Raw genomic sequence first — 288,358 nt, forward strand, 5'->3', positions numbered from 1 at the left:
GAAGGTGTCACTGGCTAGGCAGCATTTATTGCCTATCTCCTCCACTTCCTGCACCACTGTCCTTGAACCACACCCATACCAATGCAACAAGGACAGAACCCCCCCTGGTCCTCACCTTCCACCCCACCAACCTTCACATACATCACATCATCCTCCGCCACTTACACCACCTCCAACGGACACCACCACCAAAGATATATTTCCCTCCTCACGTCTATCAGTGTTCCGGAGAGACCATTCTCTTCGCGACTCCCTCGTCAGGTCCACGCCCCCCCCCCCCCCCCACCAGCCTACAACCCACTCCTGACACCTTTCCCTGCAGAAAATGCAAAGCCTGCACTCACACCATTCCCCTCATCTCTGTCCAAGGCCCCAAGTGATCTTCCACATCCATCAGAAATTTTCCTGTACCTCTAGCAATGTCATCTACCACATCCATTGCACCCGGTATGGTCTCCATTACACTGGGGAGGCAGGGCGCCTATTTTCGGATTGTTTCAGAGAACAGCTCTGGGACACCAGCACCCACAGCCTCATGGCTGAACACTTCAATTCCCCCTCCCACTCTATCAAGGACATGCAGGTCCTCCACCGCCAAACTGTTACCACCTGACGCCTGGAGGAAGAACAAAACTTCATATTCCACATTGGGACCGTGCAACCACACGGGAAAAGTGTGGATTTCAACGCCTTCCTCATTTCCCCTCCCCTTACATTATCCCAATCCCAAGACTCCAACTCAGCACTGCCCTCCGGACCTGTATATCACTGCCCCCCTCTGACTTATCACCTTCTCCCTCACCTTCATCCACCTATTGCTTTCCCAGCTATCTGCCCCCAAACCCCACCACCGTCCCATTTATCTCTCAGCCCTGGCCCACAAGCTTCATTCCTGATGAAGGTCTTATGCCCAAAACATCCATTTTCCTGCTCCTCGGTTGCTGCCTGATCTGCTTTGCTTTTCTAATACCCCACTCTCGACTCTGATCTCCAGCATCTGCAGTAGTCACTTCCCTCATTCCTAATTGCCCAGAGACCAGTTAAGAGTCAACCACATTGCTTTGGATCTGGAGTCACATATAGGCCAGACCACATAAGGATGGCCGTTTCCTTCCCTAAAGGACTTTAGTGAACAGGATGGGTTTTTCTGACAACTGACAATAGATTCCTGTTAAACCATATAGTGAGTCTTTATTTTATCTGGAAGATCCTTATCTCCATAATTTTTTTTTGTTTTACAGGGGCAATTTTCCCTGCTAAATCAAGTAACGGCCAATAACATAATCCAGGGGATTTGTAACCTTATGAATTTCCTGACAATAAAACCAAAAAAAAAGTGGATGTTCGAAATCTGAAATAAAAACAGAAAATGCTGGAGAAACGCAGCCGGCATGACAGCATCTGTGGAGAAGAGTTAATGTTTTGAGTCTGATGTGACTCTTCTTCAGAACTGAAAGGGACTGGAGAAAGGGATTTTTTTTTCTGTTGATAGGTGGAGAGGTGGAATAGATGGTGAGAATGCCCAGTGCAGAGGGCAAGGGGTGCTCATGGTCGTAAAGGAGTGATAGAGAGGTAAAATGGATATAAATGATAGGTGTAAAAATGGTGAAAGTGGGTCAACAAGGTACAAACGAGACATGGCAGAGGGTCTGGTGTGTAGGAGTGGAGGGGTGTAATAAAAATGGAGAGCAGGGAAATGTTTTGAAGTAGTGAATGTTATATTGAATGTTTTTGGTTTAAAGTGCCTCGGTGGGAAATAAGGTGCTGTTCCTACAGATTGAGTGAAGTTTCATTGAAACACTAGCAGGCCAAGGATGGAGATGTTATCATAGGAGCAAGATGGTTTATTGAAATGGCGAGCAATAGTTCCTCTGCTGAAATAAGTATGATTTCTTTTGCAGTGTCCGAGTTTTCTGGACCAGATGATCTTGAAGCTTGAAGTATTTTGAAGACCTGAGACTCTTTGTGTCAAGATTCACCATTGGTTTTCCACTCCACTGTAGGCCAAGTCATCCTTTAAAACCAGTTACAGCAAACGGACGCTGGTTATCAACTACCCCAAAATCCAACCATCACGGCTGATATCGCAGAACAGGGAGAAAGTGAGGACTGCAGATGCTGGAGATCAGAGTTAAGAGTGTGGTGCTGGAAAAGCACAGCAGGTCAGACAGCATCCGAGGAGCAGGAGAATCGATGTTTAGGGTATAATCCCTTCATCAGGAACCTGCTCTTTAGATGCTGCTATGCTTTTCCAGCACCACACTCTTGACAACTGACATCACAGGACATACATATTGATCAGCTGTGAGGATTTGAATTTGATTTAGCTGCATTGTATGTTAGATAAGACAGTTAGTATCTGAAAGGGTTTACTGAAACAGAAATTACTACCTACAGATTGGAACTACAGGGTCAGGGTGAGATGGCTCTTGCTACTAAAGGTATGCTTCAAACAAAACTGTAACACAAAAAGTAAGTTAAAATATGTGCGCAATTCATAATCAAGAAACCCCACTCCTTGTCATACATAATGTGTCTTGCCCTCAAGAAATAACAGAAAGAATTCAACATTTGAATTGAACAGAGCAAGAGAGGCAAAGTTGTGTCAAGTCTGACTAAGGACAAATCAGTCAGTGAACAAGTGGTCCAGGAACAAACACATATTCACAACCAGTCAGGGGACAGTTGGGAGAAGATTTTATCAGACTTCCTAAATCCAAACAGAAGACAGAATTCACTAATGTTATTGATGTTGACTTAACAGAATGTTTTCACACTGCCAACTAGATGGAAATTTGTGACTACACAAGGTTGATGGAAATATTTTCCACTTACATTTACTTGCATAAAATTGAAATGGCAGAAATAAACTGAGCCGGCAATTCCTCCACTGAAAAACTCTCATACACCCCTGACCTTTACTGCTTCATCATTGAGTGTAATGCTTTCTCGTGGTCAGGCCTATAGCTCTGGGACTGCCATTCCCCCACTTTCCCCACCCAAACCTCTGTGCCTCATTTGATGAGACTCTGAAGCATCTTTGGGGTGTTTTATCTGTATTAAAGGCAGCAAAAGAATTCCAATTTGCAGCTGTTAATCATTCCCAGGATCCCAGAGAAGATAACTTAATACCTCTCCCAGCCATTTTCTTCACTTGTTTTCAACAACTTGGAATGGTGCCTGATTCCCAACTCTTTTTTCCCCTTGGAAGTGTACTGCACTGTTTGGATTCCCTCAGTGCAAATGGAAGTTCTGTACAGTATAGATGGTCTCTCTGCTTTGTTAATGTGCTGACTTAAAACCGTAGGAATAAAGAGTAAAATATAGATGAGGTCAGCTTGGTGAGACACCAATCACAGAACAAACATTTCTGTAAACAGAGGGACGGGTTCTGTGTTCCTGCAATCCCATTGAGGTGCCATGATAAAAGCTAGCAGTAAGACTGGAACATTATTGATGTTGTTTCTGATGTGTGCTGTGTATAAATGAATTTGGAATATAAATAAATTCCCAAAGCAGGAGATAACTTGTCACTATTAAAAATTCCTTCAAATATGCAGTTGCACCCAGCATTTCTTGTATCTAATAATAGATTGTAACTGTGGCTGCTATAAAACGGAACATGACATGATAAGTGGTGCATAGACTGATAGTTGAAACATATTTTGATCGGCAAATATTAGTTTCTTTCAGTTGTTTGCCCAAGGCATTTGCCCTGTTACTTCTCCCATCAGCCAATGTGGCTCTGAGCTACACGAGAATTTTGTTTGTTACAGATCCCATCACCCTATTCACGTTGACCCGTCCCTCTGCAAAAATGGATGGTTTTGTGGTTATTTGTGCATCGCACCAAAGGTGAGGTGATTTGTTTGCTGCTGCATGTGTGGTTGTTTTTAATCAATCTGTGCAGTCATGTCATGAAATACCTCTGCAGCAGGTGGGATTGCTTGTTGTCAGGGAAGTGTTAGATACAGAACTTAGGCCTAAAGTGATCAAAGGGTGTTGGGTGAAAGTGGGAACAGGATTGGATGACCAGCCATAATCATATTGCATGGTGGAACAGACTTGAAGGGCCGAATGGCCTACTCCTGCTCTCCGTTTCGTTGGCTTGAACCCAGGTCTTCTGGGCTAGAGATACAGACACTACCACTGCACTGCAAGAGTTTTCCAGGATGTGTGTTTAAAAACATTCTACAATTTTATATACTCACACATGGTGGCCAACCTGGCAGTGGCACTGGCCTCTAATGCTGCCAGGATTACTCAGAACTGCATTAACATTTCAACACAGAAACAGGCCTTTCAAGTCAATTGGTTTCTGCCGACATTTAGTCTTCACAAGGACCTCTTTTCAATCCTTGCTTCATTTAGGCTGTGCTGCAGTAATAATTAGGTGATGAGTTTGCCTCTTGGCCCATGAAGGAGTGTATCATATCCCAGTCTGTCCACTTCTCTATGTTGGAAGGAAATTCTCAACGTCCAAGTGTGTGTATATCCACGGTGATGCCGCCAAAGTAGAACGTACAGTTCGTAATCTCTTCAGAAAAGTGACACAGTTTCATTTTGACTGTTTCCGGACAATTTGGAGGCAATTACCAGGGAGCATAATGATGTAGCAATGAATTGTCACTGTGAGATTAGTGTTATATTAATGCTCTCAATACACCTGGGAAGTGAAATTCCTCTTCTTGATTTTAATTAGCAATTAATAGTAACTGAGAATTAGTTTCAAAGCACTTTGATGCACAAAATTGAATTAATAATTCCTTATGAATTGTTTAGAAGCACTGTTAAGGACCTAGCCTGGCTTAATTCTGCCAGGTATGCTGGTATCTGCACAATAAAACTGTTCTTATAAGGCAAAACATAACTTTATGCAGCATCTTAAGTGGGCATTAATGCACTGATTAATGACTCAGGCAATAGTGGTATATTGTTTGTAGCTTTTCTCTCAGATGGACTCGAATAAAACACACAGAGCCATTCTGGCATACTGAGTTCTGTTAAGGGTGGCACTCTTCAGGAGTAACAAATAAATTTATAGCTAACAAGAAAATAAAACAGAAATTGCTGGAAAAGCTCAGTAGGTCTAGCAACATCTGTGAAGAGAAATCAGAGTTTCAGGGTCAGTGACCTTTCCTCATCCCTAGAACCATTTTTGTCAACTTTTTTTTCTGAACTGTCTCCAATGCCTTCACATCCTTCCTAAAGAGTGTTATCCAGAACTGGTTGCAGTGCTCCAGCTGAGGTAAATACAATGTCTTGTCCAAGTTCAACATAATCTCTTCACTCTTGTATTTGTATATATCAGGAAAAATAATGGTGCCAAAACTATGGTTCTGAGGAAGAGTCACTCGACCCAAAACTTTAACTCTGATTTCTTTCCTTAGATGCTGCCAGACCTGCTGAGCTTTTCCAGCAGTTTCTGTTCTTTGTTTTTGATTTACAGCAACTGCAGTTCTTTCATTTTTATTTGTAGCTCACAAGGCCCTTCAGTGGTGACGGAAATACATTCTGTGAATGAAAGGTAGGTTTATCAAAAAATTTGGATCAACCATGGCGATTGAACCTGGATTAGGTGTCAGCTTGGCTGGAACAGGCTGAAGGAGCTGAATTCTGGATTAGTGTTGCTGGAAGAGCACAGCAGTTCAGGCAGCATCTGAGGAGCAGTAAAATTGACGTTTCGGGCAAGAGCCCTTCGTCAGGAATACATCATGGCCTTTGCCCGAAACGTTGATTTTCCTGTTCCTCGGATGCTGCCTGACCTGCTGTGCTCTTCCAACACCACTAATCCAGAATCTGGTTTCCAGCATCTGCAGTCATTGTTTTTACCTTAAGGAGCAGAATAGCCTACTGTTGTACAGCCATACAATCTAAAAATGGTGGCCTAAATGAGTTTGAATGCTCATTAATACTGCTGGAAAATGGTTACCTTGAGAAACATGATTCATTTGCAGAATGTGCTTTGGCATCAGAATTTTTTTAGCAGAGCATATGGTTCTTCCACTCTGCTCTTGCTCTTTTCGAGAGCACTCCACAACTATTGCCCCTACCGGTCCCCTCTGTCTCCCTGCAGCCCATCATTTATCCTGTTGCAAGATGTAAGTGAATACCATATTCACAACTCCCAGTGTATGAAGGAATGTAAGGATCACATTCCTTGTACCTTTCCCTCTGAGTACTTGTGCAACTTCCTTTTGACTGTTGCTGTTTGATGCTTAAACTCTTGTTTGATCCCTTCCAGATCACCATAAGGTGCAGTGAAAAGCAACACTTCCTTATGCTGCCTCTTTTGGCAGTGACCTTAAATTTGTGCCCTTTGGAGACCAACACTTCTCCTGCTTTATTCATTGCAACATTTCTTGATTTTGGGCACAAAATGTTGGAAGAGATGGAGTGTGCTGCCCTGTATACTGAGGTCATCGAAACAAGGCTAAGAAACAGTGTTGGAAAGCCACACGAGTTCTCTGTTTGCTTTGATCCTTCCTTAACGGGAGAAACTTTTCATACATCCACATGGATCGAGGTGAATGATTCTGAAACGGTAACTTGGGTAGAACCGACAGGCAGAGATGGATCATTTGACCCAGCTGACCACTACTGATGTCTCTGCTTCATAAGACCTTCATCCAAACCTCTTCATCTCACTCTATCAGTCAAAGTTTCTATTCCTTTCTCTTATAGAGAAGTTGAACAGAAACTCATGACTCAGAACAGGCATCTTTCTTCAAGCGAGAGATAGCTGACTATGAAGTAAGGCTTACAATGGGTATAAAGTGAAGGTGCTGGCGTTGGACTGGGATGGACAAAGTTAAAAATCACACAACACTAGGTTATAGTCCAATAGGTCTATTTGGAAGCACTAGCTTTCAGAGCGCTGCTCCTTCATCAGGTGGTTGTGGAGCAGGATCATTAGACACAGAATTTATAGCAAAAGAGCAAGTGGAGTATGTTAATGGCACAGAACCACTGGTTAAAGTGACTAGTCCCTGAGCTCTGGATACTGTATAAGAGGGGGAGTGAGAATGTACATAAGTAGGAAACGTTTGGAGGGATATAGGCCAAGCATAGGCAGGTGTGACTACTTCAGTTTGGGATTATGGTCGGTATGGACTGGTTAGACTGAAGGGTCTGTTTCCGTGATGTATGACTCTATGTATGTGCTGAAGGTGGATGTTACAAAAGAAGCACTGAATATATATTAAAAGGAACATCAGTCAAAGAGAATGGAGATGCTGAAAATAGAGGCTACTGCAGACAATGCCTGGTCCACGGACTGAGTGGCAGGCCATTCCCCCCAAACTCAGCAAATGAGGAGGTGATTGCATGATTTTAGGGATTTGCAATCGCTCGATAAATGGATAAGCACAGAGATATTGAACTCCCTTGTTTATTATTCTAAGGTCAACAATATAGCTGCATGAGATCCCACTGACATGCTCACTATGGCCATGTGGGATGTGATTGAGATTGTGCCTCTATCGATCTGGGCACTAACACTTCACAGTCTTTCCTTTAACAATTGAGGAAGAACCAAATAAAAGCTCCCGTGCGGCCCAATGCTCCACAGACCAAGCAGCATTGCAGCCTTGCATCAGTACAGCAACGCAGAGTTCAGAAAAGTGAGCAAGGGAGATAAATAGGAGGTGCAGACTGTAGTACAAGGTTCAGAGGTAGAATTCCCACATCGGCCTCACTCAGAATACTGCATTCAATTTAAAATAAATTGTTCTTGGGATGTAGCGTCACTAGCCCGACCACCATTTACTGAGCAGCTCTGATTGGCCAGCTAAGGGTCAACCACATTGCTGTGGGTCTGGTGTCACATGTAGACCAGACCTGGTAAAGACAGATTTCATTCCCTTAAGGGTTTTAATGTGCCTGTTAGTTTACATTTCAAGTTCACTCCAAAATTCATCGGCACTGCCATGTCCTATGAATCAGAGCAGCTCTGCGACATCTTCAAATGTGGTTGTTTCCCTTCGTTTCTCGTTAATTATGGAATATTGTAAAATGGTAAACCTTTTCATTAAAGCAGCTGAAAACAAATTCATCGGCTAAAATAAGCTTTCTTAATAAATCCTGCACCTGTGAAGAACCTGATGTATGATCATTCAAGAAAATATTTAAAAGTTTAAAATATTAAAAAGCTAACCTGCATACTTATCATCATCCTGAGCTACAAATCTTCTCAAAATCGCTAATATTAAAATCTGTATTGAAACTTTAATATGTTTAATCTTATTTAGTAATCTGTCCTTAAATGTTAGGTGCATTAGTCAGGGGTAAATATAGGGTAGGGTAATGGGTCTGACTGGGTTAGTCTTTGGAGATGTGGACTTGTTGGGCCAAAGGGCCTAATTCTCTTTTGTAGGGAATCTAATGTAATTTAATCTAGGAAGCGATATTGGAACAGAGCAGGGAATTGTTACAAATTGGCTAGTGCTTTCAAATTGCCTGCAAAGGCTCTATTCTGTATTCTTATGAATATCTTTTTTAATGTTATACTTCTTTTTCAAAAATAGAATCATGCAATGGATATAATATAGAAAGTGGTAATTTAGTCTGTTATGTTTGTCTGGCTCTCTGAAGGAGAAATTCACTGCCATTCTCCCTGTGGGGCCCTGACATTTAACTTTTTTCGATAACCAACTAATTCTCTCTTGAATGCCTCAATTAAACCTTTCTCCAAGACTCTTTTAGGCAGTGCATTATAGACCCAAACCATCTGCTGTGTTTTTGCTCATATTTCCATTGCTTCTTTTGTCAGTTACTTTAAATCTGTGCCCTCTTCTCAATACTTACAGCAATAGGAACAGTATCTTCTCTGTCCAGATCTTTAGGATTTTGAATTTTTAATGTCAAATTTAGTCTTAATCTTTGCTTCTCCAAGGAGAATAGTCCCGCCTTCTCCAATATACTGATGGAAATTTCCTCACCCCATCACTTTTATTTATTTGTTCATGGGATGTGGGTGTCTCTGATAAGGCCAGTACTTATTTTTCATCCCTTATTGCCTTCAAAGAGTGGCTTTTCAGGCCATTTCAGTGTGTGGAAAAATAGTCAACCATATTGCTATGGGTCTGGAGTCACATGTAGGCCAGGCCAGGTAGATTTCCTTCCTTAACGGACATTAGTGAACCAGATGGATTTTTGTGACAATTGTCAATGGTCATGTGATTAGCATTAGGCGAGTTGTTCAAAAAAATTGAATCCAAATTTCATCGCCTGCCATGGTGGGTTTTGAACCCACATCCCCAGAACATTAAGAACCCTGAATTACTAAGCTGGGACCCTATCTCTATGCCTCAGCCCTCTCAACAAAGACTCTATCACTGGTCCATACACCCAGCTTTCATCTTCCATGGTGAGAGTGAATGCTTTTAAACTATTTCTGGACTGGCTAAGGCTTCTGACCAGCAGGAGGCAGTAGTGAAGTGGTAAAGTCATACGACTAGCAATCCAGAGCTAGGCCAGTGTTGAGGGAAGATCGGCTTGTATCTCTCCACTGTAGCTGATGAAATTCAAGTTCATTAAAACCAAAATCTGGCATTAAAAGTCAGTCTGACGGCAAATTGTAACTACTGTCAAGTTTTGTAAAAAACGATTTTGTTCACTAAAGCCTATCAGGGAAGGAAATTTGCCATCCTGACCTATATGTGACTCCAGACTCACACAATGTGAAAAAATCTGCCTTCTGAAATGGCCCAACAGCCACACTGTTCAAGGACAATTAGGAATGGGCAATGAATGTTGGCCCAGATATCATGAATGAATTAAAACCAGGCTGAGGAATGGCAGATGTAGTTTAATTTAGATAAATGCTAAGTGTTGCATTTTGGCAGGTCAAACCAGGGGAGGACTTCCACGGTCAATGACAGTGCCCTGGGGAATGTTTTTGAACAAAGAAATCTAAAGGTACAGGTTCATAGGTCCTTGAAAGTGGAGTCGCAGGTAGACAGGATGGTGAAGAAGGCTTGCTTGCTTTCTTCAGTTAGACCCCTGCGTATTGGAGTTGGAATGTCTGTATAAGACATTGGTGAGGCCACACTTTGAGTACTACGTGCAGTTCTGGTCTCCCGATTATAAAAAATATATTATTAAACTTGAAAGTATGCAGAAAAAATTTACTAGGCTGCTACCTGGACTGGAGGTTTTGAGTTATAAGGAGAGCCTGGATAGGTTGAGGATTTTTTTCCCCGGAGCATAGAAACTGAGAGATGTCCTTTTGAGGTATATAAAATCATGAGAGGCATAGATAATGTAGATAGGCAACAGCTTTTCCCTATGATAGGGGAGTCTGAGATGAGAAGATATTGGTTTAACGTGTGAGGGGAAGGTACAAAAGGGTCCAGAGGGGCAATTTTTTTTCACTGAGAAGGTGGTGAGTGTCTGGAATGGGCTGCCAGAGATAGTGGTGGAGACGCGTACAATTTTGTCATTTAAGAAACATTTAGACAGATACATAGATGGGAATAGGTATGGAAGGATAAGGATCAAATGCAGACAAATGGGCTTAGTTTATTTGTGAAAACTGGGCAACATAGACAAGTTAGACTAAAGGGCCTGTTTCATGTTGTAAACCTCTATGACTCTATGAAAATCTTTCTAACCATCATTGGGGTTGCAAAGACCATTCAGGGTTCAGCTGTAGTACAGGCCAAAGGTCGAGTTATTTTGTGACTAGGGGTATACTTAAAGAACTCAGAATCATTCAGTGTTACATTGCAAAAAAAAAAGGTCATTCGGACAATTATGCCTGCACTGGCTCTTCAATCCAACATCATTACCCAGTGCAATCTCTTGCTTTCTCCCCCATACTCTTCGCCATATTTCTATCGACATAATCATCCTATGCCTTGAATCCCTCAATTGAACCTGCCTCCACCACATTTCCAGGGAATATTTCCATTACACTAACTACTTGCTGTGTGAAACATTTTTATTTTACTTTACCCTTGCTTCTATTGCACATTGCTTTCAAATTCCATCTAGTTACTAACAAGGCTAACGCTTGGCCCTGTACCCTGTAACTGAATCAGTAATAAATAAATAATTGATTCTGCTTGGATTGTTGCTCCCCTTTGCGGTCAAGAGGTCATAGAGTGAGAGGAGGTGGGTTCAAAATTGAGATGAGGAGAAACTGTCTTTCTCAGAGGGTTGTGAATCTGTGGAACTCACTGCCCCAGAGTGCAGCAGAGACAGGATCAATCAACAGATTCAAGACAGAAATAGATACGTTTCTGGTGAAGAGTGGGATAAAGGGGAGCAGGCAGGAGAGTGGAGTTGGCCTCATGATCAGGTTAAGTAGCCGAACTGCCTACTCCCTCTCTTAATCCAGATGTTCCTGTGCGGCAAATATAAACAAGTAATCCAATTTGTTCTGAACATTGCATTTCACTGACTTTCTTCACCAGTGGACAATCAATGAAACAATGGACCGTTCAGAATAAACAATTCACCACATCCCAGTGTTATGCCTCACTGAGGTAGTTCACTGGAAATCAAGCCCCATGATTTCAGTCATCATCACAGAAATTAAAGCTTTTATATAAGTATTCCCTAACTTTCTTGCCTTTTAGACCCAGGTTGGCAAAAAGCATGGACCAGCGCTTTATCCTTTAAAAGAAAAGACAAATCACTACAAATAAATAGATTCTAAGTACAGATGGATAGTTATAAGCCGTTAGCATAATACTCTACCAGTTAATACACTAATGCCTTCATAAATCCCCATATAAATACAGATACACACACACACACACACACACACCGACTTGAATAAAAGGCTAGGAAAGCAGTATATATGGAAGGAGGTGAGGCAGGAGAGGGGGTTCGAACACCTCTGGGACACCCGCACCAACCAACCCAACCGCCCCGTGGCTGAACACTTTAGCCCCCCCGTCCCACTCCGCCAATGACATGCAGGTCCTTGGCCTCCTCCATCGCCAGGCCCTGGCCACACGACGCCTGGAGGAAGAGTGCCTCATCTTCTGCCTAGGAACCCTCCAACCACACGGGATGAATGTAGATTTCTCCAGCTTCCTCATTTCCCCTCCTCCCACCTTAGCTCGGTCCCAACCCTCGGATTCAGCACCGCCCTCTTGACCTGCAATCTTCTTCCCGACCCCTCCGCCCCCACCCCCTCTCCGGCCTATCACCCTCACCCTCACCTCCTTCCACCTATTGTATTCCCAGCGCCCCTCCCCCAAATTCCCTCCCCCCTACCTTTTATCTCAGGCCACTTGGCACACCAGCCTCATTCCTGAAGAAGGGCTTATGCCCGAAACGTCGATTCTCCTGCTCCTCGGATGCTGCCTGGCCTGATGTGTTTTTTCCGCACCACATTTTTCAAAACAGGAGGTGCAGAATGACTGGTTCACACTTAGAATGGTTTTCAACTTATGAATTAAAAATCACAGTTTACAGCAACTGTTTTTCAGCAATACCTGTACACAGATCTGTACTAACAATGCCAGTTTAATTCATTCCATGTGACATCCAGAAACAGTTTGAGGCACTGGATATTAGGGGTTCTAAAGAGACAGATGAGCATTTTCAATTGCTTGTGATGAATCTGGTTAACAAAAAAAAGTCATAGATTTTGATAACTCTGGGAACTCACACAAGCAGCAAATTGCGAGCATGTGGTTAAATCTGTGTGCAAAAGATGAAACACTTCTAAGATTATACAAAGCAAAACCTAAACTGTTCTCCCTGAAAGAATTGAAGCACAAGTTCAGCAAGTGGAAGAGCACTCTGAAAGTGACAAGTGGAATGAATATTTCATGGATGTAAGTTGGGCAAGAGATGATTTGGAACAGACTGCTGCTCGTAATAATAGCAAGAGAACCTTTGATTCAGATGAGAGAATGTAAACCAATGTGCCGCAATCAGTTCACAGGAAGCTAAGTACAAACTGGGAATGTTTGATGTCAAATTGGCAGACATGGTCTCTCATATCCTGGATTATTTAGACCAAAAGTCACATTTAAAACTACTAGCATGGATTTGTTCTGCACTTTTCCTCCTAGAGTATCAATTTATTTTATTCATTCACAGGACATGGGCTTCATTTCTAGGCCAGCATGGCTTGCTTCTCCTTTATTGTCCAGAGGGAAGTTAAAGGTTAGCCATATTGCTGTGGATCTGGAGTCACAATTAGGCCAGAGTAGGTAAGGATGGTAGAAGACAGAGGGTGGTGGTGGAGGGTTGCCTTTCAGACGGGAGGCCTGTGACCAGTGGAGTGCCACAAGGATCGGTGCTGGGCCCTCTACTTTTTGTCATTTACATAAATGATTTGGATGCGAGCACAAGAGGTACAGTTAGTAAGTTTGCAGATGACACCAAAATTGGAGGTGTAGTGGACAACAAAGAGGATTACCTCAGATTACAACAGATGGGCCAATGGGCTGAGATGTGGCAGATGGAGTTTAATTCAGATAAATGCAAGGTGCTGCATTTTGGGAAAGCAAATCTTAGCAGGACTTATACCCTTAATGGTAAGGTCCTAGGGAGTGTTGCTGAACAAAGAGACCTTGGAGTGCAGGTTCATAGCTCCTTGAAAGTGGTGTCGCAGGTATATAGGATAGATTTCATTTATTGGTCAGAGTATTGAGTACAGGAGTTGAGAGGTCATGTTGCGGCTGTACAGGACATTGGTTAGGCCACTGTTGGAATATTGTGTGCAATTCTGGTCTCCTTCCTAGAGGAGAGATGTTGTTAAACTTGAAAGGGTTCAGAAAAGATTTACAAGGATGTTGCCAGGGTTGGAGGATCTGAGCTACAGGGAGAGGCTGAACAGGCTGGGGCTGTTTTCCTTGGAGCGTCAGAGGCTGAGGGGTGACCTTATAGAGGCTTACAAAATTATGAGGGGCATGGATAGGATAAATAGACAAAGTCTTTTCCCTGGGGTCAGGGAGTCCAGAACTAGAGGGCATAGGTTTAGGGTGAGAGGGGAGAGATATAAAAGGGACCTAAGAGGCAACTTTTTCACACAGAGGGTGAGGTGTATGGAATGAGCTGCTAGAGGATGTGGTGGAGGTTGGTACAATTGCAACATTTAAGAGGCATTTGGATGGGTGTATGACTAGGATGGGTTTGGAGGGATATGGGCCGGGTGCTGGCAGGTGGGACTAGATTGTGTTGGGATATCTGGTTGGCATGGACGGGTTGGACCGAAGGGTCTGTTTCCACGCTATACATCTCTATGACTCTATTTCCTTCCTGCAGGGCATTAGTGAATCAGATGGGTTTTTTGAACAACCAACAATGGTTGCACGGTCATTATTAGGCTCTCTGCTGTAGCGGGATTTGAACCTGAATCGCTGGATTAGTAGCCGAAAAATAATACCACTGGGCTACTACTACCTCCCATCTGGTTGGTAGCTAAAAGAAGGTTGGCAAAGTTCATGTGAGTGATTTTAATTTTGCTTTATTCTTTCATGAGATGTGAGCATTACTTGCAAGGCCCACATTTATAGCTGATCACTGGTTGCTCCCTGAACCAAGTTGTTTGCTAGCCATTTCAATTGTGGGGATGGGGAGGGGGGGGGGGGGGGGGTAGCGGGGGAGGGGTGCTTCTCTTTACACGTGCTGGGAAGCCTGATAGTGGGACAGTAAGCAATCAATTAGGAGTAAAACATGGAAATAGCTATGGCGCTACTGAAAATGGTTTTCCAGCTGGCTGATTGCCCCCCCCCCCCACCACCACCCCAACACGAACATTAAATTCCTCCTCTGATCTCTTGCACATTCTCAGTGTTAATTGCTTCACCATCAATGGCTGAGCCCTTAGCTACTGAGAACTCTGCGTTGCAAGTCTATCCCAACCCAATTGCCTCTTTTCCTTCATTTATAATGCTTCCTGTTCTGATCGAGCTTTTGATCAGCCAGGCACAGAGCTCCATATGTGGCTTGCTGCAGTACTTTGTGTAATATGTCCCTTTGAAATGCCCTGGGAGGTATTATTAAAGGCACTCTATAAGCATAGGTTGGTGCTGCTACGTCATTTCCCAGCCTTGGAGCTATTGCTGTCAAAAGCTTTAGCCACTCAGCATGACCCTTTCACACGTGTTCCTTGCTGATATCAAGGATTCCTTTCACTTTGATTATGGCCTCCTATGTGCTGTCTTCCTGCTTGTCAGAAATAAGCAAACTCTTCAAAAGCTAAATATTTTAACCTGAAGTAAAGTTGAACATTGAATGTGACCATGTCAGTCTGCCTTCATATTGCTTTCTATCTGATCGTACATTGTCATGTTACAGTATAGATTGTATTAATCAGTACTCTAGCAGACTGGAATACACAACAGATTTGACGTATTAAAAGAAATGCTGGAAATATAAAGCAACTACTTTAAGCATTGTAGGGAAGAGGCACTATATTGAGCACATTGCTGTTGCTATGAAGATGCTTCATTATTAATATTTTTTGTGTATTCATGTGAAAGGATTATGGAGAGTGGTGCATTGAAATACTAAAACCTGATTTTTTTTTTAACAGGTCACAAAAAGGCCAAGAGAATCCTGTGAGTAGATTGGGCATTCTTTTCACATCTATGTTTTCTTCTGAGCATTGGAAGACATGAAAGATTTCCAGAGGTTTCTGCCCAGGAATGCTCTACTTGCACTTGAGGCAAAATCACAGATGCATGATTCACCATTTAAGGTTATCCGTAGATCAAAGTGGATGTGGTAGGCACATCAAAGGAGACTTGGTGAGGGACACCACTCTGCAACCCTTATGGTGACATCTGGTTCACTGAGCAGAAAACAAAAATCATCTTATAAGGTTAGGAGTTAGACTATGATAAACTGGTGTCATTGAGTGTCTTTTGTACAAAGTGACAAGATTGATTTTTGGCATTAGTCCTGTGAACAATGTGCTTGGGCCAATGCTGTCAATTCTAAATTGCATCTTAAGGATGTGTAGGAAATCCAATAAATGAATTATAGAGTCATACACTCCAAAAGATCGACTGCACAGGAAAAGGCCCATTGATTCATTGTGTCTGTGTCAATCAAGAAAAAAAATCACTTGCCACTCTAATCCCATTTTCCAGCCACTTGGTTCATAGCCTTGTATGCATCACAAATGCACATCTAAATACTTCTGAAATGTGATGAGGGTTTCCCCTCACCCACTCTCACAGGCAGTGAATTCCACACTCCCATCACCCACTGGGTAAAAACGTTTTCCTCACATCTCCTCTCAACCTTCTGTCCCTTGTCTTAAATCTACCCCCCCCCCCCTCCCCCACAACCACCTCCCCCCCTGCCCCAACTTATTGATCCCTCCATCAAGGGGAAACGTTTCCTCCTGTCTATTTATCCCCTCATAGTTTTATACATCTCAATCGTGTCCCCTCATAATCTCCTCTGCTCTCAGGAAAACAGCCTCTGTCTGCCCAATCTCTCTTCGTAACTAAAACTCTCCAGCCCAGGAAACATCCTGGTAAATCTGCTCTGCACCCTCTCCAATGGAATTACATCCCTCCTCTAACATGGATTCCAGAACTGCAATGCTGTTTGAAGGCACGGTAGTGTTTAATGATGGACAACACATGATGGCAATCAATGTTTGAACTGTTCACAAGATGCATAGAGTAGTTGAATGCTGCTTCCTTGCTGGACTCCGTTGTGTGACATCTTTTTGTTCCTTTGTTCTCAAGATTCTGAAAGTATTATTGAGCTGGTTTACCACCTGCCATCAGGAATGGTGTCTAATGTGTCAAGTGGTTAATCTTCATTGAGTATGTACATATCTATTTAACCACCCCTGGAGGAGAGAGGTTGGTGGGCCCAATATTTAAGAAGGTGTATTATGGTGAGATAATTAAGGATGTATATTTACAGTGATGTCATGATGGTGCCAGAACAAGATGGAACCTGGACTTGTGTACAGTCTCTATTACCAAGTGAAGTCTTATGACAGAAGGATCAATTTTGTTTTCTGCACAATGTAAAGATTTACAATTATGCACTGCGTGATATCTCAAAGGGGACTACCATTGACCAAAAGCTGACTGGACCAGTCATATTAATATTATGCCTCCAACAGCAGGTCAGAGGCTGAGAGTTTTGTAATGAGTAACTCACCATTTTTTCATTTGTTTATGGGATGGACCAGTATTTATTCCCCATCTCTAATTGCTCAGGTGGCAGTAAGAGTCAAACACATTGCTAGGGATCTGGATCAGCTGTAGGTCACCCCAGATAAGGATCCTGTCCATCATCCATCCATCATTGACTTCAGGACATAAGGTGGAGGGCATGCTCCTGTCTACATCAATGGAGCTGAGGTGAAGATGATCAAGAGTGTTAAGGTCCTAGGATGATGATCACCAACAATCTGTCCTGGACCACCTACATTGATGCAATGGTCAAGAAGGCAGTAGGGCTAAGAAAGTTCAACAAATCTGCAAGGATTCTTGCTAACTTTTATCGATACCCCATTGAACTCTGAATGAATTGCAGCTTAGTACAGCAACTGCTCTGCACAGGACTGTAAAAAAACTACACAGCCTAGCCCATCACCCAAACCAGCCTTCCATTCATTGACTCCGTCTACACTTCCCACTGCCTTGTAAAGGCAGCCTACATCATCAAAGACCCCTCCCACCCTATTATAATCTCTTCCAATCTCTTACATCAGGCAGAAGATATGAAAGCTTAAACACACATACCAACAGATTCAAGAACAGCTTCTGCCCCGCTGTTAATCGACTTCTGAATGGACCTTTCAAATTTCAAATCTAATGTTGTTCTTGCTTTTTGTGCACCTTCTCTGCAGCTGTAACATTGTATTCCTCTCTGTTCAATCACCCTAACGCACTTTGTATGGTGTGATCTGCCTGTTCTACACAGAAAACAAAACTTTTCACTGTACCTAGGTATATGTGACAATGATTAATCATTTTCTTTTAAACATTATCTACAAGGTACAAGTCAGGAATGTGATGGAATACTCTCCACTTGCCTGGATGAGTACAATTCTAGTAACACTCAAGAGGCTCCACATCATTGAGGATAAAGCAACTCGTTTAATTGGGATTTCATCAACCACCTTCAACTTTCACTCCGTTAACCATTAATGCACAATGATAGCACTCATTTAACTACTGTTGAAGTGTAATCACATACAAATATATAGATAGTGCTGACACATTAGACGACTCCAGACACCATTCCTGATAGCAGGTGGTAAACCAGCTCAATACTACTTTCAGAATTTTGAGAACAAAGGAACAAAAAGATGTCATATAATAGAATCCAGCAAGGAAGCAGCATTCAACTACTCTATGCATCTTGTGGACAGTTCAAACATTGATTGCCATCATGTATTGTAATCTTTTAATCGCTGCTAGGCACTTCCCTTTCCTCTCCATCTACAAGCCTCTGCCTCGATTCTATATATTTGCATGCGAGGATTATAAGTAGATACAAATGACTTTACAGTTGACATATGCTCATTCACCTTTAAGAAAGCACAACCCTTTAACTGGGGCAGGGTGGCCAACAATTGCTGCTACTCCATTTAGTCTGGATCTCTGCTCAGGCACAATAGCCTCAGCTGGAATGAAAATGTCTGGACAATCAGGACCGTTTTATATAAGAGCAGCTTCTACTGGCACAGACATCTCTCTCCCATACAGTTTGGGGCCAGCTGGAAGCAGAGATCTGATTCACACAAACATCTGAGCTTGGCCCCAGCATTGATGCTGAAAATGTGTTGCTGGAAAAGCGCAGCAGGTCAGACAGCATCCAAGGAGCAGGAGAATCGACGTTTCGGGCATGAGCCCTTCTTCAGGAATGAGGAAAGTGTGCCAAGCAGGCTAAGATAAAAGGTAGGGAGGAGGGACTTGGGGGAGGGGCGTTGGAAATGCGATAGGTGGAAGGAGGTTAAGGTGAGGGTGATAAGGTGAGGGTGATAGGCCGGAGTGGGGGTGGGGGCGGAGAGGTCAGGAAGAAGATTGCAAGTTAGGAAGGTGGTGTTGAGTTCGAGGGTTGGGACTGAGACAAGGTGGGGGATGGGGAAATGAGGAAACTGGAGAAATCTGAGTTCATCCCTTGTGGTTGGAGGGTTCCTAGGCGGAAAATGAGGCGCTTTTCCTCCAGCCGTCATGTTGCTATGGTCTGGCAATGGAGGAGTCCAAGAACCTGCATGTCTTTGGTGGAGTGGGAGGGGGAGTTGAAGTGTTGAGCCACAGGGTGGTTGAGTTGGTTGGTCCGGGTGTCCCAGAGATGATCTCTGAAACGTTCTGCAAGTAGGCGGCCTGTCTCCCCAATGTAGAGGAGGCCACATCGGGTGCAGCGGATGCAGTAAATGATGTGTGTGGAGGTGCAGGTGAATTAGTGGTGGATTGATGCACAAGTCTCTCTCCACCCACATTGATTATATACCAGGTAATTTCAGCCAACACACTGTGGAGGTTTAAGTTATTCTGTTATAATCTGACGTGATTTATTTTGCCAGTTTCAAGAATAATGTTGATTTCGATTCAGAATTATTCACAATTAAGTTTCCTCGTGTACTTCTACATGATCATTTGTGCTTGTTAGTAAGGGCTCACTTAGAATACTTTGGACACGGATTTATTCTAATTTGTACGTTTGATTAAGCGTTCTGAGGAGATGGGACAATGGAATGAGGAAAAAGGAGACAAAAGCCTGTGTAAGGTTAAAATCACACAACACCAGGTTACAGTCCGACAGATTTGATTAGAAGCACAAGCTTTTGGAGTGCCACTCCTTCATCAGGTGGTTGACAAAAACCAGATAAAGGAGCAGCACTCCGAAAGTGAGTGCTACAATCAAACCTGCTGGACTATAACCTGGTGTTGTGTGATTTTCAACTTTGCACACCCCAGTCCAATACTGGCATCTCCAAATCATGCCCATGTAAGGACAGGCTATGTGTTATTTCAGCCAGGGTTGACGACTTGAAACTTGTTTCTCTCTATCACTTCTCCTATGTCATTGCTCATGAATTAAAATTGTAGTGAGTGCAAAGAAATAAATCTCAAAGTCCTTTGTGGATTAGAATGATTTAAGATGAGGAAGAAACTTGAAATTAAGCCTTTTTTTCTGCTGGGTGTCTGTCCCATTTTGGAAGGACCCAATTGTGCTAAATTCCCTTTGCTATAACAATACAGGATAAGGCAGGATGGCCAGAAAAGTGTCAGGTTCTCCATCCTCCTCACCTAAAGTTCAGTGCTTTAGGGAGTATTCAGAAGTCCTTTCCATATATTTTCAATTATAAAGTAAGGGTATTTATCAAAACAACATTGAAAGGAAAGAAAATGAATTTTAGGGAAAGACGATTCCTAACATAAGTGATTACTTTTCCAAACTAAAGCAAATATAAACATCTAATAATTATAAAAATAGAACAGCAACCATAAGATTTGGAGCTTATATCTAACTTGCTAATTAAACTCAATGATGGTGGGTTTAACCTCTAAAACCTGGATTTGGATTGTTTCACAGAGATTAAAATGTTAAACATTTGAGACAGGAACTCACTCTACATTGAGGTCATCCATTTTTTGGATTTACCAGAAATAGGAGGAAAGGCTGGTGATGGATTTGCAATGAAGTGATGGCTCAATTGTTGATTTTTTAAAAAGATCGTGGCAAGTATTTAACAGTCTTCATTTAAATGCATATCAGGTTTCCCTCATGCCTTGAGGAACCCCTCAGGTAAAAGGAGACTTTCAAGTTCAGATCCATCCACTGACTTTGAGCCATAAAAGTGATTTCTCCTTCTACATCCTCTCCAGTCCAGTATGCAGGTAACTCTAGTCCAGCACTTTATGCGTTTGACTTCCAACATCTTGCAAACTGACCAAGTCATGACAAACAGCATAATTAGAGATATGGAATTAATATCACTCAGCTAATACTTTCCAATTCCGGGACAAAGTTGGAAAGAAAGTAAATTTCCTGTAAGCTGCCTTTGATTGTTCGTTAAATGCAATGCACCTGACTGAGGAAAAATCAGATTTCCTCGGATCTGAGGAAGGGTCACGACATCTTCTAACAAATTTTGCTTTTGGTCCACATTTTCTCTTTTGTGTGAAATGCTATGAACACAGATGTCCAAATTGGAATGGGGAATGTTACTTTGTGATTTAATCAGTCTGGTCTCTGCTGATTCAGCATGACTACTGCATCTCCACATAATATGGCAATGCCTGTAGAGCTTAATTCAAAGTATCCTCCTGAGTAATAATGTGAACTTGTTGGAATAATGCTTGTTCACTGTACATATGTGCTTAACATCAAAGAGATGCATAAAAGCAGTATAATTAGAGTTCTAATTTCCTCACTTCTTCTCCTGGCTGATTGAATTACAACCATCTTCTTCACAAAATTCAAGTTTACCCAAATGTGAAAAAGACTAGACTGAGCTCAATGCTGCATACTGTGAGATTTGGATTAGCTCGTCATAAAATGAGCCTGAAAATTCCTATTCGCCTCTCTGTCCACTCCTCTTGTGCTACGGTTCATAGGTCTGAGCAACCATTCAACATAATAAGATTAATTCCTGTTCTGCAGCAGCCAATGTATAGGTATCAATGGATTTCTCAAAGAGCACCATCTGGTGCACATGCTAAGTAATTGTCAGGACCCATTAACAGAGGTTGTTATTTATGATGTTGCAACATTGGCTACTTTTCAAAAGTGTTAAAGTGTTTTGGCAGAATCCATCTGAAAAAAGCTGGAATGACATGGCTCTCTGGGATCCATTTATTGCATTGATTTTAATGTTAAACGTCTTTACTGGCTGTAAAGGGCCTTGGATTGTCCAGAGTTCATGAGGTGATATTGCAACATAAGAGCAGGAGGTAGGACCTAGGAGCAGTACAGTCCATTAAGTCCCTTCAAGCCTGTGGCGCTATTCAATAAGATCATGCCTGATCTGGATGTGGCCTCATCTCAATTTCCTGTATACCTCATCCATAAGCTTTGATTCGCTTGTCAATTGAAAATCCTTCCAACTTATCCCCAAATATTCAATGATCCAGCCTTGACTGTTGCTGAGAAGAAACTTCCATGCTTTAATGACCCTCTGATAGTAAAATATTCTCCTTATCTCTATCTTAAAAGGGGAGCCTCTTGCTCTTAAATAGAATTTCCATTCTGTATTTTTCTTTCTTCTTTTTAAGAGGACAGCAGCAGGGATATCTTACTGCAATTATGCAGGGCTTTGTTGTGATCATCCCTGGAGTATGCGTGCAGTTTTGGTCTCCTTGTCTGAAGAAAGATGTTCTGGTTATGGAGGGAGTGCAGTGAAGATTTGCCAGACTGATTCCTGGGATGGCAGGACTGATGTATGAAGAGAGGTTGATCATTTCAGGTTATATTTGCTCGGGTTCAAAAGAATATCAGGGGAGTGGCAGGATCTAATGGCAACCAATAAAACTCTGTCAGGACAAGGCAGAGTAGATACAGGAAGGATGTTCCTGAAGGTGGGGGATATTCAGAAGTGGGCATCACATTCTAATGATACAAAGTTAACCATTTAGGACTGAGATGAGGAGAAATCTTTTCAGCCAGAGAGTAGTGAAGTTATGGAGAGCTGTACTTCAAAAAGCAATCGAGGCCAAAACATTGTGTGACTTCAAGAAGTAGTTAGAAATAGTAACTGGGGCTGAAGACATCAGAGGATATGGGGAAAAGTAGAAGCAGACGATTGAGTGTGAATAATCAACTGGGCTCATAATATTTGGCACAGCAAATTGGATGGGCCAAATAGCCTGCTCCTGCTCTTATTTTCTATGTTTTGTTTTGGTCAATTCTAGGTCAAAATGCCATTTACTTTCTTCACTGCCATTTCCCCCCACATGCTTGCTTTCAGCCACTGGTATTCAAGGATATCCAGGTCTCATTGCACTTCCCCCTTTCCCTATCTAACACCATTCAAACACTGTCATTGTTGTGCTATTTTCTGATGTAATCAGACTGTGAATGCTGTATGAACCAAGTAATTGTTGATATCATGGATCCTGCATGATGATTAGCACTGCTGCCCCACAGCACCAGGGACCTGGGTTCACTGCCAGCCCTGGCTCGCTGTCTATGTGGAGCTTGTGCATTCTCCATATGTCTGCGTGAGTTTCCTCCGGGTGCTCTGGTTTCCTCTCACAATCCAAAGATGTGCAGGTCAGGTGTATTGCCCATCGTAGATTCTCCATAGTGTTTGGAGTGTTTAGGTGCATTAATCAGGGGCAAATGTAGAGTAATAGCATAGATAAGTGGGTCTGGGTGGGTTACTCTTAGGAGGGTCAGTGTGGACTTGTTGAGCTAAATGGCCTGTTTCCACACTGTAGGGATGCTATGATCCTAGTGAGTCGCCAACTTTTTAGTTTTCAATATGTTGCGTTTATAATCACTTCCTTCCAGCCCTAGGACCAAAATCCCACATTTCCCATGTTCTTTGTGCTAGCTGCCGGAGCCAGGTTGGCGGGGCAAGTTGAGTACCACATTTTCTTCTGTATAATGTCCGCAATGCTCCGGGCTCGCGTGTAAAAGCCAGAAAACCTGCTGAATTCAGCACCACGGCCAGCACCCAGCCTTCTCTTCCTTCACCTGATGAAGGATCGACGCTCTGAAAGCTCGTGTGCTTCCAGTTAAACCTGTTGGTCTATAACCTGGTGTTGTGGGATTTTTAACTTCGCCAGAGCAGTTCCAAAGACCCAGCACGGATTTTAACCTCTTGGAAGAACTTCTTAAGTAAAAGTCGACCCCTTTTGCCTTTTGCCTTTAAAAAACTCCTTCTCAAAAACTCAACTAAATATCATGGGATCATGGCTATTTTAGCCGTAGGGTGGAGGGCCAGCGAGACTTTCAGTCAACAACTAGTCAAGAAGAGGTAGGGGTTATCCCCAAATACATACGCCTTATTGACTCTTATTTTCGCTTGCTTCTCTTGTAAAGATAAGGTCTTCGCTGTCCCTCAACTCACATCCTCCCCAGTTGTGAAGGCCACCTCTAACGCCACGATTTCCCTAGACACTGACTGAAATGCCTCTCCGGTGAAAGCTTCCTTCTGTTTGACATACATCTCCCACTCACCAAACACCCGCCTGTGAGTTCTGTTCTCTGAAGTTAGACTGATGAGATTGCAGCATGAAATTGCCCCTTGCCTTGCTCTAGTGAGAGCAGGGTGATTGACAGAAAACCTCAATTCCAGCCACAGGTGACAGTGGAACCTGCTTCCCCTTAATTTACGGCCAAACGTTTCTCCTTCAACGTATTTTCCATCTCATCACTATTTGTAGCATATTGGTATGTACAAAAATGACAGTATCATTTGCTTACATAACAGCAGTGTCTGCTCTTCAAGGTAATTATCCAGATCTGTATGTAAATATCAGCCTGTCTATCTTTTTTTTTTGAAAAGGAGTCTCTGTATGAATGTAATGTATTCTGCCACATTCTGTCAAACAGCACCAGTGATGATCTTTGTTATTTTCAGTATTTCAATCATGCAGGAAGGTAAATAAATTGATTGGAAATACTAGATAGTGTCATTCATTTATATGCAAATGCTCATCCTTGTTACAGGCTTACAGAACTGAACCCTCTTGTCTCGGTATTATCTAATGAGTGCTAAAAATACAAACCAATATTGCCTCAAACACTGTAAGAATTAATGAGGCATCAGGCAAAACAAGCTGTGATGAGTAACAAACCACAGTTAAGGGAACACAGTCCAAATACAACTATCAAGTGATATTGTTTGCTACTGGGTTCAACAGAAACATGGTTTTCAATTAATTGAGGTAATTATGAATGGATAAGAAATAAACTGACTGGAGTAGAACTGTTAATGAATAAGCTGCCAACTGGTGGAAAATCAACATCGCCACATTTCTTTGTAATTTTGATGTTTTTCTCAGTCATTCGTAGGTTGTATGCATCGTTGTCTATGCAGGTTTTACTGTGTAGATTTCTAATTGCCTTGGAGAAGTTGAGAATGAACTCTTGAGCTGCTGTAGTCTTTGAGGTGCAGGGGCATTCACACAGTGCCATGAGGGAGGGAGTTTCAGGGCTTTGACCTGGCCACAGTGAAGGAATATTGATTTAATTTTAAGTTAGGATTGTGTGTGGCCTTGAGGGGCTCCTGACAAGATGCAAGAAGCACAAGTTTGGTTAGTTCTATTGAAACTATTCACCAAGGTGAATTTCTGCAGTGCCTCCTTCTGAAGAAGGGTCACTAGACTGGAAATGTTAAATCTGCTTTCTCTCCACATCTGCTGCCAGAAATCTTCAGCAATTTCTGTTTTTGTTTCAGATTTCCAGCATATGCAGTTCATTGTTATATTTTGGTGAAACAAATGAATGTTGAGAATGATGCTGGTGAGTGAGCACTTGACAAATGGGTTGCTTTGTCCTGGATAATATTATGCTTCTTGAGTGTTATTGGTGCTGCACTCAAACAGGTAAGTAGAGGTTATATATTCCTGACTTGTACCTTGAAGATGGCAGGCAGACTTTGGTGAGAAAGAGTGTGATACTCACCACAGAATTGTTAGCCTCTGACTAGCCTTAGTATTTATGTGGTTGGTCCAGTTGAGTTTTTGGTAAATGGCAACTCACAGAATGTTGACAGTAGTGAATGCCATTGTATGCAGTTGGCTGGTTGGCTGGCTTGTGAAGTAGATTGATTTGAAATTGACACTGTAGTGTGGGTTCAATTTCTGTATGGTTGAAGTCGCTGTCTTCACATCTTCACTCTACAGAGGGTGATCCTTAGGTTAAACACTCTCAACCTTAACCCTATTCAGAGAGAGAAGCCAATGTGACTTTCAGATTCTCTCTTATTGGAAAAGGTCATTTCCTTGGATTTGTGTGGCATGAATGTTGCTTCCACTTATTGGGCTGAGCTTGGATGCTGTCCAGTTCTTGCTGAATAGAAGGGCATACTCCTTCAGTATCCAAGGAGTTGGGGCAGCTAAAGCAGTGAGTCTTGGTTATTGGTGAGGGAGCAGGAGCAGCAGAGTCAGGGATTCCTGCTTGAGGGATGAGTGTATGCCCAGCATGGGATTCAACAAGGTGGGCCCAGCAGAGAAGAGATGGCGTCTAAAGAGTTGATAGATCCAGCGCAGGCAGCGAGGTGGTGAAGGAAAGTGAAGGCACAGATATCATTGGTGAACTGGCTCAGGATTCTTGGTGGAGCCGGCGAAGGGAAGATAGACTCTGTTTCAGTGATAAAGTTAGAGTGGTGCTGGAAAAGCACAGCAGGTCAGGCAGTTTCCGAGGAGCAGGAAAATTGACGTTTCAGGCAAAAGCCCTTCATCAGGATGCTGCCTGACCTGCTGTGCTTTTCCAGCAGCACTCTAATCTTGACTCTGATCTCCAGCATCTGCAATTCCCGCTTTCGTCTCTCTTTCAGTGGTAGCTTTTTATTCTTAAACTATTCAAAATAGTGTCAGATTGTGGCAATGGTTGAAGCTTTTCACTGTACTTTGCTGTTTGTTCACTGTAAAATGCAAGTGACAATAAATCATTCAAATTCAAGTTCAAGACTGGGGGAAATACAAAAAGCAACAAAATGACAAGGTGGAGAGAAGCTGGAAACTGGAATATGCCTTCAAAGGGGAAAATTGTTATAAAGTAGAACGTGGGTCCAGGCAAGATGATAATGACCAATAATGAAACACTAACTTTGCTAAATGAATGCTTTACATCACAGAAGAGGAAAGTTCAATGGTACAATCTACCAGGAGGAGGAACACTGCAATTTCACTCAAGTTATTCAGAAATTAAAGGAGTTTAACATAGATAAACCTCCAGAGCTAGTTAATTGCCTTCTTCCCTTCCCCGAAGGATATTAAAAGAAATAGATATTTGAAATTGCAAATGCATTAGTCAGAATTTTCCAAATCTCTCCAGATTCAAGAATTACAAATTGTTCATTTAAAAAGGCAGGGAAGGAGAAACTTCAGCTATATTGGTTAAACTTCACTTGTGGGGAACTCACTGGGACTAATGATAGTAATTGAGCATTTGGACAATGGTGGGCTGATTAAAATATGCCAGTATGGTTTATTGATGGGAAAAAAACATGCCGATAAATGTAACTGAAGGTTTCAATATCCCTCATGAATAGGACTGTTTCCATGGTTATTGTTTTATGTAGATTTTCAGAAAGATTTGGTCAGGTTCTGTGCAAAGGGTGTGGAGTAAAGACTCTTAAAGGAGTTGATATAAATATCAGAAATTTTTAAAAAGTCACATTGACTTGGAACTTTCTACATCCTCAGGACATTCAAACATCACATCCAATGAGGTACCTTTGAAGGTAAATCACTGTGGCATTTTGAGGCAGTTAACTCTGACACAGCAAGCTTCCACAAGCAGCAATATGACAAGGACCAGATAACCTGCTTTATGCCAGGACTCTGGACAGAACTTCACACGTCTTCTTTGCATAGTGCCATGAAATCTTGCATGTCAATCTGCAAAGGCAAGATTAAGTCTACCATTTATTCTTACAGTAGTAGCTCTGATAGAATGGGCAGCACGGTGGCTCAGTGGTAAGCACTGCTGCCTCATAGCACCAGGGACCCAGGTTTGATTCCAGCCTTGGGCAATTCTCTGTCTGGAGTTTGCACATTCTCCCCATGTCTGCGTGGGTTTCCTCCGGGTGCACTGATTTCCTCCCACAGTCCAAAGATGTGCAGGTCAGGTGAATTGGCCATGCTAAATTGCCTATTAGTTAGAGGGAAATGGGTCTGGGTGGGCTACTCTTCAGAGGGTTAGTGTGGACTTGTGGGGCCGATGGGCCTGTTTCCACACTGTAGGGAACCGGAAATAACATCACCACAGGAAATGACATCACCAATACAAAGAAACCCAAACATATAAATAGAAAGCAGGAATTTTACAGCATTGCTTCGCGTGAAGTCCACTGAAGATGTTACCTAGTAAGGTAACGAAACGTCTGGAAATGAACGTTTCAGCTCAGTGAGCAAACCTACATCCAAAACCTCAACCTGAGCTATAAATCTTCTCAAAACTCACTTTAGGGAATCTAATCAATCTGATCTAAACAGCACACCTTCAGTACTGCAATGGGCAATCATCCTCAATCTCTGGGGTCAAGTCTTGGAAATGGGGCTTAATCCCACAGCTCCTGCCCGAGAACAATTCCTGGTCCCATGTTGCAAAGGGTAAGAGATGTTCTTATTGACTGCTCAGCCCTATCTCAAAGTCATGGACAATACACAGGGCTACTTTAGTTCTTGTATGTTCAATACCTATGTTCTTTGGTCTGCATCTTTCATTTTCACAGAAGGCTTCTGTTTTGTGTCTTCATCATTGTTGATTTCTTCATCTAATTTAGTTGGTTAAATTATAGAGTCATAGAGATGTACAACATGGAAACAGACCCTTCGCTCCAACCTGTCCATGCCGACCAGATATCCCAACCCAATCTAGTCCTGCCTGCCAGCACCCGGCCCATATCCCTCCAAACCCTTCCTATTCATATACCCATCCAAATGCCTCTTAAATGTTGCAATTGTACCAGCCTCCACTACATCCTCTGGCAGCTCATTCCATACACATACCACCCTCTGTGGGAAAAAGTTGCCCCTTAGGTCTCTTTTATATCTTTCCCCTCTTACCTAGTTCTAGTTGCCCTCTAGTTCTGGACTCCCCGACTCCAGGAAAAAGACTTTGTCTATTTATCCTATCCATGCCCCTCATAATTTTGTAAACCTCTATAATGTCACCCCTCAGCCTCCGACGCTCCAGGGAAAACAGCCCCAGCCTGTTCAGCCTCTCCTTATAGCTCAAATCCTCCAACCCTGGCAACATTCAACAGAGCCTACAATGTTATTATTAAAAATATTTGCTGGGATGTCATAACACCTGTATTTTATTGCTCAGTTCTTACAGCCCTGATGAAGTATAGCAGGAATCTTCTTGCATTTCTTATAATGGTTATTCCCTCACAATGGTGCTAACTAGGGAGTATGCGAGTTTGAACCAAGGGAAGAACAGGAATATCCAAATCGAGGAGATCTGTTAAATAGGGTCACAGTATTCTCATGGCAATATCCTTCTTGGTATTCGAGGTTATGTGTCCATGAGATGCTATCAGCTTTGTGATTTGCTGTAATATAATCTTGTAGATTGACATACTGTTGGCACAGACTCAATTGCAAAGTGAACTGGCTGCCTATTATTGAAGCATTCAGACTGGGATTGCTTCAGGTTCCGAGTTAGCTGATTGCAGTTCAAGGTGGTGATCATGGCACTACGATGGAACTAGAGCAGACAATACAAAAGATCGCCTGAGATTCAGCTTCTTCCTGAAACACAGGAAAACAGGATAAACATAGACCCACAGCAGGAACACAGAAGTTTGGATTAATTAAAAAGACATGATTTAAACACAGAGTTACATCTTAAACTCAGAGGTAAGCATTAATCATATACTGGATTAGTGGTGCTGGAAGAGCACAGCAGTTCAGGCAGCATCCAAATAAGCGCATCTTAAACCGAGAAATATACCTTTAAACACAGAGATACAACTTAAATATAGAGTTACAGTTTAAACATAGAGATTTAGTTTAATTTAGTTTAGTCTAAACACTGAACTACAACTTAAACATAGAGACACTGCTTAATCTAGAAAATAAATTAAACACTGGCATAGGTTTGACATACTAATATGGCTTATTCACTGAAGTATGGATTAATCATTGGAGTATGGCAAATAGTGAGACCAATACAGAAATATTGCCTACACAAAGAAGCACAGCTTATGTACACACTTCAAAACCAGGGGAATTCTTCAGAACAGTTCCATGCAAGATATTAACCTGCTGTTTCTCTTTACAAGTGTGAAGGGGATCTTTCTTTATCTATTAACTCATGTGACATGGACATCACTGACTGGGCCAGCATTTAGTATTGAGTATATTTAGACTGGGAGAGATAAGTTCTTTATTATCAACTGTATCAAGAGCTATGGAGAGAATAGGGTTGAGAAACTTACTAGCCATAATTGAATGGCAGAGCTGACTCGATGGGCTGAATGGCCTAATTTCTGCTCCTACGTCTTATTACCCATCACTGGAGAGCTGCCTTCTCCAACACCATGTGATGTAGGTACGCTCACAAAGCCATTAGGGATGGAGTTCCACTTCCCTTGGTTCATTTTGATTTGCTGTTTATGCCAGCATTGTCTGTCTGTATTTCAGAATATCGGATATTGAGTCTTAATTTTTAAAAAAATGTATGATTTGAAGGTGCATGTTAATGTTGTTTTAAAAAAAAAAGCTAAGGAGCACTTTTTACAATAACGTTCCATATTTTCTAATGGTGTGTGTTGTGTGTGTATGTACTTTGTTCCCACAGTGAGAAAACCTGGTCAGACAGATTACTATATGTCCAATCCTTATGATAGCTGTCAGAACTCTTATCACATTCAAAGGTTTGCAGCTGTCACAAGCTAATTCCCATCTGTTTGATGGACAGGATTTACTTTACAGCTGACATGTTGATGCCTCATCATTTTCTCCACTGTCAGAAGATTTCAACCAAATACAACCCAACTGTCATTTCTCTGCGCTTCCCACATCCCATTTCTCAGCGAGAAAGGATGTTTTACACCTCCTGATGACGTTTCACTTATGAGAAAGGAAGGTTTTTAATCAGTGAGGGTATGCATGGTTTTGGGGAAAAGGCAGCACTGGAGGATTATCAGATCAGCCCTGAACTCATTCAGCGGTGGAGCAGATTCGATGGGCCAAATGGCCAACTTCTGCTCCGACATCTTGTTATGGCAGTCAGTGCTGGCATCTCAACAAAATAGGCACACCTTGTGTGAGAGTTCAGACAACAAGTGTTAGAAAGCTACTTTATCCAGAGAGGTATTGCAGCCAATCTCATCCCTGTCCTTAGTGACTAGTTGGTCACCTGCACAATTGTAGTCAGGTCTCCCATGACAATGGCTTCACCACCCCACATTCTGAACAGTGTTCCGACTTTATCAGCATTGCTTTCAATTGTTCCACTCAGAGTCATACAGCACAGAAAAGGTCCCTTGGCCCATCAAAGCTGCACCAATCTACCTTCACTTATCCCGCTAACTAGCGTGAAGCCCATACTGTTGATTATTATGATATTCTGACAGATCACCTGACTACTTTTTTTAGAGGTTTTGAGGTTTCCTGCCTCAACTATCCTCCCAAACAGTGCATTCCAGGATCCCACCACCCTCTGGGTAAAATAAAAATGTTTTCCTCAAATCCTCTCTAAACCTACTGCTCTTCACCTTAATATGGTTGAATATTGTCAAAATAAGAGTTTGGAGGTCATGTTGCAGCCGTACAGGACATTGATTAGGCCACTTTTGGAACACTATGGGCAATTCTCATCTCCTTCTGACAGGAAGGACATTGCAACTTGAAGCTTGAAAGGTTTCAGAAGAGATGGAGGGTTTGGCTACAGGGTGGGTCTGAATAGGTTGGGGCTATTTTCCCTGGAACGTTGGAGGCTGAAGGGTGATCTTATAGAGTTTTAATAAAATCATGAGGAGCATGAATAGGATAAATAGACAAGGTCTTTTCCCTGAAGTGGGGAAGTCTAGAACTAGAGGCCATAGGTTTGAGGTGGGAGGGGAAAGATTTAAAAGGGACCTGAGGAGGAAATTTTTCGCATAGGGTGGTGTGTGTATGGAATGACTTGTCAGAGGAAGTGATGGAGGCTGGTGCAGTTATAACATTTAAAAGGCAGCTGGATCTGAAAATGAATAGGAAGGGTTTAGAGGGATATAGGTCAAGTGCTGGCAAATGGGACTAGATTAATTTAGGATAACAGGTAGGCATACACAAATTGGACTGAAGGGTCTGTTTCTGTGCTGTACATCTCTATGACTCTATGATTGTATGACATGGATTGGAAAGATTGAGAAGGCTATTGGCCAAGTGCAGGGAAATGGGGTTAGTGTGGATGGATGTTTTGGTCTGTGTGGATCAGTTTGGGTCAAAGAGCCTGTCTCCATGCTGTATGGCTCTCTGACTCTAAGACAGCTGGTAAACTGGCTTCATAAATTAATATGAGTCTTCAGTTTATACTAATCTCTGCCACTGTCTCAGTCCAAGTTGAACAAATGTAAGTTTTGATCATGCTATTCCAATAATAAATAACGGAATATCTCTCCCACTCTCTCTCTTTTAAACCTGCACCACATTTATCAAAAATGCAGATTGCTTCTTAATGAACCAAGTTTATCACTTAAATTTTCTCCTGTCATACTTGCCAAGTGGCCAAAGGTAGACATCCTGAAACATCTGCTCCACAGAAAGTGGCAGCAACCCACATGCATTCGGTGTTCACCATCGCCATGCCTCTCCAATCTGCTTTTACATGAGAAAGGACCTTTGATGCCCTGGTGATGCCTCAAAATGAGGTGGTGGAGTCAAGAGCAGGAATCCCTTATGCGAGGAGTACTCAATCTCACAACTTGTTTGCAAGTACCAGATGATACTGGCAACACACACACACACACACACACACACACTTGGGAGGAGCACAATGCCAAGGTGAGCACCGCTCCCTCTCCATTGTAGGTAAAAACCTGGCCATCAGGTGTGAGGCACTCTCTGTTGTTATACACAGTGCAAGTCTGGCCCCTTCCCTGCTGTTTCAGTCACCCGAGCCCTCTTGACTTTATCTGGAGGACTAAGATGGGCCATGCCCACAGGGACTCTGTGTACAAAGCTCTGGATACGGTGGGGGAAGGATATATACAACATTGCCCTTCTCCTCATGGCCACCTTTGTGTGTGGCTGCATCAAGCTGTGCGTAGACCCTCGGTACGCAAACACCATGTGTCACTACGTACTGAGGTTCTACCTGTCCCCGGTGTTGCAAAGGATGGGCCTGACCTCACTTTCTTGGAACACTTGAGTAGTTACACTATTCCATATCACCTGTCCCTCATGGAGAAATCTGCAAAGAGCAACACCTTTGGCCACCAGTCCACCAGGAAGTGGTCAGCACATAGTTTTCTCGAGACCCTGAGGGAGAAGGAGAGGGTGGATCCTGTCAAGCGGTTCCCAGAGCAAACTGCCAAAGCTATTTGGCAGAATGACTCATCATCAGAACTTTCCAACAAGCACCAAGACATTGCTCGGCTGGTGGTGAAAGGGGCACTGCCTGTGAGATCCTTCATGTATGTCCAGACTTTGTGCGCCACTGCACACTGCCCTCGAAGTGGCTGCGGCTGGGGGATAGAGACCGTCACAAATCTCCTGCTGGAATATGTCTTTGCAAAGGAAGTCTGGAGGAAGATGCAGTGGTTTGTGTTGGTCAATCCCCAAGCAGCTCTGTGACATGGAACTCTGCGGTCTCTTCCCCAGGACACACAGTGACACAAACATCGACTCTGCCCAGAACACCATCAACTTAGTGAAGGAAGTCTGCTCATCTGTTAGGAATGTGTTGGTCTTCCAGAACGAGAAGTTGACACTGAGTGTTGCAGACTGGCACATTCCAGGGTCCAGGGCTACGTGCTGAGGGATGCACTAAAGCTTGGGGTAGCTGCTGCCAAGACGCAGTGGGGCAAGACCACTGTCTGAAGTCTTTCTGCTGAGGTTAATTGGGGGTCAATTCAGTTTTTGGACCCTCCTGGTGCATCAAATATGTGAGAATATAATCTCGTACAGGGAAGGAATGCCTTGGTGATTGTTTGCTGAATTGAGTCAAACTCCAATGTTTCTTCATATGCTACTGCACAGAACTGAGCTGCTTCAGTGACTAGATATGTACATCAAGATAGTTTTATGAATAAAGTATATTTAGGGAATAAAAAGAGAGGCAAGTGGTGCTGCTGAGTGAGGCTTGGGATGTAAATGACGGTTAGCCTGCCGATAAAATCCACAAATAGAAGTCTGTGCTTCAGTAATAGTCTGGGTAAAATAAAAGTGAAGGGGCCTATATTCAGTTAAGTGAAGGCATGTCTGGAGAGTTCAGGCCTATTATTTACAAACCCTGCCCTGGTTGGGAAATCCTTGACACTCCTGACTGTGTTCAGGAGATGCCGCCGACTGGAGCAATTGGAGCCCTGGTTTCTGGAGCTAATGTAACAGCTAGAGGTACTACAGTACATTGACAAGGCTTGGGAGATTGATGGATAGCACATTTCAGAATGTGGGTATAGCAGAGTTTATGGAAGTAACTCCAGGGAGGGGATGAGTAATTGTCAAATAACAGAAGAAAATCAGGGAGGGAACCCAGCTCCATCTCACTAAGGGAAAATATTGCAAACTGCACCCATTTCTCCTGGGATCATAACAAATTGTTAATGTCTTTTTAATGTTCACACAGTTCCCCAATTTACCTGACGTTTAGACTGAGGTTGATAAAAACACATGGACAAGGTTTCCCTATTAAACAAATCATTTACTATCAGTAACTTTAACTATAACTACAGATAAACAAGTGTAAACCATTGTTATATAACGCTGACAAAAATTCTAATCCCCGGATGATTTTGGAGGTGCCGGTGCTGGAATAAATTAATTCCAAATTTATATACTTCATGGCAATAATCTCTCAAATTTTCACCTCCGCTTCTCTCAACATTTCTCAGTGAAACAGGACAGTTTTAGAGGGATATAGACCAAATGCTGGCAAATGGGATTAGATCATGATTTGGAGATGCTGGTGTTGGACTGGGGTGGACAAAGTTGAAAATCACACAACACCAGGTTGTAGTCCAACAGGTTGATTTGGAAGCAGTAGCTTATGTACAGCTTGGAAATAGACCCTTGTTGCAATTGTACCAGCCTCCACCACTTCCTCTGGCAGCTCATTCCGTACACACACCACCCTCTGTGTGAAAATGTTGCCCCTTAGGTCCCTTTTAAATCTTTCTCCTCTCACCATAAACCTATTCCCTCTGTTTTGGACTCCCCAACCATGGGAAAAAAGACCTTGTCTATTTACCTTACCTATGCCTCTCATAATTTTATAAACCTCTATAAGGTCACCCCTCAGCCTCCGACGCTCCAGGGAAAACAACCCCAGTCTGTTCAGCCTCTCCCTATAGCTCAAATCTTCCAATCCTGGCAACATCCTTGTAAATCTTTTCTGAACCCTTTCAAGTTTTACAACATCTTTTCCGATAGAAAGGATACCAGAATTGCACACAGTATTCCAACAGTGGCCTAACCAATGTCCTGTACAGCTCCCAACTCCTGTACTCAATGCTCTGACCAATAAGGCAAGGATACCAAACGCCTTCTTCACTATCCTGTCTGTGACTCCACTTTCAAGGAACAATGAACCTGCACTCTCTTTGTTCAGCAACACTCCCGAGGACCTTACTATTAAGTGAATAAGCCCTGCCCTGATTTGCCTTTCCAAAATGCAGTACCTCACATTTATCTAAAATAAACTCCTTCTGACACTTTTCGGCCCATTTGTTCATCTGTTCCAGATCCCATTGTACCTTGAGGTAACCTTCTTTGCTGTCCACTACACCTCCATGTCGAAGGAGTAATGTTTTCAATAATATCCCAAGTGAGGCCCAGCTTTGAGCTGGAGAAGGGCTGAGCTTTCATCACAGAAATGCACGTGCAAATTCAGTTCAGAATCCTTGTCTGCTCTTCACAACTTCCTCTCTTACATATCTTTGTAGCACCAGGAAGTTTAACAACTGTATCTTTGGTTTTGGCAACCAAGTCATTGATGCAGATTCTAAATCGTTGAGGACCCAGAACTGATCCATGCAACAATGCACTCATCACATCTTGCCAATCTCAAAATCACCCATTTATGCTCCCCACTGTTTCTTGCTAGCTAACCACCGATGCTAAGAGCTGTCCCCTATATCAGGAGTTCGCACAGAGGATGCTGCATTTGTGGAATGAGCTGCCAGAGGAAGTAGTGGAGGCTGGTACAATTACAGTATTTAAAAGGCATCTGGAGGGTTACATGCATAGGGAGGGTTTAGAGGGAGATGGGTCAAATTCTGACAAATGGGACTAGATTAATTTAAGATATCCGGTCGACATGGACAAGTTGGGCCGTAGCGTTTGCTTCTGCGCTGGACAGCTCAATGACTCTATGAGTGTAAAGCTTATCATGTATAGTACATTGTAACACCTTGTCAAATGCCTTTAGGAAATCCAAATATACCACTTTAATTTGTTCCTGATTGACAACATTGCTTGTGACTTCATCAAAGAACTACAATAAATTAATCAACCATGATTTCCCTTTCACAAAGCCACATTGACATGACGTGATTGCATTGAAATTTTGTAAAATGCCCTAGCAACCTTTTTAATAATAGATTTCACAATTTAACTTATGTGGGGCTGTTTTCCCTGGAGCGTCAGAGGCTGAGGGGTGACCTTATAGAGGTTTACAAAATTATGAGAGGCATGGATAGGATAAATAGACAAAGTCTTTTGCCTGGGGTCGGGGAGTCCAGAACTAGAGGGCCTAGGTTTAGGGTGAGTGGGAAAAGATAAGAGTCTAGATTAGAGTGGTGCTGGAAAAGCACAGCAGTTCAGGCAGCATCCGAGGAGCAGGAAAATCGACATTTCGGGCAAAAGCTCTTCATCAGGAATCCCTGTATTCCTGATGAAGGGCTTTCGCCCGAAACGTCGATTTTCCTGCTCTTCGGATGCTGCCTGAACTGCTGTGCTTTTCCAGCACCACTGTAATCCAGAATCTGGTTTCCAGCATCGGCAGTCATTGTTTATACCTAAAGATATAAAAGAGACCTAAGGGGAAACCTTTTCACACAGAGGGTGATATGGGTATGGAATAAGCTGCCAGAGAAAATGGTGGAGGCTGGTACAATTGCAACATTTAAGAGGCATAAGAAGATGGGTATATGAATAGGAAGGGTTTGGAGGGATATGGGCCGGGTGCTGGCAGGTGGGACTAGATTGGGTTGGGATATCTGGTCGGCATGGACAGGTTGGATTGAATGGTCTGTTTCCATGTTGTACATCTCTATGACTCTATGACACATCATCCCATTGTAATGAGCCTGGCTTCACAGAAAAACAAGATCAAGATATATCTGCAGTAGCATGTACCTTTGCTATGGAAGGAAAGAGGGACCATAGAAACAGAGCAAAACCATTCAGCCCCTCAAGGTACAGCCTAGCCCTGTTTCACTACTATTCAATTAGCTCTTGGCTGATCTGCTCCCAAACTCCATCTTTTACCACTTGGCTCTGTCAACTTTGCATCATCACCTAACAAAAGTCTAGTAATCTTATTTTTGCGTTGTGATTTGGTTTCACTTTTATTGTCACATGTACTCAAGTACAAAAGTACAGGAGTATAGTGAAAAGTGTATAATGTCACCACATTTGGTGCCATCTTAGCTACAAGTACCTAGATACAGAGCAAGGTAGGAAGAAAGAACAAAGTTAAAAGTTAGACATTGCAGTGATTATAGTAGGGCATAAAACATGCAAAAGAAGGTTAAATGTTACACATTGTAGACCTTCTTAGGGTTTCAGTAGAAAATAAAGAAATAAAGCTGAAAGTTCGAACATTAGAATTTTTCTTCAGTGCTTAGCCACGGTGGGACCGCACTTTGGTGAATCACCTTGAGACTGGATGTCACCACTAAGCCACGCTGAGAGACTGCCACGTATTGCCAAAGGAACACCATGCTGGGCTGAGATCATGCCAAAATTTGTGGCACTGGAAGGTCAGGCAGCATCCAAGGAGCAGGAGAGTCCAAAGGCTTAGCCCAAAACGTTGACCCCCCCGCTCCTCGGATGCTGCCTGACCTGCCGTGCTTTTCCAGCGCCACCTGTTTTGACTCTGACTCTCCAGCATCTGCAGTCCTCACTTTCTCCTAGACCTTCATGCTGAGAGACCGCTGCGCCATGTCGGGAAGCTGCCACACCGTGCTTGGGCTGAGTCGGAGGCCAGGAGTCTGAGACTGGGAGTCAGAGGTCAGGAGTTGGAGGCCGGGAGTCAGAGGCCAGGAGTTAGAGGCTGGGGGTCGGAGGCCAAGGATCAGAGGCTGGGAGTTAGAGGCCACGAGTCAGAGACCGGGGGTTGGGGGCTGGGAGTCGGATACCAGGAATCAGAGGCCAGGATTGGAGGCCAGGAATTGGTTGCCGGGAGAAGAAAGAAGAGAGAAGAGCATGTGAGATATGGTTTGAAGGGAGAAAAACGTTTCAATTGATCTGTAGTCTCAATAGCTTTTTTGGAGAGAGTTCCAAATTCCTGTGGTCCATTGTGGTGATACTTATTTCCGATATTGTCCCTAAAACAGTATTGTGTACCTGGTGCTGGACTGAACAGAGGAAACAGTTTCTCATTATCTGCTCTCTCAAATCCTTCAAATATCCTCAATTAGCTCAACCCTTGTTCTTCTATTCATAAAGAGCATACAGGTCCAGAGGCTGTAACCTCGCCACGTAATTTAACTATTTTAACCCCTTGTAAACTGGTCCAGTGTACATGAGGTGCTGTTCACCTCTGGGAGGGTTAATTCAGATTGGTGGACACAATTCTGATGCAGCATTGGGTACCATTTTATAAATGTACCAGTAGGATGTGGGAAGCTGTTGACTGGCATAAGGAGAACTGAGCTGAAAAAGTGTTGCTGGAAAAGCGCAGCAGGTCAGGCAGCATCCAAGGAGCAGGAGAATCGACGTTTCGGGCATGAGCCCTCATTCCTGAAGAAGGGCTCATGCCCGACATGTCGATTCTCCTGCTCCTTGGATGCTGCCTGACCTGCTGCGCTTTTCCAGCAACACAATGTCAGCTCTGATCTCCAGCATCTGCAGTCCTCACTTTCTCCCATAAGGAGAGCTGAGCCAAGCATTACCTTCTTGGAACTGCAAATCTGTCAGGGCATAAAGCAAATCCCACACCTCAGCACTGAAATACTGCTGGTTTTCATCCACATTCTGGTACAAGAACAGCAAGGCAGCTGTACACCCAGCAGGCTGTTGAACGTTGTTTTCCACAGGAGCTTGCTTTGGGACAATATTACATAAAGAATTATGAATTATCCTACTCAGAAGAACGGCAAAATGAAAGGCAGGCAGCACTTAAAGGCTCACTGTGTGAGGTATGTGAGAGAAAGAAATCTGACCTTTCAGCCTTTTATTGTTGCAATTTCTTCCACCGCCTACTCAAACAGACAGGCCGCATCAAACCCAGCAATTTGCTGCTTGCAACTTGTAACAAACTGTTCTAATAACTTTCAAATTGCACGCATGAAGCCGGAGCAAACCCAGTTTTGAGATTTTGAGGTGTTTGAAGCTACAAATTAGATTAGCAGAAATAATTGAGTGATTCTTTTTTTCTCCCCAAAAAATCTTTAACATTGGCAATGATTTGATTGTAACATTTTCTGACAGCATGTTCACACTGAAAAATGTATGGTAGCAAGATGAAAATCAGCCCCACGCTGAGTCGGCTGTCAGCTTAACATCACACTTACCATGCTGCCACAGCCAATGCTGACAATGTTTAATGCTGCAGCAAAGCACTGTGATATACTCAGGCCCTCAATGTTTGATTTGATTTATCATTGTCACATGCTTAGCTACAGTGAAAACTTTTGTTGAGCATGTAGTACAGGCGGATCATACCATACAAAGTGCATTGGGGTAATAGAACAGAGCAAGGAATACAATGTTATGGCTAGCACAGGCAGCAAGATCAACATTAAATTTAAAATTTGAGTGGCCCATTCAGAAGGCCAATAACAGTGCGGAAGAAGCTGGTTTTGAATCTATTCATGCGAGTATTCAAACTTTTGCCTCTTCTGCCTGATAGATGAGACTGGAAGAGAGTATAACCAGGTTGAGACAGGAAGTAGCAGGACGTATAGATGGAATCCACAGGTGGAAGACTGGTTTGGGTGATGGACTGGGCTGTGTTCACAACTCTCTGTAGTTTCTTGTGGATCCCTGGAATCAGCCTGAGGATGATCTCTTCATTTGAGAACATCCACTGTTCTGGGAGAAATGCCTGTTTTCTTGGACAATTCCAGCTTTTGGGTTTTTGACAATTAACCCGTAATAGGTTTTGTATTGACTGGGATACTAAGGGCTATGGAATGAAAGTGTAACTTCAGTAATGCTGCCCTGATGGAACAGCTTCAAGGGGCTGAATGGTCACTACTGCTCCTGTGTTTCCAATAGTTTGAAAGCAAATTTCTTCCATTGATTATTTGAACTTGAATTTCACTTCTTCCTATTCTTTCCCCTTTTCTTCTTAGAGCTCAGAACATTGGGCGGCACGGTGGCACAGTGGTTAGCACTGCTGCCTCACAGCGCCAGAAGACCCGGGTTCAATTCCCGCTTCAGGTGACTGACTGCGTGGAGTTTGCACGTTCTCCCCGTGTCTGCGTGGGTTTCCTCCGGGCGCTCCGGTTTCCTCCCACACTCCAAAGATGTGCAGGCCAGGTGAATTGGCCACGCTAAATTGCCCGTAGTGTTAGGTAAGGGGTAGATGTAGGGGTATGGGTGGGTTGCGCTTCGGCGGGGCGGTGTGGACTTGTTGGGCCGAAGGGCCTGTTTCCACACTGTAAGTAATCTAATTACATTTTAAAACTTTACTCTGGTACTTTGAACACAGAATCCAGATTGGCACTTCAATGCAGTGTTCAAGTAATATATCATCGTACTTTTTGAAGAAAAGCAAAGCATTACTCGATAGCGCTGTGGAAAGAATTTCTCCCTCATCCAGAAATCTGGTCACTTATCCGATTTGGACCATTCTTCACCAATTGATTGCTGTGCTTTCGTACTTTATAACAATGGGAAACTTCACTTTAAAAGTGCACTTTCACCTCTTGTCTAAGGTGTAATGTGAGTGGGAGTACGTTCTTAGTTAATTGTTAGATTATCCTACGACTGCACTTCTCTCTTCAACTCATCAATGCACTTTCTTGCTTATGGCTCATTCGTGGTCCGGGAAAGCAAAAAGCACTAATGATCAAAGGGTTAGGGAGGCTGTGATGCAGTGGTAATACCACTCGGCTAGAATTCAGAGTCCTAGATTAATGTTCTGAGAAGGTGGGTGTGTGTGAAATTTGAAATTCAATAGAAATATGGAATTAAACAATAGTCTAATGAAGAGCATGGAACCACTGTTGATTGTTGTTAAATACCCATCTGATTCATAATGGTGGTGCAGGCTCGAAGGGCAGAATGGCCTACTCCTGCACCTATTGTCTATTGTCTGTTGGTTTTTGGTCTACATGTGACTCGAGACTCATAGCAGTGTAGAGGACTCTGAAATGGCATAGTAAGCCACTCAGTTCGATTAGGAAATAAATGCTGGCCAACCAGTGACACCCACATCCCGTAATGGATGAAACATAAAACAGATTGTTTTTCTATAACATGATGGTTGCCTTCTTATGCAACCTTGTGTTATAGAAAAATTGAGCTTTAGAAACAGCGGTTAAAGTAATGGCGATGTAATTGTATTACAGCCAACACATGTTTTAAAAGTTCACACTTTGGAAACAGCGTCCCCAATTTGTCAGCACGGTGGCTCAGTGGTTAGCACTGCTGCCTCACAGCACCAGGGCCCCAGGTTCAATTCCCACCTCAGGCAACTGTCTGCGTGGAGTTTGCACATTTTCCCTGTGCCTGCGTGGGTTTCCTCCGGGTGTTCCGGTTTCCTCCCACAGTCAATTAGGTGAATTGGCCATGCTAAATTGCCCGTAATGTTAGGTGAAGGGGTAAATGTAGGGGAATGGGTCTGGGTGGATTGCTCTTCGGCAGGTCGGTGCGGACTTGTTGGGCCAAAGGGCTTGTTTCCACACTGTAAGTAATCTAATCTATTATGAATTTGCGTTAATGAAACGCGCGTTATAGCACAACGACCTGAAGTTCCCACAACTGACAGATAAGGTCAAAATGCTGCACGTCTTCCAAAGGGTGCTGGATAACGAAACAATTAATGGACAGAGGTGCTCCCTGATCATCCCTATTCTATGTAATTGCAAGCTCCAGCATCTCACTGCAAAAGTCATCGAAATCTTACAGTGTGGAATCAGGCTATTCGGCCCATTGAGTACACACTGACCCTCTGAAGAGCATCCCACCCAGACCCACCCTTCTACCTTATAACGGTGCAACTCCCAGGGCCAAGCTACATAACCTGCACATCTTTGGGCTGTGGGAGGAAACTTGAGTACCCAGACGAAAGTCACCCAGACACAGGGAGAATGTGCAAACTCCACACAGACAGTCACCTGGAATCGAACCTGGGTCCCTGGTGCTGTGAGGCAGCCGTGCTAACCAATGGTAAATGTTCAATGCTAACGGATTTGCAGCTAAACTTCAGCCAGAAGTTTTGCATGATGATTCTTTTATGTTCAATTCACTCAACAACACCCACGAAAAAAATATCTGAGTGAGCAGGTTACAGAAAAGGCTTTGAATCTTGGCAATAGCTTTGAGTGGGTCTGCCTCAGAACAAATCATTTCATTAACCAAAAAACTGAAATAGCTGCTGATGCTGAAACTCTGAAACAAAAACAGAAATTGATGGAAAATCTCAGCATTTGTGGAGGGAAATCAGAGTAACCATTTGGGTCTGGTGACCCTACCTCAGAACTGATTTTATGGCGTTAATCAATTTGTCCCATATGGCACTGGCATCTGTCCCACAGTGTGCAAAACTATCCTCTTGATTGCAAAAAAGGAGAAATCAAATTATTGCCTACCAGCCAACTCGTAATTATCCCGGAATCACAGAATTGTCACAGAGCAGAATGAAGCCATTTGGCCTATCACGTCTGTGCCAGCTCTATTACCTTGTGCCTTCTCCCTTTAGCCTTGCTCACCATGACTATCCAAATGATCATCCAATGAACTCTTGTATGCCTTCACTGCAATGCCTCGACCACAGTTCCAGGCAGTATATCTCATACCCTCACTATCCGTTGATTGATCTGCCTGTATTGCTCACAAGACAAAGCTTTTCACTGTGCCTCGGTTCACGTGACAATGAATTCAATTCTATTCAATTCATTTCCAACTTTTCCTCATATCACCTTGCTTTACTTGCATGTTGGTTTAAATCCATGCCCTCACATTCTTGTTTCTTCTACAAAGAGAAGCAGCTTCTCCCTATCTGCTCTGTCCGGCCCGCTCATGATTTTGAAAACCTCAATCAGACCTTCTCTCAGGGTCCTCCCCACACCTTGACCCAATTCCGCTAAGCCCTCTGAAAGGAGATTTTCTGATCAAATATAATGCTGCTTCCTCTTCCAAAAAACAGGACCATCAACAGAAGCACTGATCTGTTACAGTATTCAACAATGTTACCTACGTCGGCTTTCTGAGTATTTTAGCTAATTGCCCATTTCCAAACCTTTTCCCCATATCCTTGTGCATTATTTCTATTTAAATAACCATCCAACACCTTTTTAAATACCTTAATTGAACTTGCCTCTATTACTTTCAGAGAGTGCACTTGAGAGCTAACAAGAGCATGGTGGCTCAGTGGTTAGCACTGCTGCCTCACAGCATTAGGGTCCCAGGTTCGATTCCAGCCTTGAGCGACTGTCTGTGTGGCGTTTGCACATTCTCCCCGTGTCTGCATGGGTTTCCTCCGGGTGCTCTGGTTTCCTCCCACAGTCCAAAGATGTGCAGGTGTGGCGAATTGGCCATGCTAAATTGCCTGTAGTGCTAGGTGCATTAGTCAAAGGGAAATGGTCTGGGTGGGTTACTCTTCAGAGGGTCGGTGTGGACTTGTAGGGCTGAAGGGCCTGTTTCCACACTGTAGGGAATCTAATCTAAAAGGCATCGAGCAAAAAAGATTTTTCTCACGTTGCATTTGCTTGTTTTGCTACATGTAGCAAACTTTGCTTTAACTGGTGCCTTATGAACTGACATTCTCTATAAACCAACAAAGACAATGTACTTGAAACACCAGAAATTTATTATTGCAATGTCCGAGTGTCAATTGAGACTGAGTGAGAAGACTCTCTGCCGCTAAGTTTTATTTAAGGCAAAATTGCATTATTATTTAAGTGATTTCTGCTGTAAACAAAATATAACAGTGATGAGTATACCTCCTGCATTATGTTTTTATTAGCAGTATGTGTTTTTACATTGATTATGTGGACTTCTTGATCAACTGGAATATTTGATCAACCAGCACATTCCTGGTCCCAGTTAATAAAAAGTTTGCTATGGCTAAGAACTGATTCTCAGTCCAATTAAGAATGACAACAATCTCTCCCTAACTGTTCTCCCCATAACTTTAAGAACATCTATCAGATCTCCTCTTGTACGTCACATTTGGAGGTATATGGGCCAAATGCTGGCGAATGAGACTTGATTAATTTAGAATATCTGGTTGGCATGGATGGGTTGTTTGTCTCTGTGCTGTTTATCTCTATGATTCTACATCTGAAAGAAAAAGTTTTCAATTTTCCAACCTAATCATTCTCTTAAAACTCTTCTGCACTCATTCCAATGACAAGCAGCAAAGAAGGAAACACTTTGATAAAAGTCAGTGGATAGGGGTGGGTGGTGGGCCGAGTGGCCAGACTATTTTACGTCTTGCTGTCTAAGACAAGGTGCCACTTTGTTTCCTTAACGCAACCTGTGTCATTGCATTGCCATTTAGACTTGGAAAACAAAGCAACTTTGCCAAGCAGTCATCCAAATGAAATTGTTTCCCCCTTTAAAATGTAAATGACAATGCACGCAAGAGTTTAAAAATAACACACATTAAAAATCTAAAGTCGGCAGATTCTCACATTCTGTTCCGACAGATTGTGTGCCTTTGAACCGTAATCACCATTATCAAGGACAACTCCAAGGGGCTTCAAATGCTAGTTTCAGGGGGTTAAATGTAGTCCTGACACCAGCTTCCTAGTTCATTATATTCATTATGATAAATACTGACTCAAGGAAACCCAGGGCACAGCGTCCGTCAGGATAAATCCCAGGCTCCCCATGTAGGAAGTAGCTTCATTGCTGCAGGAGCTTTCCTTGCAACAAACTTCATCACATTGTTTTCTCCAAAGCAAGGCTAAAAAAAGAAGAAACACAGAAAACCATTGATAACAAGCATGTTTCATTGAGAGATTGTTCATCAGAAGCAGTGTGGTAAACAAGTACAAAGGGTGACAGGAAGAAAGATCACCTTAAGAAAGATTTATGGCTGGTGAAAACAGCAACAGGCCGTAAGCCGGACAATGTAGATGGGACATGATAAATTATAGAACCGACTTCAGACGTGTTGACGGTTTTAATTTTTTTAATTCATTGGATGAAGGTGTCAATGGTCAGGCCAGCATTTATTGTCCATCTCTAACTGCCCAGAGGACAGTTAAGTGTCAACTGCATAACTGTGGGTCTGGAGTCACATGGAGGCCAGACCAGGTAAGGATGGCAGTTTCCTTCTTGAAAGGACATTATTGAGCCAATTAGCTTTTCAATTGGCAATGGTATCATTATACACAATTCCAGATTTTTATTGATTTCAAATTCCACATTCTATCACAGCAGGATTTGAACCTAGGTCCCCAGAACATTACCTGGCTCTTTTGATTAACAGTCCAGCAATAATACCATGAGGTTTTTGCCTCCCTAGGATAGTTAATGTACTTAATTTAGTCACTTGCAGGCTTGCACCTAGGCTGGCATGGATTAATGGGTTGTCAGATATGATCGAAGTTCCAGAATTAAGATGTAGGAGCAGAAGAAGACCATTCAGCCCACAAACTCTGCTGCTTGATTCAGTGAGATCTGACTGGCTGATCTGATGATCCTCAACTAAACTTCCTTATCCTTTCCTGTAACCCTCTGAGTGAATAAACTTCCCCTCATCTCTATCTTAAATAGGACCTGTTTTATTCTGAGAGTATACCCTCTTGTCTGAAACTCCCATAAGGGGAAAACAACATTTCAGCCTCTACACCATCAAGTTCCATAAGAATATTGGCAAAATACAAGAATGCAAGAAGGTTCTGAAGAAGTGTCATACCAGACTCAAAACATTAACTCTGTTTATTTCTTCATAGATGCTGCCAGACCTGCTGAATTGCTCTAATATTCTCTGTGTTTATCCTGCTAAGAATCTAATACATTTCAATAAGGTCTCATGTCACTTTTCTAAATTCCAAGAAGAACAAGCCTAACCTTCTCAACCTCTCTTTATCAGAAAATCTCTCCATGCACACAACTGGTCTCTTGAACTTTTTTCTGGGCTGCATCAGAAGGGAACAGCAGTGTTTACAGGTGTGGTCTGACCAGTGTCTTGCATCATCCAACACTACAAAGTTGTATTAATTTCTTTGGAACAGTAAGATAAGGAGAATAAATGCCACAGTTTTTTTTTATAAACAGAATCCCTACAGTGTGAAAACAGGCCATTTGGCCCAACAAGTCCACACTGACCCTCCAAAAAGTATCCCACCCAAACCCATTTAACCAGCCAGCCCAACTAAAGCACTTAGCCTACACATCCCTGAACACTATGTGCAATTTGGCATGGCCAATTCACCTAACCTGCATACCTTTGGACTGTGGGAGGAAACCGGAGTACCCAGAAGAAACCCACGCAGACGCAGTGAGAATGTGCAAACTCCACACAGTCAATCACTCGAGGCTGGAATTGAACCTAGATCCCTAGCACTGTGAGGCAGCAGTGCTAACCACTGAGCCACCATGCCACCCCGATTGTTATAAAACCCCAATTCCCAAAATAAATATCAGAATGTGAATAATGTCTCCGATAGAGAAAATGAGTTGCTAAAGTGGTGCTGAATGAGTAGCTCAGGAGAGCAGAGAATAAATTAACCTTTTCAAGCGTATTTTATTTACATTGTATATGACACATGAACCTAGAAAAGATTGTTGGCAATGTTAAGCATAATGAACTGGAATAATAATTTTTTCTATTATTTTAATGGAGACTACCCGTCCTTATGTAGCGCATTCAATCAATATCTTATTTGAGAGTTAATTTGTTTTGATGCTGACATTTTGCAATTTATCTTCTTCATCTCCTCTGCCCAGAAGCTCTTCAGCCACGTACTCAAACAGACTCGCTATCACAGCCACATCTCCTTCTTCCGCCTAGGAACCCTCCAACCACAAGGGGTGAACGCAGATTTCTCCAGTTTCCTCATTTCCCGTCCCCCCACCTTGTCTCAGTCCCAACCCTCGAACTCAGCACCACCTTCCTAACCTGCAATCTTCTTCCTGACCTCTCCGACCCCACCCCCACTCCGGCCTATCATCCTCAACTTAACCTCCTTCTACCTATCGCATTTCCAACGCCCCTCCCCCAAGTCTGTCCTCCCTACCTTTTATCTTAATCTGCTGGGCACACTTTCCTCATTCCTGAAGAAGGGCTTATGCCCGAAACGTCGATTCTCCCGCTCCTTGGATGCTGCCTGACCTGCTGCGCTTTTCCAGCAACACATTTTCGGCTCCGATATCCAGCATCTGCAGTCCTCACTTTCTCCTATTTTGCAATTTAGTCAGTCATAAAGTCAAGAGTCTGATAGCTGTGATTTTCCATCTGATGTTTATAGCAATTTTCAGGCAGAATGATGCTTTGAAATATTGGTGACCAGAGTCATTCTGAATTGTTCAGCATACCTTTCATTAAAGTTATGAGGGGTATAGATAAAGTGAATGATTTCAAGACTAGGGCGCATATTTTTAAGGTAAGAGGAGAAAGATTTTTAAAAAACTCACGAGGGGCAATGTTTTTACACGGAGAGGTGGTTCATGTGTGGAATGAAGTTCCAGAGAAAGTGTTGGATGTGGGTACAGTTACAACATTTAAGACATTTGGATAAGTACATGATTAAGAAATGTTCAGTGGAATATGGGCCAAATGCAGACAAGTGGGAAGAGTTTAGTTTGAGATTATGGTTGGCATGGACTCGTGGATGGAAGGGTCTGTTTCTGTGCTGTATGACTCTATGACTTCTTAGGCAATGAAGGATTTTGTGCTGCTGTGACTGATGTGATACAGCAAAATGCAGGGAGAAAACGCATTCACACGGCACAAAGGTTTGCTCCTTGGCTGACAGTGAAATGTGGGACACTCTGAAACCTCACTGCTTCGTTTTCCCTTTTCACATAGTGCTCAGTCTCTTAGCACCAAATTGGACCTGATCACACTTCCTCAGATGTCCATAAAACAACACTTCCCAAATTTCATCCTCTCATGACCGTTTTGCCAGTGGGAGGTTATTGAGATCGTACAGAGAAAGAGAGAGAGAGAGAGAGAAAGAGAGAGAGGTGAGGGAGAGGTGAGAATGAGGGAGGAATGGAGAGAGGTTGTGGAGAGAGAATGAGGAGAGCTATTTAATCTTCAAAATAAAAATTACATGTTTATATAATACACATTTAAGATGTTCATGACTGGCTCACAAATGTCCTTCAGGGAAGGAAATCTGCCATCTTCACCTGGACTGGCCTGCATGTGACTCCAGGCCCACAGTGATTCACAGTGACTCGCAGTCACCCCTGAAATGGCCTAGCAAGCCACTCAGTTGGACCAATTGCGACAAAGTCTCCAAGAAATGAAACCGGACAGATCATCTGGCATCGAATAGGTACATACAAAGGCAATGCAGGAGCAGCCCTCTTGATGCTGCACAGTCCTCCTTTCTAACATCTGGGGGCTAGTGCCAATATTGAGAGAGCTGTCTCATTGACTAATCAAGCAGCAGCCTGCCATTGTCATACTCATGACATCATACCCTACAGACAATGTCCCAGACACTACAGCCACCATCCCTGGGTATATCCCGTCCCACTGGACAATTTAGCATGGCCAATTCACCTGAAGTGCACATCTTTAGACTGTGGGAGAAAATCGGAACATCTGGAGGAAACCCACGCTGACCCGGAAAGAACATGCAAACTCCACACGGTCACATGAGGCTGGAATCAAACCTGGGTCCCTGGCACTGTAAGGCTGAAGTACTAACCACTGAGCTACCGATAACCACCCTTTGGCACAAAAGGTAAAATCAAACACAGGGTCTTACAGGAGACAGAGAGAGAGAGAGGGATGGCAGAGAGCTATACGATGGAATGCCTTCTTCTATGGAGCTGATACTTGGACCAGCAGTGTCAAACTGAACTGATTGCTTTCAGTGAACAGCCAGACTGTTAAAACCAAACCAAACCAGAGTAAACCTGAGCTGGGAGAATTGGCCACTCCCCTTTCATTGTACAAGTTTTTTTTAACTTGAAAGTCTTTTTCTGAGGCAGTATCTGTTAGCTATAATCAAACTGGCCCCAAAGCCCAGCCAAGCTGACCTTTCAGAATTGCTGCTTTTATGACCCCCCCTGAAAACAAACCAAGGACACCATAACCTTGTTAAAGGAGCAGCATCATCAGAATGTGGAAGCGGGACTCTGTTTCCACAAGGACTGTGAGGTGGTCGCTCTTACTGATACTGTCGTGGACTGATGTATCTTCAGCTGGCAGATTGGGATAAGCTCAAATACGGTTTTCCCTCTTGTTGGTTCCCTCGCCACCTGCCACAGACCCAGTCTAGCAGTTGTGTCCTTTAGGACCCGACCAGCTCAATCATGAGTGAGGTAAAAACAATGACTGCAGATGCTGGAAACCAGATTCTGGATTAGTGATTCTGGAAGAGCACAGCAGTTCAGGCAGCATCCGAGGAGCAGCAAAATCGATGTTTCGGGCAAAAGCCCGAAATTCGGACTAATTCGGGCATTAGTCAGAGGGAATTGGGTCTGGGTGGGTTACTCTTCGGAGGGCCAGTGTGGACTTGTTGGGCCGAAGGGCCTGTATCCATGCTGTAGGGAATCTAATATAATCTGTTTGGAACAGCATCATTAAGTTGGGGTAATCAGGAGTACAGGCGGAGAGCCTGAAGGGTGGAGAGATAAGTGAGAGGAGGGTAGGGGAGGGGATAAAATATCATAGAGTACAATAGGTGAATGGGGGAGAGGGTGAAGGTGATAGGTCAGAGAGGAGGGTGGACTGGATAGGTGGAAAAGAAGATAGACAGGTAGGACAAGTCATGGGGACAGTGCTGAGCTGGAAGTTTGGAACTGGGGTGAGATGGGGGAAGGGGAAATGAGGAAACTGTTGAAGTCCACATTGATGCCCTGGGGTTGAAGTGCTTCGAGGCAGAAGATGAGGCGTTCTTCCTCCAGACGTCTGGTGATGAGGGAGCAGCGGTGAAGGAGGCCCAGGACCTCCATGTCCTCAGCAGAGTGGGAGGGGGAGTTGAAATGTTGGGCCACAGGGCGGTGGGGTTGAGTGGTGTGGTGTCCCGGAGATTTTCCCTAAAGCGCTCTACTAGGAGGCGTCCAGTCTCCCCAATGTAGAGGAGATCTAGTGCTGCTGCCGAGCCACTCTTGGTGTTGGGCACCGAAGCCCACCACCCAGAGTACATTTTGGGCCCTTGCCATCATCAGTACTTCCTCTATGTGTTGTTCAACATGGATGGTATGTGGTAATCAGCAGGAGGTTTCTTTGCCCATGTATAACCTGAATTCATGGGGTACAGAGTCAATGTTAAGGACTCCCAGAGCGACTCTCTCCCGACGGTATGCCACTGTGCCACTATCTCTGCTGGGTCTGTCCTGCCAGTGAGACAGGTCATACCCAGGGATGGGTATGGTGTTAGATGCATTAGTCAGAGGGAATTAGGTCTGGGTGAGTTACTCTTCAGACGGCCAGCATGGACTTGTTGGGCCGAAGGGCCTGTATCCATGCTGTAGGGAATCTAATATAATCTGTTTGGAACAGCATCATTAAGTTGGGGTAATCTATTGAGTTTTCAGATGGGTTAAGTTATTCAGTATTCTGTTTTCTTTTGTTTATGTTTCATTCGGTAATTTTATGAATAAATTCTGTTTTGTTTAAAACTAAGTGGCTTGACCAGCTGCATCCCTCCTGCAATATCCGCGTTACATTTGCTGAAAACATTTGAGTGGGAGCAGCGGCCGAGGAAAAACGAACCCGGGAGACTACAGCTAAGGTAAGACAGTTTGTTTCAAAATTACTTACCTGTAGCGGGCAGCGGAAGTGAGGTTGGAGCGCATAGCTGGGCGGGAAGGCAAGTGATTAGTATTTGAGTGGGTGTGTTCTAGACCCCAGGTCCTACTTTCGTAGGGCCTCCCTCCCACCCTCCTCCTCTAACTTAACTTTAAAGTCCACAGGTTATTGACTCAGTGTTCTTGTTTTTGGAGACAGTGTACAGTCATGGCAGCGCAGGCGGTGGAATGTTCCTCCTGCAAGATGTTTGAGGTAGGGGTGACCACCGATACTCCTGCCGACTTCGTGTGCAGGAAATGCAGTCAGATCCTGATCCTCACCGAACGAGTTAGGGAACCGGAGCTGGAGTTGGATGAACTGAGGATTATTCGAGAGGCTGAGAGGGTGATCGATAGAAGCTACAGGGACATAGTTACGCCGGAGAACAGAGGTAGCTGGGTAACAGTTAGAGGTGGGAAGGGGAAGAAACAGGCAGTGCAGGGATCCCCTGTGGTCGTTCCCCTAAAAAATAAGTATGCAGCTTTGGAAACTGTTGGGGGGGACAGCCTTGCAGGTGTAAGCTGCAGTGAAGGGGTCTGTGGCTCTGAGATTCAGAAGGGAAAGGGGGAGAAGAGGAGAGCGCTAGTTATAGGGGACTCTCTAGTTAGAGGGACGGACAGGCGGTTCTGTGGACATGGGCGAGACTCTCGGATGGTTTGATGCCTCCCGGGTGCTAGGGTCCGAGACGTCTCGGACCGTGTCTTCAGAATCCTTAAGGGGGAGGGTGTGCAGTCAGAAGTCGTGGTACACATTGGCACCAACGACATAGGTAGGAAGAGAGGTGGGGAGGTCATTCAAGAGCTCAAGGAGTTAGGCTGGAAGCTAAAAGCTAGGACAGACAGAGTCGTCATCTCTGGGTTGTTGCCGGTGCCACGTGACAGAGAGGCAAAGAATAGGGAGAGAGTGCAGTTGAACACGTGGCTGCAAGGATGGTGTAGGAGGGAGGGCTTCAGATATTTGGACAATTGGACTGCATTCTGGGGAAGGTGGGACCTGTATAAACAGGACGGGTTGCACCTGAACCAGAAGGGCACCAATATCCTGGGGGGTAGGTTTGCTAGCACTCTTCGGGGGGGTTTAAACTAATTTGGCAGGGGGATGGGATCCGGACTTGTAGTCCAGCAAGTAAGCTAGCTGTGTGTCAGGATGTCCAAGACTGTAGGGAGGCTGTGGAGAAGGTAGCACTGACAGGGACTACTTGCGGACACAGAGATGGGCTCAAGTGCGTATACTTCAATGCAAGGAGTATCAGAAATAAGGTGGGTGAACTTAAGGCGTGGATCGGTACCTGGGACTACGATGTTGTGGCCATCACGGAAACATGGATAGATGAGGGACAGGAATGGCTGTTGGAGGTTCCTGGTTACAGATGTTTCAGTAAGATTAGGGAGGGTGGTAAAAAAGGAGGGGGGGTGGCATTGCTAATTAGAAATGGTATAACGGCTGCAGAAAGGAAGTTTGAGGGGGATCTGCCTCTGGAGGTAGTATGGGCTGAAGTCAGAAATAGGAAAGGTGCAGTCACCTTGTTGGGTGTTTATTATAGGCCCCCCAATAGCAGCAGAGATGTGGAGAAACAGATTGGGAAACAGATTTTGGAAAGGTGCAGAAGCCACAGGGTCGTAGTCATGGGCGACTTCAACTTCCCAAATATAGATTGGAAGCTCTTTAGATCAAGTAGATTGGATGGGGCGGTGTTTGTGCAGTGTGTCCAGGAAGCTTTTCTAACGCAGTATGTAGATTGTCCAACCAGAGGGGAGGCCATATTGGATTTGGTACTCGGTAATGAACCGGGACAAGTGGTGGGCTTGTTAGTGGGTGAACATTTTGGTGATGGTGACCACAATTCTGTGACTTTCACCTTGGTTATGGAGAGAGATAGGTGCGCACAACAAGGAAGATTTTACAATTGGGGGAAGGGAAATTACGATGCTGTAAGACAGGATTTGAGGAGCATACGTTGGGAGCATAGGCTGTCAGGGAAGGATGTGGTGGAAATGTGGAACTTTTTCAAGGAGCAGATACGACGTGTCCTTGATATGTATGTACCGATCAGGCAGGAAAGAAATGGTCGTGTGAGGGAGCCTTGGTTGACGAGGGAGGTTGAATGTCTAGTAAAGAGGAAGAAGGAGGCTTACATAAGGTTGAGGAAACAAGGTTCAGACAGAGCAGTGGAGGGATACAGGATAGCCAGAAGGGACCTGAAGAAAGGGATTAGGAGAGCTAAGAGAGGGCATGAAAAATCCTTGGCGGATAGGATCAAGGATAACCCCAAGGCATTCTATGCGTATGTGAGAAACCTGAGAATGACGAGAACGAGGGTAGGTCCGATCAAGGACAGTGGTGGGAGACTGTGTATTGAGTCGGAAGAGATAGGAGAGGTCTTGAACAAGTACTTCTCTTCAGTATTTACGAACGAGAGGGACCGTATTGTTGAAGAGGAGAGTGTGAAACGGACTGATAAGCTAGAAGAGATACCTGTTAGGAAGGAAGATGTGTTGGATATTTTGAAAAACTTGAGGATAGACAAGTCCCCCGGGCCTGATGGGATATATCCTAGGATTATGTGGGAAGCAAGAGAGGAAATTGCAGTACCGTTGGCAATGATCTTCTCGTCTTCACTGGCAACGGGGGTGGTACCAGGGGACTGGAGAGTAGCGAATGTTGTGCCCCTGTTCAAAAAAGGGAATAGGGATAACCCCGGGAATTACAGGCCAGTTAGTCTTACTTCTGTGGTAGGCAGAGCAGTGGAAAGGGTACTGAGGGATAGGATTTACGAGTATCTGGAAAGACACTGCTTGATTAGGGACAGCCAGCACGGATTTGTGAAGGGTAGGTCTTGCCTTACAAGTCTTATTGAATTCTTCGAGGAGGTGACCAAGCATGTGGATGAGGGTAGAGCAGTGGATGTAGTGTACATGGATTTTAGTAAGGCATTTGATAAGGTTCCCCATGGTAGGCTTATGCGGAAAGTCAGGAGGCATGGGATAGAGGGAAATTTGGCCAATTGGATAGAAAACTGGCTAACCGGTCGAAGTCAGAGAGTGGTGGTAGATGGTAAATATTCAGCATGGAGTCCAGTTACAAGTGGAGTTCCGCAGGGATCAGTTCTGGGTCCTCTGCTGTTTGTAATTTTTATTAATGACTTAGATGAGGGAGTCGAAGGGTGGGTCAGTAAATTTGCAGATGATACGAAGATAGGTGGAGTTGTGGACAGTGAGGAGGGCTGTTGTCGGCTGCAGAGGGACTTAGATATGATGCAGAGCTGGGCTGAGGAGTGGCAGATGGAGTTCAACCCTGCCAAGTGTGAGGTTGTCCATTTTGGAAGAACAAATAAGAATGCGGAATACAGGGTTAATGGTAGGGTTCTTGGTCAGGTGGAGGAACAGATGGATCTTGGGGTCTATGTACATAGATCTTTGAAGGTTGCCACTCAGGTGGATAGAGTTTGTAAGAAGGCCTATGGAGTATTATCGTTCATTAGCAGAGGGATTGAATTCAAGAGTCGTGAAGTGATGTTGCAGCTGTACAGGACTTTGGTTAGGCCACAGTTGGAGTACTGTGTGCAGTTCTGGTCGCCTCACTTTAGGAAAGATGTGGAAGCTTTGGAGAGGGTGCAGAGAAGATTTACCAGGATGTTGCCTAGAATGGAGAGTAGGTCGTACGAGGATAGGTTGAGAGTTCTCAGCCTTTTCTCGTTGGAACGGCGAAGGATGAGGGGTGACTTGATAGAGGTTTATAAGATGATCAGAGGAATAGATAGAGTAGACAGTCAGAAACTTTTTCCCCGGGTATAACAGAGTGTTACAAGGGGACATAAATTTAAGGTGAAGGGTGGAAGGTATAGGGGAGATGTCAGGGGTGGGTTCTTTACCCAGAGAGTGGTGGGGGCATGGAATGCGCTGCCCGTGGTAGTGGTAGAGTCAGAATCATTGGCGACCTTTAAGCGGCATTTGGATAGATACATGGATGGGTGCTTAATCTAGGATAGAAGTTCGGCACAACATCGTGGGCCGAAGGGCCTGTTCTGTGCTGTATTGTTCTATGTTCTATGTTCTATGTTCTAAAACAACCAGCAAAGTTAGGGTCAGAGCTACTTTCTTGAAATGTTTTGAGGGGGGGGATGGTCTATTCCATAATAACATTGAGAATAATGTGTTGTGCATCGTGTTTTATGGCTCTTTCACCGTGCTAAATGGGATAGAATTCAGACAGATCCAGCAACTCAAGACTGGGCATCCATGAGGTGCTGTGGGCCATCAACAGCAACAGAATTGTACTCCAGCACAATCTGCAACCTCATGGCCCAGCATATTCCCCACTCAGCCTTTACCATCAAGCCAGGGGATCAACCCTGGTTTGGTGGAAAGTGCAGGAGGGTTTGCCAGGAGCAGCACCAGGCATATCTGAGGTATCAACCTGGTGAAGCTACCAAACAGGACTACTTGCATGCCAAACAGAATAAGCAGCAAGTGATAGAGCTAAACGATTCCATAACCAATGGATCAGATCTAAGATCTGCAGTCCTGTCACATCCAGTCGTGAATGGTGGTGAATGATTAAGCAACTCACTGGAGGAGGAGGCTCCACAAATATCCCTATTCTCAATGATGGAAGAGCCTGGCACATCAGTGCAAAAGATAAGGCTGAAGCTTTTACAGCAATCTTCAGCCAGACGTGCAGAATGGATAATCCATCTTGGTCTCCTCCAGTTCTCCCCAGCGTTACAGGTACCAATCATCAGCTAATTTGATTCACTCCAGGTGATATCAAGAAATGGTTGGAGACACTGGAAACTGCAAAGGCTATAGCCAGTGACAACATTCCAGCAATAACACTGAAGACGTGTGCTCCAAAACTTGCTGCACTCCTAGCCAAGCTCTTCCAGTACAGTTACAACGCTGGCATCTACCCAACAATTTGGAAAATTGCCCAGGTATGTCCTGTACATAAACAGTAGGACAAATCCAACTCGGCCAATTACCGCCCAATCAGTCTACTCTCGATCATCAGTAAAGGATGGAAGGAGTCATCAACAGTACTATCAAGCAGTAACCTGCTCAGTGACGCCCAGTTTGGGTTCCGCCAGGGCCACTCAGCTCCTGAACTCATTACAGCCTTGGTTCAAACATGGACAAAAGGGCTGAATTCCAGAGTGGAGGTGAGAGTGACAGCCCTTGACGTCAAGGCTGCATTCACCCATATGGGGTATCAAGGAGCCCTAGCAAAACTGGAATCAATGGGTATCAGGGAGCAAACTCTTCAGTGGTTAGAGTCATACCTGACGCATAGCAGGTAAATAGGAACACCACTACCTTCAAGTACTCCTCCAAGCCACTCACCATCCTGACTTGGAAACATACTGGCATTCCTTCAGTGTCACTAGGTCAAACTCCTGGAATTCCCTCCCTCATAGCATTGTGGGTCAATCTACTGCAGGTGGACTGCAGCAGTTCAAGATGGCAGCTCACCACCACCTTATCAAGGGACAACTAGGGATAGGCAATAAATACTGGCCAATCCAAAGATGCCCACATCTCACAAAATGAAGGATTTAAAAAAAAAATCAGGCCTATAGGTTCAGGCAGTTTGACTGTATGATTTAAAGGAGCCTTTCAGCACTTACCTTTGCTACATTGGAGCTGGGACCCCAAACTTTAGCTGTTGACCTCACTCAGGGTCACATCCCACAGGTTGAACGGCCCTGTACTGGAGCAAGGGGCTGCTGAGGACCTTTCAGCTTGCGGTCCCATTTGGGGTCCTCGACCCACCCCCCCACCCCCTCACTGTAGGAAACCCAACTCTAAGTTACTTTTTCAGAATAAAGTTAAATCATTCATAGGATGTGGCCATCGCTGGATGTGCCAGCATTTGTTACCCATCACTAAACTCTGCTGCTGTGATATGGCAGTAATTCTCCTTGTCTCCCCCTTATGGCATGGTGCCCAGGAAGCTGCCTACAATCAACGGTGTGTCTTGATGATGGCTAGAGATGCCTACAGACTCTTGTAGATAATGGCTAATGACCTATATGGGTATAGAGTCACAGAGTTGCGAGGAACGGAACCAGATGCCACGGTCCAATTTATTCATGCTGACCCAATATCCTAAATTAATCTATTCCCATTTCCCAGCATGTGGCCCATATCCCTCTAAACCCTTCCTTTTCATACACCCATCCAGATGCCTTTTAAATGTTGCAATTATATCAGCCTCCACCACTTCCACTGGCAGCTCATTCCATCCATGCACTACCCTCTGCGTGAAATTGTTGCCCCTTAAGTCCTTTTTATATCTTTTCCTTCTCATGTTAAATCTATGCCCTCTAGTTTTGGACTTCCCCTCCCTGGGTAAAAGACCTTGGCTATTCACCCTATCCATGCTTGTCGTGATTTTATAAACCTCTATAAGGTCACCTCTCAGCCTCCGATGCTCCAGGAAAAACAGCCCCAGCCTGTTCAGCCTCTCCCTGTAGCTCGAACCCACCAATCTTGGCAACATCCTTGTAAATCTTTTCTGAACCCTTTCAAGTTTCACAACATCCTTCCAATAGGAGAGAGACCAGCATATGATAAGACAGGGAGAAGATCATTCTGCTCCTTGATCTGTCATTCAATTCGATCATAGCTCATTTTCTACCTTAAGGTCATTTTGTCACATTACTGTCATATCCCTTGATGTCTTTAATGTCCATTGTCCATTGTCCACCCCTGGATGCTGACAATTAAAGGCCACTTCCTGACTAACATCTCTCCCCTCAACTCAACTCAAATTTTGTCTGCCCTCCTTGACCCTAATCTGAAGAAATGTAGAGTTCAGTCCGAACACAGAAAACAATCAGAGTGGTAGTCTGATTGTGGTTGCACCTCCTCCGAATATTCAGACCAATATAACAGTCCTTCACATTTACACATCAGTACCAGCCTATTGCAACTCAAATACAGAGCTCGATTGGTAATCCCTGATTCCAATCCCTGATACCTATTCAAACCAATTCATGGGAGATGGTATCAAGCTAAAGTTTGGAAAATTACAAAGAATATTGACTGAAGTTTATTCCAGTTAATTTAAGTAAATTATTTGCCAGGATTCATGATTCATGATTGTTTTCATGCTAAGAATAATAGATAAGTCACTGGGCCATTGAAGCAGATGTTCAGACAAGAGCTCCAAAGACAATTATTTCTGGATAGACAAGGGATTTGGGGATCTTAGATTTGAAATGAATGCTGGCAATAGCAGCAAGTGAATGCTTAATATACTTTGTCCTTCACTATTATCTTGCCTCCTCCTTCCCATCTGTCACTTTAAGGTAATTCTTGTTTTATTTTCCATTGGCTCAGTGGGAAGATGGTGAGCTAGACACCCATCTTAATAGGTCTTCCCCTTAATCGTTCAATTTCATGAATGCTGGTGTGAGTTTTGAGTCCTCTCCCAACCTTTGAGCATGCAGGGGAACATTGCTTTTGTGGGATGTAGGTGTTTCTGTCTGGGCCAGCATTTATTGCTTGTCCGTAGTAGCCCCTTGAGAAGGTGGTAGTGAGCTGGTTTCTTGAACTGCTGTAGTCCATGTGCTGTAGATAGGCTCTTCATGGCCACATGGAGGGAATTTCATGATTTTGACCCAGCGACAGTGAAGGAATGGTGATATATTTCGAAGTCAGGATGGTGAGTGGCTTGGAAGGAAATTTGCAGATGGTGGTGTTCTCATGTATCTGCTGCCCTTGTCCTTCCAAATGGAAGTGGTCATGGGTTGGGAAGGTGTTTCAGAATGCCTGTATAGAATCCCTACTGTGTGGAAACAGGCTGGTAATCCTGAACATTGCGGTGATATGGGTTCAAGCCCCAGCATAGATAATAGTGAAGTTTGAGTTAAATTCTTTTGGCCTAATAGTAATCAGGCCACTGATTGACTAACAACATTTAGGGAAGGAAATCTGTTGTTCTTACATGGTCAGGCCTATATGTGACCCAGATCACAATATGATTTACCCTTAACTTCCCCCCCCATGAAAGAGCCCTAATGAGCCACTCAGACCAAGGAGCAATAAATGTTGGTTCAGCCAGAGACATCCAAGTCTAAGGGCAGACAATGGCCTAGTAACACTACTACTAGACTATTAATGTGGGAACTCAGCCAATGTCCTGGCAACCCAGGTTCAAATCCCACTATGGAATTAAGGAGCAACCAATGATGGTGAAACCCATCTAGTTCATTAATGCCATCCTTACCTGGTGTACATGTGACTCCAGACCCATAGCAATGTGGTTGATTCTTTGCTACCCTCCGAAATAGCCAAGCCAGGGATGGGCACCCCAAGTCCCCTGAGTGACTTGAAAAATGTTGGAGCGATAAAAGCCTCTCTTTTCTTCCTAAGAATTCATTGCAATGCAACATGCTTCAGCAGACTCAGAATATGTATTTCTGGCTGGAATCCATTCCAATCCCAAGGTAACCTTCCACATTTAGATTTTAATAGACTTTCACTGACTACCAGCATCATACTCATCAATTACTTACTATTCTTTCTTTTTGATTCCTTTCTTCACCAGTGAAGCTGCTGCTCTGCTTTCTTCCTCAAAGAATGAAAGTCATTGTTTATAACACAGCTCCCAAATTCCTCATGTTGACTGCAGGAAGCAGCCCTGTCTCTTGTGGAATAACCAGGTCTTTGTTGCAGGGCAACAGCTTAAGAAAAGATCTAAAGTTCCTGTGTTCTACTGTCAAATTTATGGTGTCTCAGCAAATATCGAAGACATGTTTGCTGTATAAATAGCACAGGGCTTTTCAAATGGGTAGCTGTCAGCCGCTATAACCTCTGCTGCAAAGTAGGGCAGGAGAAGCTTTTAAATTGCAAAATCAATAACTCATTCCAATAGCATCAGAGACTTTAATGGAGTTAACACCAACTTGTATTTATATAACACATTTAACATACATAGGAGGTCCAGAGGTGCCTTAAAATAAGCTAAAATTTGACATGCCGTCAGGCAAGTTGCTGAAAGGCTTAGTCAAATAAGAGTGTCCTAAAAGGAGGAAAAAGCATTAGAGAGGCAGAAATGTTGAAGTAAGAGCTCCAGAGTAAACTCGCTCTTTCTTTAAATGTTAGATGATGTGTGAGCTATCCTTAATTGCCATTGGAATGCATGCAATTCTTTACTATATAGGGCTACTGAGGCTGGGTCATTAGGTGGATTTAAGGCTGGGAAAAGCAGATTTATAATCAGGAATGGACTCACAGATTTTACAGAGAAGGGAGACTGTGTTCAGTGGTAATGTCCCTACCTCTGGACCAAGAGGCCTGAGGTTACAAAGTCACAGATCAAGTCATTGCGTCATACAGCATGAAAACAGACCCTAACCAATCCATGTTGACCATGTTCCCAAACTAATCGAGTGCCACCTGCCTGCCTTTGGCCCACATCCTTTCCTATTCATAAACCTATCCAAATGTCTGTTGTAACTGCACCTGCATCCATCACTTTCTCTGGCAGTTCATTCCACATACGAATCACTCTCAGGTTGCCCTCATGCCTTTTTTAAATCTTTCTCTTGTCACTTTTAAAATGTGCCCCCTAGTTTTGAACTCACTCACCCTTAGGAAAATACTCCTGCTGTTCACCTTATCCACACCTGTGATGATTTTATAAACCTCTACAAGGTCACCCCTCAACCTCCTACGCTCCAGTTAAAAAAGTTCCAGACCTTCCAATCTATCTTATGAGGACTTGGGTGATATTTAAAGTTGGAACAATAGAAACAGCCTGAATTGGTTGGGTCAAGCTCCCACAGAACCAGGATTTTTAGTTTTAGCTTTCTGCAGTTGCTGGTCTTTTGAAGCTGGATAGGAAAGCTTTTAATCCTTTGTTATAGCCAAAAGCTGGGTTTCTGCTCCTGCAGCTAGAGTTGCATGTGAGATAATCAATTTTGTTGAATTTGCCTTTGCCAAGGGCGTGTGCATGTTCCTGTTAATTAGTAACAGTTAATGTACATATTATTTTGTTAAACAGGAGTGCAGGTTCATTGTTCTTTGAATGTGGAGTCTCAGATGGATAGGATAATGAAGAAGGTGTTTAATATAGAGTCATAGAGACACTTCGGTCCAACCTGTCCACACTGACCAGATATCCCATCCCAATCTAGTCCCACCTGCCAGCACCCGGCCCATATCCCTCCAAACCCTTCCTATTCATATACCCATCCAAATGCCTCTTAAATGTTGCACTTGTACCAGCCTCCACCACTTCCTCTGGCAGCTCATTCCATACACATATCACTCTCTCCGTAAATAAGTTGCCCCTTAGGTCTCTTTTATATCTTTCCCCTCTCACCCTAAATCTATGCCCTCTAGTTCCGGACTCCCCGATCCCAGGGAAAATACTTCGTCTATTTATCCTATCCATGCCCCTCAGAGCATTGAGTATAGGAGTTGGGAGGTCATAATGCAGATGTACAGGGCATCACTTAGGCCACTTTTGGAATATTGTGTGCAATTCTGATCTCCCTCCTGACGGAAAGATGTTGTGAAACTTGAAAGGATTCAGAAAGGATTTACAAGGATGTTGCCAGGGTTGGAGGATTTGAGCTATAGGGAGAGGCTGAACAGGCTGGGGCTGCTTTCCCTGGAGCGTCGGAGGCTGAGGGGTGACCTTATAGAGGTTCATAAAATCATGAGGGACATGGATAGGGTAAATAGGCAAAGTCTTTTCCCTGCAGTGGGGGAGTCCAGAACTCAAGGGTTTACGGTGAGAATGGAAAGATTTAAAAGGGACCTAAGGGGCAACATTTTCACGCAGTGGATGGTACATGCATGGAATGAGCTGCCAGAGGAAGTGGTGGAGGCTGGTACAATCGCAACGTTTAAAAGGCATCTGGAAAGGAAGAGGGATATGGGCCAATTGCTGGCAAATGGGATTGGTTAGGTTGGGATATCTGTTCAGCAAGGACGAGTTATACTGAAAAATCTATTTCTGTGCTGTACATCTCTATGACTCTGTGACTATATTTCAATAGAGTTCCAGTTAAGCCAATTCTTTTATTTTTCTTTTTATTTTGTCTGTGTTTCAACAGCTGTGTTGTAATAAAGTGTGTTTTGCTTAAAGTCGAGTCGTTTGACCAATCGAAATGCACTTGGGATGCAATGCCTTGCACCCACCTTTAAAAGAAGAAAAAGTTAGGGTCTAGGCTAGCTCCTTAATATACTTTGAGAGGGTTTGGTTTGGTCCAAAACAAAGAAGGTGTCCATGGATGGAGGTTAAATATGATTAAATGAGGTTGTTGAACAAATGGAGAGAAGAAGGTTGGGAAGTGACTTCGTCAAGACGTATAAGATAATCAGAGGGTTAGATAGGGTGGACAGTGAGAGTCTTTTTCCTCAGATGGTGAGGGCTAACATGAGGGGGACATAGCTTTAAACTGAGGAGTGATAGATTTAGGACAGATATCGGGGGTAGTTTCTTCACTCAGAGGGGCGTGGAACGGCCTGCCTGCAACAGTAATAGACCCGCCGACATTAAGGGCATTTAAATGGGCATTGGACATACATATGGATAATAATGAAACTGAGTAGGTTAGATGGGCATCAGATTATTTTCACAGGTTGGCGTAACATTGAGGGCCGAAGGGCCTGCACTGCACTGCAACGTTCTGTATTCTATGTTCTAAATGAAAGGATTGAGAACAAGAAGTCATGGATTTAAAGTAATGGGTAAGAGAAGCAAAAGTATTACAAAAAACAAACCATGTGAGGTTTTTGAATGCACTGCTTCAGAATGTTGTTTAAGGTAGTTCTGAAGATGGATCATTGGACCCAAAATGCTAATTCTGATTTCTCTCCACAGCAATTTCTGTTTTTGTTTGCGCTTGTGGTTAAGGTAGGTTCAACTGAGGCTTTTAAAGAGGCTGTCATCTGAAAATTAAGCAAATGCAAGGTTATGGAGAAGCAAGCAGCAGTATGGCACTTGGCTGGACTGAACGATAACATTCTGCACTATAACAGTTCTGTGGCTTGGTATACCCATGGTCGAAATACATGATGCAACAGGCTTTAGGGGTTGAATGGCCTACTTCGGTTCCTGTACTCATTTTCCATTCAGAAGACAGAAATGCAATAAAAACAAATTGTAAGTAGATGTAGGGGGAAAAATACAACAATAACAAACACCACACAGCAAAAGAACAATGGGATATTTTCACTAACGTTTGATAAATTCTACAAATTCCCAAGTGTCACATCCGAGAAGTTAAAAATAAACAGGATTTTCAACACAAGAGAGGAAACCTGCATCAGAACATTACATCAAGATCAATAGCTTTGAAATGTAGGAAGTGTGAGACATTTTGATTGGGATGTGCTTCTTGTCAGGCTGGATAGCTTTATTCTGGCCACAGCAGGGGAGATGTAAAACTGCAAGAGCTGTGCTGACTCGCAGAAGAATACACTTGGCTGCAAACTGTGAACTGACAGCGCCGCTGTGAAAAGTATTTCAATTAAACCTGTCACTGCTTAGTTATTCCAGAAACTGTCACAATTGAAATAGCTGTCATTGTACTCAGTGGTTTGTTGAGCTTGGTGTTGCATTTGGTGCAGCTATAACCAGTTACTGGCTTGTGTACTTGTCTTTTCCCGTCCTCTGACTTTCCCAGTGACACTTCAATCCACCTGACCCAGCTCAACCCAAGCTACAGGAGCTGGAATTGACAAAATCTGAATTTCCACACTGTCTCATTGCTGAGATGTGTGGTTTGAAGAGACTGCATGTGCTAATTCTTATTTTGTCTTATTTTTAAAAACATTTATTAATTTTGCCCTCTCAGGGGAAGATGTTGACGTGTCTAGCTTAATATTGACATCAATTTTTCCAGTGAGTCTCCTATGGTCACATGTCCCTCTTTTGTAGACTCATTGTTAGAAGTTGATATTTTCCAACTAACTTAGAGTCACAGAGTCATAGAGATGTACAGCATGGAAACAGACCCTTCGGTCCAACTTGTCCATGCGGACCAGTTATCCCAACCCAATCTAGTCCCACCTGCCAGCACCCGGCCCATATCCCTCCAAACCCTTCCTATTCATATACCCATCCTCTTATGCCTCTTAAATGTTGCTATTGTACCAGCCTCCACCACATCCTCTGGCAGCTCATTCCATACATGTACCACCCTCTGCATGAAAAAGTTGCCCCTTAGGTCTCTTTTATATCTTTCCCCTCTCACCCTAAACCTATAACCTCTAGTTCTCCAACCCCAGGGAAAAGACTTTGCCTATTTATCCTATCCGTGCCACTCATAATTTTGTAAACCTCTATAAGGTCACCCCTCAGCCTCCGGCGCTCCAGGGAAAATAGCCCCAACCTGTTCAGCCTCTCCGTGTAGCTCAAATCCTCCAACCCTGGCAACATCCTTGTAAATCTTTTCTGAATCCTTTCAAGTTTCACAACATCTTTCCGATAGGAAGGAGACCAGAATTGCATGCAATATTCCAACAGTGGCCTAACCAATGTCCTGTACAGGCGCAACATGACCTCCCTATTCCTGTGCTCAGTACTCTGACTAATAAAGGAAAGCATACCAAACGCCTTCTTCACTATCCTATCTACCTGCGACTCCACTTTCAAGGAGCTATGAACCTGCATTGCAAGGCCTCTTTGTTCGGCAACACTCCCTAGGACCTTACCATTAAGTGTATAAGTCCTGCTAAGATTTGTTTTCCCAAAATGCAGCACTTTGCATTTATCTGAATTAATCTCCATCTGCCACATCTCAGCCCATTGGCCCATCTGGTCCAGATCCTGTCCAGATCTGAGGTAACCCTCTTCGCTGTCCACTACACCTCCAATTTTGGTGTCATCTGCAAACTTACTGACTGTACCTCTTATGCTTGCATCCAAATCATTTATGTAAATGACAAAAAGTAGAGGGCCCAACACCGATCCTTGTGGCACTTCACTGGCCACAGGCCTCCAGTCTGAAAAACAATCCTCCACCACCACCCTCTGTCTTCTTGTACAAAGATATTATGACACACCTCTGCAGGAGGTGGGACTTGAACCTAGGCTTCCTGGCTCAGAGATAAGGACATTACCTCTACAAAACACAAGCGTTAAAGAGATTGCAGAAACCCTCATAACATTTAAGAAATACTTATGATGCCAAGGCATACAAGGCTATGGGTCAAATGCTGGAAAACTGGATTTCAAATGTTAGGTTGTTGTTTTTGGCTGGTGCAGACTCAATGGGCAGAAGGAGCTTTTTCTGTGCTGGAGACCTCCATGAAATTATGATTAATGTTGGGTTCTCTTCTTGGAAGTTTTCTTACTCATTGGAATATATCTGTTCTGTGTATCCTGAAATATCCCTTAAATATCTGCCAATGCATCCGATAGATTTGCCCCTTATCCTAATTTGGCAGTTCATTTTGGCCAGCTCTGTTTTCATGCCCTCATAATTGCCCTTATTTAAGGTTAAAGAACTAATATTAGACCCAGTCTTCTCTCCCTCAAATCCCATATAAAGTCCAACTGCAATTGCTGTTAGCTCAGGGTGCCTTCATTATGAAGTCATTAATTAGTATTGTATCATTGCATAATATCAACTCAAATATAATGTGCCCCTTGGTTAGCCCCAAAGCATGGAGCTCGAAGAAACTATATTGAAAATCTTTGAACTCCTCTAGTCTGTGTGTGCAAAATTTATCTTATTTTTCCAGTCTTTTTGCAGATTAAGAAAAAAATATGATCACTGCTGTATCTTTCTGTCAAGTTCACATTATGTTTTGCTTAATATGTCATCCTATCATGTGGTTACTATTAGGGGGTCAGTAAACCAATTCTACAAGAGATTTCTTAACTTTATAATTTCTCACCTTTTCCCAAAATGTTTCTATGTCCGGGATTCCTGAACATGTGTTAATTCCATCATTAATTAACAGAATTCACTGCTCCTTCTTTTCTCTATTTACCTTCTGTCTATTCTGATTTATTACATCTTTACAAATTTCATCCTTATGCCCTTGCTTTTAGTTTAAAGCCATCTCTGTTTACCCAAATTCCAGAATTCTGTTCAAAGTTGTACTCGGTGCTACTTTTATATCATGTACACAGTACAGTCTAAAATAGATTTCTGGTTGGTTTCAGAAGATACTGTTTTAAGGAACTGCACCATGTACTTTGTGAACTCAGCTTCTAGACTTTAGAGTTATAAAATTATAGAGAGGTACAGCTCAGAAGCAGACCCTTTGGTCCAACTTGTCCATTCCGATCAGATATTTTTAAATCAATCCTGTTTCATTTTCTCGCACCTGGCCCATATCCCTCTAAACCTTTCCTATTAATAACCCATCAGATGCCTTTGAAATGTTGTACTTGCACCAACCTCCACCACTTCCTCCACTACAGCTCAGTCCACACACGCACCACCCTCTACAAGAAAATGTTGCCCTTTAGATCCTTTTTAAATCTTTCCCCTCTCACGGTAAATGTATGCCTTCTAGCTTTGGACGGCCCATACTGTGGGGAGAAGACCTTGTCTATTTACCCTATCCATGCCCGTCATGATTTTATAAACCTCTATAAAGGTCAACCCTCAGTCTCCAATGTACCACCATCCATTCTGTTCAGCCATTCAGTGTTCTCTAAGTTTAAAATAGATTTCCCCTCATTCCCCCTCATCCTTCAAAACTCCAAGTATAGATCCAAAGTCCTCAAATGTTCCTTGGGTATTGACCCTCAATTCTGACTCCTTTATAACGATGCATACCATCAGGACTGACGCATTGATAATAAGTCCCTCCCTCAGTACTGACCCTCCGGCAGTGTTGCAATACCTCAGTCCTCATCCCCCGAATCATACAGCACTTCCTGAATTCTGACCCCATTACATTGCGGCACTGCCTCAGACCAGACTTTTGGAAAATGCGGCACACTCTGATGGAGCTGAGGAAGTCTGTCTGTACTGAACCTGTAATCATGAGGCACATCCTCAGTTCTGACCCCCTTATAATGAGGCACTTCTTCAGGACTGACCGTCTAATAATTTGGCATTCCCTTACTACTGACATGCTGACAATGAGGCTCTCCCTCAGACCCGATCCTCTGACAGTGCGGTAATTACTCAGTGCAGACCCTCAGTGGTTAGCACTGCTGCCTCACAGCGTCAGGGACTCGGGTTCAATTCCAGCCTCAGGTGATTGTCTGGGTAGTGTTTGCACATTTTCCCTGTGTCTGCATGAGTTTTAATGGGCGCTCCGGTTTCCTCCCACAATCCAAAGATATTCAGGTTAAGTGAATTGGCCATGCTGAATTGCCTATAGTGTTCAAGGATGTGTAGGGTAGGTGCATTAGTCAGGGGCAAATGTATAATAATAGGGTAGGGGAATGGGTCTGAGTGGGTTAACTCTTTGGAGGTTAGGTTTGGACTTTGTTGGGCCATTGGCCTGTTTCTACACTGTATAGATTCTACAACTCAGGCACTGGCTGAGTATTGACCCTCTGTTGCTTATGCAATCCCTCAGTTCTGACCCTCTGACTATGACAAAATCCCTAAAAACTGACCCTTTGACAAAGAGGCACTGCTTGAAACTGACTGTCTGACAATGTGGCACTCCTTCAATACTGACCCTCTAATGAAGCGGCTACCTTAGGACTGACATTCCAGTGCCTCCTCAGGACTGACCCTATGATAGAGCTGCAATACCCACAGAACTGGTCCCCTAATCGTGAGATCCTCCTTTCATTTTCTAGTGCCAGACAGAACCTCTGAAAATTAAGCACTTCCTCAGTTATGACCCTCTGACAGTGCTCCAGTTCCTCGTACTGACCCTCTAATTATGTAGCAATCCTCAATTCTGACCTCATTTCACTGGGGCACTGAGGGAGTCTATTAGCAACAGAGGGCCAATACTCAGCCAGTGCCTCTTTATAATGGGGCCAGAATTGGGGGTGTGCTACTCAATTAGAGGGTCAGTACTGTGGAATTGAAGCACTGCCAGAGGGTTAGTACTAAGGGAGGGCTTCCTTGTTAGAGAGTCAGAAGTGAAGAAGTATCTTATTGTCTGAGGTTCAGTCCTGAGGCAGTGACTTGTCAGAGAGTCAGTGCTGCGAGATTGCCTGAGAACTGATGGAGTGCCCTACTCTAATTCTCCCATTCAATATTGCCCTGCTCCAATTCTCCCACTTTGAGCTACACTGCATCAATTGTCCCATTATCGGATCCCCTGCTCCAAATTCTCATAGTTAGATAAGTCTGAACCCAGTCTTTTCACTTAATAGTTCCTTGTAATGATTCTCCAATTTAATGGTCCACTGCCAGAATTCTTAAATTTTGGCATGGCTGGGTTGGACCGAAGGGTCTGTTTCCATGCTGAACATCTCTATGACTCTATTTAGGGCTCTGCTGCCCTGCACAAATTCTCCCATTTACCAATCCTGCACAAATCCTGGAACTGCTCCAACACGCCTATTGAGTATTATCTTGCCCCTGTTCTCCCACTTAGAAAGTAATGGCACCTGAATGAATTCTCCAATTATTAAATCCCAGTATCAATTCTCCCATATTCTGGCTATTGAGGGAGTGCAGCGTAGGTTCACGAGGTCAATTCCTGGAATGGCAGGATTGCCTTACACGGAAAGACTGAAGCGACTGGGCTTGTATACCCTTGAGAGGGGATCTGATTGAAACGTATAGGATTATGAAAGGATTGGACACTCTGGCAGGAGGAAACATATTTCCGCTGATGGGGGAGTGCCGAACCAGAGGACACAGCTTAAAAATACGGGGTAGACCATTTAGGACAGAGATGAGGAGAAACTACTTCACCCAGAGAGTGGTGGCTGTGTGGAATGCTCTGCCCCAGAGGGCAGTGGAGGCCCAGTCTCTGGATTCATTTAAGAAAGAATTGGATAGAGCTCTTAAAGATAGTGGAGTCAAGGGTTATGGAGATAAGGCTGGAACAGGATACTGATTGGGAATGATCAGCCATGATCATATTGAATGGCGGTGCAGGCTCGAAGGGCTGAATGGCCTACTCCTGCATCTATTGTCTATTGTCTATTGTCATTTAGGAGTGCCCTACTCTAATTCTTCCGTTCACTGGTGCCATGTGTCAGTTTTCTAAGTTAGTTCCACCAGTTCTTCCATTTAGTATTTCCCTGCAACAATTCTCCCATTTAATGGTCCGCTGCCAGAATTCTCTAACTCTGGCATGCCCTGCATCAAATTTCCAAATTACCAATCTTGCACTAACTCTCCCATTGTGTATTGTTTTGTCCTAATTCTCCCATTTAATTGCTCCCTGCTACACATCTTCCACATAATAGTGCCTTGTTCAAGTTTTTTTTTCCATTTAGTGGAGCCCTGCTTCAAATCTCCACTTTATTGCTCCTTTGCAACATTTCTCCGGTTTACTGATTCTCTGCCTGTGTTCTCCTGTTTACCTGTGCTCGTCTGCAATTCTCGCTTATTGATACCTTGCACCAAATCTCTCATTTACTAATGCCCATACCCCACCAAGACTCCTTTGCAACATTTGTCCTATTTACTGGTTCGCTGCCCGTGTTCTCCCATTTGCTCCAAATCTTGAAGTTATTAGCACCCTGAACCAATTCTCTCATTTACCAATCCTCCAACACCAACTTTCATATTTACGGATGCCCTAGACCAATTCTCCCATTTCGGGGTGCCCTAATCTAATTCTTTGATTTAGTGCGCCATACCCCAACTCTCTGATATAGTTCCACTGTGCAGTTCTTCCATTTAGTAATTCCTGCAACAATTCTCCCATTTGGGGCTCCACTCCCTGCACCAATTCTCTCATTTGCCAATCCTCTTTTACAAAAGCCTCTTTGAGTATTATCGTGCCCCAGTTCTCCCACTTAGTGCACCAATTCCCCAGTTATTGATGCCCTGCATCAATTCTTCCATTTAGTTGTTCCCCGATATATTTTGTTTTAAATTTAGTGGTGAGCTGAACCAAATCTCCGAGTTAATGATGCTTGCAACATTTCTTCTTTTTATAGATTCCTTGTCCCTATTCTCCCATTTGGATGTGCTCTGCTCCAATTTTTTTTAATTAATTGGCAATTTGTACCAATTTTTCTAATGTAATAGCACTGTGCACTATTTCTCCCATTTACTGATGCCCACCAATTCTCCAACTGACACCCTGACACAAATTGTCCCATTTACTGATGCCCTAGCCCAAATCTACCATTTAGGAGTGTCCGACTCTAATTCTCCCATTTACTGGTGGCATGCCCCAATTCTCTAATTTAATTCCATCAGTTCTTCCATTTAGTATTTCCCTGCAACAATTCTCCCATTTAATGGTCTGCTGCCAGAATTATCGAATGTTGGCATCCCCTGCATCAAATCTCCAAATTACCGATCCTGCACAGATCCTGCCATTCGTGGTGCCCTGTATCGAATCTCCACCAATACTCCTTTGCAACATCTGTCCTATTAACTGGTTCGCTGCCCGTGTTCTCCCATTTGCTCCAATTCTTGAAGTTATTAGCATCCTGAACCAATTCCCTCATTTACTGATTCCCTGCACTAATTCTCCAATTCACTGTTGCCCAACACCAATTCTCTCATTTCCTGATATCCTGAATAAGTTCTCCACTCAGTGTTGCCCTAGCCCAATTCTCCCATTTAGTGCAACACTGCCCCAATTCCCCCACAGTGCTACACTGCACCAATTCTTGCACTTAGTGCTACACCGCACCAATTCTCTCATCTGAGATACTGAGGCAGTCAGATGGTCAGCATTGTTGGAAAGCATTATTGTGAGAGGGTCAATATAGAGGCAGTGCATTATTCTAAGAGGTTTAGAACTGAGGGAGTGTCACATGATTTTGGGCTGCGTACTCAGGCCTTGCAGTACTATGAGAGGATCAGAATTGAGAGACTGCATCATTGTGAGGGTGCCTCAAAATGCAGGAGTCTGAATTGAGGGCATGCTGCATAATTAGTGGGTCAGTACTGAGATATTGCAGATCTATCAGAGGGTCAGACCTTATGAAGTGCCTCACTGTAAAGGAGTCAGAGTTGAGAGTGTGCCTCCAATTAGATGGTCAGTACTAGGGTATTGTAGCTCTATCAAGGTCAGTACTGAATGATTGCCTCATTGTCAGAAGGTTGGTTCAGAGGGAGGGCCTCATTATCAAGATGACAGTGCTGAGGAAGTGCCTTATTGTCAAATGGTCAATACTGTAGCAATGCTTCACTGTTAGAGTGTCGGATATGAGGCAGTGTCCCTTTGCCAGAGGGTCAGTTCTGAGGCAGTACCTTGTTGTCAGAGGATCAGAACTGTGGGAATGTGTTATTGTCAGTGGGTCAATACTGAGGCAGTGCCTCATTTGAAGAGAGTCAGAAATGAAAGGGTGCTAAACAATTAGAAAGTCAGTACTTAGGTATTCGCAGCTCTATCAGAGGGTGAGTGGGAGAACCTCATTATCAGAGGGTCAAGTTTATGGGAGCGTCTTATTGTCAGAGATTTATTCCTAAGAATGTGCCATTTGTCTGAAAACTCATTCTGAGGCAGTACCTCAATATAATGCAGTCAGACTGAGGGTGAGCTACATGATTCAAAGGTGAGGACTGAAGTGTTGCACCTCTGTCAGAGAGTCAGATCTTTGGGAACGTGTTATTGTCAGAGGGTCAATATTGACCTAGTGCCTTATTAAACTGGGGTCAGAATCGAGGGAGTGCCACCTGTTCAAATGTCAGTCCTGAGCACTGTCGGAGAGTCAGTTCTGCGGGAGGGCCCCATTATCAGATGGTCAATACTGAAGGAGGGCCTCATTATCGCATGGTCAATACTGAGACAGTCCCTCATTGTCAGAGAGTCCATTCTGAGGCAGTGTCTCATTGTAAGGGGTCAGAGTTGAGTGAGTGCCACACACTTAGAGAGAATGCCTCATTGTCAGGGGGTCAGAAGTGAGGGGTTGCATTACGCACAGAGTGTTAATTTTCACTGTGATGGAGTCAGAACTGAGGGAGTGCAGCATGATTTGAGGGTCACTGACAAAATGCTACTCCCTCAGTACTGACCCTCTAACAATGAGGTACTGTCACAGAACTGACCCACGTACAATAAGGCACTCCCACAGTATTCACCCTGTGATAATGAGGCCCTATTTCAGTACTGACTATCTGAGAGTGCTGCACTACCTCAGTACTGACCCTATAAACTTGTCGAACTCCCTCAATTCTAACCCTAGTAAAATGAGGCATTAGCTTGATTTCATCCTCTGATAGTGATGCGCTCCCTCAGTCCTGACCCTGTCCCTCAGAACAATGAGGCACATTCTCAGGACTGATATTCCAGCAATGACTAATGCCTCAGAACCGACCATCTGTCAATGAGGCATTCCCTCAATTCCAACCCATCACAAAGAGGCACTTCCTCAAACTGACCCTCTGACAATGAGGCACTCTCTCAGTTTTGACCCTCTGACAGCACTGCAATACCTCAGTAGTGATTCTCTCATCTTGTATCACTCCATCCATTCTGGCTCCCTTACATTGAGGCACTGCCTCAGAATAGAGGGAGGGATAATCAGTCCCTCCCTCAAAACTGATTCTCTGACAATGAGCAATTCCCTCAAGACTGACTCTCAGAAATGAGGTGCTCCCTCAGTTCTGACCCTCTGACAGTTCTAATACTGCAGTACTGACCCTCGAATTGAGTAGCACTCCCGCAAAACTAACCCCATTACAACAAGGCACTGCCTCAGAACAGACCCTCTGACAATGAGGCACACTCTCAGGACTGACTCGCTGACAATAAGGCACTCCCTCAGCACATACCATCTGATAGAGCTGACCCTGTAATTGTGTAGCACCCTCTCAGTTCTGACCCCACTACAATGAGGCACTGGTTCAGCATGACTCTGTGTTACTAACACACTCAGAACTGACAAAGATGGATAGTTTCAGGACTGCCTTTGACAATGTGGCACTTGCTCAAGTCTGACCATATTAAGATGAGAATTTTCTCAGTATTGACCCTCTGACAATTATACAGTGCCGTAGTGCTACAATACCTTGATGCTCACCCTCTGACAATGAGGTACTCCTTCAGTAGCGACCCTCTGATAGAACTGCAATGCAGCACCTCAGTACTGACTCTCCAATTGTGACGCTTGCAGAGACACTGCCACAATATTGACCATCAGACAATGAGGCAGTCCCCTTGTGCTGATTTTGTAATTGTTTAGCACCCTCTCAATTCTTAGAATGAGGCACTGCCTCAGTATTCAGAGAATCCCCACAATGTGGGAACAGGTCATTAGGTCCAATAAAGTCTGGAACAACACCCATTCCCTTAACCTATTACTCTACATTTACCCCTAACTAATGCACCTAACCCACACATCCCTGAATTGAACGAGTGCCTGAAGCTGTGAGGCAGCAGTACTAACCACTGAGCCATGATATTGACCATCTCTGACTCATGTACTCCCTCAGAATTGACATATGATTTATCGATTTTTTAACTTATCATGCGTATTTTGCTACAAAACACAGTGAAAAGTGTTGCACAGTATTGCCATTCTATGGTACCATATAAAATAAAATCTTCTAAAAAGCATTCCTTCTAAGTATTTCTGGAAGACGATGCAGAAGGATGGCATGGTGGCTCAGTGGTTAGAACTGCCGCTTCACAGCACCATGGACCTGTACTTGATTCCAGCCTCAGGCGACTGTTAGTGTGGAGTTTGCACATTCTCTCTGTGTCTTTGTGGGTTTACTTCGGGTGCTCCAGTTTCCTCCTACAGTCCAAAGATGTGCAGGTTAGGTGAATTGGGCATGCTAAATTGCCCATAGTGTTCAGAGATGTGTGGGTTAGGTGCATTAATCATGAGAAATGTAGAGTAATAGGGTAGGGGAATGGGTCTGGGTGTGATACTCTTCTGAGGGTCAGTGTGAATTTGTTGGGCCAAATGGCCTGTTTCTATACTGTAGGGACTCTCTAAGATGTTTTTTTTGTCAAGGCTTGTTATTGCTGCACTCTGTGCTCTGCTTGGTGTTCTGAGGGAAACATTCTAGACAAACATCAATTACATCAGGTGCCCTGTCAACTGATGATGGAAAGCCCATAAATCTTTGACAACTCTCTGGAGTGTCCCAAACTTTGGTCAACTTCCAGTACACTGAAGTGCCTGGCCACATGCAGTCTGACACACTCTGAAGCCAGGACTAACTGGTCAGCGCAGCTTAAAGAGGAAAGATTACAAAATGAGACTCTCCCAACACAATACAATGAAGGGATAGAAACTGTGTAAAACTCCTTTAGCTTTATGCCCCAGAGAGGTTTGCTTATGAAATGTATATTGTGCATTCTAAGGATAATCTGTAATCGTCTGTGTTATGATGTACACAATATTGTACCACATTGTAATCAGAAATGAACTATGTGTCTCTTCATTTATTTCTTTAGAGACATGGGCATTATTAGCAAATCTAGCGTTTATTACCCTGGTGAGGGTGGTGCTGAGCTGCCTTCTTGAACCGCTGCAGTTCTGACGTGAGGTGCTCCCACAATGCCATTAGGGAGGGAGTTCCAGAAAAGTGAAGGAATGGTGATATATTTCCAAGTCTGGATGACATATGATTTATTGCTTTTTTTTATGTCATGTGTATTTTGCTACAAAACACAGTGAAAAGTGTTGCACAGTGTTGCCACTCTATGGCGCCATCTTAAAACACAGAAAAATAACATAGAATATAAAAGCAGAAGAATAAAGAATTTAAAAAAGTGTGTGACTTTACAGTCCTTCTTGTTAAGTGCTTGTTATGGACTAGACCAGACGCCTCAAAACATTTATAAGCAGGTATCCGGACTGTAACTTTGCTATTTGTTTTAGCTGTGTGTATAGTGGATATTCCAGGAGTAAACCCTCAGACGACTGATTGTGTGGAGTTTGCACATTCTCCCCGTGTATGCGTTTGTTTCCTCCGGGTGCTCCGGTTTCCTCCCACAGTCCAAAAATGTGCAGATTAGGTGAATTGGCCATGCTCAATTGCCAGTAGTATTAGGTGAAGGGGTAAATGTAGGGAATGGGTCTGGGTGGGTTGCTCTTCGGAGAGTCGGTGTGGACTTGTTGGGCCGCAGGGCCTGTTTCCACACTGTAAGTAATCTAATCTAAAAAAATCTAATCTAAATTAGCTGGTTCGACTGCCAAGTTTTAAACAAACAAAATTTATTGACAAAGTTACGGAATGAAACACAAAGAACAGATAACCGAACACTGGACAACTTATCCTATCCAAACCCAACCTAATGATGCTGTTCTGGAAATACTTGCAATAGTCTCAATACTCACATCCCTTAGCACAAATTGGCACAGGCAACTTACAGTTTTCGCAGTTAGAAGGACAGAACGAGAGAGAGAGAGCTTCCAGTTTCAACTAACTTACTCAACTAACGGCCAAATTGAATTGAACTGCGCAGCTGGAGAGCTGGCCACGCCCCCTTGACTAGACCAGTTTTTTTTCAAAAGACGTTTCAAGCTTTTAACTTGAAGCACTATCTAATAGGGTAAACAACAAGGCCTCAGTGAACCATTCAACTCAGACACGATGGAGCCTGACCAAACATCCCCGCTCTGTAAAAAGACTCAAGGGCAAAGTAACCTTGTACTAGACCAGCATTGTGACATGCTTTACCATGGGCCATGGGCCTAGTGGGCAGGCATGAGTTCCTTTCACCGCACTGCCACCGCCAGAATGAAAGATGCCATTCTGCAGTGCCAACTTGCCTCCACTGATGCCCTCATCACTGTGAGTCCTCCTTGGACCTTGCCCATGCAGACACCACCGATGCTGCCCGGTATCATCCTGGCCCAAGCTCGACTCTGTCACCGCCTTCTGTGCTGGATGCAGACACCACTCGGAACCCAAACTCAAGCCCACCGTGACGGCCATGAGTCAGCTCTAGGATCACCTCGTTGATGCAAAAGCCGCCAGGAATCCAAACACGCTCCCGAGGCCGACTGCCATTAGGCTGTGCTGGGCCCACTCATAGACTCCCTACAGTGTGGAATCAGGCCATTCTGCCCAACCAGTCCATAATGACCCTCTGAAGAGCATTCTGCCACAAGTCTGCGCTGGGCCTACTTGCTGTCACTGAAGTCTCCAACAAGAAATAAACCAAATAAAAGATTTTTAAAAATGGTAAAAGAGAGAAAAAAAAATTAAAAGAAAAGCAGATGGAGCCAACGATCCCGTCATTTTCCAGGAAACATTGTGGGGGTGTTCCCATCCATCTGCTGCCCTTATCCTACTCGATCGTGAAGATGCTGTCTAAGGAGCCTTGGTCATGCAATGTAAAACAGTTATCTATTGTACCTTCACAAATGTTAGAAATAGCTATCTACTTGAGTTCCCTTTATATTAATCAGATGACAGCAATAAGGGAAGTTCCTAGGCATTAGATGCACATTGCACTTCTTGAATGTAAATCTTTCAAAATGTCTGAACTAGTTTAGATGAATTCAAGTCCAGGAAAATGAAGCACTTTATTAATACTGATTCCAGAAGTCAATTGTTTCGAAGGGAATGTTTATTGCCAGATTGAGTAAATTGAATTTGAGTTGTTTGTTGTAGATCTAAATTAAATCAACTTAATTGACCTCAGTGCACTTAAGGAGGCAGAAATAGACAGTGAAGCTTATTTGCAGTTTGCAGACCTGTGCATTCTTACTGTCACAGACACTTCTGCCAGCTATTATTTACTGTTCTTTCAACAAGATAAAAAACAAATTACTTATGTAATAGTTAAATGCCTGAGGCACTGGCTGGAACTCTGCAACAACTTTAAGGAATAACTTTAAATATCACTCACACTGATTTGCCTGAAGCTCAGTTTCCATCTGGGACTCATGAACAGATTCTCCTGTCGACAACAATCAGAACTTCCTGCTCAAATTGCATGTGAAAGTCATTGAACAGAAATTGCAGCATGCCATACCGATTTTGAGGCAGAGTGACAGGGACCATAAAAATAATTAATACTTTTTACACATCAATTTTGGGTCTAGTCACATTTTGCCAAAATGACAAATTGGGGCTCACGGGGTGGGGATAGATGCGATGGGGAGCCAGGTTTTCTAGTGTTGTGCCTGGGACTGAAGGAAGGTCAAGGCCAGGAACACATACTATCGAGCAAGGATTTATGGGCTTAGGTGATGGTGATAAAGAATTGTTGGGGGGCTGGGGTGGTGGTGCAAAAATCTCCAAGAGTTAGTTGCCCTTGTCACAATGTCTGTGGGCCTGAGGATGAGAGAATAAATAGCATTTGGATGAGATAGTCAAAAGAACACTGTATTACTCTGTACGGGGAGGGGTGGTTCGCTTGGAGGTACAGGGTGTGTTTGCACATGGAGCAGCAGGTAAGTTCCATTAACATGTTGGCAAAGTTTAATCTGTGATGCTGCGCGCTGAACCTTTCAGTCTGAGATGTGACATTAACCAGCAAGAGGTTACCAATCCAGTGTTTGGCATGAAGCCGTCAACATTGAAATGCAGAGCCACTCCTACCATGTACCTTGCTGGCTTGTTGTCTAGTTGGTCTATCCTGCTGCTGGTATCTGCACAGGAATGCAGTTAATGGTTTTGCGACTGAATTAGCATCTAGGTGGTGGATGGGGTGGTCTAAGGATTCATGGATCTGAGTTCAAATTAGCAACAGGGAATTCAAAGACAGTTAATTCAGTCAACTGGATTTGAAAAGCTAGTAATAGAACTGGTGATCATGAAGAAACTGGATTTTTATGAACACAACCGTTCTGGTTCCTTGAAGCCTTTCAGAGAAAGCTGTCATCTTTACCTCATTTGATGGCACATACAGACCCATGTTACTTACCTTTGAAATGGCTGAGCGACTTATTCAGTTGCATTCAAGAAGCCAATTCACCAATCCCTTCTGAAGGACAGTGAGGGATGGCTACTAAGAACAAACACACAGCAGCGGATGGATTCCACACTCAATAAGTGAATCAGGGTCCCTGCTTTATCATAGAATCTTGCAGGAGAAGCAGCCCATCGAGTCCATACCAACTGCTTGTGCACCGCCTGGTTCTACCACCTTCCCAAGATCCACAAGCCTGACCACCCTGGCCGACCCATTGTCTCAGCATGCTCCTGCCCCACTGAACTCATCTCTACCTACCTCGACACTGTCCTATCCCCCCAGTCCAGGAATTCCCCACATATGTTCGAGACACCACCCACGCACTTCACCTCCTCCAAGACTTCCGTTTCCCCGGCCCCCAGCGCCTCATCTTCACCATGGATATCCAATCCCTCTACACCTCCATCTGTCATGACCAGGGCCTCAAGCCCTCCGTTTCTTCCTCTGCTGACGTCCCCAAAGTACCCTTCCACTGACAATCTCATTCGTCTAGCCGAATTGGTCCTCACACTTAACAATTCCTCCTTCGAATCCTCCCACTTCCTCCGGACCAAAAGGGTAGCCATGGGCACCCGTATGGGCCCCAGCTATGCCTATCTCTTTGTTGGCTATGTAGAACAGTCCATCTTCTGTAGTTACGCCGGCACTACTCCCCACCTCTTCCTCCGCTACATTGATGACTGCATTGGCGCCACCTCGTGCTCCCGCGAGGAGGTTGAGCAATTCATCAACTTCACCAACACATTCCACCCTGACCTTAAATTTACCTGGACCATCTCTGACACCTCCCTCCCCTTCCTGGACCTCTCCATCTCCATTAATGATAACCAACTTGACACTGATAATTTTTTACAAACCCACCGACTCCCACAGCTACATGAATTACACCTCTTCCCACGCTACCTCCTGCAAAAATGCCATCCGGTATTTCCAATTCCTCCATCTCTGCCGTATCTGCTCCCAGGAGGACCAGTTCCACCACAGAACACATCAGATGACCTCCTTCTTTAGAGACCGCAATTTCCCTTCCCACGTGGTTAAAGATGCCCTCCAACGCATCTCGTCCACATCCTGCACCTCCGCCCTCAGACCCCACCCCTCCAACCGTAACAAGGACAGAACGCCCCTGGTGCTCACCTTCCACCCTACCAACCTTCTCATTAACCGCATAATCCTCCAGCATTTCCGCCACCTCCAAACGGACCCCACCACCAGGAATATATTTTCCTCCAAACCAATTTCTGCCTTCTGCAAAGACCATTCCCTCCGTGACTACCTGGTCAGGTCCACGCTTCCCCCCCAACAACCCACTCTCCCCTCAAAGATTAGATTAGATTAGATTACTTTAGATTAGATTAGATTACTTACAGTGTGGAAACAGGCCCTTCGGCCCAACAAGTCCACACCGCCCCGCCGAAGCGCAACCCACCCATACCCCTACATCTACCCCTTACCAAACGCTACGGACAATTTAGCATGGCCAATTCACGTGCCCTGCACATCTTTGGACTGTGGGAGGAAACCAGAGCACCCGGAGGAAACCCACGCAGACACGGGGAGAATGTGCAAACTCCACACAGTCAGTCGCCTGAGGCGGGAATTGAACCCGGATCTCTGGCGCTGTGAGGCAGCAGTGCTAACCACTGTGCCACTGTGCCGCCCACCATTACTTACAGTGTGGAAACAGGCCCTTCGGCCCAACAAGTCCACACCGCCCCGCCGAAGCGTAACCCACCCATACCCCTACATCTACATCTACCCCTTACCTAACACTACGGGCAATTTAGCATGGCCAATTCACCTGACCTGCACATCTTTTTGGACTGTGGGAGGAAACCGGAGCACCCGGAGGAAACCCACGCAGACACGGGGAGAACGTGCAAACTCCACACAGTCAGTCGCCTGAGGCGGGAATTGAACCCGGGTCTCCGGCGCTGCGAGGCAGCAGTGCTAACCACTGTGCCACCGTGCCACCCACTCTCCCCTCCTGGCATCTTCACCTGCCACCGCACCTCCCCCCTCACATCCATCCAAGGCCCCAAAGGAGCCTTCCACATCCATCAAAGTTTTACCTGCACATCCATCAATGTCATTTATTGTATCCATTGCTCCCGATGCGGTCTCCTCTACATTGGGGAGACTGGATGCCTCCTCGCACAGCACTTTAGGGAACATCTCCGGGACACCCGCACCAATCAACCCCACCACTCTGTGGTCCAACATTTCAACTCCCCCTCCCACTCTGCCGAGGACATGGAGGTCCTGGGCCTCCTTCACCGCCGCCCCCTTACCACCAGACGCCTGGAGGAAGAACGCCTCATCTTCCGCCTCTGAATACTTCAACCCAATGGCATCAATGTAGATTTCACCAGTTTCCTCATTTCCCCTCCTCCCACCTCACCCCAGTTCCAAACTTCCAGCTCAGCACTGTCCCCATGACCTGTCCTACCTGCCTATCTTCCATTCCATCTATCCGCTCCACCCTCCTCTCTGACCTATCACCTTCATCCCCAGCTCCATTTACCTATTGTACTCTATGCTTCTTTCTCCCCACCCCCACCCACCTCTCATTTATCTCTCCACTCTGCAGACTTCCTTCCTCTATTCCTGATGAAGGGCTTTTGCCCGTAACGTCGATTTTCCTGCTCCTCGGATGCTGCCTGACCTGCTGTGCTTTTCCCACACCATTCTAATCTAGACTCTGGTTTCCAGCATCTGCAGTCCTTGTTTTTACCTTGATCATCCCACCCATACTAGCCACCATCCTATTCCTGCAACCCTACTTTTCCTATGGCTCTCCACCTAGCCAAGACATTCCCAGGGCATGATGGGCAATTTAGCATGGCCAATCCACCTAAGCTGCATACCTTTGGACTGTGGGGGGAAACTGGAGCACCCAGAGGAAACCCGCACAGACACGGAGAATGTGCAAATTCCACCCAGACAGTCACTCAAGGCTGGAATTGAACCTGGGTCTCTGGCCCTGTGAGACAGCAGTGCTAACCACTGAGCTGTCCTGCCACCCAATTTAAGGAAGGGATAGACAGACTTTAGTGAGGAATGGGTTGAAGTATTATGGGGAACATGCAGGAAGTTGGAATTGAGGCTGAGATGAGATCAGCCATGGTCATATTAAATGACAGAGCGGGCTCGAGGGGCTGAATTGCCTACTCCCACTCCTACTTTCTATGTTCTGAATAACCTGCAACTAATTACAACATTGCAAAGTGCTCCAGAGGCAATAAATTAATTTTTGTCTAAACGTGTTATGTCGACAAATCTTTCCACAGCCAGGCTCCACCGATCTCTGAAGAGTTAAATGGCAAACACCCTTTTTAAAGGGCTGAATACTCATCGGCCAGTAACTACACCACTTTTATAATTCTCATCGACGATGAGTGGCTTTGTTTTGCATCAAAGCCGTAGCAAGTCTGCGGCTAGAATTTATTCACGACATATTTATTTCAGGCCTAATGTCCTCAGTAAATATGACCAAGCCATTGGATTTGTGTTTAGCCAGAGAATAGAACATAGAACATAGAGTGTTACAGCATAGTACAGGCCCTTCAGCCCTCAATGTTGTGCCGACCTGTGAAAATAATCTGATGCCCATCTAACCTGCACTGTTCCATGATTATCCACATGTACGTCCAATGACCATTTAAATGCTCTTTATCTTGGTGAGTCTACTACTGTTGCAGGCTGGCCGTTCCACGCCCCTACTACTCTCTGAGTGAAGAAGCTGCCCCTAATATCTGTCCTAAATCTATCACCCCCCCAATTTGAAGGTGTGTCCCCTGGTGTTAGCCTTCACCATCCGAGGAAAAAAGGCTCTCATTGTCCACCCTAACTCTCTGATTATCTTATATGTCTCGATTAAGTCACCTCTCAACCTTCTTCCCTCCAATGAAAACAGCCTTAGTTCCCTCAGCCTTTCCTCGTAAGACCTTCCTTCCATACCAGGCAACATCATAGTAAATCTTCTCTGAACCCTTTCCAAAGCTTCCATATCCTTCCTATAATGCGGTGACCAGAACCGTATGCAATACTCCAGGTGCGGCCTTACCAATGTCTTGTACAGCTGAAGCATGACCTCGTGGCTCCAAAACTCAATCTTCCAACAAATGAGCAGCAACACACCATATGCCTTCTTAACAACCCTTAAGAATGTAGAAAAAAATTTAGTATTCAGGTTGGATGGAAGATTAAAATACTGTTTGCTGGGAAGTACCATATGAGGTTGTCATAGGGAAGGATTTTCTTTGTAGTTTGTACAGCCTTTCACTGAACTTTATGTGCTTCCTTTCCTGGAACACTGCCTAACTGACAGGCAGCCAGAATTGTCAATCAGGACAACTCAAAATGGGGATTCTGTTCCAATATGAAACCACGTGTTCAGTATTACATTTACACCACACAAATGCCAAACTACTGCCATCAGCAATAAGAAACAATCTAACCATTGCCCCTTGATATTCAATGGTGTTACCATTAGTGATTCCTCCATTATCAACATCCAGGGGGTTATCATTGACCAGAAACTCAACTGGACTCATCACATAAACATAATGGCCACAAGAGCAGGCCAGAGGCTAGGAATAGTGTGGTGAATAACTCACCTCCTGACTCCCCAAAGCCTGGCCATCTTCTATAAGGCCCAAGTCAGGAGTGTGATGGAATACTCCCCATTTGCCTGGATGGGTGCATCCCCAACAACACTAAAGAAACTTGGCACCATCCAGGACAAAGCAGCCCGCTTGATTGGCACCACATCCACAAGCATCCACTCTCTCCACTGCCAACCCTCAATAACAGCAGTGTGTACTCTTTACAAAATTCACTGCCAGAAATTCACCAAAGATTCTCAGACAGCACCTTCCAAACCCGCACCAACTTCCACCCAGAAGAACAAGGGCAGCAGCTAATTCGGAAGTATATGGGCATTGACTAATTTCTAAATTGGGCAAGACTTCAGAAATCTGAAGCATAAAGGACCTAAGGAGTCCCAGATCAGGATTCTCTTCAGGTTAACATGCAGATTTGGTTGGCAGTTGTGATGTTAACATTCATTTCAAGAGAGCTAGAATACAAGTGTAGTGATGTACTGCTGAGGCTATCTAAGGCTCTGGTCAGATCACATTTGGAATATTGTGAGCAGTTTTTGGTCCTGTCTCGAAGTACAGGTGTGCTGGTGTTGGAAAGGGTCCAGAGAGTGTTTACAAGAATGATTCAGGGATGCAGAGCTTGTCATATGAGGAGCAGTTAAGGACTCTGAGTCTGGACTCAATGGAGCTTAGAAGGATGGGGTTTTGAAACTTAGAGAATATTGAGAGAGTGGAGATGGAGAAAATGATTTACTACTAGCAGGAAAGACCAGGACCTGAGGCCACATCCTCAGAGTGAAGGGATGACCCTTTCGAACTGAGATGAGGAGGAATTCTTTCAGCCAGAAGGTGATGAATCTGTCGAATGTATTTCTCCAGAAGGCTGTGGAGGCCAAGTCATTGGATGTATTTAAAGGTAAAAAAATCACACAACAACAGGTTATAGTCCAACAGGTTTATTTGGACGCTCTAACTTTTGGAGCACTGCTCCTTCATCAGGTAGCTGCGGAGCAGGATCATAAGACACAGAACTTATAGCAAAAGATTACAGTGACATACAGCTGAAATGATATATTGAACAAAGCTAGATTGCCGTTAGGTCTTTCATCTTTTAGAATAAGTTGAAGCTTTTGTTCATTAATGTGTAAATCTCAGAACTTCTTTTACTTCACATTCTAGAAATAACTTAAGGTTTTATAAAAAAACAGGTGACATCTCAGCTCAGACAATGTATAAAAGGTGTGAGGTTAGAGTCTGTCTGTATCCCAATCTTGAGTCAGACTGGTTCTATTTCGAAAGTAGGGATTTATAAAATATTACATGGATTGACTGCCTGCAGATTGTGTGCTTTTTGAGCAAAATAGAATGCATCTGCAAATATAATTCTGCAAATACAAATTAGACACATTGACTTATATGTGTGTGTGCGTGCATGAGAGTGTGCGTGAGTGTGTGTGTAAGTATGAGTGTGCATGAGAGAGTATGTGTTTGCATGTGTGAAAGCTTGGTAAAGTGTGTGCATGAGTGTGATGGGGTATAAGCTTGTGAGAAGGTGTGTGCGTGGGTGTAAATGTGGGGGGTATATGTCTGCGTGTGTATGAGTAAGAGCACGTGTATGAGAGATGGCCTGCTTGAATGTGTGAGTATGTATGAATATGTGTGTACGTGTGTGTGTGTGTGTGTGCGTGTGTGTGGTAGTGTATAGTGTAGTGGGGTCACCTATAGTGTGACATGAACCCAAGGTCTCAGTTGAGGCCGTCCCCATGGGCACCAAATTTGGCTGTCAGCCTCTGCTTGACCACTCTGCACTGTTGCGTATTCCAAAGTCCATCTTGATGGATGGACACCCGAATATCCGAGGCCGAATGCCCCTGACTGCTGAAGTGTTCCCTGACTGGGAGAGAACACCTTTGTCTGGCGATTGTTGTGTGGTGCCCATTCATCTGTTGTTGTAGCGTCTGCTTGGTCTCGTCAAGGTACCATGTCTCAGGACATCCTTGCCTACTGTGTATGAGATAGACTACGTTGGCCGAGTCACATAAGTACATGGTGGGTGGTGTCCCCACGTGTAATGGTGGTGTCTATGTTTTGAAGGATATGGGCCAAATGTTGGCAAATGAGACTGGATTAATTTAGGATATCTGGTTGGCATGGACGAGTTGGACCAATACGTTTCTGTGCTGTACAGCTCTATGACTCTATTATTTTTAAAAATTCATTCATGGTATGTGGTCATTGTTAGTTTGACCAGCATTTATTTCCTGCAACCAATGGCAGAGGCCAGCGAACAGTCAATACGTTGCTCGGGTTTGGAGTCACATGTACATCAGACCAGGTAAGGATGGCAATTTCTTTCCCTCAAGGACATCGTGAATCAGTGGATTTGTCATGACCATGGTTTCATGGTCATCATTAGAGCCTTAATTCCAGATTTTTATTGAATTCAAATTACACCATTCAGTGTAGTGAAATTCAAACCTGGGCCCCCAGAACAGTAGCTGAATCTACAGTCTAGCCATAATACCATTACGCTAGCACCTCCCAATACAGCGACTCTGGGACCCTGAATAAATTTGAGGAGATAGACAGATTTTTAAATGGGTAATGAGTTGGAGAGTGGGCAGGAAAGTGAGTTTGAGGCCGAGATAAGATTGTATTGAGTGGTGGAGAAAGCTGAAGGGGCTTTGATATTACTCAAAGTGTCAGCACCGATACTTATCTCAACATTATTTGGAAGTCAGATTGTCTGATTTTTATCACTATGCTATTTTCTGTGTGAAAATTGCTGCTTCTCCTTTTACACTGACAGTGACTACAGTTCATTGGCTATTGTACACTATTGGAATGTGAGAGTTTTGACGGAAAAGCGAGTCTTTCTCTTCTTTTTACAGTTAACAGTTGGCGGGTATGGATTATTCAGTGGGAGGACTAATTAGCTTGCGTGGTCCAAGGAGGCTGGGTTCTGGAGGTGTCATCAGAGCGTGCCAGCATCCTTGCATTTACATCAAGACAGTGCAACTGCTCTCTGTGTGGGCCATCTGGAAAGCAGCTCCTGGCATTCTGCACTTATGCATGCTGGCCGGGCCCACGCTCAAAGTGATGGCAACAAGACGTCAGACACAAATGACGGCAACTCCAAGTGCTTGTAAAATACACGAAATACGCAGGAGATAGGGAGGGGAAATGACATCAGCATCGAAGGTCACTAACCTGAAACTTTAACTCTTCTTTCACTCTGCCTGGACGCTGTGCATTTCCAGCATTTTCCATTCATAATTTCATCAACTTTATTGTTTTTTTTGTGTGGTGTTTCTGCTTCTGTTGCTGTGGCCCTGACATACATGCTGGCCACACAATTCCTCTCTAGCCAGGGATTCTGGACGTAACATAGAGAAACCACAACACTTAATCTTGAGCTGTCCTGTCACACAAGCCCCAAAAGATTGACAGCTTTGTGAATGCCCCATTAAAGGAACAATTTCTCCTCAGTCACTGTCTTTCATAAAGCTGTGAATGTTATTTTGAGTTTGACCTTGGAGCTTGGGATCCACGTACTGACTGGGCACCAGACCAAGACCAAAGCAGCTTTAGCTTCGAGTGGTAATGTATGACCTGGAGCTGCAAGCTCTGAACTAAAGCCGGGAACACCTGTTCTTTATGCCTGGCTGTGATCGAGATTCTGCCAGCCGGCAGAAACCTCCGCGTATTCCTTGCTTTGCAAATCTCAAGTCCTGCATCATCTGAGAATTTCTCTTCATCGTGCAAGATATTGAGATAGAACTTGGTTTTCTGTTCGTGAGTACATTTAGAAATCAATACAATGCAGCAGGCAAATTGCGGTAAGACCATAAAACCTTGGAGAAGACATGGGCCGTTCAGCCCAGCGAAACTGTCCTACCATACAATGAGATCATGATTAATCTCGGAATCCTCGATCCCGCTTTCTGGCCTTCTCTCCATAACCCGTGATTCCCTTATTGATTAATAATCTATCTACCTCTCTCAGCCTTTAATATATATAATGACCCAATCTCTACAGCCTTCTGTGGTAAAGAATTCTACTGATGCATTACTCTCTGAGAGAAGAAATTCCTCCTCAAACAGAATGTTGTAAGTGAGTGACTGCAGGCTCTGAGACTATGCTCTCTAGTGCTAGACTCTCTCCTGAGCACAGGCCCAACCTGCTCAGCCTGAATTTGGCCATTGCTGTACCCAATGGCATTTAAAAGAATGAGAGCTGATTTTATCGATGCTTGTAATACTGCGAGGGGGACAACGTTTGGCGGATACTGGTTGCTGTTTTTGGGGAAGGCTAGACCTTGGTGCACAGTTTCAGAAAAAGACTTTTAAAATAAATTCCTTCTCTCTGAGAATCTTCATTCTACAGAATTCTGTTCCCCAGAGAACAGTGTAGTCTGCATCATTGGATTTATGCAAGGCTAAGTTTCTTGAAAGACATGAGAGTCAAGGACAATAGGGGTCACTGCAAAGTGGGGTCAGCCATGATATGATTAAATGATGAAGCAGGAGCGAAGGGCTGAATGGTCTCTTTCTACTCCTAATTCTAATGTTTCTGTCCTACAAAGTGAATACTGTAGATCTTAGGGCCGTTACACATGGTAGAGTCGAAGAATGTGGTGCTGGAAAAGCACCATTAACGGAGACTTTAATTCCCTCATTCAAGACCAATCAGCCAGGGGAAACCAACCTTTCAGCAGCCAGCATTTCCAGCTCTCTCAGAATTTTTAACTGTTTTACTAAGATTATCATTGATTTTTCTATATCAAATGACAAGAATTGAGCGGCATCATCTTACTTTTCTATTCAGCAGGATGTTGTTCTTGTGTTGGAATATCAATATGCAAAGATATCATTTAATTTGAGATTAGTGGAAAATTATTAACACTAAGTGCAATTAGGCTGGTCAAAGTGATGCTAATTCAGCATGCTGTGAACTCATATGCTCATCATATGTTCATTGGGGACCCAATAACTAAGTGGTATTATCACTGGCCTGCTAATCCAGGCGATATTCTGGGGCCCCCACTGCAACAGATGGTGGAATCCAATTCAATAACAATCTGGAATTAAAAATCTAATGATGACCATGCAACCACTGTGTACTGTTGGGGGAGAAAACCCAGGTCCCCAAACATTACCTGGATTAATAGTTGAGTGATAATACCACTAGGCCATTGCCTCCCCCACTATGAGTGTGATGGGCTGTAATGGGACACCATTGGTCACAATATGGCACCAGAAGATTCACAATTAACCAAAGTGGAAATTTGGCCAAGTCCATTTTGAAAAGAGGCAGCTGTCAAAGCACACCCCCATTCCAGCTTTAATATAGAATTTGGGTCTGAGGGACAATTAGGATTCTAATTCCCTCTTTCAATTGAATTAATGTGAATCTATGAAATACAGGAGCCAAACAGAAATCATGAAAGCTGCACTGTCTTATTGTGAAATGGGGAGGTGGTAGCACAGACCCAACGTCACTAGACTAGTCACTGTCCTAGCCAGCAATGCTCACATCCCATGAATGAATAAACAAAAGTCAAGAGTTCTAGGGACATGGGTTTAAAGCTCACCACAACAGATAGTGAAAACTTGGGGTTAAACAAAGCATCATGGCAACCATGTAACCACTGTCACTTGATGTAAAGAAAAACATTTAGTTCACTAATGTTCTTAAGGGAAAGAAATTTGCCATCCTTTCCTGGTCTGGCCTATGTGTAACTCTGGAACCCCAGCCATGCAGTTGACTCTTAACTGCCTAGCAAGCTAAGGGATGGTGATAAATGCTGGCTCAGCCAATGATACCCACATCCCATGAACAAATATTTCTGTTGGTCCCAGAAAGCAAGCGCCATTATCTGGAGGACATGTTTGCTGCAATGGATCTTACCCAGGGTGCCCTTTGTGACCATATTGACCAACGGTCAATCTTCCTCTGCACTCCTTCTCATCTGAGAGGCTTATTGGGCCAATAACAGAGTGTATGGACCCGGTGCAAAATAAACGATACATGGGTGCTGCCCCATAGCTCCCATGCAAGATCTGCACACCGTTTCACCACACGTATGACTTGTTGACCACCATTTTCTGCTGACCAGATACTCGATTGTCAAAAGTCTCTTGATCCTTTTAAACCTTCCCCCAAATAAAGGAAGGTAAGAGAGGACAGATTTAAAAGGGACCTAAGGGACAACCTTCCCATGCAGACGGTGGTGCGTATATGGAATGAGTTGCTAGAAGAAGTAGTGGGAGGCTGGTATAATTACAAGATTTAAAAGGCATCTGGATAGGTGGATAAATAGGAAAGGTTTACAGGGATATGGGCCACGTGCTGGCAAATGGGATTAGATTAATTTAGGTTATCTGGTCAGCATGGATGAATTGGACTGAATGGTCTGACTAAAAAATATGACTAAACAAATGTCAATCCAAGGATCGTCGTACAAAAAGTGAATCAAATACAAATGAAAACAAAGATATATCACAATGACGGATGTTGTGGGGTAGAACTTGCTATCACAGCAAGCGGTTGAGGCAAATCATTTTGATAGTTTTGAAAGGAATCTGGTCAATTGTACCTAAAGTGCGAAAATGGAACGGAAAAATCTGCTGAAAGACTGATGTTAAGATGGATGTATTGGGAGTAGAGTCAAGACTAGAACAGGAAAATCGACGCTCATTCCTGATGAAACATCAATTTTCCTGCTCCTCAGATGCTGCCCGACCTGCTGTGCTTTTCCAGCACCACTCTAATCTTGACTCTGATCTCCAGCATCTGCAGTACCCACTTTCATTGTGTTGGGAGCAAAGTTGTACAGAGTATAAACATTTGTATAGATTTCATCCCCTTACTTGAGGAAGGATGTCATTACATTGGAAGCAGCTAAGAGACAGTTCACTAGATTAATTCCAGAGAGGATGGGTTTGAGTATGAGGAGACATTGAGCAGTTAAGCCTGTACTCTCTGGGAGTTTAGATGAATGAGTGGAGAGCTAATTGAGACATAGAAGATGCTAAAGTGGATTGACAAAGTAGACATAGAGCACATTTCCACTTGGGCGGCCATCTGGAATAAACAGTCATAGTTTTATGATAAAGAAGTGGCAGATTTAAAGCAGACCCTTCTCTGAAAGGGTCACGAAGCTGTGGAATTCACTATCCCAGAGTGTCGTGGGTGCTAGGACACTGAACCAATTTAAGGAGAAGATAGACTGATTTTTAGTTAGTAACGCATTAAAAGGATAGGGAGAGCAGGCAGGAAAGTGGAGTTGAGACCGAGATGAGATCAGCCACTGAACGGTGGAGCAGGTTCAAGGGGCTGAATGGCCTCCTCCCAGTTCTTATGTTCTTACATGGATTAGCTGGGCCAAGTCTCTGTGCTGAAAATTCTACGCAGTTCTGTGCATCAGGCAATTAGTCAGAAACAGGAATATCACATAAACATTTATGTCAGGGAGCCAAACAATTTTGCTCTGGATTATCAACAGGGCTGTAATTAAATGATCACAGAAAGTAAAATAATTTTCTTTTAACCTCTGTAACCATTAATAATTGAATATCCGAGGAAACAATGGCACTTCAGAACATTTTTTGAAATGCGCAAGGGACTTCATGAGCTCCTCACGGCCATTGCAAGGCAGAAGAGTCGGCAGTGAACTGCGAGTGAACTCCGTGTCAATGCTGACATTTCTCTCTAGCAAGCAAACAATTGTGGCATCATTCGTGCATGGCATAAATATTCTTGTCAATAACCAGGAAATCCCAGAGCCAACTTTTAACAGTGCAACCTGGGCTCTAAGCAGCCAGAGTAAATCTGTGGTTGACCTAAATGGAACTATCAAACGGCTGGCTGCTGAAATCAGCTTTGGCCATCTTCCCTCTGAGGTCTGGGAGTCTCAACCAGTTCACCACAAAATCTATAACAGTGCAAATCAAGACCAAAGCTGCAGCTACTTTTAGTCAGCACTTCAACTGTATCTTAAGTGGCTGCCTTAGGGAGTATTATGCTGTGGACGCTCCATTTCGCAGATAAGATGTTCAATATAGTCTGCTTCTTAATACTATCCTGAGGCATTAGCTGGAGAACGACTAGAAGCCTAAATAGACAAAATCTTTTCCCTGAGGTGGGGGAGTCCAGAACTAGAGGGCATAGGTTTAGGGTGAGAGGGGAAAGATACAAAAGGGACCTCAGGGGCAACTTTTTCACACATAGGGTGGTACCTGTATGGAATGAGCTATCAGAGGAAGTGGTTGAGGCTAGTACAATTGGGGAGGCACGGTGGCTCAGTGGTTAGCACTGCTGCCTCACAGCACCAGGGACCCTGGTTCAATTCCAGCCTCGGGTGACTGTCTGTGCATATTCTCCCTGTGTCTGCATGGGTTTGCTCCGGTTTCCTCCCACTGTCCAAAGATGTGCAGGTCAAGTGAATTGGCCATTATAAATTGCCCATAGTGTTAGGTGTTTTAGTCAGAGGGAAATGGGTCTGGGTGGGTTTCTCTTCGGAGGGTCGGTGTGGACTTGTTGGGCCGAAGGGCCTGTTTCCATACTGTTGGGAATCTAATCAATTGCAGCATTTAAAAGACATCTGGGTGGGTATATGAATAGGAAGGGTTTGGGGGGGGGGGATATAGGCCGAGAGCTGGCAGGTGGGACTAGACTGGGTTGGGATATCTGGTTGGCATAGACAAGTTGGACCAAAGGGTCTGTTTCCATGCTGTACATCTCTATGCCTCTTTGACCCTATGATCAATACTTATCCCACAGCAAAGGCAGGATTGAAAATTGGAAACAGAAATATAGTGCTATTGTCTCTGAACCAATGATAACTGGGATCATTTTAAAAAATTCATTCACAGCTAGGCTAACGTTCATTGCCCATCCCAGAGGGTAGTTTAGAGCCATTTTGCTGTGGGTCTGGAGTCACATGTAGGCCAGACTGGGTAAGGATGGCAGTTTCCTTCCCTAAATGACATTAGTGAACCAGATGCGTTCCCAACAATAGTTTCATGATTATCATCAAAGTCTTAATTCCAGATATGAATTGAATTCAAATTGCACCATCTGCTGTAGCAGGATTCAAACCCGGGTCCTTGGAACATTACCTGGGTTTGTGGATTAATAGTGCAGTGATTACACCACTAGGCCTCTGCTTGATCTGGAGACAGTGATCCCAGACTCACTGAACATGATTTGGAGGTGCTGGTGTTGGACTGGGGTGTACAAAGTTAAAAATCACACAACACCAGGTTATAGTCCAACAGGTTTAATTGCTTTCGGAGCAACGCTCCTTCATCAGGTGATTGTCCTGATGAAGGACCATCACTCCGAAAGCAATTAAACCTGTTGGACTATAACCTGGTGTTGTGTGATTTTTCACTGAACATTGAACATGACAGCGCAGTATAGGCCCTTTGACCCTCGATGTTGCACCGATCTGTGAAACCAATCTGAAGCCCATCTAACCTATACTATTCCATTATCATCCATATGTTTATCCAATGACCATTTAAATGCCCTTAAAATTGGCAAGTCCACTACGGTTGCAGGCAGGGCATTCCAAGTCCTTACTACTCTCTGAGTGAACAACCTACCTCCTATATCTATCATCCCTCAATTTAAAGCAATGTCCCATTGTGCTAGCCATCACCATCCGAGGAAAAAGGCTCTCTCATCCACCCTATCTAATCCTCTGATTATCTTATATGTCTCTATTAAGTCACCTCTCAACCTTCTTCTCTTGAATGAAAACAGCCTCAAGTCCCTCAGCCTTTCCTCATAAGACCTTCCCTCCATACCAGGCAACATCCTAGTAAATCTCCTCTGCACCCTTTCCAAAGCTTCCACAGCCTTCTTATAATATAGCAACCAGAACTGCACACAATACTCCAAGTGCAGCACACACCAGAGTTTTGTACAGCTGCAGCATGACCACATGGCTTCAAAACTCAATTACTCTACTAATAAAAGCTAACACACCATATGCCTTCTTAACAACCCTATCAACCTGAATGGCAACGTTCAGGGATCTATGCACATGAACACCGAAATCTCCCTGCTCATCTTGGTAAGATACCAAGAATCTTACCATTGGCCCAGTATTCTGTATTCCTGTTACTCCTTCCAAAGTGAATCACTTCACACTTTTCCGCATTAAACTCCATTGGCCACCTCTCAGCCCAGCTCTGCAGCTTATCTATGTCCCTTTGTAACCTGCAACGCCCTTCAGCACTATCCTCAACCCCACCAAAATTAGTGTAATTGGCAAATTTGCTAACCCATCCTTCTACACCCTCATTCAGGTCATTTATAAAAATGACAAATAGCAGTGGCCCCAAAACAGATCCTTGCGGTACCCCACTAGTAACTGAACTCCAGGATGAATATTTCCCATCAACCACCACTTTCTGACTTCTTTCAGCTAGCCAAATTCTAATCCAAACCACTAAATCACCCTCAATCCCATGCCTCAGTATTTTGTGCAGTAGCCTACCATGGGGAACCTTATCAAACGCCTTACTGTAATCCATATTCACCATATATCCACATCAATCACTTTACATTCATCCACCTATTTTGTCACCTTCTCAAACAACTCAATAAAGTTTGTGAGGCATGACCTACCCTTCACAAAATGGTGCTGACTGTCCCAATCAAATTATTCCTTTCTAGATGAGTATAAATTCTATCTTTTATAATCCTTTCCAATACTTTATCCGCAACTGAATAAGGCTCACTGGTCTACAATTGCCAGGGTTGTCATTATTCCCCTTCTTGAACAAGGGGACAACATTTGCTATCCTCCAGTCTTCTGACACTGTTCCTGTAGACAATGATGACATAAAGATCAAGGTCAAAGGCTCTGCAATCTCTTCCTGGCTTCCCAAAGAATTGTAGGATAAATCCCATCCAGCCCAGGGGATTTATCTATTGTCACATTTTCCAGAATTGCTAACACCTCTCCCTTACCTCAACCTATGAGCCGGTATCTCAGTATTCTCCTTGACAACATTGTCTTTTTCTGTGTGAATAATGATGAAAGATATTCATTTATGACTTCTCCTATCTCCTCGGACTCCACACACAATTTCCCACTACTATCCTTGACTGGCCCTAATCTTACTCTAATCATTCTTTTATTCTTGACATCGCAAAGAAAGCTTTAGGGTTTTCCTTGATCCTACCTCCCAAAGTCTTCTCATGTCCCATCCTGGCTCTTACTAGCTCTTTCTTTAGATCCTTCCTGGCTAACTTGTAACTCTCAAGCGCCCTAACTGAGCTTTCATGTCTCATCTTTACATAAGCCTCCTTCTCCCTCTTGACAAGAGATTCAACTTCTTTAGTAAACCATGGTTCCTTGCTCGGCCACTTCCTCCCTGCCTGAAGGTACATACTTATCAAGGACACACAGTAGCTGTTCATTGAACAAGCTCTACATTTCAATTGTGCCCATCCCCTGCAGAGTCCTTCCCCATCCTATGCATCCTAAATCTTGCCTAATCGCATCATAATTGCCTTTCCCCCAGCTATAACTGTGGTAGATACCTATCCCTTTCCATCGCTGAAGTAAACATAACCGATTTGTGGTCACTATCACCAAACTGCTCAACCACCCCCGAATCTAACACCTGGTCTGGTTCATTACCCAGTACCAAATTCAATGTGGCCTCGCCCCTGGTTGGCCTGTCTACATACTGTGCCAGGAAATCCTCCTGCACACATTGGACAGAAACTAAAGTACTTGAACTATTGCGTTTCTAGTCGATATTTGGAAAGTTAAAGTCTCCCATAACAACTACCCTGTTACTTTTGCTCCTAACCAGAATCATCTTTGCAATCCTTTCCTCTACATCTCTGGAACTTTTCGGTGGCCTATAGAAAACTCCCAACAGGATGAGCTCTCCTTTCCTGTTTTTAACCTCAGCCCACACCACCTCAGCTGACAAGTCCTCATTAAACGTCCATTCTGCCTCCCTATTACAGAGGAACCTCGATTATCCAAATGAGTTGGGCGGAAACTATTTCGTTTGGATAATTGATTATTTGGTTCATTGATTTCCTCTGGGGCTTGGAGTTTTCTATCAAGTCTGCTCCCCATTCAGGAGACTAGGCAAAAGCACACTATGTACGGGACCCTGTCCCCCACTGTCCACTCCTACCCAACCCTAAACTTGCACACCCCCAACTGCTTCCGCTCCCATCCCCCTACGCATGCCCCAACCCGTCTGCTCCCATGCCCTCAACCCTGTCCACTCCCACCCCATCCTCCACCCACCTCCAACACCGTCCACTCCCATACCACCCCCCTGCAAGTCTCCAACCCCGTTCACTTCCACCCAGCCTCCCTGCCCGCCCCCAATCCCGTCGGCTTCAGAAGGGTTTATGCCCAAAACGTCGCTTCTCCTGTGATAGCCTTGTACCCGGAATGTCGATTTCCTGCTCCTTGGTTGCTGCCTGACCTGCTGTGCTTTTCTAGTATCACACTCTTGACAATGGACTGAGAGGTAGTAAATGGAGTTTAAAGCAGAAAAGTGTGAGGTGATTCACTTTGGAAGGAGCAACAGGAATGCAGAGTACTGGGCAAATGGGAAGATTCTTGGTAAGATTTATTGAAATATGTCTCTTGATTAAATTTTAGAAATATAAACCATAAGAACTGAGTTAGCCTGAAGAGCATTTTTTTTAAGAGCATTAAGATGGTGCTATTTTCTGGGTCTGTAGATTATGAAGGAGCAAAGATGGCCTCTAATAGAGTGATATGCTCTTCCTTTCAGATGTGGGAATTTAGGGACAGTGTATATGTTACTGAGGATTATATCTGCTAGGTTGTGAATCCTATCAAATCGCATGGAGCTGTTGGAGCGACAGTTAGAGGCAATATGGAATTTACAAGAGTTAGGGGGTAATGGATTGCAGTTATAGGAAAGGAGAAAAGCCACAGATACAGTCAGGGAGATGGGTTAACTCCAGGAAAAGTAAGAGACGTAGGTAGGTCATGCAGGAATCTTCTGTGGCTATCCCCATTTCAAACAAATGTGTTGTCTTGGAAAAGCTAGGGAGTGATGTACTCTCAGGGGAATGTAGCACGAACAGCCAGGTTTCTGGTATTGAGACAGGTTCTAATGTAATGAGGGTTACATTGTGTTTCAAGCAATCGATTGTGTTAGGGAACTCTCCACTCAGAGGCACAGACAGATGTTTCTGCGGCCGGCAGTGAAAAACCAAAATAGTGCGTTGCCTCCCTGGTATCAGGATCAAGGAGGTCTCAGAGAGGGGGCAGAATGTTCTCAAAGGGGACAGGGACCATCAGGAGGTCATTGCACATGTTGGAACCAATGACATAGGAAAGGAAAAAGATGAGATTCTGAAGGGAGAACATAGAAAGTTATGCAGGAATTTAAAAAAGAGATCTTTGAGGATATCTGGACTACTCCCAGTCCTACGAGTTAGTGAGGTTAGGAATAGGAGGATAGAGCAGATGAATGCATGGCTGAGGAGCTGGTGCAGGGGGAAAGGATTCACATTTTGGATCATTGGAATCTCTTCTGGGACAGAGGTGACCTGTACAAGGACGGATTGCACCTGAATTGGATGGGGAGATTTGATAGAGCTTCTCGGGAGGATTTAAACTAGTAAGGTGGGGGTGGGGTGGGGGCGCGGGCGGTAGGGGGTGGGACCCAGGGAGACAGTGAAGAAAGAGATCAATCTCAGATTGGTACAGTTAAGAATAGAAGCGAGTCAAACAGTCAGGGCAGACAGGGATAAAGCAGAGAACAAGGTACAACTGATAAATGAAACTTCATTTATTTCAATGCAAGGGGCCTAACAGGGAAGGCAGATGAACTCAGGGCATGGTTAGGGACATGGGACTGGGATATCATAGCAATTACAGAAACATGGCTCAGGGATGGGCAGGACTGGCAGCCTAATGTTCCAGGATACAAATGCTATAGGAAGGATAGAAAGGGAGGCAAGAGAGGAGGGGGAGTGGCATTTTTGATAAGGGATAGCATTACAGCTATGCTGAGGGAGGATATTCCCAGAAATACGTTCAGGAAAGTTATTTGGGTGGAGCTGAGAAATAAGAAAGGGATGATCACTTTACTGGGATTGCATTATAGACCCTCTAATAGTCAGAGGGAAATTGAGAAACAAATTTTTAAGGAGATCTCAGTTTTCTGTAAGAATAATAGGGTGGTTATGGTAGGGGATTTTAACTTTCCAAACATAGACTGGGACTGCCATGGTGTTAAGGGTTTAGATGGAGAGGAATTTATTAAGTGTATACAAGAAAATTTTCTGATTCAGTATGCAAATGTACCTACCAGAGAAGGTGCATATCTTGACCTACTTTTGGGAAATAAGACAGGGCAGGTGACTGAGGTGTCAGTGGGGAGCACTTTGGGATCAGTGACCATAATTCTATCAATTTGATCATTGTGATGGAAAAGGATAGTACAGATCTAAAAGTTGAAATTCTAAATTGGTGGAAGGCTAATTTTGATGGTATTAGGCAAGAACTTTCAGAAGCTGATTGGGGGCAGTTGTTAACAGGTAAAGGGATGGCTGGACAATGGGAAGCATTCAGAAATGAGATAACGAGAGTCCAGAGACAGTATATTCCTGTTAGGATGAAAGGAAAGGCTGTTAGGTAAAGGGAATGCTGAATGACTGGGAAATTGATGCTTTGGTTATGAAAAAGAAGGAAGCATATGTCAGATATAGACAGGATAGTTTGAGTAAATCCGTAGAAGAGTATAAAGGCAGTAGGAGCATACTAAAGATGAAATTGGGAGGGCAAAAAAGGGGACATGAGATAGCTTTGAAAAATAGGGTTGAGGAGAATCCAAAGGAATGTTATAAATACATTAAGAACAAAAGGTAAGAGGGAGACAATAAGGCCCTCAAAGATGAACAAAGCAGCCTTTGTGTGGAGCCTCAGAAGATGGGGGAGATACAAAACAAGTATTTTGCATCAGTAATTACTGTGGAAAAAGATATGAAAGATATAGAATATGGGGAAATAGATGGCGATGTCTTGAAAAATATCCATATTATAGAGGAAGTGGTGCTGGATGTCTTGAAATGCATAAATGTGAATAAATCCCCAGGACCTGACCAGGTGTACCTTAGAGCTCTGTGGGAAGCTAGGGAAGTGATTACTGGGCCCTGGCTGAGACATTTGTATCATCGATAGACACAGGTGAGGTGCAGGAAGACTGGAGATTGGCAAATGTTGTGCCACTGTTTAAGAAGACCTTGACATCGGTGGTGGGCAAGTTGTTGGAGGGAATCCTGAGGGTCAGGATTTACATGTATTTGGAAAGGCAAGGACTGCTTAAGGATAGTCAACGTGGCTTTGTGCGTGGGAAATCACGCCTCATGAACATGATTGAGTTTTTTGAAGAAGGAACAAAGAGAATTGAAGAGGGCAGAGCAGTGGATGTGACTTCAATAAGATGTTCGATAAGGTTCCCCATGGGAAACTGGTTAGCAAGGTTAGATCTCATGGAATACAGGGATATTTAGCCATTTGGCTATGGAACTGGCTCAAAGGTAGAAGCTGGAGGCTGTGGTGGAGAGTTTCTTTTCAGATTGGAGGCCTCTGTGACCATAAGGATTAGTGCTGGGTACAGTACTTTTCATCATTTATATAAATGATAAGAGATATAAGAGGTATAGTAGCAGGTTTGCAGATGGCACTAAAATTGGAGGTGTAGTGGAGAGCGAAGAAGGTTACCTCAGATTACAACGAGATCTTGATCAGATGGGCCAATGGGCTGAGAAGTGGCAGATGGAGTTTAATTTAGATAAATGCGAGGTGCTGCATTTTGGGAAAACAAATCAGAGCTGGACTTATAAATATAAGGTCTGTGGTTGCTTTTCTGAGTAATTAGATCTTGTAGTGTAGGTTCATAACTTCTTGGAAAGTAGAGTCGCAGGTAGGTAGGATAGTGAAGAAGGTTTTTGATATAGAGTCATGGAGTCATAGAGATGTATAGCATGGAAACAGACCTTTCAGTCCAACCTGTCCATGCCGACCAGACATCCCAACCCAATCTAGTCCCACCTGCCAGCACCTGGTCCATATCCCTCCAAACCCTTCCTATTCATATACCTATCCAAATGCCTCTTAAATGTTGCAATTATTCCAGCCTCCATCACATCCTCTGGCAGCTCATTCCATACATGTACCACTGTCTGTGTGAAAAAGTTGCCCCTTAGGTCTTTTTTATATCTTTTCTCTCTCACCCTAAACCTATGCCCTCTAGTTCTGGACTAGCTTTCCTTTATTAGTCAGTGCATTGACTATAAGAGTTGGGAGGTCATGTTGCAGCTGTACATGTCATTGGTTAGGCCACTATTGGAATATTGCATGCAATTCTGGTCTCCTTCCTATTGGAAGGATGTTGTAAAACCTGAAAAGGTTCAGAAAAGATCTACAAGGATGTTGACAGAGTTGGAGGATTTCAGCTATAGGGAGAGGCTGAATAGGGTGAGGATTTTTCCCTGGAGAGACAGAAGCTGAGGGGTGATCTTACAGAGGTTTATAAAATCATGAGGGGCATGGATAGGATAAATAGACAAAGTCTTTTTCCCTGGGTGGGGGAGTCCAGAACTAGAGGGCATAGGTTCAGGATGAGAGTGGAAAGATCTAAGGGGCAACTACTTTCACAGAGAGGGTTGTGCGTGTGGAATTAGTTGCTAAAGGAAGTGGTGGAGGCTGGTACAATTGCAACATTTAAGAGGCATTTAGAAGGTTATATGAATGGGAAGGCTTTAGAGTGATTTGGGCCAAGTTCTGGCAAATGGGACTAGATTAGGTTGGGATATCTGGTCGGCATGAGAGGGTTGGACTGAGGGGTCTGTTTCCACACAGCACATCTCTATGACTCTATGATTCTAAGCCTCCTAACAATGGTTTCAAATTTTCTTGTCAGCTTTTGAGATTTATGCAAGTGAACCCTGAGATCCCTCTGCTCCTGTCTGTGTTTCTCCTACGAAAATGCATTTCCTCACATTTCTCTACATTGAAATTCATCTGCCAGGTGTCTGCGCATTTGGCCAACTTTTCAATGTCCCTCTGAAATCACTCAGCAATATCTTCACAATTTACTGTTCTCCCCAACTCCATATCATCTGCAAATTTTGTGATTTTACCTCAACACCCATCTCCAAATCGCCCACATCAATCAGAAAAGTCGAGTCCCAACACAGATCCCTGAGGAATATCACTTTTAACTCATCTCCAATCTGAGAAATGCCCATCTGTACCAACCACTGTTTCCTATCTTTTAGCCAATTTCTAATCCATGCTGCCAAGTACCCATCAATCCCAAACATTTTTAATTTGCTCACCAATCTGCCATGTGGCACCATATCAAATGCTTTCTGAAAGCCTAAATATCCAACATCCACAGCACTTCCCTCACCCACTGCCCCTGTCACCTCATCAAAGAATGCAATTAAATTTTCTGTTCTGAAGAAGGGTCACTGGGCCCGAAATGTTAACTCTGCTTTCTCTCCACAGATGTTGCCTGACCGGATGAGATTTTCCAGAGATTTCTGCTTTTGACTCAATTAAATTGAGCAGACATGATCTTCCCTTGACGAAGCCATATTGACTGTAGTATTAACTTATTTTTTTCTCAGTGTGTATCTACTTTATCCCATATTATGGTCTCCATCAGTTTTCTCTCTATTGATGTCAGCATCTGCTGTTTCCTTGGTTATCCTTTTCCCCTTTCGTAAACAATGGTATCACATTTGTAATCCTCCAGTGCCTGGAACTAACCTTGTGTTCAGAAAGCACTGGAAAATTTCTGTTCAATAGCTCTGCAATTTGTTCCCTTATTTGTTTCCTCAAAGTGTATAAAGTGATGGCAGGCATGGAGAGGATGGATAGTCAGTGTCTATTTCCCAGGGTTAAAGTATCAAATACTAGGTGGCATAGGTGCAAAGGGGAAAGTTCAGAGAAGATATGTGAGAAACGCTTTTTAAACAGAGGGTGGAAGGAATCCAGAATGCACTGCCAGAGGAGATTAGATTCCCTACAGTATGGAAACAGGCCCTTTAGCCCAACAAGTCCACACCAACCCTCCAAAGAGTAACCCACCCTGACTCATTTCCCTCTGACTAATGAACCTAACATTATGGGCAATTTAGCATGGCCAATTCATCTGACCCATACATCTTTGGATTGGTATCACATTTGTAATCCTCCAGTGCCTGGAACTAACCTTGTGTTCAGAAAGGCATGGAAAATTTCTGGGGGAGGAAACCAGAGCACCCAGAGGAAATCCACGCAGGCACAGGGAGAATCCACACAGACAGTCACCCAAGGCAGGAGTTGAATTCCTGGCGCTGTGAGGCAGCAATGCTAACCATTGTGCCACCATGCTGCCCCTGAAGCAAGTACATTAGCAAAATTGAAAAGGCATGAGGATAGAAAATGAACAGGCAGGGGATAGAGGAATAAAGACTGTGTACAGGTAGATAGGATTACTTTAGAATGGTTGGCACAGATATGGTGGGCCGAAGGTCCTGTTCCAGTGCTGTATTATTGATGTAATGGCACCACTCTGGCTATCTCTTGTTTCTCAGATAGGGTAGAGCCATCAGAGGTGGTGTCACAGTGCCACACAGATAAGGAGGATTTCCTTTGAAACTCCACAGTTTTTTTTTTCAAAATGCATTTGTGAGATGTGGATGTCACTGGTTGGGCCAGCATTTATTGCCATCCCTAGTCACCCTTGAGAAGGTACGTGTGACGTTGTGTGGCATTAGGTTAAACATTGTTCAGGCCACCTCCTGCTAATTACCACTTCTCATGTCACCCCAACCCTCTTGAACTAATGAAACAGCACTCTTTCATTTGAACATAGAGTCATAGAGATGTACAGACCCTTCAGTCCAACACGTTCATGCTGACTAGCTATCCCAACCCAATCTAGTCCCACCTGCCAGCACCCGGCCCATATCCCTCTAAACTCTTCCTATTCATATACCCATCCAAATGCCTCTTAAATGTTGAAAACAATGATTAACTTATCTGATTCTGTGCTGTAAACTTCGCCCAACAGTTCCTCCAAGATTATTTGTGAATTTCACTGTGTGATAATTTTCCCAGATGCACTCTGATGTTCAGCGATACACGATTCAAACATCAAAGGCAGTAACTGTGCAGGTTCTCTCTCTCTCTCTCTCTCTCTCTCTCCTACAATGACCTCACCATGTGCTTCCTTTTTCTGTTCTTCTCCCTTTTAAAACTGTTGTTGTTTTGACATTTTTTTTTCCAAAGTTCCAAAACAATGCAACAGCATATGAAACAGTAATTGCTGCTCCTGCAATTCGAGGAAATCACCTCCAGCACCTAACATACCTCAAAAAAGGAGCAGTTATTACAGCCAGAAATTTTTCCCCTCCTCCATCTTGGATTACCCAGAATCCTCTATCAATCACTCAAAAGAAGAGCTAAGGGTGGCAAGGGTGCAGAACAGGCTATGAGTCGGGAGGCCTTTAATGCCCCTCAACACGATTGACAGAATTGACTGAGTCTTCGAAGACATGCCTGCCAGACAAGTACATGGCAGGTGGTGAGGGCAGTCACAAGAGATAACAACCCACATGACCTTTACCAATCTACCCATCCCTGCTCAATCCCTATAGATTTGCAGCGCCAACTTCACATTGAGAACATGCCGTAACATGTCGTATGGCACCACTACCACACTAAAAGAAACAGATCAAGCAGCTTAAAAATGGGCAAACATGAGGTACTGTGGTCCAATGTCTCCTTTAAGCTGCCTAGCTTCTCCAAGGGTCTGCAGGTGCCAGTCGGTGTGCCAACTTACAGTTACAAAGGTCTGTGCAGAAGAAATAAAAATTAGAGGGAGCGTAGCTGTGGCCCACCAACAGCAACAGAATTGTGTTCTAGTCTCATAGCTAAGGATGTTCCTCACCCTAACATCAAGCCAGGCAACCAAGCTTAGTTGAGTGAAGAGAGCGGGAGAGCATGGCTAGAGCAATACAGGATGAACAGAAGTATGAGATGGTGATCTGGTGAAGCAACGATATGGAATCAGTATACAGCAGACAGCTCCATGACAGCACATCCAGCTGATTAAAAAGCAATGTGCTAACTCTTAGGTTCTGATTGAAATGGAGCAGCATAGGACAGATGTTCTTTCTCCTGACACAGGGAAAGAAAACTTCCTTACTCTCCTCAACTTGCTGACCCATCCCCATGCAGTAGCTGCTTTCCCTGACTTCACCTTCTTCCCATATTCCTTCTAATAATTGTGGCAAGCGATCAATAACTAGGTCTTCCTGTCTACTGGCAATTCCTACAAGGTGGTCCATGTGGGAGAGATTCATGGAACTCTGTTTCTTTAGGTGATATCATGGGACAATTTCCAGAAGGAATACTGATTTGCATTGTAGGTTAGGTGCGTTGGTCATTCCAAATTGCCTGTAGTTTCCAGGGATGTGTAAGCTATGTGGATTAGCTATGGGTGATGAGGCCTTATGATGATAGGGAGGAGGGTTGAGTCTGGGTGAGATGCTCTTTGGAGGTTCGTTATGCACTTGATGAGCTGACTGGTCTCTTTCCACACTGTAGGGATCATGTGATTCCATGATTCTGATTCTAGTATTGGTGAAGTCTTGAGAAAATGTATCAGGAAGTACCTGATGTGTTTCAAAAGGCCTCTTCAAGTGCCCAACAACAAGTGAACAGTAGGAGGCGATATATCTTTTGAGTAAAAGCTGATATCGACAGCAGCGCAGTATTTATTTCCATGATGTTGAGATGCTGGAGATGGATTGGGGAGGACAAGGTCAAATATCAAGCAACAGCAAGGTATAGCCCAACGGGTTTATTCGAAATCACAAATTTCTGGAGCTCAGGTCCTTCCTCGGGTATGGTATGATAGAGTGGTATAAGATCCAATATTTATAAGCAGCAGTTAACAACTTTAAAACTGGCTGCCTTGTTGAATCCTTTAATTCGTTCAGAGTTAGACTGCTCATTGAAATGAGGTAAAAACAATGACTGCAGATGCTGGAAACCAGATTCTGGATTAGTGGTGCTGGAAGAGCACAGCAGTTCAGGCAGCATCCATTGAAATGTAAAATCCAGATTCTTTTTCAGTCTTTGCCCCTCGATAATTAAAGGCTTTATCAATGTACATGAGGCAACATCTCATGTTAAACAATGCATTTTAGGTGTGAGGTCCTGTTTCAAATCTGTCTATGTTTTAGGCTGAGGTCCTTTTTTTCATTTTGACACAAAAGAATCATGGGAGTGTGTGTGTGAGAGAGTGAGTGAGTGAGTGAGTGAATGAGAGAGAGAGAGAGCGAGAGTGTCTGTGTTCAAACAGGAACAATGGCTCTCTTTGTTCCCATCAGCCGGTTCTTGTTACAAGAGGGCATTTGCTAAAGAGTCAGCCATTAAATTGTACACTGCCCCTTTAAACAGCACTTGCTGATTTGTTAGGTAACAATCAGCTGATTAAATTGTAGCCACATTTCTAACAGATGTTCTTAGATTTCATCCTCCTCCTACGCGTTAAACGCTCTCCTTAACCCACACTCTTTGATATCATTTGGAGCAAGGCATCCTGTAGTCCCTGATTTTCACAGGCCATATCAGAGATAAATGACTTACCGAACAATAAATGCAAGCTTTTCTTGCTTCTTTATTGACTGAGAAATCCTTGAGTGGTTGTTTCATGAGGTGTTAAATGGATCTGTCATAAGAGTATACTCAGAAATTGGGATGGAATTCAGTTCTTGCCCTGAAGTCGATAGTGATTCTGAGGTCAGGCCACACAGAAAGACAGAGAAATTTGGCTGGAACTATGTTAACTTGGGAAGATTCTTCCAAACAGCTTCCCTCTATTCCAGCAAGTAAATACTGGAAAATTTCACCTACGTCCATTCCAAAACCACCTATACTGCTCCCCGCCCACCTTCCCATGGCACCTTTCCATGTAATCACAGAAGGTTTAACACCTGCCCCTTCACCCCCTCCCAGCTCACCAACCAAGGGCCCAAAAAGTCTTTCCAGATGAAGCAGCATTTCGCCTGTATCTCCTCCATCTTGTGTATTGTATTCGCTGCATCCAATGTGGCTTACTCTCCATTGGAGAAACCAAATGCAGACTGGGTGACTGCTTTGCGGAACACCTGCAGTCTGTGCACAAGCCAGACCCCGAACTTCCCACAGCCAGTTATTTTACCACAGTTTCCTGCTCCATGGCCACTGATCTGTCCTCGGCACGCTGCAGTGTTTCAGTAAGTCACAGCGCAAACTGGAGGAACAACATCTCATCTTCAGAGTAAGTTAAAAATCCCACAACACCAGGTTATAGTCCAACAGGTTTATGTGGAAGCACAAGCTGTCGGAGCGCTGCTCCTTTGTCAGGTAGCTAGTGGGACAGGGTCATAGGACACAGAATTTACAGTAAATTTAATATGATACTGCCTGACTACTTACCTGACAAAGGAGCTGTGTCTGAAAGCTAATGCTTCCAAATAAACTGTTGGACTATAACCTGGTATTGTGTGATTTCTAACTTTGTCTACCCCAGTCTAACACCAGCACCTGCACATCATCTTCAGACTAGACATTTTATGACCTCTGGGCTTAATAGTGAGTTCAACACCTTTAAATTGTGAATATTTCTTCCCTTTCCTTTTGTTTCCCCCATCCCACTTACTGTCCTTTCAAGTCTGGCAGGAGACCCACCATTGTTCTGTCATTCTCACATTTCAATCACTTAATCTGAACTATATTTTCTTCACTGGCAGTCGATACCCACTATCCCCAGCATCCCATCCCCACCTCCCAAATTCTGGTACAATGCTGTCCCCTCCACATTTTACTTTAGCTCTGATGAAGAAACGTTAGCTTGCTCTCTCTCCATGGATGCTGTCTGACCTGCTGCGATCTCCAACATTTGTTATTTTCAGGATAATATCCAGCATCTGTAGTAATTTGGTCCTACGACAAATTTCACTCCCCTAGCATCACAAAGAAGACAGACTCAAGCCCTATTCAATGAAGACACAACCTCCCTTCATTTAACAATGATAAGGATCAAAGTCTTTCCAACAGTTCTTTGTAAAAGCTGCTCAGTCCCAAGACTTCTTTATATCTGCAAAATAAACTCCTTTCTTTCTCTGTTACCAGATGGCATCTAAAGGCTGAAATGCCGACACCCAAAATAAGCATTTCTGAGGATAATTGTTTGTATGAAGTATATGTGCTGGTAATAGACTTTCAGAAAGCCTGCAAATTATGTTTGTGATTGCAAGACCTGTTCCATAATTAAGTTATTCATGATCTGTATATTGGATCAAAATAGGGCTTTAATGTGGGATTTGATCAACATTGTTAAGGACAAAGGCAATAACACAAATACAGTGGGTCAGTGGTTAGTACTGCTGCCTCACAGCTCCAGGGTCCCAGGTTCAATTCCAGCCTTGGATGACTGTCTGTGTGGAGTGTGCACATTCTCCCCATGTCTGGGTACTCAGGTTTCCTCCCACAGTCCAAAGATGTGCCGATCAGGTGAATTGGTCATGCTAAATTACCCCATAGTGTTAGGTCAATTATTCAGAAGGAAATAGATCTGAGTGGGTTACTCTTCGAAGGGTCGGTGTGGACTGATTGGGCCAAAGGGCCTGTTTCCACACTGTAGGGAATCTAATCTAAATCATGAGCTTCTGATTACATTATTCATCATGTAAGGAAAGGGTTAATTTGACTGTCCCTGAAGTGTGTGCTAATGTAATACTGCTACTGTTAGCCTTTAATTTTTGGCTGTGATGTGCAAGTTATTCAACTTTAAACATAAATATTGAATATTTCAACTAATGCTACATAAGAGATGTTCACTCGCAATACATACTTGATTCAAATTTCATGAAGCTACATAATGAATGATACATAATTTCATGAAGCCCCATAATAAATCATGAAGTTATATAATAAATACAAAGATAAAACTCTGTCTTACTGAAGTAAAACATGCTAACTGAGAAAGAAAGATTCACATTATAGAATAAAAGCTGGGGAATAAAGGAGCTGAAACATTGGGATGGCGTTGATCTGAGCTATATGAGACTGGCATCCTGGTGAATCATAAGACCATAATATGTTGGAGCAGAAGGAACCTTTCAGCTCATTGCTTCTGCTTCACCATTCAGTGAGATCATGACAGATTTGGAAATCCTCAACTCCATTTTTAATGCCTTTCCCTATAACCTTTGATTACCTTACTGTTTAAAAATCTGACTATCTCAGCCTTGAATATAACCGAGCTTCAACAGCCCTCTGTGGTAAAGAATTGCATAGATAGACTACCTTCTTTGTGTGGAACCACAGGAAATGGGAGATATACTACATGAAAATTTAATGTCAGTTTTTACTGTGGAGAAAGACATGGGGTCTCGGGAGCTCAGGGAAATAAATACTGAAGTCTGAAAACAGTCCACATTTCAGAAAAGGAGGTGCTGGAGATCTTTAAAAATGTAAATGCAGATAAATTTCCAGGACCTGATCAAGTGTATCCCAGGCCATTGTTCGAAGTTAGGGAAGAAATTGTGGGTCCCTTAGCAGACATATTATATCATTTATAACCAAGAATGAGGTGCCAGAGGACTGGACGGTTGTTAATGCTATGTTTTTCTTAAGAAAGGCTGTAAGGAGAAGTCTAGGAACTAGCCGGTGAGTCTGACATAAATTGTTGGAGGGGATTCTGAGAAGTAGGATTACTGTGTATTTGGAGAGGCAGTGACTGATTAGAGATAGTCAGCATGGCTTTGCACAAGAGAAATTGTAACTCACAAACTTGATTGAGCTTTTTGAGGACATAACCAAAAAAAGGTGAGGACAGTGCGAAGGACGTTATCTACATGGACTTTAGTAAACCCTTTGACATAGTAGACTAATTAGTAAAGCTAGATCATATGGGATTCAGGGCAAAATTGTGAATTGGATACAAAATTGACTCGACAGTAGGCAGTGTCGACGAGATGGTTGAGGAGTTTGCGAGAGATGTGACAGCAAAGACTGTTTTGTAGGTCGACTTGAGTGGGTTTGTGATCCATAGTCCTTTTGAGATCTTTCCTGCTTTCTTGCATTTCTGCAGAAACTTAATGACTGTGTTGATATGTGCGATCTTCTTGGAGATCCTGTCCACTTTGAGCTGGCAGGTTTGTGATTGCAGATACATTCTATTTCGTTCAAAAAGCACACAATCTGTAGGCAGTCAGTCCATGTGACATTTTGTTAAGTCCCACTTTGGAAATAGAACCAGTTTGACTCAAGATTGGGATACAGACAGACTCTAACCTCACACCTTTAGTACATTGTCTGAGCTGAGATGTCGCCTTTTTATATAAAACCTTAAGTTATTTCGAGAATGTGACTGGAAAGAAGTTGTGGGATTTGCATATTAATGAATCAAAACCTGCAACCCATTTGAAGTGATTAAAGACTTAACAGCAATCTAGGTTTGTTCAATACATCACATTAGGGTCTATGACACTTTGATCTTTTGGTATAAATTCTGTGTCCTATGGTCCTGTCCCACTAACTACCTGACAAAAGAGCAGAGCTCTGAAAGCTTGTACTTCCCAATAAACCTGTTGGACTATGACTTGGTGTTAAGTAAAAACAAGGACTGCAGATGCTGGAAACCAGAGTCTAGATTAGAGTGGTGCTGGAAAAGCACAGCCGGTCAGGCAGCATCCAAGGAGCAGGAAAATCGACGTTTTGGGCAAAAGCCCTTTATCCTGATGAAGGGCTTTTGCCTGAAAAGTCGACTTTCCTGCTCCTCGGATGCTGCCTGACCTGCTATGCTTTTTCAGCACCACTCTAATCTAGACTATGACCTGGTGTTATGTGATTTTTAACTTTTAGAGGATGGTGGAGGATTTTCTTTGCACTGGAGGTATGTTCCACAAGGATTGGTGATGGACCCACTGTTGTTTGTCATTTATATAAACAATTTGGATAAGAATGTAGGAGGTATGGTTAATAAGTTTGCTGATGACACCAACATTGGTGGTTTAGTTGACACTGAAGGGATCTTGATCAATTCGACCAATGGACTGAGGAGCATCAGATGGAGTTTAATTTGGATAAATGTGAAGTATTGCATTTTAATGAAGTGAACAATGACTTACACAGTTAATGGTAGGGCCCTGGGTAGTGTTGTTGTACAGTTCAGGCAACATCCAAGGAGCTTCGAAATCGACGTTTCAGGCAAAAGCCCTTCATCAGGAATCCCGAAACGTCAATTTCAAAGCTCCTCGAATGCTGCCTGAACTGCTGTGCTCTTCCAGCACCACTAATCCAGAATCTGGTTTCCAGCATCTGCAGTCATTGTTTTTATCAGTGTTGTTGAACATATAGACCCATATTGACAGATTATTTGAAACTTGCATCACAGGTAGACAGGGTGCTCAAACCATTGAGTATAAAAATAGGCTGGATAGACTGGGACTTTTTTCACGGGAGCATTGGAGGTTGAGGGATGACCTTATGGAGGTTTATAAAATATGAGAGTCTTAGATAAGTAGAAGAGCAAAGATCTTTCTACCTAGGGTGGGAGAGTCCAAAACTAGGGGGCAGATTTTTAAGGTGAGAGAAGAAAAATTTAAAAGGGACTTGAGGGGTAATGTTTTCACACAGGTGAGTGGTTCATATATAGAATGAATTGCCAGAGGAAGTGGTAGACATGGGTACAATTACAATGCTTAAAAATATTTGGATAGGTACATAAATAGGAAAGGTTAAGAGGGAAATGGGCCAAAATCAGGAAAGTGGAACTAGCTTAGATCGGGAAATTTGGTCAGCATGGACGAGTTGGACTGAAAGGTCTGTTTCCTTGCTGAATGACTTTCTGATTCCGAGAGAAGAACTTTCTCCTCATAAGACAAGAGAGAGATTTAAATGAAATAGTGCAGGGAGCGTTGTCTTGAGGAAAGATTTGTAATGTTAAAGAGAAGAGAGAAAGGAACAGTGTAGGATAGAGAAATGGATAACAATAACCAGGGTGTGACAAGAGAGGGGGATTACATACGCCTCACAATGGATCAGCAAATGAGGTCAGAGTATGACAAAATGGTAAAGACATTGAATTAAAGACCCTTTATTTGAATTGACAGCACAAATCAAAAATAATTGAATACGTTATGATAGCCATTGCAGAGAAATGTTTGCAAGCTGAATAAAGCTAGGAACTGAATCTGCAAGTATATTTGATATTGCAGAAGGAGAGCAAGAAAAGAGCTGGTGCAGTTCTGTCAGTAAAGAATGAGGGTCAGTACTGGAGTATTCAAGACCTGTCAGAGGGTTAGTACTGAGGGAGTGCTTACTTGTTAGACATTCAGAAGTGAAGAAGGGTCTTTTGTCTGAGGTTCAGTCCTGTGGGAATGACTTGTCAGAGAGTCAGTGCTGCGGGATTGTCTGAAATTGATGGAGTGTCCGAGCCCAATTCTTCCATTTAGTATTTGCCTACAACAATTCTCCCATTTCGTGGTCCGATGCCAGAATCTTTAAAGTTTGGCATTTACGAAGGGTCTGTTTCAGTGCTGTGTATCCTATGACTCTATGACTCTAGTTCAGGTTCCGCTGCTCTACTCCCATTTGCCAATCCTGCATAAATCCTGGAACTACACCAACTCTCCCGCTGAGTATTATCCTGCCCCTGTTCTCCATTGTGCTACATTGCATTACTTCTTGAATTTAGTGCCACTGGGATGAATTTTTCAATTATTGATGCCCATCGATTCTCCCATTTAGTTCTTCCCAGAAACACTTGCACATTATTTATACCCTGCTCATTTTCTTTCATTTCGTGGTGGCAATGAAATCCTCAGATTCACCACTCTCTGGCTTGAGAAGTTTCTCCTTATCTCCATTCTAAAAGGTCAGTAGTGAGGCAGTGCCACTTTGTCAGAGAGCCGATACTAAGGCAGTGCCCCATTTTAAGGTAATCAGAATTAAGGGTGTGACACATGTTTAGAGCATCAGTCCTGAGATAGGGTAGCATTGTCCGTCTTGAAGAAGAACCTCATAATCCGAGGATCAAGACTGGGTGACTGTTCTGAAGCAGTGTCTCATTATAATGGGGTCAGAAATGAGGGAGTGCTACTTGATTAGAGAGTCGGCACTCTGGTATTAGAACTGTCAGAGGGTCGGTACTAAGGGAGTACCTCATTTCCAGAGAGTTAGTCATGAGTAATTTGTTCATTGTCAGCAAATCAGTTCTGAGGGAGGGACTGATTATCAGCGGGTCTGTTCTGAGGCAATGCCTCAATGTAAGGGAATCAGAACTGAGGGAGTGCTACACAATTAGATGGTCACTACTGAGGTATTTCAGTGCTGTCAGAGGATCAGAACTGAGGGAATGACTCATTGTCAGAGGGTCAGTTTGTGGAAGTGCATCTTTGTGAGGGGTCAGAATTGTTAGAGGATCAGTTCTGAGGAATTGCAGTGCTGTCAGAGGGTCAGTTCTGAGGATGTGCCTCATGATTATCGGGTCAGTACTGAGAGATTTCCTCAGCTCTATTACGGGATCGATCCTGAGGGAGCTCCTCATTGTCAGAAGGTCAGTTCTGAATCAGTGCCTCTTTGCGTGAGGGTCAATAATGAGACACGGCCTCAATGTAAGGGAGTCAGAATTGAGGATGGGGTGTCATACATTTAAAGTGTCGGTCCTGAGGTAGTATAACTCTGTCAGGGGGCTAGAACTGAGGTTGTTCTGCACTGTCAGGGTGTCAGTACTGAGGGAGTCAGAGAGTCAATACTGGAAAGGTGCCTTATTGTCAGAGATTCAGTTCTGAGAAGACGTCACATTTTCAGAGGGTCTATTCTGAGGCTACGCATCGGTGTAATGGGGTCAGAATGGAGGGAGTGTTATATGATTAAAGGGTTAAGGACTGAGGTATTGCAGCACAGAGGATCAGTTCTGAGGGAATGCATTATTGTAAAGGAGTCAGAATTATGGGTATGCCTCAGGATTTGATGGTCAGTACTGGGGAATTACAGGTCAATCAGAGGGTCAGTACAGAGGGCCTGCCTCTTTGTTAAAGGGTCAGTACTAAAGGAAGGCCTCATTCTCAACATGGCAGTGTTGGGGGAGGGGATGCTTTATTGTCAGATGATGAATACTGAAGCAATGCCTTCTGGTAATAAGGTCACAATTGAGGTTGGGCCTCATGATGAGAGGTCACTGCTAAGGTATTGCAGCTCTGTCAGAGAGTCAGTACTGAGGGAGAGCTTCATTGTCAGAGGAACCAAAGTGCCTCATTTGAGTTGGGTCAGAATTGAGGGAGTGCCACATGTTTCTAGGATCAGTACTGAGGGAATGCCTCATTGTCAGAAGGGGAGCAGAGGGTGAGCACCCTTAATGTTGACCCAATGACAGTGTAGCCATCCCTTAATTTTGGCACTTCAACAGTGCAGAGCTCCCTCAGTGACGACTTTGTGAAAATGCAGCACTCCTTCAGTACTGATTTGGTGACACTTCAGCACCGTCTCATCATTGATCCTCTGATAGTGTAGCACTCCCTTAATATTGATCCTCTGAGAGTGCAGCTCTCTCTTAGTACTGACTCTCCAAAAGTACAGCACTCCTTCAGTACTGAGTCTCTGACAATGCAGCATCCCCTCAATGCTGACACTAGTATGCCACTGTTACAGGAAGAGAATTGTAGGAGTACATAATTTTCACAGGGTAACTACTGAGGAAATGCTTCATTGTTTAAGGGTCAGTTCTGAGGCAGTGCCTAGTTGTCACAGGGTCGGATTGGAGTAAGTGTCTGATTGTCACCGGGTCAGTTCTGGGGCAATGCCCTTTTGTCAGAGTGTCAGTTCTGAGGGAGTGCATGAGTCAGAGATGGTCAATACTGAGGCAGTGCCTCACTTTAAGACGGTCAGAATTGAGAGGGTGCTAGACAATTATGAGGACGGTACTGAGGGATTGCAGCTGTATCAGAGGGTCAATGCTTTATTCTAAGATGGTCAGAATTGAAAGGGTGCTGAACAACTGTAAGGTCAATACTGAGGGAGTGCCTCATTATCCGAGGGTCAGGACTGTGGGAGTGCATTCTTGTCAGAGGGTGAATACTGAGGCAGTGCACCATTACACAGCTGTCAGAATTCAGGGAGTAGTATTTGATTACAGGGTCAGTGCTGAGCGAGGACTATAGTATTGTTGGGTCAGCTCAAGGTGATTGTCTCATTGTCAGATGGTCAATACTGTGGCAGTGTAGCAGTCCCTCAGTACTGAGTCTCTGAAAATGCAGCATCCCCTCAGTGTTGACATCAGGCAGTGTTGCAATGCCAGAGGAACAGAATTGTAGGAGTGCATTATTTTCACAGGGTAACCATTGAGGAACTGTCTCATTGTTTAAAGGTCAGTTCTGAAACAGTGTCTTATTGCCAGAGGATCCATACTGAGGGAGTAACTCATTGTTTAAATATCAGTTTTGAGGCAGTGCCTCTGTCAGAGTGTCAATTCTGAAGGAGTACATGAGACAGAGATGGTCAACACCATGGTTCAGTGGTTCACAGCACTAGGCACCCGGGTTTGATTCCAGCCTTGGGTGACTGTCTGTGTGGAGTTTGCACATTCTCCCTGTGTCTGCGAAGGCTTCCTCTGGGTTGATGGTTTCCTCCCACAGTCCAAAGACATGAAGGTTGGGTGAATTAGCCATGCTTAATTGACCATGGAGTTCAGGGATATGTGGGTTAGGTGCATTAGTCAGGGGTAAATGTAGCATAATGGCCTTGTCGACTATCCACCTTCAATTATTTGTGAACTACCCTGTTGGAAGTTGCAATGAATGCTGTTTCTATTATTTTTTCAGGCCATTTCTTTTATTCGTTTTGTGAGATGTGGGCATTGCTGGCTGGTCAGTATTTCTTGCCCGTCCCTAGTTGCCCTTGAGAAGGTGGTGGTGAGTTGCCTTCTTGAACCGCTGTGGTCCACCTACAATGGGTTGACTCACAATGGCTGAGGGGGACAATTCCAGGATTTTGACCAAGTGACAGTGAAGGAATGGTGATATATTTCCAAATCAGGATGGTGAGTGGCTTGGAGAGGAACTTAAAGGTGGTCTTCCCATGTATCTGCTGCCCCAGTCCTTCTCGATGGAATTGGTTGTGGGTTTGGAAGGTGCTGTCTGAAGATCCTTGATGGATTTCTGCAGTGCATCTTATGGATAGTGTACGCTGCTGCTGCGAGAGAGAGTGGATGCTTGTGGGTGTGACGCCAGTCAAATGAATTGCTTTGTCCTGGATGGTGTCAAGCTTCTTAAGTGTTCTTGGAGCTGCACCCATCCAGGCAACTTGGGAATATTGCACAAGATAACAACTCACTGTGTAAACAAATTGCTCTCCATCTCCCAATTGGTGTTATTGCCAATTACTAAACTCATATCCATATATGAGATGTAGAAAGTGCACCTAAATAGAGCCATTTCAAAATTACACTATTCACAGCTCTTCCCTCACAATGAACCAAAGTATGTGCCACAAGGATTTCCTTTCACTAGCCCTTATCTCTTTCTTTAGAAATGATCCCTGTTTTCAACTCATGAATATTATTGGTCAATAAACTGGCAAGTTCACTGGATTTTCTCTGAAAAAGAATCTTACCAGACTCAAAACGTTAACTTGGTTTCTCTCTCCACAGATGCTGCCAGACCTGCTTAGAATCTCCAGCAATGTTTATGCTTGTTTCTGGTTGGCATGGTGGCTCAGTGATTAGCACTGCTGCCTCACAGCGCCAGGGACCCGGGTTCAATGCAATCTTTGCCGTGGAGTTTGCATATTCTCTCCGTGTCTGTGTGGGTTTCCTCCAGGTGCTCCGGTTTCCTCCCACAGTCCAAAGATGTGCAGGTCAGGTGAATTGGCCACGCTTAATTGCCCATAGTGTTCAGGGATGTGTGGATTAGGTGGAGTAGACAGGAGTAAATGTCAGATAATAGGGTAGGGGAATGAGTCTGGGTGGGTTACTCTTTGGAGGGTCGGTGTAGACTTGTTGGGCCGAAGGGCCTGTTTCCACTCTGTAGGGATTCTATGATTCAAGGAATTCTACTCTCTGCTGGGCATTCAAGTTCGATAGCCTCACCCAGGAAATATCAGCGATCAGGTCTGCGGGTGGTTAACTAATGCTTCTCAATCAGTTTTCCAAACCAGTTGCAAATAAGTAGTGTATTCAGGAGCTTAGGGTGGATTGAACATTCAGAAATCCCAGCTTTATGTCTTTGCCCTTTCTTTTTTGACTGAATGAGTGAGCATCAGGCTGAAGCCTTTCTGATGTATTGATTGAGTCACAGCTTGGATTACCAGAGTCTCTGGATGACTGAGTGCATTAGGGCTGGTTCAGGTGATCAAAGAGGCAGTGCCAGGAGATGAGCCATAGTGTATGGTGCAAGTCGAGCTGAAATACTGTATTTCTTGTTATATGCTGCAGCTACTTATTTTTATCCAATAGCCCAACTCACTCTGTATAAAAATATTGCCGTTTGTTCTAAATTTCCATGGCAGTACAGGAAATCTATTATTATTTCTGCTAACCATGAGGTTGATCTGATAACTCAAATTCTGTAACCATGAAAAGGGAGGAGAACACTGTGGATTGGGCACTTAGTGAGTTCAAAGTGAATGCACAGGGTAACTTACAGTGTACAAGTGGGCAGCAGGGTGTGAGGCTGGTAAATAATTCACCAGCCAGAAAGCCATTCTATCTGGATGCATCACAGCTCTGTCCAGGACTGTAAGAAACTACAGAGAGTTATAAACACAGCCAGCCCATCACACAAGCCAACCTCCCATCAATTGACTCCATCTACATTCTCCTTTGCCTCGGAAAGGCAGCCAACACCATCAAAGACCCCTCCCACCCCGGTTATAATCTCTTCCAACCTCTCCTATAAGGCAGAAGATACAAAAATGTAAGCACACGTGCCAACAGATTCAGAAACAGCTTTTTCCCTGCTGTTATTAGACTTCTGAAGGAACCTCTCGATTTCAAACCTAATGTTGATCTTGCTTTCTTCACATCTCCTTTGCTGCCATAACTTTGTATTCCTCGCTCTCTTCTATCGCCTTATGGTCAAATGTGTGGTATGAGCTGCCCTGTATTGCACGTAAAACAAAACTTTTCGCTGCACTTAGGTACATGTGACGATAATAAGTCAAATCAAAGAAAACCAGATCTGAGCTCTGCTGAAGAGAGGCTGTTGTCAGGTGCCCACCTAGTAGGCAGAACATTGAGGGTTGAAGGGCGTGTACTGTGTGCTGGAAGGCTCTATGTTCTGTGTTCTATCTCCCGTGAACAAGCTGCCTGCCAAAAGTCCACTACTCTATGTCAGAATGCAGAAGAGTGTTACTTCCAGATTTTTTGGGATTCTGTACATCTCCACTAAACTCTGCAGTTTGCCACAGAGTGTGAATCTCCATGTTTGGACACTGCAGCTTGCCCTCTTTGCTGTGGTCTCTCTGGCATCTTTCAGGGCAGCTAGTATCAATACCATGTACTGGCTTTGGATTCCACCACCTCCTCACCTTGGGCAGTCCAGGCAATCCATTAATAAAGTAATTGTTGTCCCACAGGACCGTAGGGCTGATCTCTCATTAGAGAGAGAGAGAGAGAGAGGGCTGGTAGTTGGTTCAACCTGAGGGTCACCACACCCCAGTCGAGGGGTGAGGTTGCAGACCCAGGATGTTCATGATGGTAACCAAACTAATTGGGCTTCATCAACATGAGTTGAGGTTTGCTCTCACTAGACCAGTGGGAATTCCAAAATCCAGCTCAAGTGGCTCAATGATATTGTAACTTCTGTGCCAATGCTAACCAGAATACCAGCTGGGCTAAGCTACTCTGGCTTCAGTGTAGCCCTCTTGTCCCGACATTCCCAGTGGCCCCTGACCACGAGCATCTTGAGAATCCTGGCCTCAGTAGTTTACCATATCCACTGATGGAGCACCCTGTAAAGTCATAGAGTCATTTTGATGTACAACGTGGAAACAAAACCTTTGGTTCAACTTTGGTTGTGGGCAACACGGTGGCACACTGGTTAGCACTACTGCCTCACAGCGCCAGAGACCCAGGTTCTCTGGTGCCTCAGGCAACTGACTGTAGAGTTTGCACATTCTCCCCGTGTCTGCGTGGGTTTCCTCCAGGTGCTCTGGTTTCCTCCCACAGTCCAAAAATGTGCCGGTTAGGTGAATTGGCCATGCTAAATTGCCCATAGTGTTAGGTGAAGGGGTAAATGTAGGGGAATGGGTCTGGGTGGGTTGCGATTCGGCGGGTCGGTGTGGACTTGTTGGGCTGAAAGGCCTGTTTCCACACTGTAAGTAACCTAATCTAAAACTTGTCCATGCTGCCCAGATATCCTAAATTAATCTGGTCCCATTTGCCAGCATTTGGTCCATATCCCTCGAAACCTTTCCTATTCACATACTCATCCAGATGCCTTTGAATTGTTGTAATTGTACCAGCCCCTACCACTTCTTCTAGGAGAAAGTGAGGACTGCAGATGCTGGAGATCAGAGCTGAAAATGTGTTGCTGGAAAAGCGCAGAAGGTCAGGCAGCATCCAAGGAGCAGGAGAATCGCCATTTCGGGCATCCTGAAGAAGGGCTCATGCCCGAAACGTCGCTTCTCCTGCTCCGTGGATGCTGCCTGACCTGCTGCGCTTTTCCAGCAACACATTTTCAGCCCCTAGCACTTCTGGCAGTTCATTCCATACTGAAAAAGTTGCCCCATTGGTCCCTTTTAAGTCTTTTTCCTCGCACCTTAAACCTATGCCCTCTAGTTTTTGACTCCCCTACCCCAGGGAAAAGACTTTGACTTTTCACCCTATCCCACCCCTCATGATTGTATAAACCACTATAAGGTCACCCCTCAGCCTTCGACGCTCCAGGGAACACAGCCCCAGCCGATTCAGCGTCTCCCTATAGCTCAAACCCTCTAACCCTGGTGGAATCTTTGTAAGTCTTTTCTGCACCCTATCAATTTTCACAACATCTTTTCTGTAATAGGAAGACCAGAATTGAATGCAGTATTCCAAAACTGGCCTAACCAATGTCCTGTACAGCTGCAACATGACCTCCCAACCCCTATACTCAATGCACTAACCAGTATAGGTAAGCGTACCAAATGCCTTCTTCTGTAGTAGCAACAGAATGGAAAAATTGTTTAAGGGAAATGTTTTGGGCTGACACCTGGGTGGTAAATTTCCAGGGAAATGTAAGAATGTTCAATTTGTCTGCAGCAAGCTTATTTATCAGAACACTGTGAGGTGTCTTTAGCTCCACAGTTGGCATGGAGTTAGAACCTTACAGAACAGGAAGAATGGGAGAGTTGTTCAGGACTCTTGTTGTGCTGAGAAGGTTGGGCCTGGGAGTAGTTCAGCAGAAATATAGATTGAATAGTCGCTGCCATTGAGTTCTATTTGGCTTCCCTCAAATGTTTCCTCAAGTACTCCTTACGTTATCATGTTGTCAACTACGATCACTTCTTTGTACGGTCCATTTTATAGATTCACCTCCCAGTGCATCAAAAAGAAGATGTCAGATTGGTTTCAAAGCAAGAAGGCATGTTAAACACAAATGTCACTTTATCATAATAATTTATTGATTGGCCTTTTCAATTTCTTCTCTTTGCTTTCGAAAGATATATTTATTTAAGACAAATTTAATTATCTTCGAGTTTTATTTATTGATCGCTTCAATGCAGTTTGCTCATTGCTCTCCAAATATTCTCCTTTAGCTGAAAAAGTCTCATTTGACTTACTTTTCTACTCCTTAACAGGGTGTTTGAGCTCTTCAGTACAAAGAGCTACTCTCTGATTTCAAGTCCCTTGATTTCCTTTGCAATTTTCAAAACTCCAATAACAGGTCACTTGAAAACCTCTGAAGGAACAAAAGCCAGCAGAAGTAATTTTTAAGGACTGTAATTTTAAATGGAGTGGAATGGTGCTTTCTTACAGTTTTGAAATTTCAACATCCCAGACTCATTTGTGTTGATCATCTCCGGATCATCCCAGGGACAAAACTATCCCCCTTATCAGTGGGAAAATAGAGCTGTTGGCCGCAGAAGTCACAATACTTATTAAGTTTTCAGAAAAACTGTAAATGGAGCTGTCAGTTGGAACTTCACCTCTGATTACGCTCTGAGAGAAAGAGATTTTCGAGTCACAGCAAATGAATGGAGGGGATAATGGCAAAGGAATCAAAGGAGATTGCTGTAAGCATACCGAAAATAAGAAACTTGAGCATATTTCAAAACGCGTGCAGCCACTGTCAAAAGTTTGCAAGACAGTTGACAGCTCAATTTAAAACTACACACAATAAGTGCCAAGTAGAGGACAGTCACTTAAAATTTGAGAGACTCTCGTCCTCGGTGTGATTGGTGTACCATGGGGAGTCTGCTTCATTTAAAACTCGACAGAGTGCTGATTAAATAACTGCTGAAGATTGTGTCAGCAAAGGTTATTGAGCTCCTAACATCACCAGAGTGTTTCCTGTGATTGTCTGAATTCAACGGCTCATGTAAATGAATCCTGTCATGGTCATTCATTATTTTAGGCTAATCCATTTCCTCCTCTCAACAGATCACATCGATGAAATATTTCGGCAAGGTAAACACTGGCTTTTTGCATCTCAGGAGCAAAGTCTTCTTTTATGTTCCCGATTACAAGTGATCTCGACCCTCAGAATCGGAAAAGTTTTTTTTCTAGTTTGTCATGAGTTCACTGAAGTATAGAAATTAACATGCCATTTGGCCCTTCCGCTGTTCCATACGACCATGATGTGGAGATGCCAGTGTTGGACTGAGGTGGACAAAGTTAAAAACCACACAGCACCAGGTTAGAGTCCAACAGATTTATTTGGAAGTACGAGCTCTCAAAGCGCTGCTCCTTCCTCAGGTAGCTACCTGACAAAGATGCAGAACTCCAAAAACTTGTACTTCCAAATAAACCTGTTAGACTATAACCTGCTGTAATGAGTTTTAACTTTGTCCATACGATCATGGCTAATCATCTAATTCAGTACTCTGTTTTCACTTTCGTCCTATGCATGTTGATCCTTTTAGTCTTGGAATCTATGTCTAACGTCTATGGCGCAGAATTCCAAATCTTCACAACTCCCTGAGTAAGAACATTTCTCCTCATCTTGGACCTACGTGGAATACCCTTTCATTTTGACGATTCCCAAAGTAAGAGAAACATGGATAGGTAGGACAGGTCATGAGGGCAGTGCTGTGCTGGAAGGTTGGAGTTGGGATAAGGTAGGGGATGGGAAACAAAGAAACTGGTGAAATCCACATTGATGCTGTGGGGTTGGAGGGTACCAAGGCAGAAGATGAGGTGTTATTCCTCCAGGTGTCAGGTGGCTAAAGAGTGGCGATAGAAGTGGCCCAGGACCTGTTGAGGGATATGGACCAAAAGCAGGCAGGTGGCACTAGTTTAGCTTGGATCAGTATGGACTGGTTGGACCGAAGGGCCTGTTTCTGTGCTGTATGACTCTATGATTCAATGACTCTTTGAAATTCCAGACAATGCAGACCCAGTATGCCCAATCTCTCTTCATAGGACAGCTCTGCCAACCCAGGAGCAAGGCTGGTGAATCTTTGTTGCAATCCCTCTATGGCAATAATATCCTTCTCGTGATCAGGAGACCAAAATTGCACACAGTATTCCAGATAGAATCCTAAACCACTGAAGCAATACCTCACTGTTCCCGCACTCAATTCCTCTACAATAAAGGCTAATGTTCCATTCACCTTCCTAATAGCTTGCTGCATCTGTGTCTGCCTTCACATACTTATCGACAAAGAAACCTAGATCCCTTTGTACCAATACACGTTCCAGCTTCTCACAATCTAACAGACCCATTACTCATTTGTTCTTCCTGCCAGTGGCTAACCTCATAGATTCGGTTGTTGAACACTATATTCAGAGAATGGCACCTCCCACAGTGCAGCATTCCCTCAGTACGGCATGGAGTTGCAGTCCTCAATTCAAACTATGGAGAAGAAGAGAAACAGGGATTGGGAATGCATCAGTGAGAAAGACCAGTGGAGGGTAGGTTCATAGAATCATAAAATCACATTGTTCACAAGTGACCCTTCGGCCCATCAAGTTTGTACCCCCAAAATCACACTAAATCCCCTCTATTCCACTTTGCTGCATTTGGCCAATAGATTTGAATGTTATGACATTTCAAGTTTCATTCAAATACTGTGAAGGTTACCTGCCCCAACTACCCTCACTGGCAGTGCATTGCTGACTCCCTCTGGGTGACAAGGTTTTCCGCAACTCCCCTTTAAACTTCCTGCCTTTCACCTTATAAATGTGGTCCCTCGTTATTGACCCTATCTATGCCATTGGTATTAATGTGGATCACAGCTTCTGGCTGATTGCTCTCTCTCAGAAGGGTATCTTGAAGCCATTTTGTCATATCCTTGACTCTACCATTAGAAAGACACCATTTTGGAGTCATGTTTACTGCCTGTCTGATCCCCTGTGTTTGGAATCTCCAATAACTATGCTTCTCCATTTTTCTTCCCCATCCCCCATACAGCTGAGTCACCTGTGGTGTCGTAGATTTGGAATTGGATACATTCTCCTGAGAAGCCTTCATTGTCACCATTTTCCAAAGTGGAATTCGATTTGCAAGCAAGACTGACTCAGAGGAGATGTCACCGTTTCAGTATAACCCTTCTTCAGGGCTTGGGGTGGGAGTTGGGGGGGAGGTGGGGAGGTGGGGGTAGATAAATGAGTGGGGGAGGGGAGAAACTTTTCCATTTCCTGATGCTGCCTGGCTTGTTGTGTTCTCCCAGCCTCCTGTTTGTCTACTTTGGATTCCAGCATCTGCAGTTTGTTTTTTGTCTCTAAGTTTGTACCTCTGTGAAACCGTCTTCAAAGGGAGCCTACTTTGAAGCATTCCTCCAATGGATCAACCAAGTTGTGCCTACCACCTTTGTTGACCAATCACTAACTCATCATTCTGCCCCTCTCCCCACCCAAACCCCTTCTCCTCTCTCTTTACTTGCAGCTCCTCCCATCCTGAATTCCTGAAGAAGTGACAAACCTGAAATAATGACTTCCCCACCTCCTGAGTCTGCCTGGCTTGCTGTGTTCTTCCAGCCTCCTGATAGTCTCCTTTGATTGCTTTTCCTCACAGCTGTCATTAGTTAATATTTGATGCCATGGACATAGCTTACATTAACTTCATTATCTCAAACGCAAAAGATACGGGATGTAAGATATTTCTTGTGACTTCAATGCGATATAAAAACAAATGAAGAAAATCAGAAAGCACGAATTCAAATTACAGTACCAGTTGTGTTGGCCACTGTTACATTAATTGTGTGATGATAACTAAACTAAATCAATCATGAAATTATTTTCTCTTCTAATCCTACAATTTCAATAACATGTGGAATTAAGAAAAAATTAATGGTGTTCATTGTTAAATTAGGGACTGCAATCTAAAACAACCCAGATAACTAATCATCTCGAAGGTAATCAGGGATAGGCCACAATGGTTGCACTAGTTATCAATGCACACATCTCACGCAAGAATAAAGCTTTTGAAGCAGTGCTTCTTCATCAGGTGCTTGTGAAGCAGAACCACAAGACACAGAATTTATAGTAAAAGATTATTGTGATACAATGATACATAGAACAAACCTAGATTGTTAAGTCTTTCATCTTTTAGATTGGATTTGCTGATTTCGGGTCTTTAATATGCAAATCCCAGAACTTCTTTTACATCACATTTTTAAGATAATTTAAGGTTTTATGAAAAAAAAGGTGACGTCTCAGCTCAGACAATGCATTAAAAGTATGGATCAGACCAGTCTTGAATCAGACTGGCTCTGTTTCCAAAGTGGAATTTACAAATATTATATGGATTCACTGCCTGCACTGACTGCTTGCCAGTTCTGCATTTTTTGAGCAAAATAGAATGTATCTTCAAATATAATTCTGCAAATACAAATTCACCCCATAGCCTTATATGTGTGTGTGCATGCAGGAGAGAGGCAGGGTTGTTCCCTCAGAGTTGGGGAACACTTCAGCAGTCAGGGACATTTGGCCTCAGATCTTCGGGTGACCATCCTCCAAGGCGGACTTTGAGATATGCAGCAATGTAAAGTGGCTGAGCAGAGGCTGATAGCCAAGTCCAATAGCCATGGGGATGGCCTCAACCAGGACCTTGTGTTCATGTGACACTACATGTGACCCCACTAGACTATACACAGACACACACAGACACAGACATACACACACACACACACACACGCACACAGAAACAGACACACAGATACACACACACAGACACACACAGACATACACACACAGATGCACGGACACACAGACACACACACAGACACATACACAGACACACACACAGACACACACACACACACACACACACACACACTCATGCACGCATCCTCTCACAGGCTTATACCTTACCACACTTATGCACACAGTTTACCAAGCTCGCACACACGCAAACACACTCTCTCACATGCACTCACACTTATACACACACACTAACGTGCACACACTCACTCTGTCCCTCTCTCCTGCAAGCGCACACACACTATGGGGTGAATTTGTAGTTACAGAATTATACTTGCAGAACCTGCAAACAGTCACTACAGGCAGTGTATCCATATAATATTTGTGAGAATGTGAGAATGTGACTTTAAAGAAGTTCTGGGATTTACATATTAAAGAACCAAAACCAGCAAACCCATTCTAAAAGATGAAAGACTCAGCAATCTATGTTTGTTCAAAATACCATTGTATCACTGTGATCTTTTGCTATAAATTCTGTATTGCATAGTCCTGCTTCACAGCTAGCTGATGAAGGAGCAGCGCTTCGAAAGCCAGTGCTTCCAACTAAACCTGTTACACTATAACCTGGTGTTGGGTGATTTTTAACGTTGTCCACCTCAGTCCAACACCGGCTCCTCCACATCAAGAATAAACGGAATATCCTTCTGCAAAGGAGCTGCATAATCTTTGCAGCAGTTTGTTTTCAATTGCATTGCAGTATGTCAGAAAATCTGATTTCTCCTTTAGGTTCCCATGGCCCTGACAAGCTCATTTAAACGTCATTCCAAGTAGTTATAGCACAGTTCCCAATCAGGGTGCGCATCCTGGTCTTGCAAAGCTGCAACACACTCTTTGACAGGGCATACCTGCCCTCGAAACCAATCTCAATGCCCCAGAAATCTAACATCACCATCGTTACAGCCATGTTCCCATTTACTCAATCATCTGTTACCCCCACCATGTGATATTAACCTCATTCTATACATTCTCTGCATGAAAAGGTTGCCCCTTAGGTACCTTTTAACTCTTTGCCCTCTCACCGTAAACCCAAGCCCTCTAGTTCTGGATTGCCCTACCCCAATGAAAAGACCTTGTCTATTTACCCTATCCATGCCCCTCATGATTTTATAAACCTCTATCAGGTCACTCCTCAGCACCTCTGACGCTCCAGGGAAAACAGCCCCAGCCTATTCAGCCTCTCCCTATAGCACAAACCCGCCAAAACTGGCAACATCCTTGTAAGTCTTTTCTGAACCCTTCCACGTTTCACAACATCCTTCCTATAGGTGGGAGACCAGATTTGCACTAAATATTCCAAAAGTGGCTGAACAAATGTCCTGTATAGCTGCCACATGACCTTCCAACTCCTATACTCAATGCTCTGACCAGTAAAAGAAAGCATACTAAATGCCTTCTTCACTATCCTAACTACCTGCGACTCTACTTTCAAGGAACTATAAACCTGCACACCAAATCCCTTTATCCAACATAGCCCTAACCTGCAGTCTGACTCCCTCTTCAAGTTCTCAGCTGTGAAAGCATCAAACATCTAGAGCCTATGTTTGTGTAGCTGGTGGCACTTTGTGCATGTGATCATCTAGGCCACGCAATGTACACATGCCAAACTTGGCAAACTGTCCTACCATATCTTCAGCTTAGCTTTGAGTTGCTTACTAATAAATCACATGATTTTTGACAAGTCAGTAAGAACAGTTCTCATCAGTCAATACTATGGGAGAAAAGGTTGCTGAGTCAAAGTAGAAGTTGCTGGAGAAGCTCAGCACCTGTGGAGAGAAAACAGAGTTCACATTTCGAGTCCAGTGACCATTCTTCAGAGCACTGATTGGTCAATGTGTTGCCATGGCAAAGGCACCAAAGGATTATTGGGGGAGGATGTTTGGGCAAGATTAATTCCAGCATAGAACAGTCGGGCCAAATGGTCAGCCCTTGTACTGTAAATTTGGTGTAACTTTATGTAAAATAGACATTAGACCGATACTTCAGCTTTCTTGCTGTGATGTGCAATATTCTGTGTCTGACAGAATGTTTCTCCCTGGTGTTAATGATGGTTATTTAAATTAGATTAGATTAGATTACTTACAGTGTGGAAACAGGCCCTTCGGCCCAACAAGTCCACACCGACCCGCCGAAGCGCAACCCACCCATACCCCTACATCTACCCCTTACCTAACACTACGGGCAATTTAGCATGGCCAATTCACTTGACCTGCACATCTTTGGAGTGTGGGAGGAAACCAGAGCACCCGGAGGAAACCCACGCAGACACGGGGAGAACGTGCAAACTCCACACAGACAGTCGCCTGAGGCGGGAATTGAACCGGGTCTCTGGCGCTGTGAGGCAGTAGTGCTAACCACTGTGCCACCGTGCCGCCCATCTTCTATAGATAATGACTCAGACACTATGCTGTCCAGTTATGTATACATTTATTTAACAGTAGTGCGAATGAATTACTGTAAATTATGAATAATTTATTTGCGTCTTCTTTAACAAATGTACTACTATGTAGAAGGTAACACTCCTTGTCAGCGTTTACCTGCAAAATGATCAAACATTTCTCCTTACGTTCACCAAATCATCCCACATTTTCTATCCCTGTTCTATCCTTTCAACAACTTCTCCTCATTGATAAAGAGGGAGCATTGAGTCTGTTGCCAGTTCCACAGACATTCCAACAGAATGTGTTCGTGCTCTCATCAAGATACACTCCAGAAAAGAACTGGAAGGGTTCCCCTGTCTGTTAGCTAATTGGTGAAAATAATGAGGATTGCTGGGATGGTAAAAGTGCTGAGAGAGTTTGATATTGGAATGCAATTGTGTGGAATTATAGCTGTCCAAAAACCTTTTAATGCAATCACACTGTAAATACATTAAACTCTGTTTAATTGTTGTCTAGTACAAGCTGATTTCGCTGAGGGCCAATAATGACTAGGAGTTTCTGTTGGTCAGATAGTTGTTTCTGAAGAATAGGAGGGAGTTGAGAATGGGGACCCTGTAGAATTCCCATCGTAGCGAGGAATTGCCCAAGAATTCCGTGGTTCCACTGGGTGAACCCTGAGATAATATCCATTTAAACAGGAAACTCAGATCTGACCCCTCACATCCTGACACCCCACCCACCTGATGTTGCAGAAGTGAGTTACCTGAAAGGGTTAATTGACAGTCTCAAGGTAAGCTCCAATAATCAGGATATAAAGGTCTGATTCTCAGAGGAGCTGACCACTGTTACTGTGACGATCGTACAATGGTGAACAGCAGTGAGGATTTATCGTTACACTATCCAATATCTGCTTCAGTCTTCCGTCCCTATCGATATAACAGTGATGAAACTGCAAAATACTTAATGAAGAGGGAAGACTGTTTGCTTTCTCTTTAAGAACATAATAACACCATAAAATATGGGAACAGAAGTAAGGCATTCAGTCCAGCTAGTCTGCTTCACCACTTATCCAAAGATGTGCAGATTAGGTGGATTGGCAATGCTAAACAACCCCTTTGTGTCCAGGGATGTGCAGGTTAGGCAGATTGGTCTTGGGAAATTCAGGTTTATGGGGATGGGGTGGGGGGTGCGGGATGCTCTTTAGAGGGTTGGTACGCACCCAATGGGCTGAATGGTCTGAATATGCACTGTCGGGATTCTATGATTACTATGATTAAATGTAGTCACAGGTGCAGTTTGGATGCAGATTATTTGTTACCTCAGTCGGTTTTTGAGACATGTCAAAACTAATTAGGAAAGACTTTATGTTTCCAATCTTACAGGGAAGTGATTGATAATGTTTCAGCGAAGGGAATTTCTATTGAATTTCACAGAAATTACTCCATAAATGACAACTTACAGCAAGGAGCTATGCGAGATAGCCAATCAGATTGACGCGTGTCACAGAGATGTGAACATTGCCAAGATCACTGGGTCTTCAGCGGGTGTTACAGGAGGAATTTTGACCATTGCTGGATTAATTGCTTCTCCTTTCACTTCTGGTGCATGTGCAGTACTCACTGTGGTGGGACTTGGTTTGGCAGGGGGGGAATAAAGAAGTAAAAAGAAAGATTATAGGAAATTTTAGAACGATAAGAAAAAGACAGCAAAATCATGTCAGACAGCTTGGAGTTGAATTACCGATTGAAAGCAGAATGGAAGCAAAATCAAGAAGCTTAATGATTGGTGGGATTCAGGCTGCCTGGAAGAGCTTGGATATCGTTCGCGTTGTGACTTCAGGTGCAACCAGAAACACTTTAAGAGCAGCCAAAGCTGTGTCAGGAACTCTGTCAGGAATCCTCCTGCTGTGCGATGTGTATGAGGCCAAAGTGAGGACTGCAGATGCTGGAGATCAGGGTCAAGGCCACATCAGGTCAGGCAGCATCTTAGGAGCAGGAGAGTCGACGTTGAGGGCAAAAGCCCTTCATCAGGATTGAGGCTGTGAGCCTCAGGGGTGGAGAGATAAATGGGAGGCGGGTGGGGCTGGGGGGAAGGTAGCTAAGAGTGCGATAGGTAAATGGAGTTGGGAGTGAAGGTGATAGGGTGGAAAGGAAGATGGACAGGTAGGACAGGTAATGAGGATGGTGCCGAGTTGGAAGTTTGGAACTGGGATAGGGTGGGGGGAGGGGAAATGAGGAAACTGGTGAAATCCACGTTGATGGAATTTGTATTGTCTAGTGGAAGATTGTCCACCTGAGTTCTTTGTTCTTACTCTCTCCCCAAACTCTTTGATCCTTTTTGCCATAAGAACTATATCTAACTTGTTGAAAACATTCACTGTTTTGGCTTCAACTGCTGGGCTGCCCACTCCCTGGGTGAAAAGAGTTCTCCACATCACATTCCTACATGGCCTATCCCATATCCTTAGACAGTGACTTCTGGTTCTGGACTCCCTTGTCATTCGGAACGTCCTTCCTGCATTTACCCTGTCTACTCCTATCAGAATCTTATAGGTTTCTATGAGTTCCCCCTCATTCTTCTAGGACTGTAGTCCTAACCAACTGTCTTCATACACAGTCTTGGTGTCTTATGAATCAGTTTGGTAAACCTTCATCTCACTCCCCCCATAGTCAGAATATTCTTCCTCGGATAAGGAGACCAAAACTGCACACAGTTCTCTACTGATTTCTCACCGAGGGCCTGTACTAGTGCAGTCAAGGTCAAAGGGTGTGGCACTGGAAAAGCGCAGCGGGTCAGGCAGCATCTGACAAGCAGAAGAATCGACGTTTCAAGCATAAACTTATGCTTGAAGTTTTGACTGTCCTGCTCCTCGGATGCTGCCTGATCGGCTGTGCTTTTCCAGCACCACACTTTTCTTTCTCTGATTTCCAGCATCTGCAGTCCTCACTTTCTCCCTGTATTATTGCAGCAAGCTCTCCCTGCTACCGCACTCAAATCCTCTCGCTGTGAAGGCCAATGTACCTTTAGCCTTCTTCACCGCCTACTGCACTTGGATGTTTATTTTCTGTGAATGGTATATGGGAACATTGCACCTCATTACACCGCCTCATTTCACAGTCTGTCACCTTTCAGATAACTCATCTTCCCTATTTCTGCTGCCAAGTTGGATAACCTCACATTTATCCACATAATATTCATCTGCCATGCATTTGACCAGTCACTCGACTTGTCCAAATCATACTGAGTGCAGGATGTTTTTGATCATCATTGGAGCAACATTCTGGAACTGGAGTTAGATACTTAATTAACATTTTTTTTTGAGTGGGAGCAGCGGCCGAGTAAAAGCGAACCCGGGAGACTACAGCTAAGGTAAGACAGTTTGTTTCAAAATTACTTACCTGTAGCGGGCAGCGGAAGTGAGGTTGGAGCGCATAGCTGGGCGGGAAGGTAAGTGATTAGTATTTGAGTGGGTGTGTTCTAGACCCCAGGTCCTACTTTTGTAGGGCCTCCCTCCCACCCTCCTCCTCTAACCTAACTTTAAAGTCCACAGGTTATTGACTCAGTGTTCTTGTTTTTGGAGACAAAGTGTACAGTCATGGCAGCGCAGGCGGTGGAATATTCCTCCTGCAGGATGTTTGAGGTAGGGGTGACCACCGATACTCCTGCCGATTTCGTCTGCAGGAAATGCAGTCAGATCCTGATCCTCACTGAACGAGTTAGGGAACTGGAACTGGAGTTGGATGAACTGAGGATTATTCGAGAGGCTGAGAGGGTGATCGAGAGAAGCTACAGGGACATAGTTACACCGGAGAACAGAGGTAGCTGGGTAACAGTTAGAGGTGGGAAGGGGAGGAAGCAGGCAGTGCAGGGTTCCCCTGTGGTCGTTCCCCTAAAAAATAAGTATGCAGCTTTGGAAACTGTTGGGGGGGACAGCCTTGCAGGTGTAAGCTGCAGTGAAGGGGTCTGTGGCTCTGAGACTCAGAAGGGAAAGGGGGAGAAGAGGAGAGCGCTAGTTATCGGGGACTCTCTAGTTAGAGGGACGGACAGGCGGTTCTGTGGACATGGGCAAGACTCTCGGATGGTTTGTTGCCTCCCGGGTGCTAGGGTCCGAGACATCTCGGACGGTGTCTTTAGAATCCTTAAGGGGGAGGGTGTGCAGCCAGAAGTCGTGGTACACATTGGCACCAACGACATAGGTAGGAAGAGGTGTGGGGAGGTCATTCAAGAGCTCAAGGATTTAGGCTGGAAGCTAAAAGCTAGGACAGACAGAGTCGTCATCTCTGGGTTGTTGCCGGTGCCACGTGACAGTGAGGCAAAGAATAGGGAGAGAGTGCAGTTGAACACGTGGCTGCAAGGATGGTGTAGGAGGGAGGGCTTCAGTTTTTGGACAATTGGACTGCATCCTGGGGAAGGTGGGACCTGTACAAACAGGACGGGTTGCACCTGAACCAGAAGGGCACCAATATCCTGGGGGGTAGGTTTGCTAGCACTCTTCGGGGGGGGTTTAAACTAATTTGGCAGGGGGATGGGATCCGGACTTGTCGTCCAGCAAGGAAGCTAGCTGTGTGTCAGGATACCCAAGACTGTAGGGAGGCTGTGGAGAAGGTAGCACTGACAGGGACTACTTGCGGACACAGAGATGGTCTCAAGTGCGTATACTTCAACGCAAGGTGTATCAGAATTAAGGTGGGTGAACTTAGGGCGTGGATCGGTACCTGGGACTACGATGTTGTGGCCATCACGGAAACATGGATAGATGAGGGACAGGAATGGCTGTTGGAGGTTCCTGGTTACAGATGTTTCAGTAAGATTAGGGAGGGTGGTAAAAAAGGAGGGGGGGTGGCATTGCTAATTAGAAATGGTATAACGGCTGCAGAAAGGAAGTTTGAGGGGGATCTGCCTCTGGAGGTAGTATGGGCTGAAGTCAGAAATAGGAAAGGTGCAGTCACCTTGTTGGGTGTTTACTATAGGCCCCCCAATAGCAGCAGAGATGTGGAGAAACAGATTGGGGAACAGATTTTGGAAAGGTGCAGAAGCCACAGGGTCGCAGTCATGGGCGACTTCAACTTCCCAAATATTGATTGGAAGCTCTTTAGATCAAGTAGATTGGATGGGGCGGTGTTTGTGCAGTGTGTCCAGGAAGCTTTTCTAACGCAGTATGTAGATTGTCCAACCAGAGGGGAGGCCATATTGGATTTGGTACTCGGTAACGAACCGGGACAAGTGGTGGGCTTGTTAGTGGGTGAACATTTTGGTGATGGTGACCACAATTCTGTGACTTTCACCTTGGTTATGGAGAGAGATAGGTGCGCGCAACAGGGTAGGTTTTACAATTGGGGGAAGGGAAATTACGCTGCTGTAAGACAGGATTTGAGGAGCATACGTTGGGAGCATAGGCTGTCAGGGAAGGATGTGGTGGAAATGTGGAACTTTTTCAAAGAGCAGATACGACGTGTCCTTGATATGTATGTACCTGTCAGGCAAGAAAGAAATGGTCGTGTGAGGGAGCCTTGGTTGACGAGGGAGGTTGAATGTCTAGTAAAGAGGAAGAAGGAGGCTTACATAAGGTTGAGGAAACAGGGTTCAGACAGAGCAGTGGAGGGATACAGGATAGCCAGAAGGGACCTGAAGAAAGGGATTAGGAGAGCTAAGAGAGGGCATGAAAAATCCTTGGTGGATAGGATCAAGGATAACCCCAAGGCATTCTATGCATATGTGAGAAACCTGAGAATGACGAGAACGAGGGTAGGTCCGATCAAGGACAGTGGTGGGAGACTGTGTATTGAGTCGGAAGAGATAGGAGAGGTCTTGAACAAGTACTTCTCTTCAGTATTTACGAACGAGAGGGACCGTATTGTTGAAGAGGAGAGTGTGAAACGGACTGATAAGCTAGAAGAGATACCTGTTAGGAAGGAAGATGTGTTGGACATTTTGAACAACTTGAGGATAGACAAGTCCCCCGGGCCTGACGGGATATATCCTAGGATTATGTGGGAAGCAAGAGAGGAAATTGCAGTACCGTTGGCAATGATCTTCTCGTCTTCACTGGCAACGGGGGTGGTACCAGGGGACTGGAGAGTAGCGAATGTTGTGCCCCTGTTCAAAAAAGGGAATAGGGATAACCCCGGGAATTACAGGCCAGTTAGTCTTACTTCTGTGGTAGGCAGAGTAATGGAAAGGGTACTGAGGGATAGGATTTACGAGTATCTGGAAAGACACTGCTTGATTAGGGACAGCCAGCACGGATTTGTGAAGGGTAGGTCTTGCCTTACAAGTCATAGAACATAGACCATAGAACAATACAGCACAGAACAGGCCCTTCGGCCCACGATGTTGTGCCGAACTTCTATCCTAGATTAAGCACCCATCCATGTACCTATCCAAATGCCGCTTAAAGGTCGCCAATGAATCTGACTCTACCACTCCCTCGGGCAGCGCATTCCATGCCCCCACCACTCTCTGGGTAAAGAACCCACCCCTGACATCTCCCCTATACCTTCCACCCTTCACCTTAAATTTATGTCCCCTTGTAACACTCTGTTGTACCCGGGGAAAAAGTTTCTGACTGTCTACTCTATCTATTCCTCTGATCATCTTATAAACCTCTATCAAGTCACCCCTCATCCTTCGCCGTTCCAACGAGAAAAGGCCGAGAACTCTCAACCTATCCTCGTACGACCTACTCTCCATTCCAGGCAACATCCTGGTAAATCTTCTCTGCACCCTCTCCAAAGCTTCCACATCTTTCCTAAAGTGAGGCGACCAGAACTGCACACAGTACTCCAAATGTGGCCTAACCAAAGTCCTGTACAGCTGCAACATCACCTCACGACTCTTGAATTCAATCCCTCTGCTAATGAACGATAATACTCCATAGGCCTTCTTACAAACTCTATCCACCTGAGTGGCAACCTTCAAAGATCTATGTACATAGACCCCAAGATCCCTCTGTTCCTCCACCTGACCAAGAACCCTACCATTAACCCTGTATTCCGCATTCTTATTTGTTCTTCCAAAATGGACAACCTCACACTTGGCAGGGTTGAACTCCATCTGCCACTCCTCAGCCCAGCTCTGCATCATATCTAAGTCCCTCTGCAGCCGACAACAGCCCTCCTCACTGTCCACAACTCCACCTATCTTTGTATCATCTGCAAATTAACTGACCCACCCTTCGACTCCCTCCTCTAAGTCATTAATAAAAATTACAAACAGCAGAGGACCCAGAACTGATCCCTGCGGAACTCCACTTGTAACTGGACTCCATGCTGAATATTTACCATCTACCACCACTCTCTGACTTCGACCGGTTAGCCAGTTTTCTATCCAATTGGCCAAATTTCCCTCTATCCCATGCCTCCTGACTTTCCACATAAGCCTACCATGGGGAACCTTATCAAATGCCTTACTAAAATCCATGTACACTACATCCACTGCTCTACCCTCATCCACATGCTTGGTCACCTCCTCGAAGAATTCAATAAGACTTGTAAGGCAAGACTTACCCTTCACAAATCCGTGCTGGCTGTCCCTAATCAAGCAGTGTCTTTCCAGATACTCGTAAATCCTATCCCTCAGTACCCTTTCCATTACTTTGCCTACCACAGAAGTAAGACTAACTGGCCTGTAATTCCCGGGGTTATCCCTATTCCCTTTTTTGAACAGGGGCACAACATTCGCTACTCTCCAGTCCCCTGGTACCACCCCAGTTGCCAGTGAAGACGAGAAGATCATTGCTAACGGTACTGCAATTTCCTCTCTTGCTTCCCACATAATCCTCGGATATATCCCGTCAGGCCCGGGGGACTTGTCTATCCTCAAGTTGTTCAAAATGTCCAACACATCTTCCTTCCTAACAGGTATCTCTTCTAGCTTATCAGTCCGTTTCACACTCTCCTCTTCAACAATACGGTCCCTCTCGTTCGTAAATACTGAAGAGAAGTACTTGTTCAAGACCTCTCCTATCTCTTCCGACTCAATACACAGTCTCCCACCACTGTCCTTGATCGGACCTACCCTCGTTCTCGTCATTCTCAGGTTTCTCACATACGCATAGAATGCCTTGGGGTTATCCTTGATCCTATCCGCCAGGGATTTTTCATGACCTCTCTTCGCTCTCCTAATCCCTTTCTTCAGGTCCCTTCTGGCTATCCTGTATCCCTCCACTGCTCTGTCTGAACCTTGTTTCCTCAACCTTATGTAAGCCTCCTTCTTCCCCTTTACTAGACATTCAACCTCCCTCGTCAACCAAGGTTCCCTCACACGACCATTTCTTTCCTGCCTGATCGGTACATACATATCAAGGACACGTCGTATCTGCTCCTTGAAAAAGTCCCACATTTCCACCACATCCTTCCCTGACAGCCTATGCTCCCAACGTATGCTCCTCAAATCCTGTCTTACAGCATCGTAATTTCCCTTCCCCCAATTGTAAAAACTTCCTGTTGTGCGCACCTATCTCTCTCCATAACCAAGGTGAAAGTCACAGAATTGTGGTCGCCATCACCAAAATGTTCACCCACTAACAAGCCCACCACTTGTCCCGGTTCGTTACCGAGTACCAAATCCAATATGGCCTCCCCTCTGGTTGGACAATCTACATACTGCGTTAGAAAAGCTTCCTGGACACACTGCACAAACACCGCCCCATCCAATCTACTTGATCTAAAGAGCTTCCAATCTATATTTGGGAAGTTGAAGTCGCCCATGATTACGACCCTGTGGCTTCTGCACCTTTCCAAAATCTGTTTCCCAATCTGTTTCTCCACATCTCTGCTGCTATTGGGGGGCCTATAATAAACACCCAACAAGGTGACTGCACCTTTCCTATTTCTGACTTCAGCCCATACTACCTCCAGAGGCAGATCCCCCTCAAACTTCCTTTCTGCAGCCGTTATACCATTTCTAATTAGCAATGCCACCCCCCCTCCTTTTTTACCACCCTCCCTAATCTTACTGAAACATCTGTAACCATGAACCTCCAACAGCCATTCCTGTCCCTCATCTATCCATGTTTCCGTGATGGCCACAACATCGTAGTCCCAGGTACTGATCCATGCCTTAAGTTCACCCACCTTATTTCTGATACTCCTTGCATTGAAGTATACGCACTTGAGCCCATCTCCGTGTCCGCAAGTAGTCCCTGTCAGTGCTACCTTCTCCACAGCCTCCCTACAGTCTTGAACATCCTGACACACAGCTAGCTTACTTGCTGGACTACAAGTCCGGATCCCATCCCCCTGCCAAATTAGTTTAAACCCCCCCGAAGAGTGCTAGCAAACCTACCCCCCAGGATATTGGTGCCCTTCTGGTTCAGGTGCAACCCGTCCTGTTTGTACAGGTCCCACCTTCCCCAGAATGCAGTCCAATTGTCCAAATATCTGAAGCCCTCCCTCCTACACCATCCTTGCAGCCACGTGTTCAACTGCACTCTCTCCCTATTCTTTGCCTCTCTGTCACGTGGCACCGGCAACAACCCAGAGATGACGACTCTGTCTGTCCTAGCTTTTAGCTTCCAGCCTAACTCCTTGAGCTCTTGAATGACCTCCCCACCCCTCTTCCTGCCTATGTCGTTGGTGCCAATGTGTACCACGACTTCTGGCTGCACACCCTCCCCCTTAAGGATTCTGAAGACACGGTCCGAGACGTCTCGGACCCTAGCACCTGGGAGGCAACAAACCATCCGAGAGTCTCGCCCATGTCCACAGAACCGCCTGTCCGTCCCTCTAACTAGAGAGTCCCCTATAACTAGCGCTCTCCTCTTCTCCCCCTTTCCCTTCTGAGTCTCAGAGCCACAGACCCCTTCACTGCAGCTTACACCTGCAAGGCTGTCCCCCCCAACAGTTTCCAAAGCTGCATACTTATTTTTTAGGGGAACGACCACAGGGGAACCCTGCACTGCCTGTTTCTTCCCCTTCCCACCTCTAACTGTTACCCAGCTACCTCTGTTCTCCGGCGTAACTATGTCCCTGTAGCTTCTATCGATCACCCTCTCAGCCTCTCGAATAATCCTCAGCTCATCCAGCTCCAGTTCCAGTTCCCTAACTCGTTCGGTGAGGATCAGGATCTGACTGCATTTCCTGCACACGAAGTCGGCAGGAGTATCGGTGGTCACCCCTGCCTCAAACATCTTGCAGGAGGAACATTCCACCGCCTGCGCTGCCATGACTGTACACTGTCTCCAAAAACAAGAACACTGGGTCAATAACCTGTGGACTTTAAAGTTAGGTTAGAGGAGGCCCTACGGAAATAGGACCTGGGGTCTAGAACACACCCACTCAAATACTAATCACTTGCCTTCCCGCCCAGCTATGCGCTCCAACCTCACTTCCGCTGCCCGCTACAGGTAAGTAATTTTGAAACAAACTGTCTTACCTTAGCTGTAGTCTCCCGGGTTCGTTTTTCCTCGGCCGCTGCTCCCACTCAAATGACCGTTGGTGATTAAAGAGGGAATATTTATACTCACCGTTCTCCTTCCCGGCTGCCCCTCTGTTTACCGTCACTTCCTCTGCTGCTCCCGCTCTTTTTGTGAGGAGAGAGGAAAAAAAAACCGCTGCCCGCTACAGGTAAGTAATTTTGAAACAAACTGTCTTACCTTAGCTGTAGTCTCCCGGGTTCGTTTTTCCTCGGCCGCTGCTCCCACTCAAATGACCGTTGGTGATTAAAGGGGGAGTATTTATACTCACCGTTCTCCTTCCCGGCTGCCCCTCTGTTTACCGTCACTTCCTCTGCTGCTCCCGCTCTTTTTGTGAGGAGAGAGGAAAAAAGTCTTATTGAATTCTTCGAGGAGGTGACCAAGCATGTGGATGAGGGTAGAGCAGTGGATGTAGTGTACATGGATTTTAGTAAGGCATTTGATAAGGTTCCCCATGGTAGGCTTATGCGGAAAGTCAGGAGGCATGGGATAGAGGGAAATTTGGCCAACTGGATAGAAAACTGGATAACCGGTCGAAGGCAGAGAGTGGTGGTAGATGGTAAATATTCAGCCTGGAGCCCAGTTACAAGTGGAGTTCCGCAGGGATCAGTTCTGGGTCCTCTGCTGTTTGTAATTTTTATTAATGACTTAGATGAGGGAGTCGAAGGGTGGGTCAGTAAATTTGCAGATGATACAAAGATAGGTGGAGTTGTGGACAGTGAGGAGGGCTGTTGTCGGCTGCAGAGGGACTTAGATATGATGCAGAGCTGGGCTGAGGAGTGGCAGATGGAGTTCAACCCTGCCAAGTGTGAGGTTGTCCATTTTGGAAGAACAAATAAGAATGCGGAATACAGGGTTAATGGTAGGGTTCTTAGTCAGGTGGAGGAACAGAGGGATCTTGGGGTCTATGTACGTAGATCTTTGAAGGTTGCCACTCAGGTGGATAGAGTTTGTAAGAAGGCCTATGGAGTATTATCGTTCATTAGCAGAGGGATTGAATTCAAGAGTCGTGAGGTGATGTTGCAGCTGTACAGGACTTTGGTTAGGCCACAGTTGGAGTACTGTGTGCAGTTCTGGTCGCCTCACTTTAGGAAAGATGTGGAAGCTTTGGAGAGGGTGCAGAGAATATTTACCAGGATGTTGCCTGGAATGGAGAGTAGGTCGTACGAGGATAGGTTGAGAGTTCCCTGCCTTTTCTCGTTGGAACGGCGAAGGATGAGGGGTGACTTGATTGAGGTTTATAAGATGATCAGAGGAATAGATAGAGTAGACAGTCAGAAACTTTTTCCCCGGGCACAACAGAGTGTTACAAGGGGCCATAAATTTAAGGTGAAGGGTGGAAGGTATAGGGGAGATGTCAGGGGTGGGTTCTTTACCCAGAGAGTGGTGGGGGCATGGAATGCGCTGCCCGTGGGAGTGGTAGAGTCAGAATCATTGGCGACCTTTAAGCGGCATTTGGATAGGTACATGGATGGGTGCTTAATCTTGGTTAGAAGTTCGGCACCACATCGTGGGCCGAAGGGCCTGTTCTGTGCTGTATTGTTCTATGTTCTATGTTCTATGTTCTATATGCAAGGGCTGTAATGTGGGTAGAACAGCCCCATCCAATTTCATATTTAGTGAACTTAGTAGCGACTTAGGTTTGGGTTACAATTTACTTCTGGGACATAAAAGCAACTATTTAATGTTATAAAATAGAGAAAATTCAGGCCAATTTCTTATCCAATCTGCTTAATTTATTTAACTGTGTAGATAAGTAATAAATGTTATATTTTACTGCAAAATGTAGAATTGATTTACAGTGTACCAGAGCATCTCATGCAATATTAGAGGGGATAAGAATACTTTTAAAAATTTTGCATAAAAATTGCACTGACACTGTGTTCATTCATATTTTCTGCACAACTTTTCAGGAGGGTACGCACACAACTAATAATAATCCATATAAATGTGCATGCAGAAATGAAGAAGTTCAGACGGTCTAATTTAATTGTAGTCAAAAGATTTATTCAACCATCATAAGTCCACTTTACTTTTTATTAATATAAAGCAGAGTCATGGAGATCAGAGTCATGATTGGAGTGGTGCTGGAAAAGCACAGCTGGTCAGGCAGCATCCAAGGAGCAGGACCAGGAATGGCTGGTTAGTGATGCAGACTGAAGCCAACAGTGTGGTTTCAATGGCTGTACCAGCTGAAGTTACTATGAAGGACTCTCATAGAATCCCTACAATGTAGAAACAGGCCATCAGGATACTACAAAGAGCAACCCATGCAGACCCACCCCCTTCCCTTTTCCCTGCATTTCCCATGGTCAACCCACCTAACCTGCACACTTTGGGACTGTGGGAGGAAATCCGAGCATCCAGAGAAAGCCCACACAAACGCAGGGAGAATGTGCAAATCCACGTGGAGTTTCAAGGCTGGAATTGAACCCGGGTTCCTGGTGCTGTAAGACAGCAGTGCTAACCACTGAGCCAGTGTGCTGCTCACCAATGTAAGGGGTTGGCTGTGCTAATGGCTACATTCTTGTCTCTCAGAAGGAATTAGAGACATTTTTCTGGCGGCCATTGATTCATACTGGGGTGTCAAAAAAAAAATGCAGCTTTGACGTAGCAGTAGTTTTATCGCAACATTAAAATGTATTAGTGTCAAAATTATGTCTGTACAAGGTAGCTGGATAATGTTTCTTGATATAATGTTTCCAAATATGTTTAATTAAAACCAATACCACCTTAACAAAACAATGGATAAGCTTGGTATGGAAAGCGATAATTATATCATTTTTACATTGTCACTAATTGTGCTATAAAATTGGAAATTCCAAAGATTTCCAAAGTTGCTGGCTCTGCCAACATGAACCATAACCAAATGCCATGTGCTTTTACCCCAAACCACTGAACATTGTTTTAATCCAAATAGGTATCCAATGCTTCGATTGAATCTGCCTCCAAACAGTGCATTCCAGACCCGAACTATTCACTGTATGAAAGTGTTTTTCCTCACGTCACCTTTGTTTCTTTTGCAAGTCACTTTACATCTGTGTACACTTGTTCTCGTTCATTTTACAATGGGTCATAGAGCACATAAATAGAAAAGCTGGGCTGAAGGGCCTATGTCAAACAGGTTTCTAATCTGAACGAGTCCCATTTGTCTGCGATTGGCCCATATTTCTCTAAACCTTTCCTATCCATGGACTTGTCCAAATACCTTTTCAATGCTGTAATTGTATCTGCCTCCACTACTTCCTCTGGTGGCTTGTTCGAATATTTTCTCCCAATCCATCCAGCCATAGAGGCGTAGAGCCATAGAGATGTACTGTACAGAAACCTACTCTTCGGTTGAACTTGTCCCTGCTGACTAGATTACTTTACTAAATCGAGTCCCATCTGCCAGCACTTGGCCCACATCCCTCTAAACCCTTCCTATACATATTCCCACTTAAAACATCCTTTAAATGTTGTAATTGTACTAACCTCCACCACTTCCTCTGCCAGCTTATTCCATACATGGTAAAAACAATGACTGCAGATGCTGAAAACCAAATACTGGATTAGTGGTGCTGGAAGAGCACAGCAGTTCAGGCAGCATCCAACGAGCAGCGAAATCGACGTTTCGGGCAAAAGCCCTTCATCAGGAATAAAGGCAGTGAGCCTGAAGCGTGGAGAGATAAGCTAGAGGAGGGTGGGGGTGGGGAAAAAGTAGCATAGAGTACAATGGGTGAGTGGGGGAGGAGATGAAGGTGATAGGTCAAGGAGGAGAGGGTGGAGTGGATAGGTGGAAAAGAAGATAGGCAGGTCGGACAAGTCCGGACAAGTCAAGGAGACAGTTACTGAGCTGGAAGTTTGAAACTAGGATGAGGTGGGGGAAGGGAAAATGAGGAAGCTGTTGAAGTCCACATTGATGCCCTGGGGTTGAAGTGTTCCGAGGCGGAAGATGAGGCGTTCTTCCTCCAGGCGTCTGGTGGTGAGGGAGCGGCGGTGAAGGAGGCCCAGGACCTCCATGTCCTCGGCAGAGTGGGAGGGGAAGTTGAAATTTTGGGCCACGGGGCGGTTTGGTTGATTGGTGCGGGTGTCTCGGAGATGTTCCCTAAAGCGCTCTGCAAGGAGGCGCCCAGTCTCCCCAATGTAGAGGAGACCACATCGGGAGCAACGGATACAATAAATGATATTGGTGGATGTGCAGGTGAAACTTTGATGGATGTGGAAGGCTCCTTTAGGGCCTTGGATAGAGGTGAGGGAGGAGGTGTGGGCACAGGTTTTACAGTTCCTGCGGTGGCAGGGGAAAGTGCCAGAATGGGAGGGTGGGTCATAGGAGGGTGTGGACCTGACCAGGTAGTCACGGAGGGAACGGTCTTTGTGGAAGGCGGAAAGGGGTGGGGAGGGAAATATATCCCTGGTGGTGGGGTCTTTTTGGAGGTGGCGGAAATGTCGGCGGATGATTTGGTTGATGCGAAGGTTTGTAGGGTGGAAGGTGAGCACCAGGGGCGTTCTGTCCTTGTTACAGTTGGAGGGGTGGGGTCTGAGGGCAGAGGTGCGGGATGTGGACAAGATGCGTTGGAGGGCATCTTTAACCACGTGGGAAGGGAAATTGCGGTCTCTAAAGAAGGAGGCCATCTGGTGTGTTCTATGGTGGAACTGGTCCTCCTGGGAGCAGATACAGCAGAGGCGGAGAAATTGGGAATACGGGATGGCATTTTTGCAAGAGATAGGGTGGGAAGAGGTGTAATCCAGGTAGCTATGGGAGTCGGTGGGTTTGTAAAAAATGTCAGTGTCAAGTCGGTCGTCATTAATGGAGATGGAGAGGTCCAGGAAGCGGAGCGAGGTGTCAGAGATGGTCCAGGTAAATTTAAGGTCAGGGTGGAATGTGTTGGTGAAGTTGATGAATTGCTAACCTCCAACCAAAGGCGTAGCCATGGGCACACGTATGGGCCCCAGCTTTGGCTGTCTCTTTGTTGGCTATGTAGAACAGTTGATCTTCTGTAATTACACCGGCACCACTCCCCACCTCTTCCTCCGCTACATTGATTACTGCATTGGCACCACCTCGTGCTCCCGCGAGGAGGTTGAGCAATTCATCAACTTCACCAACACATTCCACCCTGACCTTAAATTTACCTGGACCATCTCTGACACCTCGCTCCGCTTCCTGGACCTCTCCATCTCCATTAATGACGACCGACTTGACACTGACATTTTTTACAAACCCACCGACTCCCATAGCTACCTGGATTACACCTCTTCCCACCCTATCTCTTGCAAAAATGCCATCCCGTATTCCCAATTTCTCCGCCTCTGCTGTATCTGCTCCCAGGAGGACCAGTTCCACCATAGAACACACCAGATGGCCTCCTTCTTTAGAGACCGCAATTTCCCTTCCCACGTGGTTAAAGATGCCCTCCAACGCATCTTGTCCACATCCCGCACCTCTGCCCTCAGACCCCACCCCTCCAACTGTAACAAGGACAGAACGCCCCTGGTGCTCACCTTCCACCCTACAAACCTTCGCATCAACCAAATCATCCGCCGACATTTCCGCCACCTCCAAAAAGACCCCACCACCAGGGATATATTTCCCTCCCCACCCCTTTCCGCCTTCCACAAAGACCGTTCCCTCCGTGACTACCTGGTCAGGTCCACACCCTCCTATGACCCACCCTCCCATTCTGGCACTTTCCCCTGCCACCGCAGGAACTGTAAAACCTGTGCCCACACCTCCTCCCTCACCTCTATCCAAGGCCCTAAAGGAGCCTTCCACATCCATCAAAGTTTCACCTGCACATCCACCAATATCATTTATTGTATCCGTTGCTCCCGATGTGGTCTCCTCTACATTGGGGAGACTGGGCGCCTCCTTGCAGAGCGCTTTAGGGAACATCTCCGAGACACCCGCACCAATCAACCAAACCGCCCCGTGGCCCAAAATTTCAACTTCCCCTCCCACTCTGCCGAGGACATGGAGGTCCTGGGCCTCCTTCACCGCCGCTCCCTCACCACCAGACGCCTGGAGGAAGAACGCCTCATCTTCCGCCTCGGAACACTTCAACCCCAGGGCATCAATGTGGACTTCAACAGCTTCCTCATTTTCCCTTCCCCCACCTCATCCTAGTTTCAAACTTCCAGCTCAGTAACTGTCTCCTTGACTTGTCCGGACTTGTCCGACCTGCCTATCTTCTTTTCCACCTATCCACTCCACCCTCTCCTCCTTGACCTATCACCTTCATCTCCTCCCCCACTCACCCATTGTACTCTATGCTACTTTTTCCCCACCCCCACCCTCCTCTAGCTTATCTCTCCACGCTTCAGGCTCACTGCCTTTATTCCTGATGAAGGGCTTTTGCCCGAAACGTCGATTTCGCTGCTCGTTGGATGCTGCCTGAACTGCTGTGCTCTTCCAGCACCACTAATCCAGTATTTGGTTTTCAGCATCTGCAGTCATTGTTTTTACCATGTATGGAATAAGCTGGCAGAGGAAGTGGTGGAGGTTAGTACAATTACAACATTTAAAGGATGTTTTAAGTGGGAATATGTATAGGAAGGGTTTAGAGGGATGTGGGCCAAGTGCTGGCAGATGGGACTCGATTTAGTAAAGTAATCTAGTCAGCAGGGACAAGTTCAACCGAAGAGTAGGTTTCTGTACAGTACATCTCTATGGCTCTACGCCTCTATGGCTGGATGGATTGGGAGAAAATATTCGAACAAGCCACCAGAGGAAGTAGTGGAGGCAGATACAATTACAGCATTGAAAAGGTATTTGGACAAGTCCATGGATAGGAAAGGTTTAGAGAAATATGGGCCAATCGCAGACAAATGGGACTCGTTCAGATTAGAAACCTGTTTGACATAGGCCCTTCAGCCCAGCTTTTCTATTTATGTGCTCTATGACCCATTGTAAAATGAACGAGAACAAGTGTACACAGATGTAAAGTGACTTGCAAAAGAAACAAAGGTGACGTGAGGAAAAACACTTTCATACAGTGAATAGTTCGGGTCTGGAATGCACTGTTTGGAGGCAGATTCAATCGAAGCATTGGATACCTATTTGGATTAAAACAATGTTCAGTGGTTTGGGGTAAAAGCACATGGCATTTGGTTATGGTTCATGTTGGCAGAGCCAGCAACTTTGGAAATCTTTGGAATTTCCAATTTTATAGCACAATTAGTGACAATGTAAAAATGATATAATTATCGCTTTCCATACCAAGCTTATCCATTGTTTTGTTAAGGTGGTATTGGTTTTAATTAAACATATTTGGAAACATTATATCAAGAAACATTATCCAGCTACCTTGTACAGACATAATTTTGACACTAATACATTTTAATGTTGCGATAAAACTACTGCTACGTCAAAGCTGCATTTTTTTTTTGACACCCCAGTATGAATCAATGGCCGCCAGAAAAATGTCTCTAATTCCTTCTGAGAGACAAGAATGTAGCCATTAGCACAGCCAACCCCTTACATTGGTGAGCAGCACACTGGCTCAGTGGTTAGCACTGCTGTCTTACAGCACCAGGAACCCGGGTTCAATTCCAGCCTTGAAACTCCACGTGGATTTGCACATTCTCCCTGCGTTTGTGTGGGCTTTCTCTGGATGCTCGGATTTCCTCCCACAGTCCCAAAGTGTGCAGGTTAGGTGGGTTGACCATGGGAAATGCAGGGAAAAGGGAAGGGGGTGGGTCTGCATGGGTTGCTCTTTGTAGTATCCTGATGGCCTGTTTCTACATTGTAGGGATTCTATGAGAGTCCTTCATAGTAACTTCAGCTGGTACAGTCATTGAAACCATACTGTTGGCTTCAGTCTGCATCACTAACCAGCCATTCCTGGTCCTGCTCCTTGGATGCTGCCTGACCAGCTGTGCTTTTCCAGCACCACTCCAATCATGACTCTGATCTCCATGACTCTGCTTTATATTAATAAAAAGTAAAGTGGACTTATGATGGTTGAATAAATCTTTTGACTACAATTAAATTAGACCGTCTGAACTTCTTCATTTCTGCATGCACATTTATATGGATTATTATTAGTTGTGTGCGTACCCTCCTGAAAAGTTGTGCAGAAAATATGAATGAACACAGTGTCAGTGCAATTTTTATGCAAAATTTTTAAAAGTATTCTTATCCCCTCTAATATTGCATGAGATGCTCTGGTACACTGTAAATCAATTCTACATTTTGCAGTAAAATATAACATTTATTACTTATCTACACAGTTAAATAAATTAAGCAGATTGGATAAGAAATTGGCCTGAATTTTCTCTATTTTATAACATTAAATAGTTGCTTTTATGTCCCAGAAGGAAATTGTAACCCAAACCTAAGTCGCTACTAAGTTCACTAAATATGAAATTGGATGGGGCTGTTCTACCCACATTACAGCCCTTGCATATAGAACATAGAACATAGAACATAGAACAATACAGCACAGAACAGGCCCTTCGGCCCACGATGTGGTGCCGAACTTCTAACCAAGATTATGCACCCATCCATGTACCTATCCAAATGCCGCTTAAAGGTCGCCAATGATTCTGACTCTACCACTCCCACGGGCAGCGCATTCCATGCCCCCACCACTCTCTGGGTAAAGAACCCACCCCTGACATCTCCCCTATACCTTCCACCCTTCACCTTAAATTTATGGCCCCTTGTAACACTCTGTTGTGCCCGGGGAAAAAGTTTCTGACTGTCTACTCTATCTATTCCTCTGATCATCTTATAAACCTCTATCAAGTCACCCCTCATCCTTCGCCGTTCCAACGAGAAAAGGCTGAGAACTCTCAACCTATCCTCGTACGACCTACTCTCCATTCCAGGCAACATCCTGGTAAATATTCTCTGCACCCTCTCCAAAGCTTCCACATCTTTCCTAAAGTGAGGCGACCAGAACTGCACACAGTACTCCAACTGTGGCCTAACCAAAGTCCTGTACAGCTGCAACATCACCTCACGACTCTTGAATTCAATCCCTCTGCTAATGAACGATAATACTCCATAGGCCTTCTTACAAACTCTATCCACCTGAGTGGCAACCTTCAAAGATCTACGTACATAGACCCCAAGATCCCTCTGTTCCTCCACCTGACTAAGAACCCTACCATTAACCCTGTATTCCGCATTCTTATTTGTTCTTCCAAAATGGACAACCTCACACTTGGCAGGGTTGAACTCCATCTGCCACTCCTCAGCCCAGCTCTGCATCATATCTAAGTCCCTCTGCAGCCGACAACAGCCCTCCTCACTGTCCACAACTCCACCTATCTTCGTATCATCTGCAAATTTACTGACCCACCCTTCGACTCCCTCCTCTAAGTCATTAATAAAAATTACAAACAGCAGAGGACCCAGAACTGATCCCTGCGGAACTCCACTTGTAACTGGGCTCCAGGCTGAATATTTACCATCTACCACCACTCTCTGCCTTCGACCGGTTAGCCAGTTTTCTATCCAGTTGGCCAAATTTCCCTCTATCCCATGCCTCCTGACTTTCCGCATAAGCCTACCATGGGGAACCTTATCAAATGCCTTACTAAAATCCATGTACACTACATCCACTGCTCTACCCTCATCCACATGCTTGGTCACCTCCTCGAAGAATTCAATAAGACTTTTTTCCTCTCTCCTCACAAAAAGAGCGGGAGCAGCAGAGGAAGTGACGGTAAACAGAGGGGCAGCCGGGAAGGAGAACGGTGAGTATAAATACTCCCCCTTTAATCACCAACGGTCATTTGAGTGGGAGCAGCGGCCGAGGAAAAACGAACCCGGGAGACTACAGCTAAGGTAAGACAGTTTGTTTCAAAATTACTTACCTGTAGCGGGCAGCGGTTTTTTTTTCCTCTCTCCTCACAAAAAGAGCGGGAGCAGCAGAGGAAGTGACGGTAAACAGAGGGGCAGCCGGGAAGGAGAACGGTGAGTATAAATATTCCCCCTTTAATCACCAACGGTCATTTGAGTGGGAGCAGCGGCCGAGGAAAAACGAACCCGGGAGACTACAGCTAAGGTAAGACAGTTTGTTTCAAAATTACTTACCTGTAGCGGGCAGCGGAAGTGAGGTTGGAGCGCATAGCTGGGCGGGAAGGCAAGTGATTAGTATTTGAGTGGGTGTGTTCTAGACCCCAGGTCCTACTTTCGTAGGGCCTCCTCTAACCTAACTTTAAAGTCCACAGGTTATTGACCCAGTGTTCTTGTTTTTGGAGACAGTGTACAGTCATGGCAGCGCAGGCGGTGGAATGTTCCTCCTGCAAGATGTTTGAGGTAGGGGTGACCACCGATACTCCTGCCGACTTCGTGTGCAGGAAATGCAGTCAGATCCTGATCCTCACCGAACGAGTTAGGGAACTGGAACTGGAGCTGGATGAGCTGAGGATTATTCGAGAGGCTGAGAGGGTGATCGATAGAAGCTACAGGGACATAGTTACGCCGGAGAACAGAGGTAGCTGGGTAACAGTTAGAGGTGGGAAGGGGAAGAAACAGGCAGTGCAGGGTTCCCCTGTGGTCGTTCCCCTAAAAAATAAGTATGCAGCTTTGGAAACTGTTGGGGGGGACAGCCTTGCAGGTGTAAGCTGCAGTGAAGGGGTCTGTGGCTCTGAGATTCAGAAGGGAAAGGGGGAGAAGAGGAGAGCGCTAGTTATAGGGGACTCTCTAGTTAGAGGGACGGACAGGCGGTTCTGTGGACATGGGCGAGACTCTCGGATGGTTTGTTGCCTCCCGGGTGCTAGGGTCCGAGACGTCTCGGACCGTGTCTTCAGAATCCTTAAGGGGGAGGGTGTGCAGCCAGAAGTCGTGGTACACATTGGCACCAACGACATAGGTAGGAAGAGGGGTGGGGAGGTCATTCAAGAGCTCAAGGAGTTAGGCTGGAAGCTAAAAGCTAGGACAGACAGAGTCGTCATCTCTGGGTTGTTGCCGGTGCCACGTGACAGTGAGGCAAAGAATAGGGAGAGAGTGCAGTTGAACACGTGGCTGCAAGGATGGTGTAGGAGGGAGGGCTTCAGATATTTGGACAATTGGACTGCATTCTGGGGAAGGTGGGACCTGTACAAACAGGACGGGTTGCACCTGAACCAGAAGGGCACCAATATCCTGGGGGGTAGGTTTGCTAGCACTCTTCGAGGGGGTTTAAACTAATTTGGCAGGGGGATGGGATCCGCACTTGTAGTCCAGCAAGTAAGCTAGCTGTGTGTCAGGATGTTCAAGACTGTAGGGAGGCTGTGGAGAAGGTAGCACTGACAGGGACTACTTGCGGACACGGAGATGGGCTCAAGTGCGTATACTTCAATGCAAGGAGTATCAGAAATAAGGTGGGTGAACTTAAGGCGTGGATCGGTACCTGGGACTACGATGTTGTGGCCATCACGGAAACATGGATAGATGAGGGACAGGAATGGCTGTTGGAGGTTCATGGTTACAGATGTTTCAGTAAGATTAGGGAGGGTGGTAAAAAAGGAGGGGGGGTGGCATTGCTAATTAGAAATGGTATAACGGCTGCAGAAAGGAAGTTTGAGGGGGATCTGCCTCTGGAGGTAGTATGGGCTGAAGTCAGAAATAGGAAAGGTGCAGTCACCTTGTTGGGTGTTTATTATAGGCCCCCCAATAGCAGCAGAGATGTGGAGAAACAGATTGGGAAACAGATTTTGGAAAGGTGCAGAAGCCACAGGGTCGTAGTCATGGGCGACTTCAACTTCCCAAATATAGATTGGAAGCTCTTTAGATCAAGTAGATTGGATGGGGCGGTGTTTGTGCAGTGTGTCCAGGAAGCTTTTCTAACGCAGTATGTAGATTGTCCAACCAGAGGGGAGGCCATATTGGATTTGGTACTCGGTAACGAACCGGGACAAGTGGTGGGCTTGTTAGTGGGTGAACATTTTGGTGATGGCGACCACAATTCTGTGACTTTCACCTTGGTTATGGAGAGAGATAGGTGCGCACAACAAGGAAGTTTTTACAATTGGGGGAAGGGAAATTACGATGCTGTAAGACAGGATTTGAGGAGCATACGTTGGGAGCATAGGCTGTCAGGGAAGGATGTGGTGGAAATGTGGGACTTTTTCAAGGAGCAGATACGACGTGTCCTTGATATGTATGTACTGATCAGGCAGGAAAGAAATGGTCGTGTGAGGGAGCCTTGGTTGACGAGGGAGGTTGAATGTCTAGTAAAGAGGAAGAAGGAGGCTTACATAAGGTTGAGGAAACAAGGTTCAGACAGAGCAGTGGAGGGATACAGGATAGCCAGAAGGGACCTGAAGAAAGGGATTAGGAGAGCTAAGAGAGGTCATGAAAAATCCCTGGCGGATAGGATCAAGGATAACCCCAAGGCATTCTATGCGTATGTGAGAAACCTGAGAATGACGAGAACGATGGTAGGTCCGATCAAGGACAGTGGTGGGAGACTGTGTATTGAGTCGGAAGAGATAGGAGAGGTCTTGAACAAGTACTTCTCTTCAGTATTTACGAACGAGAGGGACCGTATTGTTGAAGAGGAGAGTGTGAAACGGACTGATAAGCTAGAAGAGATACCTGTTAGGAAGGAAGATGTGTTGGACATTTTGAACAACTTGAGGATAGACAAGTCCCCCGGGCCTGACGGGATATATCCGAGGATTATGTGGGAAGCAAGAGAGGAAATTGCAGTACCGTTGGCAATGATCTTCTCGTCTTCACTGGCAACTGGGGTGGTACCAGGGGACTGGAGAGTAGCGAATGTTGTGCCCCTGTTCAAAAAAGGGAATAGGGATAACCCCGGGAATTACAGGCCAGTTAGTCTTACTTCTGTGGTAGGCAAAGTAATGGAAAGGGTACTGAGGGATAGGATTTACGAGTATCTGGAAAGACACTGCTTGATTAGGGACAGCCAGCACGGATTTGTGAAGGGTAGGTCTTGCCTTACAAGTCTTATTGAATTCTTCGAGGAGGTGACCAAGCATGTGGATGAGGGTAGAGCAGTGGATGTAGTGTACATGGATTTTAGTAAGGCATTTGATAAGGTTCCCCATGGTAGGCTTATGTGGAAAGTCAGGAGGCATGGGATAGAGGGAAATTTGGCCAATTGGATAGAAAACTGGCTAACCGGTCGAAGTCAGAGAGTGGTGGTAGATGGTAAATATTCAGCATGGAGTTCAGTTACAAGTGGAGTTCCGCAGGGATCAGTTCTGGGTCCTCTGCTGTTTGTAATTTTTACAAACTCTAGCTTATTTCTCCACACTTCAGGCTCACTGCCTTTATTTCTGATGAAGGGCTTTTGCCCGAAACGTCAATTCCGCTGCTCGTTGGATGCTGCCTGAACTGCTGTGCTCTTCCAGCACCACTAATCCAGTATTCCATACATGTACCACCTTCTGCAAGAAGTTGTTGCCCTTTAGGTCCCTTTTAAATCTTTCCTTTCTCACCTAAACCTCAGTTCTGGACTCCCCCAACACAGGGAAAAGACTTTGTCTATTTACCCTATCCATACCCCTTATGATTTTATAAAGCACTAAGGTCACCTCAGCCTCCAATGCTCCAGGAAAAACAGCCCCAGCCTCTCCTTGTAGCTTAAACCCACAAATCCTGTTAACATCCTTGTAAATCTTTTCCAAACCCTTCAAGTTTCACAACATCCTTCTTCTTGGAAGGAGTCAGAACTGTGCACAATATTCCAACAGTGGCCTAACCAATGGCCTGTACAGCCGAGACGTGACCTCCAAACTCATGTACTCAATACTCTGACCAATAAATGAAAGCATACCAACCACCTTGTTCACTATCCTATTGACCTGCGACGCCACCTTCAAGGAGCTATGAACCTGCACTCCAAGGTCCTTTTGTTCAGCACCATTCCCCAGGACCTTACCATTAAGTATATTAGCCCTGCTCTGATTTGCCTTTCCAAAATACAGCACTGCCCATTTATCTAAAGTGAACTACATTTGCCACTCCTCAGCCCATCTCATCAATATCCCATTGTACTCTTTGTTGTCTACTACACCTCCAATTTTGGTGTCATTTGCAAACTTACTAACTATATCTCCTGTATTCACATCCAAGTCATTTACATAAATGACAAAAAAAAAGGACCCAGCACCGATCCTTGTGGCACTCCACTGGTCACAGGCCTCCAGTCTGAAAAACAACCCTCCACCACCACCCTCTGTCTTCTACCTTTAAGCCAGTTCTGTATCCAAATGACTAGTTCTCCTCCTATTCAATATGATCTAATCAGCCTGCCAATGGTTTTAAAAACCTCAATCAAATCTCCTGTCAGCCTTCTCTCTAAGTAGGACAATCCTAATTTTTTCAATCTATCCTCACAACTGAAGTTTCTCATCCTTGGAACCCTTCTTATAAATTACTTCTGCCATGTGATCTGCAATCTTTGAAATAACGTTAATATCGAGATGATTAAATATATCAGAAAAATCAAAAGTTCCAGAACAACTTTAAGTATCACACTCTCTCCAAGGTTTCTTCCTCATTAGTTACAGAGGTTCCTTCTCTGCCACCATTGGCTCGGCAGCATCTTTAACTTTAATCTGTTGATAAAGTAGAGGAAAAGCAATTTGTTTTACAAATAGCAAAAAACACAGCTATCTTGTAAAAAATTACACTGAATCAAAGGAAGTCATTGACTTAAGGATCACTCAGTGAAACAGCAGTTTCAGGTGTGAAACGGTCAACAAGATACCAGAGTCTAAAATGACAAAGTCATATTGGGTCATCGAAAATTCACTAGTAAAAATTTAAAAAGATCAATGGGGGATAAATCAATTAAATTCTCCCTTGATGGCATAGATAACTTCTGCAATAATGTGGCACTGTGTCAATTGATTCATGGGGTCATTACACGTGCATTAAAATGTTTATTGGGATTTGCAAAGATCAAAACTAACTCCACAAGAGATAGGAGCAGAAGCCATTTGGCTCATCAGGTCTGCTCTACCATTCAATGTGATCATGGTTGTTTTGATAATCCTCATCACTTTTCTGTCTTTTCCCTGCAACCCTTGATTTCCTTGCAGATTTAAAATATCTCTATCTCAGTCTTGACAATACTCAATGACCCAATCTCAACACCCTACAGTGGTAAAGAATTCCATAGATTCACAACTCTCTGAATGAAGAAATTGCTAGTACTCTCTGTCCCAAATATGCAACCCCCTCTTATTCTGGGATTATGTCCTTTGTTTTTTAGAGTTCCCACAATCTTTCTACATCTATCGTATCAAGCCTCCTAAGAATCTTAACGAAAATAATCAAAGAACTGCTGGAAATAAGAAACAGAAACATAACCTGTTGGGGAAAACTCAGCAAGTCTAGCAGCATCTGTGGAGAGAAAGCAGAGTTAATGTTTTGGGTCCAGTGACAAAGGTCACTGCTTTCCTGCTGAGTTTTTCCAGCAATTTCTGTTTTCCCCCAATGAATCATGTCTGTCAGCTCTCGTTTCTAAATTCCAATGAGTACAGACTCAACCTACTGAACCTCTCCTCATATAACAGTCTGTCCATACCTGGAACCAACCTAATACACCATCTCCGGGCTACTTCAACTTCCTGATAAAGGGCTTATGCCCGAAATGTCGATTCTCCTGCTCCTCTGATGCTGCCTGACCTGCTGTGCTTTTCCAGCACCACTCTCTTCATTCAAATCTCCAGCATCTTCAGTCCTCACTTTCTCCTAACTCGAATGGCAGTGCATCTGTCTATCGATAAGGGGCCCAAAACTATTCACAGTGTGATCTGACTTAGGTCATATAGTTTGAGCAAGACCTCCCTATTTTTACGTTCCATTATCTGTGAAATCAAGACCAACATTCCATTTATCTTCACTATAATCTGCAAAGCTGAGCTTTGTGGGATTCATGGTCAAGGACTCCCAAATCTTTTGACTGAAATAAACCTGTAAATATCACTTCTAGGTCATTTCTGATTACGTAAATTCTTTTCCAAAGGTCCTCTAACTCAGCATGTTTAAAGGTCGGTTAAGATCTATTTGCGTCTGCTCCAAAAACACCATCAGTTTTTAGGCTTTTTACAGTTTTTAGGCTTGATGACAATGAATACCTGACCTGCATTTGTGATACCTCTAAGAGGGAGAAAGTGAGGACTGCAGATGCTGGAGATCAGAATTGAAGCGCGTAGTGCTGGAAAAGCACAGCCTGTCAGGCAGCATCTGAGGAGCAGGATAATCGACATATCAGGCATAAGCTCTTCATCATTCCTGATGAAAAGATTATGCCTGAAACGTCAATTCTCCTGCTCCTCAGATGCTGTCTGACAGGCTGTGCTTTTCCAGCACCACACTCTTCAATACAATTTCTAAGAACTTTATAGATTTCAGAAGTGATCAGTTGGAACTTCTTTTTAACACAGGGAGCTTAATGTAGAGTTTGATCTTTACCCTCATAAGCCATTTGGAAACATTGAAAACACATGTAGGAATCCAGAAGAGGAAATACAGTATAACATTAGAGTACAATGAGGTCCAGGTATGTAGTAAGGGTCTTCAGTCTTGCTGGACTGTTCACATCCTAGGCTGATACATCCAGACTAAAGAAAGTTTAATGTTTAAATCATCTATGTCCTGCACACTAACAAGATGTAAATCTATTCCCAGAGATAGTGTCAATCTTAATCCAGAGAAGCCCTCAATGTTGGTTTAATGATATAATGTTGGTTTAATGATATAATCTTGGTTTAAAGAGTGCCCAAGGAGAAAATCCCAGAACAGTGACTGTTATTGGGCTTACTTCCAACTGCATCACTCAGGTCCACAATAGAATCCCTACAGAGTGGAAAGAGGCCATTTTGGCCCAACAAGTCTGCACCAACCTTCCAAAGAGTAACCCACCCAGACCCATTCCCCTACCCTATTACTTTACATTTACTCATAACCTATATAATCCCTATACAATTTAGCATGGCCAATTTACCTAACTTGTACATCTTTGGACAGTAAGAGAAAACTCATGCAGAAACAGGAGAATATGAAGATTCCACACAACTGAACCCATGTCCCTGGTGCTGTGAGGTAGCAGTGCTAACCACTGAGCCACTGTACTACCTCATTGGCCTGTCCTAAAATGGGCAGCATTCAATTTGCCATGGTCAGGGATCAAATGGACAGCTCCCAGGTTGTAGTAAAGGGCAAGTAACTGAGAGGCTGTTTTAACATAAGGGTCCTCTCACATATATCTTTTTAAAAGGTACATCAGGACAGCCAGGCCATCATTGAGGGCCAGAATCCTTCTGAAGAGAGGTCTAGGTAGGCAGAGAGGTCTGCAGCAAGAATACCTCTCTCTGCCAGCACAGAGTAGTGGGATTGTCCCTGTTGCTTTGGGAATTGAAGATTGGCTTAAAATTCCAGATGGTCTCACTGACCTGCTTCCCTCTTGGCACGTGAAAAGGATTCCATCACAATCCTAATCTGTAACTTCTAAACTACGGATATGTTTTGAGTTGTCCCCCTCAGATATCTCAGCCTCTAGCCTGCCCTTTATAAGGCTGGTCCAATTGAGCTCTAGTCAATAATAACTCCCAAGATATTGATACTGGGGGCTTCAGAGCCATTAGATCCCAACAGGAGATGGTCTTATTGGAGACGGTCGTTGCCTCACACTCTGTGACACAAATTTAACTTGTCACTTATCAGCCCAAAACTTAATGGTGTCCAGGTCTTGCTGTACATAGACCCAGGCTGCGTCAGTAACTGGAGAATCTAAAATAGTGCTGAACTGCTACAATCATAGCTGAACATCCCCATTTCTGAACTTATGATGTATGGGAAGTCAAGACTGAATAAACTAAGTTAACTCAGTTCAGCTGAGGGCATTCCCCTGTGGTGCTCCTGCAGTAATGCTCCGGAACATTGTGCTTGCCTTTCCATTTTCAGTTGCTCTTTTGAAGGTTCCTTTTATTCATTCTTGTCTGGCATCACTGTTTATGTCAGCATTCACTGCTCATTCTTAATTACCCTGGAGAAGGCGGTTGTCAGCTGCCTTCTTGAACTGTTGCAGTCCAAGTGGTGGATAACTAAAGATATAGATCATAAGGACATAAGAACTAGGAGCATGGGTAATTCAGCCCTTCGAGCCTGCTCCACCTGTTTATATGATTATGGATGACCTCACCTCAGTTTCAGTTCCACTGCATGCTGTCCATAACCCTTCAACCTATTAACATGTACAAACCTGCCTATCTCCTCCTTACACTTACTCAATGTCCAAGAATCGACAACACTCTGGTGCAATGAATTCCACAGATTCCTGAGGGAAGTAATTTCTCCTCATCTCAGTCACCCTTACCCTTAAACTATGACCTCTTATTCTAGATTACTCCACATGAGGGGACATCCTTTTATAAGCCTACTTTGTCAATCTTATGTAACTCAATTAGATCTCCTTTCATTCTTCTAAACTCCAAAGAGTATGGGCTTAAATTGTTTAATCTCTCTTCATCTGACAAATTCCCTTTTCTCTGGCATCAATCAAATTACCTCTGAATTACCGCCAATGCATCTTCTGTATACACAGTACTCCAGGTTTTGCCTTGTACAGTCACGGCAACACTTCCCTACAGTAGTGAGCACGTGTGAATTGGAGTCCTCTTATTGGCTTCCCTTTCCCTGATATGTCCAAAAATAATATACAATTTCTAACTTCACAAAACTTTCCTTCAACATTCCCCCTTTCTACATTGCCACTGAATAATGTCTACACACAGACTACAGTTGTGAAAAATATACATCACTGAACAGCCCTATGTTCATTAGTTGCTGATAACCCATTTCTGGCCATCACCCATGTACTATCCCTCCAGTCACCGTACAGTCATTGTCAAACCTCTAGCGCTGGAGCAGTTTGAGTTTGAAGCATTGAGTGAGTGAACCTAGCTTCCAAATGGAATGGCATCCTGACCCAGGAGGAGTCATCCAAGAGGGCTTTCAATGAAGATCGATCAAGCCATGCTGTCCGCCAGAGAATTTAAACTTCTCCATCAATTTGGACTACTGACTCTAATCCACAAGGTGAATATCAGCAGCAGACGTACTTAGGGGGATGGGCTGCTGAAACCCATAGGTTGGCAGCACCAGCTGAGTCATTGCCCTCACTGGTAAAGAGGAAGGCAAATGCACCATAGTCCCAAAGATGTGCTGTCTCATTAGAGAGGTTAACTGAGAACCAGCACACCTCAGGCAAGGGGTGAGGTCAAGAAAGGCATTTTGGGTCCGGTGGTGAGGCTGTGGTAGTTCTAAGCCAGTCAGAACTCGAACCTAGATGGACATCTCTTTAAGCTGTATCTTCTCACAGTCCTCTTGTTCTTAAAACTGGCAAACTGGTGCCATGCTGTGATAAGGAATGAAAACTGCTCACTGTATTTTGTTGTATTTTGTACTGTAAAATGCATGTGACAATAATTCAACACAATTCAATTCAGGATAACCTCAGTCAGTGCAGGAATTGAACTATGTCATTAGTGTCAACCTGCATGGTAAACCAGTTGTCCAGCTAACTCATCCCCCGTCCTGACCACAATAGTTCAAGAATGTGGAAAGAGCCCAAAGGTTGCGTCTGTACAGGGCGCTGGTGAGACCACACCCAGAGTTCTGTGTACAGTTTTGGTCTCCTTACTGGAGAAAGTATGTACTGGCACTGGAGGGGGTGCAGAGGAGATTCACTAGGTTGAATCCAGAGTTGAGGGGGTTAGTTTATGAGGAGAGATTGAGTAGACTGGGATTATACACATTGAAATTTAGAAGAATGGTGGGGGGATGGGCATCTTGTAGAAACATATAAAACTACGAAGGGAATAGATAGGATAGAAGCAGGGCGATTGCTTGCACCTGTGGGGAGAAATGAGAACCAGGGGCATAGTGTCAAAATAAGGGGGGGAGCAGGTTGAGGACTGAGTTAAGGAGGAACTTCTTCATCCAAAGGGTTGTGAATCCGTGGAATTCCCTGTCCAGTGAAGCAGTTGAGGCTACCTCGTTGACTATTTTTAAGACAAAGATAGTTAGATTTTTGAACAGTAAAGGAATTACGGGTCATAGTGAGTGGGTGGGTAAGTGAAGCAAAGTCCATGAAGAGATCAGCCATGATCTTATTGAATGGCAGAGCAGGCTTGATGGGCCAAATGGCCTACTTCTGCTCCTAGTTCTTATGCTCTTATGACAGCACCTTGCCCCTGACACCATGGGCTCTTATTTAGCAGCCTGCTGTATGGCACCTTGTCAAAGACCTCCTGGACACCCAAATAGATCCTGTCCTCTGGCTTTCTTTTTCCTAACTTATTTATTAGCTCACCAAAATGCTAACACACTTGTCACACAGTTGACTTCCACTTTATAAATCAGCCCTATTTTACCATGCACTGCTAATGAAAAGCCAACTCATCATTAATAACAGACTCTAAAATCTTACCAATGACAAAGGTCAGGCTAACCAGCCCATAATTACCCATCTTCTACCTCCCACCCATTTTAAACAGTAGTGTTACTTTAGCTATTTTCCAGTCCTTCAGGGCTTATTCCAGTAATTCCTAAAAGATCACCAACAATGCCTATACAATCTGCTCAGCTACCTCCCTCAGAACTTTGGGGTGGCACCCATCTGGTCTGGTTGGTAGATCCACCTTCAGACCTTTCTGCGCCCCCTGACTCTGGTATGCAAAGTTGTGGCATGTAGCTGGTGTCTCCCACCATGAGAAATGATGCAAAGTATCTATTCAGTTCATCCACCATTTTTTTATTCCCCATTCTTGCAGCATGATAGTTCAGTGGTTAGCACTGCCACCTCACAGCGCCATGGAGCCAGGTTTAATTCCTGCCTCAGGTGACTGTCTGTGTGGAGTTTGCACATTCTCCCGTGTCTGTGTGGATTTCTATCAGGTGCTTGGGTTCCCCTCCCCATCGTCTAAAGATGTGTAGGTTAGCTGGATTGGCCATGCTACATTGTCTGAAGTGTGCAGGTTAGATGTGAGATTTCTGGGTGGGATGCTCTTTGGAGGGTCTGGGTCAAATAGCCTCCTTCTGCACTGTAAGGATTCTGTGAATTTCCAGCAGTACTGCATCTACTTTTGCACCTCTCTTATCATTTGTATGTCCAAACAAACACTTGCAATTTTCTTTTATATAACTATATTATATGACCCTTTCTATGATGTCTGTCCTGTGGCTTGTTTTGGAAACTTTAATTACCTCTACCGAGCCCTTCCCCCTCTCTAACTAGTTTAAAGTCCTTGTGACCATGATTTGCATCAACTGATCTACCTCATCTTGAATGTGTTGCGCATTAAGATAGAGAGTCTTTAAGCTTATTCTCTCATTAACTTTCCCTGCATTTTTATGGTTCCTTGCTACAATATAATAATCCCACATTCTGTCCTTTCCTTTATTTTCTGGTAACATAGTTCCGTAGTCATGGAAGTAGGAGGAGGCCATTTGGCCCATTGAGCCTGCTCTGCCATTCAACAAGACCATGGCTGATTTATCCATCATCTCAGTTCCTCCTCCCTGCATTATCCCCCACAGCCCTTAATCCCCCTACCATGTAAAATCCCATCCAAGTGTATCTTGAATATACTTAATGAAGCTGCCTCTACTGCTTCCTTGAGCAGAGAATTCCATTGATTCACTTGTCTCTGGGAAAAGCAGTTCCTCCTCATCTCTATCCTAAATCTACACCCACTAATCTCGAGGCCATGTCCCCTCAACCAAGTCACACCCACCAGTGGAAACATCTTCTCTGCCCCTATCTTATCTATCCCTTTCATAATTTTATATGTTTCTATAAGATCCTCTCTCATTCTTCTAAATACTAGTGAGTACAGACCCAGGCGACTCAACCTCTCCTCATAGGGTAACCCCCTCACCTCTGGAATCAACCTGATGAACCTCCTCTGCACCACCTCCAAAGCCAGTATATCCTTCCACAAGTAAGGAGACCAGAAATGCACACAATACTCTTAGTGTGGCCTCATCAACACCTTGTACAATTGCAGCAGAACCTCCCTGCTCTTAAATTCAGTCCCTCTAGCAATAAAAGCCAATATTGCGTTTGCCTTCCTGATTACCTGTTGCACCTGCAAATCAACTTACAGTGATTCATGTAGGAACACTCCTGAATCCCGCAGCACAACCTCACATTTACCAACATTGAACTCCATCTGCCAGACTTTTGCCTTTTCACTTAACTGATCTAAATCTTTCTGCAGACTCTCCAAATCCTCTGCACAGTTTGCCTTTCCACTCAATTTAGTGTCATCAGTAAACATGGATACGTTGCACTCGGTCTCCTTTTCCAAATGATTTATAGATATTGTGAATAGTTGCGGTCACAATACCGACCCCTGCGGTAACCCACTCACCACTGATTTCCAACCAGAGAAATACCCATTTATCCCAACTTTCTGCTTTCTATTGGTTAACCAGTCCTCTATCCATGCTAGTACATTCCCAACAATTCTTATCTTATGGATGATTCTTTTAAGTGGCACGTATTGAACAATAAGCCCCATCACTAACCTGCAAGCCTAAGTTCCCATTTATCTTTCAAAAAGAGGAGGGGGTGTAGCGCTACTAATCAGAGAGGGTATCACAGCTACAGAAGCTTCCATTGTCGAGGAAGATCTGCCTACCGAGTCAGTATGGGTGGAAATTAAGAACTGCAAGGGAGCAGTCACCTCGTTAGGGGTTTATTACAGGCCCCTCAATAGCAGCAGGGAGATGGAAGAAAACATAGGTCGGCCGATTTTGGAAAAGTGTGGACGTAGTAGGATTGTTGTAATGGGTGACTTTAATGTTCCCAATATTGATTGGAACCTCCTTTGAGCAGAAGATTTGAATGGAGCTGTTTTTGTAAGGTGTGTTCAGGAGGGTTTCCTAACTCAGTACGTTGACAGGCCGACGAGGGGAGAGGCCATTCTAGACTTGGTGCTCGGAAACGAGCCGGGGCAGGTATCAGATCTTGTGGTGGAAGAGTATTTTGGTGATAGTGACCACAACTGCCTCACCTTCTACATAGCTATGGAGAAGCAGAGAATTAGACAAAATAGGAGGATATTTAATTGGGGAAGAGGAAACTATGATGCAATTAGACATGAGTTAGGAAGCATGGACTGGGAGCAATTGTTCCATGGTAAAGGCACTATAGAGATGTGGAGACTGTTTAAGGAACAGTTGTTGCAAGTAGTGAATAAATATGTCCCTCTGAGACAGGCAAGAAGTGGTAAGATAAAGGAACCTTGGATGACGAGAGCGGTGGAGCTTCTCGTCAAAAGGAAGAAGGTAGCTTACATAAGGTGGAGGAAGCTAGGGTCAAGCTCAGCTCTGGAGGATTACAGGCAGGCGAGGAAGGAGCTCAAAAATGGTCTGAGGAGAGCCAGGAGGGGGCACGAGAAAGGCTTGGCAGAACGGATTAGGGAGAGCACAAAGGCATTTTACACTTATGTGAGGAATAAGAGAATGGTCAAAGAAAGAGGAGGGCCGATCAGGGGTAGCATAGGGAATTTGTGTGTGGAGTCTGAGGAGGTAGGGGAAGCCCTAAATGAGTTTTTTGCTTCTGTCTTTACGAAAGAAACGAACGTTGTAGTGGATGAAACCTTTGAAGAGCAGGTGTGAATGCTGGAATGGATAGAGATAGAGGAAGCTGATGTGCTGAAAATTTTGTCAAACATTAAGATTGACAAGTCGCCAGGCCCGGACCAGATTTGTCCTCAGCTGCTTTGGGAAACGAGAAATGCAATTGCTTCGCCACTTGCGAAGATCTTTGCATCCTCGCTCTTCACTGGAGTCGTACCTGAGGACTGGAGAGAGGCAAATGTAATTCCTCTCTTCAAGAAAGGAAATAGGGAAATCCCCGGCAATTACAGACCAGTAAGTCTCACGTCTGTCATCTGCAAGGTGTTAGAAAGGATTCTAAAGGATAGGATTTATGACCATCTGGAAGAGCATGGCTTGATTAACTGCAGTCAACACGGCTTTGTGAGGGGCAGGTCATGCCTCACAAACCTTATCGAGTTCTTTGAGGATGTGACTAGAAATGTTGATGAGGGTCGAGCTGTGGATGTGGTGTATATGGACTTCAGCAAGGCATTTGCTAAGGTTCCCCATGGTAGACTCATTCAGAAGGTCAGGAGGAATGGGATACAGGGGAACTTAGCTGTCTGGATACAGAATTGGCTGGCCAACAGAAGACAGCGAGTGGTAGTACAAGGAAAATATTCCGCCTGGAAGTCTGTGGTGAGTGGTGTTCCACAGGGTTCTGTCCTTGGGCCTCTACTGTTTGTAATTTTTATTAATGACTTGGATGAGGGGATTGAAGGATGGGTCAGCAAGTTTGCAGATGACACAATGGTTGGAGGTGTCGTTGACAGTATAGAGGGCTGTTGTAGGCTGCAGCGGGACATTGACAGGATGCAGAGATGGGCTGAGAGGTGGCAGATGGAGTTCAACCTGGATAAATGTGAGGTGATGCTTTTTGGAAGGTCGAATTTGAAAGCTGAGTACAGGATTAAGGATAGGATTCTTGGCAGTATGGAGGAACAGAGGGATCTTGATGTGCAGGTACATAGATTCCTTAAAATGGCCACCCAAGTGGACAGGGTTGTTAAGAAAGCATATGGCGTTTTGGCTTTCATTAACAGGGGGATTGAGTTTAAGAGTCGTGAGATCTTGTTGCAGCTCTATAAAATTTTGGTTAGACCGCACTTGGAATACTGCGTCCAGTTCTGGTCACCCTATTCTAGGAAAGATGTGGATGCTTTGGAGAGGATTCAGAGGAGGTTTACCAGGATGCTGCCTGGATTGGAGGGCTTATCTTATGAAGAGAGGTTGACTGAGCTCGGACTTTTTTCAGAAAAGGAAGAGGAGAGGGGACCTAATTGAGGTATCCACGATAATGAGAGGCATAGATAGAGTTGATAGCCAGAGACTATTTCCCAGGGCAGAAATGACTAACACAAGGGGTTATAGTTTTAAGCTGGTTGGAGGAAAGTATAGAGGGGATGTCAGAGGCAGGTTCTTTACAGAGAGAGTTGTGAGAGCATGGAATGCATTGCCAGCAGCAGTTGTGGAAGAAGGTCATTGGGGACACTTAAGAGACTGCTGGACATGCATATGGTCACAGAAATTTAAGGGTGCATACATGAGGATCAGTGGTTGGCACAACATCGTGGGCTGAAGGGCCTGTTCTGTGCTGTACTGTTCTATGTTCTGTGTTCTGTTCTTTGATATCCATAGAATTGGATGCCATCCCCTGCCCCTGCCATTATTTAGTTTAAAGCCTGATCTACAGGAATGTGATTCACCAGGACTCTGGCATTTCTCTGTTTGTGTGGAAGCTTTGTTGAAATTTTGTTTATGATTTCCTTCAGCTTTCGTTTCAATTCATTTCCCATCTATTATTTCACATCAGAAGGTGCTGTCTAAGGGGCCTTGGTGAATTACACAGGAACATAGGAACAGAAGGAAGCCATTCAGCCCCTTGAACCTGCTCTGTCATTCAGTAATGTCATGGATAATCTGTGTCTGACTTGGGTCCATATCCCTCGCCACCTCTATTTCATAAAAAATTGTCTTCATTGGATTTAAGTTCAGCAATAGAAATAGCATTGATTGCCATTTGAGGAAGTGAGTTCCATACCCCCTCTACACTTTGTATATGGCCTGAATGACTTGGTCCACATTCTTAGACTATGTTCCTCATTCTAGAAATCTTCAACCAGTGGAAATGGTTTATCTTTTGCAACCCTGTCTTTTCTTGCTAATATTCTAAAGAACTGGATTAGATCACCCCTTAATCTTCCAAATTCTACACAATAAAGGCCTAATCAAGTCTGATAGTTGTACAAACAGCTGTCACTGAGCACCGGTGGTGGAGGGAGTGAATGTTCGTCGATGTGGTGTCAGTGATTGCTTTATTCTGGATGGTGTCTTGAGTATTTTTGGAGCTGCACTCATCCAGGAAGGTGGGGAGTATTGTATTACACACCTGACTTGTGCCTTATAGATGTTGGACAGGCTTTGGGGAGTCAGCATTGCTGGCCTGTCGCTTGCTGCAGGATTCCTGGCCTCTGATCAGCTCATTCAGTCACAATATTTAAAGGGGGATTCAAGATGAATCACTTGTCAATATTAACCCCCAAGGATGCAGGCATGTCAACAAAAACAAAAATGATTTGCTGAGTTTCCCTTGAAGCTTTAAATGGCAAATTTAGGATCTCGATACTGAGCAGGAATATCGTGCATTTTATTGTATCATTAGTTCATTTCTATCCCACTTCCAATTCTCTTTGCCTTCTCCAAGAAACTAGGTAACTCAATGTTATAGAGTCCTAGAGTACAGTACAGAACAGAACCAGATCCTTCAGTCCAAACCATCCATGCCGACCAGATATCCTAATCCAATCTAGTCCCAAGTGGCAGCACTTGCCCCATCTACCTCTCAACCCATCCATATGCCTTTTAAATGTTGTAATTGTATCAACCTCCACCAATTCCTCTGGCAGCTCATTCCATTCATATACCACCCGTTGTGTGAAAAAGTTGCCCCTTAGTTCTCTTTTATATCTTTCCCCTCTCACCTTAAACCTATGCCCTCTAGTTCTGGTCTCCCCCATCCCAGGGAAGAGACTTTGTCTGTTTATCCTATCCATGCCCCTCATAATTTTATAAACCTCTATAAGGTCACCCCCAGCCTCCGATGCTCCAAGGAAAATAGCCCCAGTCTATCCAGTCTCTCCTGATAACTCAAACTTTGGCAACATGCTTTTAAATTTATTCTTCATTCATTCATGGGATGAAGGTGTCACTGACTGGGCCACATTTGTTTGCCCATCCCTAATTGCCCTGTGGGCAGTTAAGAGTCAATTACATTGCTGCAGGTCTGGAGTCACATGTAGACCAGACCAGGTAAGGATGGCAGATTCCCTCCTTAAAGGACATTAGTGAACTAGATGGGGTTTTCCAACAATTGACAATGGATTCATGGTCATTGTTAGACCCTTGATTCCAGATTTTTGTTGAATTCAAATTCCACCATCTGCCATGGCAGGATTCAAACTCGGGTCCTCAGAACATTACCTGGGTCCCTCGATTAACAGTCTAGCGATAATACTACTCAGCTATCACCTCCCTATAAATCTTTTAGAAGATTTCACAACATCCTTCCTATAGCATGGCAACCAGAATTGAACGCAGTATTCCAAAGGTGGCCTAATCAATGTCCTGTATAATCACAACATGACCTCTCAACCCCTGTACTCAATGCTCTGATCAATAAAGTCAAACATAACAAATGCCTTCTTCACTACCCTAGATTCCGCCTTCAAGGAACTAGGAACCTGCATTCCAAGGTCTCTTTTTTTCTGCAACATCCCCAAGACCTTGCCATTAAGTGTATAAGTTCTACCCAGATTTGGCTTTCCAAAATGCAGCACCTCACAATTATCTAAATTAATCTCCATCTGCCACGCCTCAGCCCATTGGCCCATCTGATCAAGATCATGTTGTACTCTGAAGTAACCTTCTTCGGTGTCCACAATTTTGGTGTCATCTGCAAACTTACTAACTATATCTCCTGTGTTCACATCCAAATCATTTATACAAATGATGAACAGCAGAGGACCCAGCACCGATTCGTGTGACACACCACAGGTCACAGGCTTCCAGTCTGAAAAGCAACTCTCCACCAGCACCCTCTTTCTCCCCACTTTGAGCCAGTTCTCTATCCAACTGGCTGATTCTCCCTATATTCCATGTGACCTAACCTTGTTAATCACTCTACCATGAGGAACCTTATCAAACGCTTACTGAACTCTATATAGATCATGTCCACTGCTCTGTCTTCATCAATTCTCTTCGCCATTTCTTCAAAAAAACCTCAATAAAGTTTGTGAGACATGATTTACCATATATGAAACCATGCTGGCTATCCCTAATCAGTCCTTGCCTTTCCAAATGTATGTAAATCCTATCCCTCAGAATTCCTTCACAACTTACTCACCGCTGGTGTCAGGCTCACCAGTTTACCATTCTGTAGTATTTTCTTTCTTAAGTAGTGGCACATGTCAGCCAACCCCCAATCTTCTGGTGCCTCACCTGTGGCTATTGATGATACAAATATCTCAGCAAGTGGCACGGCATCATTTTCCGAGACTCCTGCAGAGTTTTATGGTACACCTAATCAGGTCCTGGGGATTTATTCACTTTTTTGTAGTTTAAGCTGTCCAGCACATCCACCTCTGAAATATAGTAAGTACTGGGGTCTTTGGATTAATAGTTGAGTGATAATACCACTAGGCCACACCTTCCCTGTTGAAAGCAGTCCCTCCCCTCTCCTGTCTAGGGGAAAGAAGTCAGTCTAGGTGGTTACAAGAGCCATGCCAAAGACTGAGTGAGAGGGCAGTGAGAAGGAAATGCCCACTGTGGTTAAAGTGATGTTCACAACTGCTGGGGTTAGATCATTGAGGAACGGATCAGCCAAGAAACTAAATGGATTCACAAATATCTCCTCATCCCGAAATGGGAAATGCTTAGAATCTCACTCCCGGAGTTGGAGAATGATGACTTTGAACAGATTCTCCTAACTGTCTGCTCCCTCGATTAGAAACAGAACTGGACTGAAACGTTCAGGTAAAAGCCCTGCTCAGGAATATAGAGGAGAACATAAGGAGGGCCCTGGGAAAAACAGGTACTAATTCCCAGCGTGCACTAGTTAGGATCAAACTGTCCCCCACTTAAGGTTCCCACCATGTCACTGATTCTCACAGACTCTACTTCCCTGTCAAACCCTCCGTCTCACTGACCCTCACTGACTCCATTTCTTTCTCAAACCCTCCGTCTCACTGACCCTCATTAACTCTGCTTCCATCTTGAATTTCCCTCTTGATGGTTCCTTCTCCGTCGCTGCTTCTCTCCCTGTTGGGACCTCACTCCTGCCATTCCATCCATTCCTTGTCTCTCCCACTTATCTCCCGTTTCAAAACAATTCGATCCTCTATGAACTTATTGAATAGTGGGGCAGGTTGAAGGGCTGAATGGAGTCCATTTTGTGGACTTTATGTGAACATGTCAAATCTTTGTTATTAGTAATCAAGGCAGTTATAGATTCATGATGTTGAATTAAATTTACGCATACTTGTGTGAAACTGAAAGTACAATATTTCCAGTAAATGAAGGCTTTTCAAATTACTCTATTTATTCTGACCCAGCTCAGGAAGGAAATGGTGGCCTGAGAAAGCAGATATCCGGTGTGATTGAAATGGAAAGGTGAGGAAAATAATAAACAAAATTTCAACAAGAATTAGAGACATAGATTCAGAAAGATGTACAGCACAGAAACAGACTCTTTGATCCATCACGTCCATGCTGGCTAATTTTCTCAAATTAAACCAGTCTCACTTACCTGTGTTTGGTCCATATCCTTCTAAGCCTTTCCTATTCATGTACTTGTCTTTTAAATGTTGTAACTGCTCCTGCATCTATCACTTCCTCTGGCAGGTCATTCCAAGTATGAGTCACTCTGCGTGTGCAAATGTTGTCCCTCAGGCCTCTTTAAATTTTTCAACTCTCATCTTAAAAACATGCTCCCTATTGTTCAACACCCCACTCTATTTTGTTATTCACCTTGATTATTCCCCTCAGGATTGTATAAACCACGATAGATTTTATAAATCTATGAGGTCTCCCCTCAACCTCCTAAACTCCCATGAAAAAAGTCCCACTATCTCCCTCTAACTCAAACCGTGTCATCCTGGCAACGTCCTGATAAATCTTTTCCGAATCCTCTCCAATTTAATAATATCCTTTCTATAACTTGGAATATTGTGTGCAGAAGAGGTTTACCAAGATGCTGACTGGATTGGAGGGCTTGTCTTATGAAGAAAGGTTGAGTGAGCTGGAGCTTTTCAAACTGGGGAGGAGGAGGAAGAGAGATGATATGATAGAGGTGTACAAGGAAATGAGAGGCATAGATGGAGTAGATAGCCAGAGACATTTGCTCAGGGCAGAAATGGCTGTCACGAGGGGTCATAATTTTAAGGGGATGAGAAGAAGGTGGAGGGGAGAAGTCAGAGGTAGGTTCTTTACGCAGAGAGTGGTGGGTGTGTGGAATGCATTGCCAGCTGTGATAGTAGAGTCAGATAAATTAGGGACATTTAAGCAACTGCTGGACATGCACTTGGATGACAGTAAATTAAGGGGTGTGTAAGTTAGGTTCATCTTATCTTAAGGTAAATTCTCAGCACAACGTCGTGGGGTGAAGGGCCTGTACTGTGCTGTACTGTTCTATGGGCAACCAGAACTGTTCATTATATCAAAAGTGGACTCACCAAAGTCCGTACAACCTCACCATGATGTCCCAACTCTTATACTCAATGGTCTGAACATTGCAGGCAAGCATGCTAAACATCTGCTTTACCACCCTGTCTCCCTGTGCCCCAACTTTCAAATAATGATGTTACCGAACCAGAGGGTTCCTCTGTTTGACATCACTGTAACGTCCATCAAGGATATGAATAGACACACGCTTTTCCTCAGCAATAGACATGTGCCTTAGTCACACAATGATGGAAGATACAATGACAGTACCGAGTTTTGGTGAGCGATGTAACTACATTACCTGAGAGGTTAGCATTACTTCACCAGTGTATGGCCTAGACTGATTTGCTGTCAATGATTATTGTCCAGTGTATGTCACTGGCCAATCACATTGGTCTTTACTGGCGGGTAGGACTGAAGTGGTGTGTTGCTACTACAGAGCAATCCTGACCCAGCTGACTCCTTGGAAATTGCCAGTGAAATTGAAAATTCCAATTGAAAATTCCTCTGTCTGTGTCATCCTTTGGACAAACCCCTTACAGGTGGAGATTTTGACTGGTTTCTATGAGCTTAAGATTAATAGTTACTTGGAGAAGGTTAGAGAATTAAATAGCCATTCTAACGTCGGAATAATGACACAATCAAAGACACCTGGCAAACTTCTGCCAACCCTGACACGCAATTCCCTTCCAAACCTGGCACACTGTACCCTTTAGACCCACATCCACTCAGGCCTGATACCCTTCCAGACCTGGTACTGCCAAGTCCAAACATTGCTGTTTTTAGGTACACAGGTTCTGGTGACCATAGACAAACCACGGGGCAGGTTGTTGTCTCTGGGCAATGGGAGAATTTGGAGAAAGGACAGCATGAATGTAAAAAGATCTGAGGCATGTCAACAAAAACAAAAATGATTTGCTGAGTTTCCCTTGAAGCTTTAAATGGCAAATTTAGGATCTCGATACTGAGCGGGAATATCCGTGCATTTTATTGTATCATTAGTTCAAACTACCTCATTTCTATCCCACTTCCAATTCTCTTTGCCTTCTCCAAGAAACTAGGTAACTCAATGTTATAGAGTCCTAGAGTACAGTACAGAACAGACCCAGATCGTTCAGTCCAACCCATCCATGCCGACCAGATATCCTAATCCAATCTAGTCCCAAGTGGCAGCACTTGCCCCATCTCCCTCTCAACCCATCCAGATGCCTTTTAAATGTTGTAATTGTATCAACCTCCACCACTTCCTCTGGCAGCTCATTCCATACATAATCCACCCATTGTGTGAAAAAGCTGCCCCTTAGTTCTCTTTTATATCTTTCCCCTCTCACCTTAAACCTATGCCCTCGAGTTCTGGTCTCCCCCATCCCAGGGAAGAGACTTTGTCTGTTTATCCTATCCATGCCCCTCATAATTTTATAAACCTCTATAAGGTCACCCCCAGCCTCCGATGCTCCAAGGAAAATAGCCCCAGTCTATCCAGTCTCTCCTGATAGCTCAAACTTTGGCAACATGCTTTTAAATTTATTCTTCATTCATTCATGGGATGAAGGTGTCACTGACTGGGCCACATTTGTTTGCCCATCCCTAATTGCCCTGTGGGCAGTTAAGAGTCAATTACATTGCTGCAGGTCTGGAGTCACATGTAGACCAGACCAGGTAAGGATGGCAGATTCCCTCCTTAAAGGACATTAGTGAACTAGATGGGGTTTTCCAACAATTGACAATGGATTCATGGTCATTGTTAGATCCTTGATTCCAGATTTTTGTTGAATTCAAATTCCACCATCTGCCATGGCAGGATTCAAACTCGGGTCCTCAGAACATTACCTGGGTCCCTCGATTAACAGTCTAGCGATAATACTACTAAGCTATCACATCCCTATAAATCTTTTAGAAGATTTCACAACATCCTTCCTATAGCATGGCAACCAGAATTGAACGCAGTATTCCAAAGGTGGCCTAATCAATGTCCTGTATAATCACAACATGACCTCTCAACCCCTGTACTCAATGCTCTGATCAATAAAGGCAAACATAACAAATGCCTTCTTCACTACCCTAGATTCCGCCTTCAAGGAACTAGGAACCTGCATTCCAAGGTCTCTTTTTTTCTGCAACATCCCCAAGACCTTGCCGTTAAGTGTATAAGTTCTACCCAGATTTGGCTTTCCAAAATGCAGCACCTCACAATTATCTAAATTAATCTCCATCTGCCACGCCTCAGCCCATTGGCCCATCTGATCAAGATCATGTTGTACTCTGAAGTAACCTTCTTCGGTGTCCACAATTTTGGTGTCATCTGCAAACTTACTAACTATATCTCCTGTGTTCACATCCAACTCATTTATACAAATGATGAACAGCAGAGGACCCAGCACCGATTCGTGAGACACACCACAGGTCACAGGCTTCCAGTCTGAAAAGCAACTCTCCACCAGCACCCTCTTTCTCCCCACTTTGAGCCAGTTCTCTATCCAACTGGCTGATTCTCCCTATATTCCATGTGACCTAACCTTGTTAATCACTCTACCATGAGGAACCTTATCAAACGCTTACTGAACTCTATATAGATCATGTCCACTGCTCTGTCTTCATCAATTCTCTTCGCCATTTCTTCAAAAAAACCTCAATAAAGTTTGTGAGACATGATTTACCATATATGAAACCATGCTGGCTATCCCTAATCAGTCCTTGCCTTTCCAAATGCACGTAAATCCTATCCCTCAGAATTCCTTCAACAACTTACTCACCACTGGTGTCAGGCTCACCAGTTTACCATTCTGTAGTATTTTCTTTCTTAAGTAGTGGCACGTGTCAGCCAACCCCCAATCTTCTGGTGCCTCACCTGTGGCTATTGATGATACAAATATCTCAGCAAGTGGCACGGCATCATTTTCCGAGATTCCTGCAGAGTTTTATGGTACACCTAATCAGGTCCCGGGGATTTATTCACTTTTTTGTGGTTTAAGCTGTCCAGCACATCCACCTCTGAAATATAGTAAGTACTGGGGTCTTTGGATTAATAGTTGAGTGATAATACCACTAGGCCACACCTTCCCTGTTGAAAGCAGTCCCTCCCCTCTCCTGTCTAGGGGAAATAAGTCAGTCTGGGTGGTTACAAGAGCCATGCCAAAGACTGAGTGAGAGGGCAGTGAGAAGGAAATGCCCACTGTGGTTAAAGTGATGTTCACAACTGCTGGGGTTAGATCATTGAGGAACGGATCAGCCAAGAAACTAAATGGATTCACAAATATCTCCTCATCCCGAAATGGAAAATGCTTCGAATCTCACTCCCGGTGTTGGAGAATGATGACTTTGAACAGATCCTCCTAACGGTCTGCTCCCTAGCTTAGAAACAGAACTGGACTGAAACGTTCAGGTAAAAGCCCCGCTCAGGAGTATAGAGGAGAACATAAGGAGGGCCCTGGGAAAAACAGGTACTAATTCCCAGCGTGCACTAGTTAGGATCAAACTGTCCCCCACTTAAGGTTCCCACCATGTCACTGATTCTCACAGACTCCACTTCCCTCTCAAACCCTCCGTCTCACTGACCCTCACTGACTCCATTTCTTTCTCAAACCCTCCGTCTCACTGACCCTCATTAACTCTGCTTCCATCTTGAATTTCCCTCTTGATGGTTCCTTCTCCGTTGCTGCTTCTCTCCCTGTTGGGACCTCACTCCTACCATTCCATCCATTCCTTGTCTCTCCCACTTATCTCCCGTTTCAAAACAATTCGATCCTCTATGAACTTATTGAATAGTGGGGCAGGTTGAAGGGCTGAATGGAGTCCATTTTGTGGACTTTATGTGAACGTGTCAAATCTTTGTTATTAGTAATCAAGGCAGTTATAGATTCATGATGTTGAATTAAATTTACCCATACTTGTGTGAAACTGAAAGTACAATATTTAAAGTAAATGAAGGCTTTTCGAATTACTCTATTTATTCTGACCCAGCTCAGGAAGGAAATGGTGGCCTGATTGAAAGTTAAAGATGAGGAAAATAATAAACAAAATTTCAACAAGAATTCGAGGCATAGAATCATAGAAATATACAGCACAGAAACAGACTCTTTGCTCCATCGTGTCCATGCTGGCCAGGTTTCTCAAATTAAACTGGTCCCACTTACCTGTGTTTGGCCCATACCCTTTTAAACCTTTCCTATTCATGCACCTGTCCAAATGTCTTTTAAATGTTGTAACTGCTCCTGCATCTATCACTTCCTCTGGCAGATCATGTCACGTATGAGCCACTCTGCAAATGTTGTCCATCGGGTTCCTTTAAATTTTTCAACACTCATCTTAAAAACATGCTCCCTATTGTTGAACACCTCACCCTATTATGCTATTCACCTTGTTTACACCCTTGAGGATTTTATAAACCTTGATATATTTTATAAATCTGTGAGGTCACCCCTCAACCTGCTAAAGTCCAGTGAAAAAAGTCCCGGCCTCTCCCTCTAACTCAAACGGAGTAATCCCAGCAACATCCTGGTAACTTTTTTCCGAACCCTCTCCAATTTAATAATGTCCTTTCTATACCTTGGAATATTGTGTCCAGTTTTGGTCGACTCATTATAGAAATTATGTAGATGCTTTAGAGAGGGTGCAGGGGAGATTTACCAGGATGCTGCCTGGACTGGAGGGCTTGTCTTATGAAGAGAGATTAAGTGAGCTAGATCTTTTCACACTGGAGAGAGGAAGGAAGAGAGGTGACATGATAGAGGGGTACAAGGTAATGAGAGCCATAGATACAGTATATAACCAGAGACATTTCCCCAGGGCAGAAATGACAATAACAGGGGGTCATAATTTCAAGGTGATGAGAGGAAGGTATAGGGGAGATATCAGAAGTAGGTTCTTTACACAGAGTGGTGGTTGCGTGGAATGCACTGCCAGTGGTGGTAGTAGAGTCAGAGACATTAGGGACATTTAAGTGACTGCTGGACAAGCACATGGAAAGCAGTAAATTGAGGGATATGTCGGTTAGGTTGATCTTAGATTAAGATAAATGTTCAGCACAACATCGTGAGCTAAAGGGCCTGTATTGTGTTGTTATGTTCTGTGTTAGAAGCTCGTAGAGAACATAACCTGCCCCTCACAAAGCCATGGTGACTGCTATGCTTTTCCAAATAATCATAAATCTTATCCCTCAGATTACTTTCCAAAACCTTGCTGACCACAGACATAAGACAGACTGGTCTGTAATTGCCAGAGATTTCCCTATTACCCTTCTTGAAAAGAGGAACAACAGTCACCTTGGTCCAATCCTCCGGTACGACTCCAATGGAGAGTGGGGAGGCAAAGATCTTCACCAGCGGCTCAGCAACCTCCTTTCTCGCTTCCTGGAGCAGCCTAGGATAAATCTGGTCTGGCCCTGGGGACTTATCAATCTTAGTGTTTGCCAAAATTTCCAGCACATCAACTTCATCAATCTCGATCTGTTCAAGCCTGTAGCCAAGTTCCTCAAAATTCTCATTCACAACAAGGTCCCTTTCCTTAATGAAAACTGAAGCAAAAAATACATTTAGGGCTTCCCCTATGTACTCAGACTCCATGCACATGTTCCCTACGCTATCCCTGACCGGTCCTACCTTCTCTTTGATCATTTTTTTATTCTTCATGTATGAGTAAAATGCCTTTGGGTTTTCCCTAATCCTTCATGCCAAGCCTTTCTCGTGTCCCCTCCTGGCTCTCCTCAGTCCATTTCTGAGTTCCTTTCTAGCAAACCTGTAATCCTCTAAAGTTGTGCTAAATCCTTGCTTCCTCCACCTTACGTAAGCTGCCTTCTTCCTTTTGACGAGAAGCTCCTCTGTTCTCGTCATCCAAAGTTCCTTAATCTTACCCCTTCTTACCTGTCTCAGAGGAACAAATTTATGCATCACTCACAACTGCTCCTTAAACAGTCTCCACATGTCTGCTGTCCCCTTTCTGTGGAACAATTGCTCCCAATCTGTATCCCAACTCCTATCAGATAGCGTCATAATTTCCTTTTTCCCAATTAAATATCTTCCCTTGGTGACTGCTCCTTTCCCTCTCCAAGGCTATGGTAAATGTGAGGTAGTTATGGTCACTGTCATCAAAGTGTTCTCCCACCGCAAGATCTGACACCTGACCTGGCTCATTGCTGAGCACCAAATCCAAAATGACCTCTCCCCTCATCGGCCTGTCTACATACTGAGTAAGAAACCCTCCTGAACACACCTGGCAAAAACAGCTCCATCCAAACCACCTGCACTAAGCAGGTTCCAATCAATATCGGGGAAGTTGAAGTCACCTATAACAACAACTCTGCTATTCTTCCACAATCTGCTGACCTTTGAGTTCTTCAATCTCCCGACTGCGATTAGGGGGACTTTAGCAAATCCCCAGTGAGGAGGTTGCTCCCTTGCTGTTCCTAACTTCCACCCATACAGACTCAGTAAACAAACCTTCCTTGACAACCTTTGTTTCTGTAGCTGTGATGCACTGTCTAGTTAGCAATGCTACATCCCCTCCTCTTTCTCCCCCCTCCCAGTTCTTTTTAAACATTTTAAACTCTGGAACATCTGGCAACCATTTCTGCCCCCTTGAAACCCATGTCTCCGTTATGGCCACAACATCATAACCCCAAGTACTGATTCATGCTTTAAATTTGTCACTCTTATTTCGGATACTCCTTTCGTTAAAGCAGACATGCTTTAACAGATCCCTTTGTTCCATCACATGAAAAACCTTCCTGATAGATTCGCTACATCCTGTCACTGCCTCATCTACAACTATCACCCCACCCCCAGATGTGTAGCTCTGCATCCCACCCCACTACCAAACTAGTTTAAACCCTCCCACCCAGGACATTTGTGCCCCTCCAGTTCATAGATCATAGAACAGAGAACAATACAATGTATAACAGGCCCTTCGGCCCTCAATGTTGCGCCGACCTGTGAACTATTCTCAGCTCGCCCCCCCCACACTATCCCATCATCATCCATGTGCTTATTCAAGGATTGTTTAAATCTCCCTAATGTGGCTGAGTTAACGACATTGGCAGGTAGGGCATTGGATGCCCTTACCACTCTCTGCATAAAGAACCTGCTTCTGACATCTGTCTTAAATCTATCACCCCTCGATTTGTAGTTATGCCCCCTCGTACAAGCTGACGTCATCATCCTAGGAAAAAGTATTTCACGGTCTACCCTATCTAATCCTCTGATCATCTTGTATGTCTCTATCAAATCCTCTCTTAGCCTTCTTCTTACCAATGAGAACAGACCCAAATCTCTTAGCCTTTCCTCATAAGACCTTATCTCCAGACCATTCAACATCCTGGTAAATCTCCTCTGCACCTTTTCCAATGCTTCCACATCCTTCCTAAAATATGGGGACTAGAACTGTACACGATACTCCAAGTGTGGGCTGCACCAGCAGTTTGTATAGTTGCAGCATGATATTGCGGCTCCGGAACTCAATCCCTCTGCCAATGAAACCTAACACACCATATGCCTTATTAATAGCACTATCAGCCTGGGTGGCAACTTTCAGGGATCTATGTACATGGACTCCAAGATCCCTCTGCACATCCACACTACCAAGAATCTTTCCATTGACCCAGTACTCTCCCAAAATGAATCACCTCACATTTAGCTGCATTGAACTCCATTTGCCACCTCTCAGTCCAATTCTGCAGTTTATCCAAATCCCCCTGCAACCTGTAACATTCTTCCAAACTGTCCACTATTCCACCGACTTTAGCATCATCTGCAAATTTACTAATCCATCCACCTATGCCTGCGTCTAAGTCATTTATGAAAATGACAAACAGCAGTGGTCCCAAAACAGATCCTTGTGGCACAAAACTAGTAACCAGACTCCAGGCTGAATATTTTCCATTAATCACTCACTGCACTGCCTTCTTTCAGAAAGCTAGTTTCTAATCCAAACTGAAAAATCACCCTCTGCATTTTCTCCAACAGCCTGCAATGTGGAACCTTATCAAAGGCTTTACTGCCCTACCCTCATCCACATGCTTGGTAACCTTCTCAAAAACTCAATGAGGTTTGTGAGACATGACCTGCCCTTGACGAAACCATGTTGACTATCTGAAATCAAATTGTTGCTTGCTGGATGATTATAAATCTTATCTCTTATCATCCTTTCCAAAACCTTTCCTACAACAGAAGTAAGGCTCACTGGTGTATAATTACCTGGGTTATCTCTACTGCCCTTCGTGAACAAGGGCACAACATTTGCAACCCTCCAGTCCTCTGGTACTAAACCTGTAGATAATGACAATTCAAAGATCAAAGCCAAAGGCTCCAACACCTCCTTCCTAGCATCCCAGAGAATCCTTGGATAAATCCCATCCGGCCTGGGGGACTTGTCTACTTTCACTCCTTCTAGAATTGATAACACCTGTGCTTAACTAACCTCGATCATTTCTAGTCTAATATCGTGTACCTCATTCTTCTCCTCTACAATATTCTCCTTTTCCTGAGTGAAAACTGATACGAAATACTCATTTAGCATCTCTCTGATTTCCACAGGGTCCACACTCAACTTCCCACTTCTGTCTTTGACTGGCCCCATTCCTACCCTAGCCAGCCTTTTATTCCTCACATACCTATAGAAAGCTTTAGGATTCTCCTTTATTCTATTTGTTAAAGACTGCTCATGTCCTCTCTTTAACTCTCTCTTTAAATCCTTCCAAGCTGATCTGTAACTCTCCATCGCCTCATCTGAACCATATTGTCTCATCAACACTCCTTCCGCTTAACAAGAGTTGTAATTTCTGTAGTAAACCACGGTTCCCTGACCTTATCACTTCATGTGCAATCCATCCTTCATGTACAGGTCCCACCTTCCCCAGAAGGCATCCCAATGGTATCTGAAGCCCTCCCTATTGCACCAGCCTTGCAGCCACATGTTAAGCTGCACTTGCTGCTTGTTCTTCACCTCACTGTCTTGTGGCACCGGTTGCAACCCTGAGAATACTACTCTACTCGGCCTGCTCTTTAGCTTCCAATCTTGCTTTCTGTAGTCACTTTTCAGATCCTCAATCCTTTTCCTGGTTATATCATTGGCGCCAATTTGTACCACGATTTCTGGCCGCTCACCCTTCCCCTTCAGAATCTTGTAAACCCGATCGGTGACATCCCAGACCCTGGCACCAGGGAGGCAACATACCTCTCGAGAGTCCTGTTCCTGCCCACAAAACCTCCTGTTAATCATCTAACTATTGAGTGCCCTACCACTAACGCTTTTCTATTCTCTCCCCTTCCCTTCTGAGCCACAGTGCCCGGCTCAGTGCCAGAGACCTGACAACTATGGCTTTCCCGTGGTAGACTGCTCCCACCGTCCAACCCAAACTTTGGGTCCATTATGTGGATGACACCTTTGTCATCACTAAATGAAACAAATTAGAGGAAATCTTCAAGACCATCAATAATCCCCTTACTGGCATAAAATTCACTAAACAGGAGGAAAACAACAACAAACTGCCATTCGTAGATGTCACACCAGAGCGAACAGCCAATGGGGAACTTCAAACCAGCGTTTACAGGAGAACAACACATACAGACCAAATATTGAACTACAGAAGGAATCACCCCAACATCCACAAACGGAGCTGCATCAGAACATTATTTCAATGAGCCACCATACACTGCAGCACAGAGGAACTAGGCAGAGCAGAGGAAAATCACCTGCACCATGTGTTCAAAAAGAACAGGTACCCAATGAACACAGTCTGCTGATTCCCCAGCAACAAACCCCAACATGCAGACAAAATATGTCCAGAAACCTTAGCCAGTCTCCCCTACATCAAAGACATCTTGGAAATGACTGCCAGACTACTTAGCCTCTTGGCATCATGGTAGCCCACAAACCCACCAAAACACTAAAACAGCAGCTAATGAACTTGAAAGACCCTATACAGACAACAAGCAAAACTAAGCGACACGACCCTCTCTCACTAATATCCTCATATTCAGATAAGGAAGGAGTCCACTTCAACTGGGACAACACATCCATCCTAGGACAAGTCAAACAGAGACATGCACAAGAATTCCCAGAAGCATGATATTCCAACCAGAACTCTATCAACAAACACATTGACTTGGATTCCATTTACCATCCTCTGAGAAAAAGAACAGGAAATGGCATTACAACAGGAAATGATATCACCATGTCTGAAAACAAACAGAACCTCAAACTGAGCTACAAATCTTCTCAAAGCTAGCTCCCGCTAGCAGTATCCAAAATGGTATACTTATTGCTCAGGGGTACGGCCACAGGGGATCCCTGCTCTGTCTGTTGGTTCCCTTTCTGACCCCTGACTGTCCTTATCCTGTGTCTGAGGAGTGACCACCTCCCTGTACATCCTCTCAATTTCCCCCTCAGCCTCCCAGATGATCTGCAGTTCATCCAGCTCCAGTTCCCTAACTCGGTTTTCAAGGAGCTAGGGTTTGGTGCACTTCCTGTAGATGTGGCCAGTGGAGACTTGTGTCGTGTCTCTCACCTGCCACATTCTACAGAATGAACATGCAACTGCCCGAACATCTATACCCCGTTGCTCTGAAATCCCACACAGGAGTTCAAAGGAAGAGAAAAAATAGAAAGCCTGATAAACTTACTGAATCTACAGACTCTTATTAAGGTTAGAGGAGGACCTGAGGTCTATGCCCTGGCTATGTTCTATGACAGGGCAACCAGAATTGTTCATTATTCCAAACATGGCCTCACCAATGTCCATACAGCCTCACCATGATGTCCCAACCCTGATACTCAATGTTCTGAGCATTGAAGGCAAGCGTGCTAAACAACTGCTTAACCACCCTGTCTACATGTGACCCAACTTTCAAATAATGATGTTCCGGAACCACTGGGTCTCTGTTTGATATCACTGTAACATCCACCAAGGATATGAAAAGAAATATGCTTTTCCTCAGAAATAGCCATGTGCCTGAGTCACACAACAATGGAAGATACGATGACAGTACAAAGTTTTGTGTAGTACAAACTACACAACACCAGGTCATAGTCCAACAGGTATATTTGGTACAGGCTTTCGGAGCGCTGATCCTTTGTCAGGTACCGCTGATGAAGGTCATAGAGTCATAGAGGTGTACAGCACAGAAACAGATCCTTCAGTGCAACTCGTCCATGCCAACCAGATATCCCAAACTAATCTAATCCCACTTGCCAGCACCCGGCCCATATCCCTCCAAACCCTTCCTATTCAGATACGCATCCAGATGCCTTTTAAATGTTGTATTTGTACCATCCTCCACCACTTCCTCTGACAGCTCATTCCAAAAATGCACTATCCTCTGCCTGAAAAAGTTGCCCTTAGGTCTTTTTTATATTTTTCCCCTCTCACCCTAAACCTGTGTCCTCTAGTTCTGGACTCCCCCACCCCAGGGAAAAAGACTTTGTCTATTTATCCTATCTATGCCCCTCATGATTTTATAAACTTCTGTAAGGTCACCTCTCAGCCTCCGACGCTCCAGGGAAAACAGCCCTAGCCTATTCAACCTCTCGCTATAGCTCAAATCCTCCAACCCTGACAACATGCTTGTAAATCATTTCTGAACCCTTTCAACTTTCACAACATCTTTCCGATAGGATGGAGACCAGAACTACACCCAATATTCCAAAAATGGCCTAACCTGCGTCCTGTACAGCCGCAACATGACTTTCCTATACTCCTATACTCAATATCCTATCAGCTTTCTGTAAAGACTGTTCCCTCCGTGACTACCTGGTCAGGTCCACACCCCCCAACAACCCACCCTCCCCTCCCAGCACCTTTCTCTGCCACTGCAGGAATTGCCAAACCTGTGCCCACACCTTTCTCCTCACCTCCGTCCAAGGTCCTAAAGGAGTTTTCCACATCCATCAAAGTTTCACCTGCACCTCCACACGTGTTATCTAATGTATCCGTTGCTCCCAATGCGGTCTCCTCTACGTTGGAGAGACAGGATGCCTACTCAGAGAGCACTTCAGAGAACATCTCCGAGACAACCGCACCACCCAACCCTACCACCCCAGGGCCAAACACTTCAAATCCCCTTCCCAATCCGCCAAGAACATGTAGGTCCTGGGCTTCCTCCATCGCCACACCCTCACCACCTGATGCCTGGAAGAAGAATGCCTCATATTCCACCTCCAACTCCATGGCATCAATGTGGATTTCACCAGTTTCCTCATTTCTCCTACCAGCCCCACCCGAGTTCCAACCTTCTAGCTCAGCATCGTCCTCATGACCTGTCCTACCTGTCCATCTTCCTTCCCACCTATCCGCTCCACCCTCCCCTCTGACCTATCACCTTTACCCCCACCTCTATCCACCTATCACATTTAGAGCTACCTTCCCCCCAGCCCCACCCCCAGCCCATTTATCTCTCCACCCCTGAGGCTCCCAGCCTCATTCCTGATGAAGGGCCTTTGCTTGAAATGTCGATTTTTCTGCTCCTCGGATGCTGCCTGACTTGCTGTGCTTTTCCAACACCACACTCTCAACTCTAATCTCTAGCATTTGCAGTCCTCATTTTCACCTCCTGTACTCAATACTGTGACCAATAAAGGAAAGCATACTAAACGCATTCTTTACTATCCTATCTACCTACGACTCTACATTCAAGGAGCTGTGAACCTGCACTCCAAGGTCTATTTGTTCAGCAACACTCCCTAGGACCTTACCATTAAGTGTATAAGTTCTACTAAGATTTGCTTGCCTAAAATGCAGCACCTTGCATTTATCTAAATTAAACTCCATCTGCCACTTCTCAGCCCATTGGCCCACCTGGTCAAGATCCCATTATAATCTGAGGTAACCTTCTTCATTGCCCACTACACCTCCAATTTTGGCATCATCTGCAAACTTACTAATTATACCTCTTATGCTCACATCCAAATCATTTATATAAATGATGAAAAGTAGTGGACCCAACACCGATCCTTGTGGCACTTCACTGGCCACAGGCCTCCAGTCTGAAAAACAACCCTCCACTACCACTCTCGGTCTTCAAGGGATCTGATGAAGGAGCATCACTCCAAAAGCTTGTACAGTAATCCCCACATACCCATGGGGGATATGTTCCAAGACTTATCACAGATACCCAAAACTGTGGATAGGAGTGAACCCGTTCATTTCAATGGCAAACCCCGGTCCCTGACAGACCCCGGTCCCAGTTCTGGAACATTCCACAGGAAATGATTTCACAGATATGGTGACCATTCTGTACGTCACATTAAACCTATCTGGTATTGTGTGATTTTTAACTTAGACATTATAGACAGATACCAGATATTTAACTACAATCAAAATTCATTCACAGTGATATTGGGCATTCAAATTCAATCAAAACGTACTCACACATGCTCTTAACTATTGAAAAGTCAAATGACTTTAAAGAGAACACCAGTAAGACAATGGCAAATGCAGGTTTGGTGCGAAGGTAAGAGACCCACAACTGGTACAATTGCAGGCCCCAAACCCACCTGGGAGAGCTATCTCTCCGAGAGCTATCTGCACAGCTGTCTCCACAAGACAGATCCTAACAGCAATTCTGAAACCTGCTGACACAGGCCTGTTCTGTACCAGGGAACCAACGGCAACTGACCACGACCAGCAGACCTGAGAACCGACAAACTCCGAAAACCTCCTATCCAACCGACACCACAAAGCCCCAGGCACATCCTGACGTAAAAACCCACCAGAGCGTAAGGAAAACCAAGTACTCACCCAATAAATCCAATATGTGTCACTGAGATCTTTTGCAATAAATTCTGTGTCTTATGATCCTGTTCCATAGCGATGAAGGAGCAGTGCTCCAAAAGCTAGTGCTTCTAATTAAACCTGTTGGAATATAACCTGGTGCTTTGTGATTTGTAATTTTGTACACCCCAGTCCAGCACGGCACTTCCACATCAAATTATTAGACACGTTTCTTCTTCTTTGACAATTGCAATATTAGTATTTGCCAATTCGGTTTTGAGTTCAGATAAGGGTTAGTATAGTAGAAAGGTGGATCTACTTAAAGTTGGACTCTTCCAAAACTCTTGCTTGTGCGAAGACCTTCTTAAGATTACTGGTTGTGTTCATGATGTTAACTCTATTTTCAGAAAAAGTTTCAAATTAAAATCTTCATATTTGTGACTCAATGTCTGAGTCTATTGACATTCTAACCAAAGTTAAACCTCCTCCATCTCTAATTTCCTTCCTATACCTCTTCCCTTCATACATTAGAATTATCGAGACAGAACATCAAAACACCCCTCCTTTCCCAAAACACCCCACTTGCTCCACCTCAGTGTCCTTCATTGAGATCATCCTTCACATCTCCCCCTGTTTGAGAAAACTTTGGTCAATCCTCCAAATGATGCCTTCATTGGTTCCAGGTCAGTGACTTGGAGGGGAACTCGCAGGTGGTGGTGTTCCCATGTATCTACTGGCCTTCTCCTTTTCAATGAAAGTGGATGTGGGTTTGGAAAGTGCTGTCTGAGGATGTTTGGTAAATTTCTGCACTGCATCTTGTAGATAGGACACACTGCGGTTCCTGAGCGTTGGTGGAGGGAGGAGATGTTTGTAAATGTGATGCTCAGCAAACTGGCTGCTTTATCCTGGATGGTGTTGAGCTTCTTGATTAGTGCTGGAGCTGTTGGGTGGGATCTCCCCTGTTTCTTTAAAATTTTCTGGTTGGGTCGGTGTAAGTACACAGACATGAAGACATAGAAAATGTATACAGCTATTCGGCCCTTCAAGCCCTCCCCTCCAATTAATATGATCACAGCTGAATCTTCAATTCAGTATCCTATTCCTCATTTCTCCCTGGGTCCTTTGATCCCTATAGCCCTAGGTATTATACCAACCACCTTCTTGAAAATGTCCAATATTTTGTTCTCAATTGCTTTCACAAGCAGATAATTCTATTCTCTGGCTGAAGAAATTTCTCTTCATTTCAAACATGAATGGTCTGCCCTATATCATTAGGGCCAATCTATCACCATTCCACGTTCCTGTTTTCACAACTATTGGATATTGGGCTCGACTGAAAATTGAATTCTCTGAGTATTTACCGTGTGGCATGAGATTTCATTTAGCAGCTATTACAGCAACAATGAACATTTCTAAATTCATGGGAATACAGATGAGACAAATTACAAGAAACACAGAGGTCACAATATCCATTGAACTAGTGGGAAGAATTTATCTGCTGCCAAATGTACTTTATTATCAGGGTGTTGTGTTCAAAAATAAGGTGCTGTTCTGAGAAGGAACAAAAGCTAACAGTCAGATGAAGACAGGCAATGTTATAGTGATCATCCAGCATCATGGGGAGCTGCACCATGGTCATTTGCCAAGAGGAGTGAGACTGATGATTGACACAGCATTGCTGGCCAGCTCCAGAATAAGGTAAAGTAACAGGGGACAGAAGGGGAGAAAGGGGCACAAAGATACAGGGAGACAACCCACACCATCTCCCTGGGGAAGACCAAGTGTTCCCCTACATCTCCCTGAGGGAAGAACAAAGCATGTTGGCACTGAGACCACCAAAGGCTATCAGAGACAGTTACAAAGTGGACAGCACCATTGTGACACAAAAGTGCACTCCCTCTGCTCTTCCATTCTATGGAATGACTGCAGGATCAGGAAAGATTTCTCATCGTTCACACTGCCTTCTTGTGCCCAATTATCTAATGTACCACATCCAAAATTCCCTGTTCAAGATTTGGAGAACAGACTCTCCAAAAATTCCTAAATTAACTAACCAGGGATCAACTAACTAATAAATTAATTATCTTAGTAGAGATGGCTGGGCAGATTATGTGATGTAGTTGCATGATATGGGAGCTGGCTGATCCCATTGTGAACCGCAGTGACCACATCTGCAGCAAGTTTTGGTTGCTGGAGGAACTCCGGCTTGGAAGTGATGAGCAGGAATCCATGCTTCAAACACTGCGTACAAATGGGAGGGAAAGAGTTACCTGGACACTTTGTTTCAGGAAACAGTCACAGAGACTGGTCAGCATAGTTAGATCTCATGAAATACAGGGAGAACTAGCCATTTGGATACACTACTGGCTCAAAGGTATGGGGGGACTACTGTCCAAGCTTTTGGAGTGCTGCTCCTTCATCAGATCCCTTGAAGACAGAGGGTGGTAGTGGGGGGTTGTTTTTCAGACTGGAGGCCTGTGACCAGTGGAGTGCCACAAGGATCAGTGTTGGGTCCACTACTTTTCATCATTTATATAAATGATTTGGATGCCAGCATAAGAGGTACAGTTGGTAAGTTTGCAGATGACACCAAAATTGGAAGTGTAGTGGACAGCGAAGAAGGTTATCTCAGATTACAACAGGATCTTGATCAGATGGGCCAATGGTCTGAGAAGTGGCAGATGGAGTTTAATTCAGATAAATGTGAGGTGCTGCATTTTGGGAAAGCAACTCAGAGCAGGACTTATACACTTAATGGTAAGGTCCTAGGGAGTGTTGCTGAACAAAGAGACCTTGGAGTGCAGGTCATTGCTCCTTGAAAGTGGAGTCACAGGTAGATAGGATAGTGAAGAAGGCATTTGATATGCTTTCCCTTATTGGTTAGAGTATTGAGTACAGGAGTTGGGAGGTCATGTTATGGCTGTTGTTAGGCTATTGTTTGAAAATTGCATGCAATTCTGGTCTCCTTCCTATAGGAAAGATGTTGTGGAACTTGAAAGGATTCAGAAAGGAATTACAAGGATGTTGCCAGGGTTGGAGGATTTGAGCTACAGGGAGAGGTTGAAAAGGCTAGCGCTGTTTTCCCTGTAGCTTCGGAGGCTGAGGTGACATTATAGAGATTTACAAAATCAAGAGGGGCATGGATAGGGTAAATAGACAAAGTATTTTCCCTGGGGTGGGGAGTCTAGAACTAGAGGGCATAGGTTTGGGGTGAGAGAGGAAAAATATAAAAGAGACCTAAGGGGCAACGTTTTCACACAGAGGGTGGTACGTGTATGGAATGAGCTGCCAGAGGATGTGGTGGAGACTGGTACAATTGCAATGTTTAAGAGGCATTTGGATGGGCATATGAATAGGAAGGGTTTGGTGGGATATGGGCCGGGTGCTGGCAGGTGGGACTAGATTGGGTTGGGATATCTGGCTGGCATGGACAAGTTGGACCGAAGAGTCTGTTTCCATGCTGGACATCTCTATGACTATATGACTGTATGACCTGGTAGATTAACTAGCACATATTTGGGCAGTGGCCAGGGACAATAAGGTGTGACTGCAAGTGAGGCTGGTAGAGGGGTCCAGGTAGAGGAGCCTCAGCTCTTGATCTTCCTGATGAAGAGCTTACACTTGAAATGTCGACCCTCCTGCTCCTCGGATGCTGCCTGACTGGCTGGGCTTTTCCAGCACCACACTTTTGTACTCTGATCTCCAGCATCTGCAATCCTTACCTTTTCCTGGAAGCTAAATATCCAAGGATAGACACCCTATCGAAAAGACAGGCAGATGGGTAGAGGGAGTGAGGTTGCCTTCTGTGTTAAAAAATAAAATTAAATCAATAGCAATTAACCAAGTAGGGTCTGATGCTATAGAATCTGCCTGGGTGGAATTGAGGAACCGCAAAGGGAAGAAAACCATCATGGATGCATCTGTAGGCCCTGAAAAAGTCGTCAGGATTTGGGGCATAAGACACAACAAGAAACAGAAAAAGCACATCAGAAAGGCAAGCTTACAGTGATCATGGGGGATTTCAATCTGCAGGTGGACTGGAATTGCCAGTAGATCACATATAATGGAATTTGTGGAATGTCTATGAGATTACTTTTTGGAGCAGCTTATGGTGGAGCCAATTAGGGAACAGGCAATACTGGATTTAGCGTTGTGTCATGAGGCAGACTTGATAAGGGAGCTAATGCTGAAGGAACCCTTAGTAATCACAATATGATTGAATTTGCTCTGCGAGTTGAGAAGGAGAAGATGGAATCAGAGGTAACAGTATTACAGGTGAATGAAGACAACTACAGAGGGAGGAGCTGGATAGAAATGACTGGGAGAGCAATTGAGCAGGAAAGACAGTGGAACAGCAATGGCATGAGTCTCTGGGAGTAATTCAGGAGACACAGCAGAGATTCATCCTGAGGGAAAAGAAGCATGGTACAGGAGGATGAGGCAACCATGGCTGACGATGGAAGTCAGGGGCAGCACAACAGCAAAGGGGAAAGCATTTAATGTGGCAAAGGACAGTGGGAAACCAGAGGATTGGGAAGTTTACAAAGACCAACAGAGAACAACAAAGAAAGAAATAAGGGGGAAAAAATTAAGTATAAGGGAAGCTAGCCAGTAATATTAGGAAAGATTACAATAGTTTCTTTAGGTATATTTAGGCAAAAGAGAGGCAAAAGTGGACATTGGACAACTGGAAACCTTTGCTGGAGCAGTAGTGATGGCAAATGGCTGACGAACTGAATAAGTACTTTATATCAGTCTTCAGGATGGAAGACATGAGTAATATTCCAAAAATTCAAGAGAGTCTGGGAGGGGCAGAAATGAGTATGGAGGCCATCATCGAGGAGAAGGTGCTCAAATACCTGAAAGGTTGAAAGTGGATATGTCACCAGGACTAGATGGGCCACACCCTAGAATTCTGACCAAGATAGCTGAAGAGATAGTGGAATGCAGACAGGCAGGAGGTTGGAAGAGCACAGCAAACTAGGCAGCATCAGGAGCAGGAGAAATTGTCAGTTCCGGTGTCACCCTTCTTCAGGAGGTTTTAGTAGTGATCTTTCAGGTATCACTGGAGTCAGGGAGCATGCCAGCAGACTGGAAAATGGTTAATGTAACCTCCCTGTTTAAGAAGGGAATAAAGCAAAAGAGGGGAAATTATTGGTTGATTAGCCTGAATCATTGGTAAGATTTTGGTGTCCATTGTGAAGGATGAGATTTCTGAATACTGGGAAGTGTATGGTAAAATGGTGGCTCAGTGGTTAGCACTGCTGCCTCATCGTTCCTGGGTTCGATTCCTGTCTCGGCCAACTGTCCGTGTGGAGTTTGCGCATTCTCCCTGTGTCTGTGTGGGTTTCCTCCGGGTGCTCCGGTTTCCTCCCACAATCCAAAGATGTGCAGGTCAGGTGATTGGGCCATGCTAAATTGTCCATGGTGTTAGGTGCATTAGTTAGGGTTCAATGTAGGGGAATGGGTCTGGGTGGGTTGCTCTTCAGACGGTGTGGACTTGTTGGGCCGAAGGGCCTGTAGGGAATCTAATCTAATAATTTAATCTAAAATAGGGCAAAGTCAGCATGGTTTCATCAAGGTGGGGTTATGCCTGATGAATCTGTTAGAATTCTTTGAGGTGGTAAGAAGCAGGTTAGACCAAGAAGAGCCAATGGATGTTATTGATCTGGACTTCCAGAAGGCCTTTGATAAGGTGCTGCACAGGATGCTACTGAGTAAGATAATGGCCCATGGGTTTAGAGGTAAGGTGCTAGCATATAGATAGTCAGGCAGAAAGCAGAGAGTGGGGATAAAAAGGTCCTTAAGGGTGTTCCATAAGGCTCACTGCTGGGACCACAACTTTTTACTTTATACATTAACGATCTAGATGGAGGAACTGAGGGCATTCTGGTTAAGTTTGCAGATGATACAAAGATAGTTGGAGGGGCAGGGAGACTGCAGAAAAGATTTAGACAGGTTAGGAGAGTGGGCAAAGAAGTGGCACATGGAATAGAATGTGGGAAAGTGTGAGGTCATGTACTTTGGTTGGGAGAATAGAAACATGGACTATTTTCTAAATGGGGAGAAGATTCAGAAGTCTGAAGTGCAAAGGGACTTGGGAGTCTTAGTTCAGATTTCTCTTAAGTTTAATTGCAGGTTGAGTCAGTAGTTAGGAAGGCAAATACAATGCTGTCATTCATGTTGGGAGGACTAGAATATAAAAGCAGAGATGGTCTTCTGAGGATTTATAAAGGCCCTGGTCAGGCCACATTCAGAGCATTGTGAGCAATTTTGGACCTCAGGAAAGATGTATTGGCCCTGGAGCAGGTCCAGAGGAGGTTCATGAGAATGATCCCAGGAATGAAAGGCTTAACATATGGGAACATTTGAACACTCTGGGTTTATATTCAGTGGAGTTTAGAAGGATGAGGGGGGAATCAGCCAGAGAGTGGTGAATCTATGGAATTCATTGCCACAGAAAGCTGTGGAGACCAGGTCATTGAGTATATTTAAAACAAAGATAAATAACATGCAGTGAGCCACACCATAAAATCAAACATATCCAAAAAATATCGGAACAAGACAGAGACTTATGAGCAGAGGATACAAGTCCCTCCCCTCTCCTGCACAGTGGAGAGAGGTCAGTCTGGGTGATTACAAGACCTGTGCCAAAGACTGAGTGAGAGGGAAGTGAGGAGGGAGTGCCCAGTGTGGTTAAAGGGGTGTTCACAACCGCACACATCCCACTGCCATCAGCTGGGCTTAGAGCATTGAGGAACAGATCAGCCAAGAAAGTAGATGAGTTCACAAACATCCCTCTCCTCATCCCGAAATGGGAAATGTTTAGAATCTCACACCCGGAGTTAGAGAGTGATGACTTTGAATAGATCCTCCTAGCTGCCTGCTCTCTAGATTAGAAACAGAATTGGACTGGGATGCAAAGGACAATGAACAAAGAACAATACAGTACAGGAACAGGCCCTTTGGTGATACAAACCCATGCTGACACATCTTACCCTCCATAGTAAATCTGTCTTCACTAACAGAATCCATATCTCTCTATTCCCTTTCCCATTTTTGTATTCGTTCAGGTGCTTCTTGATGCTGCTGTTGTGTCTGTTACCACCACCTCCTCTGGCAGTGTGTTCCAGGCACTAACCACCTTTTCAGTGAAAAGCTTACCTCGCAGATCTCAGCTAAAAGGCCCTTCTTGCCTCTTGAAACTGTGTGTCTCAGTAATTAACCCCTTCATCCGGGGAAAAAAACAAACTCACTTTCCATTTCATCCTCGCCATTCAGCATCTTATAAAGTTCTATCACATCACATCTCAACCACTTGCATTTCAGTGAAAACAACCCCAGTTTATCCAATCTTTCTTCATTACTGAAGTCCCCCATACCAGGCAACTTCCTGGTAAACCTTTTCTGTACCCTCTCCAAAGCACCTACATCCTTCTGAACTCACATAATATTCCAAGTGTGGCCTAACTAAAGTTCTATAAAGTTGCACCATAACCTGCCTATCCTTATGCACAATGCCCCTTCCAATGAGTGTAAGCATGCCATAGACCTTTTTTACTACCTTATCTACCTCTGCTGTCATATCAGTGATCTGTGGACCTACCCGGATCCCTCAGAATATCGATACTCCTAAGGGTTCAGCCACTCACTGTATAATTTCCACATGTACTTGGAAATTCCAAAATGCATCACCTCACATTTGACAGATTAAACTCCATCTGCCATTTTTCTGCACATGCCTCCAACTGATCTATATCCTGCTGTATCTTCTGACAATCCTCCTCACGATCTGCAACTCTACTAATCTTTGTATCGTAGATCATGAACAGCAGAGGTCCCAGCACTGATCCCTGTGGAACACCACTAGTCACAGCCCTCCATTCCAAATAGCATCCTTCCACTTCTACATTCTGTCTCCTATGTCTAAGCCAGCTCTGTGTCCATCTTGCCAGTTCATCCCGATATCATGTGAGCGTGAGTGTTTTTTACCTTTTGTACCTGTCTATCATGAGGGACTTTGAAAGGATTTACTGAAGTCTATGTAGACAACATCAACCACTTTCCTCTCATCAATCAAATTTATCATCTCATCAAAAAACTCGATCAAGTTAGTGACGCACGACCTCCCCGACACAAAACCATGCTGTTTAGTATCAATCAGTCCATTTGTTTCTAAATGCATATGGAACTTGCCCCTGAGAACCTTTTCCAATCATTTCCCTATGACCAATGTGAGACTCACAGGCCAGTAATTTCCAGGATTATCCCGACTACCCCTTCTTAACCAACCGGACACCAGTTCTCTGGGACCTCACCTGTGGCCAATGAGGAGACAAAGATGTCTGTCAATGCTCCAGCAATTTCTTCTCTTGCCTCCCTCAATATTCTGAGATAGATCCTATCAGGACCCGGGGACTTATCTACCTTAATACTTTTTCAGATGCACAGCACCTCTTCCTGTATAAAAGCAACTGACAACGTAGAACATAAGAACTAGGTGCAGGAGAAGGCCATCTGGCTCCTCGAGTCTGCTCCACCACTCAATAGGATCATAGCTGATCTTATCATGGACTCAGATCCACTTACCCGTGCCCTCACCGTATCCTTTAATTCTTTCATTTATCAAAAAAAAATCCACCCTAGCTTTAAAAACATTTACTTATGTAGTGTCAACTACTTCACTGGGTGAGGATTTTCGTAGATTTACAACTCTTTGGGTGAAGAAGTTCCTTCTCAATTCAGTCCTAAACCTGCTCACCCTTATTTTGAGGCTATGCCCTCTTGTCCTAGTTTCACCCGCCAGTGGAGACATCCTCTCTACTTCTATCTTATCTAGTCCCTTCATAATTTTACATGTTTCTATAAGATCCCTCCTCATTCTTCTAAATTCCAATGAATATAATCCCAGTCTACTCAGTCTCTCCTCATAAGCCAACCCTCTCAACTCCAGAGTCAACATAGTGAACCTCCTCTGCATCCCCTCTAGTGCCAGTACATCCTTTCTCAAGTATGGAGACCAAACTTAGCCTCACAAGCACAGCTGCAGAATGACTTCCTTGCTTTTAAATCCCTTTAGTAATGAAGGACAAAATTCCATTTGCCTTCCTGATTACTTGTTGTACCTGCAGACTAATCTTCTGGGTTTCATGCACAAGGACACCTGGGTCCCTCTGCATAGCAGCATGTTGCAACTTTTTACCATTCCAGTAATAATCATTTTTTACTGTTACTCTGACCAACACACAGTATTCCATCTGCCAGACTTTTGCCCACTCACTCAATGTATCTATGTTCTTCTGCAAAGTTTCACAGTCCTCTGCACACTTTGCTCTGCCACTCATCTTAGCGTCAGTTGCAAACTTTGACACCCTACGTGTGGTCCCAAACTCCAAATCATCTATGCAACTTGTAAATAATTGCGGTCCCAACATCATTCCCTGACGCATACAACTGGTAACTGATTACCAGTCGGAATAGCACTCATTTATCCCCACTCTTTGCTTCCTGTTAGTTAACCAATCCTCCATCCATGCTAATACTTTACCTGTAATACCATGCATCTTTATCTGATGCAATGGCATCTTGTGCAGCACCTTGACCAAGACCTTTTGGAAATCTAGGTACACCAAATCCTCTGGGTCCCTGTTGTCCACCTTGCTCGTAATGTCTTCATAGAATTCCAAAAGATTTGTTAAGCATGACCTGCCCTTCATGAACCTATGTTACGTCTGGCCAATGGGACAATTTCTATCGAGATGCCTTGTTATTTCTTCCTTGTTAATAGACTCAAGCATCTTCTACACTACAGAGGTGTCTATCTGTCTTTATATTCTGTGCTTGTTTTTCTTATACTCTATATTACTTTTCTTTATAGCTTTTTTTATGGCTTTCTGTTGACCTATAAAGTTTTCCCAATCTTTTTGTTTCATGCTGTTTTTGGCCACTTTGTATGCCATCCCTTTCAATTTGATAGCTCATTTTATTTCCTTAGTCACCCATGGCAGATTACCCATCTTCTTACAGCCTTTTCTTTTCACTGGAAAAACTTTTACTGAGTTCTTTGAAAAATTGCTTTGAAAGTCCTCCACTGCTCGTCAACTGTCCCACCATAAAGTCTTTGTTTCCAGTCTACTTTAGCTAAGTCCTCCCTCATGCTATTGCAGTCTCCCTTGTTTAAGCACAGGATCCTGGTGTTGGATTTTGTCTTCACACTCTCCATCTGTATTCTAAATTCAACCATACTGTGATCGCTCCTTCCAAGAGTTCCCTTGCTACGAGGTCATTAATTATTCCTGTCTCATCACACAGAGCCATATCTAGGATAGCTTGCTCCCTTATCGGTTCCATTACATACTGTTGAAGAAAACTATTGCGGATACACTCAATAAAATTCTCTTCAAGGCTACCATGATCAAGCTGGTTTGACCAATCGACATATAGATTAAAATCCCTCATGAAAATTGCCATCCCATTTTTACTTGGCTTAGAAACTTGACACTCCCTTCCCTGAGATCATCCTCCACCAATTCCTTCTCTTTGGTGAATATCACACAAAGTGTTCATTTAGGACCTCACCTACCTCTTCTGGTTCCACACACAGATTCCCTTCTTTGTCCTTGAGTTGGCCAACCTTTTCCCTGGCTGCCATCTTGCTTATCAGGTGTGTTTAAAAAGCCTGAGGATTCTCCTTAATCCTGCTTGCTAATGACTGTTCATGACCCCTCTTAGTCTTTCTAATTCCTTGTTTAAGTTCTTTCTTACATTCCTTATACACTTCAAGGGCTTCATCAGTTCCCATCCTCCTAGACTTTGTGTATGCTTCCTTTGTCTTTTTTGTCCAAGGTCACAACATCCTCAGTCATTGAAGGTTCACGTAACTTGTCACACTCGCCTGAATGTGCTGCTCCTGAACTCTTATCAACTGCTTCATTTAAGATGCATCTGGATAAATGCATGAGTAGGTGGGGAGTAGAGGGATACAGATGCTCAGGAATTGACCAACAGGTTTAGATAGTACATTTGGATCGGCTCAGTCTTGGAGGGCTGAAGGGCCTGTTCCTGGGCTGTAAATTTTCTTTGTTCTTTGTTCTTTGCTGTTTAAGATACTCCAACACATCTAGTGAGGATTTAACCTCAGGTCACCTCCAATCAAAATTCTCCAGTGAGATGTTAAGGTAAAGGCCTGCTTAAAGATTTAGAGGAGGACTTAAGGAGGGCACTGGGAAAAGCAGGTATTTGTTTCCAGGAAACATTAGTTAGCCATCAAACACTTTCCCTATTTGGATCCTAAGCTGTCACTGACCCCCACAGACTCCACTCCCCTCTCAAACCCTCTATCTCACTGACCCTCACAGACTCCACTTCCCTCTCACTGACCCTCATAAACTCTGCTTCCATCTTGAATTCCCCTCTTGATGGTTCCTTCTCCGTTGCTGCTTCTCTCCCTGTGGTGACCTCACTCCTGCCATTCCATCCATTCCTTGTTCTCTCCCACTTGTCTCCCATTTTAAAATAATTCAATCACCCATGATCTTATTGAATAGTGGGGTATGTTGAAGGGCTGAATGGTCTCCATTTTGTGGACTTTATTTGAACATGTCAAATCTTTGTTGTTCATAATCAGGGCAGTTGTAGATTCATGAATGGTCAATTAAGTTCACACAGACTCACGTGAAACTGAAAGCATAACATTTCCAGTAAATGAAGGCTTTTCAAATTATTCTACTTACTTTGAACCGGCAGAGGAAGGAAAGGGTGGCCTGAGATAACAGATATCAAATATGATTGGCAATGAGAAATGAAGAAAATTGTAAACAAATCTTCAACTCGAATTAGAGTTATGGAGTCAGAGTCAAACAGCACTGAAACAGACCCTTCGGTTCATCTCATCCATGCTGACCAATTTTTCCAATGTAAACTAATCGCATTTGCCTGCGTCCATTTCCCTCTTAACCTTCCCTATTCATGTCGCTGTTCAAATGTTTTTTAAATGCTGTACGTGTACCTGCACTAATGACTTCATCTGGGAGTTTATTCCACATGTGAACTACTCTCTATGTGAACAAGTTGCCCCTCAGATCTCCTTTAAATCCTGCTCATCTCGTCTTAAAAAATGCCCCCTCGTTTTGAACTCCCCCATTCTTTTGTTATTCACCTTGTCTATGCCCCTCAGGATTGTGTAAATCTCTCTAAGGTCATCCTCAACCTCCTTCACTCCAGGGAAAAAAAATGTCCCAGCCTATACAGACTGTCCCTGTAACTCAAATCCTCCTGACCTTCCAATATCTTTTCTGAAGCATCTGCTATTTAATAATATCCTTCCTATAGCAGGGCAACCAGAACGGTTAATTTGTCCAAAGGTGGCCTCGCCAACACCCTGGATAACCTCACCATGAGATCCCACTCTTATACTCAATGGTCTGAGGGTTGAAGGCAAACATGCTAAACATCTGCTTAAACACCCTGTCTCCCTCTAATGCAACGTGCAACGAACTATGTACCTGAAACCCTTGGCCTCTCTGTTCAATATCCCTGGAACATCCACCAAGGATATGAATAGAAGCACGCTTTTCCTCAAAAATTGACAAATAACTTCGTTAGACACTGAAGGAAGATGCAATGACAATATCACTTGTGTGACACTGTCCTGACTGAAAGAGAATGCTGCGCCCCAGGTGCCACTGGAGCCACAGTGAGAAATTGAATCCCCAGTAACAGGGTGCTGGAGAGTTAGTGGATCATAAAAAATTCGACATTTGGGTTTCAACTGCGACAAGGGCCTTGCCTTCTTTCTGTCTGAATGGAGATTCATTGGATTTCTGCAGTTACAGTACTCAGTGAAGATTGGGTTTCCATGAGTACAAACAGGAGGACTGCAATTAATATCATTCAGATACTTTTTAATTCATTCACGGAGAGGCTGCTTTATAGGGTTTCTTCATCATTTCTCTCCAATCTTTAGCTGCTTTTGAGACTCACAGAATCATAGAATTATACAGTACATAGTTTTGATGAGCGATGGAGCTACATTACCTGAGAAGTTAGCGTTACTTCACCAGCGTGTGGCCTCGACTGTATTTGCTGGCAATGAAGATTGTCCAGTGTATGAAACTGGCCAATCAAATTGCTCTTTACTGCCACGTCGGGCTGAAGTGGTGTGTTGCTACGACATAGTTATCCTGACCCAGCTGACTCCTCAGAAATTGCAGGTGAAATTGACAATGCCAATTGAAAATTCCCCTAACTGTGACATTGTTTGAACAAACCTCTTACAGATTGAGATTTCAAATGGTTTCGATGTGTTTATGTTTAGTTGTTACCTTGAAGAGGTTAGAGAATTCTAACACCAGAATAAAGACAAAATCAAAGATACCCCACAACAATCCACCCACCCTGTGACCCAACTACCTTCCAAACCTGACACACTGTACCCCTTAGACTCACCCACATTCCGAACTGATTCCCTTCCCAGACCTGATGTGGAAGTGCCGGTGTTGGACTGGGGTGGACAAGGTCAGAACAGGTTACAGTCCAACTGGTTTATTTGAAATCAGAGTTGCCCCTTCATTAGGAGAAGTAAGAGTGAAGCCACGCAGCCACAGAAATTATGGGCAGAGACATCAAAAGATCATACAAAGTACAGTGTCCACAGGCTGGACAACAGGTTCCTGCAGGTGATCAAGATTGTCAGACGATGTGAGTAAAGTGTCAGCAGCTGAATAACACGAGAAGGGGTGATCTATCATCTGATTGAATGAGGCAACGAGATCATAAGATTAGATTCCCTACAGTGTGGAAACAGGCCCTTCGACCCAACAAGTCCACACCGACCCTCCGAAGAGTAACCCACTCAGACCCATTTCCCTCTGACTAACGCACCTAACACTATGGGCAATTTAGCATGGCCAATTGACCTAACTTGCACATCTTTGGACTGTGAGAGAAAACCAGAGGAAAACCACACAGACACAGGGAGAATGTGCAAACTCCACACAGACAGTTGCCCGAGGCAGGAATTGAACCCGGGTCCCTACCGCTGTGAGGCAGCAGTGCTAACCACTGAGCCACCATGCCACCCCTAGAAATGAAGATGTTTTAGATTAGATTCCATACAGTGTGAAAACAAGCCCTTCAGCCCAACAAGTCCACACCGAACCTTCGAAAAGCAACCCACCCAGACACAGTCTCCTTCATTTACCCCTAACACTACAGGCAATTTAGCACAGCCAATTCACCTAACCTGCACATCTTTGGACTGTGGGAGGAAACCCATGCAGACACTGGGAGAATATGCAAACTCCACCCAGACAGTTGCCCAAGGTGGGAATTGAACCTGGGCCCCTGGCGCTGTGAGGCAGCAGTGCTAACCACTGTGCCACCGTGCCACTCTTGCTAAACGCTAAATGTAAGATGGTGGTGGAGACAAACCAAATGACTGGAATAACATGATAAGTATAAGAGTTGCATGCCTGGCATCTTACTAAAGTAATAAGTAATCTAAAACTGTACAAACTAATTAAAGTATAGAGACCAAAACCATTTATCAAGGTGATGGGTCTAAACAGGACAGGAAGAAAGGTTCTACAGACACAGAACAGTGTGGTGGGGTCACAGGAATGCGACATGAACCTAAGTTCACAGTTGAGGCCATCTTCATGGGTGGGGAACTTGGCTCTCAGTTTCTGCTCAGCGATTTCTGTGTTGTGAATCTCGATGGCCACCTTGGACGATGCTTACTTGAAGATCGGATGCTGAAAATCCTTGACCGCTGCAGTGTTCCCCAACTGGGATGGAACATCCTTGTCTGTCAATTGTTGTACAGCGTCCATTCATCTGTTCATCAACATAGTTTGTCTACGGTCAACAGAGCCATAACTAAACCACAGGGCAGACTTTTCTCCTCTCCTGGTAAGAAACCGGAGAAAATAACATGAATGAAAAACAATCAGAGGCTTCACCTCAAAAGACTATTTCCTGAGTTTCCTTTAAGTTTGAAATGACAACTTTAGGACCTCGTTACTGAGCGGGAACTTTCATGAGGTTTCACTGAAGTATTCACCCAAACCATCTCATTTCTATCCCACTTCCAATTCTCTTTGCCTTTTCCCAAGAAACTAGATGATGCAAGGCATGAAGCAAAGACCAGGTACATGACCAGGATCATCCTGCATTTTCAGAGTCTATGATTCACTCACAAGAACACAACATCGAAATTTCCCTCCTTCAAATCAGCGTCAACTGTGCAATAATAACATAAAATGGCTGCCACTGCACATAGAGCAACGACAGCGTAGTTACTGCTCTTTCCTTCGGGGCAGAGTAATAGTGCATAGTATCCAGGGATGTGTGGGTTCGATGAATCGACCATGGGAAATGCAGAGTTATGAGGTTGTGGGATCGGGATGGTAGGTGTCAACTGTGGACAATCTTTAAGGAGTCTTCTGGGGTTCCTGTGTTTGGTTATTCCCCCCTATCGGTGTCTGCTGACACCATAACCCTTCAACCTATTACTAATTCAAAATCATTTCCTTACATTTACTCACCGTCCCAGCATCCACCGCACTCTGACCTAGTGAATTCCAGAGATTCATGATCTTTTGTGAGAAAATATTTCACCTTATTCTTTTTTAATCTGTTACTCCTCATTCTAAACTATGTCCTATTGTTCTCGATTTCCCCACGTGAGGAAATATCCTCTCTACGATTATTTTGTCAATCCCTTTCAGTATGCTATATCCCACAATTCAAACCCCAGAGTGTGTTGGTCTAAACTATTCAATCTCCCTTCATAAGGCAAACCTTTCAACTCTGGAATCAATCAAATGAACCGAGGTCGGAACGGGAAGGGGAGCGAGTGTGGGCGTGGTCCCGGAGTGAGTCACAGCTGGACCGATAAGTGGAGTAGACAAATTCAGGACCAATGGGGTGTGAGGGCATGTCCTGAATGGAGACCAGTGCGTGGAGGCCATGAGGCCTGGTGTTCTGAATCCCGGGGACATGGACACAGTGGAGGAAGACTCCAACCTCATTCTGGTCGTCTTAAACCCTATATTCCATATTTGTCTATTTTTCTATAATTTCAATTCTGTAACAACTTTTAAAGTATCTGACCTGAGAGGGTGCCAAGGGTCAACTTTACAAACGTTTCACTGCACTCATTCCAGTGCATGTGACAATAAAGGCTGATGCTAATTCCAATAAATGCTATTTCTCTGAGCTATCTCTAAAACACCTACATCCCTCTTCAAGTAACAGGACTGAAATTGATGTAATAATCCAGGTGCGGTCTCACTAATGCCTTGTACAGGTGCAGCAACGTTCTTCAGTTCTATTCCCTCAGCAATAATTGCTAAAATTCTATTTGCTTTTCTTATTACCTGCTGTTCCTGCACACTGATTTTCTGTGATCCACGTACAAAGACACACAGATCCCACTGCATTGAAATACACTGAGGTTTCTCCATATTCAGGTAATAAGGAACCTTTCTAACCCTCTGATCAAATATGATAAATTCTCACCTATTCATGTTAAACATCATCTGCCAAATGTTGGCCCATCCACCTAACCTGATCACACCTATTGGTAAATTTTATATATCGTCATTGCAAATTGCTTTCCGGTCTATTTTAGATTAGATTACTTACAGTGTGGAAACAGGCCCTTCGGCCCAACAAGTCCACACCGACCCGCCAAAGCATAACCCACCCATTCCCCTACATTTACCCCTTTACCTAACACTAGGGGCAATTTAGCATGGCCAATTCTCCTGACCTGCACATCTTTGGACTGTGGGAGGAAACCGGAGCACCCGGAGGAAACCCACGCAGACACTGGGAGAATGTGCAAACTCCACACAGTCAGTCGCCTGAGGCGGGAAATGAACCCGGGTCTCTGGCGCTGTGAGGCAGCAGTGCTAACCACTGTGCCATGCGGAAATGTGGCTATAGTATTTTCAACTCTGCATCCAAGTCATTATTATAGATTGTAACTAACTCAGGCATAAGGACTGAACCCTGTGGAACCCCAGAAGGTACATCTTACCATCCGGAGCAACACCCATTTATGGTGATTCTCTGCTCCCTATTGGTTGTTTACCCAGGTGAATACATTAGCTGACCACATGTGATCTTACCACTAAGGCTGAGTATTTATGGCTACATTGATGGAGAGCAGGCCTGTGCACATACCAGCATTATGATTGAGGCTGGAAAGATACACTGACCTCTTTGCATGACACACTTCTCTGATGTCCAGTAACATGGCAGCTAAATGGGTGAATGTTAAAGGCTGTGTGTGTGTGTGTGTGTGTAAAACATGTTTAGGGGGTTGTTGGGGGGGGGTTGGTGCAAGGGAGGGTGATGGGCTGCAACAAATAGTATACTGAAAGGTTGGTGTGGGCCAGGTCAGGGCTTGGTGGAGAGTCAGGCAGAAGAGAGACTTGGTCTGCAAGGTGTGAGTCTCAAGACTCGTGGTGAAAAGGGTATCAGATTGAGAGAGGTCAGTGCAATGTCAGGGTGGGGTATTGGGGACTAGTAGGTATGGGTCACAGAGGTGCAGTGTGTTACCTCTGCCAGGGAGCTGAATGGCAGGGGTTGGTAGGTTGTAACAGGGCTCATCGACTGTGTGATCACTCTGGCGTTAGAGTGGATATTTAATCCTCTCACCTTCTCCAGGTAACTGTTAAACTATTAAACATCTGAAATCTACAACTTTAAGCAGCTTGTCCTCAGGATTCTACGTGCCGAGGAATTCCCGATTGGAATCTTCAATTTCTCTGACAATTCCAAAGGAGTCAGCTGTGTCAGGATTTGTGTGCAGTCCCACTGCGGCCGACATTACTGCAAAGACCAATGGGGTTGCCTGGACAGTATCCTGGATATACATTCATTGCCAACTGAAACAATCCAAGTCATGCACTGTCCAGACAATAAAGTCCTCTTGAGAACTGTGGTTACACCGCCCTTTCAAATACTATCTCTTCCTGACATCTGAATGTGGTGTATTGTGAGACTGTATCTTGATTTGGCAGCTGATTCTGTTTTTTATGCTTTCCTTACAAACCTGGGGTTTCGGTTTCACAGAGTCTGCGAGTTTATAAATGGGATTCTCCATTCCTTTGTTACAGAGAAGCCTGCTCTAGATCAAGCGCAGCTGACCCTGAATCCATCATCATTGTCTCAGAGCTGGTAAGTACAAGTTATCAGTGGGGAAAGGATACCCGTAGTTTGTGCTCATCATCTGGTTCTGAAACTTCATTCAATTCTAATCAACAGTGAGTTGAAATGAATTGAATAAAGAAAAATCATAACTTTAGTGAAATGAATAATAATAGTCATCTTTAAAATGTTATTGAAGTTGCAGCCATTCACCCCAATTCCTCTGGCTTTATTAATCTGGCAACAGCTACTCAGTTTAATATTTTGACTTTAACTGCGTTATTCAAATGCAACTACATTGGTCAAAACATTGAGGATAGGAGTTGGGACATCATGTTGTGGCCATGCATGGGATTAGTGAGACCTCCTTTGGAATACTGCATTCAATGCTGATTGCCCATCTGGAGGAAAGATGTTGTTAAATTCGAAAGGGTGCACAAAAGATTTAACAAGGACATTGCCTGGACAAGAGGATTTGAGCTGTAGGGAGAAGCTGAACAGCTGGGGCTATTTTCTCTAAGGTGTTGGAGGCTGAGGGGTGGCCTTACAGAGGTTTATAAAATCATGAGGGGCGTGGATAGAATAAATTGACAAGGTCTTTTCCCTGGGATGGGGGAGTCTAGAACTAGAGAGCATAGGTTTAAGGTGAGAGGGGAAAGGGACCTAAGAGGCAACTTATTCATGCAGAGGGTAGTGCATGTTTGGAATGAGCTGCCAGAGGAAATGTTGGAGGCTGGTACAATTACAGCATTTAAAAGGCATCTGAATGGATGAATGCATCAATGCCCCTCATGATTTTATAAACCTCTCACCTCTCAGTCTCCGACTCTCCAGGGAAAACAGCCTTAGCCTATTCAGCCTCTCCCTACAGCTCAAACCCTCCATCCCTGGCAATATCCCTGTAAATCTTTTCTGAACCCTTTCACGTTTCACAACATCCTTCATATAAGAGGGATTCCAGAATTGTATACAATGCTTCAATTGGAGCCCAACCAATATCCTGTTCGGCCACAGCATGACCTCCCAACTCCTGTCAGAGATGTACAGCATGGCAACAGACCCTTCAGTCCAACCTGTCCATGCCAAACAGATTATCCTAAATTAATCTATTCCCTTTTGCCAGCACTTGGCACTTAGCTCTATTAGGCAAAAGTGAGAACTGCAGATGCTGGAAACCAGAGTTTACAGCAGAGTGGTGCTGGAAAAGCACAGCAGGTCAGGCAGCATCCGAGGAGCGGGAAAATCGATGATTCGGGCAAAAGCCCTTCATCAGGCATTGCTAGTCCTGATGAAGAGTTTTTGCTCGAAATATTGATTTCCCTGTTTCTCGGATGCTGCCTGACGTGCTGTGCTTTTCCAGCACCACTCTGATCTAAACGTAGCTCTATAAACCCATGTGAGAGATTACTGTGCCCCAAGTATCACAAGAGTCATAGAATCCCTACAGCGTGGAAGTAGGCCACCCAGACCCACACCCTATCCGATCCCTGTAGCACTCTATTTCCCTTGGTAGTCCTCCTAACTTACACACCCCTGGATACTGATGACAATTTAGCATGGCCAATCCATCCAATCTGCACATCTTTGGACTGCGGGGGGATTCTGGTCCACCCAGAGAAAACCCACACAAACACGAAGAGAACGTGCAAAATGTACTCAGTCACCCGAGGGTAGTACAAAGCAGCAGTGCTAACCACTGATGATAAGGAGGGAGAAATCTTACTAAGAGCACATGGACGGCATTTGGGACCATCACTAGAATTATAGGCTTAGGCAGAGGCCATTCAGCCTCAGGGGGACAGGACAGGAGGATTGTGGACAGCCAGGCAGCAGGGTGAGTTGGGCGGTGGGATGTGGATGTTACCTCTCGTGGTGGAAAGCGAGTTGGATTGAGAGGGGTCAGTGCAAGGTCTGGGTGGGGTATTAGGGAAGAGTAAGTATGGTTTACAGAGGTGCAGTGTGTCGGGTCAGGCAGGGAGCTGAATGGCACAGTTGGTGGATTGTAATGGAGCTCTTCGACTATGAGATTACTCTGGCGTTAGAGAAGATATTTAATCCTCTCACCTTCTCCAGGTAACTGTTAAACTATTAAACATCTGAAACCTAGAACTTTAAGCAGCTTGTCCACAGGATTCTATGTGCTGGGGAATTCCCCATTGGAATTTTCAACTCTGGCAGTTCCAAAGGAGTTAGCTGTATCAGGATTTGGGTGCAGTCCCACTGCAGCCGGCATTACTGCAAAGACCAAGGGGTTGACTGGACAGTATACTGGAGGTGTATTCATTGCCAACTGAAACAATCTAAGTCAAGCACTTTCCAGGCATTTTATCAGAGTTTTCATGTTGTAACTGCTTTTGGCAGCTTGTTTTAGTCTTTCCTTACAAACTGGAGATTCAGTTTCACAGCGTCTGCGAGTATATAAATGGGAACCTCAACTTCCTTGCTCTGAGAAGTTTGCTCTTGATCAAGCCCGGCTGACTGTGAATCTACCATCATTGTCTCAGAACTGGTAAGTACAAATTATCAGTGGGGAAAAGATAGTTTGTGCTTATGATCTGGTTCGAAAACTTCATTCAGTTAGAATTAGCAATGAATTGAGGTAAATTAACAAAGAAAATTGTAGTGCAGTGGATATTTAAAGTTTTATTGGATTTGTAGCTATTTGCCCGAATTCCCCCATTTTTAATTATATGACATTTTTTCTCTAAATGTGCATCATTAAACAAGCATTTAGTTCAATATTTTGACTTGAACCATATTGTTCAAATGTAACTTCGTTGGTCAGAACATTGAGTATAGGAGTTGGGGTGTAATGTTGCAGCCGTACAGGATATTGGTGAGACGTCTTTTGGAAAATTTCATTCGGTTCTGGTCACCCTTCTATAGGAAGGGTGTGTTAAATTTGAGAGGGTACAGAAAAGATTTGTTAGGATATTGCTGGGACTGGAGGGGTTGAGTTAGTGGGAGAGGCTGAGTAGGCTGGGGCTATTTTCCCTGGAGGGTCGGAGGCTGAGGGATGATGTTATAGAGATCTTTTAATCATGACAGGCATGTTTAGGGTGAATAGCCAAAGTCTTTTCCCCAGGAAAGCAGCCCAAAGTTAGAAGGCATAGGTTTAAGGTGAGAAGGGAAAGATTTAAAAGGGACCTGAACCCAACTTTTTTATACAGATGGTGGTGTGTGTATGGAATGATCTGCCACTGGTGGAGGCTGGTACAGTGATAACGTTTAAAAGGCATCAGGATGTTTCTTTGAATAGGGAGGATTTGGAGAGGATATGGACCAAATGCTGGCCAATGGGATGAGATTATTTAGGATATCTGGTCAGCATGGATGGGTTGGTCCGAAGGGTCAGTTTTATACTCTGTGACTTTATGACTTTGTCACTATATGACTCTGTAACATTTGATTTTTATTAGTCAGAAGTCACAGTGTGAATGTTGCAGATGGAGGATTACACTCCTGCAATGGAAAGGCTGATGACAAAAGGTAACATGAAATAGTTTAAAGATTTTATCTCTCTTGTCATGAAAGATGGCACGGTGGTGAGCACTGCTGCCTCACCGTGCCAGGGACCCAGATTCAATGCCACCTTCAGATGACTGTGTGGAGTTTATATGTTCTCACTGTGTCTGTGTTGGTTTCCTGTTGGTGCTCTGCTTTCCTCTCACAGTCCAAAGATGTGTGGGTCAGTCAGGGGAAAGGTGAGGTTACAGTGGGCTTGGGTGACATGCTCTTCAAGTGATCAGTGTGGAATCGATGGGCGAAATTGTGTACTTCCACATTGTAGGGATTCTATTAAAGAAGAAACCCAGCAGGAGAGTTAGTGCATGTGGAGAAACGAGGTTAATATTTTGAGTAGCTATGACTTGTCCAAGTCTTGGGCAAATGTTAGGGCAGCAGTTCATTCTCATCAGCAAATGGAGTACAATGTGGGCAAAAAGGGCCCTGTTTATTTTGGAAGGGAGAACAATAGAATGGAACATTATGTAAACAGAGAGAAACTGCAGAAAGCTGTAACACAAAGGGATTTGGGGGGGATTTCTGCACAAGACACAGAAAGCTAGCACATAGGTACAGTAGGTCATCAGGATGGCTAATGGAATGTTGGCCCTCATTTCAAGAGGGTTGGAGTTTAAGAGCAGGGAAATCTGACTGTCACTGTACAAGGTGCTGGTGAGCAGGTTTGGTCGCCTTATTTAAGGAAAGATATCATTTCACTGGAGGCAGCTCACAGAACGTTCACGAGGATGATCGAAAAAACTGCAGAAACTGGAAATCAGAAAAAGACCCCAGAAATTATTGGAAAAACCCAGCAGGTCAGGCAGCATCTGTGGAGAGAAAAAAATAACATTTTTGGTCCAGTTCTGGAGAAGAATCACTAGATCTGAAGCATTAACACTGCTTTCTCTCCACAGATTCTGCCAGACCTGCTGAAGTTTTCCAGCAATTCCTGTTTTTGTTTCACGCGGGTAATCCCTGGTATGAGCACACCCACTTTGTACAGATACCATTTACTCCAGAACAAGCCCTAATGCCTCGGAAAACTGAAGCCCGTTTTACAAAGCCATCTTCTCATTCACTTAACCTTCTGTTCCCCCAAGCATATGGGCTTGACAATAATGGTCGCTGCCTTGAAGTCTTGCTTTACAATCTGTTTCACTTAGTGACACCAATGTCCCTGCCATCAAACAGGCTACACAACATCCTGGAATTTTGTCTCCATCCACAAGCACATCAGCTTAAGCTGTCACATCTCCCACAACCGTCCCATTCCACTCCTTTAAAAATCCGATATGTTTCAACAAAATTATCTCTCCCAGTGAGTACACTCCCAAACTGTTTAAGCTTTGCTCATCAGACAGACCCTCCATACCAGGGATTAGACTCTGCACATGCCACAGGTTGGACACTGCACTTAGCAAGCTGTCCTGCCAAACCTTAAGCTTTGTTGTGGGTTGTTTTTTGACAAACTAACTTGTGTGTAACAGGTAAATGAGAATAGTTCTCACCATTATTTACTTTTTACATTCTAGGAGAAACTGCTCCAGGGTGTCAACAAGACAGAGCTGATTGGTTAACATGTCACTGTGGAAAAGTCACCAGGAAATTGTTGGTGATGGGGTGGATGTTTGGGCAAAATTAATTGAGGCAAGTTTGGCAGTTGGTCAGTTAGAGTAAGAGAGTCACGGAGATGTACAGAATGGAAACAGACCCTTCGATCCAACTCGTCCATGCCGAGCAGATGTCTTAACCTAATCTTGTCCCACTTGCCAGCACCCAGCCCATATCCCTCTAAACCCTTCCTATTCATGTACCAATCCAGATGCCTTTTGAATCTTGCAATTGTATCAGTCTCCACCACTTTCTCTGGTAGCTCATTCCATACATGCACCACCCTCTGCGTGGAAAGGTTGCCACTTAGATCTCTTTTAAATCTTCCCCTCTCACCCTAAACCGATACCCTCTAGTTCTGGACTCCCCCATCCCAGGGACAAGACCTTGTCTATTTATCCTATCTATGTCCCTCGTGATTTTATAAACCTCATCCTCTGACGCTCCAGGGAAAACAGCCACAGCCTATTCAACCTCTCCCTTTTGCTCAAATCCTCCAACGCTGGTAACACCCTTGTAAATCTTTTCTGAAGCCTTTTAAATTTCTCAACATCCTTCCGATAGGAAGGCAACCACAAATGCATGCAAAATTCCAAAAGTGGCCTACCAACATCCTGTACAGCTGCAACATGACATCCCAACTCCTGTACTCAATACTCTGACCAATAAACGAATGCATACCAAATGTCTTCTTCTCCATCCTACCTATCTGCGACTCTACCTTCAAGGAACTCAGAGCCTGCACTCCAAGGTCTCTGTTCAGCAACACTCCCTAGGACCTTACCATTAAGTGTACAAGTCCTGCTAAGATTTGCTTTCCCAAAATGCAGCACCTCACATTTATCTGAATTAAACTTCATCTGCCACTCCTTAGGCTATTGGCTCATCTGATCAGGATCCCATTGTAATCTGAGGTAAGTTTCTTCACTGTCCACTACACCTCCAATTTTGGTGTCGTCTGCAAACTTACTAACTATATCTCCTATGTTCATGTCCAAATTATTTCTAAATGACGAAAAGTAGTGGATACAGCACTGATCCTTGTGGCACTCCACTGGTCACGGGCCTCCAGTCTGAAAAACAACCCTCCACCACCACCCTCTGTCTTCTACCTTTGAGCCAGTTCTGTATCCAAATGGCTAGTTCTCCCTGTATTCCATGAGATCTAACCTTGCTAACTAGTCTCCCATGGGAATCCTATCAAAGACCAAACTGAAGGCCACGTAGATCATATCCACTGCTCTGTCCTCATCAATCCTCTTCGTTACTTCTTCAAAAAGCTCAATCAAGTTTGTGAGACATGATTTCCCATGCACAAAGCCATGTTGACTCTCCCTAATCAGTCCTTGCTTTTCTAAATATGTGTAAATCCTGTCCCTCAGGATTCCCTCCAACAACTTCCCCACCACCAATGTCAGGCTCACCAGTCTATAGTTCCTTGGCTTGTCCTTACCACCTTTCTAGAATAATGGTACCATATTTGCCAACCTCCAGTCTTCCGGCACCTCACCTGTGACTATCAATGATATAAATATTTCAGCAAGAGGTCCAGCAATCACTTCTCTAGCTTCCCACAGAGTTCTAGGTTATATCTGATCAGGTCCTGGGGATTTATCTACTTTTATTCACTTCAAGACATCCAGCACTTCCTCTTCTGTAATACGGATATTTTTCAAGATGTTACCATCTATTTCCCCATATTCTATGTCTTCCTTGTCCTTCTCCACAGTAAATACTGATGCAAAATACTCATTTAGTATCTCCCCATTTTCTGTGGCTCCACACAAAGGCCGCCTTGCTGATCTTTGAGGGGCCCTATTTTCTTCCTAGTTACCCTTTTGTCCTTAACGTATTTGTAAAAACTCTTTGGATTCTCCTTAACTCTGTTTGCCAAAGCTATCTCATGTCCCCTTTTTTCCCTCCTGATTTCCCTTTTAAGTATATTCCTACTTCCTTAATACTCTTCTAAGGATTCACTCAATCTTTCATGTCTATACCTTACATGTCCTGCCTTCTTTTTCTGAACCAAACCCTTAATTTCTTTAGTCATCCAGCAATCCCTATATCTACCAGCCTTTCCTTTTACCCTAACAGGAAGATATTGTCTCTGGATTCTTGTTATCTCATTTTCTAGCCGTCCCTTTACCTGCGAACATTTGTCTCCAATTAGCTTTTGAAAATTCTTGCTTAATACCGTCAAAATTGGCCTTCCTCCAATTTAGAACTTCAGCTTTTAGATCTGGTCTATCCTTTTCCATCACTATCTTAAAACTAGTAGAATTATGGTCGCTGGCCCCAAAGTGCTCCCCCACTGACACCTCAGTCACCTGCCCTGCCTTATTTGCAAGAGTAGGTCAAGTTTTGCACCTTCTCTCATAGGTGCATTTACATATTGAATCAGAAATTTTCCTTGGACACACTGAACAAATTCCTCTCCAACTAAACCCTTAAATCCCAGTCTATGTTTGGAAAGCTAAAATCCCCTACCATAATCATCTTATTATTCTTACAGATAACTGAAATTTCCTGATAAATTTGTTTCTTAGGGAGTCTAAAATACAGTCCCAATGAGGTGATCATCCCTTTCTTATTTCTCAGTTCTACCCAAACAACTTCCCTGGACTTACCATCTCTGAGTACAACAGTAACGCTTTCACTTATCAAAAACACTACTTCCCCTCCCCTCTTGCCCTCCCCCCCAGCCCCCCCACCCTTTCTATCCTTCATGTAGCATTTGTACCCGGGATCATTAAGCTGTTAGTTCTGTCCATCCCTGAGCCACTGTAATTTCTATGATATCTCAGTCCCAAGTTCCTAACCATGCGCTGAGTTCATCTGCCTTCCCTGTTAGGCCTCTTGCATTGAAATGAATGCAGTTTAATTTTTCAGTCCTACCTTGTTCTCTGCTTTGTCCCTACCTGCCCTGACTGTTTGACTTTCTCCTTTTCCAACTGCATCAGTGTCAGATTGATCTCTTTCCTCACTGTCTCCCTGGGTCCCATCCCTGCACCTTACTAGTTTAAGTCCTCCTGAGCAGCTCTAGTCAACCTTCCTGCCAGTAAATTAGTCCCCTTCCAATTCGATTGCAATCCATTCTTCTTGTACGGGTCATGTCTACCTCAGAAGAGGTTCTAATGATCCAAACATGTGAAGCCTTCTCCCATGCACCAGCTCCTCAGCCATGCATTCATCTGCTCTCTCCTTCAACTCCTACCCTCACTAGCTCATTGTACCAGGAGTAATCCAGATATTACTACCCTCAAGGACCTCCTTTTTAATTCCTGCCTAACTTTCCATGTTCTCCCTTCCGAATCTGATCCTTTTCCCTTCCTATGTCATTAGTTCCAACATCTATTCTCCCCTTTGAGAACATTCTGCAGCCTCTCAGAGACATCCTTGATCCTGGCACCAGGGAGGCAACACATCATTCTGATTTTTGCTGTTGGCTGCAGAAACGTCTATCTGTACCTCTGATTAGAGAGTCCCCTATCACAATCGATCGCTCAGAACCCAACGTATCCCTCATTACATTAGAGCCTATCTTGATACCAGAAACTTGGCTATTTGTGCTACATTCACCTGAAAGTCTATCACCCCCTACATTTTCCAAAACAGCAATCCTGTTTGGAATGGGGATAGCCACAGAAGACTCCTGCACTACTTGCCTACCCCTCTACCTTTCCTGGAGTTAACCCATCTATGTAACTGTATCTGGGGCTTTTCTCCCTTCCTATAACTGCCATCCATTACAACCTTGTAAATTCTTCATAGCTTCTAACTGTCACTCCAAAAGATCCATTCAATCTGATAGGACTGGCAACCAAAGATAGTTCCTGCAGACATAATCATCAGTAACATGTAAACTCTCCCTAAACTCCCACATCTGACAAGAAGAGCATATCACTCTACTAAAGGCCATTTTTGCTTCTTCCAGTCCATAGACCCAGAAAATAGCATCGTCTTATTCCCCGACAAAACACTGCTCCAGGCTAACTTAATACTTGTGGCTTTGTTATGGGGAAAATCACCAGTCTCGGCGTCAGAGTCGGGGGTTCAATGACAAAGTTTATTGCACAAGGAAATACTGGAGCTCCGGGGAGAGAAAGATACCAATAGCACAGTGGTCAGCTATGATTCTTCTCTCATCATGGCCTACATGTCAAAATACTTTTGTACATCTTGTGATACCATGGGTCAGTAATGAGATTATTGTCTTTGCATCATGGTTTGCTTATGGCAATCAGCACAGAATTGTTGATAGTTTTGATAGAGTCATTGTCAGTTCCGTGCAACCGTTGTTAATTTCAGTGCGGTCGTTTTCTGTTTCAGTGCAGACACTGTCAGTTTCAATGTCTATGCGGAAGTCCATTGCTGTAGTAATGGGCACGAATTGCTTATCCTGAGAAGAAGATTACTGTAGCCCTGGCTATTATCACTCTGTATTGAGTCCATATCAAACGGTTAGCATTTCTATCAAAGGTGTTGGCTGGACCCAGACACTTCGGCGGGCAGTGTGCATTACTCATGTGTATTCTCTCCCCCACCCACCTTAAACTAATCAAATTGGTTGTGAGTGCATTGTGCTGGCATTCTGGTGGTCCCAGGCAGTGTCTGTGTTTGCTCTGTTGTCTCTCTCCATATTGTGGTCAGGCAGCCATCTTATGTGTTAAGTGGCCAACTAATGGCTTAGCGGGCCATCTTGTGTGTCTGTGTGCCTAGTGTCACCCTGCCCAGTGCCATCTTCTACTTCAGCTAATATTTTTATGTTTAATCAAGAGACCTTGGAGTGCAGGTTCATAGTTCCTTGAAAGTAGAGTCACAGATAGATAGGATAGTGAAGAAGGAGTTTGATATGCTTTCCTTTATTGGTCAGAGTATTTAGTACAGGAGTTGGGAGGTCATGCTGCAGCTGTACAGGACATTGGTTAGGTCACTTTTGGAATAATGCGTGGTCTCCTTCCTATCAGAAAGATGTTGTGAAACTTGAAAGAGTTCAGAAAAGATTGACAAGGATGTTGCCAGGGTTGGAGGATTTGAGCTATAGGAAGAGGTTGAATAGGCTAGGATTGTTTTCCCTCGAATATTGGAGGCTGAGTGCTGACCTTATAGAGGTTTAAAATATCATGAGAGGCATGGATAGGATAAATAGACAAGGTCTTTTCCCTGGGATGGGGGAGTCCAGAACTAGAGGGCATAGGTTAAGGTTGAGAGGGGAAAGATATAAAAGGGACAGAAGGGGCAATATTTTCACACAGAGGGTGGTGTGTGTATGGAATGAGCTGCCAGAGGATGTGGTGGAGGCTGGTAAAATTGCAACATTTAAAATGTACTTGGATTGGTATATGAATAGGAAGGTTTTGGAGGAATATGGGCCTAGTGCTAGCAGGTGGGACTGGATTGGTCACAATGGACGAGTTGGACCGAAGGGTCTGTTTCTGTGCTGTACATCTTTATGACTTTCTTTTGCAAATTTCCAAAACAATGCAACAGCATATAAAACAGCAATTACTGATCCTGGAATTTGAGGAAATCACCTCCAAGATCTAAAATGCCTCATTCTTGCACACTAAATTCTGTATAATTTTTTTGTGAAGTAGAGATTTGACCAAACACTTCAGCTCTTTGGCTGTGATGCAGGATGTTCTATATCTGAAAGAATGTTTTTCTCTGGTATTAATAACATTTGTTTAAATTCTTTTAACAGATAGCAACTCAGACAAAGAGATGTCCAAGTATGTATACATTCATGGAACAGTGCTATGAATGCATTGGTCTAAAATATGAATGATTTATTCATGTCTTGTTTAACATACTGACTAACATGCAAAAGGTACTTTGTAGAAAGTGAGCACTGAGTGTGACCACTCCCTGTCAGCCTTTACCTGCAAACTGATCAAATATTTCTCCTCACATTCTCAAGCCATTCCACATTTTCTATCACACCCTGTTCTATCCTTTCAATAACTTCTCCTCATTTACAAAGAGGGAGCATTGAGTCTGTTGCCAGATCCAGAGACATTCCAACAAAATGTGTTCATTCCCTCATCGAGATACACTCCAGAATAGAACAGGAAGGGTTTTCCTGTCTGATTGAGAATTGGTGAAACGATGAGTCTCATTGGGGTGTTAAATATACTGAGAGAGTTTGATGTTGGAATGCTGTTGTGTAGAATTGTAGCGAATACAATACACAAGATTGGAGGAGGTACAGGTGAAATGCTGCTTCACCTGGACAGACTAGGCCCTTGGATGGAGAGCAGGGAGGAGGTGAAGCGGCAGGTGTTGCACCTTCTGCAGTTTCATGGGAAGGTGCCATAGATAGGGAGGAAGGTGGTGTTAATAACCTACACTAATGTATAAGTCTAAGCAACAGTAGTGCACAGGGCTAAGTAGGACCCGTTAACTGAGGTAGAATGGGCTGAGGTTAGAAATGGGAAAGGAGAAGTCACATGCTGGGAGTTTTCTATAGGCCTCCAAATAGTCCCAGAGATGTAGAGGAAAGGGTAGCAAAGATGGTTCTCAATAGGAGTGAGAGAGGCAGGGTAGTTGTCATGGGGGACTTCAATTATCCAAATATTGGCTGGGATCACTACAGTACGAGTATTATAGATGGGTCAATTTTTGTCCAGTGTGTGCAGGAGGGCTTCCTGACACAGTATATAGACAGGCCTACAAGGGGCGAAGCCATGTTAGATTTAGTACTGGGTAACGAGCCTGGCCAGGTGTTAGATTTGGAAGTAGGCGAGCACTTTGGAGACAGTGATCACAATTCAGTCAGGTTTACTTTAGTGATGGAAAGGGATAGGAGTACTCCACTGAGCGAGAGTTACAGATGGGGGAAAGGAAATTATGATGCAATTAGGAAAGATTTAGGAAGCATAGAATGGGGAAGGAAACTGCAGGGATGAGCACATTAAAAATGTGGAGCTTATTCAAGGAAAAGCTTCTGTGTGTCCTAGATAAGTATGTATCTGTCGGGCAGGGAGGAAGATATAGAATGCATGAGCCGTGGTTTATTAAGGAAGTGGAATTCCTGGTCAAGAAGAAGAAGAAGGCTTATGTTAGGACAAAATGTGAAAACTCAGTTAGGGCGCTTGAGGGTTACAAGGAAGTCAGGAAAGACCTAAAAAGAGAGCTCAGAGGAGCCAGGAGGAGACATGAGAAGTTGTTGGCGGATAGGATCAGGGTAAACCCTAAGGCTTTCCATAGGTATGTCAGGAATGAAAGAATGACAAGAGTTAAATTAGGGACAATCAAGGATAATAGTGGGATGTTGTGTGTGGAGTCAGAGGAGACAGGGGAAGCACTAAATAAATAGTTTTCGACAGTGTTCACTATAGAAAATGAAAATGTTGGCGAGGAAGATACAGAGATACTTGCATCTAGACTAGAAGAGATTGAGGTTCACAAGGAAGAGGATTAGAAATACTGCAGAGTGTGAAAATAGACAAGTCCCCTGGGCCGGATGGGATCTATCCTAGGATCCTCTGGGAAGCAAGGGAAGAGATCGCCGAGCCTTTGGCATTGATCTTCAAATCATCATTGTCTACAGGAATAGTGCCTGAGGACTGGAGGATAGCAAATGTGATTCCCTTGTTCAAAAAAGGGTAGTAGAGACAACCCTGGTAATTACAGACCAGTGAGTCTCACTTCAGTTGTTGGTAAAGTGTTGGAAAAGGTTGTAAGAGATAGGATTTATAACCATCTAGAAAAGAATAATCTGATCAGGGACAGTCAGCACGGTTTTGTGAAGGGTAGGTCGTGCCTCACGAATCTTATTGACTTTTTTGATAAATTGACCAGACAGGTAGATGAAAGTAAACAGGTTGATGTGGTGTATATGGATTTCAGCAAGGCGTTCGATAAGGTTCCCCACAGTAGGCTTTTATAGAAAATGCGGAGGAATGGGATTATGGGAGACATAGCAGTTTGGATCAGTAATTGGCTTACTGAAAGAAAACAGAGGGTTGCAGTTGATGGAACATGTTCATCTTGGTGTCCAGTTACTAGCAACGTACCGCAAGGGTCAATGTTGGGTCCACTGCTGTTCGTCATTTTTATAAATGAACTGGATGAGAGCTTAGAAGGGTGGGTTAGTAAATTTGCGGATGACACTAAGATCAGTGGAGTTGTGGTTATTGACGAAGGATGTAGTAGGTTGCAGAGAGACATAGATAGGATGCAGGGCTGGGCGGAGAGGTGGCAAATGGAGTTTAATGTGGATAAGTATGAGGTGATACACTTTGGATGGAGTAATCGGAATGCAAAGTACTGGGCTAATGGTAAGATTCTTGGGAGTGCAGATGAGCAGAGAGATCTCGGTGTCCATGTACACAGATCCCTGAAAGTTGCCACCCAGATTAACAGAGTTGTTGAGGGTTGTTAAGAAGGCATACAGTGTTTTGGCCTTTATTAATAGAGGGATTGAGTTCCAGAACCAGGAGGTTATGCTGCAGCTGTACAAAGCTCTGGTATGGCCACACTTGGAGTATTGTGTACAGTTCTGGTCACCGCATTATAAGAAGGATGTGGAAGCTTTGGAAAGGGTGCAGAGGAGATTTACTAGGATGTTGCCTGGTATGGAAGGAATATCTTATGAGGAAAGGCTGAGGGCCTTGAGGCTGTTCTCGCTAGAGAGAAGAAGGTTGAGAGGTGACTTAATAGAGACATACAAGATAATCAGAGGGTTGGACAGGGAGAGCCTTTTTCCAAGTATGGGGATGGCAAACACGAGGGGACACAACTTTAAAGTGAGGGGAGATGGGTACAAAATAGATGTCTGAGGTAGTTTCTTTACTCAGAGAGTAGTAAGGGTATGGAATGCTTTGCCTGCATCGGTAGTAGATTTGCCAAGTTTAAGTGCATTTAAGTCGTCATTGGACAGGCATACGTACGTACATGGAATAGTGTAGGTGGGATGGGCTTCAGATTAGTATGACAGGGCGGCGCAACATCGAGGGCCGAAGGGCCTGTACTGCGTTGTAATGTTCTATGTTCTATGTTCTTTCTTTAAGAACATTCCATACATACTCAAGGATAAGTCGATCTCATGTAAAACTTGACCCCTATATTTGGTCAAAAAATCTAGAATGTTCCATATATCTGCTGTAAAAGTCGACCGTACTTCTACACAATTACAGATCAACATTTATGAGTCAGCGTGCTTGCCCTCTTGCTCTCCACTCCAGCTATACTACACTGTGCTGGGTCTTCCAGTCTGCCACATTGTAATCCATGTCAGGTTTTCAGAATTACAGTAATTCTTGTTTTGTTTTCTCCTTTTTTGGTTTTGACATCAATGGGTTTCTGCGAACAATACAGCATGAATTTTGATTGGCATGAGTTTCAGTCCCTCAAATGTAGTATCCCTGTAATAGTCGACCCGAAATTTAAACTTAAAAAGTACTCAAAAAAATTAAACTGTTACTTGAGTATATACGGTATGCGTAGACCTACATGCACTTTATGGTACTTGTAACACACTGAATGTGGTACGTCAGTACCATGTTACTGTTGCAGGCAGAACGGAGGCAGTTATTTTGTAGACAAATGTTCAGTAATGGCCATTATTCTTTTTCGTTTTGTTATTTATTATTGTATATAGAGGTCTAGCTCTTGTTAGTCTATGTTTTGACTCATATTAAGCATGCATTTCATCCCCTCGAAAATAATACTGGTGTGATAGTCAACCTCCTAATTTCAGCTTTAAAAAAAGTCTAAAAAATTTGACTTTTACACGGTTGAAGACAGTAATAGAATCATAAAATGTTGGAGCAGGAATAGGACAGTCAGAACACCTAGTCTTCTGCACCATTTCATGAATGCTGATTATTTGTGTTACATCAACAGGTTTTTGAGACGTGTCAAACCAAATTAGTAAAGACTTGATATTTTCAATCTTACAGGAAAGTGACTGAAGATAATCCACTGAACAAGAAGGTCAATGTAAAAGATTTTCTTCTCAAATTCGATAAATATATTCCACAAATGGCAATTTACCTCAAGGAGCTACGTGACATAGCCAATTGTATTGACACGTGTAAGAGAGATGTGAACATTGCCAATGTCACTGGGACGTCTGCAAGTATTGTAGGAGGACTTCTGGCCATTGGTGGATTAATTGCTTCTCCTTTTACTTTTGGTGTATCTTTGGCTCTCACTGGGGTGGGACTCGGGGTGGGTGTAGCTGGTGGTGTCACTAACATTGGAGCGTCTATTACTGATCATGTTACTCAAAAGAAAAAAACTGACAAGATGAAAACAATCATAGAACTCTTTGAAAAAGACAACAAAATCATGTCAGAGAGCTTGTGTCAGATGCAGCAGAGTATTGAAGTATTGATTAGAATGAGAGAGGAAACTATATCAACAAGCTCAGCGATTGGTGCAACTCAGGCTTTCTCTAAAAGCTTGAATCCTGTTCTTATTGTGACTTCAAATGTGACCAGGACTGCTTTAAAAGCAGCCAAAGCTCTGTCAGGGGTTCTGTCAGGACTCCTCCTGGTGTTGGATGTGTATTGTTTGGCGAAAGATGCAAAGGACCTTCACGAAGGAAGTAAGACTGAACTTGCTCGGGAAATAAGGAAAGCAGCTGATGCTGTAGATGAGAAGATAGGGGAATATAGAAAGGCTTATCAAAAAATAGTGGAATGTGCAGTTTCTCAAATGATGTCTGATTGATGAAATTTCAAACTGCCAATATTTGTAACAACTTTCTCCAAATTATGAAAAGCATTTCCGCTTCTTTTAGCTCAGTTTGCTGGATTGTTGGTTTACTGTGATGCCAACAGCCTGGGTTCAATTCCCATCACCAGTTTGTGGTTACCATGAAGGTCTCTCCTTCTCAACCTCTTCTCAACCACCAGTCGCTTCTTTCTCTAATGAGCGAGGACCCTAGTGGTCTGGTAATACCATGGCAACACAACAAACAACAACTTGTTAATTCAGTTTTGAGTTCTGATGAGGATTGGTCTCATGGAGAGTTTGATCACCTCAAAGTTGGACTCGTTCAAAGCTCTTACTTCCACAAAACCTTCTGAAGATTTGCCATTGTGTCCACTGCATTAACTCTATTTTCAGAAAAAGTTTCAAATTAAAATATTCATGTTTAAGTCTCAATGCCTGTGTCTCTTGACTTTCTATCCAAATGAAAACCTCCTCCAACACTAATGTCCGCCCCATACCTCTTCCCTGCATACATCAGAATTATCGACACCAAACACTGGTCCCTCCCAGAATGCCACACTTGCTCCACCTCAGTGTCCTTCATTGAGATCATCCTTCACATCTCCCCCTGTTTGAGAAAACTTTGGTCAATCCTCTGAATGATGCCTTCATTGGTTCCAGGTCAGTGACTTGGAGGGGAACTCGCAGGTGGTGGTGTTCCCATGTATCTACTGGCCTTCTCCTTTTCAATGAAAGTGGATGTGGGTTTAGAAAGTGCTGTCTGAGGATGTTTGGTAAATTTCTGCAGTGCATCTTGTAGATAGGACACACTGCTGTTCCTGAGCGTTGGTGGAGGGAGGAGATGTTTGTGGATGTGATGCTCAGCAAACTGGCTGCTTTATCATGGATGGTGTCGAGCTTCTTGATTAGTGCTGGAGCTGTTGGGTGGGGTCTCCCCTGTTTGGTTGGTGTAAATACATAGATGCATAAAGACTGAGAAAATTAAAGCAGCCATTCAGCCCTTCAATCCCTCCCCTGCATTCAATATGATCACGGCTGAACATTGAACTCAGTATCCTGCTCCTGGTTTCTCCCTGGGTCCTTTGATCCCCATTGCTCTAAAAATTATACTATTCCCCCTTCTTAAAAATCATGCAATGCCAGGTTATAGTCCAACAGGTTTGTTTAGAAGTACAAGCTCTCAGAGCACTGATCCTTTATCCAGTAGCTAGCTTCCTGACAAAGGAGCAACATGATGAAAACTGGTACTTCCAAATAAACCTCTTGGTCTACAAGCTGGTGTTGTGTGATTTTTAACTTTGCCCATCCCAGTCCAACACCAGCACCTCCACAACAAACCTCCTTCTTGAGAAAGTTCAATACTTTGTTCTCAAAAGCTTTCTGTGGCAGAGAATTCATCTGCTCACCACTCTGTGGGTGAAGAGATTTCTCTTTACTTCACACTTAAATGGTCTCCCATATGACCATAAGACATAGGAGCAGAATTTAGGCCATTCAGCCCATTGAATCTGCTCTGCTATTCCATCATGGCTGATCAGTTTCTCAACCCCAATCTCCTCTCTTCTCCCCATAACATTTAATCCCCTTAACAATCAAGAACCAACTATCTCAGTCTTAAGTATACTCAATGACCTGACCTCCACAGAATTCTGTGACAATTAATTCCATAGCTTCACCACTCTCTGGCTGAAGAAGTTTCTCCTTAACTCCGTGCTAAAGGGTCTTCTCTTTACTCTGAGGCTGTGCCCTGGGGTCCTCGTCTCTCCTACCAATAGAAGCCTCCTTATTTCTTTTTTTGTTACCATCTGTGGGCCTTTCTAAGCTTCCCAATCCTCTGGTTTCCCACTGCCCTTCACTCCATCATAAGCTTTTTCCTTTGCTTTTATGCTGTTCCTGATTTCCTTCGTCAGCCATGGTTGCCTCACTTTCCCTGTACCATGCTTCTTTTTCCTCAGGATGACTCTCTGCTGTGTCTTTAGATTAGATTAGATTACATTACATTACAGTGTGGAAACAGGCCCTTCGGCCCAACAAGTCCACACCGACCCGCCAAAGTGCAACCCACCCTTACCCCTACATTTACCCCTTACGAAACACTATGGACAATTTAGCATGGCCAATTCACCTAACCTGCACATCTTCTGAATGAATTCCCAAAATTCCTGCCATTGATTCAATCTTTTCCCTCTCAAATTGCAGAATAAATTAAATCATATTATGATCACTGCCTCCTGAGGGTTCCTTCAACTTATGCTGTCTTATCAAGTCTGCCTCATTGCACAACAGTAAATCCAGTATTGCCTGTTCCCTTATGGGCTCCACCACAAGCTGCTCCAAAAAGCCAACTCATAGACGTTCCACAATTCCTTTAATTGCAATCTGCTACTCACCTGATTTTCCCAGTCCACCTGCATATTGAAATCCCTATGATTAGTGTAACTTTGCCTTTTCTATCTCCTGGTGTGTCTTGCACCCCAAATCCTGACTACTGTTTGGAGGCCCGTACACAACTCCAACTGTGTTTTTTTTAACCTTTGCAGTTCCTCAATTCTACCTACACAGATTCTACACATCTGAACCTACTTCCTTTCTTACAATTGATTTAATTTTCTTTCTTCCTGATAAGGCAACCCCATCCCTTCTGCTCACCTGCCTATCTTTTCGATAGGATGTGCATCCTTGAATGTTCAGCTCCCAATCCTGATCCCCTTACGACCACGTCTCTGTGACGCCCACCACGTCATACCTGCCAAATTCGATCTGCACCACAAGCTCATTTACCTTATTTCTTATAGTCCGTGCATTCAGGTATAACACGTTCAGTCCTGTATTAACTGTCCCTCTTCTCATTGTCATTTGTTTGTCCAGTTTGCTTCAAGTTTGATTATTAACTCTCCCCATACACTCTGTCTTCTTTGTATCTCTGTTGGAGATTGTAACGACCTCTCCTGAATTCTGAACTCTTTATTCGGGATTTCTAATTCCCTCTACAACTGAAATCTCCCCCTTGCTATTTATTTTAAAGCCCAGCCGACAGTTATAGAGTCATAGAGATGTACAGCATGGAAACAGACCCTTCGGTCCAACCCGTCCATGCTGACCAGATATCCCAACCTAATCTAGTCCCACTTGCCAGCACCTGGCCCATTTCCCTCTAGATCTTTTCCATTCATATACCCATCCAAATGCATGTTTTAAATGTTGCAATTGTACCAGCCTCCACCAGTTCTTCTGGCAGCTCATTCCATACACGTACCAACCTCTGCATGAAAAAGTTGCCCCTTAGATCTCTTTTATATCTTTCCCCTCTCACCCTAAACCTATGCCCTCTAGTTCTGGACTCCCGCAGGGAAAAGACTTTGTCTATTTATCCTATCCATGCCCCTCATGATTTTATAAACCTCTATAAGGTCACCCCTCAGCCTCTGACGCTCCAGGGAAAACAGTCCTCTCCCTATAGCTCAAATCCTCCAACCCTGGCAACATCCTTGTGAATCTTTTCTGAACCCTTTCAGATTGATAAGGGGCTCAAGGATTATGGAAAGAAGGGAGAAGAATGGGGTTGGGAAACATATCAGCCTTGATCAAATAACATCACAGATTTGATGGATCGAGTGACCTAATTGTGCTGCTGTATCTCACAGTGTTATGGTCTACATTGTCAACTCACTTAAACATTAAGACCATAAGGCCATAGGAAGTTGAAGCAGGAATAGGCTGTTTGGCCCTTCGAGCCTGCTCTGCCATTCAATAGGCTGGACATCCACTTTCCTGCCCTTTTCCCATCATCCTTGGTTCCCCGACTGGTTTAGGGTCATGTTGCCCACGAAACACTAACTGTGTTTCTCTCTCGAAAGTTGTGGCTGCAACAGTTGACTTTCTTCGACACTTCCCGCTTTTGTTTCAGATCTCCACAGTACTTTGTTTTTGAAGACTCTTACCAGCTTTGGAACGAGGCCAAAGGTAATAAATCAGAAATCACAGTCCTCAGATAAGCAGAACAGCTGGAGTTTGAACTTATGTGAATTCCAGTGGATACATATAGAAGGAGCAAAAGTATATTAATTTTACACAAAGTAGTGAGTGCAAGACTGGAATTTAAAAGAAGTTAAAACTATGCATCGGGTTTGTCAGTCTGGCATAGCATTGGGACTCAGACAGACTTCACACTTATTAGTTTTAAAAAAGAGCTATCTTGACAATGTAATTTAAAAGAAGTCCTTGGATTGACATATCCTAGAACTGAAACCAACATATCCCATTATAAAAGATGGAAGTTTTAATGTAAGATTGGTTACTGTATCACATCTCCATAACACTGGAATCCTTTGGCTATAAATTCTGTGAGCATGATTTTAACCTCCACATCGACCTGATGAAGGAGCAGCGCTCCGAAAGCTAGTGCTTCCAAATAAACCTGTTGGACTATAACCTGGTGTTGTGTGATTTTTAACTTTATCCACCTGACTCCAACACTGTCTCCTCCAAGTTTCACAACATCCTTCCTGTTGCAGGGAAACCAGAACTGAATACAGTATTCCAAGAGTGGTCTAACTAAAGTCCTAAGCAGAAAATGTGTTGCTGGAAAAGCGCAGCAGGTCCGGCAGCATCCAAGGAGCAGGAGAATCGATGTTTCGGGCATGAGCCCTTCTTCATGCCTGCTGCGCTTTTCCAGCAACACATTTTCTGCTCTGATCTTCAGCATCTGCAGTCCTCACTTTCTTCTAAAGTCCTAAGCAGCCACAACATGACATCCCAATCCCTGCACTCAGTGCACTGGCCAAGAAAGGCCAGCATAACAAACACCTTCTTCATTATCCTATCTACTTGCGACTCCACTTTCAAGGAAGTATGAACCTGCACTTCAATGTCTCTTAGTTCACCAACATTCCCCAGGACCTTACCACACAGTGTGTAGGTCCTGCCCTGATTTGCCTTTCCAAAACATAGCACCTCACATTTATCTGAATTAAACTCCAACTAATTTTCCTCAGCCCATTGGCCCATCTGATCAAGGTGCCTTTCTACTTTCTTCATTTTAAATAGGAGATTGTTTATTTTAAAACTGTGTCCTCTCATTCTTACCTCACACTGCAGGGGGAAACATCCTTTCAGTAATCATTCAAGCATCTGAACTCCTTTGTTGAAGTGAGGTGCTGACTCTTGCAACTAAGTGACTCAGAGCAGCTCCATAAGAGAAAAAGATTTTTTTTTCTGCACAGTCAGTGTGAATGGAGACTTTTATTTTATTGTAAATGCATACTTTATGTATACACAGTTACAAAATCAGCTCAGTTCTGTACAGTCTTTGGACATGGAAAACAAGCAAACATCATGTTTGACTTTTCTAGTTACAACAAATTCAAAAGTCTTTCTTACTTATACAAAATACTATTTTCATTTCTTTGAGGCGTTGGGAGGGTCTGATAACTGAAGTCACCTCCGATGTACTCGAGGGCCTTGGCAGAAAGGCTTCAGATGGTGGTCTTTCCCCACTGGGCCTTGGTGACAGTTGCCCCAGGCTTTAGTGTGTCCCTCAGCACCCTGGACCTTGGAATGGACCAGTCTGCAACACTCGGTTGGGGTCAACCTGTTGAAGACCAACAGGTTTCAGGTAGACCAAAGAGCTTCTTTCCTACAGCCACAGTGGATTTTTGTCTCCATCTGTGTTCCAGGGAAAAGAGAGCAGAGCACAGATTCCTGGATCACGGAACTGCTCGGGACGAACCTCGATGAAAAACCATTGCATCTCTCTCCAGACTTCCTTTCCAGAAGGAGATCAGTGACAGTCTTTTCACTGCAGACCACCCCCACCGTCACCCCCCTCTACAGCTGCGAGAGTTCAGGAATACATAAAGGATCTGATGGGCAGTAACCAAACAATGCCTTGGTGCTTGTTCTGGTGATGAGGCATTCTGCCAAATGACTTGGACAGTCTGTTTGACGAACAACCCGAAGGATCCACCCTCTCCTTTTCTCACACGGTCTCGAGAATGCTACATGCTGACCACTTCCTAATGGAATTGTGGTCAAAGGTGTTTCTCTTGGCAAATTTCTCTACGAAGGGCCGGTGATGTGGAACGATCTAACTACTGGGAGTAGCCCAATGCAGCAAGGCTAATCCTATCCTTTGCAACACTGGGGACAGACAGAACCTCAGTAATTAGGTTGAGGGCAACATTGGATACATTTCTCTCCCCCATTCATCCAGAGTTTTGTAGATGGATCCCCTGCAGACATGGTCCATCTAAGACCTCTAGAAAAAGTGGGAGATGGTTCAGGTGACTGGAACTGTGCAGTTTCAGGAAATGGGCCAGACTTGTGCCACGTACAATGAGAGAGAGAATTCCTTACATCTGATGACCAGGTTTTAAACCCACAATGGAGAGGAAACAGTGTTCCCAAGCACCCAGTTTCTGCCTCCCCTTGGTGATATGCTCCTGGCAGCATTTTGTCCACGCCTCACCCTCTCTGAGCCATATTCCCAGCACTTTCAGGCAATTTGTCATAAGGATGACAGTCGGTCCAGTTCCCAAAGAACATGGCCTCATTCTTTCCTTGGTTTCCCTTGGTTTCCGAGGCCAGTTCGAACTGGTCGTAGATGGTCATGAGTCTGCGCACTGAGAGAGGATCTGAGCAGAAAGTGACAATGTCACCATGGTCCACACTGATGAGGCAGGTGCCCCCCCTCCCCAGCCCCCTGTCGTGCACATAGGTGATTGTATCCCTGAGGAGCACAAGGCTCTCAGAGATCATCCTGCCCAGTACAGCACAGGTTTGGCCAGGGTGAATCGCCATTCCCAGAGCAGACATGATTACTTGGTGATGACCTTAGACAGGACTTCGAAATCTGCACTCAGCAGTGAAATCAGGTGCCAGTTTCTAATTTCCTCCCTCTCCCCCTTCCCCTTGTAGGTGAGGGTGATGATACCTTTCCTTACTGATTCGCTCATGTTACCAGCTAGAACCATATTGTTGTACACCTCCAGCAGGTCCAGGCCAATCAAGTCCCACAGAACTAAGTACAATTCTGCCAGCAAGATATCACTTCTGGGTGTTTCATTCTTTTCTAAGGACTCGAGGGCCTTGGTCAGCTCTTCCAGAGGTAGTGGTTGTTCCACCCTCACCCGCGTGCTGTCGTCTAAGACTTCCATGATAGAGGACAGGAACATCTTAGAGGCCTGCTTTGTCTGTGGACCTTGTGTCATACAGACTAGTATAAAAGGATTTGTTGATCCTCAGGATGTCAGACTGGAATGGTGTTACCAAGCCAACTTCTTCCTTCAGGCTGCTGAGCACAGAGCTCTCCCAGTGCATCTTCTGGAAGAAGAAACACAAACAAGTTTTATCCTGCTCCACGGTGCAGACCCTGGACCAGAAGACTATTTTGGGAGGCCTCAAGTGAAACAGTGAAGCTTGCTTGGTCTTCACTTCCTGAAGATCCTCTGTAACATTGACCCCCATCATCTTCAACAGGAGTAGGTTCTGCATACTTTTCTGGATATTAGACAGTTCTGAAAATGTGTTGCTGGAAAAGCGCAGCAGGTCAGGCAGCATCCAAGGAGCAGGAGAATCGACATTTCGGGCAGGAGCCCTGCTTCTCCTGTTCCTTGGATGCTGCCTGACCTGCTGCGCTTTTCCAGCAACACATTTTCAGCTCTGATCTCCAGCATCTGCAGTCCTCACTTTCTCCTTTTAGACAGTTCTCCCTATCTCTCCCTCTCTCTCTCTCCCTCTCTCCATCTCTCTCTCTCTCTTGCATCTTTTGAGCACCTTTGAGGATAAAGAACATCTTGATATTCCCCTTGACTGTTTCCCACCAGAGTGATGGAGACCCAAAGAGGGGCTTCTCGGTCTCCAACCTGTGTAATCCCTTGTGAGTTTCGTAATGTGTTCTAGGGTCGACAGTTTCACATTCTACTTCCATGTTCCCTTGCCAGCCAGTGGTCATCCTGTAGGTAACAGCCAGCCAGCAGGAGGCAGCGGTCAGCAAAAAACACTGGCTTGATGAAGGTGGATCTGATAGACTTACTTGGTCGCTCCGGATTCTGTTGCAAGGCACTCATGTTTGGATCCTTTCAGCCTGATTATTCTGAACGTTTTTAAACTTATTCTGACCCTTCTAAACCCACATAGGCAGGAGATCAAAGATTACCTTGTTATCTCCATCACTGAATTCAACAACAAACTCATTTGCGCTTGCTGTGTCCAATTTCACAACTCACGTTTCTAGTAACTGCTGTTTAGCATTTGCAAAAGTCACTGCTTTACTTAAGAAGTACAACGCATATTTAACTATATTCTAAAACTGCTACTTTCAAGATTCTCAAACATTGAGGGCAGACATGATGGGCCGAAGGGCCTTTTCTGTGCTGTATGACTCTATGATTCTGAAGTCAGTTCTAGTCCAGTGACTGTGAATGATTCCACTGCTGAAACCAATTGGTGATTATCAGGCCGTCATAATCACAGTTACCATGAAAAGGTGGTATGTTGGCTCACTGGTTAGGACTGCTGCCTCATCACACCACGAACATCCTGGGTTCAATTCCAGCCTCGGGCAACTGTCTGTGTGGAGTTTACACATTCTCCCTACTTCTGTGTGGGCTCCCTCTGGGTGCTCTGGTTTCCTCCCATGATCCAAAGATGTGCAGATTAGGTAAATTGGCCATGCTAAGTTGCCCATGGTGCTCAGGGATGTGTAGGTTAGGTGCATTGGTCAGGGATGAATTTAGAGTAATAGGGCAAGAGAATGGGTCTGGGTGGGGTCCTGTTTGGAGGGTCAGTGTGGATATGTTGGGCCAAAATGCTCTATTTCCACATTGTAGGGACTTTATGGTCAATTGGCAGTGTTCATGATATATTTTGAGAAGCAGCAGTTTAGTTGTGGCACGTTAGACAATTGGGCACAGGAAGGCAGTGTATGACCCGTGATAGATGAGAAATCTTTCCTGATCCTGCAGTCATTCCATAGAATGGAAGAGCAGGGGGAGTGCACTCTTGTGTCACAATGGTGCTGTCCACTTTGTAACTGTCTCTGATAGCCTTTGGTGGTCTCGGTGCCAACATGCTTTGTCCTTCCCTCAGGGAGATGTAGGGGAACACTTGGTCTTCCCCGGGGAGATGGTGTGGGTTGTCTCCCTGTATCTTTGTGCCCCTTCCTCCCCTTCTGTCCCGTTTTACTTTACTTTATTCTGGAGCTGGCCAGCAATGCTGTGTCAATCATCAGTCTCACTCCTCTTGGCAAATGACCATGGTGCAGCTCCCCATGATGCTGGATGATCACTATAACATTGCCTGTCTCCATCTGACCGTTAGCTTTTGTTCCTTCTCAGAACAACACCTTATTTTTGAACACAACACCCTGATAATGAGATACATTTAGCGACAGATAAATTCTTCCCACCAGTTCAATGGATATTGTGACCTCTGTGTTTCTTGTAGTTTGTCTCATCTGGTTTCCCATGAATTTAGAAATGTCCAACGTTGCTGTAATAGCTGCTGAAGGAAATCTCATGCCACACGGTAAATGCTCGGAAAATTTGGTTTTCAATGGGCCCCAATATCTAATAGTTGCAAAAACAGGAATGCAGAATGGTGATTGATTGGGAAAAGGGAAGATGCAGCCACACCTGGACGCCCTATAAACTAGTTAAAAGTAAGCATGAATGAGTACAGCTTTAAATAGATCCACCTCTCCATTCGTCCAATCCTCAACAGAACGCAAAATTGAATTGGCAAGTAGTAATGTAGTAATCTTCAAAGAATGGAATGCTTTGAAATGATTTGGGGAGAGTTGTCACAAATATTGGCAATTTGAAATTTCACCAATCACTCATCATTGGTTGAAACTTGCAACTTTCACTATTTCTCGATATGACTTCATAAGACCTGCCCTCCAGTCTAGGCAGCATCCTGGTAAATCTCCTCTGCAGGCTCTCTGAAGCTTCCACATCCTTCCTGTAATGAGGCGACCAGAACTGCAATACTCCAAGTGTGGTTTAACCAGGGCTTTGTAGAGTTGCAGCATAACCTCACGGCTCTTAAACTCAATCCCCCGCTAATGAAAGCCAACATACCATACACCTTCTTAACAACCCCTTCAACTTGTGCGGCAGATTTGTGGGATCTATGGACATAGACCCCAAGACCTCTCTGTTCCTCCACACTGCTAAGAATTCTTCCTTTAACCCTTCATTTTGCAGTCAACTTTGACGTTCCAAAGTAAATCTCTTCACACTTTTCCAGTATGAACTCCATCCATCACATACCAGCCCAGTTCTGCAACCCGTCAATGTCCTGTTACAACATATAACAGCCCTGCACACTATCCACAACTCCACCAAGCTTTGTGTCATCAGCAAACTTTTTTCCACTTCTTCATTCAAGTCATTTATAAAAATCGCAAAGAGCAGAGGCCCCAGAACAGGTCCCTGCAGAACACCACTTGTCTCCAGCTCCAGGCTGAATGCTTTCCATCAACTATTACACTATGTCTTCTATGGGCCAGCCAATTCTATATCCAGACAGCCAAATTCCCCGGTATTACATGCTCCTTACTTTCTGAATGAGCCTACTATGGGGATCCTTATCAAATGCTTTGCTAAAATCCATGTAGACCACATCCACTGCTCTACCTTCATCAATATGTTTTGTCACACCCTCAAGGTATTCAATAAGGCCTGTGAGGCATGACCTGCCTCCCACAAAACCATGCTGACTATCCCTAATCAAACTATGCTTTTTCAAATGATCATAAATCCTGTCTCTCAGAATCATCTCCAATAATTTGCCCACCACTGATGTAAGACTGACTGGTCTATTCTTCACACGGATATATCTATTCCCTTTCTTGAACAAGGGAATACCATTTGCCACCCTCCAATCATCTGGTATTAATCCAGTGGACAGTGAAGGCTCAAAGATCATCGTCAAAGGCACAACAATCTCTTCCCTTGCTTCCTGTAGTAACCTTGGGTATATTCCGTCTGGCACAGGGGGCCTATCTGTCCTCATGTGTTTCAAAATTTTCAGCACATCTTCTTTCTTAACAATAACCTGTTTGAACATATCAGCCTGTTTCACACTGACCTCACAAATGACAAGGTCCCTTTCACTAATGAATACTAAAGCAAAGTATTCATTAAGGATATTCACTACCTCCTCCAATTCCATATTGGATTTGGTACTCGGTAACGAACCGGGACAAGTGGTGGGCTTGTTAGTGGGTGAACATTTTGGTGATGGCGACCACAATTCTGTGACTTTCACCTTGGTTATGGAGAGAGATAGGTGCGCACAACAAGGAAGTTTTTACAATTGGGGGAAGGGAAATTACGATGCTGTAAGACAGGATTTGAGGAGCATACGTTGGGCGCATAGGCTGTCAGGGAAGGATGTGGTGGAAATGTGGGACTTTTTCAAGGAGCAGATACGACGTGTCCTTGATATGTATGTACCGATCAGGCAGGAAAGAAATGGTCGTGTGAGGGAGCCTTGGTTGACGAGGGAGATTGAATGTCTAGTAAAGAGGAAGAAGGAGGCTTACATAAGGTTGAGGAAACAAGGTTCAGACAGAGCAGTGGAGGGATACAGGATAGCCAGAAGGGACCTGAAGAAAGGGATTAGGAGAGCTAAGAGAGGGCATGAAAAATCCCTGGCGGATAGGATCAAGGATAACCCCAAGGCATTATATGTGAGAAACCTGAGAATGACGAGAACGAGGGTAGGTCCGATCAAGGACAGTGGTGGGAGACTGTGTATTGAGTCGGAAGAGATAGGAGAGGTCTTGAACAAGTACTTCTCTTCAGTATTTACGAACGAGAGGGACCGTATTGTTGAAGAGGAGAGTGTGAAACGGACTGATAAGCTAGAAGAGATACCTGTTAGGAAGGAAGATGTGTTGGACATTTTGAACAACTTGAGGATAGACAAGTCCCCCGGGCCTGACGGGATATATCCTAGGATTATGTGGGAAGCAAGAGAGGAAATTGCAGTACCGTTGGCAATGATCTTCTCGTCTTCACTGGCAACTGGGGTGGTACCAGGGGACTGGAGAGTAGCGAATGTTGTGCCCCTGTTCAAAAAAGGGAATAGGGATAACCCCGGGAATTACAGGCCAGTTAGTCTTACTTCTGTGGTAGGCAAAGTAATGGAAAGGGTACTGAGGGATAGGATTTACGAGTATCTGGAAAGACACTGCTTGATTAGGGACAGCCAGCACGGATTTGTGAAGGGTAGGTCTTGCCTTACAAGTCTTATTGAATTCTTCGAGGAGGTGACCAAGCATGTGGATGAGGGTAGAGCAGTGGATGTAGTGTACATGGATTTTAGTAAAGCATTTGATAAGGTTCCCCATGGTAGGCTTATGCGGAAAGTCAGGAGGCATGGGATAGAGGGAAATTTGGCCAAGTGGATAGAAAACTGGCTAACCGGTCAAAGTCAGAGAGTGGTGGTAGATGGTAAATATTCAGCATGGAGTCCAGTTACAAGTGGAGTTCCGCAGGGATCAGTTCTGGGTCCTCTGCTGTTTGTAATTTTTATTAATGACTTAGATGAGGGAGTCGAAGGGTGGGTCAGTAAATTTGCAGATGATACAAAGATAGGTGGAGTTGTGGACAGTGAGGAGGGCTGTTGTCGGCTGCAGAGGGACTTAGATATGATGCAGAGCTGGGCTGAGGAGTGGCAGATGGAGTTCAACCCTGCCAAGTGTGAAGTTGTCCATTTTGGAAGAACAAATAAGAATGCGGAATACAGGGTTAATGGTAGGGTTCTTGATCAGGTGGAGGAACAGAGGGATCTTGGGGTCTATGTACATAGATCTTTGAAGGTTGCCACTCAGGTGGATAGAGTTTGTAAGAAGGCCTATGGAGTATTATCGTTCATTAGCAGAGGGATTGAATTCAAGAGTCGTGAGGTGATGTTGCAGCTGTACAGGACTTTGGTTAGGCCACATTTGGAGTACTGTGTGCAGTTCTGGTCGCCTCACTTTAGGAAAGATGTGGAAGCTTTGGAGAGGGTGCAGAGAAGATTTACCAGGATGTTGCCTGGAATGGAGAGTAGGTCGTACGAGGATAGGTTGAGAGTTCTCGGCCTTTTCTCGCTGGAACGGCGAAGGATGAGGGGTGACTTGATAGAGGTTTATAAGATGATCAGAGGAATAGATAGAGTAGACAGTCAGAAACTTTTTTCCCCGGGTACAACAGAGTGTTACAAGGGGACATAAATTTAAGGTGAAGGGTGGAAGGTATAGGGGAGATGTCAGGGGTGGGTTCTTTACCCAGAGAGTGGTGGGGGCATGGAATGCGCTGCCCGAGGGAGTGGTAGAGTCAGATTCATTGGCGACCTTTAAGCGGCATTTGGATAGGTACATGGATGGGTGCTTAATCTAGGATAGAAGTTCGGCACAACATCGTGGGCCGAAGGGCCTGTTCTGTGCTGTATTGCTCTATGTTCTATGTTCTATGTTCTATGTTCTATGTTCTATGTTCTATGTTCCAGGTACAAGTTCCCTCCCCTCTGCCTGATCAGGCCCACCCTACTCTGGTCATCCTCTTGTTCCTCACACCAGTGTAGAACTCCTTGGGGTTTTCCTTAATCCTATCCACTGAAGCTTTTTCATGCCTACTAGTGCTCTTAAATCCATTCATCAATTCCTTCCTAGCTATCTTGTAACTCTCTAAAGCCCTGTCTGATCCTTGCCTCCTCAACCTTAAGGAAGCTTCCTTCTTCCTCTTGACTAGATAGAACATAGAACATAGAAGAATACAGCGCAGTACAGGCCCTTCGGCCCTCGATGTTGCGCCGATCAAAGCCCACCTAACCTACACTAACCCACTATCCTCCATATACCTATCCAATGCCCGCTTAAATACCCATAAAGAGGGAGAGTCCACCACTGCTACTGGCAGGGCATTCCATGAACTTACGACTCGCTGAGTGAAGAACCTACCCCTAACATCAGTCCTATATCTACCCCCCCTTAATTTAAAGCTATGCCCCCTTGTAATAGCTGACTCCATACGTGGAAAAAGGTTCTCACTGTCAACCCTATCTAACCCCCTAATCATCTTGTACACCTCTATCAAGTCACCCCTAAACCTTCTTTTCTCCAATGAAAACAACCCCAAGTGCCTCAGCCTTTCCTCATAGGATCTTTCTACCATATCAGGCAACATCCTGGTAAACTTCCTCTGCACCCGTTCCAGTGCCTCCACATCCTTCCTATAGTATGGCGACCAAAACTGCACACAATATTCCAGATGCGGCCGCACCAGAGTCTTATACAACTGCAGCATGACCTCAGGACTCCGGAACTCAATTCCTCTACCAATAAAAGCCAGTACGCCATATGCCTTCTTCACTGCACTATTTACCTGGGTGGCAACTTTCAGAGATCTGTGTACATGGACACCAAGATCCCTCTGCTCTTCCACACTACCAAGTATCCGACCATTAGCCCAGTACCCCATCTTTTTGTTACTCTTACCAAAGTGAATCACCTCACACTTAGCTACATTGAACTCCATTTGCCACCTTTCTGCCCAGCTCTGCAGCTTCTCTATATCCCGCTGTAACCTGCCACATCCTTCCTCACTGTCTACAACTCCTCCGACTTTCGTATCATCCGCAAACTTGCTCACCCAACCTTCTAACCCTTCCTCCAGGTCATTTATAAAAATGACAAACAGCAATGGTCCCAAAACAGATCCTTGCGGAACACCGCTAGTGACGGCACTCCAAGATGAACCTTGGCCGTCAACTACTACCCTCTGTCTTCTTCCAGCCAGCCAATTCCTAATCCAAACCTCCAACTCACCCTCAATGCCATATCTCTGTATTTTCTGCAGTAGCTTACCATGGGGGACCTTGTCAAACGCCTTACTAAAATCCATATATACCACATCTACCGCTTTCCCCTCATCTACCTCCTTAGTCACCTTCTCAAAGAATTCAATAAGGTTTGTGAGGCATGACCTGCCCTTCACAAAACCATGCTGACTATCCTTGATCACATTATTCTTATCCAGATGTGCATAAATCCTATCCCTTACAATTCTCTCTAAGACTGCCCACAACAGAAGTGAGACTCACTGGCCTATAGTTACTAGGATTATCCCTACTCCCCTTCTTGAACAAGGGAACCACGTTTGCTAGCCTCCAGTCCTCCGGCACTACTCCTGTAGACAAAGAGGACACAAAAATCAAGGCCAATGGCTCTGCAATCTCCTCCCTTGCTTCCCAGAGAATCCTAGGATAAATGCCATCAGGCCCAGGGGACTTATCTATTTTCACCCTTGCCAGAATTTCCAACACCTCTTCTCTACATATCTCAAAGCCATCCATTCTACTTATTCGTGCCTCAGTATTCATATCGACAACAATGTCCTGTTCCTAAGTGAATACTGACGAAAAGTATTCATTCAATGCCTCCCCAATCTCTTCAGCCTCCACACGCAACTTCCCATTACTATCCTTGATTGGACCTATTCCTACCCTAGTCATTCTTTTATTCCTAACATACCTATAGAAAGCCTTAGGGTTTTCCCTAATCCTACCAACTAAGGACCTTTCATGTCCCCTCCTTGCTGCTCTTAGCTCTCTCTTCAGGTCCTTCCGGGCTACCTTATAACTCTCAATCGCCCCTATTGAACCTTCACGCCTCATCTTTACAAAGGCCGCCCTCTTCCATTTAACAAGGGATTCCAATTCCTTATTAAACCACGGCTCCCTCACACGACCCTTTCCTCCCTGCCTGATAGGTACGTACTTATCAAGGACACTCAATAGTTGCTCCTTGAACAAGTTCCACATATCAATTACGCTCTTGCCTTGGAATCTACTTTTCCAATCCACACATCCTAAGTCATGCCTCACCGCATCATAATTTCCCTGCCCCCAGCTATAACTCTTGCCCTGTAGTACACACTTATCCCTCTCCATCACTAGAGTAAAAATCACCGAATTGTGGTCACTGTCCCCAAAGTGCTCACCTACCTCTAGTTCTAATACCTGGCCTGGTTCGTTACCCAGAACCAAATCCAGTATGGCCTCACCTCTTGTTGGCTTATCTACATATTGTGTCAGGAAACTCTCCTGCACACATTGGACAAACACTGACCCATCTAACGAACTTGAGCTATCGCTTTCCCAATCAATATCAGGAAAGTTAAAGTCCCCCATAACAACCACCCTATTACTGTCACTCTTCTCCTGAATCATCTTCGCAATCCTTTCTTCAACGATTCTAGGACTATTAGGAGACCTGTAAAAGACTCCTAACAGGGTGACCTCACCTCTCCTATTCCTAACCTCAACCCAAACTACCTCAGATGGCAAATCTTCGTCCATCTTCCTTTCCACCGCTGTAATACTATCTTTGACAAGCAAAGCCACCCCCCCCCCCTCTTTTACCCCCACCTCTGACCCTACTAAAACATTTAAACCCTGGAACCTGCAACAGCCAATCCTGTCCCTGATCTAGCCATGTCTCCGTAATAGCCACAACATCAAAGTCCCAGGTACCAACCCACGCTGCAAGTTCACCTACCTTATTTCGTATACTTCTGGCATTAAAGTATACACACTTCAAGCCACTCTTCTGTTTACAGGCACCCTCCTTTAAGATTGATGCCATATTCCTAACCTCCCTACACTCCAGGTCCTGCACCCTAAAGCTACAGTCTGGGTTCCCATGCCCCTGCAGAGTTAGTTTAAACCCCCCCCAAGAGCACTAGCAAACCTCCCCCCAAGGATACTCGTGCCCCTCAGGTTCAGGTGCAGACCATCCTGTTTATAGAGGTCCCACCTCCCCAGAAAGAACCCCAGTTATCCAAGTACCGAAATCCCTCCCTCCTGCACCATCCCTGTAGCCACGCATTTAACTGTTCTCTCTCCCTATTCCTCGACTCTCTATCACGTGGCACGGGTAACAAACCAGAGACAACAACTCTGTTCGTTCTAACTCTGAGCTTCCAACCTAGCTCCCTAAAAGCCTGTCTAACATCCTCAGCACTCCTCCTACCTATGTCATTGGTGCCAATATGGACCACGACTTCAGGCTACTCCCCCTCCCCCTTAAGGACCCGGAAAACACGATCAGAGACATCACGTACCCTTGCACCTGGGAGGCAACATACCAAACGTGAGTCTCTCTCGTTCCCACAAAACCGCCTATCTGTGCTCCGAACTATCGAGTCCCCAATTACATTGGAGATGTTCCACATCTCTTGTCATCCAAAGGTCCTTCGCCCTACCAACCTTCCTTGCCTCAGTGTCAGAGGTGACAATCACTTTTGCGCACTTACATCAGTATCCCAAGACCATGTCACATATGCTGGACTTTCGGGTGTTATTTTAAAGAGCAACAGTGGAGAGAAGGATGCATGATATCGACCTCAGGAAGTGAAAAGGAGGACATGCCCCTGTCTGTATCAATGGTGCTGAGGTGGAGATGGTCAAGAGCTTCAAGTTCCTCAGAGTTAGTATCACCAGTAATCTGTCCTGGTCATGAAAACCAGCCTTCCTTGCTTTTATTCTGTCTACACTTCCCACTGATTTGGGAAAACGGCAAATATAATTCAATGGGGAGGCAATGGCTGAGTAGTGTTATCACTGGAATGCTAACTCAGAGACCCAGGTAATGTTCTGGGGACCGGGGTTTGACTCCTGCCATGGGAGATGATGGATATAAGAATCTAATGACTACTATAACTCTATTGCCAATTCGTGGAAAAACCCATCTGGTTCACTCATGCCCTTTAGGGAAGGAAGTCTGTCAACTTTGCCTGGTCTGGCCTACATGTGACTCCAGACCCACAGCTATGTGGTTGACCCTCAATTGTCCATGGACAATAAATGCTGCCCTGCTCAGCAATGTCCTCATCCTGTTACAGAATAAAGGAAGAAAACCCTGCCACCCTAGTTATACTCTCTATCACCCTCAGATATTGGGCAGAAGATACAAATGTTTGAAAAGATGTAGCAAGAGCTTGGAGAATAGCTTATTCCCTGCTATTAACAGACTTACGAATGGATCTCTCATACATTAGAGTTGATCTTTCCCTGCAGCTGTGACACTATATTGTGCATTTTTTTCCTATTACCCTGATGTGCTTACATAAAGTATGATTTGTCCAGATGCACTCCATATATAAGTACATACCATAGTAATAATTCAAATCAAAGTAAATAGTCCAAGGTGTATTCTCCCTGCTTGATCCTAGTGTTCTGAATGGTGGCCAAATGACCAACTTCACTTCTACAAAAGTCAGGCAACGGCACACATCTCCATGAGAAAGCTGTCAATAATTACATTTATCTAGCCTTTCACTCAATATACTTCATTAACTACAATTAAGATGAGCCATGCCCACTCCCAACTGGTGCAGTGTCACTGTTTCTGTGTCACTATTATTCTCCTGTTCATTCCCATTCTATCTGATTCATTCAGGAGCCCTAGAAAAAAAACGTTGCTGTCCAGGTTTCAAAAATATGTTTTCATGATATCTTTAGAACAGCCCAAACAAATATTTCTGTGTGGTTTCAAGCATCACCAAATTAGTTTATATTGTTTGTTTTGAAAAATGCAATTCTCTCCAAAATACCTTTTTTTCTCTCAAACTCATCCCAAGTTCCAAACAGGAAACGTGAGGGTTTGTTCTATGTGTAGCCTCAGCAGTATTGGTGGGCTGACCAGTTTCACAAATGTGTCTTTAGTTTCTTCCCAAACCATCTTTCCCACTCGTTGATAAAAATTAAAGCCACCAAAGCTGTTGCCATTGGCTGTGGTTTCAAATTCAAATTTGAAGACTTACGTTTTTTGGTTAAACTTCAATTAAATTTGCCATTGCGTGCTTGAACTAGCTACTTGCATTAAGTTATTTTATCAAACCCATGGCTAATCCACCCAGCCAGCACATCCCTGGGCACTATGGGCAATTTAGCACAGCCAATCCACCTAACCTGCACATCTTTGGATTATGAGAGGAAACTGGAGCACCCCCACACAGAAACGAGGGAAATGTGTAAACTCCATGCCGACAGTCACCTGGAATCAAACCTGGATCCCCGGTGCCATGAAGCAGCAGTGCTAACCGCTGAGCCACCAGCCACTCTTAAATATTGCAATACCCTTTTGGATGGGGATCTGGCACATTATTTCTGGCTGGTGGTGAGAAGGGCTCTGCCTGTGAGATCCTTTATGCACGCCCGGACTCTCTGCCGCACCGCACGCTGCCCTCGAAGTGGCTGCGGGGGGGACGAGACTGTCACACACCTCCTTCTGGAATGTGCCTATGCAGCGGAAGTCTGGAGAGGAATGCAGTGGTGCTTGTCGAGGTTCGTCCCGAGCAGCGCCGTGACGCGGGACTCCGTGCTCTACGGCCTGTTCCCCGGGACTCACACCGAGACGAACATTAACTGCGCCTGGAGGATCATCAACTCGGTGAAGGACGCTCTCTGGGCGGTCCGAAACCTGTTGATCTTCCAGCTGAAGGAGTTGACCCCGACCGAGTGTTGCAGACTGGCACATTCCAAGGTCCAAGACTACGTGCTGAGGGACGCGCTGAAGCTTGGGGCAGCTGCCGCCAAGGCGCGGTGGGGAAAGACCACCGTGTAAAATCGGCCTGCCTAAAGAAGAACAGGGGGCCCATGCGGACGTTTTTTGGGCTCTGCTGATGCCTCAGCCAAATATATGTATATGTACAAGATTGAAAAATGCACAGGATTGTAATTGCGAATGACAAGGATAAAGTCGAATCTGTGTTTGTAAATATGGACATATGTATGGCATGATCAAATGTACAGACCATAAAATCATTCTATGAATAAAGTATATTTTTGAAATAAAAAAAAAATCTGGCACATTATTTCAGGAGCATTGATGACTGAAATCAAGGACCTATCAAACTTGTTCAAGGAGAAAATTGTATTTGCATCAAATGTTGTCAGTACTGTCATGGCAGGAGTAGGGATCATTGCATATTCTATGCATAATGCATTGGTGCGTTATGGTTATTATCATGGACTTATTGGTACCAGTCATCTTGCTGGTTCTTTACAGTTGGTCACAGTGGATGAGTTGCTGATGGCTGTCATATAATTGGCAGAATTCTCCACAGGTGCTGCACCCTCATCTCTGTATCTCCACAGTGAAAGGATGTGAATATGGAGGGGAACCAGGCAAGGTGATAAGTTTGCTGTTTTTGGAGCGTAACCACCCCCCACCCCCGCTCTCTAGACCAAGGACAAAGACTCACAAGGCAGGCAGGATTCAGTTATGTGGCAGACTTTATTCCTGTTCAAGCAGCAACTTCATACAGAGAGAGGGCCAAAGATCTTCTCCGAATCCAGCCTCATCATAAGAGCCTGATCATTCTCTTAATCTTCAGCTCAGATTGGAAGAGAGATCAATGACATTGGTTTTTACAGTAAAATACAGCATTTTTGTACATTTTGTGTTACAAACCTCATATACAATGTGGTCACTGTGACCTTGCCCTTATTCAATACACCCAGCCCCCTCTTGTGAAACGTTTAAACAATGATGGGCATTCCTATGGACAGCCCCAAGTTCACATGATCTCACAGTGTTTAACAGATGTTAGAATCTCCAGGCCTTGGAATCCTTTTATGCATCTATTAATTTGCAGTCCAAGGTTCCTGGATATACAGTTCCTTTGGACCTGTCCAGACTTGCTTATCCCTCAGGACTGTTTGAATCTGTCTCCTTTGCTGTCTCAATCAAATTCTCTTATTATTCTTATATTTTTCACCTGCACCATGCCCCCCTTATATCCATAAAATGTACAAAAAACAACTGGCTCCAACCAACTATTGTAAGATTAAAAATGTTAATTCCTATTATAATAGTTATACGTAAAGTTTTACAGCTTCTCATACTGATAGCACTTTTTAACTAATATCTTGCAGATAGTCTATTTCTTTTAGGATTTTTAGAGATAAGAAAAGCATTTCCTGAGACTAGTTAACTTTCGCACCCATGTTTAAATGTTTTCCCCTTAATGTAGTAATCTTCAAAGCATGAGAAATACTTCAAATGATTTAGGGAGAGTTGTTACAAATATTGGCAGTTTGAAATTTCACTATTCACCCATCATCATTTGAAACTTGCAACTTTCACTATTTCTCGATAAGCGTTTTTATACTCCCCTATTTCCTCGTCTGTAGTATCAGCTGTCTTTTTTATTTCCTGAGCCAGTTGAGTCTTAGATTAGATTAGATTACTTACAGTGTGGAAACAGGCCCTTCGGCCCAACAAGTCCACACCGACCCGCCGAAGCGCAACCCACCCATACCCCTACATCTACCCCTTACCTAACACTACGGGCAATTTAGCATGGCCAATTCACCTGATCATACTTCCTTTATGAAGCTCCCTTGCATCCTTCACTAGATGATACATGTCCCATAGCACGAGAACTCCTGACAGAACCCCTGACACAGCTTTGGCTGCTCTTCAAGCATTTTTGATCATAGTTGAGGTCACAAGAACAGTATTCAAGCTCTTAGCAGCAGCCTGCGTTCCACCAATCACTATGCTTCTGGATATAGGTGCCTCTCTGTCTTCCATCAATAATGTAACTCTCTGCTGTACCTGACGTGGGTTCTCTGACATGATTTTGCTGTCTTCTTTCTAGAGTTCTATGATTTCTTGAAACCTTCCACAGCCTTTCTTTTGTTTAACATGATCAGTAATAGAGGCTCTAATGTTAGCGACACCATTAGCCGCACTCAGCCCAACTCCCACCCCAGTGAGAGCCAAAGATGTACCAAAAATAAAAGGAGAATAAATTAATCCACCAATGGCCAGAATTCCTCCTGTAACACCTGCTGAAGACCCAGTGATCTTGGCAATGTTGACATCTCTGTGACACGTGTCAATGTGATTGGCTATCTCGCATAGCTCCTTGCTGAATTTTTTCATTTGTGGAATGCGATCTATGAAATTCAGCAGGAAATCCTGCACACCATCCCTTCCATTCAGTGAATGATTGTCAACCACTTCTCTGTAAGATTGGAAACATAAAATCTTTACTAGTTTGTTTTGACATGTCTCTGAAACCTGTTGATATAATGCAAATAATCTGCATCCAATCTGCATCCTTGATCTCATTAAATCTGATATAGACCAGGCCATACCCCTCAAAACATTTCAAGAAAGTAGCCCAGACCCTAAGTTTGCTAGTCGTTTTAAGCAGGTGAAACATGGATATTCCAGGAGGGATGCAGCTGGCCCAACCACTTAGTTTTAAAGAAAATAGAATTTATTTGCAAGATTACCGAATGGAACACAAACAAAAGAGAACAGAATACAGAATAACTTACACTCTCCGAAAGCCCAATGGATTATCCCAACTTAATGATGCTGTTCCAAATACTTGCAACAATCCTCATAAACACCCCTTGACACAAAAGGTAAACACAGGGTCTGACAAGAGAGAGAGAGATGGCAGAGAGAGTCAGCATGAAACACTTTCATCCATGTGGCTCTTTCTTGAGCCAGCAGTGTCAAACTGAACTGACTGCTTTCAGTGAACATCCAGACTGTTAAAACCAAACCAAACCAGAGATAACCTGAGATGGGAGAATTGGCCACTCCCCTTTTATTGTACAAGTGTTTTCTTTAAACTTGAAAGTCTTTTTTTCTGAGGCAGTATCTGATAGCTATAATCAAATTGGCCCTAAAATCCTTCAAACCTAGCCCTTTTGGAAACTGTGCCTTTATGATCTCCTGAAAAAAAAATTGAGAGCAACGGGCACCCAGTAGATGAAGGGTTTGAAGATGCAGAAAATCTCTGCCGGATGTGGAATGATCCTTTGGGGCCTTGGATGGGGGTGACAGGAAGGTGTGAGTGCAGGTTTTACACCTCTCGTGGTGGCAGGGGATGGTGCTGGGAGTGAAGGATAGGTTGGTAGGGAGCATTGACCTAACGAGGGAGTCATGGAGGGACTAATGTCTGTGGAATGCTGAAAGTGGTGGGGAGGGAAATATATCTCTGGTGGTGGGATCTGACCGTAAGTGGCGGAAATGGCAGAGGATAATGGTAGAGTGGAATGTGAGGACCCGGGGTTCTGTCCTTGTTGTGGTTGGAGGGGTGGGGTTCCAGGGCAGAGTGCAGGAAGTGGAAGAGATGCACTGAAGGGTACTGTTGACCACGTGGGAGGGGAAATTTAATCTCACAAGAAATTAAGGGCTACGGGGAGAGTGCGGGTAAGTGGTGTTGAAATGCCCATCAGCCATGATTGAATGGCGAAATGGGGTCGATGGGCGGAATGGCCTTACTTCCATTCCTATGTCTTATGGTCTTATGGAAATTGCAGTTCCTGAAGTAGGAAGCCATCTGGGATGTTTTGGAGGGAAATTGTTCCTCCCATTAGCAGCTGCAGCAGAGGAAGAGGAATTGGGAGTAAGGGATAATGTTTTCACAGGAGTGGGGTGGGAAGAGGTGTAGTCCAGGTAGCTGTAGGAGTTGGTGGGTTTCAAGTAGATGTCTGTGCTGGATCATTCACCAGAAATGAAAATGGAGAGGTCCAGGAAGGGGAGGGAGGTGAGGGATAGTGTTTTTACAAGTGGCAGTGGTGTTGATAGAAGGAGGAGGGAGGGATAGTGTTTTTACAGGAGGGGGAGTGGGAGGAGGAGGGATGGTGTTTTTACAGGAGGGGGGATGGGAGGAGGAGGGATGGTGTTTTTACAGGAGGGAGGATGGGAGGGGGCTGGATGATGTTTTACAGGAGGGGGAGTGGGAGGAGAGATGATGTTTTACAGGAAGTGTATTGGAAGGAGGAAGGACAGTGTTTTTACAGGAGGGTGAATGGGAAGAGGAGGGTTAGCATTTTTACAGGAGGGGGTTCCTCCCCCTGCACTATATCTTCCCACGACGACCAATTGCACTCCAGGACATCCCCGGTGGCCTCCTATATCAAGGACTGCATTTTCCCTTCCACGTGGTCAACAATACTCTCCAGCGCATCTCCTCCTCTTCCTGCACATCCGCCCTTTAACCCCACCCCTCCAACCGCAGCAAGGATAGAACACCACTGGTCCTCAACTTCGACTCCACGAACCTCCAGATGCAACGCATCATCCTCTGCCATTTGTGTCACATAGTCAGACCCCAACACCAGGGATATATTTCCCTCCCCACCCCTTTCAGCATTCCGCAGAGATCATTCCCTCGGTGACTCCCTCATTAGGTTCGCGTTCCCCACCAACCCACTCTCCGCTCCCAGCGCCTTCCCCTGCCAGTGCAAGAGCTGTAAAACCCGCGCTCATACCTTCCCCCTCACTTTCATCTAAGGCCCCAAAAGATCTTCCCACATTGGGCAGAGATTTTCCTGCACATCCAAATAATCATCTACTGGATGTCCGTTTCTCTCAATGTGGTCTCCTATATTGCGGAGACAGGATGCCAGTGCATGGAAAGGTTCAGAGAACATCTCCGGGACACATGCAATAAACAACTCCACTGCCCTGTGGCTGACCACTTCAATTCCCCCTCCCGTTTTGCCAAGTACCTGCAATTCTTGGGCCTCCACCGCTACCAAATCCTCGCCACACTATAACTGGAGGAAAAACAGAGTCTAGATTAGAGTGATGCTGGAAAAGCACAGCAGGTCAGGCAGCATCCAAGGAGCAGGAAAATCGATGTTTCGGGCAAAAGCCCTTCACCAGGATTCCTGGCCTGCTGTCCACTCTAATCTAGACTCTGATCTCCAGCATCTGCAGTCCTCACTGTCACTCAGGAGGAAGAACACCTCATCTTCTGCCATAGGGCCCTCCAACCCCACAGAATTAACATCGCTTTTACCTGTTTCCTCCTCCCCTCCTCCCACCTTATCCCAGATCCAAAGCTCCAACTTGATCTGTCATACCTGTCCATCTTCCTTCCCACCTATCTGCTCCACTCTCTTCTCCGACCTATCACCTTCTCCCCCACCTCAATCCACCTATCACATTTCCAGCCACCTTCCTCCCAAGCCCCACCCTACTCCATTTATCCCTTGGGCCCATCCCTACATTCCTAATGAAGAGCTTATGCTCGAAACGTCGACCCTCCTGCTCCTCGGATGCTGCCTGACTTTTCCAGCACCATACGGTTTGACTCTGATCTCCAGCATCTGCAGTCTTCACTTTCTCCTGTTCTATTCTGGAGTGTATTTCAATGTTGTTGGAATTTCATTCTGTTGGAATGTCTGTGGTACTGGACATAGACACAATGCTCCTTCATTCATAATTAGAGCGATTCTGTCATAGCACCATTACATAAATTTATGCGTACCTGGATATCTCTGTGGCTGTTAAAAGAATTCAAGAAACATTATTAATATCTGAGAGAAACATTCTGTCAGACATAAACATCCTGCAAGAGAGCTAAAGTGTCTGTCTAATGTCGACTTTACAGAAAGTTATCAGAATTTATTGTACAAGAACTGGCCATTTGGCCCAACTGCTCAATGCTGGAATTAAATTTGCCCAAACATCCTCTCCATTGCTCACAATTCCCATGTGCCTTTTCCATGGTAACACAAAATGTTCAGCTATGTAGGTTAAGGAGGGACGAGAGTGGCATGGAATAGTTGTGGGAGATGTGACCTCTAAAGCTGGTGTGTTTGTGGATGGAGAAAAGACTCCAGGATGGTATGTTGCCTTTGATGGCAGGGACTCAGGTGTCACCCAGTGACTGCAGACCGTTGTTGTGTGGGCAGGTGACCAACTTGAGGCCATGGTCCACATTAATTAGAAAGAAGGATGAATGTTTGGAAACAGCTTTTAGTGAGATAGGAAACGCATTGAAAAGCAAGACCTTAAGGCAGTGACCATTATTATCATTACCATGTGCTTGGGGGGAACTATTGTTATCAAGACAATGTGCTTGGGGAACAGAGGGTGAATCAACTGAGAACATGGTTTTGCAAAATGGACTTTAGATTTCTGAGCCATTAGAGCTAGTTCTGGAGCAAGTGGTATCTGTACAAAGTGGGTGTGTTTATATTAGTGAAACAAAAATGAAAATTGCTGGAAAAACTAGCAGGTCTGGCAGCATCTGTGGTGGGAAAGCAGTGTTAAAGTTTCAGATCCAGTGATCCTTCTTCAGAACTAGACCTGAAACATTAACTCTGCTTTCTCTCCACAGATGCTGTCAGACCTACTGAGGTTTTCCAACAATTATTGTTTTTGTTTCTGATTTCCAGTATCCGGACTTCTTTTGATCATCCTAGTGAACGTTCCCTGAGCTGCCTCCAATGAAATATCTTTCCTTAAGTAAGGTGACCAAACCTGCTTACAGTACTCCAGATGAACTCTCACCAGGCCCTGTACAGGTACAGTTAGATTTCCCTGCTCAGATATCTCTGACTCCTTCATGTGTAGGAAGTGTGTCCAACTGCAGCTCTTGTTTGACTGCATGACGGCTCTGGAGCTGCGGATGGACTCACTGTGGAGCATCCGCAATGTTGAGGAGGTCGTGGATAGCACGTTTAGCGAATTGGTCACACCGCAGGTCAGAATTGCTGGGGGAGAAAGGGAATGTGTGACCAAAAAGCAGATAAAGAACAGGAAGGTAGTGCAGGTGTCCCCTGTGGTCATCTCCCTCCAAAACAGGCATACCTGTTGGGGAGATGGCTCACCAGGGGAAGACAGCAGTAGCCAGGTTCGTGGCACTGTGGCTAACTCTGCTGTACAGAAGGGCAGGAAGAAGAGTGGAAGGGCTATAGTCATAGGGGATTCAATTGGAAGGGGAGTAGATAGACATTTCTGTGGTCAGAAATGAGACTTGTGAATAGTATGTTGTGTCCCAGATACACAGATCAGGGATGTCTCAGATCAGATTGAGGACATTCGGAAGCGGGAGGGTGAACAGCCAGCTGTCGTGGAGCATATAGGAACTAATGATATAGGTTAAAAAATCAGGATGAGGTCTTACAAACAGAATTTAGGGAGTTTGGAGCCAAGTTAAAAAGTAGGACCACAGAGCTAGTAATCTCAGGATTACTACCAGTGTAGAAATGAAAGAATAGGCAGGATGAAGGAGTGACTTAAGAGATGGTGCAGGAGGGAGGAGTTCAGATTTTTGGGACATTGGGATCAGACCTGGAGTAGGTAGGACTATTACAATTGGACAGTCTACACCTGGGCCAGATGGGAATCAATGTCCCAGGGAGTACTTTTCCTAACGCTATGGGGCAGCGTTAAAACTAATGTGGCGGGGGTTGTGAACCAAATGAGGAGGTTACTGAGCAGTAAGGAGGTTGTAACTAAAGCCTATAAGGAACGCGACAATGAAGTCAGCATGACTACAAAGAAGAGTAGGCAGGGAGCAGATGATGAACATAAAGGGACTGGTGGCCCAAAGTACATTTGTTTTAATGCAACAAGAGGAGAAGGTAAGGCAGATGAACTTAGGGCTTTGATTAGTACCTGGGAGCATGATGTTATTGCTATTACTGAGACTTGTTTGAGGGAAGGGTATGATTGGTAACTAAATATCCCAGGATATAGATGCTTCAGGTGGAATAGAGAGGGAGGTAAAAGGGTTGGAGGAGTTTCACTACTGGTCAGAAAGAATATCACAGCTGTGCTGAAGGAGGGCGCAATGGAGGACTCGAGCAGTGAGGGAATATGGGCACAGCTCAGAAATAGGAAGGGTGTAGTAACCTTGTTGGGATTGTACTACAGGCCTCCCAACAGTGAGCATGAGGTAGAGGTACAACTATGGAAACAGGGTGGTGGTGGTGACAGGAGATTTTAATTTTCACAACATTGACTGGGATTCACTTAGTACGAGAGGTCTAGATGGAGCAGAATTTGTAAGGAGCATCCAGCAGGGTTTTATAGAGCAATATGTAAATAGTCCAACTCGGGAAGGGACCATACTGGACCCGGTGTTGGGGAATGAGCCCAGCCAGGTGGTTTAAGTTTCAGTAGAGGATTACTTTGGGAATAGTGATCACAATTCCATAAGTTGTAGAATACTCATGGACAAAGACGAGAATGGAAATATGCTACATTGAGGGAAGACCAACATAGAACATAAAACAATACAGCGCAGAACAGGCCCTTCAGCCCTCAATGTGGTGCCGACCTGTGAACTATTCTCAGCTTGTCCCCCTACACTCTCCCAAAATCATCCATGTGCTTATCCAAAGATTATTTAAATCTCCCTAATGTGGCTGAGTTTACTACATTAGCAGATGGGGCATTCAACGCCCTTACCACTCTCTGCATAAAGAACCTGCCTTTGACATCTGTCTTAAATCTATCACCCCTCAATTTGTAGTTATGGCCCCTCATACAAGGTGACATCATCATCCTAGGAAAAAAATCTTTCACTGTCTACCCTATCTAATCCTCTGGTTACCAAAATTCGGCAGGAGTTGGGGAGCAGCTGTAAATCCACATTTGATATGTCGGAAGTTTTTAAAGAGAGGATGATTAGAGTGCAGGATAGACATGTCCCTATGAAAATGAGGGAAAGAAATGGTAAGATGGGGATGGATGTTTGATTACTCTAGGTCAAGCCGGCATAAGGAGGGACGACGTGTTGGGTATTCTAAAAGGCATTAAGGTGGACAAGTCCCGATAGGATCTATCCCAGGTTACTGAGGGAAGTGAGAGAGGAAATAGCTTGGGCCTTAACAAATATCTTTGCTGCATCCCTGAGCACTGGTGAAGGTCCCAGAGGACTGGAGAATTGCTAATGTTGTCCCCTTGTTTAAAAAGGGTAGTAAGGATGGTCCAAGTAATTATAGACCGATGAACCTGACGTCAGTGGTACGGAAGCTGCTGGAGAAGATACTGAGGAATAGGATCTATTTACATTTGGAAGAAAACGGGCTTATCAGTGATAGGCAACATGGTTTTGTGCAAGGAAGGTTACGTCTTACCAACTTAATAGCATTCTTTGAGGTGCTGACAAAGTTGTTTGATGAGGTTCCCCATGGTAGACTGATGGAGAAAGTGAAGTCACATGGGGTCCAGGATGTACTAGGTAGATGGATAGAGAGCTGACTGGGTAACAGGAAACAAGAGAGTAGTATTGGAAGGGAGCTTCTCAAAATGGCGAATGGATATTCCACAGGGATCCGTGCTGGATTACTATTGTTTGTGATATACATAAATGATCTGGAGGAAAGGATTGGTGGTCTGATTGGCAAATTTGCAGATAACACTACGATTGGTGGAGTAGCAGAGAGTGAAGGGGACTATCAGAATATAGATAGATTGGAGAGATGGGCAGAGAAATGGCAGATGGAGTTCAATCCGGGCAAATGCGAGGTGATGGATTTTGGAAGATTTAATTCAAGAGTGAACTATACGGTAAATGGAAAAGCCCCTGGGGAAAATTGATGTACAGAGAGAAATGGTCCACTGCATCCTGAAGGTGGCAACACAGGTCAATAGAGTGGTCAAGAAGGTATACAGCATGCTCTCCTTCATCGGACGGGGTATTCCACATCCCTTGTAACCCAAAGTTCCTTCACCTTACCATCCCTTCCTTGCCTCAGTGGGACAAACATGTCCAGCATTATCAGTAAGTGGTTCCAAGAGCACCTGCAAAGCGATATACTTATTGTTGAGGGGAACGGCCACAGGGGATCCCTGCACCGTCTGCGTATTCCCTTTCCCTCTCCTGACAGTCACCCAGCTACCTTTATGCTGTAACTTAGGTGTGACTACCTCTCTATAACTCCTCTCCATAATCGCTCAGGCTCCTGAGTGATCCAGAGTTCATCCGGCTTCAGCTCCAGTTCCCTAATGCGGTCTGTGAGCAGCTGGAGTTGGATGCACTTCTCGCAGGCAAAGTCAGCAGGGACACCAGTAGTAACCCTTACCTCCCACATCCTGCAGGGGGAGCATGCAACTGCCCTCGCCTCCATCCCCTCTGCTTTAAATTGCCAAGAGAGATCCATTAAATAAAAAAAAACACTTTACCATACCAACTTTCCTTGAGAGTCTTTTTTTTTGATTAGAGGAGGAGGATTAGTGGGAGACATTACACGTGTAGTGTCCCACGTTCAGCCACAATCCCAAATATATGAGTTCACGGGCCCAGCAATCCCCATGTTTGTGTCTGCTCTTGTTTAGCCTTCCTTCGGCCTATTTATGAGGTAAGTCTTTACGAGGGAAACTTACCTTCCCAACAGCCCCCAGTCTGTACTCTCACCTCTCCCACTGCTGCAAATGGAGGCCGCTGATTCACAAGGTAAGTCTTTAACAACGAAGATAATCTTACTTTCTCAACCATTGAAATAAAATTGCTCAAATATTTCATGTTACCTGTTCGCAGCTGTATTTCCCTTGGAGGAGCGTAATAGTCCATCCGCAACATTCACACTGTGACTGCAAAGAAATGTTTCTGACTGAAAAATAAAAATCAAACATGAAAGAGTCATAGAGACAGACAGCCATGGAGTCACAGCTCAGAAAACAGATCCTTCAGTCCAACATGTCTGCACTGACCAGACATCCCAATCTCACAAATTCTCATTTGACAGCATTTGGCCCAAAACCCCCTGAAACCTTCTTATTCATGTACCCAGCCAGCCTCTGTGACTTGGTCTTGGCTCTGCCCTCTGCAACTGGATCCTCAGCTTTCTGACCCACAGACTAGAGCCAGTGAAGATAGGTAACTGTACCTCCTCCACAAAACACTCAATACCAGAGCCCCACAAGGATGTGTCCACTTCCCCCTACTGTACTCCCTGTACACCCGCGACTGTGTTGCCAAATTCCATGAGATGAATGCCATCTATACATTTGGTGACGACACCACCATAGGATGGTTATTTAACAATGATGAGTCATACTACAGAAGGAAGATATTGGGCTTGGTGAAACCTCAATGATATTAACCTTCAGCCTCCAACACTCCAGGGAACACAGCCCTAAACTATTCAGCCTCTCCCTATAGCTCAAATCCTCCATCCCTGACAACATCCTTATAAATCTTTTCTGAACCCTTTCAAGTTTCACAACATCTTTCCAATAGGAAGGAGACCAGAATTGCATGAAGTATTCCAAAAGTGGCCTAACCAATGTCCTGTACAGCCGCAACATGACCTCCCAACTCCTGTACTCAATCCTCTGGCCGATAAAGGAAAGCATACCAAACACCTTCTTCATTACCCTATCTACCTGCGACTCCACTTTCAAGGAGCTATGAACTTGCACTCCAAGGTCTCTTTGTTCAGCAACACTCCCTTGGACCTTACCATTAAGTGTATAAATCCTACTCTGATTTGCTTTCCCAAAATACGGCACCTCACACTTATCTGAATTAAACTCCGTTTGTTACTTCTCAGCCGATTGTCCCATCTGATCAAGATCAAGTTATAATCTGAGCTAACCTTCTTTGTTTAGATCAGAGTGGGGCTGAAAAAGCACAGCAGGTCAGGCAGCATCCAAGGAACATGAAAATTGACGTTTCGGGCAAAAGCCCTTCATCAGGAATAGAAGCAGGGAGCCTCCATGGTGGAGAGATAAATGTGGGGGGGTGTGGGTTGGGGCCGGGGAGAAGGGAGCAAAGAGTACAATAGGTGAATGGGCATGGGGATGGAGGTGATAGGTCAGAGGGGAGGGTGGAGCAGATAGGTGGGAAGGGAGATTGGCAGGTAGGATAGGTCATGAGGGCGGTGCTGAGTTGGAAGATTGGAACTGGGGTAAGGTGGGGGAAGGGAAAATGAGGAAACTGGTGAAGTCCACATTGATGCCATCGGGTTGAAGTGTTCCGAGTTGGAAAATGAGACATTCTTCCTCCAGGCGTTGGATGGTGGGGGGGGGTGGCAGTGGACCTGCATGTCCTCGGCAGAGTTGGAGGGGGAGTTGAAATGTTGAGCCATGGGGCATTGGGGCTGATTGGTGCGGGTGTCCCAGAGATGTTCACTGAAGCACTCTGCTAGGATGTTTCCAGTCTCCCCAGTGTAGAGGAGACCGCATCGGGAGCAACGGATACAAGAAATGATATTGGTGGATGTGCAGGTGAAGCTTTGATGGATGTGGAAGGCTCCTTTGGGGCCTTGAATGGAGGTGAGGGAGAAGGTGTGGGCGCAGGTTTTACAGTTCCTGCGGTGGCAGGGGAAGGTGCCAGATGGGAGAGTGGGTTGTTGGGGGGTTTGGACCTGACCAGGTAGTCACGGAGGGAACGGTCTTTGCAGAAAGCGGAAAGGGGTGGGGAGGGAAATATATCCCTGGTGGTGGGGTCTGTTTGGAGGTGGCGGAAATGTCGTCGGATGATACGGTTAATGAGAAGGTTGGTAGGGTGGAAAATGAAGACCAGGGAGGTTCTGTCCTTGTTACGGTTGGAGGGGTGGGGTTTGAGGGCGGAGATGCGGGATGTGGATGAGATGCATTGGAGGGCATCTTCAACAACGTGAGAAGGGAAATTGTGGTCTCTAAAGAAGGAGGCCATCTGGTGTGTTCTGTGGTGGAACTGGTCCTCCTGGTGGAGCAGATATGGTGGAGGCGGAGGAATTGGGAATACGGGATGGCATTTTTGCAGGAGGTGGGGTAGGAAGAGGTGTAATCCAGGTAGCTGTGGGAGTCGGTGAGTCATCAATGTAGCAGAAGAAGAGTTTGGGAGTGGTGCCTGTGTAACTATGGAAGATGGAGTGTTCTACATAGCCAACAAAGAGACAGGCATAACTGGGGCCCATACGTGTGCCCATGGCGACCCATTAGGTCTGGAGGAAGTGGGAGGATTCGAAGGAGGAATTGTTAAGGGTGAGGACCAGTTCAGCCAAACAAATGAGAGTGTCAGTGGAAGGGTACTGTTGGGGATGTCGGGAAAGGAAGAAACAGAGGGCTTGGAGGCCCTGGTCATGGCGGATGGAGGTGTCGAGGGATTGGATATCCGTGGTGTAGATGAGGTTACATTGATGACTGCATTGGCGCCACCTCATGCTTCCGTGAGGAGGTTGAGCAATTCATCAACTTCACCAACACATTCCACCCCGAATGTAAATTCACCTGGACATGTCTGACACATCCCTCCCCTTCCTGGACCTCTCCATCTCCATTAATGACGACCAACTTGACACTGACATTTTTTGCAAACCCACCGACTCCCACAGCTACCTGGATTACACCACTTCCCACCGTACCTCCTGCAAAAATACCATCCTGTATTCCCAATTCCTTTGCCTCCGCCGTATCTGCTCCCAGGAGAACCAGTTCCACCACAGAACACACCAGATGGCCTCCTTCTTTAGAGACCGCAATTTCCCTTCTCACGTGGTTAAAGGTGCCCTCCAACACATCTCGACCACATCCCACACCTCCGCCCTCAAAGCCTACCCCGCCAACTTTAACAAGGACAGAACCCCCCCGGTCCTCACCTTTTACCCTACCAATCTTCGCATAAACCAAATCATCCACTGACGTTTCTGCCATCTCCAAACGGACCCCACCACCAGGGATATATTTCCCTCCCCACCCTTTTCCGCCTTCCACAAAGACCGTTCCCTCCGTGACTACCTGGCCAGGTCCATGCCCCCCTACAAATCACCCTCCCGTCCTGGCACCTTCCCCTGCCACCGCAGGAATTGCAAAACCTGCTCCCATGCCTCCTCCCTCACCTCCATCCAAGGCCCCAAAGGAGCCTTCCACATCCTTCAGAGTTTCACCTGCATATCCACCAATATCATTTATTGTATCCGTTGCTCCCGATGCGGTCTGCTCTACATTGGGGAGACTGGGCGCCTCCTAGCAGAGTGCTTCAGTGAACATCTCCGAGACACCCGCACCAATCAACCACACCACCCTGTGGCCCAACATTTCAACTCCCCCTCCCACTCTGCTGAGGACATGGAGGTCCTGGGCCTCCTCCACTGCCGTTCCCTCACCACCTGATGCCTGGAGGAAGAACGCCTCAGCTTCCGCCTCAGAATACTTCAACCCCAGGGCATCAATGTGGACTTCACAAGTTTCCTCATTTCCCCTTCCCCCACTTTACCCCAGTACCAAACTTCCAGCTCAGCACTGTCCCCATGACTTGTCCTACCTACCTACCTTCCTTCCCATTTATCCACTCCACCCTCCTCTCTGACCTTTCACCTTCATCCCACCCCCCCATTCACCCATTGTACTCTTTGCTACCTTCACCCACTCTCGTCTCTGACCTATCACCTCCATCCCCACCCCCACTCACCTATTGTACTCTATGCTACTTTCTCCCCACACCTACCCCCTTCTCATTTATCTCTCCACCCTGCAGGCACCCTGCATCTATTGCTGATGAAGGGCTTTTGCCCGAAACGTTGATTTTCCTGCACCTCGGATGCTGCCTCACCTGCCAAGCTTTTCCAGCACCACTCTGATCCAGATTCGGGTTTCCAGCATCTGCAGTCCTTGTTTTTTCCTTGGTTAATCACAGGGTTGATTGTTACTAGAAAATAAAGGGGAGGGGCAGAATGTGGGAATATTATATTGTACTAGGGAACCATCACAGAATGGGGAAATTTGATATTTGTACAAACATAAAGACTTTGTACCTTAATGCATGACACATTTGCAATGGGGTAGATGAATTGATGTTGCAAATCAAAGTTGTGAGGATTTTAAACTCATTCCAGGAGTGAGGATTAGGTTTGGCAGAGGATATTAAAGCTTCCAGAGCAAGGAATAGGACAGGGGTCTTGGAAAGGGTCATATAATTTGTAATATAAAAGACATTTTCAAGAGGGTTTATAGCCGTGTAAAAGGTAAGAGAGACATGACAGTGCTGGGAAAGTCATAGAATCCCTACAGCACAGAAAAAAGGCCATTCAGCCCATCAGATTCTACACTGAACCCACTGAAGAGCATCCCGGCCACACCCAGACCTGTCTCTGTAACCATGCATTTCCCATGGCTAACCCACCAAAGCTGCATATTCCTGAACACTACTGACAACGTAGCATAGCCAACCCACCAGAGCTGCACACCTGTGGGAGGAAACGAGGGCATCCGGTGGAGAACGTGCAAATTCCACACAGACAGTCACCTGAGGGTGGAATCGAACCTGAGTCCCTGAGGCAGCAGTGCTCATCAAAGAGCCACGCGCCACCCCTATTGAAAGATTCTCCGGGTCTCTCTTCAGCTGTACCGGTATTGAGGATTTTCCTTCATAAATATTTTTCCTCCTCAGCCTCCAAATCTCCCAACCCAACATTGTAACAACAGTCTCCATCTTCCCTCAGCTCATCAAAACTACTTTGATTGTTTGAAAGTCAGTTCCCCTGTGGATTACGTGCCAGTGCCCTTTCATTTAAACTCTGTTAGCTTCTTCTTCGAGTTCACAATAACTATTTTGTCGTGTGAGTGTCCCTGTCTGACACCTGTCCTTCAGTGTGTTTGCACTATACATTCCCAAATGTTACTTCGGTCAGATCTCCCAATCAGTTTTGCACAAGATCATGTCATGCATTGTTGATTTTCAGGCGATCACTTATGAAGCAAAAGTTAAGAGAAAGCTGCATGTCATCGACTTCAGGAAGCAGAGTGTTGGACACTCCCCCCTGTCTGTATCAATGGTGCTGACATGGGGGAGGTGGTCAAGAGCTTCAAGTTCAAGTGACTATCCCCAACAATCTGTCCTGGTATCAAAAAACAGCCTTCCTTACTTTGACTCCATATACACATCCCACCATCCCATGAAAGCAGTCAACAAGGAACCATTTCAGCTGTGGGATTCAGGAGAACTAGCCATTTGGATACAGAACTGACTCAAAGGTAGAAGACAAAGTGTGGTGGTGGAGGGTTGTTTTTCAGACTGGAGGCCTGTGACCAGTGGAGTGCCACAAGGATCGGTGTTGGGTCCTACTTTTCATCATTTAAATGAATGATTTGGATGCGAGCATAAGAGGTATATTTAGTAAGTTTGCAGATGACATGAAAATTGGAGGTGTAGTGGACAGCGAAGAAGGTTACCTCAGATTACAACGGGATCTTGATCATATGGGCCAATGGGCTGAGAAGTGAAAGATGGAGTTTAATTCAGATAAATGTGAGGTCCTGCATTTTGGGAAAGCAAATCTTAGCAGGACTTATACACTTAATGGTAAGGTTCTAGGGAGAGCTGCTGAACAAAGAGATCTTGGAGTACAGGTTCATAGCTCCTTGAAAGTGGAGTTGCAGGTAGATTGGATAGTGAAGAAGGCGTTTGGTATGCTTTCCTTTATTAGTCAGAGTATTGAGTACAGGAGTTGGGAGGTCATGATGTGGCTGTACAGGACATTCATTAGGCCACTGTTGGAATATTATGTACAATTCTGGTCTCCCTCCTATCAGAAGGATGTTGTGAAAGTTGAAAGGGTTCAGAAAAAGATTTACAAGGATTTTGCCAGGTTTGGAGGATTTGAGCTATAGAGAGAGGTTGGGGCTGTTTTTCCTGTGCGATTGGAGGCTGAGGGGTGACCTTATAGAGGTTTATAAAATGATGAGAGGAATGGATAGGATAAATAGACAAAGTCTTTTTCCTGAGGTGTGGAGTCTAGAACTGGAGGGTATAGGTTTAGGGTGAGAGGGGAAAGATTTAAAAGAGACCTAAGGGGCAACGTTTTCATGCAGACTGTGGTACGTGTATGGAATGAGCTGCCAGAGGATGTGGTGGAGGCTGGTACAATTGTAACATTTAAAAGGCATCTGGATGGGCATATGAATAGGAAGGGTTTGGAGGGATATGGGTTGGGTGCTGGCAAATGAGACATCTGGTCAGCATGGATGGGTTGGATCGAAGGGTCTGTTTCCATGCTGTACATCTCTGTGACTCTATGATTCCCTGATGCCTTTTCCATTGTAACACATTGCCTAATCAGCGTTGACTTGTTACCATGCACAAAACATTTCTCCTGTTGTGTAATAAGTGATTGCTTGGTGAGAAATGTTCTCATTTATCTGTCAAAAATATTGTATTGTAATTTGTTAATAAGCAGCCCAAAACTAAGCTCAACGTATGGCAGGACAGCTTGCTAAGTGTCATGTCCAACCTGTGGCATGTGCAGAGTCTAACCCCTGGTATGGTGGATCTGTTTGATGAGCAAAGCCTAAACAGTTTGGGAGTGTACTCACTGGCGTTCAGAAGAATGACAGATGATCCCGTTGAAACGTGTCAGATTTTAGTGGAGTGGTATGGAATAGTGGGTGGCACGGTGACACAGTGGTTAGCACTGCTGCCTCATAGCACCAACAGACCCAGGTTCAATTCCCATCTCAGGTGACTGACTGTGTGGAGTTTGCACATTCGCCCCATGTCTGTGTGGGTTTCCTCCGGGTCCTCCGGTTTCCTCCCACAGTCCGAAAATGTGCAGGTTAGGTGAATTGGCCATGCTAAATTACCCATAGTGTTAGGAGCAGGGGTAAATGTAGGGGAATGGGTCTGGGTAGGTTGTGCTTCGGTGTGGACTTGTTGGGCCGAAGCACCAGTTTCCACACTGTAAGTAATCTAATCTAATTAGCTGTGAGAGATGTGACAGCTAAACCTGACATTTTTATGGACAGAGAAAAGACACCAGATGATATGTTGCCTCTTTGGTGGCAGGGACACAGGTGTCACCCAGTGACTGCAGACCGTTGTTGTGTGGGCAGGTGACCAACTTGAGGCCATTGTCCACATTAATTAGAAAGAAGCATGAAGGTTTGGAAACAGCATTTAGTGAGATAGGAAACAGATTATAAAGCAAGACCTCAAGGCAGTGACCATTATTATCAATACCATATGCTTGGGGGAACAGAGGGTTAAAATGAATGAGAACATGGCTTTGTAAAATGGGCTTTAGATTTCCAAGGCATTAGGGCTAGTTCTGGAGCAAGTGATATCTGTACAAGGTGGGTGTGTTCATACCAGGGGATCATCTTATTGAAACAAAAACAGAAACTGCTGAAAAAAACTCAGCAGGTCAGACAGCATCTGTGGAGAGAAAGCAGGGTTAAAGGTTTGGGTCCAGTGACCCTTCCCCAGAATTTCCAGACCTGCTGAGTTTGTACAATAATTTCTGTTTTAACTTCTGATTTCCAATATCTGCAGTTCTTTAAATTATCAAAGTGAACATTCTCTGAGCTGCCTCCAATGAAATGATATCTTTCCTTAAATAAGGTGACCAAACCTGCTCACAGTGTTCCAGATGTGATCTCACCAGCACCTTGTACAGTGACAGTCAGATTTCCCTGCTCTTATACTCCAATCCTCTTGAAATAAGGGCCAACATTCCATTAGCCATCCTGATGACCTGCTGTACCTGTGTGCTAGCGTTCTGTGTTTTGGACACAAATTCCCACCTTGTGTTGCATTTTTCTGCAATTTCTCTTTATTTGCATAATATTCCATCATTTTGTTCTCCCGTCCAAAATAAACAGATTCCCTTTTTCCCACAATGTACTCCATTTGCTGATGACAATGAACTGCTGCCCTGAGGGTGCACAGGATTTTGAAGAGTCGGAGCAGCTCAAAATATTAATGTTGTTTCCTCCACACCCACTGCTGGATATCTCCCACACTTCCTACTTGTTGTGGGAGGAAATCCACACAGACACAGATGAACATACAAACTGATCACTGTCATCTGAAGGTAGATTCAAACCCAGGTTCCTAGCACTGTGAGGCAGCAGTGCTAACCTTGAAGCTACCGTGTCAACTTTCAGGGCAAGGGACATAATCTTACTTTCTCAAGCATGTAAATAAAATCACTCAAATCTTTCATGTTACCTGTAATCAGCTGCATGGTCTTTGCAGGAATGTAATCACCCATCTGCAACACACTGTGACTTCAAAGAAAGTTTTCTAATTGAATAATGAAAATCAAATGTTATAGAGTCATACAGTGACAAAGTCATCAAGTCACAGAGTATGAAACTGACCCTTCAGTCCAACTTGTCCATACTGACCAGATATCCGAAATTAATCGAGTCCCATTTACCAGCATTTGGCCCATATCCATCTAAACCCAACCTATACATAGACCCATCCAGATGCCTTTTAAGTGTTGTAATTGTACGAGCCTCCACCAGTGGTAGCTCATTCCATACACACACCACCATCTGCATTAAAAAGTTGCCCTTCAAGTCTCTTTTCTATCTTTCTATTCTCACCTTCAACCTGTGCCCTCTAGCTTTGGATTCTGCTACCCTGGGAAAAGACCTTGTCTATTTCCTCTATTCATGCCCCTCATGATTTTATAAATCTCTATAACGTTGTCCCTCAGCCTCCGACCCTCCAGGAAAATAGCCCCAGCCTACTCAGCCTCTCCCATTAACTCAACCCCTCCAGCCCCGGCAATGTCCTAACAAATCACTTCTGCATTTTCTCAGGTTTAACACCATTCTTCCTATAGAAGGGTGACCAGAATAGAATGCAATATTCCAAAATAGGTCTCACCCATATCCCATCCGGCTGTAACATGACACCTCAACTCCTATACTCAATGTTCTTATCGATGAAGTTTCATTTGAACAACATGTTCAAGTCAGAGTGTTAAACTGTATGATTGTTTACTGATAAATGTATGGAGAAAAATGTCATATAATTAAAAACAGGGGAATTGGAGCAAATAGCTACAAATTCAATAAAACATTAAAGATTATTATAAATATCTACTGCACTACAATCTTTTTGTTAATTTATGTCAATTCATTGCTGATTCTAATTGAATGAAGTTTTAGAACAGATCAGAAGCACAAACTATCCTGACCCCACTGATAACTTGTACTTACCAGTTCTGAAACAATGATGGTGATTGACAGGTTAGCTGTGTTTGACCAAGAGCAGACTTCTCTGAACGAAGGAATGGAGAATCCCATTTATATACTCACAGACTTGAAAGTGAAACCCCAGTATCGGCAGAAAGCCTAATCAACAGAACAAGCTGCCAAAAAAGGTGCAGAGTCATATGAGTGGCAGGGTGGTTCAGTGGTTAGCACTGCTACATCACAGCACCAGGCACTTGAGTTCATCTCCTGTGTTGGGTGACTGTCTATGTGGGCCTTCTCCAGGTGCTCTGGCTTCCTCCCACAATCCAGGTATGTGCTTGCTAGGTGAATTGGCCATGCTAAATTGCCCATAGTGTTAGGTGCATTAGTCAGAGGTAAATATTGGGTAGGGAAATGGGTCTGGGTGAGTTACTCTTTGGACAGTCGGTGTTGGGCTGAAAGACCTATTTCCATACTGGAAGCAATCTAATAGAGATGTACAGCATGGAAACAGTCCTTTCAGTCCAACTTATCCATGCTGACCAGATATCCCAACCCAATTCAATCCCACCTGTCCCATATCCCTCCAAGTCCTTCCTCTTTATATACCCATCCAGATGTCTTTTAAATGTTACAATTGTACCAGCCTCCACCACTTCCTCTAGCAACTTCTTCCACATGCTTGCCAACTTCTGTGTGAAAAAGTTGCCCCTTAGGTCTCTTTTATATCTTTCCCCTCTCACCCTAAACCTATGCCCTCTGGTTCTGGACTCCCCCACCCCAGGGAAATTTACCCTAATAATTTTGTATACATCTATAAGATCACCCCTCAGCCTCCGACGCTCCAGGGAAAACAGCTCCAGCCTATTCAACCTCTCCCTCTAGCTCAAATCCTCCAACCCTGGCAACATCCTTGTAAACCTTTTCTGAACCCTTTCACGTTTCACAACATCCTTCCAATAAGAAGGAGACAAGAATTGCATGCAATATTCCAAAAGTGGCCTAACCATGTTGCGAAATGAAAAATCTGATAAAATGCCATATTCAGTTGTGAGGAAGAGGACGTCGTTGTTTGGAAAGTGCTTGACTTAGATTGTTTCAGTTGGCAATGAATACACCTCCAGGATACTGTCCAGGCAACCCCCTTGGTCTTTGCAGTAATGTCGGCTGCAGTGGGACTGCACCCAAATCCTGACAGAGCTGACTCCTTTGGAATTGCCAGGGAAATTGAAAATTCCAATGGGGAATTCCCCAGGACATAGAATCCTGTGGACAAGCTGCTTAATGTTCGAGATTTCAGATGGCTCCCAGGTGCTTAAGTTTAACAGTTACCTGGAGAAGGTTACAGGATTAAATATCCACGCTATCACCTGAGTAATCACACAGTCGAAGAGCCCTGTTACAATCCGCCAACCGTGCCTTTCAGCACCCTGCCTGACCCGACACACTGCAACTCTGTAACCCATACCTACTCTTCCCTAATATCCCACCCAGACCTTGCACTGGCCCCTCTCAGTCTGACACCCTTTCCATCACTAGGCTTAACGTTCACATCCCACAGCCCAACTCACCCTGCTGCCTGACTGTCCACAATCCTCCCATCCTGTCCCCCCGAGGCTGAATGGCCTCTGCCTAGGCCTATAATTCTAGTGTACACAGTGATGGGTCACACTGCCATCCATGTGATCTTAGTAAGATTTCTCCCTCCCCCTTCACAGTGGTTAGCACTGCTTCCTCACCGCACTAATTCCACCCTCGGGTGACTGTGCGTGGAGTTTGCACATTATCCCGGTGTCTGTGTGGATTTCTTCCAGGTGCTCCAGTTTCCTCCCACAGTCCAAAGATGTGAAGATTGAGTAGATTGGCCTTGCTAAGTTGTTATAACTGTCCAGGGGACGTGTAGTTTAGGTAGATTAGCCATGAGAAATGTTGTGTTACAGCAATAGGACGGGGTGTGGGTCTGGGTGGGATGCTCTTTAGAGGGTTGGCGTGGACTCAATGGGCCGAATGGCTGGCTTCCACACTATAGGGATTCTATGACTTTCATGATATTTGGGCCCATTAATTTAGGCTATCTGGTTGGCATGGATGGGTTGGGCCGAAGGGTCTGTTGTCATACTGAGCATCTTTATGACAGGAGTTGGGCAGTTATATTTCAGCTGTACAGGACCTTAGTTGGGCCATGTTTGAAGTATTGTGTGCAATTCTGGTCTCTCTTTTGTAGAAAGGATGTTGTAAAACTTCAAAGAGTTCAGAAAAGATTTACAAGGATGTTGCCAGGGATGGAGGGTTTGAGCTATAGGGAGAGGCTGAATAAGCTGGGGCTGTTTTCCCTGGAGCATCAGAAGCTGAGGGGAGACCTTGTAGAGGTTTACAAAATCATGAGGGGCATGGATAGGGTAAATAGACAAGGTATTTTCCCTGTGGTGAGGGAGTCCAGAACTAGAGGGCATAGGTTTTGGGTGAGAGGTGAAAGATATAAAAGGGGCATAAGGGGCACCTTCTTCATGTAGAGGATGGTGTGTGTATGGAATGAGCTGTCAAAGGAAGTGGTGGAGGCTGGAACAAATACAATTTTAAAGGCATCTGGATATATCCTGGTCTGTGAAGAGGAAGGGTTTAGAGGGATATGAACTAACTGTTAGAATAATTTAAGAAATCTAGTTGACATGGACAGGATGGACAAAAGGGTCTATTTTCATGCTGTACATCCCCATCACTCGAGGACTCTATTTAGTGGGAATATTGTGTATTCAGTTTCACACGGGTATGTGTAAAGTTAATTGAACATCATGAATCTATAAGTGCCTTGATTATTAACAACAAAGATTTGACATGTTCAAATAAATTCCTGAAAATGGAGACCATTCAGCCCTTCAACCTACCCTACTATTCAATAAGATCATGGACGATTGAGTTGTTTTGAAATGGGAGACAAGTGGGAGAGAGGAGGAATGGATGGAATGGCAGGAGTGAGGTCACCACAGGGAGAGAAGCAGCAACAGAGAAGGAATCATCAAGAGGGGAATTCAAGATGGAAGCAGAGTTTAGGAGGGTCAGTGAGATGTAAGGTTTGAGAGGGAAGTGGAGTCATTGAGGGTCAGTGACATGGTGGGTACCTTAAGTGGGGGACAGTTTGATCCTAACTAATGCATGCTGGGAATCAATACCTGCTTTTCCCAAGGCCCTCCTTATGTTCTCCTCTATATTCCAGAGCAGGCCTTTACCTTAACATCCCAGTCCAGTTCTATTTCTAATGTAGGGATCAGGCAGCAGGGAGGATCTGTTCAAAGTCATCACTCTCTAACTCTGGAAGTAAGATTCCAAGCATTTCCCATTTCAGGATGAGGAGAGGAATATTTGCAAACTCATCTCTGATTGGTGCTGAGTCCTCTGATTTTCGTAATTTATATAAATGATGTAGAGTTGAACAGCAAAGGGATGCTTAGTAAGTTTGATGACACCAACATTGGAGATGACGTGAACAGTGAAGACGCTTACCTAAGAGTACAGGATCGTAATCGGATAGGCCAATGCATGGAGAAGTGTCAGATGGAGTTTAATTCAGATAAATGTGAAGTGATGCATATTGGAAAGGCAAATCTGAGCAATATGTATGTATACTCAATGATAAGGTACTGTGGAGTGTTGCTGAACAAACAGACATTTGAGTGGAGGTTCACAGTTCCTTGAAAGTAGAATCACAGGTAGATATGATAGTGAAAAAGATGTTTGGTATTCTTGCCTTTATTGGTCAGTGCATTGAGTTTAAGATTGGGGAGGTCATGCTCCTGCTGTACAGAATATTGGTTGGGCCACTTTGGAATTTTGTGTGCAATTCTGATCTCCCTGTGGTAAGAAAGATGTTATGAGGGGAGAGAGGTGACCTTATTGATGTTTCCAACTTCATGAAGTGCATGGATATGGAAAATAGGTGAGGACTTTTCCCCGGGGTGTTGGAGTCCAAAACTGGAGGGTATAAGTTTAAGGTGAGAGGGGAAAGAGTTAGAAGGAACCTAAAATTCATATTTTTCATGCAGAGGTTGGTGTGTGTATGGAACAAGCTCCCAAAGGAAGTGGTGGACGCTGGTACAATTAGAACATTTCAAAGGCATCTGGATGGGTATACTAATAGGAAGCGATTAGAGGAATATGGGACTAGTTTAAATTAGGATATCTGGTTTGCATGGACGAGTTGGAGTGAAGGGTCTGATTCTGTGCTGTACATTTCTATGTCTCTATCTGCTTCATTACCTGGTTCACTCTTCAATGGCTAACCCCAGCTGATGTCAGTGGGCTGTGTGAACATCTCTTTAACCACAATGGGCGTTCCCTCTTCACTTCCCTCTCACTCAGTCTTTGCAACAGCTCTTGTCCCCACCCAGACTGGTTTCTCTCCAATGTACAGGAAGGAGCAGGGACTACTTTCAATTACACTGCAGTAACATCTGAAATCACAAGAGATTTCCCAGAAAGCATGTGATTTCCCAAAACTTTTCAACGTCCCTAATCCTGATAGGAGAGGCAGCAACTGCTCATTTTTGATTTATGTCTGTCTGGAGTTCTTTAATTTTGCCAAAATGTGGTCTGTTTCAGAAGACGCTGTGCTTTTTTGTCAAGTGCCCATTACATCTTCTTGGTCTTGCATTCTCTGCTCATAACTCACTGTCTCGTTGCAATGCTTTACTCTCTGTTTCAGTTTATGGTGTGCCTTATTGTATATTTCTTGCTCCTGCTTTAATTAAAAGTATAATCTGTCACTCTTTCTGTGTAACTTTTGTAACTTTCCTACAAGATTCCTTGTAATTTTTATTCAGTTGGAAGAAAGCAGCCAAGCTTGAGTGGAAATGTGACAGGTTACATTCGCTCCACATAAGTGCGAGCCCATAATTATCCATGACAACGGAGAATCTAAGCACCAACTTTGACATTCAATAGCATTAACATCACTGAAAACCCCACTACCAACATCCTGGGAGTTACCATTGACCAGAAACGCAACTCTACTCACCATTTAAACACTATAACTATAAGAACAGCTCGAAGGCCAGGAATCTTGCAACAATCAACTCACCCCCTGACTCCCCAAAGTCAGTCCACCATCTACAAGGCACATCTCAGGAGTGTGATAGAATACTCCCCACTTTCCTGGATGGGTGCAGCTCCAATAACACTCTAGAAGTTTGACACCATCTGATACCACACCGACAAACATTCATTCCCTCCACCATCGAGGCTCAATAAAAGCAGTTTGTAAATTCAAATTTTTCTTTTAGATATAGATTTTATTTTATTGTCATGTGTACTCAAGCACTGACGTACAAGAGTAAAGTGAAAAGTGTATGATGTTATCATACATGGCGCCACCTTAGGCACCAAGGTATCTGGGCCCAAAAATCTGAGAGACAAAGGAGTAAGAGAAATGAGAGTTAAAATATTCAGCATTACTCTATAGAATTACTCACATACTGAGCTGAGACATTGCCATGAGTTGCAAGGAGTCCATGCAGCTTACCATCGAGAAACCAGGCCGAAAGTCACTAAGAGACCAGGTCAAGAGTCAGCGAGAGACCAGGCTGAGCGTCACAGAGACCAGGCCAAGAGTCACCGGGTATGGAACGCTCTTCCTCAAATGGTGGTCAATGCTATTTCGATTGTTAAATTTAAATCTAATGAAAATGATTTTTTATTAAACAAAGTGTTGAGGGCTATGTGCCCAAGGCAGGCTTATGGATTTAGGCCACAGATCGCCATGACATTACTGAATGGCAGAGTAGGTTCGAAGGGCTGAATGGCCTCCTCCAGTTCCTATATTCCTATGAAATTGTCCAAGGCTCCTTAGTCAGCACCTTCTGGTGTGAAGTAACAGGTGGGAAATGGATTGAAACTGAAAGCTGAAGGAAATGTCAACAACACAATGTCAACAACACAATGTCAACAACACAATGTCTCCTTGGGTTATCAACTGAAACACATTTTGTACAAGCATGAATCATATTCCCGAAGCAGTAGTTAAGGTTTAAATTAAATAACAGGGCTTGGGTGCAGTTGCCTGATAAATCAATAAATCTAAGATAAGCGGGAAGGTAAGCTTGCAGGTTAATCAGAGGGTTCATTGTTACCAGAAAATAAAGGGAAGGGTTCAGAATATTATATTGTACCAAGGAACCATCACAGTATGGGGAAAAGTGATAATTAAACTATGTAAAGACTTTGTACCTTAATGCGCATACATTCGGAATGAGGTAGATGAATTGACGGTGCAAATCAAGGTCACAAGGATTTTAAACTAGTTAGAGCGGAGGGAGTGCTCAGCAGATGTTATTAAAGTTTCCACAACAAGAACAGAGCTCCTGGAAAAGGTCACATAATTTGTAATATCAGAGAAATTTTCAAGAGGGTTTATAGCCATGTAAAAGGTAAGGGAGACGCATGAGTAGACATGGCACTTTTAGGAAATCCTAGAATCGTTACAGTACAGAAAGTTGCCATCCAGCCCATCAGGTTTACACAGATCCTCCAAAGAACGTCCCAGCCACACCTGGACCTGTCCCTGTCACCTCGCTTCTCCCATGTCTAACCCACCTAAGCTGCACATTCCTGAACACTACTGGCAACTGAGCATGGCCATTTCACCTAACCTGCACATCTTTGGACAGTGACAAGAAACTAGACCACCCATCGGAAGCGCACATAGGCGTGGGGAGCATGTTCAAACTCCACTCAGACAGTCACCCAAGGCTGGAATTGTACACAGTTCCCTGAAGTAGCAGTGTTAATCACTGGGCCACACCACCTCTCAAATTATGCGCTTGAAAGATTCTCCAGGTCTCTCTTCACCTGTACCAATCATTTGGATTTTCCTTCATAAATATGTTTCCTCCTCAGCCTCCAAATCCCCCAACTCACAATTCAGTAACATTGGGACAACAGTCTCCATCTTCCCTCATCTCATCAATACCATTTGGATTGTTTTAAAATCAGTTTATGTATGGATTTTTGTCATTGCCTCATCATGTAAACAATGTCTTCTTCTTCTTCTTGCTCACAATTAAAATTTTGCCATGTGGGTTTCTGTTTCTGAGGAGAAAGTGAGGACTGCAGATGCTGGAGATCAGAGCTTAAAATATGTTGCTGGAAAAGCGCAGCAGGTCAGGCAGCATCCAAGGAGCAGGAGAATCGACATTGCGGGCATGAGCCCTTCTTCAGGAATCTTCCTGAAGAAGGGCTCATGCCCGAACCGTCGATTCTCCTTCTCCTTGGATGCTGCCTGACCTGCTGCGCTTCTGTTTCTGAGGCCTGTTCTTCAGTGCATTTGCATCAGACTTTCCCAGATGTTAGTTATGCCAGATGTCCCAATCAGTTTTGTACACTGACGTCGGTATCCCAAGATCATGCCTCACATTGTTGATTGTCAGGGGAACTTTTATGGAGCAAAAGTTGAGAGAAAGGTGCAAGTCATCTACTTCAGGAAGCAGAGTGCAGGACATGCCCCTGTCTGTACCAATGATGCTGAGGTGGAGGAGGTGGAGTGAAGGGTCTGATTCTGTGCTGTATATTTCTATGTCTCGATCTGCTTCATTACTTGGTTCACTCTTCAATGGCTAACCCCAGCTGATGTCAGTGGGCTGTGTGAACATCTCTTTAACCACAATGGGCATTCACTCTTCACTTCCCTCTAACTCAGTCTTTGCAACAGTTCTTGTCCCCACACAGACTGGTTTCTCTCCAATGTACAGGAAGGAGCAGGGACTACTTTCAATTACACTGCAGTAACATCTGAAATCACCAGAGATTTCCCAGAAAGTATGTGCTTTCCCAAAACGTATCAATATTGTTTTTCTAGATAGGAGAGGCTGGTTAATGATTGCCTGGAGTTTTTAATTTTGTCAAAATATCGTCTGTTTCAGAAGATGCTGTACTATTTTGTCAAGACAATTCTTTCAGTGCCCATTGCATCCTCTAGATCTCTCCGAGATCTGGCATTCTCTGCTCATAACTCACTATCTTGTTCTAATGTCTTTACTATCTGTTTCAGTTTATGGTGTGCCTTATTGTATATTTCTTGCTCCTGCTTTAATTGAACGTATAATAGAACACAGAACATAGAACAGTACAGCACAGAACAGGCCCTTCAGCCCACGATGTGCCGACCTCTGATCCTCATGTATGCACCCTTAAATTTCTGTGACCATATGCATGTCCAGGACTCTCTTAAATGTCCCCAATGACCTTGCTTCCACAACTGCTGCTGGCAACGCATTCCATGCTCTCACACTCTTTGTGTAAAGAACCCGCCTCTGACATCCCCTCTATACCTTCCTCCAACCAGCTTAAAACTATGACCCCTTGTGTTAGTCATTTCTGCCCTGGGAAATAGTCTCTGGCTATCGACTCTATCTACGCCTCTCATTACCTTGTATATCTCAATTAGGTCCCCTCTCCTCCTCCTTTTCTCCAATGAAAGAAGTCCGAGCTCAGTCAACCTCTCTTCATAAAATAAGCCCTCCAGTCCAGGCAGCATCCTGATAAACCTCCTCTGAACCCTCTCCAAAGCATCCACATCTTTCCTATAATAGGGCAACCAGAACTGGACGCAATATTCCAAGTGCGGTCTAACCAAAGTTTTATAGAGCTGCAACAAGATCTCATGACTCTTAAACTCAATCCCCCTGTTAATGAAAGCCAAAACACCATATGCTTTCTTAACAACCCTGTCCACTTGGGTGGCCATTTTAAGGGATCTATGTACCTGCACCCCAAGATCCCTCTGTTCCTCCACACTGCCAAGAATCCTATTCTTAATCCTGTACTCAGCTTTCAAATTCAACCTTCCAAAATGCATCACCTCACATTTATCCAGGTTGAACTCCATCTGCCACCTCTCAGCCCATCTCTGCATCCTGTCAATGTCCCGCTGCAGCCTACAACAGCCCTCTATACTGTCAATGACACCTCCAACCTTTGTGTCATCTGCTAACTCACTGATCCATGCTTCAATCCCCTCATCCAAGTCATTAGTAAAAATTTCAAACAGTAGAGGCCCAAGGACAGAGCCCTGTGGAACACCACTCGCCACAGACTTCCAGGCAGAATATTTTCCTTCTACTACTACTCACTGTCTTCTGTTGGCCAGCTAATTCTGTATCCAGACAGCTAAGTTCCTTAATAATCTGTCACTCTTTCTGTGTAACTTTGTAACTTTCCTCCGAGATTTCTTGTAATTTTTATTCAGTTGTAAGAAAGCAGCCAAGCTTGAGTGGAAATGTGACAGGTTACATTCGCTCCACATAAGTGCGAGCCCATAATTATCCATGACAACGGAGAATCTAAGCACCAACTTTGACATTCAATAGCATTAACATCACTGAAAACCCCACTACCAACATCCTGGGAGTTACCATTGACCAGAAACACAACTCTACTCACCATTTAAACACTGTAACTCTTAGAGCAGCTCAAAGGCCAGGAGTCCTGAAGCAATGAACTCACCCCCTGACTCCCCAAAGTCAGTCCACCATCTACAAGGCACATCTCAGGAGTGTGATAGAATACTCCCCACTTTCCTGGATGGGTGCAGCTCCAATAACACTCTAGAAGTTTGACACCATCCAGGACAAAGCACCCACTGATACCTCACCGACAAACATTCATTCCCTCCACCATCGAGGCTCAATCAAAGCAGTTTGTAAATTCAAATTTTTCTTTTAGATATAGATTTTGTTTTATTGTCATGTGTACTCAAGCACCGACGTACAAGAGTAAAGTGAAAAGTGTATGATGTTATCATACATGGCATCACCTCAGGTACCAAAGTATCTGGGCCCAAAAATCTGAGAGACAAAGGAGTAAGAGAAATGAGAGTTAAATTATTAAGCATTACTCTATAGAATTGTAGAAAAGTAAAGAAATAAGATAATATTTATCTTTAAAGTCTTTCATAGTTGAAAGTGGGAAATAAGGGAATACGTTAATAATTATCCTGCTATCCCGCTCTGCTGTCTGTTCTTGACCCCGCTGCAGATACCACCGCTGCTGCTGAAACTGTCACAACTCAGATCTTCAACAGGGCCTCAGGAACACGCCCAGGCAGGATCCATGCACACACCGAACTGTGACACTGTCATGAGCCACCATGAGCCAAGCAGCATACCATCGAGAGACCAGGTCAAGAGTCACCGAGAGACCAGACTGAAAGTCACTAGAGACCAGGCTGAGAGTCACCGAGAGACTAAGCTGATAATCACCAAGAGGCCAGGCTGAGCAACACTGAGAGACCAGGCAGAGAGTCACTCAGAGACCAGGCCAAGAGTCACTAAGAGACCAGGACGAGAGTCACTGAGAGACCAGGCTGAGATCTGCAATGGGGGAGGTGAACACAAAGAGGGGAGAAAACTAAAAAAGGAGGAAGAATTTTAAAAAAAGAGAAAAAAAGAACAATATGAAAACTAAACAGAAGGAGCAAGGAGCTCCTGTTGGAATTTCCTACTCTGCTGCCATCTTGATTGGAAAACGTGTGGAGCTTACACATCTGAATGACTGGATAAGACAAATTAGGGTTTATTGTTTAGAATATGATTTTGTGAATATGCATGAAGACTCTTTCTTTCAAATTCATCCCAATTTCATTGCTGGAAACAAGAACGTGAGAGTTTGTTTTGGGTGCAGCCTCAGTAGTATCAGTTGGCTGACAGGTTTCACAAAATGTTTCATGAGTTTTTTCCCAAACTACCTTTCCCATTTTTTTGATATAAATGAATGCCACTTATACTGTTCCCATTGGCTTTTGTTTCAAATTGAATGGAAATACTTCTATATATTGATTAAACTTCAGCTAAATTTCCCATTGTGTGCTTGTGTGAAGTTATTGAATCAATCCCAGTTTCAGAAAGAACTCTGTTCAGGTGTGGTAGATTGTAGGGTCCTGGTTTGCAATCAGTTATTGTGTGAATGTTCAGTGGTTCGAATCGCCCTCAGATTTCTATCTCTGATACTGGATTTATTTCAGGAAAGTGAACGGAACAAGGCAGTTGACAAGTGGTTCAGGGCAAAAGAATTTCTGTTTATTGAAATACAGAAGGTAAGCATTATATGAGAAATACAAGTAAATGTAAGGGACAGTGAAATGTTAATGCAGTAGACACAATGGCAAATCTTCAGAAAGGTTTTGTGCAATAATAGCTTTGAGTCGATCCAACTCCCCACTCGACCAATCGGCATCAGAACTCAAAACTGAATTAACAAGTATCAGCATAGTAATTTTCAAAGAATAGGGAATGCTTTGACTAATTGGAAAGTTGTTACAAACATTGGCAATTTGAAATTTTACCAGTCAGTCGTCATTTGGTGGACTGTGCAACTGCCACTATTGCTTGATGAGCCTTTCTGTATTGCTCTATTTCCACATCCATAGCATCAGCTGCTTTCCTTATTTCCTGAGCAAGTTCAGTCTTACTTCCTTCCTGAAGGTCCTTTGCATCTTTCACCAAACAATTGCACAACAGGAGAAGCTCTAACAGAACTCTTGACACAGCCTTGGCTGTTTGTAAAGCCTGATCGATCACATGTAAAGCAAAAACAAGAGCATCGCGATAGGTTTTAAAGGCAGCCTGATCTCTAACAATCACAAAGGGTAGAACATAGAACATAGAACAATACAGCACAGAACAGGCCCTTCGGCCCACGATGTTGTGCCGAACTTCTAACCTTGATTAAGCACCCATCCATGTACCCATCCAAATGCCGCTTAAAGGTCGCCAATGATTCTGACTCTACCACTCCCACGGGCAGCGCATTCCATGCCCCACCACTCTCTGGGTAAAGAACCCACCCCTGACATCTCCCCTATACCTTCCACCCTTCACCTTAAATTTATGTCCCCTTGTAACACTCTGTTGTACCCGGGGAAAAAGTTTCTGACTGTCTACTCTATCTATTCCTCTGATCATCTTATAAACCTCTATCAAGTCACCCCTCATCCTTCGCCGTTCCAACGAGAAAAGGCCGAGAACTCTCAACCTATTCTCATACGACCTATTCTCCATTCCAGGCAACATCCTGGTAAATCTCCTCTGCACCCTCTCCAAAGCTTCCACATCTTTCCTAAAGTGAGGCGACCAGAACTGAACACAGTACTCCAACTGTGGCCTAACCAAAGTCCTGTACAGCTGCAACATCACTTCACGACTCTTGAATTCAATCCCTCTGCTAATGAACAATAATACTCCATAGGCCTTCTTACAAACTCTATCCACCTGAGTGGCAACTTTCAAAGATCTATGTACATAGACCCCAAGATCCCTCTGTTCCTCCACCTGACTAAGAACCCTACCATTAACCCTGTATTCCGCATTCTTATTTGTTCTTCCAAAATGGACAACCTCACACTTGGCAGGGTTGAACTCCATCTGCCACTCCTCAGCCCAGCTCTGCAACATATCTAAGTCCCTTTGCAAACGACAAATGCCCTCCTCACTGTCCACAACTCCACCTATCTTCGTATCATCTGCAAATTTACTGACCCACCCTTCGACTCCCTCATCTAAGTCATTAATAAAAATTACAAACAGCAGAGGACCCAGAACTGATCCCTGCGGAACTCCACTTGTAACCGGGCTCCAGGCTGAATATTTACCATCTACCACCACTCTCTGACTTCGACCGGTTAGCCAGTTTTCTATCCAATTGGCCAAATTTCCCTCTATCCCATGCCTCCTGACTCGGTATAATGTCTCCGTATAATTTCAGTTATAGGTGGAATCAATGCTTTGATACTCTGCTGTAACTGATACAAGCTCTCTGACATGATTTTGCTCTCTCCTCCATAGAGTTCTACCGTTTCTTTCACCCTGTCAGATTTTTTCTTTTGAATAACACGATCACTAACAGAAGCTCCAATCTTAGCAGCACCACCAGCTGCACCCAGCCCAATTCCCACCCCAGTGGGAGCCAAAGATGTACCAAAAGTAAAAGGAGAAGCAATTAATCCATCAATGGCCAGAAGTCATTGTAATACTTGCAGACGCCCCAGCGACATTGGCAATGTTCACGTCTCTCTTACACGTGTCAACAGGGTTGGCTATCTCGTGTGGCTCTTTGCTGTAAGTTGTCATTCTTGGAATGCATTTATTGAAATTGTGAAAGAACTCCTGTATCTGGGTCTTGATGGTTTATCACCGAAAGGCAATCATTTCCCTGTAAGATAGGAAATATAAAGTCTTTACTAATTTGTTTTGACATGTTTCAAAAACTTGTTGATGTAACGCAAATTATCTGCATTCATAATTTCATTAAATGGTGCAGAAGACTAGATGGACCGAATGTCCTATTCCTGCTCCAATGTTTTATGATTTTATTATGATCTTAAAGAAAGGCCAAACCATTTCTGTCCTCATTAAGTATTTTGCCGATTCACTGCTGTTATATCCATAGGGCGGGGTGACAGCGGCAGCTATTGGATATGATCATAGTAAATCCTCATTGCTGCTCACCATTGTAGGTAGCATCCTGAGAACAATTGTTTGGGGGGGATTGTGGGTATGACTTGAGTTACACTGCAAATCCACATAAAGTCCCAGTTGGGATAAGGATGAGACAGAGAGTTTGTGCTAATTCCATCAGCAATAATTATATGAACCATTTAAGATTCATTTCCATTTATTCTTGTTCAAGAGAGTAGTCAGGGTGGCACAGTGGCTCAGTGGTTAGCACTGCTGCCTCACAGCACCAGGCTCCCAGGTTCAATTCCAGCCTTGGGCAACTGTCTGTGTGGAGTTTGCACATTCTCCCCGTGTCTGCGTGGGTTTCCTTAGGGTGCTCCGGTTTCCTCCCACATTCCAAAGCGGTGCAGGCCAGATGAATTGGCCATGCTAAATTGCCCATAGTCAGAGGGAAATGGGTCTGGCTGGGTTACTCTTCGGAGGGTCGGTGTGGATTGGTTGGGCCGAAGGGCCTGTTTCCACACTGCAGGTAATCTAATTTACAGCTGTCCAAGTGAATTAAAAATTCTCCTAAAAGCTAGTTAAACTACATAAACATGCCCAGATGTTGATACAGTAGACAGACAGTGCCTCTGGGAAAATGTAACATGGTTGAACCAACATTAACACTGAGGGTTTTTTTGGAAATGCAATGTGTGGATGGCCTGTACCACACTGAGAAAGACAAAGCAAAGGGTTTTATTCAAGGATAGGAGTGAAGAACAGGCTTCTTTTGGCACTTTTGGAAAGTGTGAAAAACAAGGTGTTGGTCTAAAACAGACCATTATGGAATTTTAGTAATGCACTGTCTACATGACTGATGATGTATAACTATCCTTGTTGAGTTAGAGCGCTACCTTGGAATAATTCTACACACATTGGTTCAATAGACAATTGTAAGACCTCAAGTTGTCATTAAGAGTGTGGAAAGATGTGTGCTACAATCTATTCTAGTAAAACATGAAGACAACTCCAGAACTCTTCACAGTAATAGTGGTCAGCTCCCCTGCGAATCAAACCTTTATATCCTGCTTGCTGGAGCTGATCTTGACACTGTCAGTTAACCCTTTCAGGTAACTCACTTCAAATACATTGGGAGTCAGCCATTATTCCCTCCTCACTGAAACTTTAGCACATGATGTAAACTCTGGTGGCCACTATTTAGCTCAGTGCAGTTACTGTTGCTTAGACTTATACATTGATGTAGGTTATTAACACCACCTTCCTCCCTCTCCATGGCACCTTCCCATGAAAGGACAGAAGGTACAACACCTGCCCCTTCACCTCCTCCCTGCTGTCCATCCTATGGCTTAGTCTGTCCAGGTGAAGCAGCATTTCACCTGTATCTCCTCTAATCCTGTGTATTGTACTCACCGCACCCAGTGTGGTCACCTCTACATTGGAGAAGCCAAACCAAACTGGTTTGCAGAACACTTCCAGTCCGTGTGCAAGCAAGACTCTGACCTTCCTGTAGCCGGTCATTTTAACACAGTGTCCTGCTCACATGACCACACGTCTGTCCTCGGCACGCTGCAGTGTTCCAGAGAATCACAGCACAAAGTGGAGGCACAACATCTCATCTTCAGACTAGGCACTGTACAGCCTTCTGGGTTCAACATTAAATTCATCACCTTTAAACTGTGAACTGTGTCTCTCCTTCCTTTTAGCTTGTTGTCATATTGTCCCCTCCCCCACCCCAGTGCCTGCTCTTCCCAGTCTGGCAATAAAACACACCCATTGTTCTGCTTTTCCCACATTCAAATCACTTAATCTGCAGGATCAACCTCCTTTCTCCCCCAACACCCTCCCAACCTAAAACCCCAACCCCACTTAATGCTGTCCCCTCCCATATTTCACTTCAGCTCTGATAAAGATGATGTGGAGGAGCCAGGTTGGACTGGGGTGGACAAAGTTAAAACTTACACAACACCAGGTTATACTGCATGACACACACATGGACACGTGTACACACATACACGTGCGCAAACACAAACACACACACACAACACGCACACAAACACACACACTCTGACATCCTCACATGCTCATGCAGGCCCTCTATCATACACGTACACACATACATCCTCCCACACTCAAGCCCATGCACACACCCTCTCACAGACTTAAACTCCATCACACTCACACACAAACTTTACCAAGCATTCACACATGCAAACACAGAATCGCTCAAGTGCACTCACGCTCAAAAGCACACACTCACACTCTTTATCTCTCTCTCTCTCTCTCATGCACGCATACACATATAAGTCTATTGGGTGAATTTGCATTTGCAGAATTATATTTGCAGATACATTCTACTTTGCTCAAAAAACACACAATCTGCAGGCAGTTAATGCAGGCAGTCAATCCATGTAATATTTTGTAAATTCCACTTTGGAAATAGAACCAGGCTGACGTAAGATTGAAATGCAGACAGACTCTAACCTTACACCTTTAATGCATTGTCTGCGCTGAGTTGCCACCATTTTTTCATAAATCTTTAAGTTATCTCAAGAATGTGATTTAAAAGAAGTTCTGGGACTTGCATATTAATGAACTGAAACCCGCAAACGGTTTGAAAATCCATTCAATAATCATTTCAGTTGCATGACACTGTAATATGATCCTGCTCCACAGCTACCTGATGAAGGAGTAGCACTCCAAAAGCTAGTGCGTCCAAATAAACCTGTTGGACTATTACCTGGTGCAGTGTGATTTTTAGCTCCGATAAAGAGTCATCTATACTTGGAACATTAGCTTGCTCTCTCTCCATGGAGTTGCCTAACTCGCTGTAATCTCTAACATTAGTTGTTTTCAATACAGGTTCCGGCGCCTGCAGTAATTTGTTCCTACTTACTAAAAAAACTCACTGATCTTGCCCATGTTTAGGTGCATGTCATACATTGAATGAAAATCGCAAAATATACAACCGAAAAAATGTATAAAATGTGTACTTAATGTTCATGTTGATGCCAAGGAGATGTAAGTGGTCACCATACCCAACAACACTGTCGATCAGTTGATAGCTAACTCTTGCCTTCACCTTTGGAACATGGTTGTGAGTGCTGACAGGAAAGTGAAGTGAACCACATCCAAATTAGTCTGGATATTATCGGATGGTGGAACAGGATTAAAAGGACAAATGGCCTACCCCTGCTTCTCGGTAGGTCTTGCCTTACAAGTCTTATTGAATTCTTCGAGGAGGTGACCAAGCATGTGGATGAGGGTAGAGCAGTGGATGTAGTGTACATGGATTTTAGTAAGGCATTTGATAAGGTTCCCCATGGTAGGCTTATGCGGAAAGTCAGGAGGCATGGGATAGAGGGAAATTTGGCCAATTGGATAGAAAACTGGCTAACCGGTCGAAGTCAGAGAGTGGTGGTAGATGGTAAATATTCAGCCTGGAGTCCAGTTACAAGTGGAGTTCCGCAGGGATCAGTTCTGGGTCCTCTGCTGTTTGTAATTTTTATTAATGACTTAGAGGAGGGAGTCGAAGGGTGGGTCAGTAAATTTGCAGATGATACAAAGATAGGTGGAGTTGTGGACAGTGAGGAGGGCTGTTGTCGGCTGCAGAGGGACTTAGATATGATGCAGAGTTGGGCTGAGGAGTGGCAGATGGAGTTCAACCCTGCCAAGTGTGAGGTTGTCCATTTTGGAAGAACAAATAAGAATGCGGAATACAGGGTTAATGGTAGGGTTCTTGGTCAGGTGGAGGAACAGAGGGATCTTGGGGTCTATGTACATAGATCTTTGAAGGTTGCCACTCAGGTGGATAGAGTTTGTAAGAAGGCCTATGGAGTATTATCGTTCATTAGCAGAGGGATTGAATTCAAGAGTCGTGAGGTGATGTTGCAGCTGTACAGGACTTTGGTTAGGCCACATTTGGAGTACTGTGTGTAGTTCTGGTCACCTCACTTTAGGAAAGATGTGGAAGCTTTGGAGAGGGTGCAGAGAAGATTTACCAGGATGTTGCCTGGAATGGAGAATAGGTCGTACGAGGATAGGTTGAGAGTTCTCGGCCTTTTCTCGTTGGAACGGCGAAGGATGAGGGGTGACTTGATAGAGGTTTATAAGATGATCAGAGGAATAGATAGAGTAGACAGTCAGAAACTTTTTCCCCGGGTACAACAGTGTGTTACAAGGGGACATAAATTTAAGGTGAAGGGTGGAAGGTATAGGGGAGATGTCAGGGGTGGGTTCTTTACCCAGAGAGTGGTGGGGGCATGGAATGGGCTGCCCGAGGGAGTGGTAGAGTCAGATTCATTGGCGACCTTTAAGCGGCATTTGGATAGGTACATGGTGGGTGCTTAATCTAGGATAGAAGTTCGGCACAACATCGTGGGCCGAAGGGCCTGTTCTGTGCTGTATTGTTCTATGTTCTATGTTCTATGTTCTATCTCCCTCATCACCTCCTCATTATCAATCCGTCTTCCTTCAAAGTATCTCCCCACATTGTGGTACGGTGGCTCAGTGGTTAACACTGCTGCCTCACAGTGCCAGTGACCTGGGTCGATTCCAGCCTCAGGTGACTCTCTGTGTGGAGTTGGCACATGGTCCCCGTTTCTGCTCCCACAGTCCAAAGGTGTGCAGGTTATGGGCATTGGCCATGCTGAATTGCTCATAGTGTTCAGGTTAGGTGCACTAGTGAAGGGGAAATGCAGAGTAATAGGGTAGGGGAATGGGTTTGGGTAGGTTACTCTTTGGAAAGTCGGATGCGGACCTGTTGGGCCAAATGGCCTGTTTCCACATTGTAGAGATTCTATAAACTATAAATATAAACAGAAGGTCCAGAAACATTTTCAACATGAGGTTAGCTGGGCTGCTGAGAGCAGGTAATCCTAAAGCTAGAGAGAATGGTGGGCCATTATGGCTGGGGATACTTTCCATGTGTACCAGAAAGGAGTTACCTCTCCCTGGGACCCATTAACACGCCACCAGGAAGTACCTGGCGCTATCTACATGCAGGGGATAGTGAACTCCCTCCTGTTAAAAGGCACTGTCCCAGGGAGGGTGGGGAAAGGAAGTCAAGTCTCAGTCATGGGTGTGGGAGGAGAGGTGGGTCTGGTTTCAGGTCAGCGATGGTGGGGGGGGGATTACAGATGGGTTGTCGAGTAAGGGTCTGGGGATTGTTAGTGATCCTGGGGAGTACAGCTGGGTGTGTGTCAGGTACAGATGGTGATAGGTTAAACAGTTACTCAGGAGTGAGACGCTGTGTTTACTGGTCTAGCTGCTTCTGAATAACTGATTACACAACTGCAGCTGGACTCTTCAAATGCTCTTATTGAAATGGATACTTTCTCAGGGTTCACCCACTGGAACCATGGAATTCTTCGGAAATTCCTTGCTACAATGAGAATTCTGCCAGCCCCCATTTGCAACTCCCTCCTATGCTTCAGAAATTACTATCTAACCATCAGAAACTCCTTGTCATTATTGGTCCTCGGTGAGCTTAGCCTGTATAAGACAATAGGTATACAAATTTTAACGTATTTAAAATGAGATTGTATTGAAGGGTTTTTGGACGGCTACAATTCCACGCAACCAAATTCCAACATCAAACTGTCTCAGTACATTTACCATCCCAACGAGACTCGGAGATTAACCAATTTTCAATCAGACATGGAAACCCTTCCTGTTCTATTCTGGAAAGTATCTTGATGAGAGAATGAACACATTCTGTTGGGATGCCTGTGAAACTAATCCAGAATCTGGTTTCCAGCATCTGTAGTCATTGTTTTTACCTCGTTGATTTTAACCCTACTGTGAATCCTCTTGCAAGGATGCCTGCCTTGAAGAAGTTTTCCTCTTCTCTCTACAAGAATCTCAGGGAGTCCCTCTCCCACTGCAACTCCCAGGTTATTTCCTCTGCCCTGAAGCTCTTCAACCATGTCGTGAAACAAACTCGCTACCACAGCCACATTTGTTTCTCTCCACGCTTCAGGCTCACTGCCTTTATTCCTGCTGAAGGGCTTTTGCCCGAAACGTCGATTTCGAAGCTCCTTGGATGCAGCCTGAACTGCTGTGTTTTTCGAGCACCACTAATCCAGAATCTGGTTTCCAGCATCTGCAGTCATTGTTTTTGCCTTGTTTTTACCTGCCTATGAAGCTGCCAACAGTCTCAATGCTTTCTCTTTGTAAATGCGAAGTTATTGAAAGGACAGAACAGGGTGTGATAGAAAATGTGTATCAGATTGATGAATGTGAGGAGAAATGTTTGATCAGTTTGCAGGAAAGGACTGACAAGGAGTAGTCACACAGTGCTCACTTTCTACAAGGTACCTTCTCTATATCAATGAGTGTGTTAAAGAAGAGATGAATAACTGAAAACAATTCATTCATAGCATTGTAACTTAAATGTATACATACCCGGACCTCTTGTCAGCTGTCAAAAGAATTTAGACACATATTATTAATATCAGAGAAAAAAAATTCTTTCAGATGTAGAACATCATGCATCACAGCAAGAGAGCTAAAGAGTCTGTCTAATGTCTATCTGACATAAAACTATGTAGGATTTACAGTACAAGAACCAGCCATTTGGCCAAACTGTTTTATGCTGGAATTAAGTTTGCCCAAATGTCCTTCCCATCACCAACAATTTCCTGGTGCCTTTTCCATCTTAACACATTGACTAATCAGCATTGACTTGTTACCATTCATAAAACATTTCTCCTGTTGTACAAAAAGTGATGGCTTGGTGAGAACTGTTCTCATTTATCTGTCAAAAATATTGTAATAGATAATTTGTTAACAAAGAGCTCAAAACTAAGCTTAAGGTATGGCAGGACAGCTTGCTAAGTGCCATGTCGAACCTGTGGTATGTGCAGAGTCTAATCCCTGGTGTGGAGGGCCTGTCTGATGAGCAAAGCCTAAACAGTTTGGGAGTGTACTCACTGGTGTTCAGAAAAATGACAGATGATCCCGTTGAAACGTGTCAGATTTTTAATGGAGTGGAATGGAATAGTTGTGGGAGATGTAACAGCTAAAGCTGGTGTGTTTGTGGATGGAGAAAAGACTCCAGGATGGTATGTTGCCTCTTTGGTGGCAGGGACACAGGTGCCACTCAGTGACTGCAGACTGTTGTTGTGTGGGCAGGTGACCAACTTGAGGCCATTGTCCACATTAACTAGAAAGAAGCATGAAGGTTTGGAAACAGCATTTAGTGAGATAGGAAACAGATTATAAAGCAAGACCTCAAGGCAGTGACCATTATTATCAATACCATATGCTTGGGGGAACAGAGGGTTAAAATGAATGAGAACATGGCTTTGTAAAATGGGCTTTAGATTTCCAAGGCATTAGGGCTAGTTCTGGAGCAAGTGGTATCTGTACAAGGTGGGTGTGTTCATACCAGGGATCATCCTCGTGAAATAAAAACAGAAAGTGCTGGAAAAACTCAGCAGGTCTGGCAGCATCTGTGGAGAGAAAGCAGTGATAAAGGTTTGGGTCCAGTGACCCTTCCCCAGAATTTCCAGACCTGCTGAGTTTGTACAATAATTTATGTTTTAACTTCTGATTTCCAATATCTGCAGTTCTTTAAATCATCAAAGTGAACATTCTCTGAGCTGCCTCCAATGAAATGATATCTTTCCTTAAATAAGGTGACCAAACCTGCTCACAGTGTTCCAGATGTGATCTCACCAGCACCTTGTACAGTGACAGTCAGATTTCCCTGCTCTTATACTCCAATCCTCTTGAAATAAGGGCCAACATTCCATTAGCCATCCTGATGACCTGCTGTACCTCATAGAGTCATAGAGATGTACAGCATGGACCCTTTAGACCAACTCATTCATTCCGACCAGATATCCCAACCCAATCTAGTCCCACCTGTCAGCACCCAGCCCATATCCCAAACCCTTCCTATTCATATACCCATCCAAATACCTCTTAAATGTTGCAATTGTACTAGCCTCCACCACATCCCCTTGCAGCTCATTCCATACACGTACCATCTTCTGCGTGAAAAAGTTGCCCCTTAGGTCTCTTTCCTATCTTTCCCCTCTCACCCTAACCCTATGCCCTCTAGTTCTGGACTCCCCGACCCCAGGGAAAAGACTGTCTATTTATCCTATCCATGCCCCTCATAATTTTGTAAGCCTCTGTAAGGTCACACCTCAGCCTCCAACACTCCAGGGAAAACAGCCCCAGCCTGTTCAGCCTCTCCCTGTAGCTCAGATCCTCCAAACCTGGCAACATCCTTGTAAATATTTTCTGAACCCTTTCAAGTTTCACAACATCTTTCCGATAGGAAGGAGACCAGAATTGCATGCAATATTTTAACAGTGGCCTAACCAATGTCCTGTACAGCCGCAACATGACCTCCCAACTCCTTTACTCAATACTCGGACCAATAAAGGAAAGCATACCAAACTCCTTCTTCACTATCCTATCTACCTGTGACTCCACTTTCAAGGAGCGATGAACCTGTACGCCAAGGTCTCTTTGTTCAACAACACTCCCAAGGACCTTACCATTAAGTGTATAAGTCCTGCTAAGATTTGCTTCCCAAAATGCAGCATCATGCATTTATCTGAATTAACTCCATTTGCCACTTCTCAGCCCATTGACCCATCTGGTCCAGATCCTGTTGTAATCTGAGGTAACCCTCTTCGCTGTCCACTACACCTCCAATTTTGGTGTCATCAGCAAACGTACTAACGGTGCCTCTTACACTCGTACCTGTGTGCGAGCTTTCTGTGTTTTGTACACAAATCCCCCCAAGTCCCTTTGTGTTGCAGTTTCTGCAGATTCTCTCCATTTATTTAATATTCCATCATTTTGTTCTCCTGTCCAAAATAAACAGATTCCCTTTTTTCCCACATTGTACTCCATTTGCTGATGACAATGAAGTGCTGCCCTGGGGATGCACAGGATTTTGAAGAGTCGGAGCAGCTCAAAATATTAATGTTGTTTCCTCCACACCCACTGCTGGATATCTCCCACACTTCCTGCTTTTATAACAAGGAAGATAAACTTACTTTCTGTGGGAGGAAACCAGAGCACCCAGACAAAACTCACACACCCACGGGGAAACATACAGTCATCTGAAGGTAGAACTGAACCCAGGTCCCTGGTACCGTGAGGCAGCAGTGCTCACCACACTGTGCTGTCTTGCATGACACTAAAGATAATCTTACTTTCCCAAGCATTTAAATAAAATCTCTAAATTATTTCATGTTACCTGTCGTCAGCAGCCTTTCCTATGAGTGTAATCGTCCATCTGCAGCATTCACACTGTAACTTTGAAGAAATGTTTCTAACTAAATAATTTTAAAAAATCAAATTTTATAGAGTCAAAAACCAAAAAAAAACTAGACCTTACATTGACCCCTCTCCATCTGATCCACTTTCCACTGCGAGACTTAACATTCACATCCCAACTCACCCTGCTGTCTGACTATCCATAATCCCCCCGTCTTGACCCCTGAGGCTGCATGGCCTCTGCCTGGGCCTAATGTATACAGTGATGGGTCACAAATGCCATCCATGTGCTCTCAGTAAGATTTCTCCCTTCCCCTCCTGAGTGGTTAGCACTGCTGCCTCACAGCACTTGGGACCCATGTTCGATTCCACCCTTGGGTGACTGTGTGTGTGGAGTTTGCACATTCTCCCCGTGTCTGTGTGGATTTCCTCTGGGTGCTCCAGTTTCCTCCCAAGAATATGCAGATTGGGTGGATTGGCCATGCTAAATTATCATTAGTGTCCAAGGGTGTTTAGGTTAGGTGGATTAGCCATGGGAAATGTCATGTTACAGGGATAGGATAGGGTGTGAGTCAGAGTGGGATGCTCTTCAGAGTTTTGATGCGAACTCAATAGGCCGAATGGCTGGCTTTCCACACTATAAAGATTCTATTACTCTTGTGATACTTGGGACCAATGATTTAGGATATCTGCTCAACATGATTAATTTAGGATATCTAGTTGGCATGAACGAGCTGAGCTGAAGGGTCTGTTGCCATTTTGTACATCTCTGTGATAGGAGTTGCGAGGTCATGTTGCAACTGTATACAACATCGGTTGGGCTACGTTTGAAGTATTGCGTGCAATTCTGGTCTCACTCTTTTAGGAAGGATGTTGTGAAACTTGAAAGGGTTCAGAAAAGATTTACAAGGGTGTTGCCAGGCTTGGAGGGTTTGAGCTATAAAGAGTGGCTGAACAGGCTGGGTTGTTTTCTCTGGAGCATTGGAGATTTCTAGAGGTTTATAAAATCATGAGGGACATTGATTCATCCATCCATCCAGATGCCTTTCAAATGTTGTAATTGTACCAGCCTCCATCACTTCCTCTGGCAGTTCATTCCATACATGTACCACCCTCTGCATGAAAAAAGTTGCCTCTCAAGTTGCTTTCCCCTCTCACCTTGAACCTATGCCCTTGAGTTTTGGACTACCTCACTCAAGAGAAAAGACTTTGTCAATTTACCCTATCCATTCTCCTCATGATTTTATAAACCTCTATAAGGCCACGCCTCAGCCTCCAACACTCCAGGGAGACAAGTCCCAGCTGTTCAGCCTCTCCGTACAGCTCAAATCTTCTTTCTAGGCAATGTCCTTGTTAATCTTTTTTGCACCTTTTCAAGTTTAACAGTATCCTTCCTCTACATGGGCAATCAGAATCGAATGCAGTATTCCCAAACAGGTCTCAGCAATCTCGTGCATGGTGACAACATGATCTCGCAAATCCCTATTTTTAATGTTTTGACCAATGAAGTTTCACTTGAATCATACAGTTAAAATCAAAATATTAAACTGAACAATTGTTAATGATAAACATGCAGAGAATAAAATGTCAGATTAATAAAACCAGAGGAATTAGGGTGAATGGCTGCAACTTCAATAACATTTTAAAGATGACTATAAATATTCATTGCACTAAAGTTATGATTTTTCTTTATTCAATTCATTTTAACTCACTGTTGATTAGAATTGAATGAAGTTTCAGAACCAGATGATGAGCACAAACTACGGATATCCTTTCCCCACTGATAACTTGTACTTACCAGCTCTGAGACAATGATGATGGATTCAGGGTCAGCTGCGCTTGATCTAGAGCAGGCTTCTCTGTAACAAAGGAATGGAGAATCCCATTTATAAACTCGCAGACTCTGTGAAACCGAAACCCCAGGTTTGTAAGGAAAGCATAAAAAACAGAACAAGATGACAAAATATGATGCAATCTATAAAATCTCACAATATGCCACATTCAGATGTCAGAAAGAGATAATTAGATATTTGAAAGTGATGTGTAACTACATTTCTGAAGAGGTTGGTATTGTCTGGATAGTGCATGACTTGGACTGCTCCAGTTGGCAATGAATATATATTGAGGATACTGTCCAGTCAACCCCTTGGTCTTTGCAGTAATGTCAGCTGCAGTGGGACTGCACCCAAATCCTGACACAGCTGACTCCTTTGGCATTGTCAGGGAAGTTGAAAATTCCAATCGGGAATTCCCCGGCACATAGAATCCTGTGGACAAGCTGCTTAAAGTTCGAGATTTCAGATGTTTAACCGTTTAACAGTTACCCGGAGAAAGTTAGTGTCAAAAAGTGTGGTGCTGGAAAACCCAGTATGTCAGGCAGCACCCAAGCTGAGAGCAGAGAGTCAACGTTTCAAGCTGACAGAAATTTACCTGCGCTTCCACACACGTCATCGACTGTATCTGTTGCACCCGATGTGGTCTCCTCAACATCGGGGAGACTGGATGCCAACTCGCAGATTGTTGAACATTTCTGGGACACTAGCATCAACCAACCCACCATCCTGTGGCTAAACACTTCAATTCCCCCTCTCACTCCACCGAGGACATGCAGATCCTGGGCCTCCTCCATTGTCAAACGCTAACCACCCGACGCCTGGAGGAAGAACGCCTCAAATTCCTTCTTAGGAATTAATGTGGATTTCACTAGTTTCCTCGACCCCCATCTTATCCCAGTCACAAACTTCCAACTTGGCACCGCCCTCTTGACCTGTCCATCATCCTTTCCATCTATCTGCTCCACCCTCCTCTCTGACCTATCACCTTCTCCCTCACCTTCATCTTCCTATCGCATTCCCAGCTACCTTCCCCTGAGCCCTGCCCTCTTCCAATTTATCTCTCAGCCCCACAGCCCCCAAGCCTCATTCCTTCTGAAGGGCTTATGCCCAATACGTCAATTCTCCTGTTCCTCAGATGTTGCCAGACCTGCTGTGCTTTTCTAGCACCAAACCCTCGACTCTGATTTCTAGCATCTGCAGTCATCGTTTTCTCTATTCACCTCCCCGACACACTGCACCTCTGTGACGCATACCTACTCTTCGCTAATACTCACCCAGACCTTGTGTTACAGCACAGGGTAAACTTTCCTACTTAATTTAAACCAGCAACACAGAAAAAAATTATCCTGTGCAGTAATCTGTGAAAATTTAAGAGGACAAGAACTATTTAAAGTAAAAATTAACAACTTTATTTCTTAAAGTATAACAGAGAAGAATTAACTCACAAATATTTACACCGCCTTTCTCTAACTTATCTTTACCTTCCCTTCCATGATACTAGTCCAATAAAACTCCCAATTAAGATTTACAGGAAAATTCAAATTTTAAAACCAGCCAGTGGTCAAATCTGCTCTTTATTTTCGTTGGTGGATTTGCTCTCCAGGTCAGTTTTGAAGTGTTTCTCTGTGCAAACTCCTTCTCTGGACAGGTACCTCTCAGAGAGTACTGACTAGCAGTCTGGTGGCAGTTTTCCTCCCAATTGTTCAATTTTCCCCAGTCTTAAACTCCAAAGCATCGGATTGTGTCATTGATTTTTAAGATTGTCAGTATACTCAATTCAAACCTGATTGAAATTTGTTATTTTCCAGGGAATAATTTAAATTGATTTGCCTAATTTGAATCTATTGTGTCATTTACAGGCAACTAGCTTCCCCAGTAGCTGGAGCAAATGTTATATGGTGTCTAACTGAGAACACATGGTGCTGTCACTGCTACCATTTACTCTCTTAAAGTTACAGTACACCCACATCTTCATAATAATTGCACTGACCTCTCTCAATCTGATACCCTTAAGAAAAATATGAACTATCATAATGAAAATATGGCTTCATTTTTTTTCTTTTTTTAAAACATATTACACTAGTATACAGATAACTTTAATATATGCTCACTTTAACCTCTTCCCATATACAACTCAAATCTAAACTCTCAGTTAATTTCACAATAACACATCTGTGATTACATTCTTACGATCCGCAACATGTACGATTTTTAAGTTAAAAGTTTATAACATAAGACTCTAACGAAATAGTCTCATATTCTTGTCTATGAAACGTTCTAAGAATGTAGGAGGATTGTGCACACAACTGTGTCCAACATATTATTCGTGACATGCACATTAAAATGTTGTAAGGCCAGTACCAAACTCAATAGTTCCTTTTCAATTCTGGAGCATTTCCTCTGGTGGATGTTGATCTTCTTCGAAGAATAACCAACTGGCAGTTCAATCCCATCCTCATCTTCCTATCGGAGTACAGCTCCAATCCTATGTCACTAGCATCGATGGCGATATGAAAAGTTTGGTGTAACTAAAACTGGTTTGGTGGTTAATATTGCTTTCCAATGGTTGAATGACTCCTGGCATTGTTTTATCCACCGAAATTTTGTGTTCTTCTTCAGCAAATTAGTTGACACTGCCACTACACGTGAAGTTTGGAACAAACTACCGATAGAATCCACTGAATCCAAAAAATTGAAGCACCTCTTTCTTTGAGGTTGGTCGTGGAAATTCCTCGATGGCCTTCATCTTTGAGATCCATGGGGTCAACCTTCCATGACCGATGTTATGTCCCAAGAATGTCACCTCTGCTTACGTAAATTCAGTTTTATTTAAGTTTATCACCAGTTTTGCCTCTCATTGTCATTCAAAGAGCTCTGTCAACTGTACCATGTGATCTTTCCAGGACTTACTAAAGAGCACTACATAGATTGCACAGTTTTTTAACCCAGCCACACTTCTGTTCATGAATCTTTGGAATGTGGCAGATGTGTTCTTCATTGCAAAGGGCATCACTTTAAACTGATATAGCCTGTTTGTGGTTACAAATGCAGAAATTTCTTTCGCTGTCTCTGATAAAGATACCTGTCAGTAACCATGCATTAAGTCCAACTTGGTGATATAACTGGCTTGTCCGACTTTATTAATATAGCCTTCCAATCTAGGAATCAGATATGAGTCTGATTTTGTAATGGTGTTGGCCTTCTGATAATCCACACAGAATGGTTGAGTTCTGTCTGGTTTGGGAACTAAGATGATTGGCGAACTCCACTCGATCTGGCTTGGTTTGATGACGTTCTCATCGAGCATGGCCTCCACCTCCATTTGGGCCTGTCTGGCTTTGAAAAGATTAAGCTGATAGGAGTGTTGTTTTGTCAGAGCAGTATTCCCTACGTCTACTTCATGTACAATAGCATTAGTCCTCCCCATCTGATTCTTACACATGCCCTTATACTGCAGTAAGAAATCTTTCAACTGAGTTCTATGCCTGTGAGGCTACTAACCCATCCCATGCCTTAAGGGCTTCTTCATTTTTTAATCTATTTTGAGGCATATTCCAGAGGGATAAATCCACATCATCTGGATTTATTTCCTCACTCTGCAGGGCAGAAAATAACACCTGTTTCTCCCGTTCTTCCTCTCTATATAATACAGTTTCACCATATTCATATGACATACTTGATACCTTTTTTTCTATCTGCATCTTTATTAAATAGCTCACCTGATTCAACTTTTTCTTAATATGATAGGGATCACTAAACCTGGCTTTTGAGCGATCTCCTATCACTGGTATCCCTCAGGAAAACATCTGAGTCTCAGAGCTTTTATCTGCCACCTGCTTCATTCTATACTGTGCCCTCTTTAGGTGCTGTTTAGCTAACTCACCTACTCGCCTAAATCTCTCCCTCACCTCCAATACATAATCTAAATGTGAGATCTCCAACTTTGGTCCTGTTAACTTTTCTTTAATTAATTGCAAAGGGCCTCTCACTTCATAACCGAATATTAACTCGAAGGGAATGAACTGAATAGATTTGTTTGGGGCATCTCCAATTGCAAACAATACGAATGGGATACCTTTATCTAGACTAGAGCGGTGCTGGAAAAGCACAGCAGGTCAGGCAGCATCCAAGGAGCAGGGAAATCAACATTTCAGGCAAAAACCCTTCGTCAGGATTCCCAAAACATCGCTGTTCCTGGTGAGACCATGTTGACAGCATACTGTCAGGACTACCTGAGTGATTGGCATAAAGGATTCCCAGGCAAAAGTGTTGACTGCAGATGTTGGATATCACAGTCTAGATTAGAGTGTTGCTGGAAAAGCACAGCTGGTCAGGCAGCATCTGAGGAGCAGGAACAGCAACGTGTGGTTCGGGAGGGTTTAAACGAGTTTGGCAAGGGGGGGTGGGAACCAGAGCTACATATCTGAGAGGGGGGCAGTTGTAGATGGGGCAGTAACAGGATGTAGTGAATCTATTGGGAAGGTATCTCACATGATGAAACAAAGGGATCGGTTAAAGTGTGTCTGCTTTAACGCAAGGAGTGTCAGAAATGACAGTGATGAACTTAGAGCATGGGTCAGTACTTGGGGTGATGATGGTGTGGCCATAACGGAGACGTGGGTTTCACAGGGGCAGGAATGGTTGCTAGATGTCCCAGGGCTTAGAACGTTTAAAAAGAACAGGGAGGGTGGAAAAAGAGGAGGGGGTGTAGCATTGCTAATCAGAGAGTGCATCACAGCTACAGAAACAAAGGTTGTTGAGGAAGATTTGTCTACTGAGTCAGTATGGGTGGAAGTTAGGAACAGCAAGGGAGCAGCTATCTCATTGGGGGTTTTCTACAGACCACTGAACAGCAGTAGAGAGATTGAAAATCTCATAGGCAGGCAGATTTGGAAAAATACAGATATAGCAGGGTTGTTGTTATGGGTGTTTTCAACTTTCCCGAAATCGACTGGAAACTCCTTAGTGCAGGTGGTTTGGTTGGAGCCATTTTTGTCAAGTATGGTCAAGAGGGTTTCCTTACTCAGTATGTAGACAGGCCGATGAGGGGAGAGGCCATTTTGGATTTGGTGCTCAGCAATGAGCCAGGACAGGTCTCGCTGTGGGAGAACACTTTGGTGACAGTGACCACAACTGCCTCATATTTACCATAGCCTCGGAGAGGGAAAGGAGCAGTCATCGAGGGAAGATATTTAATTGGGGAAAAGGAAATTATGATGCTATCAGACAGGAGTTATGAAGTACAGACTGGGAGCAATTGCTCCACAGGAAGGGCACAGCAGACATGTGGAGACTGTTTAAGGAGCAGTTGTTGTGAGTGGTGCAGAAGTTTGTTCCTCTGAGACAGGTAAGGGACAAGATTAAGGAACTTTGGATGACGAGAACAGAGGAGCTTCTCATCAAAAGGAAGAAGACAGCTTACGTAAGGTGGAGGAAGGAAGGATCTAGCACAGCTTTAGAGGATTACAGGCTTGCTAGGAAGGAGCTCAGAAATGGACTGAGGACAGTCAGGAGGGGGCATGAAAAAGGCTTGGCAGGAAGGATTAGGGAGAACCCAAAGGCATTTTGCTCATATGTGAGGAATAAGAGAATGATCAGGGAGAGGGTAGTGCCGATTAGGGATAGCGTAGAGAACATGTGTGTCTAGTCTAAGCAGATAGGGGAAGGCCTAGATGTGTTTTTTGCTTCAGTTTTACGAAGGAAAGGAACCTTGTTGTGAATGAAAACTTTGAGGAGCTGGGAGGGTAGAAAATGAGGAGGGGGTGTAGCATTGCTAATCAGAGAGTGCATCACAGCTACAGAAATGAAGGTTGTTGAGGAAAGTTTGTCTAGTGACCAGATCAAGATTGATGAAGTTGATGTGCTGGAAGTTTTGGCAAACATTAAGATTGATAAATCCCCAGGGCCAGACCAGATTTATCCTAGGCTGCTCCAGGAAGTGAGAAAGGAGGTTGCTAAGCCATTGGCGAAGATCATTGCTTCCTCAATCTCCATGGGAGTCGTACCAGAGGATTGGAAGGACGTGAATATTGTTTCTTTCTTCAGGAAGGGTAATAAGGAAATCCCTGACAATTACAGATGAATCAGTCTTATCACTGGGGCCAGCAAGGTTTTGGAAAGAATTCTGAAGGATAGGATCTATGACTATTTGGAAAAGCAGAGCGATTAAAGCTAGTCAGCATGGCTCTGTGAGGGGCAGGTCATGCCTCACAAATCTTATTGAGTTCTTTGAGGAGGTGACAAGATAGGTCGATGAAGGTTGAGCAGTGGATGTGGTATATATGGACTTCAGCAAGTCATTTGATAGGGTTCCCCATGGTAGGCTCATTCATAAAGTCAGGAGGTATGGGACACAGGGAGATTTGGCTATCTGGATTCTGAATTGGCTGGCTGACAGAAGGCAGAGAGTGGTTGTAGATGGAAAGTATTCTGCCTGGAGGACAGTGTTGAGTGTGTCCCACAGGGCTCTGTTCTTGGACCTCTGCTCTTTGTAGTTTTACAAATGACTTGGATGAGGAGGTTGAGGGGTGGGTTAGTAAATTTGTACATGATAGTTGATAGTATCGAGGACTATTGCAGGCAGCAGCGTGACATAGACAGGATGTAGAGCTGGGCTGAGAAATGGCAGATGGAGTTCAACCTTGATAAATGTGAAGTGATGCATTTTGGAAGGTCGAACTCAAATGCTGAGTATAGGATTAAAGATAGGATTCTTGGCAGTGTGGAGGGACAAAGGGAATTTGGTGTTCAAGTACATATTTCCCTCAAAATTGCCACCCAAGTGGATAGGGTTGTTAAAAAAGCGTTTGGTGTTTTGGCTTTCATTAACAGTGGAATCGTGGTTAAGAGCCATGAGGTTTTGCTGCACTCTACAAGTCCCTGGTGAGACCACACTTGGAATATTGTGTCCAGTTCTGGTCGCCCTACTATAGGAAAGATACAGAGACTTTGGAGAGGGTGCAAATAAGGTTTACCAGGATGCTGCCTGGACTGGAGGGCTCGCCTTATGAAGAGAGGTTGACTAAGCTCAGACTTTTCTCTCTGGAGAGAAGGAGAAAGAGAGGGGACCTGATTGAGTTATGCAAGATAATGAGAGGCATGGATAGAGTCAGAGCCAGAGACTTTTCCCCAGGGCAGGATTGACTGGCACGAGGGGTCATAGTTTTAAGATATTGGAGGAAGGTATAAAGGGGATGTCAGAGGTAGGTTCTTTATGCAGAGAGTTGTGAACGCATGGAAAGCGTTGCCAGCTGTGATGGTGGAAGCAGAGTCATTGGGGACATTTAAGCCACTGCCGGACATGCACATGGATAGCAGTGAATTGAGGGGTGTGTAGGTTGTTACTATATTTTACATTAGGATTAATCCTCAGCACAACATTGTGTTCTGTGCTGTATTTTTCTATGTTCCATACTCTATGGTTTGGCTGAAGATCAGTATCTGTAATGATGGGGACAGCTGGAGGTGGCTGAGATGGGTCACCCATTTGGCACTTCTGGTTTGCTGATTGTTCCGAATGTTTCAGCCTTATCTTTTGCGCCGGTGTTCTGGGCTTTTCCATCATTACATTCCCTATAGTATGGAAACAGGCCCTTCAGCCCAACAAGTCCACACTGACCCTCCAAACAGTAACCCACCCAGAGCCATTCCCTACTTTTACCCCTAACTAATGTACCTAACACAATGGGCAATTTAGCATGGCCAATTCACCTAACCTGCACATCTTTGGACTGTGGGAGGAAACTGGAGCACCCAGAGGAAACCCACGCAGACACAGGGAGAATGTGCAAACTCCACACAGACAGTCACCCGAGACTGGAATTGAACCCGGGTCCCTGACGCTGCGAGGTAACAGTGCTAACCACTGAGCCACTGTGCCACCCATAAGATTACGGATATTTGTGGAACTTCCTTGTGTTTGGTAATAGGTAAGTAGTCCTGCCTAGCGGCTTCAACAGGTTGACACCTCATTTACAGGTATGCCTTGAAGCTGCTCCTGGCATACCCTCCTGCACTCCACATTGAACTAGGACTGATCCATTAACGAAGAACAAGTTATTACAGACACTGGAATCTACTAAAAACAACAAATGCTGGAGATCACAGTAGGTCAGACATGGAGAGAGAGCAAGCTAACATTTTGAGACAAGATGCCTCTTCCCATTATGTTGATGGTACTGGCAAAGAGGGGGGGTTGTCAGCCAGGAGGCTAGGGTAATTTTGCTGTTACTGTTGGCCACAGCGCCTTGTGGATACCCACACTTTACCCTCAAAAGGGCTCGTGAAAGCCATTAACTTGTATACAAAGTTTATTTTCTCTCTTTCATTCAACATTTGTTGCTTTTTAAAAACTTTTCCAACTTTTAGATTTGCCACTAGTCTTTGTGATACTGTACATTTGTTTATTCTATTTGATATCATTCACTCTCTGTGTCTCATTTTTCCTGTTCACTCACTGTCTTGCACACTTGCTTTCCTGTGCCCCATTCCCCTGCACACTCACTCTCTTGCACTCACTCTCCTGTGCCCCATTCCCCTGCACACTCACTCTCTTGCACTCACTCTCCTGTGCCCCATTCCCCTGCACACTCACTCTCTTGCACTCACTCTCTTGTGCCCCATTCCCCTGCACACTCACTCTCTTGCACTCACTCTCCTGTGCCCCATTCCACTGCAAACTCACTCTCTTGTGCCCCATTTCCACGCAAACGCACTCTCTTGCGCACTTGCTCTCCTGCGCCCTATTCCCTTGCACACTCGCTCTCCTGCACCCTATTCCCCTGCACACTCGCTCTCCTGTGCCCTATTCCCCTGCACACTCACTTTCGTGCACACTTGCTCTCCTGTGCCCCATTCCCCTGCACACTCGTTCTCTTGTGCCCCATTTCCACGCACACGCCCTCTCTTGCACACTTGCTCTCCTGCACCCTGTTCCACCGCGCACTTGCTTTCTTGCATACACTCTCCCGTGCCACGTCCCCTGCAAACTCACCTCCCTGAGCTCTGTTCCCCTGTACACTCTGTAATGAAGTTGAATTGAATTGAATTTATTGCCACGTGTACCGAGGCACAGTGAAAATTTTGTCTTGCAAGCAATACAGGCAGATCACAGAGTTCAGTAGCATAGATAAATAAATAATAGGTAAACAGCGGCAAAAACAAAAACGCAGCTACAGGCGAATGTTAAGAGCTTGTGAGTCCATTCAGTATTCTAACAACAGTAGGATTGAAACTGTTTTGAAACCAGCTGGTGTGTGTGTGTGTGTGTGTGTGTGTGTGTGTGTGTGTGTGTGTTCAGGCTTCTGTACATTCTCTCCAGTGGCAGAGGTTGTAGAAAAACATTGCCAGGGTGGGATGGATCTTTGAGAATGCTGGCGGCCTTTCCTTGACACCAGGCCTAGTAGATTGATTCTATAGATGGGAGATTGGCCTTTTGTAATTGTCTGGGCTGAGTTCACCACTCTCTGTAACCGTCTCCGATCTTGAATGTGTGTACTGTACCTTTAAGAGAGTTTGGGACCTGAATCTCTTATTAGCAGCGCATCAATAATATCATTCGGCTTTTCCCTTCCCATGTACAACATTATACAAGGTCATACAAGGTCTCCTGGCTTTATGTGATGTCATAGCAACTGTGGTCAACACTTGATCAAGTACAGATCATTGTGAATCTGTAATCATTCCTTTAGAACAGGTAAGTGCCAGTTATCAATGGAGACATGATTGTTTGTACTTATGCTCCTGTTCCCATACCCTCTATTAAATTCAGATCAGCATGATTTGAAATCAGTTCAAGAAAGAGAAGCTCATTAGTACTGGAGTGAATATCTGTAATGAGTTATTGTCAATGAATTACTGTAATTATGACTTCATATTGCTGGATTTGCAGGTAGAAGGTTGTGAAAAACAACATTAAATCATTAAAACCATAAAGATATAATGATGAGAACAGGAGGGCTGCTTTTTTTCTGCAGAAATAACTAAGCTGATGGTGCTCTAGATTTCCATTGGGAAATTAGATCAGATTACTTACAGTGTTGGCCCTTCGGCCCAACAAATCCACACATGACCTGCCGAAGTGCAGCCCACCCAGACCCATTCCCCTACACCTAACACTACGAGCAATTTAGCATTGCCAATTCACCTAACCTGCACATTTTTGGATCGTGGGAGGAAACCGGAGCACCTGGAGGAAACCCACGCAGACACGGGGAGAATGTGCAAACTCCACACAGAGAGTCACCTGAGATGGAAATTGAACCCGGGTCTCTGGCGCTGTGAAGCAGCAGTGCTAACCACTGTGCAACCGTGCCGTCCAATTGAAATATTGAAGTATCTCTTTGCCAGCCCAGCTAAAGACGAGTACATACCTCACAGCAGAGTTTCGAGCTGTTTGGTGAGTAATTGCACTTTCTGCTTTCTCAACTCTAGCTTAAATACAT

The 288,358-nt window shown here is 44.3% G+C and overlaps 1 protein-coding gene across 1 annotated transcript; it reads left to right on the forward strand.

Annotated features, from left to right (window-relative positions):
• The first annotated feature begins 34,066 nt into the window (after positions 1-34,066).
• LOC140480414 (apolipoprotein L3-like) lies at positions 34,067-213,714 on the forward strand. Its single transcript, XM_072575255.1, has 3 exons — positions 34,067-34,124; positions 208,739-208,766; positions 212,940-213,714. Exons 1-3 carry the CDS (start codon positions 34,067-34,069, stop codon positions 213,712-213,714), a joined length of 861 nt encoding a protein of 286 aa, XP_072431356.1.
• Positions 213,715-288,358: the final 74,644 nt, after the last annotated feature.

This window comes from Chiloscyllium punctatum, chromosome 1 (genome assembly GCF_047496795.1).
Source record: "Chiloscyllium punctatum isolate Juve2018m chromosome 1, sChiPun1.3, whole genome shotgun sequence".
Classification (NCBI taxonomy): domain Eukaryota; kingdom Metazoa; phylum Chordata; class Chondrichthyes; order Orectolobiformes; family Hemiscylliidae; genus Chiloscyllium; species Chiloscyllium punctatum.

Bases quoted from the DNA above. Each gene is read 5' to 3' on its own strand.
- LOC140480414 (XM_072575255.1), top strand. From the start codon at position 34,067: ATGCCGCCGACTGGAGCAATTGGAGCCCTGGTTTCTGGAGCTAATGTA. The intron at 34,125-208,738 runs GTACTACAGTAC...TTCTTTTAACAG, and splicing joins AGCTAATGTAACAGCTAGAG to ATAGCAACTCAGACAAAGAG. The intron at 208,767-212,939 runs GTATGTATACAT...TCAATCTTACAG, and splicing joins TCAGACAAAGAGATGTCCAA to GAAAGTGACTGAAGATAATC.